Source organism: Drosophila biarmipes, chromosome 3R, assembly GCF_025231255.1.
Source record: "Drosophila biarmipes strain raj3 chromosome 3R, RU_DBia_V1.1, whole genome shotgun sequence".
NCBI lineage: Eukaryota > Metazoa > Arthropoda > Insecta > Diptera > Drosophilidae > Drosophila > Drosophila biarmipes.
The window spans coordinates 5559572-5840707 of NC_066616.1; the positions used below are offsets into that span (position 1 = coordinate 5559572).

General features: G+C 42.7%; 31 protein-coding genes and 1 pseudogene across 47 annotated transcripts; 12 read left to right on the forward strand and 20 right to left on the reverse strand.

Annotated features, from left to right (window-relative positions):
• The first annotated feature begins 7450 nt into the window (after positions 1-7450).
• LOC108027131 (uncharacterized) lies at positions 7451-8392 on the forward strand. The gene has a single exon (XM_017098350.2). The coding sequence runs from the start codon at positions 7451-7453 to the stop codon at positions 8390-8392; it is 942 nt and encodes a 313-aa protein (XP_016953839.1).
• A 535-nt stretch (positions 8393-8927) lies between these two features.
• Positions 8928-76609, reverse strand: LOC108027311 (hemicentin-2). 3 transcript variants are annotated; one of them, XM_017098705.2, is made up of 8 exons: positions 76174-76609; positions 48016-48753; positions 26337-26635; positions 23175-23245; positions 17695-17855; positions 12744-12952; positions 11929-12034; positions 8928-11542 (listed from the first exon to the last, which is right to left on the reverse strand). In XM_017098705.2, the coding sequence occupies exons 2-8, from the start codon at positions 48134-48136 to the stop codon at positions 11427-11429; spliced, it is 1083 nt and encodes a 360-aa protein (XP_016954194.1). In that variant the 5' UTR covers positions 48137-48753; positions 76174-76609; the 3' UTR covers positions 8928-11426. The 3 variants fall into 3 exon arrangements, with proteins under 3 accessions (XP_016954194.1, XP_050744784.1, XP_050744783.1); XM_050888827.1 differs by lacking the exon at positions 76174-76609 and adding an exon at positions 68619-68631; XM_050888826.1 differs by lacking the exon at positions 76174-76609 and adding an exon at positions 68069-68170.
• Positions 39773-41760, reverse strand: LOC108027309 (dynein regulatory complex protein 10). Of its 2 annotated transcripts, XM_017098703.3 has the most exons (4): positions 41492-41758; positions 40467-41064; positions 40242-40391; positions 39773-40180 (listed from the first exon to the last, which is right to left on the reverse strand). In XM_017098703.3, the coding sequence occupies exons 1-4, from the start codon at positions 41565-41567 to the stop codon at positions 39862-39864; spliced, it is 1143 nt and encodes a 380-aa protein (XP_016954192.1). In that variant the 5' UTR covers positions 41568-41758; the 3' UTR covers positions 39773-39861. The 2 variants fall into 2 exon arrangements, with proteins under 2 accessions (XP_016954192.1, XP_050744782.1); XM_050888825.1 differs by lacking the exon at positions 39773-40180 and having other exon boundaries at positions 40439-41064; positions 41492-41760.
• On the forward strand, positions 63844-65317 carry LOC108027312 (uncharacterized). Of its 2 annotated transcripts, none has more exons than XM_050888828.1 (3): positions 63844-63893; positions 64052-64066; positions 64124-65317. In XM_050888828.1, the coding sequence occupies exons 1-3, from the start codon at positions 63856-63858 to the stop codon at positions 65064-65066; spliced, it is 996 nt and encodes a 331-aa protein (XP_050744785.1). In that variant the 5' UTR covers positions 63844-63855; the 3' UTR covers positions 65067-65317. The 2 variants fall into 2 exon arrangements, with proteins under 2 accessions (XP_050744785.1, XP_016954195.1); XM_017098706.3 differs by having other exon boundaries at positions 63874-63966.
• Positions 76610-80975: 4366 nt separating the features above from the next.
• Positions 80976-81998, reverse strand: LOC108027101 (uncharacterized). Its single transcript, XM_017098318.3, has one exon. The coding sequence runs from the start codon at positions 81886-81888 to the stop codon at positions 81031-81033; it is 858 nt and encodes a 285-aa protein (XP_016953807.1). The 5' UTR covers positions 81889-81998; the 3' UTR covers positions 80976-81030.
• Positions 81999-86652: 4654 nt separating this feature from the next.
• On the forward strand, positions 86653-87549 carry LOC108027121 (Golgi-associated plant pathogenesis-related protein 1). Its single transcript, XM_017098337.3, has 4 exons — positions 86653-86697; positions 86767-86854; positions 86916-87229; positions 87285-87549. Exons 1-4 carry the CDS (start codon positions 86687-86689, stop codon positions 87463-87465), a joined length of 594 nt encoding a protein of 197 aa, XP_016953826.1. The 5' UTR covers positions 86653-86686; the 3' UTR covers positions 87466-87549.
• A 6224-nt stretch (positions 87550-93773) lies between these two features.
• LOC108027107 (uncharacterized) lies at positions 93774-94708 on the reverse strand. The gene is made up of 3 exons (XM_017098325.3): positions 94394-94708; positions 94122-94329; positions 93774-94059 (listed from the first exon to the last, which is right to left on the reverse strand). Exons 1-3 carry the CDS (start codon positions 94618-94620, stop codon positions 93850-93852), a joined length of 645 nt encoding a protein of 214 aa, XP_016953814.1. The 5' UTR covers positions 94621-94708; the 3' UTR covers positions 93774-93849.
• A 20873-nt stretch (positions 94709-115581) lies between these two features.
• Positions 115582-116535, reverse strand: LOC108027106 (calaxin). Its single transcript, XM_017098324.3, has 3 exons — positions 116023-116535; positions 115856-115963; positions 115582-115797 (listed from the first exon to the last, which is right to left on the reverse strand). The coding sequence occupies exons 1-3, from the start codon at positions 116380-116382 to the stop codon at positions 115612-115614; spliced, it is 654 nt and encodes a 217-aa protein (XP_016953813.1). The 5' UTR covers positions 116383-116535; the 3' UTR covers positions 115582-115611.
• A 596-nt stretch (positions 116536-117131) lies between these two features.
• On the reverse strand, positions 117132-118071 carry LOC108027082 (calaxin). The gene is made up of 3 exons (XM_017098296.3): positions 117584-118071; positions 117415-117525; positions 117132-117356 (listed from the first exon to the last, which is right to left on the reverse strand). Exons 1-3 carry the CDS (start codon positions 117941-117943, stop codon positions 117153-117155), a joined length of 675 nt encoding a protein of 224 aa, XP_016953785.1. The 5' UTR covers positions 117944-118071; the 3' UTR covers positions 117132-117152.
• A 778-nt stretch (positions 118072-118849) lies between these two features.
• Positions 118850-120007, forward strand: LOC108027083 (calaxin). Its single transcript, XM_017098298.2, has 3 exons — positions 118850-119314; positions 119612-119719; positions 119768-120007. Exons 1-3 carry the CDS (start codon positions 118961-118963, stop codon positions 119966-119968), a joined length of 663 nt encoding a protein of 220 aa, XP_016953787.1. The 5' UTR covers positions 118850-118960; the 3' UTR covers positions 119969-120007.
• A 10383-nt stretch (positions 120008-130390) lies between these two features.
• Positions 130391-131460, forward strand: LOC108027114 (ectin). Of its 3 annotated transcripts, none has more exons than XM_017098329.3 (5): positions 130391-130550; positions 130605-130742; positions 130797-131017; positions 131092-131226; positions 131279-131460. In XM_017098329.3, exons 1-5 carry the CDS (start codon positions 130503-130505, stop codon positions 131376-131378), a joined length of 642 nt encoding a protein of 213 aa, XP_016953818.1. In that variant the 5' UTR covers positions 130391-130502; the 3' UTR covers positions 131379-131460. The 3 variants fall into 3 exon arrangements, with proteins under 3 accessions (XP_016953818.1, XP_050744583.1, XP_043951435.1); XM_050888626.1 differs by having other exon boundaries at positions 130392-130550; positions 130605-130732; positions 130785-131017; XM_044095500.2 differs by lacking the exon at positions 130391-130550 and having other exon boundaries at positions 130587-130742.
• Positions 131461-132949: 1489 nt separating this feature from the next.
• LOC108027432 (argininosuccinate synthase) lies at positions 132950-134936 on the reverse strand. Its single transcript, XM_017098879.3, has 3 exons — positions 134715-134936; positions 134392-134637; positions 132950-133988 (listed from the first exon to the last, which is right to left on the reverse strand). The coding sequence occupies exons 1-3, from the start codon at positions 134883-134885 to the stop codon at positions 133146-133148; spliced, it is 1260 nt and encodes a 419-aa protein (XP_016954368.1). The 5' UTR covers positions 134886-134936; the 3' UTR covers positions 132950-133145.
• Positions 134937-136138: 1202 nt separating this feature from the next.
• On the forward strand, positions 136139-146244 carry LOC108027254 (transcription initiation factor TFIID subunit 1). 5 transcript variants are annotated; one of them, XM_017098609.3, is made up of 16 exons: positions 136139-136419; positions 136762-137069; positions 137510-137644; positions 137698-137909; positions 138014-138642; positions 138702-139082; positions 139134-139851; positions 139908-140180; positions 140333-140554; positions 140645-142532; positions 142597-142739; positions 142798-143128; positions 143944-144042; positions 144389-144583; positions 144958-145053; positions 145177-146244. In XM_017098609.3, exons 1-16 carry the CDS (start codon positions 136235-136237, stop codon positions 145797-145799), a joined length of 6438 nt encoding a protein of 2145 aa, XP_016954098.1. In that variant the 5' UTR covers positions 136139-136234; the 3' UTR covers positions 145800-146244. The 5 variants fall into 5 exon arrangements, with proteins under 5 accessions (XP_016954098.1, XP_016954099.1, XP_016954100.1 ...); XM_017098610.3 differs by having other exon boundaries at positions 142597-142736; XM_017098611.3 differs by lacking the exon at positions 144958-145053.
• A 137-nt stretch (positions 146245-146381) lies between these two features.
• Positions 146382-147894, reverse strand: LOC108027038 (probable peptidyl-tRNA hydrolase 2). The gene is made up of 2 exons (XM_017098238.3): positions 147607-147894; positions 146382-147008 (listed from the first exon to the last, which is right to left on the reverse strand). Exons 1-2 carry the CDS (start codon positions 147796-147798, stop codon positions 146637-146639), a joined length of 564 nt encoding a protein of 187 aa, XP_016953727.1. The 5' UTR covers positions 147799-147894; the 3' UTR covers positions 146382-146636.
• A 481-nt stretch (positions 147895-148375) lies between these two features.
• LOC108027441 (signal peptidase complex catalytic subunit SEC11A) lies at positions 148376-149865 on the forward strand. The gene is made up of 4 exons (XM_017098890.3): positions 148376-148577; positions 148647-148906; positions 149425-149602; positions 149666-149865. Exons 1-4 carry the CDS (start codon positions 148509-148511, stop codon positions 149714-149716), a joined length of 558 nt encoding a protein of 185 aa, XP_016954379.1. The 5' UTR covers positions 148376-148508; the 3' UTR covers positions 149717-149865.
• LOC108027440 (methylated-DNA--protein-cysteine methyltransferase) lies at positions 149831-150556 on the reverse strand. Its single transcript, XM_017098889.3, has one exon. The coding sequence runs from the start codon at positions 150438-150440 to the stop codon at positions 149862-149864; it is 579 nt and encodes a 192-aa protein (XP_016954378.1). The 5' UTR covers positions 150441-150556; the 3' UTR covers positions 149831-149861.
• Positions 150557-151906: 1350 nt separating this feature from the next.
• LOC108027439 (homeotic protein labial) lies at positions 151907-169698 on the reverse strand. The gene is made up of 3 exons (XM_017098888.3): positions 168269-169698; positions 153781-154199; positions 151907-152802 (listed from the first exon to the last, which is right to left on the reverse strand). The coding sequence occupies exons 1-3, from the start codon at positions 169494-169496 to the stop codon at positions 152548-152550; spliced, it is 1902 nt and encodes a 633-aa protein (XP_016954377.3). The 5' UTR covers positions 169497-169698; the 3' UTR covers positions 151907-152547.
• Positions 169699-176907: 7209 nt separating this feature from the next.
• On the forward strand, positions 176908-177603 carry LOC108027122 (pupal cuticle protein Edg-84A). Its single transcript, XM_017098340.3, has 2 exons — positions 176908-176967; positions 177032-177603. Exons 1-2 carry the CDS (start codon positions 176956-176958, stop codon positions 177581-177583), a joined length of 564 nt encoding a protein of 187 aa, XP_016953829.1. The 5' UTR covers positions 176908-176955; the 3' UTR covers positions 177584-177603.
• Positions 177604-178730: 1127 nt separating this feature from the next.
• On the forward strand, positions 178731-179576 carry LOC108027071 (larval cuticle protein A2B). The gene is made up of 2 exons (XM_017098285.3): positions 178731-178788; positions 178931-179576. Exons 1-2 carry the CDS (start codon positions 178777-178779, stop codon positions 179492-179494), a joined length of 576 nt encoding a protein of 191 aa, XP_016953774.1. The 5' UTR covers positions 178731-178776; the 3' UTR covers positions 179495-179576.
• Positions 179577-181583: 2007 nt separating this feature from the next.
• LOC108027095 (larval cuticle protein A2B) lies at positions 181584-182141 on the reverse strand. Its single transcript, XM_017098313.2, has 2 exons — positions 182086-182141; positions 181584-182021 (listed from the first exon to the last, which is right to left on the reverse strand). Exons 1-2 carry the CDS (start codon positions 182095-182097, stop codon positions 181584-181586), a joined length of 450 nt encoding a protein of 149 aa, XP_016953802.2. The 5' UTR covers positions 182098-182141.
• A 1143-nt stretch (positions 182142-183284) lies between these two features.
• Positions 183285-184166, reverse strand: LOC108027020 (larval cuticle protein A2B). Its single transcript, XM_017098215.3, has 2 exons — positions 184118-184166; positions 183285-183985 (listed from the first exon to the last, which is right to left on the reverse strand). Exons 1-2 carry the CDS (start codon positions 184127-184129, stop codon positions 183362-183364), a joined length of 636 nt encoding a protein of 211 aa, XP_016953704.2. The 5' UTR covers positions 184130-184166; the 3' UTR covers positions 183285-183361.
• A 989-nt stretch (positions 184167-185155) lies between these two features.
• LOC122819132 (larval cuticle protein A3A) lies at positions 185156-185953 on the forward strand. The gene is made up of 2 exons (XM_044095580.2): positions 185156-185215; positions 185281-185953. Exons 1-2 carry the CDS (start codon positions 185204-185206, stop codon positions 185914-185916), a joined length of 648 nt encoding a protein of 215 aa, XP_043951515.1. The 5' UTR covers positions 185156-185203; the 3' UTR covers positions 185917-185953.
• A 2178-nt stretch (positions 185954-188131) lies between these two features.
• LOC127011564 (cuticle protein 18.6) lies at positions 188132-189242 on the reverse strand. The gene is made up of 2 exons (XM_050888912.1): positions 189166-189242; positions 188132-189100 (listed from the first exon to the last, which is right to left on the reverse strand). Exons 1-2 carry the CDS (start codon positions 189175-189177, stop codon positions 188450-188452), a joined length of 663 nt encoding a protein of 220 aa, XP_050744869.1. The 5' UTR covers positions 189178-189242; the 3' UTR covers positions 188132-188449.
• A 7945-nt stretch (positions 189243-197187) lies between these two features.
• LOC108027365 (larval cuticle protein A3A) lies at positions 197188-198061 on the reverse strand. The gene is made up of 2 exons (XM_017098789.3): positions 198014-198061; positions 197188-197945 (listed from the first exon to the last, which is right to left on the reverse strand). Exons 1-2 carry the CDS (start codon positions 198023-198025, stop codon positions 197262-197264), a joined length of 696 nt encoding a protein of 231 aa, XP_016954278.3. The 5' UTR covers positions 198026-198061; the 3' UTR covers positions 197188-197261.
• A 1999-nt stretch (positions 198062-200060) lies between these two features.
• Positions 200061-201303, forward strand: LOC108027065 (larval cuticle protein A2B). The gene is made up of 2 exons (XM_017098274.3): positions 200061-200121; positions 200178-201303. Exons 1-2 carry the CDS (start codon positions 200110-200112, stop codon positions 200811-200813), a joined length of 648 nt encoding a protein of 215 aa, XP_016953763.3. The 5' UTR covers positions 200061-200109; the 3' UTR covers positions 200814-201303.
• Positions 201304-202309: 1006 nt separating this feature from the next.
• Positions 202310-236388, reverse strand: LOC108027380 (homeotic protein proboscipedia). 3 transcript variants are annotated; one of them, XM_044090984.2, is made up of 9 exons: positions 235487-236388; positions 233651-234289; positions 223101-223115; positions 206532-206689; positions 206258-206348; positions 205568-205699; positions 205340-205512; positions 204161-204939; positions 202310-203380 (listed from the first exon to the last, which is right to left on the reverse strand). In XM_044090984.2, exons 2-9 carry the CDS (start codon positions 234207-234209, stop codon positions 202930-202932), a joined length of 2358 nt encoding a protein of 785 aa, XP_043946919.1. In that variant the 5' UTR covers positions 234210-234289; positions 235487-236388; the 3' UTR covers positions 202310-202929. The 3 variants fall into 3 exon arrangements, with proteins under 3 accessions (XP_043946919.1, XP_016954301.1, XP_016954300.1); XM_017098812.3 differs by having other exon boundaries at positions 202312-203380; positions 206234-206348; positions 206532-206674; positions 235487-236387; XM_017098811.3 differs by having other exon boundaries at positions 202312-203380; positions 206234-206348; positions 235487-236387.
• Positions 236389-237811: 1423 nt separating this feature from the next.
• On the reverse strand, positions 237812-238697 carry LOC108027018 (protein zerknuellt 2). The gene is made up of 2 exons (XM_017098214.3): positions 238614-238697; positions 237812-238543 (listed from the first exon to the last, which is right to left on the reverse strand). Exons 1-2 carry the CDS (start codon positions 238671-238673, stop codon positions 237812-237814), a joined length of 792 nt encoding a protein of 263 aa, XP_016953703.3. The 5' UTR covers positions 238674-238697.
• Positions 238698-242022: 3325 nt separating this feature from the next.
• On the reverse strand, positions 242023-242964 carry LOC108027133 (tetratricopeptide repeat protein 12). The gene is made up of 4 exons (XM_017098351.3): positions 242793-242964; positions 242466-242738; positions 242293-242415; positions 242023-242230 (listed from the first exon to the last, which is right to left on the reverse strand). Exons 1-4 carry the CDS (start codon positions 242894-242896, stop codon positions 242023-242025), a joined length of 708 nt encoding a protein of 235 aa, XP_016953840.1. The 5' UTR covers positions 242897-242964.
• A 5323-nt stretch (positions 242965-248287) lies between these two features.
• LOC108027074 (protein zerknuellt 1) lies at positions 248288-249603 on the reverse strand. The gene is made up of 2 exons (XM_017098288.3): positions 249500-249603; positions 248288-249438 (listed from the first exon to the last, which is right to left on the reverse strand). Exons 1-2 carry the CDS (start codon positions 249584-249586, stop codon positions 248452-248454), a joined length of 1074 nt encoding a protein of 357 aa, XP_016953777.1. The 5' UTR covers positions 249587-249603; the 3' UTR covers positions 248288-248451.
• Positions 249604-251484: 1881 nt separating this feature from the next.
• On the reverse strand, positions 251485-255263 carry LOC108027415 (homeotic protein bicoid). Of its 5 annotated transcripts, none has more exons than XM_017098855.3 (4): positions 254886-255263; positions 253929-254004; positions 252936-253873; positions 251485-252598 (listed from the first exon to the last, which is right to left on the reverse strand). In XM_017098855.3, the coding sequence occupies exons 1-4, from the start codon at positions 255036-255038 to the stop codon at positions 252311-252313; spliced, it is 1455 nt and encodes a 484-aa protein (XP_016954344.1). In that variant the 5' UTR covers positions 255039-255263; the 3' UTR covers positions 251485-252310. The 5 variants fall into 5 exon arrangements, with proteins under 5 accessions (XP_016954344.1, XP_016954342.1, XP_050745093.1 ...); XM_017098853.3 differs by having other exon boundaries at positions 252936-253888; XM_050889136.1 differs by having other exon boundaries at positions 252936-253888; positions 253929-254030; positions 254886-254968.
• An 808-nt stretch (positions 255264-256071) lies between these two features.
• On the reverse strand, positions 256072-257890 carry LOC108027017 (uncharacterized; annotated as a pseudogene).
• A 4434-nt stretch (positions 257891-262324) lies between these two features.
• Positions 262325-264205, forward strand: LOC108027041 (protein amalgam). Its single transcript, XM_017098240.2, has 2 exons — positions 262325-262447; positions 262921-264205. The coding sequence occupies exon 2, from the start codon at positions 262928-262930 to the stop codon at positions 263927-263929; it is 1002 nt and encodes a 333-aa protein (XP_016953729.1). The 5' UTR covers positions 262325-262447; positions 262921-262927; the 3' UTR covers positions 263930-264205.
• Positions 264206-281136: the final 16931 nt, after the last annotated feature.

Sequence of the window (281136 nt, forward strand, 5' to 3'; positions counted from 1 at the left end):
AGCAAATTACACATTCAATATATTAAAATTTTCAGACGCAGCCGTCGACTGAATTCTAACTATAAATCTCAATTTTTTATAGAAGGCGTTTTACGTAAATTACAAATAAAATGATATTAAAATCTAGGAAAAGAAATCGGAACTTAAGGACATTAAAAGACTCGCAGGGTTAAATGCTGGTCCGTCATACGACTGCGGGCGTCGCAAACCACACATTTTATGGCAGAGGCAATCTTTCAGATACAACTGTACTTCAAGGAGTGATAAGGTTAGCTGAAGCTACCGCTAGCAGATTTGTCATAGTTTACTTTTGAGCGTTCCTGAACTTCAATGGATCTGTTTGCCAACTAGTACTCGGCAAGAAAAGATTCATCTACTTTTCTCCGGCGTTGTCTGTTTTTTTGTTATGCATATTAGAAAAAAAAATAAAATTTTCGCTAGATGCTATTGAGTCGGGCATTGCCTTTGTCGGCGTCGTCAAAATATCATTTACAAATAATATCGATATTTGATATTTTGGCCCAAAAAATACCACAATAAGATTTTTGTAAGATCAATCTATTGATTGATATCGATATTTTGATATATTTTCGACATGCCTAGTGTTTACAAAATGTTGCTTTGTTTTTCGGAATTTTTATTAATTGTATAACATCAAACAAAAAAACCTATTAACGAGGTAGGTTACTTTGTCGAAATAAACTAAACTAACCAATAAAATAAAGAGAAGTGGGTTGTTTTTTTTATCGCCTAATATCTTCCAAACCGTAATATTTATGACGAAAAGTTGTATAATCAAAAGATAAGTAATCTTAAGGGCTAAAAGATTTAAAATTAAAAAAAAAACGTTCGATTCAATTTTGAGAAAATAGTCAATCTAAGTCTATTATAGTCAGACTATTTCACTATAAAAAGAGTATTTAGCAAATTAAATTATCTGTCAGAGACATATTACTTTTTCGGAGACACGTTTCAGTAGCATTAATTGTTTGGAAATTATTACCATTTAAATTTACTTGTTTTTTATTTTTCGCTAAACTAGCGGGTTTTTTCCTAAAGTAGTTGAACAAACGTTTTTTATGTCGAGCTATTTTATACACCAATGGAATTTGTTTTTGGAAGTACTTTGAAGCGGAACTTCGGATTTCAACAAATGAATAAAACTAGGTTAAAACCCCTTGGCATCCCCAAAATTTCACTTTCTCACTTTCACCTCTTTTTGTCACTAATAAATTTATATTTTTAAAGTCTTGGTATGCAATCTCATTAGCTTTCTTGATAACTTTCGATCACGATTATCACTCGTTATTATCGAACCACAATAGCAGATTTTCAATTCTGCGGCTATATTTACAAGGTGAGCTCCAAAGTAAATAGGACTTTTTTGATCTAGCGCCCTCTAGTGTCTACTGGTGCGTTAGATTTCATGACATTTCATCTATTGGAAATGGGGTTATTGCGTTTTATGCGTCAGTATGTTTTTGTCATTGGTGCGTAAATGAGCTTCGAACAAAGAGCCAACATTAAATGCGCCGTCTTATCGATCGACGCTTGTGTCCGAATATTTGACAAAAAATCACATTTTAAGCATCAACCGCTCCCCGTATTCACCTGATATGGCACCTTGCGACTTTTACCTTTTTGGAAAAATGCATTTGCCGATGAAAGGAAAGCGTTATGCAAATTCAATTATTGCTTTTATAGTATTATAATATTATAAATATTTACTATACTCAGTGAGAGCAAATAATTATTTTCTCGGCCAAGCCTGAGCTTTAATGACTGTCACCTCATTTACAACGCGCCCAGCACACAGAACAATATATCAAAAGTTTTTGTCAGCTGTGAGAGGCTTGCACCGGAATACTGGCGGACATATCGTTCGACATGCTTTTGGACCGTGCAAAACGCTGTTATAAAGCAGAAGGAGACTATTTTAAATAAAATAAATTGATTTTGCCGAAAAAACTATTTGTGTTGTCTTTTTTTTAAGTCCTGTTTACTTTGGAACTCAAGAACTCACCTTGTAGTAGTTGTCTTCGCACTTCGGCACAACGTGTAGTGCAGTACACAGTGATTAAAATTTCCAACTCAACAAAGAGTGCGAAATTACGTGAAGCTGTACGCTTACTTTAAGTTATTTACATTGCCTGACATGATTGAAGTGTAATAGAGTAAAGATTCTCCACATAATTATAAAAGTTAATGCCTTCAAATTTATTTTGATTTTAACTAAGAAAAATATGTTTGTTTATCTTTCTTTTAGAAATGGCTATTATATTACATAAATAAAATTATTTAGCAGAATTTCTAACTTGCCAAGGACCGTGTCTACTCGCGCTCAAAACCCTTATAAGAAAAATAAATCCAAAATATTGCAGAACACGTAAAAACAAGTTTTTTATTAAGACTTCCAATTGGAAAAGGCTCTTCTGGTATCTTCTACAAGCGTTTGTTAAGTCACTTCTAAGTGATATCTCATTTGAACCGAGAAAGTGGCAACACTTCTCGAAATCACTTGAGCGACATTGTGGCAAATTTCTTTCCGAAGGCAGTCACTTCCGCGATTCCGAAATAGCGAACAATAGATTTCATATTCTAGAAGTCACTTAAAACTATGTGTTGTTTGCAAAATTGAAGATGCCAATAGTGAAAAATGAAAAAAAATTAACTTAATGTTTTAATACGAATAAGAACTTGTGTGGTTTGTATTATGTTTTTGGTAACCTCACCTTTAGAGAAAACTCTAGTTCATTTCTAAGTAGCTTTAGAAATGAAATTCAATTTTTTAACATTAAGTCAAATTGCTTAAGAAGATGTATTTGACAAGTGTTCCGAATCAAAGAGAAAAGTCACAAATGAGAATGCTAAGTTTAATTTTTATCAAAGTATCAGAGCAAATTTGTAGAAAAAGCAAGTCAAAAATGTTGATTCCGCTTGATGCAAATGTTGTTATGGTAATGTAACTCAGTTGGCAGGAAGTTGGCTGGCAGTTAGCTGGATGCCTGGTTACACGAAAAAATCAACCTTATCGTGCCAGTTCTCTCCAGCTTCTTTATACGCCCCGAACAAGATAAAAACGCACGTAAAGCAATTATGGCACCTATCAAAGAACCTGAACCTTCGAGAACAACAAAAGAACATTGTAATACATATTTAATATGCAAGACGGTGTATAGCCTAATAAAAAAATGCCGTCCTGACTAATTTTCAGTAATTAATAACAAAGCTAAATTACCGCACCGTTTAGGCTGGCATTTGTTATAGAGAGCACAGACTGTACTTTAAAATAAGACGAATACAAAAAGAGCCAAATGTCAATAATGATGCCTTGCCTTATATTAAAGACCAATATAATGGCTTTGATATGCTAAAAATGGGAAGTTTGTATATGTATAAGGTAACCAAAAACTTAAAGAAAAATGCGCTGCGAAAGAACTTCAAGTCTATGCCCCATTCCAACATTTTAGTTCTGTGTCCGGACGGACAAACAAACGGACGGTCATAGCTAGATCGACTCGGCTAGCGATAAATATATATATGATTGAAAACGTAATAATTTATTTTATTTATTTTTTGAGCTATTGAGCTGTTCTACATCAACGCAGAAAAGCAATTATGACTATGTAAGCAATGTATTCCTAGAAACACAATGGGACACTCGGCAAGGGAAACCCGAAACAATATATTTATAATGTGGTCTATTTTTTTTGTATATCTTATATCTGTTAAACATCGTACCTTTCTTAAGACGTTGTGCCAAATACAGATAAACCAACAAGATCTAGGTCTTTTTTATTCTCTTCGTCTTTAAATCCTAATGCTGTAATAAATATTCTTTTTAAAAGTGCAATATACATGTTTTTATTATTTTATTTGTTGTTTATTCAAGCCAGTGACCATTAATTTAAACGCAGATATTACATAAATCAGCACCGAGCCCTCAAGAAATGGTCTGTAAATTAGAGGTGCAAAACATCGATGTTTCTATATAGATGTAGATGTTTCACTGTAGAATAAAGAAGAAGAAAAGCACGCTAAAAATTTGTATTTTGTTGCATTTTAGCTATATTGTTAATATTAATGTTTTATTATTTAATTATATGGAGTGATATTGGTGGTCTATGCGCGACGCTTTTTAAAGTTTCAACCCTGGATATGTTCTTGAACCGTGAGTAATTTAAAAACTGCGCAGTACAGGGCTAACTGCAAGCAATGTAGTTTATTGTCTATGTTCCACATGTGGTGGTCAAATAATTTATTCTAATCCTAACAGTATTCAAACAACATGCAGCCCTTCAAGGAGCTAGCCAAAAAATGTTGGTGTATTCCAGCTAAGTCATGCGAGTCGGAAAGAGCCTTTGGCAAGGCAGGCCAAATCATTTCAGATCGCCGTACCCGTGGAGTACCTTGTGTTTGTCAATAAAAACTATCATAGCTTCAATAAGTGATCTCTTTGGAATCTAAGACGATCTCAATGGACTAAATTATTGTTTTTATAAAAGTAACGAAAATAAAAATAATATTGAAAAATACCATTAATTAGTGGTATCACAAATTTGATTTATGCGCATATCAATGTGTTATAAAAAATACCATGTTGATATGTTTAAAAATATGAATACAGGCCGACCCCGAAAAAACGCAATACATGACTTAATAGCGAAAGTTACAGTTGAATGAATCTGTATACCAAACCACACAGCTTCGTATCTGCCAATCGGACAACGCCGACATTTTTTATATTCCGAATGCAAGTTGGCAAACAGATCCATTGGAATCTGGAGTGCTCAAAAGCAAAGTCTTTATGAAATAATTTATTTTCCTAGCATTTCATATAATTTTATTTGAAATTAACCTAATAGGTGAGTATAATTAGTAGACGGCTCTGTCCAAAAATTTTAAGATACTTACTGTATATTTTACTTGAATTTCTATATACTATTAGTTTGAAGGTACTTAATGAAAGCTTAGTTTCATTATTTATTTTGATGCTATAATCACAAATCTGGCCAGGAAAAATGTTGATCTAAAAAACCATTTTGATTGGAGCAGCGATTTATCCTTTTTAGAATCCAAAAGTTCTTTTTAAATATAGCCATTTTTATTTTCTTCGTAAATATTGGTTTGCGGTTACTGGGGGGACATGTCGAACTTTAGTGGGCGATTAGGGCCACAGTGGAATACTGTGTAAAAATTTGCCTTTTTAGCTCTTACGGTTTGGACTGTGGGCATAACCCATAAATTTTGGGTCTTTCCATTAATAAATATTTGTTATTTTCCCATGTGGATTTAGGATTTCTTCTTGCCTTTAAGGCAAAAAAAAAAAACAAATAATATAGCTATTATTGCTCTTCCACAATCCTAATCCTTAAAATTGCCAGAATACCGAGCACTGCTGTTGCAAAAAATCTTAAAGTCTGTTAAAAGTAGATTGCAAAGGTGAGATTAGGGATTTTATTGTTCATGAGCCAGCTAAGTTAACCCAACTTTATTAACCATATTTGGAGGCAAGACCATATTTATTAAGAGCTTGTCAATGCGTTTTTATTTTCTTAAATATTTATGTCGAGGACGGCAGTCTACGGTGTAAAAGTAGAAATTTAGAAAATTGAATCTATTGGGGCTGGTGGTTATAAATTCCCCCTGCATCTAGTAGTTTTCTCACTTAAAACACGCGTCGGATGCTTCTGTCACAATCGGATGCTCCGTTCAAAAGTAATACGCAAACCAAATTTTGAGGGGTCTTCTCAAAATGATAGTTTAAGGTGTACAGTCCTTGAGATTCGTCAACTTTTGGCATAAGACGCATTCTTGTAAAAGTACCCATGTGAATGTTATTAATCAACAAAAATGGTAATAATAATATTTCTTGGGGCTTAGAAGGTTAAAGATCAAAATGCTAAGTCTGCCAACAGAAATGTTCGGCACTGCAAATTTATTATGTTTCTTTATCAAACTTCTCAAAAGAAATGCTTTAATGGGCAACATCGATTGCTTTTCTATTTGTTTTCAATAAATTCCCTTAAAATTCTAGTCTTGATTCAACGCCGTGATTTCAATTATTTCGACTTTTCCGATGCTCCCCGCTTTGATTTAGTTGCTATACACAATGCGGCCTGGAAACAATTGTCAGACATCGGCCCTAATGGAAATTCGCAAATTAAACCCTTTCAATTACGTTCATCCTTGATATTTAACCTGAAATTAGAGAAGTCGACCTTGACCCAATCGCAATTGTACAACTGCTTGGGCTGGAATTTAATTGATGCTCCGTAGTGAATAGGTTTGAGTTTATTTCATTCAGATTATAACACAATCCCTAACCAAATGCAGGGATCGCTCATTGTTGCTTACTAACCGCCTGGCTAGACGTGTTGCCACATACGAATATAAGCATTCAGGAATAATGCTTACTGCCTAGGGAAATAGGATCACTAAATTGTTAACATAATTGTTAACATAAAAAATAAAGTTTGCCGAATTTAAGCTCGTAATGGGCTCAATAAAACCTAATTGTATATTCGGCAAAACTAAAGGGTGACTTGAAGTTGTAATCCAAAAGGTCACCTAGGTGACACTGCTCGGAGTGACTTTGGTGTTACTTCCAGAAGCAACGCATAAGTTTTTCTAGAAGTTACTTAATAATGCCAACCGCAATATGTAATGCTTGCAGGTCAACTTTTTAATGAATGGTTCGATTTGGACTAAAACGTCGGTTAGTGATCCTATGTACCTTCACCCACAGTTAGTCAAATAATTTTTTTTAAAAAATAAAAATTATCAATACATTTTTTCCGATTGCTTGATAACAATTGAAAATGAAAAAACATTATTGGACTTATACCTGCAACCGGATAACTGCTTCAATAATTGTACTCATTTTTTGGGGCCCCTTAAAATTATGATCTGATCTCTTTTCTTGTCGCCTTTTATTTCGTTAATTAGATGTCCTTTTCAACAGAGACAAACGATTTTTGACTGGTGTTAATGTCGCGACTCAGAAAAGGACAGTTGACAACTTTTATACCTTAATATCAGCCATTTTTTGAAAAAAACTACTCATTTTATTAGGAGTTTTTGGGCTGGCATCGTTTTAATGCAATTTAATCTTCCCTGTTTCTTAAGTATTAATCTTTTTGCAACAGTATACAATAAATAAAAAACACTCTGATTTTCAGTAATTTAACGGCCTCAATGTTGAATGTGTGAAACTTCGAATATGAGTATTTTGTATGGAGCAGCTGATGGACAGATGGCCAAAATTCAATATTAACAGTTTCGGGAATACCCCAAGTATTGGGTTGTCCACCGCGGGACAAATAGTGTGACCAGACTTAATAATAATAAGCAGTATAGTTTATCGATAAGCGCAGGTAAATAATCCCTTTTGCCATCCCTGGTGATTCCGCGTTTTGCACAATAAGTAAATTTTAACTTTTACTCTACGATGGCTTATAAGTATTATTATGGCGAGAAATTCAAACACATTACGGGTGACCAAGACGACAGTAATGAAGACCTTCTGGATTTCGATGACGATCAATTAATAATCGCAGAGGAGGAGACCTCCAACAACGCTAAGATCGATGGGGATGTGTCTCCGGATGAGGAATCCCAAGACACTGAAGGAGGTATTGCTGTTCTGATGGCAGCTATAGACTCCTTCAAAACACCAAATGGATGTATTACCGAGGATCCTATTACCCCAGAGCCGGAAAAACCTGTAGCTGATATTGCCGAAGAGAGTCAATTTGCAGAGTTTGGATTTTTCGTACAAGACAATAATTTAGAGCAAAGCTGCCCCCCCTACAACGTTATAGCCGTTGAACGTTATTCCCATCCTTCTGAAGAAATATCCCTAGTATCGCGGCTGATCCAATTTTACAACCAGAGTATCGTGTACCAGGCGTACTCGCCGCCCTCGATCCCCGGATTGCATGCCTGCCATTGCCGCCGGCGACACAACCGCATCCTGCTGAACTACTTCGGGTTCGATATGCTCGAAGTGGCCTGCACCCTGCTGCACTCGGCCGCTGCAATAATGGAACCCCCAGTGGTCGTGGACGACGCTACCGTGCAATCCATTGCCAGCGGTCTGTCCGCGGCCATGGACTTCACGGCCGAGCAGGGGACTCCCCTGATCGGACGCCAAGGCGTCGGTCGCCTGGTGGCCTCCATTATCTTGGACAGGGAATCGGGCTTCCTTCTGGCCTACGCCGTGGCCCAGTTGGTGCCACATGCATTGATCGATGACAGCACCGGGGACATTGTCGGCATGATGCTCCATCAGGTGACTCGCGGATTCGGCATCAACGAAAACTGCCGCATCATCATCACCGAAAACACTGGACCCGTCCTCTTGGAGGTGAACCAAATTCCAAACGAATAGTTTTTTTGGAGCTTTTTAAACCAATTTAAACAATTATTGATGCCTTCCGCCTAATGACTCATTAGATAGGAAGTTCCGTAAATGAAGTCCTAAAATATCGATTTTAGTAATTGATAAGTTTTTACCTGTGGCATTCCTTATTTTGGATGCAAATACCTTTACTCCTTTAACAATGGATACTACTGTATACTTACCATGAGAAAGTCGCCGACTGGGTCGTTGATAAGACCTTTTTAAGTCATTGAATTTTAATTTTTTATTGCCAGCTGTAGGTCCAATAACGTAATGAAAAGTTATCTTGCTACAGCACATGATTTTAAAAGTGAAACAACAAGTAAAAGACGATTACAGATACGATATTGAGAGATAATATTTAATGGTAACGCCAATGAATTGGATGATTGGCATTTTTCCAACTAAAACTAGGCCTAACTAATTAAGACAGTTCTCAGCTGAAAAGAAATGTTCTCATTCCATACTCACCGTAGAACATAAAATGGGTTTCCTAACAGGTCGAGTCGTTGAAAAGACCCCATTAAGTTATTCAATTTTATTATTTTATTGTATGTAATGCAATAAATTTGTCAGTTAAAGTTTCACATAGTTCTTAGTTTCGTTTACATATGTATGTGTAAGTATTCCTTTCGTTATTAGTCGGTACTTAACAATAAACTTTGCTATATCATGAGTACACGTGAGTTCGAGTGTCTGTCTTTAAAAGTAATGTCCACGCCTCGCTTCGATCTCGGGACGTTGGCGTGTAATGCGGTTTATTTACAATTATTCGGGGTGTTGATAATTACACGTATGGCGTCTATACGTTAATCGAGTTGATGAAAACACTTAAGAGCTTAGAAATGTATTTTGATTTCGATTTGTGTAGTACTGCTATGGTCATATACGCCGCTTAAGTCTAACAAAGTTTCACTGATTCCACATTCAGTTTTATGGGGTGTCCAATGGGATGTTGGTGGCTTTTTGGCGGGCAAAAAAGGGCTGAAAGCTAAGTCAGGGGTGGGTGGAAGTGGGCGTGGGAGTGCTAGTGGGTGGAGGGCTCAAGGGCGGTAAGCCGCAGACCGCGAGCATTTGATGCATGCCAGCCGGAATGTGTTAATTGTCCACACCCGTGAAAAGAATCCCTGTTAAATGACCCCCTCCTGCCCTTCCCCGCTGTAATATTGACCGCAGAAATTTATTTCCGTGGCTTTTTCTCGCCCATCTGCAGAGCGTGTTTGCGTTTGCATTCGCTCACAGCTGCTTGCGGTTTGCTTGGCCCAGGATCCATTTGTTGAACGCTCAAAGGCGGGCGCATCAAGTATACGCAGGGCGTGACAAACGGCGCCTTGGGAGATCCGCACACATAATTAATGCCGCTTTGAGGCATTGTTTGAGTGGGAGGTGAGTGGGTGAGTGGCCTGCACCTAATTGCAATTAAGTCGACGCTGCAGCCTCGGTTCGCACGCGGCACAGAGGCGGCAGAGACAACTTTAATTAATTTCAGACGATTTTTATGGGATTTGCCGTGGACCGGGAGTGTGTGTAATTAAAAAGGACGTTAAGTGGATAAATAAATACGAGCCGGGCCTGCGGGTTCGCGATGCACACGATGTTTACATTTAGTCCGTTTGATTTCGTATTATTTATTTCTTTGGCCGCCTTCCGCCCTTGTCTCCCGACCGCCTGCCCGCCAGCCCGCCCGCTATGTGTTTATTTATTTTATATATTTATTTGTATCGTTTAAATGCAATTCATTAGTGTTTGGAATACGTCTCTGGTTGGATTCTGCCATTTATATTATTTGTATATTCAATTAATTTACATTTTGTTGAACGATTTCGCAATAGAGTTATATACAGTTCGCGATTCAGTCCGCTCAATTCAATAAATTTACTTTCGTTATCAATTAAATTGTTCTTGTTTGCCGTTGTTGCCGCCTCTTGTTTCGCGGCTGTCCATTCCGATCAATGCATGTATTTGCTATAATTTTTTGTTCCTTACGCAATTATTTACTTTATGAATTTTGGTTTTCCCGCATGTATCGAGCTTGTTCGTGAGATAAGAGCACATAAAATAGAGTTCCATAAATTGGCTATGCAAATGTTTGCGCTGTCGCACACACATATATCGAAAGTTCATATTTGTGGGTGTTCTGTTTGCAAAGATAATGTTAACTGAGCTCCTTGGAAATCATACAGAACTTCTCCGGTCCCGGGGACGGCCTATTCGAGGGTACTCTTTTGGGTGAATTTATCGGCAAAGGAAGTGGGATTCCCCCGACCAGAGTCCGGTATCTGCTAAAAATAATAAATATTCAAAATTGTCGGGCATCCGTGAGTGGGAGTGGGGGGAGAAAGTGTGCGAGGAGGGCGGGGGGTATGGCTAATTGAAAAGTTCAGGATGTCGCCACATAGGAAGGAGACTGCGAATGTTGTTCCAGACTCAAATTGCCATGCAAATGCATTCGAGTTGAATTTTTCGAAAAACGCATTCGTTTGATGGCAGGAATTTCCCAGACCCGCCCGGTTCGCTCATGCGGTCCGAATGGATTCAGGATACCGATGCAATTTCGCATCGGACTGCATAAATATTTACGGTTATGCATTTATGCAAACTTACTCGATATTTTCCCCAATACAGAGCCCCGCGTCCGAACCGAAAAACCCAAACAAAAACTACATAACAAAGTCAGTTAGGAGGCTGCCTAAGACTAGGGGCTTACTAACTAGTTCGCTTAGAGCCGGTAGAACTTACGATTAGCTGGGGCTCGGGGTCGGGGTTGGGGGTCTCGAAACTGGGATTACGGATTCATCCTCTATATGTATTGGTTATTAGTTAGTGGATAAAATCAACTAGCTTACAACATGCACTCAATTATTACGCGTATCTCTCCTTTCGCCTCGCTTTTGCTATTGGGGTCTATCAAATTAACTTGGTTTTATACTTTTACGTTGGCAGAGTGTTGGGATTCCCATCTTCTCACTTTCTAGGAGCTGCTGTCGCCTGCCCTTCAGTTCGGATCGGTGGCAGTGACATGTCATGTGCGGTGGCCCACTCCGATGATGATGACACTGAGTAGGAGAGCCAGGATGCTGAGGGCGTAGGCCCGGGTGGTGGCTGCCGATGAGGTGACCGCCGAGGCCGACGATTCGCCTGCGAAAATTCGGAGGAAAAATCAAATATTGTGGCAGCTAGTCTCCCCAGCACAGTAAGAAATTATGTCAAAAGTCAAATTGTATATATTATATATATATTTATCTAACACAAAGTGTCTCTCTGCCGCTTATACTGAAAGTATCAGCGTTAATAAATATGGAATAATCTGAATAGTCTATACTACCATTATTGGAACCCCCTCTTTATGTTCTTGACACCACTCCTAATGGTAAATGTCCTTGGTTATGAATACCAAGATAAATTTATAATAATATAAACTTATTTTCGACTCAGTTCAAACCCGAGGGTATCCGAGCTTCAAGACTTAAATTACTAAAAGATGGGCATATATTTTTGCGTGGAAATCCCGCTCTGCAACTCACCATTTATTATGTTCAGCGTTACGGTCGCACTGGGGCTATTCGACGGGCTACATGTGTAATTGCCAGTATCGCGCTTCTTGGCCGACTCGATGATTAATGAGCCAATCTGCAGGAGGAGAAAAACACAGGGCCATACAGTCGCAGATTCAAGTGCCCGAGGAAAAGTTCGAAAAGAAAAAGATAAACACAGGCAGTTTTTATTCGGACGCGGACACACGTATTCCAAATATTGGGCATGTGCCGCAACTGACTTTTTGCGGCGTTTCAGGGGAACAAAGTTATGGAGGCAATTAGGCGAAATGCGACAAAACTGAAACTTTGGCGCAGCAATATTATAATATTCTTGCTCGCCAGCAGCAGCCAAGAATACATTGGAAACTGCGAGTAATTAAATAAAAATCAGCAAGGGAGTTTTTGGCTCTGGGTAAGTCAGAGGAGCTCTGAATTCCAGAAGCAGAACTTGTTTTAAAGTCACTTGGACAGTACTTAAAAATTTTAATTTTAATAAAGTAAAAAAAATATTGGCTTATTTTTGGAGTGCTATTTAATTTTTAAATGTTATAATAGTTTTCGAATTTCAAATTTTCAATTTCAATATACAATATCAACTAAACTAAATAAATCTGAAAAACATTTATACGATATAAGATTTGATTTTTGTTTTGATTTTAAACATTACTCTATATGAATACAAAAAAACATTAGTTCTTTTGATGCCTAGTCTCGTTAAAGAGTACAATCTTATCAAGTTCCTTTAAGCTTTCAATGTCGTAAATATATCCCTAATTTGTGCGAATTTTCCGCAGTGCACTTACCGTACTCTGGCCTTCTCCGGAGGCCTCCGGCAGGTTGGGATCCAGTTGCGTGCGGTGGCGGCGGGAGTCGGCCGCCAGTTGCTCGGCGCCGTGGTACCACATGATGAACGTGGGCGGCTCCAAGGCGCCGCGCACGATGCAGCGGAGCACCACGTTGCTGCCCGCCTTCACGTAGCGGTCCGGCTCTCCCAGGATCTCCGTGCGGGGAACTAGAGGACGCGGAACGGGGCGGAAGAGAAGAGCAGAGGCGGAGGACATAAGTGGAAGTGGCGAATTCGGCGCTCCGAAATTGTGTCATTTCGCTAATCTATTGAATTAACAGCTGCGAGTCACGTCGCACACGTAAATCTGGCTGTGGCAGAGCGGCACTCCGCCTGCGAAGAAAATCCACTTTTCAATTTTTCACTTACTGATTCCAGCATGAACTACCCCCGGATGCTCCGCCGACCCGGAGCCCTGGTGATTTTTTGGCCAACAGACACGCACATGCATAACAAACTAAGAGTTGTGTCAAACAAAAATGGAAGAAAAGCAGCAAAAAACGCCGAATAGAAGGCGCGCACAAACGAACAAGTTGGAAATGTTGGCGCATACATTTTCACACGACCTTCCCCCGGAAAAGCGGGCAAAACTGGGCGTCTTCATTTGCTAGGGCGACGTGGAGCGACGTGAGCTTTGAAATTTGACAAAATCACGTATACGGCGAGTTTTCACTGCTGTTACACAAAAATGTGCAAAATGAGTGCGCCGAGAATTTACACAAAATGCCCGACTATGCCCCAGAGTATCTGTGTGGGCCTCCAGTTGTGTACTGGCCCTGTAGCTGCTGAGCACGCGCCACGTTTTGGTTTGACACCAAACTGTGTCAGCTTGTCAAAATCGTCATGTTGCATGTTAGTTCTCCAGCTGCTTGACTGGAGACTCGCGACACAGCAGCAATAATATGCAAAGAGGAAAAGTGACTAGATATACACATAGCGGCTGAGGCAGCAGCAAGTGCAATGTTATTAGCAACCGTTCTACTTTATCACCCCGCAACTCGGCTCTGGGGATATTACCGCCCGGTGAGAGAATAATTTTCCGGTCGGCAAGCCGTGACACGCATGTGGCTCTAATTAGGTCTGGGAGGAGTGGGATTGGTGTAATTAAAACAGGCGGTTTAAAACTCATTTTCCCTTTCTAACTAGTCAAACTAAATATTTTAAAGTATTTAATAAGTTTCTGAAAGTATGCAACTTAAATGTTAGCTCAGAACTATTCAGTCGGAAAGACAACATGATTTATTCATTGCATACTTTTAGGCACTCAATGTGACATTTAAAAGCAAGTGATGTGTGTGTCAGCCTTGCATATTCTGCCGTTTAGCAAATTTAATTGAATTAGAGATTATATTTAAAAGACGCTTCCTGATTAACCGCAGCCTTTACTCCCGCAATCGTTACCTCGCCAGAATCAGGGTATCGCAGGACACACTTTCAAATTAATTTCATTAGCAACATCGATTCCCGAACTATTATGCTTGCTCCTTAGAAGTAATTCTGAGAAGAAAGCAGCTGAATGAAAACCGCAGAAACAGTAGCCCGAAAACTTGCGAGCAAACTAAGTTGACCACACTTTCAGCTAATTCGCCGAGCACAAAGGGAACAGCAGCCCGAAAGGGAATGGCATTAGTTAGGAGTGTCAAGCGAATTGCAGCAACTTAAATTAATTGAGTTTATGGCGAAATGCTTTTAGGGAAATTAGCCGAGGGGAGGTGCGCAGACATCACAGGGAGTATTGTCACTTTTGATGGTGAGATAAAGTGCGATCCCAAAAAATAATAAAACCAAAAGAAAACCCAAAATTGGCTTTGGCCATACAAGATTAGCAGCAAATTAAATAAGCAGACCGGGCCATCCGAGAGTGAATGCGAAAGCAGGCAGGGAATGAAAAGCCCAAGCCCAGGAGATGGGATGAGATGAGCTGAGCAAAAAGCGAATCTCATAAAACCAAATCTAGTTTGTCGTTCAATGATGCAGAAAAAAATATATTCATTCATTCGGCATTCATGTGTGCGTGGCCACCGTGGGTGTGAATGCCGCTTTTCGGCGCGAAAAGCTCCCCCGCTCGGTAATAAATATAAATCTGCCGGGTTGCCCGGGAAAAGTTTAAAAGATTATTGCATAAGTTTGCTGCTAAGCAGACTTGATGTTTTTCGGGGCATTAACAACGATTTGGCTCCATTGTGCTGCCCATCTCGGTGACCTAGAAACTTGAGTAAATGAACCAAAACCAAAGGAACTGAAATTTTAACCAGCAACAAAGCAAACAAGAATCTCTTTCCCAGCTCCCAGCTCCCCAGTTTCCCAGTTTCCACTGCTCCAGCGCCCCGCCGCCCCTGTTAACATAACAAATTGACCGAAAACTACGAGCCTATTACCCCATCTTGGGCTCTGCATCCGAATATGGCCCAGAAATCAAGCAGCAGGCAGGCAAAGGCCACAGCCTCAACATAAAATCCATTGCCAAAGACTCGGAATCGAATTCATTCAGTGCCAACGGGTGGTGGTGGGTCAAGGCGGGTGATTTGAGCCTTTCGGGGGGTGATTCGGGAGCCCAAAAGTGGGTGGTGCAGAAATCGACAACAAGCAAAGGGAGTAGGGCCGTTTGCACAGACAAAACGATGCAATAAATACAAATTACATGGCAAAGGCACAAAATCAGCCAAGCAGCGAGACACCAAGAGGGCGGTGGGAGCTCTGCCAGGAAAAACTGCTGGGAAAATCGGGCAGGAAAAACTGCAAGGGTGGTCGGGGCGGGGGCGAATAGGTGCTGCCGATAATGGTTATGGGCAGCTGAATTGGGAGAAAAGGAGCAAAGGAACCGGAAGGACCACGCACACCCCAATTCAACTTCAAACAAACAAAGGCCAATTGGACCTCGACGGGGAAATGGAAATGGCAATGGACGAAGGCCAAACGACTGCAAATAATGGTTATGCAGAGGGAGGTGGCAGCGGGCGAGAAAGAGACGGATCGCCGAATCCCTGCCGGGCATGAATAGAAATCCTTTATGCTTAAACTTGTCGTTAGATTAACGCAAATGTGGCCGTGCATACGAAATTCGGTTGGCGAATATTTTTGGCTCCAGATTGATACCTGTTGGCTGCCACGCCCTCCACCCTTTTCCGATTTCTGGAAGGAAACACTCAAAAAATTTGATTTCAAACAAAGCTGAATTTAGGTGTATGAAACCACAGCTCTCTAAGATCTATGTGTATCATTTTTCATATTATATCAGAAATCTGTTTTGCGTTTTAATTACATTCGTAATTGCAGGTATGAAAGTTTATGAAACGGACTTCATTTTATTCAAGATGACGTGATTCGATACATTTTTTGAATAATGCTGTATCGAATATTTACATGTGATATATGAATATTTACACTATTTGCAATTTTTATATTTTCATCTACGTTTCAACAACGACAACCATGTTACGCCTTATAACATTTTTTTAAGCGATTTTTATCGCAACAGCTTAATAAAATTTAAAAAATAATCTTGATTAAAAAACAGTGTTTTTTTTTTCTGATTTTAATTTTTGTAATAATAATATGTAATAAATTTCATTAGCATCCTTGTTTAACTAACTGCTAGATTATCTGTTCCAGGGTACACTGACTATAGTTGACTGTAGACAACTTATTTCGTACGAGAAAACGGACCTTTTAAACCATGTTTTAAATTTAAAAATAATTTCCATTTAGAACTGAGTTTGAACATCTAATGGTGATTTTTATTTCCAGTGCACACGCACACATGAGGTTTTGGCACACATTCGCAAGTGTTTAGCATACAAATTAGCTGAGCCGGGAATGCGAAAATCACTTTTTGGCAACACCATTACCCAGTCTATTGCCCTTGCCCCATTTTTGCCTGCCTTCCGCCCGCTCGGCATGATGTGTCCTTTTTGCCAGCAGCTCCTTGGGCTGGATCTCTATAAAACCAAAGTGTTAGTTGGATAAAAGAAAATTCAATTTGTTGGCTTCAAATGCAAATTGACTTTTTACTTTCACTGCCTTGCGCTCTCCTTTTCGTTGCTATCTGAGCCGGGCTAAATTGACCTTAAATTGTCAAAGAATTCGAAATGATGGTGTATATCCCGGACCGAACGGCTCGCCGGCCCGAGGGAAGTGTTTTTTCCGAGCGGAATCGGTGTAAAACAAACCTCAACCGCAAATCGGACAGATATGCTGGTGAAGTTGCAACAGCAATCGTTTCAAATGAATGCATCCGTGTCATAGATAAAATCCGAAATCCAATACCCGTGGCCAAAAAATATTCGCACTGATTTCTGTGTCGTAGCCCCAAGCAATGCGGTTGTTATTGTGCCGGCCAGATAAATAAATTTCATATCAATTACGAGGCCCAGAACATCCTCCAATGCCCTGGACTGACATTTACATTGTTCATTTGGCCTGCTGCTGCTGTGTCTTCCGGTATGCAAACATGAAATTTAATTAACTTTTTACTCGGTTCTCGGTGTGTGTCTGTGAAACCAAAACGAAACCAGAACCCAGCACGTAAAAGTTTTCTCGTTAAAAAACTTGACCGACCAAAGAAATTCTCTGTCTGTTGGTGCAAGTGTGTGCTCTCCTTTTTTTTTTGAGCTTTCGAGCAATTCAATGGGCAATGGTCAGCAGCCGCAATTTGAATGCAATTTAGTGAGTAATTTGAAATGCAGTAGCCGCATGAAAGATGCAAAGATGCCGGGCCCATGTGTGGCCCTTCCTTTTGTAAGAGGACTGGAAAGTTTTCGCATTTGCTGCAGCTTGACCTATGCCCTCTGCCCTCTGCCGCCCGGAAATTACACGCTCGAACCCATTTAGAGGCGAGCGTCTGAGTGCAGACTCATATTCATAAGCCCCGGCATTTCATGTTCACGGTCTTGGTCTTGGCCCTGACTTACCCACAACTTGCAGCTGGACACGCGCGCTGACTTTGGGCTCCGTGGAGACCTGGCACTCGTAGGACCCGGCATCCCGGGCCTGCACGTACTTGATCTGCAGGGTCCAGTACTTGTCCGGCTGCTTTATGGCCAGGAATCGCTGGTCGGCTATGAAGACAGCCCTGAAAATGGAAAGGAAGGCATTAGCTAAGAATTGTAATTTTTAATTTAGTTTAAGCGATATATTTTGGTTTTATGTTTCTTATTTCATGAAACAAATATAATTGCCATATTCAGTTTTTAAATGGGAACATTTTGAGCATTTCCATACTACGGAGGTATAGTGAATCTGAAGACGTATTTCCAGGTACGTTTTGGTTAGCCAAAATATTTAAATATAATATTTGAGAGTTGATCAATAATTCTAATGTTTAAGCAAGTTTTTAGCATAGCTATCAGTGCTGCTCATTATATTTGAGTAATCACTGTTACCTTGCATGAGAACTGCGGTAAAGAATCTGACAAGTTTATCCCAGGGACTGGTTCATTATTACTTGTGCGAAAACTGCAGGTAGCTAAACTCCGCTAACCACAGGCCATTTGGACTGACTTAAGACTCACAAACCATATAGCAGGACCTCTAAACAAACGAACAATGGCGCAGACCCACTTAGTCGAGTCCTCGCTAAGCCCGCTACTAATGGCCACTCAAAAGACACTCAAAGTTATTTAGTTGCGGCATTTAAGCGGCAACTAGGGGGAAAGAGTTGACAACAAAGTTGCGTGTTTGGGGCAGGCGGCATGCAAATGTTTTTGCTGGCTAAGGGAAGGGAAGGGCTAGAGTCAGTAGTAAAATAAGTTGCGTTTAATGTCATTGTTGCGATATTTTTGTTCCTTCTTCCCAGTTGCTCCTTTCCACCTCTCCACTCCTGGCCCCCAAATTGCCCTCTGCACTTTGCCTAAAGTGCAAAAATGTTTCCGTCATTTGGCTAAAATGCAGCGGAATGGCCACGCCCACTGCACACATGCGTTGACATTGCTTATTATGTGCCCTAAAGCCGCCTCTTGGCTTGGACCCTCCTCCCCCTGTGCCATCGCCCCTTACTAACAAGTTTTGATGCTAAACCCAGATTAGACCCTTGCGTTTTGCACTCGTAAAACTCGACATTTTATGACTTTTGCCATTTCCTCGGTGGCCCGTTTTCCCCTCCCAAACTGTACACCCCAGCTGTATTCCTTATCAAGATTTTGTAGTTACTTTATAATTTTCATTTCATTTTAAAGTTTTCCCGCCGCGCTTGGCTCCTCCTCGATTCTTTTTTCCGCTTTCCAAGTCCTCCGTTGTCCCCTATTTGCCATATATCTCTGTACAACTGCTCTTGGCTAGCTCCTAGTTTGTGGCTTTCTGCGGTCTCCGCTCGATTCTCAAGTACTGGGAAGTGACCCGATCCGGCATAGGTTTCCTTCTGCAATTTATTGTTGGGGATGAAAATTCAGTGTGCCGACCCTCCTGGCTTTTCTGTGATATTAGCCCCTCTATTACTCTGGTACCCTCTATCCATACAACAAGTAATCGCCAAAGAGTGCTTTCCCTCTCTATAAAGGACATAATATATATAACATTTAATTTGTAACCATTTTTTTACCATTTGTTATGTGATGCACGATCGTCAATGCTAAGTAAGCGTTTTTGGTTGCTAGAAGCATTTATTTGAAAATGTAAGGAATTTAACATTTATATAGTCCTTCTAAACTTAGGTCTATGCCGAGTAGATCTCAGATCTTTTGAGATCCTTTTGTAACCATAGGCACTTAAACATGTAGGTGGTTTTTAAATTCACCATGAGAGTATTAGGAACGCCATAAATGGCTGTGAATAGTAAAAATGGTAGACCCTATTGTTAATAAGACTGATCAGCGTTTTCATCTCTTATGACCTGTGCATGACATTAAAAAATGTCTTGAACCATTGAGTATGAATTTTTTCCAGTAATGAGGTGTTCCAGACGATCTCACTTAGAGATAGCAAAGAACAGTGTCTGTTGGCGCATATTGGCAATCAGCAGAAGCGAAGCACCTCCGCCTCGCAGATACTTAATGCACACGTTGGAGTTTCAAAAAAATAAATAAATACTTTCAAAAAGTATTGATTCTGTAACAATTTAAGGATTTAACGTTTGAGTCTGCACCGGTGTTCTATATTTCGGTGCACTATGTCATAAAAAAACAACAATCGACTTGTACACCAACATCTTGTTGCTCGGGCTGAGTTTGCTTGTTGCTTTGAGCATCCAATTTAGTTTCTGCAGCTTAGCATGAAAAGTTGATGTTGCCTTCTACCATAAAATTACGTTATAAAAGAAACGATTTTAGGAGGAGATATTGTGCAGTTGGAAGGACAGTTTTCGGCTCAAACGTCAGGACCCGCCACCAAAAACATTTTTACATCAAGGAAGACTGTCAACCAGTATTTTTTACTTTTATTTTGCTGCGTTACCCATCGAGTAAGGGCTTGCTCTGGGTACCATGAGGTCTTCTCGATCCAAACTTGGAATAAAATTCTCAAATATTGGCAGACAATTTTTTGGTCAGTAGGATGCAACAGGGATTTCCAGGCTATCTGGCTAAGGTAAGGTAATCAAAATACAAACGATTTTTTTCTCAAGCCCCATTTTACAGGGGTTCTTTCCACGTTTCCACCTGTTGCACACCTTCTGCCGGATACAATGCCGTGCAAGTAATGACTCTGATAATGGTACTAAATAAATGTACACTTACCTAAATAAATACGTTTAACAAGATCTTATTCCGCCTTCTGTAGGACACAATACTAGCTTTAAAACAATGTAACAATGGCGCTCCAGAGCAGTGAGAGGTAACAAATCGTTGAACTGTGCCCTGAAGTGAACTCATCTCTATCATGACAAAATATAAATAGTATCTGAAACGCAGTCCACAGTGATTAAGGTAATCCCTTAAATTATTTTAAGGGAATATGCTCCTGAACGGCGAACAATTTCCTGAGGGGCCGCTTGTGAATATGAGGGGTGTTCCTTCGCAGGACAGTTGGTGCAGAGTCTTTTACTTGAACCTCAGACGTATGTATGTGCCGGGATTTTCTACCCTCGCCGGAGAATTTCATTTCCTCCACTTCGTTTATCGCATCAGAGCTTTTTCTCCAGCTTGTTGCGGTTGCCACTCGGAGAATACCATTAAGAGGAAGCTCATCTCCTGCTGCACATGCAGCTCCTGCTACGTGGCACACATCGCCGGTGTGTGTGCGCAGATAAGAGATAACAAAGTAGCCGAGAAACACCTGGTTGGGTAATTACCTCGCCGCCCAAGGACTCCCGACTCCTTTGGCCGGCCATTTTGGCCAAGTAATCCATTGTGGGAACGGGGACGGGGATAAGAGGCCATAAATTGAGGAAAGCATGTGTCCAGCGGCAAACAAAGGGCGCCGTTGCACGTGACATTTATATGATAGTGTAAACACATCATTTGCGCCATTATACAGCACACTAGCAGTGTCGCTGGCTAAAGTTTTTGAAATCTATTCCCATTATGCTTGATATGCCGGGGAACTGCTGGCGAAGGACAAACAGTTGGGGTTTTCTTTTGAGCGGGCAAAAAGAAGCAAACTTTCTAGATAAATGTGACAGAAGACATTGGAGCAGGAAAGAACTCGACGCACACAATCAACTGGCGGCGGAAGCAGCAAGTGCAGCAGGACCGACTTGGCCCGAGAGGAGGGGCGGTGGCCAAAAAGGGGAGGGGCTCTGGAACCGAGGGCACTGGATCCGAGGACACTCCTCTGGTGGGCACTGCAGGAAGCAATCAGTAAGGACACTATCTCAGCTAAATTTCAATGCTCTCCGCCCAGCAATGTTTGCCTTCAGCCAGTCATTCATTCATGCCCAGCCATTCATCCTGGCCCACCCAGATACTCACTCACACAGCCACACCGGCGTCCCAGCGCCACACAGACACTCACATATGGAAGCTACTCCGCCAGGAGGACAAACAGGCTGGCTGTCTTATCTAATGTGAAAGGTTCATTGGTTTTACTTTTCTATCAAAGTAATAAGCTGGAAATGTTTGCCTGCCCCTGCAGCTCAATACGCCCCAAAAGGCAAACGTGGCTAAAACAGAGGAAGGCGGAGATGCACAGAGATCAATTTGGGTCCTGAAGGACGAGCACTCTTGGTTTTATATAATTTTAATTTGTATTTTTTATTTGAATTTTAACTAAGTTTAAGTATGCTTTGTCTTTTTTAGTTTTCTTAAGAAAAAACAGCAAATAGAACATGCATATGAACTATTTGTAAATATACCTCTTCTCATGTTAATTCTTTTGTTAAAAAAGATTCGAAATGTTGAATAAAAATCCAAGTTCTTACGGAAACACTTTATAGGTAATCAACTGTCAAGCAACACATTTATTTTAGATTGCCACGATATTTCTGCGCTTTTTTCCAAGTGTTGAAATAAAAGACAGAGGGAAACAACAACAAGCCGAGTCGGAGACAGCTTGAAGTAAAGTTCCACTGCGTTTGAAGGGGAGGGGTGGAAAAAATGCAATGAAATTGCACACTTGCGTTTCCGCTTGGCCTGTCATACAGGAAAAACAGAAAAAGGACAATCCACCATCCAGCATCCAGAGCTCGAATCATTGATGACACACCTGCATCTCCTCCTGCACCGGGACACACAGATTGAAATTGAAAAGGCTCTTCGAAAGCTTCAAAGTTTGTGCTCTTAATTCATTTTGTTGTAAATTGTTTTCGTCTCAATTGAATTTACAAAAGTATCGGGGCAACGAAATGGGTAATCTCAATGGAGCTCTCTGAAAAGGATGTCGAAAGAACTAAAACGGATAAACGGAACGGGTTTTCATCAAGGGAGTTGATATTCTCCAGAGTTAGAAGTAAGCAAGTGAATTGGCTTGAATAAAAAAAGCAAATGGTATTTGATAATTTAGGACCGAACCAAAGCTATTAAAATCGTATTAGCAACCTAAAGCCTTGATTATCTTTTAACAGTCAAAGGTTATCCACACTCGAGTTTGTTGTCATCCATTTCAGACTTGTTAAGGGATTTTCGCCATTCATAATATTTTAATTGGCAAATATCATTACTGCTGACGGCCATTCATTATTTCCGTGCATATGCCCGGAATGTCTGAGACACAGCCATCAGTAAATCACTAAGAAAATGAAATCTTTGTGTTTATCTGTGCGTTTGTACGAAAGCAAAATAGCAGTTGAAATCGAGCCTGTATCTCCGTAATTACGCAAATATTTATGCTCGTCTGTGAATTATTACGTTTATAGCACTTGCGCTGTCAATTACGCAAAATAACAGCACGCCGTCCCCAAGGAGGTCCGAGATATCCAACGATATTAACGACCCTGCTGGGGAGGCAGAAAATTGATTTGTAATTGTCAGCAGATACTCGCCCAGCCTCGCTTCAAATGCCTGGAAATGAGTTTGTTAATTACCTGTCAACGGTCAAGATGTGTCCATCTCGCAGGCGGATCCAGGACACAGATTTGTTGCCCAGCTGTTTGACCTGTGGGGATAGAGCAAACAAAACATTGTTACGGAGAATTTAAAAAAATATTCAGAGCAATAAAATGAAAACATGAAATCTTAAAGTTTTATAGACCTTACCAATATTCATACTGAAATTTTTTTTTAGAAGCACATTTCAATAAACAGATAAATTCCTACATAACTAAAGTATCAATATTTAATAGTATCTTGTACTTATTTCCTATTGAAACAATTAGGATTACTTTAAATTAAATTTCTTATTCCCTGATGACCCTTGCAAATACTGATTTACATGACCAGCCTCAGTAGCTTCGAGGAGGACCCAAGACGAGATCAAACCCAAACTACAGTATAGCGCCCTCCGCTCCATTAACGACAAGGACAACCCCTGGTGATTAGACGGTCTACATGGGAATTGCTCAACAAGTGGAAGAGCATCGTCAAAGGATCGCCACCCTCACGAGAGTAAATTACTGCAGTGGCTGCCCACAGAAACTACATTGAAATGTAATTAAATACCGAAATGAAATGAGCAGAGGCATCCGCATGTTTCAGATATTATCGAAATGTGTCGTAGTTAGTAAATCTAAAATGCATTTATAGGCGCACACACAGTGGGATCCCTGTTTGCACTGAAATGATTTTGTCCATTCAACACTTTGGTCCTGGTTGGTTTAGGATTCGGGTTTGGGGGTAGGTAGTGCTGCACAGGTAGCAGGGCTCGGACTCCTGCCGGGATCCATTAAATGTTTAGGCGCCGTCACCGCCCTGTAATTCCGATGTAATGGCCTCATTAGGAGCTCGTTGCATGTGTCGCATTTAATTGGGCCCAGCCTGGTCGCAGGCGGATTACTAATTTAGTTTTGGGGGAAATTCCAGATCCGAGACTACTTTTGATTGCAACGATATCGGGCGCATTCTTTGGCCGGAACAAAGTTAAGCTTCGTCAATTACAAATAAGCTGCTGCCTGGAATATTTCAAATAAGCCATTTGTCCCAAAAGGATGTAGTACTCCACCTGATGTCATCGAGGGCCCGGACAAGTGAGTCCAATTTGAAAAGAAGCGGACCGAAGAGCCATCTTTGTCCGCCTCCGACTCCTGTTCATGTCCCTGTCCCTGCCCCGACGTCCCTCCTGGCTAAGAGGACTCACTCAACTGTGGCACTTAATGCAGCATTTGAACAGAGAATGGAGGGAAAGGCTCCCGGAGAATGGAGAACGGAGGACGGCCAAAGGAGCAGCGAGCAAAATGGGCGTGTCATCCTGGACGGGCATAAAGTGTAAAGCCAACGACGAGTAATTGACGAAAATTGAGATGCGAGCCTTATACTTTTCATTCCCGGATCGGGCAATGATGGGCTGGCAGGTCTGTGGGTGATGGGAGGCTGCGTGTTTGAGGACTGAGGTGGAGGTCGCAGGTCGGGGATATGTCTAGGCTGTCGTTGGCGAACTCTGTGGAGGAGCACTTAATTGACCATGACAACAAGAAATTAACATTGCTCGGCTGGAAAATTACAGAACACAGGCCGCACGGCCTTCCCATAATGTATTAAACATTTCAGCCGCGATTAATGAGAGTTTTCCAATGCTTTGTTCTTTGCCAGGAAATTTGAGCTCTCGAATTGCTGTGCTCTCGGAATAAATTCGGCTTTAAATGAGTTCCAAAAGCCCGTAAGGCGGCATTCGTCTACCTTGAACTTAATCCCTGTATTTGTGCAAAAGAAAATTAAATATATTTTCCCTCTTTAAGCCCTAACCTCAAGCTAAATCCGAGGAGCTATTGCAAAACTACCTATAACAATAATGTTAGTTGTGCTGGCAACCCAAATATTTTCTGTTTGCTCTTGCCGCAATAGTGAAACAAATGGCTGAGGGACTGCTAATACTTTAATACCGGATCAAGGCCTAAATTAAATAAATATTAAACAATTAGCAGGGCTTTCTCATTGGCAAGGGAGTCACGTAACGTGGCTGACCTGGACTCCAAAAGCTTGCCACCGATTGCGCTGCCATAAAACTAATTTGTCCAAATTTAATTTTCAGTTTTCGTTTATGCTAAATAAAATATTTACAACTTGTAAGCAAACAACTTGCCTGGCTGCGTGCCCCGGGCGCTTTCCACGCCCCTCGCCCCTGACCGTGGCTTTTCCCCCACATCTTCCCGTTGGCCTCTAAACACCTGCGCAAACAATGGAAAAGCGTGTGAGAAATCGCCCCGGAGAGTCTTGGCCACGTTTGCTTGGCATTTGTTTTTGAGCCTTGCGTTAAATACACAGGCTGCGGTCACACCTCGTCGTCCTCGGCCCGGACACCCAACAAATATTTGCGCAATAAAATTTAATGTGTTTTCTATTAGGACCCCGTCCAGTGATGAAGCTGAGGATGAGGGCAGCCTCAACAACAATAAAAGTAATAATTACAAATAACAACTCGCACGCACTTCCACTAAACAGCACGCAACTTAGCCTACGCAAGTACAGGTGGAACTCCCTAACGCGAACAAAGTCTGTGCGGCCAGCTTATCACTTTCGGTGGTAAGCTGAAATTTTCTATTTTACTTAAAATTGCGAAGTTAAAAAGAAATGGGTTTTAATTGAACTTTAGGATGCCTTCTTTTGGTTTTTCTAAAGTAAAAATCCTAATCGGTATTTTGTATTTTTATCCATATTTATATACTATGTATATCTACATCAGTAAAATACTCTTTCTTTAGTTACAGAATGAAATTAATAACTTAACATAAGCGTCAAATGTAAAGGTTATGATGATTTAGTTTAAAAAGGCCCGCCTATAATCTGTCGCTAACCTTTCTTAATTTAATTTGTAACATTCCACTTATTGGGTATTAAAATAATAACTCAGCGATATTTTAGCTCGACGAAGCAGAAAATTAAAACAATTTAACAAAACAATTTAGTTCAAGAGAAAGAACAATTAACTTGGCCAAGTTTGAGCCATAACTATGAGTTAAACTGTACGCGCAATAAAAGGAAAATAAAGCAGGAATTATGAATTTATTTTTCTGCTAGTTTAGCTTGTTTGGCTCGGGAAACCGAGATGGGATGTGGGTTTGGGGTTTGAGAGGTGGATGGAGATGAGCACTTACCCGACAGGGCAGATACGCGTGTGTCCCGATCTGAGTGGTCACATTGGAGGTGGCGTAGCCATCCAGATAGGGCTCCTTGAGTCCCGACGTCGCCGACAGGGCGGATGCCTCCGGCAGAAGCGAGGACACTTGGGCCAGGCTGGAGAATGCGGTCGCCGATGATGGGTCGCCGCCCTCGTCGGAGCTGATGGCGGTGGAGGCTGCCGATGACGAGGCCGTCCCTGCGCCTGCTCCTCCCCCTGCTCCGGGGCCCGCTCCCTTCCCGCCTGCCGCCTCCGCCGAGGTCTGTGTGTGCGATGCTGAAATTGATTTGGGCCAGCCAGAGAAACGGGAGAAAAAGTAAGAGAAAAGTGGATTTCTTGTTAATCGAAATGACAATTTGGGGCTTCGATTTCACCAAAGCACACGTCACGTACATGGCGCTACTGATGCGGGTGTTTGAGTTCGGGAGGGGCTATTTTGGGGGCTGTGTTAGTTGATTGGGCATTAAAGCTGCAGGCGAACAGCAGCTTTAATTTGCATACACTTGTGTAAACATGGGAGCAGGAAACAACATTTAATTCGACGGTGAAATACGTGTTTGCATTAAAGTGTTTCAGAGTGTTGTTGAACAAAAGGGTGAACAAGTTTTTGTGACTTAAAAATATAATTCGGTAAAAAAGGAGTAGTCATGTTTTAAATTGAATTGGAATGCTTTAAAGTCATATTTATTTTTTCATTGATCCCAGCAAGCTTTGTTTGAGTCGGTTGAAGTGGTTGGGAGTGCAATTTATTCATATTCGATAGCCGATGGCCAGAACGCCTGTGTATCTAAGATTCCTCCGCGATTTCACTCACTAAATTATTTCTGCCGACCGCATTCACACGCCCCACAAAAGCAGCAGCGACAAGTTAACAACATTAAACGGGCAACGGGGCGAATGAGTGTAGGGCGTTTGAGCCAGATCCACACAAACCGCCAAGTCAGGAGCAGGCGAAGAAGGAAGTCTAACCACACCGGGTGGCCGAGAGGGTGGCGACCACCTCTGCAGCTGATGGGCCATCCTGCGGCTTCCTTTCGCATCCGAGCCCCAGATACACACACGAACCTGTCTGTTGCCAAATACCAGTTTTTCGGTTTCAAATTAATCGATGGCGTTTAAGTGGCTTTCGGGCGACAGCGACGCCATCATGATTTTCGCACCGCTGCAAAGTTTTTTAATGAACGCCGTTCATTAAAATTGATTGTTGTATGGCGGGGCCATCGGGCGACCCTGGCTTTCCGCCCCCTGGGAGCAAATATTGTCCAACGACCAGGGGACGCAGCAATGTCGATGAGTTGGCAGATTGCGGAAGGTCCGCTAAAACGCATGCTATTTGCTGAATGCCAATTAACTGGCAATTTGGGCTAAAGCGAACAGACCCTCGAATCCCCCTTACCCAAACCGGAGCAATTGATTTTATCCGTCTGGCCCTTTATTTCTGCCCCACGACTGAACAGCATTTTGGGTATTATATTAATTTTTGGTGGGAGTTTGACAGCAAAACCGGTTTTCGAGTTTTGACTTTGACATAATTGCGCCTGTCGCTGACAGTTTCATATTTTGCTCGGACTCTTGCCGGGGTTTTCGGAATTTTCACTTGAGAAACGTGAAGTTTCCAGCTAAACAGAAATCAAGGAATCTAATCTAATAAAACATATAACAACTTTTTTAGATTGCTTGTTAAATGGAAGCCAGTAATTTTTACCATTTTAAACAATTTCTTTTACAGAAAAACACTGAAACGGCTACATTTATTTATGACATGCCTGATTTATGCCAATATAATGTAAAATATTTCAAGAACGACAGGGGGAAAAAATGACTAGCCAATCGACGGAAAATTGAAAGCGAAAAAGCCTCAAAAGTGGAACACATCACAATAGACTGATAACCAAAATAGAAGCCATGCCAAATGGAATGCCGAGGATATATGCAAAGGTACCGGATCCGACATAACCATGACTGAATTTGTGCCCCAATTAAAAGGACGAATGTAGCGTAAAATGATTTCGAGTTTGACAACTTGCACGTCGATTTAATTGGTGCGAGCTCTTGATGGCCAAAAAGGTGGCTCTGACAGTGGCAGTGAGTTCCTGGCGTATGCATAGCTGAAATCAGCAATCATTTCATCTATGCCTATTTTTTGCCTTTCAGGATGGCACATCCGCCCCCTGGGTCCTCAGCCCCTGATCTCCACCACTGACAGGGGGGCAGAGCCACGGCAACAGCCGGAAAAAAGGAAAATAGTCGGGGAGCCCGGGGAAAATTGGGAGTTGGCGGCAGAGGCGTAATTGACAAAAGGTTTCATGCATTCAATGCCACTGCCAGGCTCGTTGTCGTCCTCTGATAAATACAGCGCCCGACTGACGGCTCGACACTCCCGGCCAAGTTGTGGGACCAGGCCAGGAGCACATGCCCGCTGGCAGCCCACCCCTCTGCCCAACACCCAGCACTCTCACACACACAATCAGCGCAATCGACACGCAAAAATTGGAGAGAAACGCGCTGAAAAGATCAAAGCCGTTCAATTGTCAGTGGCGACAGCCGGAGAGGTTCCTCGGATGTGGATGTGACTGCATGCGAACGGGGATGCGGATGTGGATGGGGATGTGGCGGGCTCTTTCGGGGGTGGTGATTTGTCAAAGCAGGGCCCAAGGCTGCCGCCTCCCGGTCGCCGCCCAAATGTTTAGCTCAACTTTCACCAAATAAAACAGATGCCAAAAATTTGCTTAGTTTGCATTTCCACGCGGAGCTGTTGATTAACGTGTGTGGCGAAGACGGGGACGGGTCCCAATCAGGGAAATAGGGAATAGAAAAGAAAACAAAGACGAGCGCGATTAAAGTCGACTCTTTGTTGAGGAAGTCCTGTGTAGAGATACAAATTTCTTTAAAGATTCTAGAAGTTCATTTGAAAAGGAAAAGTCAAGCCAAAGGGTTAATGGTATTTTCTAAACAAAGAATTAAAACTTCAATATAGAGGATATTATATACATTTCAACTCAAAACATAGTTTTTAAAAAATATATAAATATTTAAAGCTTATACTAGATAGGGCGGAATGAATATAACAGGTAGAAGGAAGCGTTTCCGGATCCGATCGCTAGCCGAGTCGACTTAGCCATCCGTATGTTCGTCTGTCCGTCTGTCCGCCTGTCCGCCTGTCCGCTCATTCTCATGAACGCTGAGATCTTGGAAACTAACAACCGGAATTTGGGGGCTTGGTGTGGATATTTCTGGGCTTCCTGTTCCGCAGGTTTATTTCAGCAGGGTGCCTCGCGTATTCTAACCCCTACAAACGCCTACGAGCACACAATACTATTTGTATTGTTAAAACTGTAAAGAATAATTAAAAATTTAACTCCCTATTAAAAACTGGGTACAGAGGATAAGTGTTTCTAAGAGCATCCTATGACACGATCATCTTCCTCGCTATCTAACTAATCATTGCTATTAAGAGATGCTGTAACATTTTGCCTTAAACCTCAAATAGAAATGTCAGGAGAAAATCAATTTTTAGGGAAATAGTCACACGGCACACACAAAACAAATTTCAAGCCCGGGCTCGAGATCTCTGACGGGTTCAAGGTGAGTGGAGCTCTGCAGCGAAGTGGGCTATAACCCGGCTTACCGATTTTCCCATGATCAGCACGAATCGAAGATGTGCAGCCCCTGCTGTGGATCCTGCTGCGGACCTTGCTGCGGCCCCTGCTGCCCACCGTGCTGCAATGACTGCTGCGGGTCCTGCTGCAGTCCCTGCTGCAGCCCCTGTTGCAGCCCCTGTTGCGGACCCTGCTGCAGTCCCTGCTGCACGCCCTGCTGCAGCCCCTGCTGCACGCCTTGCTGCAAGTGTTGCACGCCGTGCTGCTGCACCCCCTGCTGCACGCCGTGCTGCACCCCTTGCTGCACGCCCTGCTGCACCCCCTGCTGCACCCCCTGCTGCACCCCGTGCTGCAGTCCGTGCTGCGGCCCCTGCTGCTCCCCCTGCGGCGGGTCAAAGTGCAAGTGATCCGCGGAAGCGAGATTGGATTCGGAGGCGGGAGCCAATCGCGAATGCCACCTCAAGTTCGTCGAGCTCGTTGGAGGACCGCCGAAGCCCATCCGCCATTTCCAGCTAAGGCAATCAAATACACGAAAAGTCAACAGCAGACCAAAGTTTTCGGTCCCCCAAGGAATGGGGATACGGGGATGTGGGGATATGGGGACATAAGGACATAAGGGAACTTGAACCATCTGCTCCTGGGGCCATGTTAATGAAGACACAGATTAGACAGCGGGCCCGGGCAAAAGTTGGTCATCCCCAACTTATGCCAGTTTGGGCTGTGTAAACTTTTGGCCTCTTCCAAAAATTAATTAAAATCAGTTTCAACTTATGTGACACGAGCACGCTCACAAAGGAAATTACATTACAACCCAAGATGAGTCAACTGCATGGCAACGATATGTGTTCGCAAACTTACAGGACAGACGTAATTATTGTGTAGGTCTCCTGATGTTTTTGGTACCCTCGATATTCGACTTAAGTCTGGACTCAACATTTTTGATTACACTTTAAATAATTTAATTTAGTGGGATTTTATACATTTTTCTATTGAAAGCAACTTTATGGAATGGTATGGTTTTACGAAAGTTGTAATTAGATATTACTGTGTAATTACAATATATATTTTAATACGCTCCAGAGCAAATACAATTAAATTGTTGAGGCAATATCATTTCATACGAATCGCCGAGGCCTCATCAAAAACGATTCCCTACTGGAAGTTATTTACACACAGATGCCGACAGCTGACACAACTTTGCATACTTTAATTAAACATTTTACAACACATTTGTGCAGGCAAAGGACTCTCTGGAAGTCTCAGTCTCAGGACGTAGCCTGCAGCCCTGGGCGAGGAGGAAAAATAACTTGTGACATGCTGCTGCGGCAGTTGTTTAATCATTTCACTGAAAATGTTTCCACGCCCGCCGGCCAGTGCCCCGCCCCGCTCCTCGCCTTCCGTCTGCAGTTTTCCTGGGCGATGTGAACTTAATTAGGGTTAATTAATACTAGAAAAACACTCAGACACACAGAGGGAAATATTGACAAAGGGCCAATTGGCGTGCTCAAGAAGTAGCCTCCGTCAAACGTGTGTGGGATGAGGTGACCCGGTCCTTGGCCCGAAAAGGATGCCAGAGCCTGCGACAGGAAATGAGTTTTCAAAGGCCGGAAGGCAGCAATTATGGCAGTCGCTTTGTGTGGACTGTTAATTGGTCTGGGAATCGACGAGGCCGACTTTACGATATTTCATAAATTGCAATTTTACGATGCCCCCAAATTGAAACCAAATTGCAGGCTCAACCTTGAGATTTGCATATCCTGGGCGTCCTTTTCGATCTTGTCCCTGAGCCACGTACCCTCCTGGCCCTCCTCCACCGACTGTTTGTGTACTTTGTGAGTGTCGACGTCATGTAACGTGGCAAATCCAATTTGGCCACGCCCATGGGGCGGAAGGGAGCTGGAGTTCGAAGCCACCACCCCAGCCCCCGACTGCTCACTCAATCTCAATAAGGCAAAAGAAATTTTCTCTCAGAGGAGGAGCCGAAAAAAGTGCCTTTGGCAAATTTGTTATTGGCCTGGTGATGCAGCACTCTTTGAGGCGCAGCCAGGGAAATTGGATGAGGCCAGGTGCCAGCAGAGATTCATCCTGCATGCAGGTAAATATTTGCCGTAGATGACTCCGGGCTCAGTGAGGCGCCTTCTCTGTCCACAGCTTATGCGGATTTGATGCGGCTTCGAGGCCTTGAACTGCATTAGATGCCTCGCAGATTAAATTTAATTCTATTCTGCAGCAGGAGCCATATCAAAATGCGAATCCAGAGCCAATTTTGTGACTGCACTTAATGGAAGTCGGAAGTCTTGCTCGCTTACATTTTATTTCCACCTCTCGCCGACCTGTCAGTAAATATTTGATATGCAAGCCGTGCCATTTTTAATTATGCCCCAAATAAACATGACGACCGATGTTTGGTCTGCCCGCTGCCATAATATTTAGCCAGTTGTCCTGATTTTGACTGCGACGCACTTGTTTTAATGCATAAATAAATATTGGTGTTAAATCGAAAAAACCGCAGCCCAGCACACGAGCGACATTTGATGCGTGCATCCTGTACTTTGTGTGCCATGTGCATGTGCTGCAAAAAACTGACAGGCATTAGATGTCGCTTAATAAACCCTAATAGTCTGTGGTGCGTGTCGGAGTGTCTATCAAAAACACACTTTCCGAACCGCCCGCTGTCCGGTTTTCCGTTGTTCTATTTTCCAATTTTCCATTTTTCCATCTATCAATTATGCACCGAGGTCGCTGGGCCGGGGGCGGGGAAACTCGCTTTTATATTATTATTTGCTTTGAAACGAAAACTGTCCGAAGTGACCGCAAATGTAAGCGGCGCTGGCTGGTGGAAATGCTTTTTGCGGCCGTTTCAGTTGCATTTATCGGTTTGACATTTCCAGTTTGCTAACTCACCAACAACAAGAGGAATTTTATAAAACATAATAGGGTAACAAGCATCGCAGTTTTTTATCATTCTAATGAAAATTTACTGATGGCCCCGAAATGAAAACTAATATTGTCTCTTCAAAGAAACACAGTAAAATTGTGATGAAGTCGCTTTTGACATTTCAAACGTTAGCTAATTGATTTGTGCTCTCAGCAGATAGTTTTGACGGGGCTAATAAGTTGTGTGGCTTTGAAATTAATTGTCGGTTTTTAACTTTCCAATGAGTTCTGGCAACTAAAAAATATTACTATTAAAATTGTTTTAACGCTCAGATGAACTCGATGGAAATAAATGACGTGTCTAAAAAAGTATATTCTTGATTTTATTATGTATTATTTTGGTGTTGCTTTTATGTTGACAAATTGTGGCTAATGCTTAATTTAACCTAACTCAAATAACTTTTGATACCTAATAACATAGTCTATAATTCAGTTATTTTCATTCAACATTATACTTAGCATTTTAAAGGTATTATTAAATCACATATTTACATGGTCTCCGTAACACTTAATTCCAATTATAAAATAAATCAAAAGCATGAAAATGTTCTCTGTTACATATTATAGTTTTCGATTTGGCTCCCAATTAGTCATATTAAAAACCTGCACATGTGAAGAGATAACTGAGCTAATTCGCGGGCAAAACAGCATTTCCAATTTGTTAAACAAAATCCGGCATAAAATATGGCACACAGTGTTCCCGTATTCTGTGGGAAATAATTAATGTAATGTTCATCTGCGGACCGCGCTCGGATGGAGTCATTACGGGCCCAGGCCACGAATCCGGGATAAATCCGGGCGGTATGTGGGTCATGAAACAGCTTGATGTCTTTACTGCGCTCCATACCTGTGGCTATGGTTCATCCATCATTAGTTGGACACAAAAAAGAAGGATTTTATGACGTGGTAATGGCTGCATAAAGGACTCCACGGGAGGGGCGGGCGTGTGTGCGTGGCAGTATTTTTTATGTTTTATGCCTTTTGAGCAAACAAGTTGGCGTATTTTTGAGCTAAGCTCGCAGACATAAACTGTGGGCCGGCCCCTCCCACCGCCCACAAACTAAGCCGCAACTTCCTCAACGTGTCATTCATGCCACCCACATCATTACGACCCCCACCCACCCACTCCCACGCTGCCACACTCTAGCACACACTGCGCAGCGACTAACACACGTCCAGGGAAGGACTGCTACTGGCTGTACGTGCTAAGTTGTTATGGCGCTGCTCTACGTAACTCTCTGCTCTGTCGCATAACTTAGTTTTCTACGCTTAATACAGTTTTACGGGCCTCGCTTTCCCCGTTTCCCCGGTTCCCCGCCGCCTGGCCCCTGGAAATACTTTAAAACGCATAAAAATTCCGACACGTCGTAACCTCAGAGCTTTTAACAGCTTCTCCCCGCTCATCGCGAACCAGAGCCCAGAGATCCAGATGGAGAGCCCCGACTACGTATAAAACCAAACCCAGAGTCAGCAATCAACTGCACTTCCCAGGGACTCCCGCTTTGTTGCAAGTCATGCACATCAAGTGGAGTTTCTGCCGGTTGTTTTTCCTGCTACGAGCGGAGCATCTGAAATGCAGGGGTATCCTCGATTCGTGCATATATCGTGTTTCACCTCTTGCAGAGGAGTCTTTGGATTGAAAGTGCTTTGGCATGTGAGCGCTTGAATTAAAGGGGTTGCAATTAAAAGCCCTCTGCTCATATAAGCACGACAATTCCTATTCCACTTAAATCTTAAATATATATAATCGAATGTTTGTGATATATGCTTTTTGTATTATTTTTACGCCTTAGTACCAAGTATCAAATAGTTGGGACACTCGATTACTGAACTCTGACTGCTTCTATCGCGTTGTTGTTGTTGTTGTCTAGCGGACGCGGTTGCTCCGTCTGTTCCGCTGCAGTTAACCTGCAAAGTAGCGCAATTTGTTGATAGCAGGTTAAATTTCATTTTCCCTCACGCTTTTTATATATACTCGCTCCAAGTTGCTCCTTTTTGTGTGCCCTCTAATGATGTTGCCAGCAGGAAAAGGCCGGCGACGGGGAAAATAAGATGCATGTGGAAAATGTGGCGCATCCTAAACACGTTTTGCATGAGGAATAAACTTAATTGTTTTTTCTGTGTCGCAGTCGTTTGTATAAATAAGGTGAGGGCGAAAATTACGCAGAGTTAAATTTTAAATTGAATTGCTGCCAAGGGAGCGATAAATATAACACGTTTTTACATGATGAGGGATCCCCTAAATCATACGAGAACACGGGTATTTAAATTTCCTTGTTTTAATTGCAGGAATAACTCAAAACGTTTTATTTTAGCAAAGAGAAATATCAAATTTTTAAATATTTATGAATCAATTCGAAGTTGGAACACCCGCAGGAGGCACACAAATAGTCTCTGCCCAAGAATTTTATTGCCCGACAAAATTCATTAGCTTTATGCCCACAAAACTAACCAGGCAGTATAAACTTTTGCGCAATTATCCGAATTTGAATATCCTGCCGCCCCGGTCCCACCTTTGCTGGCGTTGACATTAATATCACTTTACCTCAATCTGTCCAATTTACCAATAAAACTCTTGAATCTCGGCTCGAAGTGCTTTAAACTGCAATGGGCCAGGTGAAAGCGAGTGGGTGAGTGCTCGGGTGTGTGTTCCCGTGCTCTCGTGTGTTTGTTTGTGCGGTGGGCTTGTCCTTTTAACTTCTGCATAAAAACAACGAACGCAGCCGGCAGCAGTTGGTGGATGGATGTATGCGGGTTGCTAGATGCAGGATGCAGGCCAGATCCAAGCAAGGATGCAACTTTCAGCTGCTAAACGAAAATATAAAACACTTAACTCGACTGCAGGGGCGACAATCCCCTACACTTGCCCCCGAAGCCAGCCAGATCCTCCTCACCATGCGACACATTCAACTGCACCCCGGATCCCAGGGACTGGCAACAATTTGATGGCACTGTGATGGCGAGCAGAGCAGCCCCTCCCCTTGGGCGGGCCAACAAACCCAGACACAGCCATCCCCTGGCTGTAAATTTAGGTCACTTTTTGGCAGCCAACAACAGTGAACCGGAAGTGCAGAAAATTTGGCCTAAAAATGGCGCTTATGTGTGTGCAGTTCACTGGCGTAAAGTTTTACGAACTCGATTACGATTACGATTATAGAGGCACTTTAATGAAAAAATTAACCCAACGAGTTTCTTGTTCGCTGCCAAGAAAATTGTTGGAAACGAGGGAATACTAAGCGATATTAGCTAGAGAAAGTAAATGAGATCCGCATTCAATTTCAAGAAAACCCCTCAACTTCAAATCATGATTATTTATAATATTTTTCGTTTTTTGTATGAACTGAATGAATTTATAAGATATATAAAATTGATCAGTAATGTTTGTTTAACAAATAGAATAGGAATATTTAAAATATTAAAATATATTTAAAAATAAAATGTATTTAAATATATTTCTATTGTTGCCACTTTTTCCTGAGTAGCCTGATTGGCCCACTGTGCCTGCGTCATGGGTTCGGCTTAGTGGGGCATTGAAAGCGCGGCTTACAATGACCGACCACCAACCAGCTGGGGGACGAGTGAAAGAAGTTCACGTGGCTTTAATAAATAACAGCTGAAGTTTAAATTGCCGTTAGCATAAATTATGAGCAGTTAGAGACGTTGCCTGCATTCAGGGAACGACGCCTTTTTGGCTGCGAACTTCTTCCACCAGCTCGTTTCCCTTCCTGGGCGCCTTTTTGGCAAGCATCCTGCTGAATGGAGGAACTGCTCCCACTCCTTGTGCATTCGACTATGCATAAATACATATATATGCGGGTACTTTCGGGCCAGCCAAAAAACACAAGATGAAAAGTTAGCGGCGCAAAGTGAGATTTCAATTTGGCTGGCTCGCGTTTTATGGCGGGGAGGAAACATTGCCGGACTCATAAAGCATTTCCGGCACTCATGAATCGGTTGGGACTCTCGAGGCTTTTGTCCCGCTCCTAGAGCTCCGACTACCCCGATGTTGTGATGTTTGCAGCTAAAGTTGTTTGCTTTCTTTTCGCCCAAAATCCGAAAGCCTTAGAAAATGGAACGCCGTCTGGTGGCTTCCTGCTTCCTGCATCCATTACATCCACCTTCAAGAATACACTGAAAGAGGGGCTTTCTAATGGTCCATATATTCTTTTTATAATTCTATGGCTATGGTAGGCGTTAAGAAAGAGAAAGATACGAATTTATTGGAATACTTTCCTTTAAGGTTGATACCCCAACAGATTTCTCATACACTGCACTAGGAATTGGTTTCCGTGTAAAAGAAAGACCAGTCTCCAGCTGGGAAGCCCATTCGCTGCATACTTTTCGTTCGCCCGGTTTTGTCTCACTTTCCCAGCAGCGAGTACACATTACATTTTTCTCGCAATTGTTTGGCAGCGAATAAAAGAAAACCCCAGCCGTACTCCCCATATCCATAGCCAAAGCCGGGTCCAAAGTGGGTTTGTTTGTTGTGGGCTGGCGAGGAAGCGAGTTGGGTCCATGGATTCCATGGAATGCAACGACCATGACAGGGCACATGGCCCAGCATGGGTGAAGGCATTCGAGTCAAGGGAATGGCTGGCATACTTGTGTGTGCATTCCGCCAAAACATTTGAATGCCAAGTATTCAAAGCATCGAAAACAGGGCTAACTGCAGGGATATCAGCCATTCATCATTCAACGTTTGCAGCCCGGCACAATCGACTGAATGGCAAACACTTAATTTAATGAATATTGAACCAGTTATACTATCAACGAGATTTAGTTGAATGTCAAAGTGGATACCTAAATGAAATTCCATACGAATGCAACGAGTCTACAATCTACACATATCCTGTGTGCAATGTCAACTGGCTGACAGGACAGAGAATCAGGGCAAAACAATGTAAAAGGTCGGGCTTAAGTGGAGATTTGGTTACCCTAATCTGGGGGAACTAATACCTCCTTCGTTACCTATTTTTAACCGGAATTCAACAACGCAGAACAGAACAGAACAGAACAGAACAGAACCAAAAACAACTGATCTATGTGTGGTAGTTCATATATCGGAAGTATAGTATTATGGGTTTTTTAACCTATTAGTACTATGGTTTGTAAATTAAACTTTTAAAACCTTTAAAATCGCTACCTGTGTTCAACTTTCTTCTGAACCTATGCAATATCCCTAATCTCTATCCTTTACATTTTTAAGAACACTTTCCAAACTGTCCAAAAAATTCCTCCTATAGTGAGAGTATTTAAGGAAAATGCAAATCCGCGCGGGGTTTTCGTTTCGATTGCAATCATCGGCAGGAACAGTAGCACAATAAATACAACAATTGAAACGGCAAATACTCTGTAAACGGATTCCTATATATGCACGAAATGAAAGTCTCTAATAAAAAAAGACATTTCCATTACTGCGATTAAATCGTCAGGACAAAGCACCCACACAGAGCCACGGATAGGGAGTGGCAGGAGATAGAGGTGGAAAGCAATTCTGCTGCGGTCTTTGCCGGCCTGTAAGGATGAGTCCTGTGATAGGATTTCAGTTGCCTGCCATTATTTCAATTGTTGTTGTTTATATTCATTGGATTCTTTGGATTCTCCTGCCCTTCCAGCCCCTCCCCGCGCAGCATTATTATGAGCGTTTTATGTGCATTGCACAATCGGCCTGAAGGTTGACCATAAAATATTTTCCACCACCCACCCGATGATATCAATTTTTACGGCTGACAATATTAGCCCGACATAATTATCAATCTTTATGGGCCGAACTGAAATGGTCAGCAATAAAATGCCAAACGTAGATCGCCGATAACGAATGTCCTCGGCCGCAGAAAGGATGTCCTCCTAGCGCAGAAAACGCTGTAACACATGTGTGCACGTGCTGATAAAATTAGCAATTCGAAACCATTTGTGGGCACGTGGGTGGTGTGGTTTTCGGAGGCGGAAGGAAACCTGATATTAGCAGCATATGTCGACTGCTGTCGGGCGTAAAGTCATGGTGCAGCCAACGGGGCGGATGAGTGTTGCCGCCAACGGGGCGGATGAGTGCCAGAGCCGCTGCACCATAAGGGGGCCTTTGGCTGTTTGCGGTCTATCCACCTCCTGGTTTGGCGAGGTGGCGGTCCCTTCCATTCCCATTACAACCCCTCCATCCTCCCCCAGCGCGTGTCGAAGCATCTCAGTCGGAAAATGGGTGACAATTCATGACAGGGCATGAGCAGTGCGCGTAATTTGCATATACGGTCGGTCGTTCGTTCGTTTCGATGGTCGAATTTGGTTGCCGGTTGCCTGGTTGCTGGTTGCCCAGCTGGCCCGCTCTTTACATTTTATTTTTGCCCCTCCGACATGAGCCACAGCACTCCCAGCCGTGTTGGGCAGGCAGTTTTTGGCATAGACTTGGCTGCACTTAGCCCCATGGCATTGCAAAATGTCCCCTCATTGCTGCATATTCTGATAAAAATCCCCCTTTCTATGCATTCTCCACAACGAAAGCGGCGGAAAAAAGGGCCAGAATGGCAGCCGCTCTCGCACATTTTAAATGCAAATGGGCCCCCATGGAGGGCCGATAGCAGGAGGAAAAGAGGCGCGTTGGAGGTGTCTTTGTGGCTTGCCAGCCGCAGATTAAAAGCGAAATTAGTTTTGCCTCTAATAAGCCAATCCAGCTTGGGCGAAAGCAGTTGACAGGCTGAGTTTCAATTTAGAGGGTAGTACTATTTAAATATTTGGCACTAAGTCCATGTTAATAGCCGTAGGTCTGGAGTTAAATTATATTTTTTGTTAAACTACAAAGCTGTCAACCAGCTTGGGAGCTACCCAAGAAAGTCGTACATTATTAAGTGGTTCTCATTGTAACTTTTAATAAAAACTGCAAGTATAAGGTTTAAGATTTTAATTTTATTATTTGCAATTAGTTTTATATGATTTCACTGACAATTTAGATTCTTTTTACAATGGTTATATGTGCTATCCCTTCTTGTTGCGCCTGTTCTTCCTGCGCATGTGCTTCTTCCACTTCCTCCAGTACTTCTGGATCTTGGTGGCGGCGCGGTTCATGGCGAATACGAGGACGCGGTGCTGCCGGCGTCTGGCCTCCTCCTCCTCCCGTTTCACCACGATCTGCTTATAGACCCGCTCGACCTTTCGGAACCCCACCATATATTCGTCGAGGGCCTTCTTGGCCTTTTTGTGCTCGTCGGTGAGCTGCAGGTTCTCGACCATCTTTTCGCCAATGCTGTGATCGTACTTCTTGATGATCGCCTGCAGCTGCAGGATCAGCTTGTTTCTGAGGGATTTGGGGGATCGGTGGTAGGGAAAGGCACTCTAGAAAGTATACTGTGACTCACTTTTCCTCGCGGAACACCTTCTCCTGTTTCAAGTAGGTATTCGTGGATGTTGCATAGTTGCTTCGCGTCTTTTGCAGCTGTTCTTCTAAGTCGGCCTGCCGCTCCATGCTTGATTTTTTGTTAGCGCGGACCAAGCGAGTGCAGCGATCGCTGGGAGAGGGAAGTTATTTATAGCCCATTGTATCAGGGAGCATTACCCATTTATTTCCTATGAGCCCCACTCACATTTCCTTCTGGATGCGCTCGTTCTTCTCCCGCTTCTTCTTCAGGAGGAGGTCCTCGTAGTTCTGCAGGTAGGCCTCCTTGGCGGCCATTCGAGTGCGGATGGCCGCCTTCTGCTCCTCGATCTTCTGGCGCATCACCTCCACCTGCTCCTTGACCACCTCGTTTCGCTTGTACATGGCATGCAGCTGCCGCTCCTGGGCGATGGCATCGGTGGATGTCCTGTACAAGCGGTCCTTGGCCAGGTCGTAGAGCATCTGGAATGCCTTCAGCAGCTTCTTCTCGTTGTCGCTCATGTGGTTGTAGTAGCTCGGGAACAGATGGTACATCTTGTGGTTCCGCTGGAAGAAGTCGATGATCTGGATGATCCCGTGGTCCATCAGCGGCGGTCGCTTCTCCCGCAGGATGAACTCCCTTCGACGCACAAAGGACTCCACCAGGTGAACGGCCTTCTCGAATTTGGTGCCATTCAGCACTTGCGCCATGTGCGTCGGATGTTCCAGCAGTTTCGGCATGATTAGTGAGATCTTAACCCGCTCAATTGCCTCGGCCAAAACATCCAAAACACATCCGATTTGCACCATTCGCACGTTGGCAAAATCTACTCGAAAATGGGTTTGTTTATGAATAATGAATGAATGGTATTTCTAGAAAGTGCGATAATACATATGTTGCACCATATTGTATACTGAAAAAAACACGGAAATATCACTCGTTTTTTAGTCGATTTTTACTATTTGAACAGGACTTTTGTTTTTAAAACTACATCAACTTCTTCAACTTTTCATTTCATTTAAACAACAAATTAATTACTAACTATGGGGAAACTCCTAAGCTCTGCATTTAGCTTGAAATAAGTGTCACGCGTCGCAGGCCTTAAAACTTTTTGAATACATAAATTCGGTGCTTTGGCATGAAAGCAAGGCTGGGTTTGGAAGTGCAACCTACACTGGTAATAGCAAAATTAAGAACTTCTAATTCATTATCTGCAATTTCATGAGTTCTAGCTAAGACTTGTAGTATCTCACCGTGCTGGGCCAGCTTGATATCATTCTTCTTGTCCGCCGGCATCGATTTGCCCCGCATCATCTCTGTCATACTCATCTTGGTGTCTTCGGTTCTTAACTAGTCCCTTGTGAATTATTCATTTAATGTTTATTTATGTTTTGTTTTTATGAAGAGCTGCGCCAGCAGCATTTGCTCTGAGGTGCTTGTTTTTATTTGATTTCTGCTTTTATTATTTTTTTGTTTTTGACAGCAGTGTTCGTGTGAATCAGTATGGATCTGCTCCTGCTCTGGGCTGAAATTCGGGCTGCTGTTTGATGGAAGCCGGCCCTGTTATCCAGTTACCCTGATCCCCTGAACGATGTCGCCAATTTATGTACACAAATTCCCATATTTACAAAAGCGGATCCCCGACACATCTATCTGCGCTGGGTTCGCTCCGCTGAGCTGCAAACTTGCTCAAGTGGAAGCTCTTGTTTGGACTCGAATCAAGTTGACATTACATGGCGTGTTTCAGTCGCGGACTGCGGACTGCGAATAAAGTTTCTAAACAAATGCCCCGGAATTTGTGACTGCAAATGCAGCGCTTCCTGCTCGATGTTGGATGCACTTTTTTTGCAGCCTTTGTGCGCTCCTCTGTTCCGCTGTGTTGCCAAAAATTTATGGCTAACAATATTTTTGCCTGGCAAAAGACGCACACAGCTCACAGCAAATGGCAAACAACTGGCAGCGAGTCACAGGCGGGGCACCTAAATAAACCAATGCGTGGGGAGGGGCTGGCAGATTTCCAGGGGCTTCCAGGCAGTTTTCGGGGGAGTTTTCGGTGGAGCTCTCAGAGGCGAGGGACAGTTCTGGGGCGTAATTTGTATGCACTATGCGAACAGCCTCTCCGCCTCCGCCTCCGCCACTGAGTCTGAATCCGAATCGGGCTGTATGCGCCAGTGAACTCTTTCGGGCTTATCTTTTTTCCCAAGTTGATTTTGTTTTGAATACCCTATTCGGTAAGGCGGTAGTATTGTCAGATGAAATTTCAGCTTATCATAGTGTACCAAGAAGTTCAACTTGAATTTTAATCATTTTAATATTTTCTGTTTATCCTAATGAAAATTATGGGCTGATATACAACTAATATCGGAATAAAATTGTGAACAGTTTGTATTTCAAATTAAACTGGAGAGTCTAAAAGAGGTTTTTAAGCATCAACATACCAAATAGTATATTTAGTTTGGTTTTCAAACAACAATGATTAATTCGGTGCCTGGAACTCTGCGTGAGCGAAGGTCTAATCATTTTTAGTGGAGTTCTAACTCTTGACTTGTCTTTGTAAAAGTGTATACACACTTCGTTGAAAGGAAGAACTTTTCGGATTCCATTTTTTCTGTCGCATTTTCTATAGTCGTTGTAGTTGCTCTGCGCTTATTGCATTTGTCTCGATTCGTTTGGCCCGCACAAAAACAAATTGCCGGAAGTATGCAAATGTATGATGCAGCTTATCAGATATGGTTTGAGAGCCTGCATCGTTGTCTGTTCGGGGTGGGAAATCGGGGGTGGCAAGTCGGGGAGTGGGAGAGGCTGATGGGGTGGTTGGGCGATTTGGGCGTGGCATTTGGCACGGCACTCATTTGCCTTGCAAAAGACGCGCCTCCAGTGAGCCACCAGCAAACAAGAGCCAAGCGACAGCAAATAACTTTCAGAGACACTTGCACCCGAATACAAATAAAAAACCAGCAAAGTATCGGGAATTTAACTGTCAGCTGCAGCTGCACGCTGGGGAAATCGAAATTGAATTACATTTGCACTTTATGCTAAGGATCCATCAGATGACAGCGCAGCAAGTGGGGGGAGATAAAAACTAATTAAAATGTTGCGAAAAAATTTAGAGGCGAAGGAGTGGGTCTCCTCTTCCCAGAAGAAAACTCAGTTCAGATGAATGATGGGAGAAATGTAGGCCAGAAATAGTATTCCTTACACAGTCGATGTTTAGATAATGTGGTATTTTCACAATCACTCTCTACATTTCTTATTACTGACTAGATTTAGTAAAATAAGTGAAGAAAAGTTTAAGTGACACCATGCTAATTTAAAATCCCCTAATAATCGTACTTTGAAATAATTCGTATCGTTATTAATTCGTGTAACACATGTTTGCTAAATTATAACAATTCGATAATAACTACTTAAACAATGTTTATCCTTTGAAAAAGTTTAAAAAGACCTTTTTCTAGATTTAACTGTCGAAGCTTGGGCTTACATCTTACTATCAAAGATGTAGCCCAAACTTCGACAGTTATGAGGTTTTTTTTCAGGTGTTTGCTGTTTGTTCTTTTCCTTTGGCCTTTTTCGCGAAGCCATTGTCCTGGCTCAAATTAATACATTGGCGAGTGGCTCCCGATGTCATTTATCAACTCCGAACTTTCTGACATTTATGCTCTGTGACAAGCAAGTCCAGGGCGACAATCACTGGAGTCTAGTACTTGGGCCCGACAAACTTTCTTTCGTCGGATGACACATTTTCCTGCAGCCCTCCTACATGACTACTTGATATTTCCATATTTCTTTAGACGCACTGGGCTGCCCCGCAAAAAGCACCCCTATTGATGCTGATGGATTTTTATTGCCGGTCTACTTGGATGGACAGGGGAGGAGATGCCGGACCTGGTTTTCCAGGGGTGGTGTTGGGGGCTTGGGCCACATGTATGACACGCTGTTGGCCGGCTGCTTATCAACGGTTTAGCGCGGCTTGTGTGCCTGACAGGTGAATAAAAGCAGCTGTCAACACTTTTTTATCCCTGTCTCTTCGGGGTGTGTGTGGGAGTGGGGCGGACGGATCCATTAATATTGATATAGAATATATTGATTTTGCGTCTTGTTTTTTTGCTGCCAAGGAGCATGCGAGGCGAAAGATTAATGCCTCTGCGAGGATGCCAAACAACTGTTTGGACAGGCTTCCTGGGGAATCCTCTAAGGCCTGAATTCTCGAGACCGACAATTAGCTTTTGGCCGTTTCTGGCCAGGTAGAGCACTTGCCAATGATTTGCTTGCCGGTAAGCATATTAAATATAAATTGCCAGCCATCCATCAAAATGCTCAAAGGAAAAGACGAACGTCGAGTGGGAGCTGCAGGTAGGTCAGAAGTCGGATTGAGAAACATCTTCAATGCCAATTTGCCAAATCCGAATGCATTTCACGGCCACAAAATCAATTCAGTGGCTCAACGAGATGCTCAGTTTATGTTGGCAGTCGGACGGGGGCGTGGCCGCTGCACTTCTCGCCTCCTCCGGCTGAAAATTTTATGTTTAATTTATTGATACACTCAGCTTGCAATAAAAATTGATGGCAAAAACACATTTACACACCGGATGGGGGCGGGACGGAAAGCGGGCAAAGGACGAGGGGCGTTGGCCATAATTTTTCATTTCGCTGTTTTGTTTCTCAGCAGTCGTGGGAAAATACGCCGCGGATAAACCCGAAACAAAAAGCTGGCAAAGTAGCAAGCGGCAAGAAAAAAAGAGCAAAGAAAAATCGAGGGAAAATTCTTTCTATGCGAGAGAAATTCATGAAAATGCCCGACGGAACTGGAAGCGAATTTTTGTGATATTTATTTGCTGGGCCAGGGAAAAAGTGGAAAAGAAACCGAGTTGCGAGAACTGCAATAAAGCCAACCAGACAAAACAGACGGAAATGAAAGCGAAAAAATAATGTCCCGGCTCCAGTTTCTGTTTCGGATCCAAGGAAAGCAGAAGGGAAAGTGAAAAGTCGCCCGAAAGAGCGAGGAACTAAGCCGAAAACGAAAGCAAAGGCGCAGCACTGTTGATTTTATTTTTATTGCCATAATTTATACATCCTCAGATCCGACGCTGCGTATACCCAACGCAGTTCTTGGCAGCTGCACATTATGCCAAGGCCTTGATAGTACTTAAGTTGTGGCAATGGATTTATTTTACTTAAAGCGAATCGAGAGAGCGGACAGCTGCAAATCATTTTTAAATGCTTACAAATTTCCAACACAATTTACAACTTAAATAAATTTACTGCAGGCGAGTGGGGAGCACAGAAAAAGTTATGAAAAATGTGGGGCAGCAGAAAGCAAAGCACAGCAAATGGAAAATAAATCAATCTTACACTCGAAGTTGGGCAGTGGGTGGTTGGGGATGGGTGGAGCAACTACATCTCTCCCAGAGACCGGAAAATTCAATAAAGTTTAAGAATGTTGAAAATATTATAGCATACCTGCGGGCAATTGCAGGTATGCGTGTGCAGCGGAAACTCTAATATTTGTATAGTTGGCCAAGTTGTACACGGTATTTCGCAGAGCCCTTAATGGCTTTACTAGCTTCCCGCCCTGCACCCCCTTTTCCGCACCCCTAGTCATTTTTCCCTATTTTTCCTCTGCCTGCACCGTTGCCTGATCATTTACAATTCAACATTTTGCAGCACCAGTGAATTATGCTTTTCACTTGGCCTTTTCCCCACGGTTTCCGGGCATTCGGTCTATGGCCCATTTGTGTGTTTTGAGGCTTTGGGCGACGGCAATAAGTACGCTAATAGCTTCTTATGACAGCAATGGGGCAAAATCATGCGAAAATTCAATTGCACGACTCTTCCGGCTCCGCAGAACAACAGGAAAGTGGGTTAGGTGAGGAAAACTAGTTTCAATTTGTGTTTGTAGCCTGCATTGAATAATTGATTTTTCAGCTACTATATTAAGATATTTTGGAATCTGACAAATCCAATTTATTCGCGTAATCTTAAGATAATCCGCACTAAATCATTGAAGAAATACCAATTATTTTATGTTCGCTGGATCACAAATATCACAAAATATTTATCAAGTGTATATTAAGTTTAAACGGAAAAATCGACATAGATTGCAAAACAAAGAGGCCTGTAGATCAAATAGGTTTATTTATGAATAAAAAGCCAATCTGTGGTTATTTTAGCGCTGGATCCTTTGCTGAAAAATAACAAAAAGGTTGGTGGATGAATGAAAATAAATTCATTAAATGTTAAACGCAACCAATAAGGCCAATCAGCCGCTCCTACTAATTGATTCCCAACTCTCTAACTGTAGGCGAATAAAACCGACTCGGCTAGAAAATAAATTCAGCTTAAAATACTCCTTTGCCGTAAAACCAATCAACAGAGAAATTCAATTTATATGAAAAATCCAGCATAAATTGTACATATATTTTTTGCCAGACTCTCGATTGTCTTTCGTTATGCTGCAGTAAATATGCTGACTGGTCAATCGGGGACTGTCAAACGCAAGGTGCTGCTGGTTCTGTCACATCGAGTGTAAATTTCGGAACTGCAAACTTTGATAGACTGTCGCTTCAACTTAGTGTGGGGTAAAAGCCAGCTGAGTGAGTTGAATTGTTTTGACATTGAGTGGCAAAAACAACCCGACAATTGAAACAAATTAAAGCCTGATGGGGTGCGAGAGGACCGAATCCTCTGTCGCCGGCGTGTTAACAAAACCACTTTATGCAGTTCATTGAAATTACCCTTTATTCCATTTTTTACTGCTCCTCCAGAGCAATTAACACGTACGCACACACACAGCCGACCGACGGGATCATAATTGTTGTCGCTGGCAACTGGAGAGCCAGAAAACAACAGCGATGGCAACACGGCAGCGATTGTATATTCGCAAATTGAACGAGGTGGAGGTGGCGGTGGCTGGAAGGTGAAGACCAAACCGGGGAACATGTGTTTCAGCCAGGCACTCATTCATTTTTAATGTATGCAACTGCAATTGAGCCGCCTCCGGCTGAAAAGCAAATGTCAAGCAGCTTTCCACCGCACACGACACTCCTCGCCTCTTGGGTTCACTGAGGAAAACATGTCATCATTGGATTCAAAATTGTATTTTTATATTATCACACAGTAGGTATAAAGAAAAAATATTAACTTTTCTGAGTGGTCTCTTGTTTTATATTTTATAGGTTTCCTTATAGGAATTTGTGGTGCTTCCAAAGCACGAGTTTTCAAAAGTCTAGGTCTGTTGTAAGGTTGAATTTTTTTCCGGTTATTATATATTTCTTAACATTTATAGTGGATCTATTTTTATCGAATGACTTTGTTTACAATAACTATACCTATAATCTTACTTTTTGGCTAACACAAGAATTTATACCGACATAATTTTGCTTTGGACTTTCAAAAAGTATTGCTTGTAATTTGGTTTTATGAACTAGATCCATAAAAATGGTTAAATTACAAGATAGTAAGTATTGATAACATCCCTTCCAAAACTAAAATGGTCTCTTTCCGAATTAATCTTTATAGCAGAAGATGGTGTGAATAATGGAAGTACCGACAGATATATCTGTCTATCTCTAAAGCTATATGATTTCTTCCAGTGAATCCGTGGCTGAACAGCCTTGTTTTTGGGGACACGCCTTTGACATTGCGCAAGGAGCCAAGGAAATTGTCGAGGATACTGGGCCATTGAAACACTAATTGATTATGCCCTGATTAGTCCGGATGTCGAGATACATCGCGAGGCCTTGGGTCTTTGGTCTTAGGCTAAGCATGGGGCACTTACCGATTGTGAGGCAGAGGATGCCTCCGAGGAGGAGCTGGGTGAGCTGGGCGCCCTGCAGGGGCCGCGTTCTCGTTTCGAGTGTTTGCATTTCGGATCGATTGCGACTTTTCCAGGGGCGCATCCCCTCCCGCGAGGGAGCGAGAGCGATAATGTTCAGTTACGCGGAAATAGTGCACAGCTCAGCACTTTCACTGGCTCTTACTGGCTTCCAGTGGCGGATCCAAGGGGAACTGTGGTCGGGGGAGCTACCGCTCCAGCTGGGATTTGCGAACGCATTTAACACTTCCTGGAAAACTGCGGAATTGCCGACGAGGCGTATACGCAACGTGTGCCAATGCTTGGGGCTCTCCTTGAAAAAAGCGTCGCACCGACTTTCTGCGAACGTTCACAATTTTACTTTCGAGTGACTCTGCTGACAGTTTGTCAAATAATAGTTTTCGTCTTTTACTGCTCGGCACGGTATCAACTGTGTTTTTATGGCCAATTTTATTGCCCTACAATCGCTGTGCTGCTCATAATTTGTTTAATATTTCTTTCCGTCTCGGTTCCTCAGTGCTTCAACAGTGATTTCCACTCTTCGTACCATCAATAACCGCTGGCTCTGGGCCATGTTCACTATTTTCCCGTTCGAGGGGGAACAGCAACATCTGTCTCTGGGGTTAAATCCCACTGGCCCTTTGATTCAGATTGGATTTTGGCCGTTTCCGTTTTGCGTTTTTGTTTGTTTAGCGCATTTATCTGAAATGAAACAAAAGGCAATCGGGGTTTTTAATGTTCCGTTAATAGAGAATCGATTTATTTTAGACTGCTAAATGCCGAGTGATTTACTGTAGGTCCTTTGTGGATTTGTGGGTGTGTGGGGTGTGTTTGAAAGAGCCACAGGGCTAGCGAACACACACTGATATGTGTGTGGCGAGTATTGTTATTGTAGATAATTGCTTTTGGCCGGCTCGGCTCGGAACTCGTGTTTAGTTTAGCGCCCAATTAATTATCTGAAGTTTGCCATTGGCCGGCTTAGTTTGCCGGGAATTGGCCTCGGGCCACATGGCCCCGCAATTTGTATTCAATGCGCCAAATTACTCCTCTCGAGCATCTCAAACAGTTGTCAATTAATTTAGTTCTCCCCCCGATACACAATTCCTCAACCAGCGGGGAATTTAATTTAAATTAGCTGAGCTTTCATACATAAGGCTCTATGAGGCATTTTAACCTGAAATATGACAATTGTATCACCTCTTTTGAAACCTAAATACCTATTTCGGTCAGTAGTAGGGCTATAACTTTAAGCTCAGGACACGTGATTCAATGTTTACATCACATAAATTGGTTTTGATAGGTCTCTACACTTCATAATGCGCTAAGCTCATATTAAGTTCGATCTACTTCTTTTGTGCTCTTCAATTTCCGTTCGCTTTAAGAACTCCATTCTGTTGGAAACTATCGCCTATACCTCACCGGGATTTACTTGGGTAATTTTTCATAGAATTTTTCGTGTCGGCAGCAGCTGGCGACGCCAAAGTGGCACACGACTGACGCTCTTTGGGGCGCTCGCAAAAAACAAAAAAAGACAAACACAAATTTATCTTCATAATTTTCCCCACGTTACTGGCAACTCATCTGCATAAGCACGCACACTCACTGGCAATCTCGCACACAGGCGCACATGTGATGTATGCAACGCTGCAAAATGTCACCGAAAGTGAAAGGCGGAGGCAGTAATGCCGAAAGTACACTCCAAGCCCCGTTTTCCCCCGCCTTCCCAGCCCCCGCCGAATGTAGGCCACTGGCAGCAGAATGTTGACTTTAACGTTGCCGGCGCAAGTGAAATTTATGCAACTGACGGCTTCCGTGGGGGTGGAGGGGTCCGGCGGAAAATAGGGGCTTTTCATCTCGCAAGCGACTTTAAAGGCTTTTCAAAGGTCGAGTGGTGCGTTCATAATATTTTTTCGGGTAAGCCCCGGCTTCAAGATTTATGCGGGCGGTCGTCGCTGCGGGCCCGTAATTAAAAAGTTTGTCTAAACAATTCTCTAATTAAATATTATTCGTCTGAATCGAGAATTGTTGTTGAAACACTTTCGCCTCTGCCGGCGTGTGAATATTAATGACTTGACATTTCGGTTAAACTTTGCGAGTGGGAACTTGCCCGCAAATGTTGCTCAATTTCGGTTGAGGGTTTCCGTTTCCCCTTGTGTTGGCAAAACGAAACGCAATTAAACGCCGCCCCTGCGGGGGAGTCAACCCTTTAATGGCTTAATGACGAAACCACGAAGTACATAGTTGAGCGGCCAAATTGAGCAGCACTTACTTATTCCGAACGAGCGGAGTCCAATACTCCACTTCTGACCGGCAAGTCAGCTCCCCAGCAGCCGAAAGTGACGAGGGCGTGGTGTAGTAATTGAAATTAAATGGCATTTGAAAGTTTATTTAGCAGTTTGTCATCTCATTAGCCCATTGATCGACTCAAGTTTTCAATTATTGTAATTGGTGCAATCCCATTTAAGTTGGAGCGGCATTCAAAGCCACTTCGGCGACTAACTAGCTATGAAAACTACATTTGCCACAGGCAGCAGACTACTACATCATTCCTTCCGCCGCGCCATCCATTTCGGAGTCCCGGGGGAAATCTATCTAAATGTTGTTTCAAAACTTCAACTTGCACGGAGGAGCCTGGTCTTCCCCTCTTCAGCCCCTTAGCCCCTGTCCCTTTCTCTCTGCCACTTTTTTCGCACTCTCTCAGATTCAGTTTGGTACCCTGGCAACTCCGGTTTCGGCCCTGCCCCCACCGAACTTGTCACAACTAAAGACATTACACAACAGATTACGTATACGCCGGGCGGGCGCTGAAACAAGAGGTGATTGGGCCAAGTTCCCATTAAAGTGTGCCTCCTCCTAGTTGCGAGCAGATTTACAGCAGCAAATTTTTATGTTATTGCCTGGCGTGTGTGCCTGTATTGTTATGGGGTGGTGTTGGAGCTGGATGTGGGAGTTGGGGGTTGGGTGGTTCGAAACTTTCCTCCCCGACTGCTGAATTAATGTCTGTGTCCCCCGGCAGGCGGCATCCCCTTTCATTTGCCGAGATGTTTATCCTTACATCTATAAAAACACATTCTGCGCACAGCCCTACGCACATGTGCGCCACTGTCCAGGCCCCCGGAACGTTCGGCCCCTGATGTAGTCTAGTCAAAATAGTTTCCCCGTCCTCATCTGGATGTGTTTTCCCGGCTGTCTCCCGTCCTGTCAACGGTTCTGAGTGGAGCTCCGCTCCTTCGTTCTGCGTTGCTTTTAAAAGCTTAAGCTGGGCAAACACATTCCCACATTCTTAATGAGTGCTTGCCTGGTTGTCTGACGCTCCACTTCGAAGACTCGAAATTTCGTTGGCCATTGTCAGGGAAGACATGGTGAGAATTCAGTCAGGACCCCAAGTTGTTGGCCCTAAGTGTAGGCTTTATATGTTGTTCGAGCTGTAACCGGTGCAACATATTTATTCTAGGCAGAGAAAACAAAGTAGTCATTGAAAGCAAGACGCACGACTGCTGTTTGCTTGGCTAAATAATGTACTTTAATCATTGTTTACGCTTTTCAATTGGGTGATGTGTCTTGATAAAGTTTTTACTTGGTGGTAGACAGTAAATACTTAATCTTCGATGGATAACTTTACTTCTGCGTGGGCATAATTTTAGTACCAGGCGGTGTTCATAAAACCCACTCAGCTCACTTTCATTAGTAATAAACCTTCGATAAATATCTCTTTGTGCTGCCAAATCTTAAGTATTGATTAAAGACAGAAAAGTACACCGACAAACCACAGACCCTATAAGTTGCCCCTATGAACTTAGCCAAGCTAGGAAAGGACTCTTTATGTGTTTTTTACACACCCACGAGGAGCCTTTTCGACCACTGGAAGTCATTTCTGCTTTGTTTTGCAGCCAAAATAATATCTGAAGGGTCACTCAAGCACATACAACCGACACGGGTAGAAACGGAAACTATTACGACGGGCAGCGAAAAGTCTATAAAAGCAAATGCTGCCTCCTCCAATGCCTTGAGATCCCCACCCTCAAGCGCCCCAAAAAGGGGGGAAAACTAGACCGGCACGGAAGGCAGAAAATAAAGTCGACTATAAAAATCACAGGTTTATATACATTTTTTGAGGGCGGCCAGTTGCCGGCGTCGTTATTTTTGTTGCTGCAGTGTTTGTTCTACACCAGAGTTCAAAGTTGTTTCTGGAAGCACTTTTCCCCGCTTTAAACAGCGATTGACTGGCTGCCTTCTCCGAAAACTTTCCATTTCGGGGTGAAGGCAGCCGGGGAGGTCCCAACGATTACGTCAGCCGAGAGTTTGGCATCTTGTCACTGCAAAGTTAATCAGGAGAGTGGCAAAGCCAGTTTCTGGTTTAATCTTCAATTGAAACTTTGGATATTCCCCGAATAAGCTCAGCGATCGGCGGGAATAAACAAAATTATAAATACGGGCGTGAGGCGAAAAGTTCAAGAAATTGCTCCACCAAGGGTCCTGGCTCGTGGCATCTAAGATGGCCACCCATAAATCAGTTTTCACACACACACGACTGCCATAAACTCTGATCTGTTAATAAATTGCCCGCACTTAATCATCCCAGGTAGGAAGAAAGTTTCGGTATATAAACTCGCACATAAGTTGGAAATATATCTGCCTCATTTATTCATATGCCAATCTGGGAGAAACTTAAGCAAACAGTCGGTTCCAGGAGTTATTCCTGCCGACTTGGTAAAAATTTAATTTATTGCTCATACGCCGCGTGGGCCACCGAGTGTCCCCAGGGTTTTAAAGTGGACTCCCGCCCGTTTCGGCCAATTCATGTAGAGGGACTCCGAGGCCCAAACGCAATTAACACACGCGCACCAGCACAAGCCACTTAGCGAGGTGTAGCTGAAAGCTAATCGCTTCGGCGGTCGGAATTCAAAAGCCCCTGCGCCTGCCCTGTTTATGAGCCAGGCTGCATTCTCGGCCAAATCGGGTAAACTAATCAATGCAAGTGCATTTGTTCTTGGCGGCTGCATTAAATGTAATGCCACTTTTTGGCCGGCCTGCCAGTGTGGCCCGCCTGCATTACTTTGCTCATTTGTGTGCGTAACCCGTGCATTCCAGCCTTGTTTGCCCAGATGCAACTAAGCTCTGTTTGCCTGTTTGCCCTGGCATGGCAAACAGAGATCAAGTCAACGGCAGCAACAATGGCTCGTAAGCCAATACCAACGACAATGTGTGCCGATGCAGCAAATTTTCGCATTAATAAATCTGTTGTTTGCTAATAAATTTCTAAACAGCAAACGTCTCCTTTCCTCGGCTTCGGTTCGCAGTTTGTTTATTCATATGTTTGCCTGCCATCCTGGATAATTTAGCTTGCGTCACCCCAAAAATAGGCAAACATAACCCGAACATCTATGTGGTTGTAGTAAGAGCCCATATAAAGCAGAACTTATTATCAGGGAATTCCCTAGGCATTCCAATTACCTGAATCGAATTACTGGGGAATGGTCTTCTTGGGGCTCGGAAAATTTGAATATCCGTCCGGCGAATCCCAGGTGTCTCTAATTGCCTCATGTGAGAGCAACAGGATATTTACATGCAAATCAACCTAGAAGCGCACTTCGAGGGAAAGTACGGGGAGGGCAAAAAGTTCAATCATGTAAATGGTTCGTCAACCAAATTGGGGCGGCGAAGGTAAATCACAGCACACGCAAGCACTTGGGGGGAGGGCAGGGCTGCCCAGCTAAACAAGCACGTTTGTCCTTGACCTCAGGCGGAGGACATGTGTCAACCGACTCACAGCACACGTGCAGCTTCAGCCTGGCCAACTCCGAAAAAACCCGATAGCTTGATTTGTATTAAAGGTGAAAGTGAGAGCTTGCCCGACCTGATGTATGAAATATTTATTATTCGTTGACCTTTCCTAATGACGTACGTCTGCAATACGGCCTAACTGCTAGATATATAGGAGTGTCCATGATGGCACGATTATCTGAAAATATCTTTACTCAACGAATGGTATTCCCACACAATACAATTTAAATCATCAATCGTCCATAAAGTGAAGAACTCAAATTTGGGATCTGAGAACGTAAAATATGTTCTTGGAAGCCATAAATAGCTATTAAAAATGTGTGAGTTAATATAGAATTAGTATACCCTTTAAAAGTAAGGGCACCCCAAGACTTTGTAGATATTTATGATGTTATTTTCCACCCACACCACTAGTGCCAAGGTACATCCTTGTCGACCCCGATTTGCTGCGAGTGGGAATCAAATCAATTGGCCAGCCAGGGGCTGAAACAAATCCCAATCGAAATTTGTGTCAATTTAGTGAACGTGAATTTGTGTATGCATATTTACACAGATGTATCTTGTGCATGTGAAACCCGCATTCGGGTTCGTTTCGTCATTGTGTGAGCTTAGTCGCATATATATTTTTGAATATTTCATGACGCAACCGAACGCGTTGTCATTGCTGTTTAGCCCTCGTCAACCTCCCCAACCCCAACCCCATTACGTCCAACCCTAACTCAATAAGTTTGGGGCACTTTGTAGAAAATAAAAGTTTAGCTTTTCACACGTGCGCCGGCCGCCTCTTTTTCTGCGTCCCAGCTGTCAACTCTTTGCACAAATTATTAAAACATTTTCCCACGAGTGTCAACACTTTCGGCGGTCGTCATTTGGGCCGCCAGGGAGTCGCCACATAGATAAAGGCGTGGCAGGTTGGGGGCGCTGGCACTGGCGCGGCGGAACCGCAATGAGACCTCTTTAATATTTAAGGCAAGCTGATAAATGCAGAAGACAAAGGGATCTGCGGAGCTGGGAGCAGGGCGCAAGGTTGAGCCGTTCCGCGGTTAAGTGTGACAATATTTTATGGCGAGTGTTGAGGGTGCTCCAGGGGCGCCAAATCTCTTCCGCCGATGGAATGTATATAGCCCGGATTAACCCGGCGGAGTGTAATAAAAGTTAAAGACGGCCGACTACGAAGGGGGCAGTGTGTGGCAGTCCGTGTGTATTTAGGCCGCTCCTGGGGGCAGACGGCTTCATTAAGATAAACCAATAGCTGCTAAATTGTTAACATTAGGCATACATAATGAATGGCGGCACGAGGCCCCTGAAAATTTAAGTGAGCTACCCACGAAACAGGAGCTGCGAGCACGAGGATCCGAGTCCCGGTGGCCTGGTGTCCTGGTGTCCTGGTGGTCCCGGTTATCTATGAGCTCGTGGGGCGCTTCTGGCCGGGTTGCCGGGTTGTCTGCTGTTTAGTCATTCGTTTCGCTTGTTAACAATTTCTTTGAACCAGACAGGCGACAGCAGCGAAGACTTAGGCATTTCACTCAGCTGCACCTTTTGCCTGTCTCCGGCTGAAGGTTGGGCGGTGGCATTGTGGATGGGGATGGGATGTGGATGACTGGCAGATTCCCGCCCTCGCAGCGTGCTATTCATAATTTAATGCCAACTTACACGACACTTGGCGTCATTTCGCATCGTTTAGCTCAATTTTCGAAGCGCTTGCACAAACGGGTTTTTAATGAATTCGTCTCACTTTATCAAGCGGTCTACCTTTACCTCCTCACCTTGGATATGGCAATTTGGGCCATCACTCGTCTCCTTGCCTGATTTGAGAATGCTTACACCTCCAGGCCTAGAAAATCTTACTTCACAATATCTGGCGTAAGCTTTTCTAACTTTTAACCAAATATTGAACAAAAAAAGTGTAAAAATACGTTAAATCTAGCTTAAAAGTATAAAATAAATTCTTTAACTTCTGGTTTGGAGAAAGGTAAATCGTAAGTAATGACATGGACAATGGTGTGGCCTTACAGTAATTCACGTTTTATTTCAAGCACTTAAATTGAAGACCTTGACAAGCTGAAAGCCACCTCAAGCTGCAAGGCTGACCTCAGGAATCTGGCGGAAGTAACAGTGGTTTCACCTCCTTTTCTTGCGGTGTAGGCGTCTTGGGCTTCGCCTTGTTTTGTTGTCGCATGTTCATTTGCAGTTTTCGGTTTTCCTTGTCTGCGCCGCCTTCAACTTTGCCTCCTTGTGGCCTCCAGAGGTCATGTGCTGCTTCTCGTCCTCCTCCTGGACCCTCTCCCCACCCCCCTTCACTTTCACTTTGTCTCCGCTTAGACAATTTGTGGGGTTTGCCCCGGGCACCCGCTTTTCCACCCGCTTTCCCGCCCACCTTCCGCTTTCCTTGGGCCGGGCAGCTCTGCTGTTTTGCTGCCTGACTTTTTACATAATTTTGTCGCTCGGCTGGCTTTGTCCTCCTTTCGGATGTGGGCCCACCGCCCGCCCCGTCCACTGTGGCGGCCCCGAAGCCCCCTGTCATCCTGTTTGTGTTATCCTATGTGTTATTTTCATTGTTGTTGGCGGCATTCTGTGAATTCGTTGTGGCCATTTCAGCTTGTAATTCACTTAAAACCGCACACAGTGACAAAATGTAGCATTTGTTTCTGCCGCAGCATCCCTGCGAGCCAAACACAGAGTCTTTAAATTATGTTATTAAATTTGTTTACCAAGGAATTTGGCCCGCCCATCACGACACAAGTTTGACAAAGTTTCCTCCGCCGGCACTTGACGCACAAATCCGACAGCGTCCCCGGCATAGTTCTGTCCCATTTTAATTAAAGCCAAGTTTCCAGTAAGTCCCCGGCCTAATCGAATTGCCAAGTTGAAGAGGGCTGCCGCGCCCACGCCGCCGCCGCGACGTAATACCTTAATCCACCCCGAAATCCAGAGCACGAGTTCCGGTGGCGATGATTTCGCCTGATTGCTTCGATTGTTCGCAATTTGCCTCGGCTCCTCGCGACTAAGTGCTCCCAAAACTTGGATCGCGACTCGGCCGAAGCGGAATGGCTCGGAAGAATAACATGGAAACTCACGGCTCGGTTGAACTTTAATTGGCGGGAGCCGCGAGCTGCTAGCCCGAAAAATGTCTCATTTTGCGCGACATGAAAGCGTCACATTATTTAATAAAAACTTGCTCCTTCTGCCCGCGGAACAATGCCTGTTCGCAGGAAGAGAACGGAGAGTGTAGAATGCAGGCTCTGAAACGAGGCTCGGGGCGCTATTAAATATTGACGCGGCACACAAAGGCGGCTAAATGCCACAAAAGAACTCATAATGGCGACTTTGTGCCACTCTAATGCCATTTTATGTGCTTTATTAGGGCCCCGAAATGGCGGGGCCGGGGCCTGGAGTGCCGGGAGACATTCATTTAAGGCGATTCCCCAAGTTGTACAACATCAAACGCAAATTTGTGCCAGGTGAAGCATTAAAATTACCAATTACCGCACAATACCAACTCATTTGCCCACAAAGAAGGCATTAGCTACGGCCAAAAGGCGGCCCTACGCAGGGCTTAGGAAATCTCAATTAGGATTAGGCAAACTAGTTATTTCCATTATGCGGAGTCGATTGCAGAAAGTCGGCTTAATCAAGCTCAAGTGGCGAAAGCTTATATTTTGCGGGGAAAATAATGTTGACCCCGGGGAACAGGCAGGTCGACGCAAATTCAAACTGCAAAATGTATTGCTTGTATGGATTAATTAATAGTTACCTAAGCCTAAGAATGTCGATGCCCTTTAAGATCGACTAAGAGGTGAATCCCATAAATCCTCAGCATCTAAAGCTACATAAAAATGGGCTATAAAACAGGAGGCAACCCAGTCCGAAAAGGCGTCAAGAAAAGCCAACTTTATGACTCACTCTAGCCCCGAATGCCGCCTCGCCTCCAGCAGCTCGACCTCAACTTCAACCCCAAAAGTTTCTCTGCGACCCCAGCGTCCTGGGGCAGGACTATAGATACGGATGTATGGACATTATGGTGCGCACGGTCAATTTATTACGTTCGCGCTTTGGCTGCTCATGCATGGCTGCACATTAAAAAGCAGATTTAATTAACTTTGGCCAAACTTTTATTAATATTGAACGCGTTTATGGTGGGCGGGCCAGCTGGTGGAGCCCCTAATCGGCACCCGATGGGAAAAAAGGCAAAGGACGTTAAATGCGCTAAGCAAGTTTAAGCCGTAATAATAAAAAGTAGCGCACAAGAAAATAAATAAATAAAAGACATACCATCAGCACGCATTACGTACACAATTTACTTTATTGCATAAACTGATTATAGTTTTAATGCCGCACAGGGCGAGACTGGGAGAAGCCCGGCCGCGGGCTGCAAAGGGGGCCCTCCGGGGGCAGAGACGGTCGACATTGAGGCTGGCGGGCAGGAAAACTTTAATATCCCGACGTTATTATCATTATTAAACTGTGAATGGCATAATAAACGAACAGGCTAACCACAGCGAGTCGCGTTCAGCGCGCATTCCCAAGTTTCTTCAAGAACGGTGGTCTTGAAAGGGCAAAAAAGGACAGGAAATTCTAATTGAATAATAACAAAATATATTACTGGAGACTACTTTATAAGTGTTAAATAATTTATTTTGAAAATATAAATTATAACTGGGAAAGAATTACATTAATCAGCGGAATAGACGTTAAGAAAGGTATTAATGGTAATATGAGGTAATAATATTTATCGCTGAGATATATTTTATAAGAATTTGTATACACAGCATTAATACGGTTTTTTATATTTAGGAGAGATTTTTAAAAGCACTTATTACAAAACAAAATTAATATTGTGTAAAAATAAACTTAAATAAATAGCAGGTATAAATATGTGGCTGAAGGGTAACTGAAAAATATATTTGAAATTTGCTAATAAACTTTTAAAATATTTTTTTAACATATTTATTTAAGTACAATTGGTTGCCTCTCACGATGTTCCACAGTGCACTAAGTGAAGCTGCAGAATGTTGTGTTTACCGTTAACATCCGGCTGAAGTGCACGCGCCCTGGGCCAAAAGACAATACGCCCCTTATCGATGCACGGCTTGGAGTTATGGCCGCGTAATAATCTATTGAGATGCGTTTTATTGCGCACACCCGCGTGCGCCGGCGAAGCAGTCGACTGCGGGTCGTAAGCACTTCCACGGCCCTGAGCTGCACTTAAGATCCACGGCAATGCACTAAGAGCCCCTATGGCTTTCGCTTAATGGCGATGAGATTTGGGGCTGGGGAGTGCCTGCCGGCGGATGGAAGCGGAAAACTGAGAACTGTTGCTAATTTCGATTTGCAGACGGGACTGGGATTGGAAAGTCTGAGCGGCCGCAATTCCTTCAGCATTGATTTCGCCTCGCAGCCCGTTTCGTTCGCCCGACATGTTGCACGGTCACTAATTAGTCGTTAATGATGCATTTCCCCAGATTGCATGTCCCGATTATTTCGTTTCACTTCGTTTGGCTTGGGTTACCCGCGGAGCACGCACATACTTTCCGAGTTAATCTTGTATCTGGAATCCCGGCAGACACGCAATATGGAAGCCCTGCGGAAAGTCAACGGCGCGCGGCGGATAAAAAATCTTCTTACTCACGCCATGAGTCGGAGTTTTCCCGCTCCGCGATTCCTTTATCCTTACTTACCTGTAAGGAGATAACGGCGTCGGGCGCTGCGGACTGGGGAGGGGTACAAATTTGTACTTGGCATTTCAATTTGCTTTGCATATAATTATTATTGTATTACGCATACGCCCCATGGGCCGCGCTCTCACCCGCGCTCTCAGGGAATTATTCTGGCTGGCGTGCATGATACAACTTTCCCAACTTCAGCCACCGGATTTCCATGCGAGTACACAGGGAAAAATTTGCATAAATCCTGGAAAAATATTTGCATTGCTCAGCTGCCCCAATCCCGCTCCCGATTCCCATTTTTCTGCAGCATTTAAGCCATTAATTTACATTCATGGAATATTGCCTGATTCTGATTTTAATTTCCAGCCAAAAATACGTATCCTCAAGCACTCGGCAGATGGGCAGAGGTTTCCTTAGAATTTTTGGCTGCTATCTGTTTGAATTGTTTGAGCCATAAGCTGATTGCGAAACCATATTTGCCTCGTTCAAGTGGCTCGTGCGGTTGCCATCGATGGGCGGGCTTTAAATTTAAAAATATATCTGTGGAAAAAGTCATCAATTCGTGGGAAATTTATTGCTCGTCATTTCTGATTATTCACCGAGAATTCCCGCCTGACCGAGAAATTGACATCTGGACTTGGCTGTCATTAATTTGCTTCGTTAATGTGAAAGCAAACAATGTGAAAATGGCGCGGAGTCATTATTTTACATTATAATTAAAATTATGCCACTCCACACACAAGTATTCTCGATAATGCTTATGCAGGACTCAATTTGTTGTTACATAATTACAAGAATAAACACCGCGGGCCATTATGAGTGCAAACAAAGGCCACAATTAAAATCATTACCGACGCCGTAAAAAGTCCAAAGTCAATGGGATTTGCACTAAAATCACTCCCACCAATTAACGCAGTCCCCTGGCCAATGCCTGCGGTATCTGCAAGATATAATTATGCTGTCATTCACTTGGAAACCCGGCCCACTTCCACCCCACTCCATTTAGAAGATACAAACGTATGAGTTACCAGTTACCAGTATCTTTTCCGGCATCTATGCACCTGTCCGTGAAGCTCACTCGTTGCTCAGTGAGCACCGAGCTAATTGATTACAGCAAACTCGATTCGTGTTTAATTAAATTAAAATTTTGATTTTATCACACTCTGCCCGCGGCATATGTTAATGCCCGGGGGGCTGTGGCCGGCTGTGAATGGAAATTCAAACGGATTGCCAGCCAGAAGCGGAAGTGGGCGGCGGGCGTGCAATTACCCCACCTAATTAATGACCTGCTAGGCCGCAAGTACGTGCTTGATTAAAATTTGTGTGTAGCTAACGCATTAATTAAAGTTTCATAAGAAGAGGCGAGCGAGACAAAAAGAAGGCGAACAAGGACGCTATTTAAATATTTATTTCACTCATTTGTATTGTGGCAGAGCGACCCGGACCTGGAGACAGAAATTACCTCCAGCACACAAATTGCATTTGCGTGTCAACCGCAGTGCGTCAAAGGGGGAACATGCGAAGCGTGCGTAAGTCGGCAACATGTAAACGCGTATTAATTAAGCCAAAACAAAGCGCCGCCGCTCAAGAACCAGACGAAATGCGAAGACGCCGCCGAGGACGGGGACGGAGACGAGGACGAGGACCAGGACGAGGACAACGAGGACAAGCAAAAGGAGTGGCACATGGCAGGGGGCGTGGCAGTCAAGAGCTCGTTCACTGCCATTTCCCCTGTCAAGGCCTCGATGTGTCCGTAGAAAATGGAAATGTCCTTATAATACGCCAGACGTGGTACATTTAATTTCTCTTTGTGTGTGTGCGGCTTTCTTTGACTGATTCTTTTGATTCCATTTATTCATTTTAATTACACAACCATCTCACATATTTCTCGCATATCTCACTGTGCTTAACAGGCGTTTTATTTAAACAGTCCCATAAAGAACCGCCATCCCTGCCCCCCTCCGGCTTCTCCCGGGCGGGGAGCAGGTGAATGGCCCTCGAAGTCGTCGGCCTGGCGGCTACACTTTTCCGGCATTGTCACACCTGTCAGCACCAGTCGGTCCGAGCTGCCACAAATGTCAATCGCCGCTTTAAATGGAGAGTGAAGTCGAGTGAGCTGCAAATGTATTGCATCTGCTACAAACCAATTAGAGCCAAATCCATTAAGGCACTCAACAAAAATCTTTAAAATAGATCAAATAAATTAATTACTCAAAAAAGTCCTCAGATAAAATTTGAACAAAAATTTGTAAGCCCTTTTCATAAAATGGGAAAAATAATTTGTTTTTTAAATGTATTAACAAAAGACTGTCCCCTTTTTTTAGCTGAATCTATTTAAAATTCTTTTAAAACTTTAAAAATGTTTACTTTTATTCGCACAAAATATTTATATAAAGTTCGACTTGGTCACCTTCTTAATGAAGACTTTTGCTCAGGTAGACGGTTTTTAGTCAAGTGCATTTGACAGCGCGAGAATGGCCTGTCATGGGGACTCCAATTCAATTTCCGTGCCCACTTTAATTGCAATTCGTGTTAATTTGGCCGGCGAAACTTGGGTTAACTTGGGTGGCGGCCAGCTGCCACTTCATCGGTCATTATGGTCGGCCATAAACAAATCAGCAAACAAAGTGGCCGCCACCTGCCGCCTTTCGATGGCCACGTCGCCACTTTACACACCCACTTTTCGCACAAATTGCACGTTGGGCGCCACGAAAAGTTGCGACCCCAAGAAAAAGGAAGCGGAAAGCCGGAAAACCCGGGCGAAGAAAGCGAAGGGAAACAAAGGAGAGAGCGAAAGAAAATCATTCATTATCATGTCACGTCAATCGAAAAACAATCTAATGACTGCACATGATTTCTATCTCAAATAGGTTGGACAGGAGGCTGGAAATGGGGAAAGCAAGCCGAAAAATTGCCCCACATACGCAGCCAGCTCGCTCACACATGCCCACAGAAGTGGTTGAAAAGTTTGCGGCCAACGTTTATTATGCATTAGCCATGCTTAAACGGTTAAATCAACTGTAAATCTCCCTGCCCACAATAAGGTCGTTTGGGGCGGCCTTCGATGGGCGGTCAACTGCACAAGTCAAGTGTGAACTGTGTGGGTAAGTAAGATTTGATAAATCGCTGCGATACTAGGCCTGTCATTGTGGGTGTGGGAGAGGTGCTTATCGGAAACTAAGACACCATGGTGTAGGCTTTTCCAGTTGATTAGGGAGTTAAAGTATGCCAGGTTCTGTATTCAATCTCACCAACTTTTTTGAGTTTTTGGAGCTGAAACAGATGTTTAGGATACTAAGTAGCCAGTATTGTTAGCCAATTTCACTTTTCCATTCGATCTACAGTGAACGGGGGCCAAATCCGGCGACTAGAAGTTTTTTATAGCCTTTCTGTTTGTCTGTTTATTACACATTTGTGCCTAAAATCTAAGCCTGATAAAATATTTTAAAAGATCGATTTTGCAACCCTCTGAGTCAAACTAAAACAGTATTACTTAAATTAATAATTTAAACTTTAGTCGCAATCGAGGATTCTCATGTCATTAACCTTACAATATTTTACCATATTTCTATATAAGTTATTCGCTTTAATTCTGTTAGCTACATAAATTAGTTACTGGTCTAAAGCTATAGAGGGTAGTAGAACTTGTAGTACACCATCTTACACAGGAAAGAACGCTAAATTGTCCGAAAGATGTAATTCAAATGAAGAGTATGGTAAATGGTATAGGACTTTTAAAATTCTTCAGCAGAAATATGGATTGCTTACTAAAATTATTTGAGAGCAAAGCAAACTTAAACGAAACACATTTTTTAGAAATAAATAAACTGCCTAAATATCATATCAATATATGCAGATTTAATCCTAAATTTTGTGTAAGCTATTTGAACTTAAAACAAGGTCATAATGTTTGAAAAACATGGAAATACACGAGAAAATATGATTTTTGATGTAAGTCATAATTTGTTTATATTTTGCACCATCGTAAATAGTAAATATAGTAAATAGTATTAATTTTGTTTTATTGGTAAAAGCTGTACTGATTGCCGTCGTGATTGCTTATTAATTCTCTTCATTATGGCAATACCCCTAGACGTTTTAATAGTTTCGGTATTATCGTGAGCTAAGCCAGAAAAAGAATAACGTGATTTGACTCTTTTTTATTGAACACTCTCAATTTGTAACGCAATCTGTGGTTCCACTACAAAACTCTGAAAATTACGCACAGTGCTATATTATACAAAAATGGGAACACATCGACCATCCTGCCCTGTTTATTGGGAAGCTTAAAATCGATCGCCCAATTCATTCATTACAAACTCCTTACCATACTTTAAATACCCTTTGCAAAGGGATGAAAAGAAACATAATAGACTTGCCGAGTAAAGTCAAGTAAGTCAGCAAAACAATAATATTAACTTTAGTATAGTTTGTTACGTTTTCATTTGTTAATTATTATGTACAAGTAAGTGATACTTAAGTGTTGTGCAGCGGTAATCTTAAGCAATTTATGCAACTAACTTTCCCTTCCATTTCATTTCCTATCTCAGCCGTAGAGCCACCACGTAAGTACACGTATATAATCCCTAAATAGTATCTTGACAATGTCCTTCCCTGAGCAGTAGTATCCTTGAAGAGGCGGTGAAATATGTTTATCAGTATCCTCTACTACCTACGCCACTGATCGACTACGGCTTTATCTACAATTTGGGGTGCAAGAAACCTCGGGAGGTGACTCTGCCGCTCGTCCTCGAAGTGGAGCCGGTGTACAAGTCCAAGGACAGTGCTGCTGAGAAGCCAAAGAAGGTTGCCCGGCTCTCTAATCACTCGCGAGCGAGCTCAACAAGTGATGAGGAAACGGAACCGGAAGTGGAGATCAAATACCGCTGGAACTCGCCCCGTCTGATGATCCTCTGCGAGGATGGGGATATCAACTGTGCCCTGCACTATCTCATTGAGTCCCTTCACGATCCCTTTGCCTGCAATGCAGTGGCCACTCTCTTCTTGCAGGAATCTATTCTAGAGGAGTTCGTGGATCGAATGAGGGATCGCTTGGAGCCGCTAAGCTCTGACATCTCCGGACATCCTGTTTACGTTAAAACTCTGCAGAGGCTTGAGCAACTGCAGGCCAAAACCATAGTCGGAGATCCCAAGACGGTGCCCGCGAATGCGAGTCCCGTTCTGGTTTGCGATCTGTGCCATCGCCACCTGGCTGATGGTCCCACCGGGGTCATAACCCTGCACACTTTCAGAACCATGAAGGAGGCCATCGAGCTGCAGGCAAAGGAGCCACTTTCCTTCACCTCCGTCTGCATCTGGAACGAGAAGCTGGGCGCCGCCTACGAACTGGTGGCCCGCCTCAGCCCCCTGATCTTCCTGCTCAACTGCTACTACGTGGATCTCAACCAAATCAGCCTGTCGTTCGTGTGCAACTTTAACTCCGCCAAGATCGTAGACGGCTACCACTACGAGTCGTTGACCTTCAAGGAAAAGCGCAAGATAGTAGTGCACCCCGTGGGAACCATCTGGGGGAAGGTGGCCCGCGAGGCCCTCCACCAGTACTGACCTCCCACCCCTAAGTTCAAACCCTTCGGCTGGCAGCTAATTTAAATTACTCGTCATTGATCGGGGCTCCGACTAATTGACTTTCCGGCTGGGCAACTCAATTACCAATTTAATTGCTCAAAGAAGGCTGCCCCTCCTGGGAGCTTTGTTCTATCATTTTCTGCGGAAACTCAACAGGCCTCTTCCCCGGGGATAATCAATGGAAATTTTGAGTGACTTTGCATTGTGAAATTAAAAATTCCTTCTGCTAACGTGCCAATAATTTCAAAAATGTACTTTGCCACTGCCACTCCTCCTCATTTCCCCGCCGCCCACAAGAGCACAACAAAGGCAACAAAGGAGGTTCGTGTTGGCAACAAAATGTTGAGGCTTTCAGGTGAGTGGGTGGTGGGAGCTGAGCGGTGGGCGGTGGTTGCGAGTGGGCGGTTAGATGGCAGGTGGAATTCCGAAAATGCCATAATTACTCCACTTGCTGCCTGCCAAGAGATGGACGGGGAAGGGCTGTGGGGTTGATGGTAACGAGGGGCCGGGCGGTCATATTAGTGGCACATTTCGGCTTGTTGGTTGGCCAAATAATACGGGAATGACTTGGGCCAACGGGGGCCGGGCAACTTTATAATGTACTTCCGTTTGCTTTCATTCACATGGCAGCGGAATATCAAAATATTTGACATTTGCATAAATAACACGGGCAACGGCGGCGATCTCGGGCAAGTCGAAAGGCAAATAAGGCTCGTACTTTCGCCCAACCCCAAACCACACACATATCATGCCCGGAATTGGGCAAATTTAAAAAACCAGCACATGCCACGCCGAGCGCCGAGGGATGGAATGAGGAAGCATGCAGCGCCGGCAGCGAAAACAAAACCGTGGAATTCCTGCCCACCAGAGGCCGGACTCCTGGCTGCGGACTCCGGCGGATGGGTGAATCCGGTGGCCATGGGCAAATAAGATTTGCGCGGAATTCAGCCGAATCCAGCCAGCTGCGAGGGCTACGGCCCTCTGCGTGGTGGGCATGGCGGTGTAGTACGGCATAGCATGTCGGCAAAGCACGGCCTGCTCACTAAATAAACAAATTCATAAACAAACAAGTGCGAAAAATATGGGACTTTGCTTAGGGCCCCGTTTGATACCCTGATGGAGCCGTCCAAATGAATTGTTCAATATAAGAGCGCAAGTTCTGAATTGAAATATGAGGGAGCTGCACAAACTTGTTCGGGACTCCAGTCGTAAAATGCGGATATGTATACTGGGCACATTCCAGTGCTCCCTTAGAGCAAATATCCAATAAATAAGAAAATATTCATGTGATTTTTTTTGTACATAGCATTTTAACTTAAGACCCCATTTTGAAAGTGTTTCGGAAATTATTTGATAAGCTGAATTAGTTTTTCATAGTTCTTAATATACTACTGTGCTAGCCAATACACACATTTTTTTTTAAATATCACCTTCATGTTTTCAAGGTATTTAAAATTTAGAATGAATCCACATCATCAGCTTTTCTTACTCCGCCTCAACCTTAGGCCAAGACTACCCCAAGGTAGGGCATATCGAACACAACGGAAAAAAGCCAAGTGCGGAAAAACCCCAGCGCGAAATGAAGTTTATTTATCCAGCGAATGGGCAAAAATTAGACGCGGCTGCATGCAAATTGGCAATTAGGAAATCCTTTATTTTATGAATTTTTGGTTCGCTTCTTCATGTTGGTTCGCTCGCTCCGGCTGGGTTTGAAATGCAAATAAATGACTCCACCTCCGCTTCCACTGCCACATCCACTCCCACCTCACGGCGTTGAAGCCCCATTTAGGGCTTTTAGCCGGGTGTGTGTGGGGCTCGAGTGGGTGAGGAGTTCCATTTTTCACGCTTTTATTTGCCATTTTATTTTGGTAACGTATTTAATTTCATAGCAGCTTTTGCCGGGGGTAATTTCGGCCATACGAATGGAAATGAATTCCGTTAAGTGGAAGGTTAACTTCTGCCACTTGTGATGTATACAATTTAAACGGGTTATTATGGGCATGTTCTGAGTGGTGTTTTTATGGGATTATCTTTGAAGTTATTGGCAACTGCTCGTCCAACTGCTGCAATCGGAGATTTAATGAGTTCCTAAGAGTCTCGCTGTTTGACTCTGCTCAAATACCAAAATAAACTCCCCTGTTTGTGTTGATGCTTTCTTTTTTGGCCTCCCAAAAGCAATAACAGACTGGCCAGGATCAAATGCGGATATCTCCTGAAAAATAAATCCACAAGCGATAAATTTTGGCGTGCGGAGAACTCTCGAAGTTGGCCTGGAAACCGTACACTTCACTTCAGTTCCATTCGATTTTCGACCGTTGGTAATTGCAAAGGCGAGGGCCACAAAAAAGAAAATATCTGGCAAACAGCACAAAACAAAACAAAGCAAGGAAAGCTGAAAAACCCATGGAGGGCAGAGTGGAAATCTCAGTTAAGTTGAAAGATTACATCCTGTGCGGAGCGACGTGGGTTTCCACCTTAACTAAAAGTCAATTCCCAAATCAGCAGAGCCAAATGACTGCGAAAGTAGCTTATTTCAATCGAACGTTTGGCGGGGCTCTGTTTAAATTGTGCAAATCCTTTTATTTTAACGACTTTAAACTTTCCATTGCCTGCCTGCCTTCCACCTCCCTGCTTTCCGTTTGCTCCTTTTTGGCCCGATTGTTTGGCATTGTTTCATGCAAGTTTGATTTTCAAATCAACTGCAGGTTGCCCCCACCTTAATCCTGTCCCTGGTCCCCACTTAGTCGCTGCCTTTGCAGCTGTTGTTGTTGTTTCGCCCCATTCAGTTGTCAAAATAAAAACCTGGCAACCTGTTGCTACGGAGGATTACTCGTGCGTCGAAGGCCCCCATCCCGAAAGGGCCGCCCATTCCGGCCCTCTGCCCGTGCCTCGTACAGGGGAAAAGTTTTCGCTTTGATATTTGATTTCTGTGCTGGCCTGCAACGGCAGAAATCACCGAAACGGAAAAAGGTTCAAATTACCGCGAGTTTTTAGCCGTTTTCCGTCGCCAACATTTCGACCTTCTGTTTTCGGCTCTGACGTTTTTCGCTTTCGCGTTGTTTTGTGTTGTGTGCACTTCACTTTTCGGCTTTGACTTTTATGCCATGCTGGTCTAAGTTTCGGCCCAATCACGACCTGCAGGGTCTCTGAGCCACTCCGGCGGTGAAGAGGGAATCGGAAGTTTTGACAAATATTCAGTGGGCTCAGACCAACTGGATTACGGTCGGAATATCGGATGGGAACCTGGAGGAATATAGCCACAGTTCGCATTTGCTTGAAGTATATAATAGAAAGAACTGCTGATATATTTGAAGCATTTAAAGTATGGAAGTAATTATTGATAATTTCTTATATTGCTGATAAACTATTAAATTTTATATTATATATACATATATATTATAGTATTATAAATATATATAATGAATGGCTGACTTATTAAACGTGTTTAAATAGCACACAAAAATCCATGCCTGCACCGACTTGCCATGAATAACTTATGTCGAGTACAGACAATTTACTTCGACAATATACCTTTTTAAAACCGCACGCCTCTTTAACATCCGTTCAGTATCGATTTAATTAATTTGAGAAACGTTGTGCTGCTTAAATATTAACGGAGCAGCCGTATTTATGCATGTCGAATGTCGATTGCCTTTGTGAGTGCCAGCCCCCTTTGAGGCGTCCTGGGGATCCTGCGGTTGGCTGTATCGCCTGACAGCCATTAGGAATATTGATTTCCATATCGCAACATTAACCAGCGTCAGAAGGCAGCAAAAAGTCGCATTCCCGAGCTGCAAAAAAGAAAGTACTGTCGGGATACACACTCGCGCACACATCTAAATGCGCTGACGTAATGTGAAAATTATGCGTTGTAATTTGCGCCATCAGAGGAAACGGAAAGGCGGAAGGCGACGCACTCAAACAAACAGAGGGGGAGGCAGGGAATGGGAAGGTGATGGGAATGCGAAGGGCATGGGCATGGGAAGGGAATGGGAACGGGAACGGGACAAGGACAGGGCGTCGGAAAGTAGGGAAAACAAACGCAGAAAAAACACGCAGGATATTCCGAGCAAGAAGAAGAAGTATAGGCGGGAAAACAGACACATTTACATATGCTTAGCTGTGTGTGTATGCAGATGTGGACATGAAAAATTGGAACACTTTAGCAGTCAAAGCTGATTCACAGTTCCTATCTCCCCAACCCCAGGCCCAGCCCCAGCCCCCAGATTTCCCTGTTGCTGTTGCCCTTGTTGTTTTGGCACTTTTTCACCATCGTCCTCTTCATCTCACTTTTTTGCTCGTGGCCCAGAGGAAGTTGTAAAAATAAAACATAGCACGTTCACAAATCCCCAGAAAGGCCCGATAGAAGGCCGCGATTAGATGGGTTCCGACCTAGGAATACCCGCTAAAGGGATGTATAAACAAAAATCTGCCAAGCACAACTGTTGCTTTAACCAAATACATTCTAAATATTTTAAATTGCCCAGAAGAAAAATAAAATCAGCATATTTTGAAGAAATCAAGAGTCATTCTTGTGTAATTACATAGCATGAGGGTATGAAAAAAGAAAATTTGCCAGCTATTCGACTAGGTTGATAGAATCAGAAATTACTTATTATCGAAAAATGTATCGTACTTAGCAACTTTAACCGGAAAATACAAAGCAATGCAAATTAAGTATTACACAGAATCACACCTCGCGTAAAAACTAGCTTTCGGTTGACTCTCGAAGTTTGTTTCCCAGCGTAGAGGCACTCCCAACAGCACATCCCTTTCTGTCCCTCGTAAAACAAAAAACTGGTGTGGGAACCTGGGAGGGGACACCCGAAGGCGAAGAAAAATAACTACATGAAAATTTGTGGTCGCTGAAGAATGTGGCAAGCGAAACCCAGCGGAGCCGCCGAGGAGGAGCTATAATTTGCGGGCACTAAACGTGGCATGTGGCGAACTCAGCATCGGCATCAGCATCTCGGGATCCCAGCAACCAACTTGCCAGCTTCCCTGCTTGCCAGCCCAGCTCCATTGGTATCCAACCTGCGTGTGTAAATGCTGCGAAATAAATTTGTGTCGCTTGCAGCGTTGGCAAAAAAGAAATGGAAATAAAATGTGTAACAACGGCAAGAACAAGCAAAGCCTCATAAATGTTTACACCTTGTCTGGGTGGAAATTCAGGCTCAGGTGGGCGCCTTGGGCCGGTGGGTGGTGGCTGCTGGCCGCACGCACAAAACGTGTCAATGACGCAGGTGGCAGGGGGTGGTGTGGGGTGAGAGGGGATGCGAGTGCCGCTGATAAACGTCGTTCTAATAATGATAATGGCTGACGTTGCATCCTGTTGCACAGTGGAGCGGAAAGCTGCGCCTCCCAAGGAGCTAATGAACTCTGTGGGGTGCTTTACGACCACAGCGAACTCAACTTCCGGTCCCGCTCAACCATTAAATACTGTTCTTGAGCGGATGGACCAATATCAACGGTGCTGAGTATTAATTATTCCAAATAATCTAAACTTCTTGACTAGCTTTTCGAAGTGTACACTAATTTATTAGTATTTGATCAACTAAAACCTTTTACAGTTAAGTATAAATGCCTTGAGAGGTTAGAACGGGCTACGTTGTGATAAAAACTTTATAAACCTTAAAGCATCTCTCGGTTTTTCTCAGGATATGTCTCAGCCAGTGATCGACCCACTGTGCCCATACTTTCCGCACACTCTTGAATCATTGTTTTTCCCGCCCTAGCGTGCTTTGCGCAACTTTCTGCTGTTTTATGCTGTGCAGCTACAATGGACAGCGAGAGACATTTAAAATTTCGTCGAGCTGAGTACATAATTTGTTTAATGGTGATTTATTGTCTGGCTGCTGGCGCCTCGCTCTAACAAATGGTATAAATTTGCAAATTCTTTTTCTTGCTTTTGGGCCAGGGTAAATGTGCATTATTCTTTATGGCCCACATTCATACACTCGGTGTGTGTGCCAGATATTCCTTTCTCTTGGCTCAGTTTTTGTGCTTCCACTTTCCGATTGGCTCGCTTTCGCCTCGTTTGCCACAACTTTGGCTAATTTTTTAAGTTTTTTATTGTCCAGGTTTCGGTTGTACATCCATTTTACTGCGCCCCACTTTGCAGCACTTTTCCGGTTGCGTATATTTAATTAAAATAGTTTTTGCCGCCGTTTAATAGGCTTAACTAATTTTCAGTATGGTTCGACAGTTAAATATGTTGCAGCTTTTTATGCCCGAGGGATTTGCGTGGGGCGAAGCCCTAATGAGCATGGGTAATTAATGTGAAAATTAAACTGACGCATATTTTCAATAATCAGTGCAGAAAAGTGACAAATAGAATTTACGGAAAATCTAAATATTTTGCAGATACCTAATTTAAAGTGTTCTCTTTTTTGATGTGCTCGCTGAAACAGTGTTTTAAATTTAATTTACAGCCTCTCATAACATGTTAGCAGACCTATTCATAATGAGGCAACAAATAACATGACGGCCCGGCCCTTGACTTGTTAACGAGCAAAACAAATAAATAAATAATGCCGGAGTGCACACATATTGAAATAAAATTTGTTTGGACTCCGAGTGGGATCTGCGCCGCAATTAAAGTAAGGGCACAGCCTGCAAATGAATATTCGTTATCGTGGTGTCGGAGCGTACTGGAAATGAAATTAATATTAAACAATGCGTGACATTTTTTGCAACAAAGCAGAGGCAGCGAGCGGGCTCCCAGGATATGAGGAGCCAGCAACCGCACCTCGTTAAAATTGTATGCCAAAATGGCTGCATATATGTGTGGCCAAAACAAACAGCCGGCAAGGAGCCGCTTCGAAAAAGTTAAACAAGCAAACATGGCACAAAAATACACAGAAAGAGAAACACAATATAACGAAACAAAGGAACCGAAGGCGGGCCCCGAAGAGAGTTAAAAATTCAATTCGGCACAGCCTTGGGATAAACTTTGGGTTAGCCTTCATTGGGAGGAAATTAATACCGTGAAACATGATGCACTCGTGGGCGAACAAATACACCGTGGCTAATTACGACCTTTGCATATAAATATTAATCAATGCCACATATGCCAACCGCCCACCCAGCACTAAATGTGTGACAAATGAAATATTTAAATAAATTTCAGACCCACAAACATTTTGACGTTTTTCGCACTGACAAAGTGCCGCAAAAAGTTGCAAATTGTGGTTATTGTGGGGACAACACAAAAGCCCAAAAAAAAAAAATTTCAAACGAAACGGGCGCCCAGCCCGATGACTTGCACTGGGGAATGCGTTAAAGTTTTAAATTCAGAAAAAGTTGTTACCCAACATGAGCGGACGAAAAACTTTCCAATCATTATCATCGTCATGGCGATGATGACGGCCCAGCATCGGGGACAGCGGGCGGTCGGCCTTTTTTGCAGCACTTGGAACGGAAGTGATTTCATCAAATATTCATATTAACTAATTGGATTTGATGCCAGTTTGCATATTTTGTGTGTGTCCTTCGCAGCGGATATTGCCCGACGAGCTCATCAGGCCGCCCTTCCGTTGGGGACAGTCGTAATTTAATACACACTGTTTATTTTAAATTAAAAATGTATTTGTACACATGTCACCGAAGGACGGGCTTATCGAAAGCCGAGTGTGTTTTCCGCCGCTTTTCTCCCACGAAATGCTTACCTAAAAAGAGCAGAAATAAACACAGCCGTTAATAGGAGTGGAAAAGTTCGCTTATGTTATATTTCGATTATAAAGGTAGGGAAGGGCTATTAAACATTACAGTCTCAAGTATGCCAAAGTGCCCTCATTAAGCTATTAATGGTAAAACGACAGACATGCTGACATTATATCTTCCTTTAAGGTCTGTACATATCGCGTGAGATATTTTAAGTTGGCTTGCAACTAGTCCTTATGATAAGTATAAACTACCAAGATATTAACGAAACTTTTAAGACTTCAAAGAACACTGCAAAAGCCTGTGTTCCTAATCAAACTACCCCCTGCTTTTCGACAAACTTGCCAAGAGCGCAACTTTAATTCCAGTCTTTTCATTAGCATTCAAGGCGGGCAACGTTTTCCCAGTAGAGGCGATGAATAAAATAACAAACAGGGCGAGCGGCAAAGAAAAATAAACCTCCGCAAGGCGGGCTGGGGAAAACAAGGCGAAAATGTGTCAGTTAAAGTGGCGTATACACAACATGTGGGCGAAAGCAATGAACTCCGCGGAAAACTTGGCTCTGCTCTCTACTCAACTCTTTTGGGCCAACACTTCGCCCCCCTTCCATTACGGGCACGCGCCAAAAAAGCGAAGAAAACGTGGCGAATATTACGAAATATTAAAAAAACGGGTGAAAATAAAGAAAACTCTGCTGTGGCAGGAGCAGGAAAAGCGGAAGAGGACGAGGTGGCCAAGAGACGAGGAGGCCAGGAGGGGCGGCAAAAGAGCTACAAAATAGCATAGAAAATTAATAATCGCGCAATTTTTGCGCCAGTAAACAATGAGAAAGTCTTGGCTCGTTAGTTTCCTCATTATTCTGAATTTTCAACTGGCTCTATCTCCCTCTGCGAGAATTTCCCCGCTCGTCGGTGAACTTTTCTTTGTGCCCACCTCTTGCAGTTCCAGTCCAAATCCCTGAAAAGGACAAAACGCAATGCTTAACTCAAAATGGAACGTCGGCAAACGAGCCTTGAGGTTGTGGGTTTGGGCTCCGAACTGGGTCTTGCTGGGCTGGCTGAGACAACTGTCTGACAAGATGAAGAACGCGATTTTACCGGAAAAATAATAATGAAAAATGCGATTTAATATCATTTTTCATAGCAAAAAATTTCGCGTTCCCTTTTCTCCGGCTCAAGTGGAGTGCAAATGAAGTGTTGTAGCTGAAAGAGTCCACGGAGCCCTAATGGATTTCAGCTTTGTCATATTTCCGAGCCATGCAATTCGCGGGGAAAAACTCGCTGGGAAATTAACGACGATGAAATCTCGGTGATAAGTTGTTGAATTTCGGGTGAGAAATTTTAAGGGCATCTAATAAATGGATTTTTGGATGGCACGTTGCCAGGACTAAACAAAAAATGGGGTAGCTGACGTTTTGGTTAGTGGGAAATAGGTATCTTGGGGAAACATCATCTTTATTATTAAGCCTTTTAAACATTTGATGTGTAGTAAAGAAATTGACAAAATATTTTTCAAGGCTTATAAAAAAGTTATTCTTACCCTCTGGCTGTGTTTAAGTTGAGAGCTTAAAGATTTAAGCCCGGTTTTTTGCTTCATTGATGTACAATGTACATTCATTTGATTTACTTAAAGTTATTTTGAGGCAATTAAGAGATCAGTAATAATTATAGAAAGTGTAATTCAAGATGCGTGCCTGATATTCACACCGAATCCCAAAGAATCCCTACCAACAGATGGCCAAGCTTATTTAATCAGACAACCTATTGTCGGGGTCCGCAGACAGAGGACGAGAGGAACAAGTTTAAAGGGCAGCCATGCAAATGATGCCGGGCTGATAGGGGCAGCCGCAATTCCCATCGAAGCTGCTGACCAACGGAGTACAACTGAAAACAGGGAAACAAAATCAAATTACAAGCTGGCAAAAAGGAAAAGCGAGCAAAGGGCAGGCGACCAACAAGTTTTCCTGGGTGTCGACTCGCATTCGCATCGGAGGCGAAACGACAACTAAATTATTAATGCACAATGAACTTGAAGCGAGAGCAGCCGGGCAAGCGGCAAACCAGAAAATATGGCCAGCGGAAAGTTGGAAGGCTATGTACGGCACATGAAAGTGGGTATATGGGCGAATGCAAATGACATTAACTTGGCCGAGAGTAGGGCAAGGACAAGGGCGACCGACGGTGGAAGAGTACCAAAAAAATGGTGGGGAAAATTATAATACGTGGACAAATTGCGTACAGGACAGCAGGTCATTTCGCCCAGTCTCTTTGTTCTCTTGGCTGTCATTTTACTTTGCATTTTAAATCAACATTTGTTTTTTAGTCATATTCCTGCCGAGCTTTTTCTCGTTTTTTTGTATATGCATTAAAAACTTTTCAACTTATTTATATAATTTTTCATGGGAATTTCACCTTTTGAAGTGCGGATATGAAATGCGTAATGGTTTTTTCATCGCTGTTAAATAAACAATTGGGCAGGGGGAGTTGCCAAACTTTTCCAGCTGGGGATTGATACCCGGCCTCGAGGGCCCATCATTTATTATACACTCAGCTGGATGGGAAGGCACCAGAGCCGCTTGCGTGTATGGCTCTAATCAAATTCTGTCATTTAATTTGGGCAACTTGCGGGGCACAAAGGTTAAATGCTGCTAATACGAAGGGCTTCGGAGCCACTGGGGTGACCATTAGCCATTTAATTTACGGCCGAGAGCAGTCTTATTAGAGGCGAATATCCCCGTAAATCATAGCCTAATTAGATATGGTATCCTTCGACTTTTAATGATCCTTTAGCAATCATTCTAATTCTCATCTGCTTTGTTATGCTTACTCATTTGTCTTTATCTACCAAGTTGCTGATTTGATTTAATTTATAACATCTACATTTAAAACTACAAATATAATGTTTAACTTTGAAGTTATTAAGAAGATAAGAAACATGCCATTTAGAAACAATACCCAGTGTATTGTAAAATAGTTTTTAAATTGAAAAAATTAAATTTGTAATCAATTATTGTATTTATGCTTTTCCTCTTCTTTAAAATAATTTCATGAAATGTTGAAGCCCATCGCAAATGCTGAGGCACAGCCTGCTTAACAGCTTACTACTCTATAAAGATCTATATAAATTTCGAATAATTTGACATTTTAGGTGACATCATTTCATGAATTTGTCTGTGTTGTATAAACAGGCGCTATTTTTATTTCATGTGGTCGAAAACGCATGATATTCATAGCACATCGTTTCGAAACCAGTCACCGTTGAATAACGAAATTCAATAATTTTTAACCCCTTCCCAAGTAATCTTCAATTTATTTTAGCTTTGTTAGTTCAACTGCCTGGTAAGGTCATTTTTTGCCGTTTCATTCCATGAACCATATGCTGCGGCAATCGGGCACTGGGGACTCGGGATCGGGGATTGGCTCACCTCTGTGCGATTTTTCAATAAATTCCCGGGCTTCGTTGGCGGCCTGAGGAAAAGATATCCAAAACACGTGACAGATTTGCGTGGATTACATACGCGATACACATACGGGCACAACCTCACTAGCACTCTAGCCACCGCACCACACAACAGCGTGTGAGAATATCTGTGGATTAACTTAAAGAGGAGCCGCACAATTCAGAGGTGGTTTGTTTGGTTGTTGTCACTTCTGTTATCCTCGAGGATGCACTACGAACGTCGCCCAGACGGCGTACTAGGAATCAAGCATACGCCAGGGCGCCGCACAAATCAAGCATACGCCACCGGAAGCACAACAAGCGACGCACGGAGTCACGGCTGCAGTCACAGTCACTGTATTGAGTCACACCCACTGGTGGTAGCGGCGCACACTGAGCGGTCGGCACAACTGAAGCCCACGACAACGGCGTTCGAAGTGGCGACGGGTGATTTCAGCAGTCACGACGACCCCACAAAAGCTCGGCCAACTCGCGGGAAAGCCGAGCCAGCCTGCTCGGAAAATGCCCACCTAAGAGACCTGAGACCGAACTCTCTTTCCGAAGAGAGTCCTTGGGTGCGTCTGCCGGCGGACATGCGCGGTGCGCCCTTCACCAACGAAGGGATTCTTCCAGTGCCTTACTTTACCGCGCGGATGCGTCCCAAAAACCAACAGCAACAGCTGTTCGCGAGGCGGGGAAGACCCCAAAAAGCTGTCCTCGTAGTCGGCTTTCTCTGACGCACTCTCCCGACACTCCCCGACTTCTGGCCATGCTATTCGGTGCTGGGTGCCGTGTCTTAGGTCAGAAACGTCGGCATCCGAAAGTGGGTAATGGCTAGTGGAAGGTGGGCGCTGGGAGCTGGGCGGTGGGTGGTGGACCGAGGGCGCTGGGAGAGCCCTCGCCGGTGTTGGTGGAATTTTTAATTATGATAAATGCCCATTCATAAAAATGAGTGGCATACATTTGCGTTGCGTGTTTATTTTTATATTTCGTATATTTGGTGTATTCTGCATAATTATTATTGCCATTATTATTTCTCCCTTTTTGTATCTCCGCTGTCTCCTCGGCGCTCTTTTTCTGTTTGGCTGTCAGTAATTTGTTAGCTCCATCTTTGATGGCTTCCCCCTTCTGTTTGCACTTGACAGGCCAAGATTTATGCGACTGCAGTTGGTGGTGATTGCTGGGAGTCGGGGGAGGTGTGGGGTGGTAAGTGGTGAGCGGTAAGTGGCAGGGAGTGGGGTTGGGCGCCTGATGATCGACTGCCGGCTGCAGGTGTTGATGGCCCAGATGTGCCTCAATCGCCATCAGAGTCAGTTAATAAAATCACAGCACGACGTTTGATGAATGGCTGCGATTTTTGCCACTGACGTTTTTGAGGGCAGACCGTTTATCCGACTATTAAACAATCATAGGCCGACAATCACGAGGGGCGGGGTCTAACCAAATTCGGAGGCAACAATAAATTGTGATATTATAAATTGTGATATATGTGATATTATGTCAGGTTACTTTCTCTTGAAGTGATAATAGGTTAAGGTTTTGCTTGACCTCTTTTGAAGATCATTTCATTATGAAAAGTGTTTAAGCCTTTGGATTATTGTGGCTACCTCTCCGTTCGGGGGAGGTGCACAATAAAGACCGAGGATTGTGCCTACGACCCATTGTAACGTATGTGGTTCCAGGGTGTAAGGTCCGGCAGCAACCATCTCAGTGCAGAGTCCGACCACTCGACAAGAACCCAATTGACCAAAGTTAATTTAACCACTGTAAACAAGCCGGGACTCAAGTGCCCGAGCACTCGAAACGCTTCGCTGGCCACGAGCAGAAAACAAGGTGCAAAAAAAGACAGATCGGGGGTGAGGCGGATGAAAAGCGGGAGGGGTGCTTGCAGCGTGTACGTACGGGCTGTTGTGAAAATCAATTGAAGCGCCAACAAACGCTTCAATCAATTTTACTTTGGCAAACATTGAGTGCAAAATAAATCACAGCACCGACTCGAGACGACGCTGGCTGCTTCTGCCCGAGATCCTGGATTTTAGACCCCGGAAACGAGGGACTGGGGTACCGCCGCCCACCGAGCTCATCCTTGTGTTTATTTAATTTATGCAAAGCTGTGGCAAACACCAACAATAACAAGCCAGGGTGTGCGGCAGAGGCAGCTAAAAAATGAATGAATTCAATGAAATGTGGGTAAAGCTGGGGAAAAGAAAGATGCACCGACAGAGAGAGAGGAGTGCAAAAAATGCAACAAACCGATTGCCAATGTGCGAGGGAGCTTGTGTGGGGACATCCTGCTACTTGGAGGCACATCAAACATCTCAAACGGAATGAATAATTTATAGACGCAAGGAACGGAGGGATGGCCTGTCGCGTAAGCCAACTGCACTGAGCTTCATCGCACAAGGGCGCCGTAAACGGGATTTGTGGGGGTCTAAGCCACCCTTAACAGTGTGCTTAATAGATCCTTGCGAATCCGATACTGGGTTAGGTGGACGCCTGAACTGACCACAAAAGCTGTATTTAAATGAATTCATTTTCCATATGAAGTTTTAGTAACGGTCTAGTGAGTTTTCCCAAAACATTTTTGTTGCATACTTTCTAGTTCCCCATTTTATTTCAGTTTTTGAGCGCTGCCTCCGGATGCATGTGTATGAGGGGATCCATGAAAAAGTTTAATACATACATTTCAAAGCTCTCTCTTTCTATTAGATTGTAAATACTTTTATAATGAAAACACAATACTTATTTTAATTTTAATGTGATTAATTTGAAGCGCAATTTTGTCCCAAATACCGCGTTTTATGACTGCCATAAACGAGGTTTATAATGGTACTTTAAAGCATGATTTCACTTTGCGTATTTTGCAGGAAAATAGTTGCCCCCCTGGGGAAGTCCGTTGTGCGCCCCTGTGTGCGAGTGCAGCTCTCAGGCAGCTACGCATTAGTTGACACACACATTCCATTCATGGATTTCAATGCGACTGACAAAATAAAATGGCAGTGCCGATGCAGAATGCAAATGGCAAGCTGAAGTGCCCGGGATACCTTTGCATTTATTTTCATTTTTCGCACCACCACTCGCGCCGCAGTATGCAGCATAATTCCCGCAGAAGCAAACTTACTTCGAGCACAAAGCAGCCAAGTGACAGTGATGCACTTGCAGCACTTCATATTTACGAGGAAAGTCCGCTTTATGTGTCGATTGTCGTTCTGCCGGCACTGCAAATGCGATTATCGCTCTATCAAATTTGCTGTACTCCAGTCGGCATCCATCTCATATTTCCTGGCGCGTCAAACGAAAACTTTAAATAAATGACTGCAGAAAACTTTGCTAATCTGACGGAAAACCAGTGAAAAACAGATTGACAGCCAGGGAAATTCTGACGGAAAGCAGCGCAGTTGACTTTGGCGCTGGTTAGACCGCACTGAATCCGTCAATTTTTGAAATGCCACCGAAGAAATCAAGGCGAAACAACTGTCTCGTGGTAAATATTAATTTAACTTTGCGCATTAGCCGAGCAATGACACTTGACTGTGCAGAACCTGTGGCAGCACATCGTGTTGAAAGCTGGCCACAAATGTTGCCCAAAACACCCACCTCCCTCCTCCCAGGGGTAAACCTCAGTTATTTGTCTATTTGCCTATGCGAAATTTGATGCGCTGTCTGTCTGTCTTTTGGTGGCGATGCCCGTAGTGTCTCTACTGTTCCGCCCCTCATTATCGTAAATTTTTATGCTAAATACATTTCGTTGTCGGACCCAAAACACAAACACAGAATCCGAAAGCGACAAAAGAAATCCGAGATTTCCTCCCCATCCACCATGCAGCAGGGATACTCTATTGTACAGCACCTTTACTCAGATCGAAACTGGGTTGAAAAATAAATAATTGTAAATAGTTAAAAAAAGATAAACCTGATAAATGAATAATAACCTCGCGTATTGCAAATAATTTCTGAGAAGATTTTCCTAAGGCATTATCTTTAGGTAAACAATTATTTCTAATTTTAGTTCTCCTGCTGGATTAAATGATACACAAGGCTTGTTAAATAGAAGACATTCCCTTCCTAGACCAAAGGACTTCAGAGTACCGCCATTTGCGCCAGCTGCCGCCACGTGGATCCGACTCCTCCGCTGGCCAACATAATCAAGGAAGCTCGTATACGGGGGAGAACCTGTGCTCCCTGACAAATTGAACAATTTAAAGAGGGATTTGTGGGTTTATTGTGTGCCTGAGCCGGACTTGGTCTGGCTGCGCTCTAAAAAGGTATTTTAAATTGCGAAATACGATTCCAAATCTGTAGGCGGTAGACCGGTGGACCAGTGAAGTACGAATTTTGAAAGAGCGCCAACAACGATAGCAGGAAAACTCCTTCTGACAGCTCTGCTCCATAAAATATAAATCAACCGTCGCGTTTTAGAATTTCTTTTTTCTTAATTTAATATCTTCAACACTGTTTAAAATTTTTGGCAAAAAAGTGTTCTGTTCTTTTCCATATTCTGAGCGAAAAAGTTAGAAGCCTGGCTCAAGCAAGATTACCGATTTAATTAAAATAATTAGTATTGCGATTTCTTAACTTTGATATACAATAATTTATTCATAAAAAACAGCGCTCAGCTGTGATATAGCTATAAAATGTGTAATCCGTTTCCGATAAACTTAAGAAATAATTTGTGCTTACTAGATAGAAAAAACTTAAATGACCAAAAATTAGAAGTATTGTACATTGCATTTCAGAAGTCTATCTACAAATATATAAATGAATTATAAAATAAAGTTCAGGGGACAGTTAAGGGCTTTTGTAGGTTTATTTATAGCCGTTACCATATAAATACACTGCAATTTTATACGATCTGGAAAAGTTCCTGTTTTTTGTTTGTTATCTCGTCGGACAAATAGTTCCTTAAGTTCTCCGACGCCCTCTTTAAATTATCTATCACTTTAAGGGCATCTTTCCTTAAAGGCTCATACTCATTCCTAATCACCAGTTTATTACTGTTATTTTTGACCAACTCCGCCGTTTTGTTAATATATTTTCCAAATTCCCTGCCACAGTATTTGTCTTCTTCTAGGAATCTAAATCGTTGCAGGCATAGTCCTTGGTATTTCTCGAATGTCAGCCTAAAGGAGTTAAGCTCCTGAATTTTTCTCTGTAAATGTATATCTAATTTCTTATTCCTGCAGTGATCGCTCCGTACAATTCGGATGGCCTTATCTGCTGCTTTTTGGGCCAGTTGCAGCTGAATCAGTTGATGAGCAAGTTTTTTACTTGCAATCTGCATTTGAAGGATCTCGGGATGGACCTCTTCGGGCTTCGTCAAAAATAGTTGTTCGCTTTCGCAGAGATCGATAGTTGGACAGTCCGGTATATTGGTGCCAAGTAGGCGATTAATCCGATTTACACGTAGCCTCAAGCCGCTAACTTCTTCGGAAACTCCTTTGAGTTCCACAAGACTTTCGCCAAGTGATTCCTCCACCCCTTCCTCGAGAGTCAACGATCCTTGGTGTGTGGAATCCGTCTGTTTTTCGCAATGGAATACCTTTTGCGGTTTAGCCTGGATGGACATCAATAATTTTGGTTCGTTTTTGGGCTCTTCAATCTTACTAGATGCAAGCACAGAAATTCCTGGAGCCATGCATGGTAAGAAGTTGAATTTAGGTTCAGGGAGTTCAACCGCCTCCGCATTAATCTCTTGATCCATTAAAATGAGCTCTTATTCAACTCGTAACAAATATAAAATAAACACAGAACGCAAACACAAAAATAAACTGTGATAATAACCACCAGATAAAATAGATTTTATGTTTATAACTCAAATCGCAGAGCAAACTAATTCAATGAGAAAAGCCATCTATTCATGTTTATTTACATTGTTATTACATACTCTATAGGTATATATGTATATTGATATGTAAAAGAACGATTATAATAAATATTATTAAAGTTTTATTTAAATAATATTAATTACAATTTTTTTACAAGACCAATTGTTAGGGACTTGTTATATTCCTCGAGTCAGGAGTCATACAATAAGTATTTTTCAACACACAGGCCGCAAACTAGACAATCTGCAGCACAAAAGGCGGCATAAGCTGCTGCATTCAGGCAGCAGCGTCACTTATGCACTCAGAAAAATATTTCTCTTCTTATTTTCAAATATTTCCTCAACTATTTTAAAATATTTAGTGTGTGAGTGCTAGCTCTGACAGGGACTTGAATGTCTGCTCTGTATTTTCGACTCGGAAAGCCTTTTAAGATTTAAATTTCTTATCTCAATAATTAATAAAAACTAATCAGCTGATGCAATAATTAAATGAAGCCATTTATTTTCAGTTATTGCTAAAGCCAGATAAATTAAGGGAGAAAAGCGAGAAAACAGATTTGCGATTACATTATCAGGTCTTTAACTTTTCCAAATAGTCCCGTCAGGGACTTTGACTGGGCCCAAAAATAAAAAAATCATATTTTGAGTACAGCTTAAAAGGCTTTGCTCAAAATGTATGTACTTTATAAAATGAAATATTAAATGAAATACTACAACTGTATCATATTTGATTCTTCTAATTTTTTCAAACACATAAATTTATAATTATGATAAAAAATTATTTTTTAAAGTTATCGTTTACATTTGTATATTTTTCTTAGTTCAAAAAAAACATATTTTTGAATAAAAAGACGCCCTAAAGTATTCCTGGTGTAACTTAAACGAACGAGGATGCCCAGAAAAAACCCCATCATTCCTTTTAATAAGAAAACTTAATCCGAACATTAAACAAGTTTTATGAGCCCTTTAAAGTACTAAAATACGAGTAAAACGGCTTAAAGCCGAAAGAATATGAATTATTAGGGAATGCTAACCAAGTTACAACAGCAACGCCAAACGGTGTGCAATTAAATCACATAGAGAAGCAGAATGGTAAGCCATGTTCAGAAATCATTTTATATATTCTGTTAATCGGTTAGAGGTTAATCCATGTTGAAAACAATCATGCCACAAGCGGTGGCAAGCTTTATTGGTATGTTAGCAAGTCCGAAGTCCATAGACCATAATAGCACTAAGAGCTGCAACGAAGGGAAAAACAACTCACGATTAGATGATTGAACTCGACCATCCGCTTTGTTGGACGGCAATGGTACAAAGCAACCGCTTCCATTGCCATCGAATGACAGCGGAAAATGAAGTAAAATCTAATTAAAAACCTTTACCCGATGCTGAACCATGCGAAAATCACAATTGTCAGCGTAAAACTCACTCGCACCTGCTCACAGAACTCACGAGCACACAAACAGATGGACAAGCCCGGCGATTTCCCATACGCAAACAAATGGAGGATTCCGATTCCGAGCCCGAGTGGAGCGGAAAGCTGGCAGGTGAAAAACAGACGTCGGCTGTCCAACTCCCCGAATGCGGAATCTGGCGAAAACAGCGCAAAAGTTTTAGCCAGACAAAAGGGCAAGGCGAACTGTTCTCCGATTAGGAACCGTCCAGTACTAAGTAGATATTCCAGATTACATTAGCTTAACCAACATATAATATTTTTTAAATACCTTTTTTTTAACTAATAAAATTGAGTTAGTAAGTTTCTAAGGGACAACGACATGTTGGCACAGCATCAGAATTGAAATATGAATTAAGATAAGTATCTAAAAATATATGAACCTTTTTATTTATTAAGCTCCTGTATACGCATTGAAATAGTCTTCTCTTTTTGGTTTTCAGCTGAGGCACATACAAAGAAAATTATTTTTGTCGAACTCCAAAATAAGGTACAATAACAGAAAATTAGATTTAGTTTCACCCGTTTCCTCAGTCCTCGGAACACCAGGCCCCTCTGATTGGAGCGCTGCCGTGGGGTGTATGGGGCAGATAACCTCCAGGAGCGAATGAAACGCGCTGTTGCACACTAAAAATAACAAGCTGCGTTGGTCAATTCATCGAATGTCGGTCAGGGCTGCCACCAGGGAGAAAGTGGATTGGGCGAGTGGGCCTCGGGCCGGGGGCGTGGGATGTAGGACCCCGACCCCAAAGCCGGAGGCCGGAGGAGGGTCAGACCACCTGGCTGGAGGTCAGCGCAAGGGGCGCCACCAAAGTTTGGCACCCAGGCATTTCGACATCATTGTTCGGGGAGCCAGTGGGACTCCGCCGCTCTGTTTGAATTAAAAGAAATTAGTTTAGTTATGCCAATGTCCCCCGGGTTACTCTATTGAGTTATCGGCATTGTGCGAGTGGGGCAACTTGGCCGGCGGCGGGAGACAGCTCGGTTGGATAAATTGCATTTATTATGCAAGTTTTCCCTCCATTTTGGTCTGTATGTTCGCCTCCCTTGCCGTAGTGGTAGGTTTTCACAAAAAATGCGAAAATTTGCGTGTTGCTCCTCTGATGTCGGTTAACCATTGTGTGGCATGAATATGCCATTTCCATTTTAATGCTCTTGGCAACGGTTCAACTCGTTTGCTGTTTGGCGACTATTCTGCATTTAACCCGGCTAAGTTCAGCTCGTGCGGAATGTGTTGTTAAATTGCGACTGTGTTGTGATCTAAAAAAATTCGTAAGTACAGAATGTGCATAGCACATGTACACTTTTGTAATCAAGTGTATAAAGTATAAAGTTCCTAAGATACTTACATTTAAAATTATGAGTTATTAGCTATATGTCGATTAATATATTGATATTGTGTGATATCATTGAAATTGAAATTCGTGTCCGTATTATCTTTTACTTATTACATTTTGCATAAGTTAAGTATTGATTGAGGATGTGAACTATTTTATAAGTAAACAGGAATAGTTAAAAAGTAAAACTACAATTAAATTGAAGTGATTTTCTTTAAAGAGGTGCTTATTTGCTCACTACCATCCATGCACCAGATTAGGCTCATGATGATGGTTTTGTCCAAATTGATAGTAAGAATATGTGCGCTGAATGGGATATTTAGAGCGCCTATCAAGCACGAACACTATAAATCTTCGTCACGGAACCAAATTGACATTTTACAGCCAAAACCAAAAACCAAAGCCACGCTGAGGACAAAGTAAGTTCCACTGGCCCGTGTTCCCGATTTTTTTTTGCTGCCGCTGCCGCTGTTTTCAAAGCCACTGATATTGTTGTCAACAATGATGGCCCAAAGCATCAGCCACATGTGTGGGAACAACAGCTCATCCCTCACAAAGTGCCCTCGCACATGCCGGCCAGAGCCAAACCTTTATTGCCACAGCTCCGCGGAGCAACAGGACCAACAGCGAAATTTAATATCTGGCGCAGGGCTTATGGGTTGGGGCGTGGCTCTATTAGAGTTAGCCCGCTGCCGCTGACGATCCGAACTCATCGCATTATCCCTTGCCCTGGTGGCGGTTACGCGCTTAAAATAATTGCACACTGCAGCGCCAATAAGCCAGCTCGCTCGTTTGCATACACAGAAAATAACAACTACTTTTCTCACACAGTGTTGATAGGTCATACAAAACGTTGGTGTTATAAATAAATATATATGTTAATATAAAATACACTAAATTTTAAAATATGTACATGTTAAAGCAATTTGACTGATAACTCCAGATCTCACAAAAAAAGGGCTTAAATCATTTTACTATACATATGTCAACCAAAGATTGGGCTTAGGGATGTGTGGCACCGATAACTTTTTTTTGATTACGAAACTTTTAACTGAAAGTTCAATTTTGATGATTATTTTAACACTTACCACATTCTTTGAATTAATAAAAAGCTTAGGGGAAAAATTCCATTAAACCTCTATAAGTAAATGAGTTTAAATTTGTTACTTAAACCATTTTTTATTAGGAATATTAAATATTTTCTTGATTTAAAGAACAATATGTTTTATATACGTTTAATATTATTTTTCTCGGTGTCTTTTCGTTAGTCATCTGTCAGTAAGCCTAATGTCAAAAGCATCAAACCACCGCGACCAGCTGTCAACACATCAAAAAAATTGCCGTGGAAAGCATCACATTTTTCCGTTCCTTCGTACATCGACTTAACTCTTTTGGATCTGTCATCATGTTATATTATACCGTAAAAGGGCTCTTATTTTAACTGGGAGATATATAACTATTCTTATTAATATCAATTAATAAATAATTATAAGAAATGATCAATGTTAGTAACACCACATATTTTTAAGGATAGTTGATAATAATTATTTCATTATTTCTCTGACCATTTTTGAAAAGCTATAAGTTAGAGTCGTCCGGTTTTTATTAAATTAAAATTCCAAATTCTTAAAAATATAAAAAATTATAGTTTAGTTTTGAGACTAACACATTTGTCCATTAACGATTGCCATTTCAACAAAACTATTAGATTTTTGAATAATATTTTTTCATTTGTAAAGCAGAACAAAGAATTATATCCCGTTTTAAGCGTTTGAAATGGGAAAATGTTACAAATTTGTTCAAATCCCCCTAAGAAATGCCCTAATGAAGATACTCCCTTGCTTGCAAAAGTTGTCAAAGTATTGTTTATTTAACAAAATGTAACATGGGTTTGGTGTACGTATTTTTATTTATTTTATTTTTTTTGTGCGCGGCAAAATCTTTTAAAGAGCAGGAAATCCTTAGTGAACACAATAGGTTTAGAAACATTCACGGCTGCCCCCCGCTAACTTTAGATCAGTCTCTCACAAGAGAATGCGAGGCATATGCAAAAGTATGTCGTGGTATTTTAAATCAAATTTCACCCATTCAATATCCTATTATGGCTCATACAGGTGATAGCCGAAAAGGAATTGTTGGAAGGATCAAGTGGTGAAGGAATAGAATATGGTGAGAATTTGTGCTGGCGGTCAAAAAATACCTCATTATGTGTTCGAGACTGGTACGCCGAATGCGAAAAATTCGACTATGATGATCCAAGGTTCAGCAAGTATACTCGACACTTTACCGCCCTGATTTGGAAGGGTGCAAAAGAAATGGGAGTCGGGCATGCCAAAGATCGACATGGGCGTTACTGGCTGGTAGTTAGATATATTCCACCAGTCAATATTGAAGGACAATTCGAAGAAAATGTCCCGCGGCGAATCAAGCCAGTAATGCAGTACCATATTTTAATCCTATTTTTAATTTAATTTTTTAAGCAGGAGGATGGTGAGGGCGAAGGTGGCAGTTCTCAGCTCGAACAAGGAAGAAAAGACGACTCTAATAGGATTCATATCCATACGATTCTTTTATATACCGCCGTATGCCTACATTTTACAAATTAAGATCGATATAGTTTTGCAATTGAAAAGTTTTAGATCACAAATTCAAAACAATATTTAATCGCACCTATTGGCATTGTTATTACTGCATGGTCAGTAGTACCGCTACCGTCCGCAAGAAGTCAAAAGAGTTTATTTTTAATTTGTAGTATAACAATTTTAAGAAAATTATAATAAAATAACTTTTAAAGTTTATGTCAAACTATTAACAACGAGAAGTTTTTTAATCCAGTGTAGGCTCAAAGTAAATCTTGCAAAGGTAAGATCACAGAGTTTTTCTTAACAAATAATGTACTTAAAATTATATGACTGTATTTATTTTTTATCGATTATCATTATTTCATTAGTTGTCTAAGATTCATTGTTCAGTTTTGTGTTGCTGGGTTAATTTCAAATCTTGCGATAAGGATATTCAATCTTTTAAAAATGTGCGAAATCTAAACGCTTGGGTCTAGCTCTTTTCTTTTTCGTATTCATTTTAATCTTTTTGGCAATCAGCATGAGGCCAACTGAATCCCCCATTGGCCATGCCAGTGTCAACAAAGTGGCGGGTAAGATTCGGATACGCTGTTGTTGTGGGATTGCCATTTAACATTTACCTCTGTATACCCTACACTAGGTAAATTAAAGGGTAAACTCGTGCAAAAGTATGTTATAGTCACTATACGAGTATAGCATATTTTTAAAGTATATTTTTATTTCAATGCAATTTAACGTAGTCCTTTAAAGCAACAGCACCTAGTAACAACACCTAGTACTTCATTACTTGTGCTATTTCTTAAAAGGATCTGCCTTGTTATTTGAAGAAGCTGTCTACCTTATAATACAAGCTTTGAAAAATATTGTTCACCGGATATCTCATAGTCGGAGCACTCCACTTCAAGCATATTTCTTGCTTTGTTTTCCTACAGGTCTGCTCCCCAGTGGAAGCCGATGTCTGGGGCCCAGCAGCTGCCGGGAGCGCATTAAATCCTTAAGCACTCATTATTATTCAATCAGATATGGAGTCGAATGCCTTTCTTTTCCTGCCTTTTTCTTTGGCTCTCGCTTGGCTTCGCTTCTGGCTGGCAGCGTCGTGCGTGGGCTCACCTAATGACATTCAAATTGCTTCCAACTCCGGGCGGTTTCAATTGGAACACCTTCAACAAAATTAATGGAATTATAGATCACGGCGCCCAGGGAAGCCAGCTCCCTAGATATTTCGCTGACGACGGGTTGCGTGGAACAGTTGTCCTTTCTCAGATGTTTTTAATGGTGAAGAAATCTATATACGATTCTCAAAGCAGAGTCAAAAGTAAACTTATTTACATGCAAGTCCTAAAATTTAAAATTTTTACTTATCATTTGGTTATTATTAGTAAGAAAAACCTCTTGTCAAGAGTTATATTTAATATTTTCTGGTGGTGTATTTAAATATATTTCCTAGGCGTACATTTTTTAAAATAATGCTATTCCGCCAGAAACCCCGTAAAATAAAGCTATATATTTTAAGTACTTGTTTTTTTGTTGTGCCTCCTAAAAAAGTTCCCAGAAAATGGACCCCATTGTCACTTCAGTGCTGCTTGGGTTCGACGGAGAGCACGGTTTGTCAACTATACAACTTGAACTTGGTCTTAAAATTTATGTGCATCGTAAGGGCTGAAAGTTTGAGCAACGCTCAGAGAAAATGTTGTAAAATCAAATTTACACACAAACCATCCCTAATGACCAAGGCCACAAACAGAACGGAAGCGCGGAGGCGCCGCTCCGGAAAAGGACGAAGCCAAGACGCGGGACGCAATGTCTGGTTGGCAGGACTCCATTCCGCGGGACTGGAAATTGTTTAATTTCGCCCTCGCTTAATTATCTGCAGTGCGCCGGGTGCTTAAATTATAATGGCGCTGACCTAATTGAGTAATAATTAAAATTAAGTGCATGCTAAATTGTTATTAATTATAAAGTGCACGCGAAGAAGCCACCAACTCCCATCGATGGCGTGCAGAGGAATACTTAAAAGAGGGGCTAGTTTGTTGCAAGTGTCACCAATCGGCATTCTGCGTGCTGAAAGTTATGGTCCAACCAGACAAAAGAGAGTTGCAACTTTAAACAAGGGTGCACTGGCCATACATACTTTATAGAGTAATATAGAGCGAGGTTGTACCTCATAACACTTTAAAGCAAATGAATAAAGTTTTTTTTAAGTTTGCTTCTGTTCCGCTTACTTAGATGAAGAAAACAAATATTTTAAGATTTAACCGAAACGAGCAAAATTGCCTTTTTTAATAATACAACAAGGTGTGCATAGAAATGCATGTTTTAAGCTGGATTTTGGGAAATATATTGACCTTCTTTAATAACAGAGTCGAGCCTAGAAATTAATCCCTCTCTATTAAAGGAACAAAATATATTCTGCCTCCCGAAAGTTGATTTACTTTTCGCAACGACTAATGGCTGCGCCCAGAAATTAAACGCGGCAGTCGCAACTAATGCAGTCCACCCTCGTTCAGATAGAGAGACTTCAGCAGTTGCAGTGACACATTTCAATATAAATTATTGTCAATGGGAGTGCATAAAATGTCGCATGTAGCTGCAACATGAAAACAGCGAACAACAAATAGAGCCGGGCCAAAACAAAGGAAAAGCCAGCGAGCGCGTTATTCATCGTTAAAGCAACTGCAGGCTGCAGCGATGACGACAGCGGCGGACGGCGAGATGGATGTACGGGGCGTATGCGCAATGCGATATGCAACAAATTGCTAAACAAATCAAATTTATTGCCGGAGCCTGGCAGCATTTGCAGTACGCATGTAAAGCGTCGCCGAGATAGCAGAAATTAATATGGGTCCGCGCCCCCCGTTCGGCTATCAGCGTTGGTATAACTTCATTTGGACCCGGTTTGGTTTGGCCGAGTCCTTGGTCCTTTTGCAGCCGTTCGGCTTGTTGCCCAGATCGCGTTCCATTCTTTCGGTTAAACTGCATTTTTGCCGACGCAGACTGCATGCATAACAACATGGCGGTCGCTCGGACCGGAAGTCCGAGTTGTGCGGCGTTAAATTTATGCCAGAATGCGGTTCTCAGCGCTGCAGCTGCAGCTGCATCTGCGGATCCCTTTCATCCTGAGGCTGCTGTTGCCCACACTGGTACAATGGGTTTAATGAGAAGGGCAGGAGAAAGCAGACGGAACCAGCGAATATAAGCTAATTTGCGACCTTTCAACTTGCTATCTACATTTTTGATTAATAATAATACAAATAGAATAGATTAAACAGGACTTTTAAGAAAAAAGCACAAAAAAGTAGGGTTTACTAAAACATATATTTTTTACCCTAAGAGAAACTGTACAGAACTATAATTTTTTGTTGGTAAAGTTATATTTTAAGAATCACAATCTAAAAATGGACCCAAGGCAGTTTTTCTAACCATAAAGGCAGGTTAAGGCTGTAAACTCTACAAGCTAGGCAACATTTATTTCTGAGTGCTGTTCAGATGTACTAAAACCCCAATATTTTCCGTTAAACAAAATTCATAAAATAAATAAGCAACAAAATATAAACATTTTATAATTTTATATATTGAACTAACACTTTTTTGAGCCCAAGGACTAATTTTATATATTCAACCAACACTTTTTTGAGCCAAAGGCCTAATTTGTACTTTGTTAAATAGTGTTGCCCTGAAATCTTGCAACTATACTATACTCTATTTCAGCAGCAATTTTGTAAAGTTAAATGGCGGCCAAAAGCGCTTGGCTCTGATTCCACCCAATAAGGACTTCATTTCATTGGAGTCCTGCCCATTGTCGCCGCTCGGCCAGTTATCCCAGTTGTTGATTTTTATATTCTCAATTAGGAAGCTGTTTTTATTATTGTTGTGCGCTGCGTACAGTTAAACAAACTAAACATGGGGAATGCGGATGGGTGGCAAACATGGCCACGCCCACGCCCACTGGAGGTCTGCGGACGGCAGACACTTATTCATCAGGCGGAAGTTTGCCTGCTCGTCCATTGTTGTTGCGGCGTTGGTTGCTGTTGTTGGCCAGCAGACTTGTTAGTTGTTCGTGGGTGTTTGCCGCCTCATGCAAATTGCATAAGCGACGAAAGCGAGGAAAAAAGCCTGCGAGAAGCAAGGCGAAAAAGCAGAAAGTAAAAAGTAAAAACCAACAAGGCAAATAGTGGCAAACAAAGTTGCCTTCGCCAAACTCCCCCGTACACTCGTATATTTTTTGAATTTATATTTAACTGTATTACAAGGCAACTGCTCCCCCCGCCCGTCCCTCCCACACCCGCCTGCACTCCCATCCAAAGCCAGCCAACGGAATCGGAAGTTGTAGTTATGCCGCTTGCGCGGACGCATTCTGCAAATATATTTTTGCCAAGCACAACAGCAACAAAAGTTTATTTAAAACTTTTGCGGTTAAGCTTGTTACTTGCCAGCTACTTTTCCGAACGCCCTTCGCCCTACGCCCTCTGCCCCGCCCTGCGCCCCGAAATGCTAACTCGTTTAGCTCAAGAGTTCCGCCCTAGAAAATATTCGAGCTGCACTCGCCCGCAGCTTCCACAGGGCGAGCCATAAACATTTTCGAGCACGTGTAGCCCATCGGTGGTCATAAAAATTATACAGACTTTGGCCTGACTCCGCCATTAATGTCGAGAGGTGTCCGACCCCGGGCGCCGCTCAATCTCGTCTTAATCAGCTGGCAGATTAACCAACTTTATGCAGCTGCTTAAATTCCACATTCTATTTGCTACCCTGGTGTTGGCATCATAAAAATTTTCAATTTCATTTGCCTGGCACAAAGAAGAGGACCATCAGGAGCAGCGGGACAGGATCCAGAGGAGAAACGCCAAGGAGCAGGGAGCAGCGCAAGTGCAGGATGCCACTGGCATATCGATGACGGCCACTGCCACTGCCACCTCTTCCCCGGAAATAAGGGATTCTCCTGCAGCAAGGCGGGCTTCCACCCCGACGGACCGGGCCAATAAAAGTGTCGAAGGCTGCCTGACAAAGCGGCGGCCTGCTTTGTATTTATGATGAGCCATCCGTGCCAAAGTCCCTCGTCGTGCCAATCCCGTGCCTCCTGCGGGTCACACAGTCCCCTCCTGGCCTAGGCCCCTGCTCCGGACGGAAGCCGCCGAGCTCTGCTCCTCGGAGCTGGCAAACCTAACATCTAGCTAAACTTAGTCTAGTGAAAGTACCCTGGCAGCTGGAAGCTGTATAAACTTGAAATATTTACAACACAAATACGTTTTGACTTGGTATTTATGTTAATTATATACTTACTTTTTGAAAAAAATAGGTTTCATAGTCAGATCATTGACTTCAAAGTTTGAATGAAGTGAAAATCAATCTAAAACTAATCTAATCTGTAAATTGGTAAGCTTTGAAATGAGTTTTTGGACAAATACCAACTGGGCTACCAGAAGTGTAATATTAAAAAATCATTAAGATCATTTCACAGCGGTAATACTTGATTTTATAGCTTTTGAATTCATTATAAGCGCTGAAACTCTGTCATATCTGTGTGCGAAAATATTCTCAAAATGTAGGAACTCTTTGGAATAAAAGAAATTGAAATTGACTTCCCCAAAAAACCATTTAAAGTTGCTTCAAATGTTCTTTAATATTTTTTTTATTACAGCGATAGCCGTTTCCTGCTATTCCTTCTCCAATCTTTATCGGCTGTTGGCATCACTGACACCCAGGGCATGTCCTGCAGTTAGAGTTCGTGCGGGTCACAGTGGGATGCCTGCCATGCGGATTGCGAGGAGTGGAGCTGCAGCCCACCATTGATGGAATTCCAATAAATCCTCCTCTCAGCTGGCTCCTCTTTTCTGGAGAGTGTGTGTGTTTTAACCGCTGCAGGAGCAGCAGCAGCGCTAGTGCCATATTTTTGTTGGGCATTTGAATTTTGAGCTTTTGTGGGCTGGGGTCTCCTTGCCCGTATCCATGGGAAATAAATTATGGCTTAATTTAATTTGAGGTGCCTGCCCGGCCACCGCCTGCAACTGTGGCGAAATCTGTCTGTGGTTGCTGGATTTATATGCATGCGAGTGCAGAGGCCTTAGATTAGTTGCCAATTCGGGTTGGTCCTTCTGTGATGCATGGCGAAAGCCAATTTCCGAAAAAACTGCTTCCTTTGTCCATCGATGCGTAGAAATCTTAACGAAGAAGGGTATGGGCTAACTGCATTTTGAAAAGGGTCCTAATCTAAGTCAGCTCTCCAAAAAAGTATAACTGCAAATCAAAAAATAAATATTTTATTTCGTTAATGTTTCTATGCTTTGATAAGTAAGGGGCGCTCTCCAAAACTCCTTGGAAAAAATCAAATCTTAAATTTTAATTAATACCTTTTTTACTTGTAGGAAAACTTGAAAAGGAAAAATTAAAAAATGCTAAACAAGTAAATTGACAATTTAATTTTTGTTTGCTTTTCGCAAGATTGAAAATATTTCTGATGAAATACCAATCAGGTAGTTATCTTTATGACTTTGTTGCCACTCTCGTCAACAGTGGTCCTGAGGGCAGTCGACAAGGCTCGTTTTCTGGCCACATCCACTACGGCGTATTCCCCGACGATCTTCACCAAGCGGGTCAGGGCGCTTGTTAGAGTACATGAGTTGTGGTTTTCGATTACGGAAGACTCTAAAATATATCTCTTGAGAGCAGTGGCCAGCATCTAATAAAAAATAGGAAAAGCATTAGACATTTCATTAAATATTATTTTAATGGAATACTCACCTTCATGTATTCGGGATCAATGCCATTTTGCAGATGCTTGGGAAGATTCTCGTCCAGGGCCATACGGAAGGCTAGATTAGTATGCAAAGTTTGAACCAGCTTCGACATCAGCTTCATCATAGCCAGTGCATGCCCATGTAGCTTGCTTAGGTTGATTTTCCCATCTCGCCTAAACATGTTGATGAGGCTCTCGTGCTGCGTAAGAAAACTGTGAAACAAAGAATTGACTGACTTAGGATACAATATGTATGCAGTTGATCAGTGACTGATACCTATAGAAATTTTCCTTGCCAAATCGGCGCTGGAATGGCTCAATCAACCGCCAGGCATTGCGCAAGGCCGCCTTTTCCACCATTGTAAAGCCATTCTCATCAGGCCTGTAGCTTAAATCGCGTTCAGGCAGCGGCTTTGGATAAACTGGTAAGTCCACGTGACGTTGCTCATCCTCGTCACTTCCTTCCGATTCAATGACTTGGCTAACGTGGCTAATTTGGCTCATATTTCATAGTTTTTTCTGTGAGCCCATTTGTGTTATTCTTATAGCTTTTGTTGTCTCAGACTGGATTTGGTAAGAATTTCAATGCATACTGTGATCTCAAAATTAATGAAACAGAACTGAAGTAGAAATTTTTTATGCGTACAATTAAATTTTCTCGATGAAAAAAAAAATAATATTCACACTTGCATAGAATTCTTTTGTGTATTTATCAGTTCGCAACCTTTAGCCATCGAATTACCATCTTTCTGCTTTCAATCTTTTGAAAAATATATACTTTTCGAACAGGGACTTTCAAAAAGGAATCGTTCGTCAGTATACCCCACACTCCCCTTCAAATATTTGACAATCCCACCAAAAACTGTATGCCTATGCAATTAGTATATTCAATATATTTTCTCTCGGTGCCTTTCAAGTATTGAGGTTTTAAACAGTTTCCAAAATCAGCTAAGGAAGGCAGAGGCAGCCCTAGTTTTGGTTGCATTTTTCACTCCTTTTTAGCAGGACAATAATTGATGCGGAGCTTGTTTAAAAACACGCAAGGGTAGCAGAAAAGTAATCCGCAAATAAAGATATGAAAGCGAAAGTTGAAAGTTGAGCAGCGGCAGCAACAAACAAACAAGCAAACAACGCATCAGCGCAAACAGCATGAAAAGCGCGTGGGGTGGAAAACTTTTCGGGTGAAATTTTCTCATTAAGCGCAATGCAGTTTGCCACTCCCACTTCCTGCCTTTCGCCCTGCTGGCTAACCGGAAATGCATCAGTGTCAGTTTCGCTGGCTGCGCAATTTCGTTAAGAAGTGCGCAAAGTTGTTAAATTTTACGATTTAATTGCGAAACTATTAAAAATTACGTCGCCTTTCGCTGGGCCCGAGTTGCAGTTGCTGTCGTTGTTGGAGTTGTTGGAGCTGCAGCTGCAGTTGCTGCTGGTGGTGTTGATGTTGCTGCTGCGGCTGCCACGAGCAGCACTGCCGCAAAGTTTTAAGTATGAAAATGGAGCGCTTAATGGTGCCCCATCCTTACACAGAAAAGAAAGTAAATTGGATCTATACATATTTTTTAAATATTCATCAAACTACAGTTCACCTCGCAAATTACCAAATTGAGCTAATTATGAGCTTTTATTAATTTTTGTGCCTGTAGCTACATTTTCTCGACCAGGTCTGTTTTTCGCTGTCCATTATATTTCCCCAGGGCATCAACTAAAGCTTAATGTCGTTATTTATTCATCAATACTAATTTTCGAAAAAAAAGTTAAAAACATTTTATGAATTTATATTCATTAGTTAAATTCAGTCACCCAAAAACCAATTGTGTCTTAGGGGTAGAAACCCTATTGTGGCTTTTATTCCGTTGAATGAAAATATTCTGTTGATATTTTTCTCGGTGCTCTCGAGCAGTGACAGACTGGGCCGCGTATCTACTTTGGCACATTGGCAAAATATGCTGCCTACCCATGTTTCCTAGCCAGCACACTCTCGCCAATTTTTCCGCACTTTGTGACCCTCGTAAATATAATTTGAGCAAAAGAGTTTATTAAAGTTGCCATTGATAGGGGAGAAGTTCTTGGAGGGCCCTGCCAGCCACTCGCGTAATAAAATGACAAAATGAAATGGTTAAATTAATGTGCAGCGTAATCAACGTTCGCCTGCTAACGAGAACATGAGGAAAAAGTTGAAATCTCTGGCCCGGCAGTCAAGACAAATTAACTTAATTACTCCAAACTGACTGCGAGGCTGGCAAACGCTCCCCTTCACCTCTGCCTCTCAACTCGCGACTCGGCCGCTCACGCAAAGGTGAAAGTTTCACATGGCACTCAAGGAATGGGCGCTTGCCATCGGGGAAATGGGAATGAAATTATACAAATGATTTAAGCAGAATATTTCTGTAAATTTGTTGGATGTTCGGACTAATTTTATTGCAGGCGTATTTCGCACCCAAGTTGGCGGTGCTTAAGAACGAAAGTTCTTCCTTTGAAAGAGCTTTGATTCTTGGTTTACTTAGCTGAATTCTCTGGGAATTCAATGGCGTTTATTGAACACATTTTGAGGGCGAGTAGTATTTTATATTTTTTGTATAGGGTTCGCAAAAGAAATGTTAAGCCATGATTAGTCAAAGGAATATGTTAAGTTTTCTCCATTGATCGTATAAAATAATTGGTAAAGTTTATTTCCATCGACTTTATATAAAGTATAAGGCGTTTGTAATGTCCATATGTATAATATTGCATTATTTTCCTTTACCAGCAACGCACACAAAGCACTCGGTATCCCGCTCTTAATTTGCTTGTACTCATGTTCATTTGAAATATTTCAATAGATTGCAATTGATATAAAAACCCCGTTTGCGGTTAAATTGTATGGCATGGTAGATAAACAATAATCACGCACATTTAAACACACGCAAATTAACTTGAACGCACACTCGTGTGACCAGTGTGTTCCGATGCTGCTGGCAGGATGGTTGAATGTCGGGATGGCTGGATGGTTATATGGTCGGCTGCCCAGTTGGCTGGACTGCTGGGCTGCCGGTCTGTTCTGGTCATTACAGATTTATCGCAACATAATGTAGGTGTGCACGATTTATGCACAGTTTGCTGAGAGCGACAACAGTAACGATGCCAACAAATCACAGGCGGCAGTACAACAATAATGATGATATGGCACGGCCACCAAGAAGCGCAGTAGCGCAGGCACAACAAACACAGCAAAGTGCCCCAGCCATCAAAGGGCAACAATGGAAGTCCGGAGGCCCTTGCATGTGGGGGTCTGATTGCCACCTACTCCGGTACACCCAGAAAAAATGTATTTCATGATCCTAAACTCGTAATTATAGTTGTTAATCCTAGTACGCTAGTGTTTTACTTATAAGAAATGCTTAATATTAAAAAAACTGCTTTAAGTTTACCTCCTTAACATTGGCAATGATATCCCGTAGGGATATACTACAAATAAAACCAAAATCGAAGAATGCGCTGATGGCTACATCAGAAAGAGACTGTGTGGTATGTTTCGAGTATGTTTTTATCCGGAAGGGGTCACTTAGATGGAATTAAATGTATTTTGAAGAATAATTCAAGCTTTTTAATTTTTCAAACAAGTTTACCTTACTTTTTGACCGTTGCACTATCGATACTCTAATGATTTCACCCTTAAATTTAATTCTCAAAATTGAACCAACTATGTTCAAAATACATTGTGCATTTAAGTTTAGCTAAGTAAAATTTAAATCCAAAAGTTAAATACCACAGAAATACTATTTTTCGAACGCACACTGGAAATTGGTATATCGATCTTCCTGAAAATGTTTCTACTAAAAGATATTATTTTGTGTTAGCATAAGAAACACAAGACTCGTCGTGCTTCGAGATATATTTTCCCGTATAAAGAACAAGAGATTTCTCTGGGTGCCAGTTGTGTGGGGCCCGGAGCTATCTGCTCGGAACTCCTGCGAAGTCCTGCCTCCTGGCTGGAGAGCTTTATGGAGCACAACGCCAAATTTGTGTGTGAGAGGGTGCGTGTGTGTTGGGGTCAGCCCCTGCGGAAGCGGAAACGCCCCACAAATCGTGGCCTAATGATCGGGCTTTTATTTAATTAATTGTTGATAACAGCTTCATGCCCAGCGGAAGTGCGTCACCGATGGTTCGCCTTGACCCCCGGCCGTTAACCCTTTGCCAGCCGCCCCTCAACTGGTGGTTGCGGTGGCTCAATTTCGGGATTCTCTTCGGCGCTAATTTAAAACCATGTGGGAAACGAGGCTCCAAATCGATCACAGCCATTAACGCTGAACATTACTGAGATTTTTGTTTGCCCGATTTCTCGGCAATTTCACGCCACATACGATTCAATATGACCTGCTCCTCGTCTGCATCCGCAACCATCGACGTTCGCATGCCGCACAATGGGATAATTAAAATGCTGGGCTGTGGCAGCGACAGAGATGCACGCTGAGCCCCATGTGACGACCTGGAGACACAGGCGGAGGAAGGGGAGGAGTGGTCGTGGTCCTGGTCGTGGTGTCCCAGTGTCATTACAATGCAATTATCAGTTACAATAAAAACGGCCACAACTCAAAAATTTAATTGAAGCCCACGCACGGGGGCGTAATTGTTAACTTTCATTACGTAATATCCGTAACGGGCCCCGGATCCGGAGTCGAACTCGGACCCGTTCAGTAGCCTTGGCCTCTCGGGGGATTATGGGGAAAAGTGGCGGCAAAAAGCTGAAAAATTGCAATGCTTTCATTGCGCAACCCACTGCATATTTTTGCTGGAATTCCCGGTGCTCTTTATCTCCGCATTTACCCTCCCACTGGCCGGGCAATTACGCCAGCACGCATATATCAATTAATTACTTTTATGATTCCATAAAACCGAATCGGAGCCGCGCCCAGAACAGCCCACTTGACCCAGCCGGCGTAATGACAGATGCAAATATTTGGCCGATCCACGGCGGGAATTGTGGGTCGATAAATTCGCCGAAGTCGAAACTCAGGCAGGTGCGAATGGAACCGGAGCAAAATCACATCAAGGATTCCTTTAAATATATTTAACATATTGAAAAAATACAGAATCAGAGGTTCTTATTCGATATTTTAGTTTTAAAAAACGTAGCTTCCAATCAATTTTATACACTGAAGAAAGCTACAATAAATGTTTAGAAAACTATAATTAAAACTAAAATACTGAAAATAAATATGTGGTTAAATTTCTTTTACTAGAAAACTCTGAGTACTTGGTTCTTAAAACGCCTCAAAACAACTAAAATATAGGTTCCCACAACGAACTTATCATATCAGAAGCTAAAGGATGAATGAAACCCTTTAAAACTTAAAAAAATCGAGCCCTGTTACATAAGTATGGTAAGCACGACTCCTCTGAAACTTCCTTTCTCCACACCCATAAATTCTAATATCCTCACCTACATTTCTTAAACATACTCCATGGAGAGCCTCGTTCGGGTGGGAAGATATGGATCCTGATATATAGTTTCGGTGCATGAATATTTATAATGCAGCGGGTGGGCTTTCACTTCAGACCCGGTCAAAGGAACTCTCTTTTTAATGTATTCCCTCGCACGACTTTCATTTGTTTTCACTTTCGTTCCCATCATGGAAATGATCCAAACGGGCGGAAAACATCCTCCGCTCCACTCGGAGCTGACGGAGAAGTAAATGGAGCCCGCGGCGAAGATTTGTAGGGATTTGTGCCTTCTTTTCTTGGACTTTAGTGCAATTTCCTTGCACTTCCACAACCGATGGCTTTGAAGTGGGTCCGCTTTGTTTGTTTGTTATCTCGGAAAATTGAAGTGGCCTCTAGTGCCTATTGATGGTTTGCCATTTGATATTTGATTTTATTTGTACGCAATTTTTGTTAATTGAATTGGAAGCATTGACTTTCGAGTGCTTATGGGAGTTGTCAATTTCATTCGGGCCTTCTCAAAGAAATTCAATTATTATTGGATTTACACCTAAGACGTGTTTGTGCGACTTTGTTTGCCCTGCATTGATATTTGTAATTATTTTTGCAATTCATCAGGGCAAAGTGTTCTTGGCCTGCACTGTTTGTGTTTCCCCTGGCAGTGCGCACTCGAAATTTAATTAAAGTCTAAGCCCTGAGAGGGCAGACCTTTGTGTTAGCATTGCAAGCGCTTAAATAATAATTACGAGCAAATCAAGCAATAAAATCATATCTTAGAGCGGAAATCCTTATTTAATTTGGCCAGCTTTTATGGCTTCTGTCGAAATAACGTATCCAATTAACAGCGTGTTGATGGGTCCCCTTCCTGGTCTGGGGGCGGAATCCTTATGCCAGCTATGATTTCCTTGCCCTCGGCCAGACTGTAATGAACAGCTCGGAATAAATAAATATATAAATTCTTCAGGATTATAAATTTTATGCAGTTGTAAACAATTTCAGACATGCGACCGCAGGCCGGGTGGGTATCTCTATAGGGCCGAGGGTGGATGGACGGAGGGCTGGATTTCCCATGGAAAAGGAGGCGGATGTGCCACAGTTGCATAAAATTGCATACGGAAAACTGAACCACCACAACTTCTGGGCCAACGTCGATGGCTGCTACGTCGTTGTGGCTGCGGAAGAGCGGAGCAGCTGTGAGTGGGTGGTGGGGCAAGGGGGCAAGGGGCCAAGTGGGTGGCCCAGTGGGTGATCGGTGGGTGGCAGTAGGGCGCATGCATCCTTGGCGGACATTTCGGTTGCGAGGCACGTTTTAAAGGCTTGATTTATGCGCACTAACTTGGATTTTACAGCCCCTTCTCGCAGTGCCCTCCTCGCCACCGAACTCGTTTCATCTGCGGCGGCTGCCACTTTTCTCTGTGTGTTCCTTTATTTTTTGTGTCGCATGGAAAGGATTATTTAGAGTCAGCGGCGGCTTGCAAGCGTCTCAACGATAAGGACGCAGGACGCAGGATGAACGACAATGGCTAGGACGACGAGAGCTGGGATGGGGATGGAAATGGAAATGGGGGGCGATGGGAATGGGAATGGGGATGGCCGTCTGATGACGACAAAAGCGCAGCGATCATCACCGCAAGACAACTGTGAGAAATGAAAAATGGAAATGACGCTGTGTGAAAACGAGTTCTAGCCACAAAACAAACAAGTTCAAAACCAGATGTAATCGAAGTTTGCAGTTCCTAAAAATTATCTCGGAGATTAATAAAGCCACCTGTTACCTCATATATGTATGTATAACATTATAATGTTTACTATTTTCAAAGACGATAGATATGTGTCCCTGAATCTAGCTTGAATCCGTATCAAAAGCACTGACAAAAAATAATAAATTGAAGTACGTATTCAAAATAATATAAAAATAACTATTTTTTATTGATGACATTCAGCTAACCATATTTAACCCTTTCCCTTAGGATTTTTGACATATAATCGAAAGGTGTTTTTTGTTGTTCTGAAAACTTAGAACAGACAAATTTGACAACTTGGCGCAATATTGGTCAGTTAAGTCCACTGTGCAGCCTTAGACCGGCGCCTGGAAATGTGTGTGTACTGCTCCGTCGGTCTCCACCGTAAAGTATCAGCCACTTTCGCCGCAGATAAAGCTGTCCACCCGACCGAATGGCTAACCTAGATGGGTTCTTCCACGGCGCCGTCGCCGCAGCCAAGCAGCCACATTCCAAAATGCGGCTAAGGAGACATCATAAAGTGCACCTCGACGACAACAGCCACACAGCAACAGAGCGCAACGAGATTTGGGAGTAGGTGCGTTGCCCTTATAAATTTCGCCATTTAATGTGCACCTCCGCTGCATTCGCTTCGATAAATAATTCCGGAAACATTCCTTGGCCGCTGGCATCCGGAGAGTGTGTGTGGGAACCAAATGCCAAATGAACATCCGTTTTGCTCTGCTAGATTTCACCATTGTTGGCAGTAGTTTCAGCTGCTCTTGAGAGGATGAGCACGTTCCAGGAAAGGTGCTAACCAAATTCCGAACAGAGTCATAGATGCATAAAAATAGGTATCCACATGTAAGTACGACTTCCACTTGGAAAATAGTATTCCATTGGCCGATTTTCCGGACTTGCACTAGAAAAGTAACAGTTTAAGTCACATGGAATTAAGATTGTAAACGTCCTTAAAAACGCACAAAACGTTCATTGAACAACACAACTTTGATTTAGTTTAAATTATTTTGACTAGGAAGGCTCGAAGAAAACAAAAAATTAGACTAAACGTAATAGGTACATATAAACCAAAGTAAAAAAACTTAAAAGTTCGGCAAACTATTTCGGATAATATTGTATTACAACAAGTAAAATTTTTCAATTCGTGAAAATGTCGATAATTCATTAGGTTTTACCCAGCCTCAAATAAACAATAATACGCTACAAATCTATTTATAAATTCCTATAATATTTTTAGCACTGCAAAATGTGCCATAAAAGATACAATATTTTTTGCCACTGCTCCCAAGGCTGACAATCTATGTTAAATTCCTAAATATCTACAGAATAAGTTGTAAGTGTTTTGTCCTTACACTCGTCTTCTCCATTCCTTCTGTGGAATTTATGGCAAAACTAACAAACTGAAATAGCTCAAAGCCCAGATGAACCTGTCCAGCTCTCGCTGGCCAAAAGGGAAATTTCGCTCTCGGAAAACGCCCCAGGGCATTTTGCCGCAGCTCCTTACTTGGACACTTCCTCTGCGCAAAATATGAAAATTAATTAAAACTTTGGCAAGACACGCACACGGCGGAAAAAAGAGGAAAACGAAACAAACAAACAAACAGACAAAGCTAAAGGACACAAGCGGAGTCGGGGAAAAACTGGGGAAAATTATGATGACCATGATGAAGCCAAAGGTGAGGAAGAGGGCGGGGCGCGGCGGCTTCAGGACGAAGGACTCAGGATTCAGGAGCTTGCCATTGGGGTCAGCGCGTGCGGCAGACGTTGCTGCTATTAATCCATCCACACTCAAACACACGCACAGGGATGCCAGGACAGACACAAGTTCATAACGCGAATATAAAAACGCTGCAGGATATCGCTACAACAGACAATTTCCGGGCAACTTAAACTTGAAGACGTCCCCCAGATCCTCAGCCCACGCATCCGGTTTTGTTGGCCAAGTTTCTGCCCCGCTGAACTTCAATGCTTTTGGCCAGGGCCGGGAATAGTCAGAATCAGCTCCAAAAGCAGCAGCCGCCTATATAGTATATGGCCACCAGGTCCACCTCTCCGCCCGTCGCTCCCAATGGACGCCGATGAAGTCTCGGCCGAGTTGCGTGCACCGAAAAAAAGAAAAATGGAAAAATTAAATTATTAAAACATCACCGGATGTCCACTGAGTAAGGAAGCAGACGGCCCAAAGGAATCTGTCGCAGCTGTTAACGAAGATGTCCACCGGGATGGCCTCCCGAGTGGTCAAACTCGCCGGGATAGTCGCTGGGAAAGTAGAACCAGGGAAATCGCAAGCCAGGCTTAATTTCCGGCTTTAAGATTATGATGGAACAATCGACTAGAGATCCGGTGGGGATCCGAATATTGATAAGCAAGTTAGCTAGATGATCAAGATTAAGTCCTGGTGAAAGAAAGGCCAACACTCTTAAAAGAGGCATCGTTCTACTCTCGTTTCGATTATTTTTTTCATCACTCATCCACTTGTCCAGATTATGAAGTGACCTCCACACTCGTTTAACAATTGATAAGCAAACTTTGGTTTAATTATTCTGTGATTATTTGTTGATGGAATACAACAAAGGTCGTTGCCATTTTATACATGGCTCAGTTCTAGGCGAATTAATATTTTCCACGCTCAAGTATCTCAAATGTGAAGTATGCTTCAAGTTGTATTCCCATTTACCAGCTCAGAGGATAATTTGCATAACCGATGCCGACTGAAGTATTTAAATAATTCATATGCCCCTGCAACATTGATAGCCTGGCAATAATAAATACGCAAAATGGGCAAACAGTTTGAGGACAGAAAAAGGAGCAACCGCAACGACTTTTCAGTGGCAACAGATTGTTCGGGCGTTAAATGCATCTTCAACGTATATTCAGGTATGAGGTCAGATATGCCTGGCAAATATGCTGCACCAAATATGTACCTCGAGTGGGAATATATGCCATGTCCCAGCTCGGAGGTCGCTGAGAAAACACAGATGGCACCTGCACTTAGCCCGGCAACCATTTCTCAGGGATTACGCCGTCTGCACCTGGCACCTGCACAGTGTTACAGTATTACAAAAATAGATTATAGATATTGAGCCTACATTGATATCTAACATTTAGCTAAGTTTAACAATTACCATGTTTTTCAACCGACATGGAGGACATATTAACTATTAATATACAAAAAAGACCATCTTAGAGATCCTATAGATGGGTTTCCCTTACTGTTACAGCCAGTTTGTATATATTGACAACAGTTCATAATACAGTCATATTTTAAAAATGGTTTTATATACATTAAACTAGGAATAATATTAAAAATAAAGGCTTGAGAAATGAATTTTTAACTATTTCCGAAATATACATTATGTACCTACCAACTTTGTTAAGCAGTTTCTTGAAATGTTGGGATAAAGAATATTTCTAAAAATAATTTAAGGATATTTACTATAAATACGTTTCCCTGAACCAAAAGAACCAAGCTCAGTCGTAAACAAACTTGTTTATTATAGATTTCCTTTATTTGCAATCCACCACCCTAGTTACCCAAAAAGTATGCTACGAAAAAGCAACATTCGTCGATGTTATCTACTAAAAGTGGCTTATGCTTTGTTTGCGTCACAAACCCACCCGCACAGAGGCACAGAAACCACATTCAGAAATTCCTTCCAAGCACATTTCGAAGCTATTCTTCGAAAGTTATGTAAACTTTATTGCGGAAGACAAGGGCCAGGCCGAAGAAGAGAAAAGGAGCAGAAGAAGTCTGGCCAAGTGAACAGGTAACTATTAAATAGCCTGTCATCCCACACATACGACATGACATAGTTGTATGCATAAGCGGCTGGACAAGGGCGGTGCGAGAGTGTGTGTGGTATCCTTTCAGTGGGGCAGGAGTGCAATAAAGAAATGACAACAGCAGTAGAACAGTAAAAGCTCTTTGTATGCAAATGCAACTCATGTTGGATCTGGATCCACTTACAACTGCCCCTGCACCGCTGCACCACTGCCCCACCTGTGCCGCTCCGCCTTCTGCCACCCCTTCGATGCAGTTCTATGCTGATTTTTCCCTCCACTCGAGCACTCGAAAAGGCGAGCCAGACCACTTCAGCTGGATGACCACAGAAATCAAATGAAATCTTCTTTATGTTTTGCCCGAGGCCTACGGTAAGTGCTCTCCTGGCCCAGGACGCTGTATGTTGCTGTTGTTTGCTTGTTGATTTTCACAATTTATTGTTATTTGCTTTATTTATAGTTTCCTTCAATATTCCCGCTTAAAAGGCAATGTGCCGCGAAAAATACAATGAAATATAAGCAAAGTTTGGCTCAAAACAAAAAGTTAACGACGGCTTAAAAAGGGGAGGAATAGGAAGCTTCTTTAAAAGGGGTATGCCTTTAAAATGGGTGGATTCGTTTTACGCCAGCTTGGTTTGGAAATACAATACAATAAACGTTTTAAGGAAATATATTTGCATTATGACTTAATAGAACTAATATTTCCGTTTTTAACTCTTTACTTCATAACAATGATTAAATAAGCATACTTTTACAAATTAAATTATGAATTAAATGCTATAAATGTTAGTATTAAACAAACCCAAAATAATTAGTATTGACATTTAAATGGATGGTCATATTTTAACCATATAAGGCATTATGATAATCGAAATATAATTACATGCCAACTCTTAACTTTCTAGCTTCAATAGTGTTCGAGATATCAGCGTTCATGTGGACGGACGGACAGACAAACGGACATGGCTAGTGTTTCCTTATCAAGAATATATATACTTTAAAGGGTCGGAAATGCTTCCCTCTACCTTTAACACACTTTCTGACGAATATAGTATACCCTTTTACATTACGATTAACGGGTAAAAAACGTACGGGTACATTTTAAGTTTATCATTATGAGTTGCTATTTCTTCATAACTATTATTTAATAGCAAGATAACATCAAAACATAAAGCACAATTCTAAACTCCCGGAACATAGAAAGAGAGCAAAAGTATGGCTGACCCCAATTTTGCTGAATTTCATACACACGATCATCATATCTAAATCATATTTTCACTGTGCAGTATTTCGATAGCCAAACAGGAAGACGAAAACAGGATATGGAGGTGTCGGATCTGGCCTTAGCGATTTCTCGGCAGTCTTAAGAAGCATTCCAACCGTTCCACCTGCCTTTTGGTAACACGGACTTAGACTCTCACATAACCGCACACGCGTTAACCGGGTCCTGGCACTTGGCCGCTCTTCATGGCTGATTTATGCGGTGCGAGTGCAGCGGCAGCCGAAAGTGCTGCTTGCCTCGAGGTACGAGGATGCTCTCTAAAGTGGCTGGCCACGCCCCTTTTTGGGGGCCGGTGCCCAGCCTAAGTGGTTTATACTCGGCGAGATTTTAGCCGAAATACCTATAAATTTTAACTCGTTCGTTGTCTAAGTGGGCAAATACAAGTTGCCGCATTCCCATTCTCATCCGCATCTGCAGCCACATCCACATCCACATCGACATTCGGCATTTTTGCCAACATCCTTCTTCTCCGCCTTTTGCTACAACTTGCAGCACTTGTGAAAAGTTTGCGAAATTGTTGTCTAAAAAGTTTCTCCTGCGGTTTCATGTTTTTTTGGGGCTTGCGTTAAGCTTAACGCACAAATTATTTGCCCAAGTTGGCCTTGCTGCACTTTTGGCCGAGGGAAATGGCGAAGAAAAGAAAATGTTAAAGGCCCAAGGTGTGCTAAAATATTTAGAGCCAAGCCACCTTAAAAACAAACCTTTCAAATGAATTGGGAATTGTGTTAAACCAAAAAGGCAGATTTAATTTATGCGCCATCAAAAAGGCAGCCGCCGTCCCGGGTCCTTCAACCACAGTGGTCGAGGACTCAAAAGGAGTACTGGAAAAAATCTGGCCACATAATCCCTTGTAATTATGCCCAAATCGCTTAATTTTGCAAATCCACCGCGATAATTAACTAAAAGTGTCATTAAGTTTTAAGCAGAAATAAGCAACAATGTGCGACTCGAGTTGGGACTCGAACTCTGTGAAGGAGGGACTCGATGGCGGTGGTGCTGGGGATGATAATATGGACGGCGATGGCGACTTTGTCAACAATAACAAGCGACGTAATTACGAAGGATCCAAGACTGGACCCAAAGCCGCCACAGAAACAAAAGCAAGCGACAGGGAGCGAAAGAGAATTTAAGCAAAACATAAAGAGGATGCGGCCAAAGCCTCGAACAATGGAGACTGGCGACTGGGGACGCCGAAAGGGGACACCTAAGAAGGTTAAAGCGAAGCGGATCGACCAGGGGATACCTGATATATATATATATCACCAAAAACTAGTCATTTCTACTTGATTTTTGTAGTCTGGAGGACCAAAGACCAGGGTTAAATTATTTGGATAAAGAGAATATATTTTAAAAAGTATAATTATTATCACAACTTTCAACCAGAACTCTTCTATTGGTAATTCAAAAGTTTCAGCTACTCTGAACTTATAGTCGAGTTTATTTTATCGGAGGATCGATTTTTTTTAAAACCTGTAGTAGAGCTTCTTTAAAAATAAACTATGAATGTTTCACAGAAGACCCTGCCTTATTTGAACTCATCAATCTAGCAATGGTGTGATAATTCTCAAAATATTTACCACAACAAAATAAGCATTAAGAACGTATATACACTAATTCATATATTGCTTCGCCTTTAATTGAACGCATTTTATGTCGTGCATCATATAACCATTACTCCACTAAGGACCCTGGAATGCATTTAACGCTCTTCTTTGATACGCACCGCACTGGTACACCCCTTAGTGATGCAATTACCCTGGAAAAACGGAGGGCGGGACGGGCCGACTTACACTAAACATCCATTTGGGTATTAGCCGGCGAGGCGGAAGCCGCACAAAGCGTGCCACCATTTGCGCCCAGCTGGGATGCACAGCCGCGTATCCGCAGGATGCAGGACTCTGAGGACCCGACGGACTCGTAGGACTGGCAGTGCAGGAGGAGCGGTGACCACGCTAAGTGCAGGTTTACACAGGCCAATGATTGTGCGCTGGGCGATTGCGTCGGCGATCCTTATTACAGACCGCGCTAATTCCCATTTGAGATTGTCGCCCCTGCTCGACGACCTCGTCTTCGCCACGTCCTCATCCTGCGGGCTGGAAAAGCGCATCGGAAAAAGGGACACGGGACCTCTCCATTCCCAGGAGCCGAGTGAAACAACAGCGGAAGCTGAGAACAGCTAAACACGGAAGCAAAGTGAGTTGGTGAAAAAATAGCTGGAATTGCCGTCTTTGTTTGTCGTCCTGCCGGATTTCTCCAGCGGGTGTGGAGAGAGTGGGGAACGGCGGATACAAACATGGGAAGCAATCAACTGAATTTTACAGTGCATTGGAAGACACACTACCCGAGGCACGTATCATTGACCCAGAGCATGGCACAGGATAATAAATAAAGTCAGCAGATGTTTGCCACGGAAAAGGTGTGGGGAAAATAGTAAGGGCATCTAGAGGAGATAGAAACTTCAAAAAGCGCCAGTTGATTTCTGGTATATATGATTTTTAACTATACCTTTGACTTTGAAAAGACAAAAACTATTATATAACTTGCAATATCAGCAGAGCACGCTTGGGCAGGTATCTTTTCACTGATCTTTTTCTGGATCCATAAATTAAAACATAGACTGCCTTTTTAGGATTTATGTAAATAAATGCTGTCCTTGAATTTGTTTATACCCTAGTTATATATAATATATCTTAAATGAAATCAAATCCCACCCAATAGATTAATGCCCCTGGCGAGAAAAGCAAAATATAGCGTATGTAATAGCTGCCTTGCTCGGAATATAAAACCCCCATTTAGTGAAACATTTACGATTCTTCCCTCTCTGAAGGCCCAGCTTGCCCCATTGCCAAGGATACTTTGCAGCACTTTCGGGACAGCTTAGGGAAGCCATTAAACTTACTTAAAGCATTTTGAAAAGCTAACAAACGTCAACGTCAGTCGCAGCCCTCGAGCTGCAAGTCCGAGACCAAATCCAAGAATCCCAGTCCGAGTCGGAGTGTCGGGCGGGGCGGAAGTGGCAGTGCAGTGCGGAGCAGAAGGACTGTAAATAAGTAACAAGGATATCCAATTATTCCTTCACCACAGCCCAACGGCTGGCAAAGCGGCTGGAGCGGAGGGCAGAGGACTGAGCCTGGTACGTACATAAGTACGTAAATGCCCGGGTCTTCAACGAGGAGCAACGATTAAAACGCTGGGGTCCTGGCCCACAGGCTTTCATAAATTTGCACATAATAAAACCAAATCTTTGCCTAAACTTGGCCTATTAATGTTGGTACACCGCACGCACACACCCGCACCGCACAACCACACACATGTCGGTCTGCTCTGCGACAGACAGAAAAAGGACACTGCCACAGACAGACAAAGTTTATATTCAATTCCCAGGCCAAAATGCGAAAATGCCTAGAAATCCATTTACGTAAATTCTCTATTTAGCATGCATTCGGGGCACTTTCATTGTTTTTTATACTCTCTGTTCCCAACCTCCAGGCTCCGCTCTTGCCCCTCTGTCATCAAATTTCAAAGCTAAGCTGTAGTTTATTTTGATGGGTTTTCGCTCTGGCACCCGACTTGCTCCTTTTGCTGACCCATTTGTGTGTCCTGCGGCACTGTCTTTGGTTACAGCCCCATCGCTTCCTTTTTTGTTTTTGCAAGTCGAATATTATCGAATTTCGATTGTCTTGGGGCCCCGAGCCCCCAGTAAAGAGGGAAAACATGAAATTATGCGCATTGAGTTGTCGGCCAGACCCAGAACAAAGATGATGCCCGGATATATAGCCATATCTATGTATAAATAGAGCTGCTTGGGTGGGGCTAGCAGATTTGTTTATGGCTCTGCATAAAAACAAAACCCAAACACGGGCCCCCAGCTCAATAGTTTGTGGTCCTGGGTACACACCGCATCAATATTGAGGAAGGTAACGGATTTCCGGAAATTTATTTTCGGAGGATTAAAGTTTTACTGGCATTTGCAAGTTGAGTCCACAGCGAAGTGCTTCCTCCATTGGCTTTCGGTCACTACTTGACTTCTTGTCCCGGAGTTTGGCAACAACTTGAAGTCGGCTTAAAACTTGCGAGCTGGCTCACACACACATTTATGGATGAGTCCTCCTACTGTGTGTGCGGGTGTTTGCCACTGTAACTATGTCATTGCGGTTTCCTTAATTCATTTTGTTTGTAGGCGGCGCGACATTGTCACTGTCATCGTCGTCGTCATCGTCGTCGTCATTGTCAGTGCAAACCGCAGTCCGCAGAGTGCAGAAGCACAGGCGGCGAAAGAGACGGGAGCACTGTCGGCGAAAGAGAGAGCCATATAGGCAGAGAACAAGGCACTTCAAAAAATTTTAAATACAAAAACTCCTATTCACCAGTTTAAAATTCTTGAATAAGATCAACATAAAAAAAGTCTATAAAAAGGCTACCGGAAAGTACTTACTTAAAGTAAATTTAGAAACAAAAATTAGATAATATACTCTCCAATAAGTATTTTCCACTAATATTTAGTAATTTATAAATTATTTGCAGTTCACAAAGTGATGAGCCAGACGAGAAGCCTTCTCCAGCTGTTGTTCTCGGCGTTGTTTTTAGTTGAATGGCAGCGCTAAGCGGATTAACGCTGTTATTTTAAGTTCAACAAACGAAACGAAGAATAAATTAATGAGTTTTCACTGTGGTCGAGCAGACGGCATTCGGCCCACCAAATGGGTTTAACAGCAGAAAGCCAAAGCCCAAATGCACACACAGAAGCCCGGGACTTCCACCCCTTCCGAAATGTGGTTCGTGGACCAAGTCCCGGCCATTAAGCGCACTCCCCAAAAACTGTAATCTGTTTCGTGTTGCCCTTTGTTTGATATACACTAGGCAAGGGGCTAACAGATTGGAAAAAACAAGTGGTTTACATTTGAAAGAAGATGTTTTTAACAAATGCCTTTAAAATGTTTAATTTTTAAAAAATAGAAAAAGGAAAACAGTGTTTTTGAGCTTAAGCAAATATTAACTGTAACAAACAAAAATTTCAAAATAGACTTTTACTTAATCGACAATTATACTTAGGGCTAGCATAACGTCTTCTAAATAAATGAGGAATGATTTTGGGTTACCTGTATCAAATAACTTTTAGAGACTATACAAGTAGAACAGCATAAAGTATTGAATTATGATGCAAGTTCAAATCCTTGCACCTCATTTATCATCATCACTCAATTGAAAATATCTAGAAATATTTTTTAAAAGTTGTCAGTTTTTAAGTAAGGGTAGGCCAAAATTAGTTCTCCAAAATATCACCAGATCCTCTTGTCTGCCCTTACATGTTTTTTATGCGTCCTTGCATTCCTTTTGTATTTGTAATTGTTATAGTTTTCGCATTGATTGTGCAGATGTGGGCGTGTGCGTGGAAATGCGCCGGACACTGAAATTGTAATTAGTTCACAATTTATGTGGACCCACTTCCGCATTTTTCCGCCGAGGATCACGTCCGCATACGAAGCTTTATTTTTTATGTTCCGTTGCCGACCACGTCCTGGCAATTATTGGTATGTATGAGATTCTTTTTGTTTTCACTTTTTCCATTGTTTGCTCCCTTTTTTATGAAAATTCTATGAATTTTCAATCCCAAATCGGATTATGGCATTAGCCGGACTCTGTGCGCTGCGAGCCGGCGCGTATAAAACAGCAATTTCAAGTGCCAGGAAAAAAGGAAACTTTGGGGGCTGAAGGTCGAGTCGGGACCGTAAAAATGTGCTGGTCATGCTGTGAACACAACATCCGCCCACAATTTGAAGTTTTATCATAATGATATGCAACTTAGCCGCCAATGTCGGGATCCACAAAACCGGGAAAAAGGGCCAAGGGTTGCAAAATTGAGCTGCGTTGCAATTAAGCAGTTTCCGACAAATTGCCATCCAATATTTCTGGTCAGGACAAGAAGGTCCGCCCACGAAGTCGCCTCCCCCACCCGCGCCATCCTGCCAGGATGCATCCGCCAGCTCATCCGCTCCGAGCTTTGACGAGCACAGCCAAGCGGATAATGGAAAGCTCTCAAAAGTCCTCCGCCTTTGACGGCTCCCGACTTTCAGCTGCACTCAGCTGGTGGGTCTACTTAGCCGCCCTAAGTTGCTCCGACATTTTTGTATCGCATTGCAAAATTCGCCACGAAATTGCGGGTAATTAGCCAAAGTTCTGAGCTCTGGTAATTGATTCTCCGAAGTTGTGCCGGTTACTCAATGAAACTGATAATTAGGAGATTGAATGTACTGATTTTAGCTTGGAGCCACGGGGAAGACAGTTCGTGTAACAATGCGTTTGCTTCATTGGCAGTCAGGTAAAAGGGTTTCAGGGTTTGGTGAATATTCAGGTTGTAAAAATAAGAAGATGAACATTTAAAGAAGTATTACTTCTAAGATAACATATGTTATATTTAAATTAAATACGAACTTTTTCATTTTACCTTTAGAAGTGAAGTGCTCCCAACTTAATGAAGTTTTGCCTAAAAAACAGAGTGCAAGCACACACTTTTTTGTACCTCCATCTTGGGATACAATTGACAAACGCTTTTGCCTTTTAACCGGGTTTGTTTGTGTTTCCCTTCCCAATTTGCCACAAAGTAGTTGCCACCCGGAAGGAGAAGAGGAAGGGGTCACAGGGCGAATAAGGGGCGGAGATGAAATTTACTTTAACGAACTCAAATTCCATGAAGCTTTTGAGTTGGCCAGAAATTAACTCACTCGCTTACACTGTCCCACAGAGAGTCAAAGCCAAAAGCCGGTGCAGAAATGCAACAAAAAATACTTGGCTTTGATTCCTTGGCCTCCTGTCTCCGGCCCTTCGCTTCGGCTCGTTCTCCTTGTGTTTTATCTTCCCGGCTCCTCTATGGCATTCATTATGCCAGGACCGCCCTCGTCCTGCGTCCCGAGTCCTGCACCTAGTGGCCCCTCGATTCGCCTTCATTTATCACAGTTTGTGCGCATTTGTCGACTCCCCTTATCCCGAGTGGGTGGCCTAACTTCCGCCGCCGCTTTGACAGCCCCGAGATCCCCAGGGAAAACCCCGAGAGCCCCGGGAACCCCGAGACAAAAACGAGAATTTCTCCGGGAGAGATTGGCTGTGAGTGAGGCAAGTTGTCAAAGGGAACGCTTGGCGGAAAAATGTCTTTTAATTAGTGTTTAATTGAATTGCAAACTGGAATTTTAATCGAAAATTGCAGCGGGTCGACTTTTCCGCCCCGTTTGGCTTCAAAGTTTGCATTGTCCACTGAGCTAAATGGTCTGTTTGCTTTGCCAACTCGGCTTGGCCATTGATAGCCCAAAAGTCACTTGTCGCCATCGCCGAAGATTGTCAATGGACTGCGGTTGGATTTCGTGGGAGATGCAATTAGGGACTTGTAGCTCTTGCGAGTGGACCAGAGTTTAATGCTGAGTTTAGGTAACTGCAGTTGGGTTAAAGTGTTAAGTCATTTAAGTATATATATTCATATATGAAGTGTATAACCCAAACGCACTGTTTATATTTTGTTAGATAAGAATAGATATATATATATATTAACGTATTAGTAAATGTAGATTCATTGGAGTTGCGGGGTTGGAATATTTACAAAACAAAGATCGTGGTTTCAACAATCTAAACAAAACCCTATTTAAAAGTACCATAGTTAAAGGGCAAGTTAAATGTAAAAAATAACTAGGCGTTATCCTATTTATACTAATTATTTAATGGTAATCCCATAGATAATGACTCAAGAAACCCTTACAAATAAATGATGAAAGATCTTTAACAGCATAGGTATGCGACTCAAAAGCTCCGCACTGCGTCCACTCCATTGCTCATCTGTCCTTTAAATTGCAGAGTAAATTGCTGGGCACCACACGACCGCCTGAGTTAATTGATTATAATTACATACATGTCCTAATGCAATTCATCAAACGCGCATTGTCCCCGGATCTCCAGGCCGCCGTGCCCGGGCCTCGATTCCCGTTTCTCCGGCGGGGCTGGTCTCCGGAGCTCAGTTCTGCGGCTCTCCGGTGCTCTGGGCCTCCGGCAGAACGCCCTGCACGCCTTTGACGACAATAATGAGCATAATGATGCTGCCGGGGCTGCAGGCCATGCGGATGCTGCTGTTAATGCCACAATAAAGACCGCAGCATGGATGCGATGGCCCGAGGAGCGCTAGCTCGGCTCCGGCTCACGTACAAATTGCATGATTACTATCAGGGATAATTAATGTTGATGCCAGCGAGACTCAAACATGTTGGCCGACGCCCGACGGCGGGCTGACGGTTCAACAAAAGGCCAACTCTGCCAGCGAGTTCTGGCCAACTGAAGTCCTTGGGCCACATGCTGGCTTAGACCGTTGATATGGGGTTTCGAGTCTGGAAGTTGTCAGCTGCAGCCAGCCGAGTCGATCGAGTTAACCCGCCTTCGTGGTTTAAATTAAACTAAAACTTGAAACTTTAAGTCGATGTCGGGAGCAGACTTTTGGGTTTTGGTGGGAGAGTAAATGGATGGAAAATAAGCCGCCCGCTGGCAGCAATTAATGTAAATCAATTCGCATCACATAATGCCACTGCATAAATGCCAAATCATGGCAAATACGTGAGCATTCAGTGGCTTAGCCATGTCCCAAATACTTGCAAATGCCAATTGAATCGGGCAAATTAACAGGTGCGGTGGCGCGGGGAATCGAGAGGGCCGCCACACACAATTCTCAAATTGTTTGGCTTGAACGCCGCACAAAACCGTACGTAACGTAATCAAACGTATTGAAGTTAATGAGCTACTTAACCGACTTCCCACTTCCGACCTGGAACTGAGTCCGATCCACATAGGAATGTGCGGCTGCGGCGAATCATATAATTATGGGATGCCGTGAATCAGGTCGAGCACCCTAGTCGACCACAAATGCCCGCAGCAAAGGTGAGCTTAGGCCACTTCTAACCAGAGCATGCGTTATGGCCTTTATTCATCCTTAAAGTCGCTTGCTGCCGGTCGAAAACCACGCATTTTACATGAATATTTCATAAGTCAATAATACAGTAATCATAGCCATTAATAATTTGAAATTACTTATTTTATGTCTATAGAAAGGGAGACACAGGGACCCTGATATAGAATAATGTTCGAAGATCGTTTGAAAAGAAATTATGTGCCAATGCCCACATTATGAAGACTTAGTTTTTTTTCTATCAAAATTATACCTTCCCTCACTTTGCAATTTCAAGAATGAAAAATTGTAAGTAAAAAGAAATCAAATAATAAGTTAAGTTATTTTTAATATAATGCTTAATTTTGGTTCATTTGAAGGTTAATGCAATGGGCCATGAGATCCTGGTCTTCCTTCGACGGAAATAACCAGCCCAAGAACTCGACTAAAATTGGCTGCTGTTCGACGACAGTGGAGTAGTCCTCATATGAAATTACGCCGTCTTTGTCCAGGTCAAACTTCTTCATGAGAAACTCAGTCATGTCCTTAAATAACAAATATTTCAGTAAGTTTAATCGCATATGAGTTTCAAGGAGTGCTCACCGCCTTAAGTTCGTTAAGCTCGTCTTCGTCTTCACCGTAAAAGAATTTTTCACAGGCTGTACCAACTTGCTCTCGATCAATAACCCCAGTTCCCTTTGTGTCATAGACCTATAAAAAATGTTGAAGGTGGTACCTATGCAAATGTAGGTAAGACCCCCTATACTGACCTCGAAGGCGAATTTCATGCGCACATGGATGTCCTTGGTTGTGTAGAGATCGAAGAGATGGATCCAAGCCTGGGGACTCACGTACTTTGTGTCCTTTGTGATGGCCAGCAGAGTGCGCTCTATTACCTGGACGTTGGCCACGTTAAACAGCACCAAGAAGATCTGGTAGAACTGCTTCTTGGTCATCTTCTTACACTGGGGCCCATTGGCCTTAGAGAACTTGTAATAAACGACAAGCAAACAGGTGATGTCAGTCTGAGACATCTCGGAAGTTGCGGCCAACTCCTTAATCAAACTCCCGTAAAGGGCCGCAAATCGGCTGTTCTCCATGTTATCTATGGTGGCGTCTAGATTTTCCATGACCGAATTCTCGATTTAAGTGATAATATTTTTATTTCCCGTTTTGCGCTTTTTTTGTCTGTAAATTTCGTTTGTTTTAATGTTTTTATGTGTTTCTTGTTTGAGATTTTTGTACTTTTGACCCTAGTTCATTTGTTTTTATCTTTATTATGAATGACAACTTTTTCAATGGCCTCCTATTTAAGCAAAACAAATATTACAAAATGTAAAGTACTTAATACTTCATTTAGTAATAACTGAATTTGAAATACTACTAAAACTTTAAAGTAATTAAGTGTGCAACTTACTAGCTAAAATACTTAATTTTTGTACACTGTAGCCGAAAGTTTAAAACTTAATGAACCGGGAGGTATCGCACGTAGTTGCTAGGACTTTCGGCCAAGCAAAAATATAGTTTTTATATTTGTAGCAGAGTAAAGCTGATATTGTGTTTGTTGAAAAGTATATAAATTTTTGATCAGAGCTACTAGCGAAGTTGATCTGGCCTTGTTCGTCTGAATGCCAACATCTTAAAAATTATAAAAAGAAGACTTGTACCTATCGGTTTACCTTAAATTTAAATTCAGAAACTATGGTTATGCCCAAAATGGACAGTGACACCTCCCTAAGACCATCTGGAACTGAAATTGGTTTGCAGCGCCAGTTTATTTCATCTAGATCGACTTGGACAGTAATCCAACTTAAGCCCTTCTCCTGTTACACACACATTAATTCTGTGGAAATATGGATATAAAAATGATCCAGAAAGCTTTTTAAGAAAAACCAGTTTATTACAATTCGGGGTTAGAATATTTAAGCATAGAGTCCATGTTAATAACATGAGCCATGAGATTCTTTTCTTCGTTCGACGGAAATAGCCAACCCAAGAACTCAACCAAAACGGGCTGCTGGGAGACAACTGAGGAGTAGTCCTCAAAGGAAATGACACCATCCTTGTCCACGTCAAACTTCTTCATGATAAACTCGGTCATGTCCTGAGCGAAGGGGGTTTTAGTAACATGGCAAATGAAAATCGCATCCTTAAAAGCTCACCGCCCGCAGTTCAATGAGTTCGTCCTCGTCGTCGCCTTCAATAAAGAATTTTTCGCACGCCACGCCCACCTGCTCACGATCGATAACTCCGGTGTTTTTGGTGTCATATACCTCAAAAATAATACAACTTATTGAAGTTTTTGAAATAGTCCCTAACAATAACACTCACTTCGAAGGCGAAACGCATGCGCCTCTCAAGGTCCTCCGTTGTGTAAAGCTCGAAGAGATCGACCCAGGCCTGGGGACTGACGAACTTCGTGTCCTTCGTGATGGCCAGGAGGCTGCGCTCGATGACCTGGACATTGGCCACGTTGAAGAGCACCAGGTAGATCTGGTAGAACTGGTGCTTCTTCATCTGCTTGGCTCCCGGTCCGTTGAACTTGACGAACTTGTAGTAGACGCACAGCAAACAGGTGATGTCCACAGTCGACATTTTCGAGTTGGCAGCTATCTCCTTGATCAGCCCTCCATAAAGTGCGGAGAAGCGACTGTTCTCGGTGCTGTTGATTGTGGAGTCTAGATTTTCCATGGTTCAGGTATTTCTATCTATAGATGACTTTCTGGTAATCTTCGGTTTTAATATGTTGGTTTACGCTCGACGTGTCCTAATGTTTTTGTGGTTTTGTCTGTTAAAGTTCAATGGCATATGTACCCTTGGCCTGCTTTAATTGAAATGGAAAACACTAAGGTTGCCTTTTATGGGAATTAAAATGTTTGCAATTCTTTTTCCGCACAATTTGTCTTGCTCAACAAATTTATGCCGTAAGACTCTTCCAAACACCGTGCTAAGAATGTATCAATCAAAACTCTATACCCAAATCCAGCCCAACTCTCCTGTAAATCCGCCAACACTTTGCGATGTCAACTTTGGAGGCATTAAGGAGCGTGAATCCCGGCCGCCTTCCTCTTTTTTGCAGGGCTCTTCCCTCTTATTTTATTGTTATTATGCCGTGTCGAGCGGTTCAGCCGCCTCCTCATTTCTTCGGTATTTTCCCGGGCGTGGCATGTGTGAGGGTGTGTGGGGGCACACAATTACACAACAAAGGGGGAGATCCCGAACATTTGTTACCCCAAACAAAATGGCTACACAGCCATTTCCGCCGAATTTCCACATGGAAGGCTTTACACCCATCTCAGCGCTTTTGTTTGGATTATTATATTCGCGTTTCTCATGCGCACAGCTTTCGGCTTTTGGCTCAGCCTTTGTGTGTTTCGGCCGGGCTTGCTTCAAATATTTATTCGAATGGGGGACAGATGTAGTCCATGTAGCGTGCCTGATGTATTTTTTATGTCGCGGCGTTGTTTTATTGCTTTTAAATTGCGCTCGTTACATTCCCTGCGAGTCTTCGGGCTGCTGCTCCGACTTACCCAATCTATTTGCGATTTGTCTTGCATAACCCACACACTTTAAGTAGGCCGGGTCCCCACACGTTAATCATTTTCATCACACACCCAAAGCATACTACCCACTGAACAACACTGAGTAAAAATATAAAAAATACCAAAAACAACGTTATTGTTCGTTAAAAAAGACAACCAAGCCACAATGAATCGCATCGACCTCACCCTGGACGACATGGCCAACACCAAGTTCCTAACGATATACAACAGCCTGATCAAGAGTTTCACCGCCTCCACGGACTTCTCCTCCAACGAGGTGGTCAGCCTGCTGATCGTGTTTTACAAGTACGCCCTCAACAACGGGTCCCGCACGATGTCCACCAACCAGCTCTACAACCTGTTCCTCGTCAGCTTTGGGATCTTCGACACAACCATCATCGACCGCGTTCTGATGAACATCACGCAGGACGGTCGCTCCGTTTCTCCGGAAGCCTGGATGCGACTGTTCTGCGTGTTCTTCACCGGAAGCCTGCAGGAGCGAATGAAGTTTGCATTTGAGGTGGGAATTGTCTGGGATAATTGGGGGTTCTTAACTGTTTTAGGGGTTTGATTATTTTTCTGTGTGCCTGGCATAGAAGGATTTCTAGTTTTCATAAATTTCTTCTTTTTCTAGTTAATGTTCATAGATTAGAATTTATTTATTATTATTTTTAAACTTTCTATATCTATAATTTTATTCTGGAATTAATTTTTAGTGCTGCTACCCCTTTTTTAATAACGAGAAGTTAATGTTACAATGTTTGTACTATGATTTAGTGAGGAATCTGCCATCTAATAAATTCGCATTCAACTATAGGTTTACACAAGTGCTGGTACGGTGGTTCTAAATCGCGAGGTGGTCGGCTTGGCCATCGAAAAATTCTTCTATGGCGATGACGATGACGAAGTTAACGAGCTCCGAGCCGTAAGTTTTAATACGAAAAAATACGCCCTAACTAAAGACATTTTCCAGGACATGTGTGAATTCTTGTTCGCCAAATTCGACACGGACAAGGACGGAGTTATAGCCTTCGAGGAGTATGCCGAGATTGTCCAAAATCAGCCTGGACTGCTCGAGTTCTTAGGAAAAATATTTCCCGATGACAAGGACAGATCGTTGGTGGCATACTGCCATAACATTGAGTCAATGTTCCCGCCAGAAGATGAATATTAAAAGATACGCTGTACTTTGTGGACAAAAAATCGTTGTGTTTTGCATAATTTTATACATTCACAACCTGCTGAGAGAGATTCCACAGAATAGCGCAAGTGTTGAAAATTGGCGCTTAGAGGCTTGCAAGCCGGCTCACAATAAAGTCATTTTCCATTAAGTACACACCGGGAAAAGTTGAAATTGGCTCGGCAGACTGCGAATGCCACTGCGGGCCCCTCTGTTTTATTCTATTTTTTGTTTTCGCCCAAATCTGAGTCTTGTGTTCATGTTCAACTCCTTCCGAATGCTTTTCAATGCTGTGTAGGCGGTGCGGGAACTTTTGTTTGTCTATTTTGCGGCTTTGTATAGCAATTAAATTTGCGCAACATATGCGGGCTCCGGAGGCGAAACAAGGGAAACTCGCAGACCCAGCAAAATTCTAATTAAGTTTCCCAAAAATTATGTCTATGGAGGTAGCAGATGAAAGGGAACGGATTTCATACGTTGCTTGGTTAAATGGTAGTTTTACATGAAACAAATGTTTCCCTTTGTAGGAAATACACAAAAGTTACGAGGTCCTGACATACTTTAAAAGACTCCCTAAATTAAAATCCTTTAACGTCCAATACAATTCGAAACTGCTAATAAATATTAAATTGTTTTTAATTTTAAATGTTTGAAAAATCACAAGATAAGGTACGTTGCATCGACTAAGGCCAATGGATAGGTAAATTATTCAGTAAAACGACGTTGGGAACGTGATACCCAAGGCCTTGTTTTTCGCAGAAACACTTCTTGTCGACTGGAATTTTGTGGCAGCTCTCAGACAGTTGGGCGAAATGTTTAAGAACATTCCCACCGCGAGACACTCGGAAAGTTTTGCTCTGCGGCTGCCTTGCCTTGGCATTGGGACCGCCTCAGATTTCTATCCATCCGTCAATTGGCGTGCGTGCGACGGTGCGTATGGGTAACATCGAAATCGAAAGCGCAGAACTGAAAGTTGGCCATCAACTTGTGTGGGGCAATCAGCGAGATGCCAGAAATCGGATTGCCTGGAACAACAATTTGGTGACCCAGAGTCATTGACACGCCTCGTTTTCGGGGCATTGGCTGGGCATTAAATTCAGCGCGTGACTTTCACCCCAGACATTTGTTGCTGGCCCGCCCCAGAAAATCCCGTACAAGCCCGGTCGGGATAATGAAAAAGGGATCTGAAAAGGCTCAGCAGAAAGCATGAAAAGTGACCGCGACATCCAGCTGGCAGCGGCCCCACTCCGTTTTCAGTTATTTTACTTTTTGTTCGTCGGAGTTCAGAGTTCGTCACGACTTTGCCACTTTGCTGCAAAAGGGTCTTTGGGTTGTTGTCCTTTTTTCAGCATTAACACGCGGCCTCCTGTTGCATTTCAGTGAAAATGTCGAGTACCACACCGTCCCTGCTCAGCTTTTCCATCGGTCTTGTGCCTGGAGTGTGTTCTCGCGAAAAACAATGCCGCAGAGCAAAAACGCAAAAGGGCAGCAACAAATTGGGTAAAAACAAACATGCTCCCCACATTTGTATTCCAGAACGATGTATCCTGCTGTTATCCTTTCGCGTTCGTCAGTCCATTTATCGCAGCCAAACTTTTGACTGGCAACGGTTTGGTTTCCCCTCTCATTTTTTCCCTGCCTGCAGTAAATCTTGCAGTGCAACCGGCTGGCATTTTTATGAAGTTGTACCACAAACTCAGCTGCATTCCACCCGCCGACGCCCAGTGCATTAACACATGCCAGATGAAAATGTGAATTTTCCAAATGAAATGACCGCCACGAGTGAGCGGAGGAGGCGCCAAAAAAAGAGCGACTTTTTACCACCAGAATGCTCCGGCGGATGCAAATATGATTAACCGCCGCTATTAAGGCATCAATTTATGCTTTTTATTTGCGGCATGAAATTCCGGACACAGCATTCCTATAAATCGATTAATGGAGTTCAGGTGAGTACTGGGTGCGATCCAATTAAGGACAATAAGGAGATCTCAAAATTAAATATCTTACACTTCACGCTTCTTGGAATCAATTGTAACATATTTATTGTCAAATCAGAACATAGGAAGTTCCTTCTCTCCGTCCGAAATTCCCAAACTAAGCCTTATATTTTACTCTGCATTAGCAATTCGAAATGAAAACAAACCATTCGAGCAGAAAGATAAAAATCATAATGCAAACAAATTGCCTTTTTAGGATTCAAAGTGCCGACAGAGGAGGTATCTAATGGGTTTATGCCTCGGGCAAATCTGCGCCTTCAAAGGAAGGAAAATGCGCATTCTGCCTTTGCTTTTTACGATAACGATAACAATGATAATAATAATCCGATTCGCATAACATCAGGCGATGTGGGGTGAGTCACCGGAATGGCGAGGCAGGAGTGCGTGGCGACGTGGATCGGTTTGATTGTCACATTGTCATCATCTGCATATTAAGTACAAGTGATTACACCCTCGCACTCGGGAGATACAGGGATAGAAACAGATATACAGGTGAGCACATGTCCTTGGTGCTCGGGCTGATGTGTGCTGCATTGAAAATTCGGCATTTAAATCCAACCAAGCAGCAGGGAATAAGAAAAACTCCGAGCACATTGCGCGCACGGAGCACAAAAGCCAAATATCTACGAGATACATATGTATCTTTTGTTAACGAGCACGAATCGGAGCAAATGTAAATGTTTTCCAATGTGTTGGGGGTGAATGCGGGATGGGATCCCAACACGTTTGACACGGCGGCAAGCAGAAATCAAATCAAATCGGTTTTTGGGCGGGAAAGGAAATCGGAAACGGAATCCATTTCAGGCACGTGAAGTCGTTTGATTATCCTGGTCTTTGTGCTAATGATAGAGCGGTGAGTCTTTAAGAAAGTGCTGCTCCATTGTTATGCTGAATTGTGTATTGCACAAATACTCGCCATAATCTCTCACGTGGCACTGAAGAGGAAAAACTCATTTGGAGCAACACAAGCTCCAATTAAGTATGACCAACTTCCACAAATGACTGTGCTGCACTGAACTCAAACTGGGACTGCATATGTACAGTTTTCGTCAAAACAATATATATTTCTTTAAATATATAACTTTAACCGAAGGTATAAAAACCATTTTTTATGTATTGTTTTTTTAAAACTCTTACTTTTAGGCTGTTATCTAGAAAGCTATTATATTTAGCAACCTGACTTTTCAAAGACTGTTTGTTTCTGGAGGTAGACCACTTTTATTATTTTTCCCGCAGCTGTCTATACAGTGTTTCGTTTTCGTTGTCTTCGGAACGGAATTAAAACTAAGCACTTCGGAGCACACAACTGGCATAAACAAAAGTCAGACAATTGGGAGTGCCACAGAGAGGGCTAAGAAGGAAAGTGCAGGGTTTGCCGGCAGCAGGAAAAGCTGCAGACCGACTTTGGCTGCGGAAAACTCGTACTTGAAAAACGTAAAATTGAAATTATAATTGCCACTGCAAGTGATTCGAAGCGCTTCTTCCATGCTCGTTGTCTGCCGCCAAAGATGCTCTAATTACGCCCCTAAGTGGCTGGAATCATTAAAATGCTTGTCAAATAATAATTGCCCGCGAACAATTCGTTTCACCAGCGGTTAATTGTGGCGCTTTAAAGTAGTTCCTTGGAGGGATTCCCCACCTTCCCCAGGAATCTCCCAAGGCTTAAGCCACCAACCGACTCCGGTTGGCTGCCGATGGTGAAGTGCATGTGGCATGCCGGATGTTGTGACAGTGCCAAAATATTTCCACATTTCCCGCAGACCCCGGCAGGGATAAAGTCCAAACCCTGGCCCCGCGGCCATTTCAGTGCTCCACATTGCATGGCATTTATTTTTTGAGATCCGTGTTCGGATTCGGTTAGTTGTTCTACTTCTCTTTTGTGCACTGACATTTTGCTAAATATTCAAAAAGTTTGCCCGCGCTGGTGTCTCACTCGTTTTTTGTTGTCGAGCGGATTTTTATACCATATCCGAATGTTTGTCGTACACACCGTTCTCTTTGGGGTTCAAATCAGGCTGATGGCTTTCTGTTTTCCGTTCGATGGTTTCGTGCGACAGCTACACACGTCGCCAGGACACTAGGACACTGGGACAACAGGACACCCGACAGTTGTTAGCCCGGAGTTGAGTCCTCGACTGCGTTACGCAGGCAAATCCACGTGGGGAATGAAATGTCATGTGAATTTAATCTCTCCAATGGCAGCCCAGCTCAACTTTCAATTCTAGCCGTGGGTCACACACAAATCTCTGCCTTGAATAGCCAGCATTAAAAGCCGATTTAGTTTAATTAGTTTTGTTATTAAATGGAATTTTAAAATTAAAAAAAAAAGCAATTTGTTGTGCCAGAAACTAGTGAACTGAAGGCTTACTTGAGTTGAGTTTCTTGGTATTAAAAACTAAGCCAGATGGTGTTATTGCTAACGCACCGTGTTCTATAAAAATCACGTATATAAGATTGCGGGGAGTTTAGAATACTTGACCAGGAACATCAATCCATTTGATTGATCTCTACAATGTTCCTAATCAATAGTCAACCGCCTAACAGTCCATTCGTTTTAGACATTCAATACCATTCGATTGAAACTTCACCTCAGAGGCTAATTCAAAATGCAAAATCATGGGAGTAAGTGGCGTTTAGGCGACTGAAGCCTCAAGCTTCCACAGGACGGCACTGCTCGCTGCAACAAATACAATTTTGTTGTACCATTTCAACATGGTAATATCTTTTAGTATCCCATCTCCTCATGTGTGGCCATTCATTTCGCATTTCGGAGTTATCGGAAACGCAGCAACACTTCAGATTTCAAATTATTTCTAAGTACCCGAGAACTGTAAATTGCACAAAAGCCAATTCTCGGCATTAGGAAATTGTTTTGTACTTCTGTGTGTGCTTGTGTCCTTCCCAGCAGCCACGATAAGAAATCCCAAATAGACAAACGTAAATGTGGCCTCTTCTACGGGTCCAAGTGTGTGCTGGGCCCGGGTTCGATTCCCTCGCAATGAAGAAGCTCCAGTGAGTTTTGCCTCAGATGCACTGGGGAAAAAACTGAATAGGTAACGGAACAGGAATGAAATAAGTCAAGGAGAAAACCCTTAAATAGTAATGAAACTCAAGGAGCACTTAAATATTTTCAAATATTTTTAATTGATTCGTATGCTTCAAGGCCTAACTCTTTTTTAATGTCATCACAAAAATGTTTAGTTTGGTTTTTTGATAAGCTATATTGAAAGTATGTCTTTAAATTTAGCCAGGTGCTATTTAATAAATATACTTTATGCTTACTTTTCTGAATAAAAAATCTATTTTCATGTAAACGTTGGGATTTATTGGTTTATTTATGATCTTATCCCATAGTCATTTTGCTCAGTGCCCAAAAGCCGGAGCTGTGGGAACATGAACCAAAGTGTTTGTTGCATGCAACTGATTGCAAAGGATTTTATGGCCGTTGCTGCTACTGCAGTTGCCCTTCACCCTTCACCCGCCGTCCTGAGTCCTTAGTCCTCTGCTTCCTGCCGCTGGCCCCTTGGCAGGGCGATGTAAAAATCCACAACAGCAGCAGCTGCCGATCGCAGCAGCAACAGCAGCAGGAGCAACAGCAATGCTTAAGTGCTGCAGTTTCCAGGGCGATGGGGCTGGGAATGGGGATGCACATGGGGCAACCGGGCGCCAATGGACTGACGTGGGGTGAGATGTCTGCTCCGGCTTCCTTGTTGCCACAGAAGGTGTCGCTGCCCTGGCACTGGCGCGCTGTTGTGGCAAAACACGAGCCCGCATCAGCAGCAGCAGCAGTAGCAGCAGCAATGCCACTTGCAGCAGCGGCAGCTACAGCAGTAAAATGTCGACATCAGCATTACATGCGAGAATTGCTCGACTGCGGATTTGCAGTTTAATGGCAATGCAACCAGGCAACTGGCAACCCATCGTTGCAATCGGCAGGCAATCGGTGACGGAAATATGCTGCGGTGCCGTGTGATGCGGTTGCCATCCTGTCATCCTCGCCCCTTCCCGCCCCCTCCTGTAGCCCCATCCCCGTCAGCTGTGTGATTAGCTGGTAGGTGAGGGCCAAGGTGCGATTTTCCACACATCGAATGGGGGCTTTGCAGCCTTCAAAACGGTTACGCGATGTTCGACTAAGGCCTTGCCAAAATAATTCGAGGCGGCACTTAACCGCCTCTCAAATCCACACTGTCAGCGGCATAATGCGCACGTAATTGCTTTGGGACATCAACTGCAGAACAGCCGGCGAATTCGAACTTTTGAGGCTTTTATGGGCCATCTGGAAAAATGGGTTGGCTAAAAATACGTTCAGCCTAAAGTCGAACTTGGATAATATTTATTTCGTAATTTAATAATTTAAGTTAACTTTGCTTAACATTATTATATTATTTAAAAATTTTACTTATACAAAGAAAAAAATATATGAAACATCTTAGCATTTGTTTTTCAGCATGTTCTAATGCATGTATTAATAAATTGGCAGTATATATATATAAATATATAATATATATATATATATATATACAATAAATTTTTATCCTGTCCGTCTTATTAATACTCATATTTTTAACATATATCTTTTTAACAAGGAATCGATCTTATCAAAATCGATTTGTTTGATCGGTGTTGCTAATTTAACGCTTATGATTTTAGAGATGTTTGTGCTCCCCCGTACTTTTTATCAGGGAATATAAAAATATGCCGAACCGAAAAACTCAACAAGTTTTCCAATAAAATTAAAACTTCGCCTGCATGCACAGATTTTGCAGATTTCACGAAATCCATTGAAAGTAGCAAATACAAATACTAACGAAAATAGGAAAAGCTGCCGGCTGGGGCGGGGGAAGTGGGTGGGGCTGGAGGTGGACAGGGGGCAGCGCTGCTGGCAAAGTTTTGATTGCCAATAAGGATTTACAGGTGATAATACAGCATAATCTGGCCACGTTCCACGTGCCGCGTTGGCAGGGTAACATTCTGTTGGAAAATTGTATCTGGAATTTTGTAGTTACCTTGTGCTCCACGGCTTTCGCCCGCTTTCGCGAACTGCATGCGCGGAAAAGGGTGGAGCGAAATGCATTAAAATGGATTTCGAAACTTTAAAACTCAATTTCAATTGCACGGAAAAAGTTTGCGCGCTGCGATTTGCATATTTACGTAAAAGGGGGCCGAAAACAATATCATCCGCAGCAGCAGAAAAAAATAAACGAATCCTTAGGTCCACCTGGGATGTTCACAAATTAATTAGTTTCGCTTGTCCCCAGATCTCTGGCCCTTCAGCATTGCCTGCAGCTGCTGCCGACTTGGAAGCGGGAAAAAACAAAAACGCTCTTCTCTCCTCGCTGCCAAGTGTAATAATTTAAAAGGCCAGTGCGCCGCTGCTGCAAGCGGGAAAATTCATTTGAAAAATTAAGTTTTCTCACGGACAACGCCGCGTCACACCGGCGGCCAATGGGGCGTATGAGTGACCTGATTTCCACTTCTGTCTGCACTTAATTACGAAACTAGAATGCAACCAGCGGCAGGGCCAGCAACTGCAACTACAACAAAGCCGCGCAAACAAATTTCAATATTAAAATTCCTTTTGCCTCATAGTTTTGGCGCCGCGAAGGAGCAGGACGAAAGTCCGGGCAGGGCGTCGGAAATCGGAAGTCGGATGTCAGGAGTCAAGAGACAGAGGCCAGGAGTCACGGAGACAGCGCAGCTGGCGAATCCAACTGCGTGATAATTAAAATCAAAGCGCTCGAAAGAGGTCAAGACTTTCGCTCGGATGGTGAATGGGACATCGAGACGCATTCCTGAACACAATAAAGCAGATGAGAGCTCCGCAGCAAAGGGATCTACCTACAAATAATGGTCTCTGATTAGAGTACTCGTATAAAAAAGTGTATCCATTTTTAAACTAAGTTTATTAGACAAATAAAACGTTTTCGCTACACTGTATAAGCAATACCTTGTGGTTCTTTGAATTTAATGTTAATTAAACATGAATACATTATTGATGGAGAATACATCATTTTACTTTCGAAATTATAAATATTGTTTTTTTTTTCTTTAGGATAAATATTCCTAAACAGCAACAGTTAAGTAAGAGAGATATTATTTAATATTGCTTTTTATTATCACAATTATTGTTATCTACAATGATTTTCATAATCCAAAAAGAAGACTTACAGATGATTTTTAAACAGCTCCTAAAATTGACTGGTCCTCCAGTGTCAAGAACCAAGAGCCTTAGCTCACAGTTAAGGACCTTTCGGTTCCCTATGGCTGACGATTGCCGGACTGAAGAGAAGGGGCTGCATGCGTTGCTATCAAAACAATGAGGAATAATTAAAATTCACCCCCGAACAATTTGTGAGCTGGGGCGGAGGCACCCTCCTCCTTCCCTGCGGAGTGGGCGCGGAAGCGAACACATGCTCATAAATAAATTTATGTTTGCTGAAGTGTATTGGGCGTGCCAGATCCCGACTCGCAGCTCCTAGCCCCTGGCTTCCTGCTCCTGGTTCCAGTTCCAGTTGGCCATAAATTTCTGGCTGTTGTTGCCAGCTCCGACAGCTTTCAGACAGCTCCAGGGAAAGAGACAGAGGGTGTTTTTGCTTGCAATTACAAGAACTTGTATTTTATCATCCTGTGGAATGAATCTGGGGAATTCGGGGCTGCTCTTTCGAGTTTTGTTTACTGTTCGTCTAAATCAATTTGCGAGGCAAGGATATCATCGGGTAACTGGGCAAATTAGCAGCCATTTAAATGCACGCTTTAAGCCGCTTTTCCCGCTTTCTTGTTAATCATACTTCACACTTTTCGCAAAGTTAACCTTTGATTCAATTTATCAACTTCAATAAACAGGACAGCAAAAAGGCGACACACACAGAGGGGCCACAAAAACCAGAAAGAGAGAGCGGGCTTTCGCAAAAGTTGCGCCTGCGAATCGCAAAGGACTAACGACATCCTTTGAACGCTGGCAAATAATCCCGCAAAAACCGAGAGCTTAACTTTTTCAGCATTTATGGGGGGTTGCGTTCGCCCATATTCGGGCAAAGCCCTTTTTGCCATTCGCCTAGTTTAGCACAAAGTTGAAACGTCAACGCTGTCTGATTCTGATCGTGTGCCACCAGCAACCGACGCAACCAACAAAAGCAACATTGGCCCTGCCGCTGATGGATGGATAGATTCCTGGATGCACCAATGGATGGAAGGGCTCCCCAGCCCCGAGTCGAGTTCAGTTAAGTTGGTCCAGTGCCGCGGTTTCGAGGCCCTCGATTGTGTTCCTATACGATATGTACCAGCGATGCGACCAAATTGACCAACGGCAAGGCATTTCGGGCTGAGCTCATCTAAATTTCGAACTAATTAGCAAAGTCAAACTTCTATTAATGTCTTAAATATACCGAAACCATATATATGTACATATATGGTATGGAAGGTATGCCTTCTAGAGCATGCTTGCTAGTAACTTAACTTAAATAATTGGTCAGCAAACTCCGCAATCTCAACGAAAGTGTGTTCCAGATTGTTTAAATTTGCCAAAAGTTGTAGTACCTAAACCTCTTATTGGGAATATAGGTAATATACCTATGTAAAAAAGTTGTTATTATAATGACAAGCGATAGGTTTTTTTTTGGGTTGCATTTTTTCCACCAGAGAAAGGAAGTTCAGCTCTAAGAACCTAACAAAATATTGAAGTACATGGTCCTTTGGGAGATTCTCGTCGAGCAGAAAGTTTTCACCACTTGGCTTACTGTGACTAGCCGTGATTCCCCTAGCTCGGAAGTGTCTTCGGGGCCAGCCCACACTCGCCCCCGTCATCAATTCACGTCGATAGATAGATGTTTGCCTACACACGAAGGCACAGATGCAGACGGACATATGAGTTCCAGCCAGTCTGAAATACAATCCCAGCCGACGTTCTGCTGCTGTCGGACTTGCCGAGCGTCTCTATTTATTTGTTGTAATAATATTAGTTTTTGCATTTATGTGCGGGTGTGTACACACAGAAGCATCTTTTGTTTTGCTCATCTTTCGCCGGACCTGGGCCACTCCGGAAATAAGATTAATGCAATTGGGAATCCAACATGGAGCAGTTGTGTTGGCTCTTCTGTTTACTCTGGCCCCAGCTCTGCCGAACACTGGGCATGATATATGTATATTTATTTATATGCTAGAATTTCATTAATTGTGTATTCGACTGCCCTTACAAGTGTCCCCGCCGTCGCACTCGGGCAGGAGATTTATTAAACAAACACTCGAATTGATTGCAATGCAAAAACTACACATCCAACTGCCATCCGGAAGTGCATGTGGGCGAAACATTTGGCTAGGTAGGAATGCATTATACTCAAATCTCTAAAAAGTTTATTTTAAAATTGAACTTTATACCCTAAAGAATCTGTACATATCCTTTTTGTTTTCGAGAAAACTTACAACCTACAACAAGTGAGCACTGAAACACCTTTCAAGCCACTCAAAAATGTTTAGCTATTAGATATCCACATTTTTCATAACGAGTCTCAAAGGGACTCACCAAATTTGTAGGTATGTTTTTCATAAAAATTTTAATATTTATGTTTTTGGCGGCGAGCGAGGTATTGTATAAAACTGTAGTGTGTTTCAGTTCCGGAGCTCATAATCCGTTCCAGGTCAGCCCGATACATGCCATGAACATGGACAATGCCCGGATAGTTCTGAGAGAATCAAACAAGAAGAGGGAGCTCCACGGATCGCAACCCTTGGCTTTGGATATGGCTCTCAGCGAAGGATGCCAAAAGTATGCTTCGGTATGGTTCTAGTGTGCCATTCCTACCCTATTTGCCTAAAAGGATATTTCGCAGAAACTAGCCAAGTCGGTAAATTTTACGTATTCGGACCCCACTAACAAAGAATACTCAGAAAACATCTGCAAATATGAGATTAGTGCGGGAGCACTGTCACGGTGTGTCCGTAATTGGTATATGGGAAGAAAATTTAACAAATTGGACCCCAGAGCAAAAGAGTTTACTGCACTGATTTGGAGCTCCTCGCAGTTTATGGGCTACGGCGACGCTAACATAAAGTAAGCGCCTAAATATCAGAAGAAATTCATAAGAACAATCTATATTTTTTAAAAAAAATTGTTTTTACTTGCAGTACTTTCCAAGGCGTTTTCGTTGTCAGATATACTCCACCTGGAAATGTGGCAGGATTATACACGGACAACGTTCCTCCTAGAAAGAAAACAAAGAAAAAGAAGCATAAGCACAAGCATAAGCACAGGGATAAGGGGTATTGTTTATATACACAATTTGGAAAATTATTAATTTACATTTTCTTTCAGAGGTTGTGCCAAACGTCAGGATAATCGATACGTAATTTTGTGGTCGAGCCTTTTTGTTCTATCAACAGCGAAGTTACTCAATAGTATTTACTTGTACTGACATTGCGCTAGAACTCCAACTGGACATAATAAATATTTGGTGTAAAATAAATTCCAGAACTTTGTTTCTCAAACTAATCTTACCACCTCGGTTTTCTTTACCAAAACGCTGGGAGAAAAAAACAGAGTGCAATGCACTAGAATTAAGCACATTCGTTTTTTGAAACCGCGTAAGTACAAATGTTTTTTTTTAAAGCTGAATGTTCTTAATTCAAGAACGAAATGGTAGGAACTATGAAATGAGTTGATTTCGTCCCATTCAAGTTTCAAGTTCTGTTTTGTCTTAATTTAGGAGCATTTTGTGATACAAATTAAAAATATATATATATAATTAAAGTTTGACCTATCATTTGCTTTTCAAAAACCACAAAGCTCTGCCTGTATCATCAATTTTTTTGGAAACTCAATATCTGGGCTACTTATGCTCAAATATCTGGGCTACTTAGGACTGCGGGAATTCCGAAAAAAGGCTCTACGTAAAGCGTTACTTAATCTTTATTTTTTATGTTTCGATTCTATTTTTAAGAACATTACATGTTCCCATTCTTGTGAACGTCAATTTTCTCTCTGTGCAAAAAATAATGAACCCAAGAAAGGAAGTTAACTTCGTCAAGTCGAATCTTGTATACCCTTCCGTGATAAGAAATAATCAACCATTTTAAATTTAAATTTATTAAATAATTATTTCAATATTTTCTTTGACAGTTATATGTTTAAGTCGTCCGATTTTTATTAAATATTATTCATAATTCTAAGAAAATATAAGAAATTATACTCGTAATAGAAATAGATAATATTTCAAGAAATAATAATTTTGTTCATATTATTCCCCATCAATGATGAAAAGCAACACAGATATAAATTTATCATATTTTCCCACCAATTTTCCGATCTATCCTTTGATATCTATATGATATCTTCGTCTGATTTTGATAAAATAAATTCGAAATTCAGAACTATTAAAAAAATGTTATTTTGAAGCGTAGGGGGTTAAAAAACACCAAGTGTATACATATGTTCTTGATCAGGACCACAAGCCGATCCGATCCTGCCATGTACGTCTGTCCTTATGAACACTAAAATTTCGGAAAATACAAAGCCTGAGAAGTGGAACTTGGCACGCAGATTCCTGCGCATCGCAAGTTCAGCGGAGTGCCACGCCCACAATCCATAGCGCCTACAGTTTTATGCTAGAAAAAAATGTTGTTTTTCTCCTTATATCTCTATTGTCTCTTGCTTTCTCCAGCCGAGTAACGTGTACTTGCGCTCTTCCTTGTTTTATATTCCCAAGTTAAGCCCGAAATATTCTTAGACTGACTGAGCGTTGATGAACTGTCAACAAACGCACACATTACCTTTACAATCTTTTCTGCTTGCACATCCCCATCTATCTTATCCTATGTCGACACACGACTAAAGCTTATTACTTTCAGAGGTTCTGTCAGTAGTAAAAATACTTATCATACTTTTTGCAGTACAGTAACTCCAAATATTTCCGTATTCAACTAATTTTACCGTTTAAAACCCTTGTTATGTTTAAGCTTTAATTTTAAATTAATTTCAGTAAACCAGTTGATCGTTACATTTTATTTGCCACTCACTTACACTTTTTAGATGTAATATAAGCGAATGAATGAAAAAAAAAATAGACTTACAAAATAACAAAATTTTAAACAACTCAATATATTTTCGATTAGCATTAATAACAGAAACAAATCGAAGTTAATTTAAAAAAATATATATATATAGTCGCATGTTAGAGCGTTGTTTATTTGCCATGTCTTGGCACTTCGTAAGCGCCGAACGCTCGGACATGTTCCCTAATCCTGACAGCATTGATGGCTATAAAGCCACCTGCATCCTGTGGCACATAGCCACCATGGACGTCCATGGACACGAGCTGTTCGTTGTAAAGGGCTCCGACATCGTCTGCCGCCTTTCGGGCAACGGCGCGGCAATATCCAGGGGCCAGTTCCACGGTCACCTTTCCGGAGACCCGCTGCTCGGCCAACTCGATGCATTTCCGGGCATAAATCGCCTCCGGACTGAACCAGAAGCCGTTGTACACATAGTCGGCCATGCGGTTCCGCAGGACTTGCTTGGTGCGGAGTACTTCACGGTCCAAGGCAAAGACCTCGAGGTCCTGGTGAGCAGCATATAGAATGGTGCCTCCAGGCGTTTCGTATACCCCGCGCGACTTTAAGCCGACATAACGATTTTCAACGATGTCAATTCGACCGATGCCGTAAGATCCGCCCAGCTTGTTGAGGAACTCCAGCATCTCCAGGGGTTTCGTATAAACCCGACTGCTCGCCAAGTCCTCCACACTGGTGGGCAGTCCGCGTTCGAACTGAATGACCAGACGAACGGGATCGCGAGGCGCCTTGGTCAAAGGATCCACGGTCATTTCGTAGAGATTATCCGGAGCCACTGTGTTGGGATCTTCGAGGATACCGGACTCGTAGCTGATGTGCAGGATGTTGGCATCGGTGCTCCACGGAGTAGCCGGCTTGGCACTCACTTCGATTCCGTGTTGTTGCGCATAGGCAATGAGCTCCTGACGACCCTGGAACTGGCGGCAGAACTCCACATCCCTCCAGGGAGCGATGATCTAAAAATATAAAGCAGCCTTTGGGTATAAAAAATGTGTAAATAGTGTCCAGTCATTAAACTTTATCCCATTCAAGACTTGTAGATATTAGGTTAGTTTTTCGGTTCCTTAAATGGATTCACGAAGCACTTTTAACTGATTTAAGTTAAAAGCACATATATTCTTCGGCCTTCTTACTTCTTATTTTTTTTGTTCTCCAATATGCACTACATTGAAACTTAAAAAAAAAATGTTCTAAATTACAAAGAAATTTTAAAATATATATATCACCTCAAGAAAACAAGCGTTCATAGCTTAATACATAAAACGGTCCAAGAGGAAGTATAACAATCTGATAAGCCCACCAATCTGCCCCTGAAACGCCTATCAGTATGCCTAATAACGCTGTGATATTTTGACGCACCTTAAGGTCCGGTTTAAGTGCGTAGGCACACAGCTCGAAGCGCACCTGGTCGTTTCCCTTTCCGGTGGCTCCGTGGGCCAGGTACTTAGCGCCGCTCTGGCGGGCCGCCTCCATCAGGGCAACACTGATGCAGGGCCGGGCCAGCGAAGTCCCAAGCAGATAGCGCTCCTCATAGACCAGGCCCATCTGTATGGATGGCCAAATATAGTCCTCTACGAAAGACTGCTTCACATCAGCCACGATCACCTAGGAGTCACAGTCAAATTACCGAATATTTCAAAATGGCTATGGATGTTCATGTGAAATATTTATTCACAGCTTACCTTCTTTGCCCCAATCTTTAGGGCTTTCTTCTCGGCGGCGGCAAAGTCTTCCTTCTGGCCAACGTCGGCTAGGACGCAGATGACCTCATACTGCTTGTCCAACAACCACTTGAGGATGCAGCTAGTGTCCAGGCCACCAGAGTAGGCCAAAATTACAGTTTCTCCACCCATATTTCACTGCTGTCCGTCTGCCAGAAACGCTAGTACGAAAATACTGAACACCGGAGATTCTATGGCGCATTGAGCTTGGAATAATCTGCGCCTAATCAAACAATCTTATCGGTCCACGTGCGATTCTCTCTAGAATTAGTCCTACCGATAAGGCGATGGTGCAGCCGGAGATAACAACAGTATTAGCATTCTGGTGGATTTTATTTGAACTACTTTAAACACTTGGTGCCTTTTGCTTAAAAATCATTTTATTAAACTGCGGAACACCTGACAAAATAAGCTTTAATAACTACTTTTTCTAGTAAAGCCCACCTTGCCTGCAATATGTTCTTCAACACTGTGTTTACAAATAAAACAACAAGGCGTTTATTAAATCTAATCTTATATTAAGGAAAGCCTTGACTTTTAGATACCCGTTACTCACCTTAGGGAGCAAAAGTGAAATAAAGTGGTATAAGCCTCAAATCGAAAGGTATTGATAAGTTGAATACATTTCAGTTAACATTTTTTTCTAACTTAAAAACTGTGGCCGTCACAGTTTTGATTGGTTTGTGGGAGTTAGAGTGGGCCTAAACGATTGGTATCGCCGAGACAATGGTAACTGGTAACTTCATTTTGAAAGTTACAAATTTACCACATTTAGATGAATACGATTCCGTTAAAAGCTAACCTGACTCACAAGAAACTCTCAGAGTTTTGTATTACTCGACACTTTAATTTTCGCGGATGATTATTTGGGCAAAGAAGAAGAGCAGCCAGTTGAAAAGTTGAAAAAAAACATTGGGGTTAATATAATACAGGTATGTGTTCGAAATTGTTGTTCGAAATTTATCATTCCGAGATTTCAAATCCCAATGGCATTTCGCTAAAACACCTATTGCTATTCAGGACCTAGTAAACCTGCCTATCAAGGGGGCGTCTACTCAACAATTAGACTTGGACTGCTTGGAATGCTGCTCAGAAATAAATGGATTCCTTATGATATGCCTGATTCAAGACTTAAGCAACATTTACTCTTGCATTTAATAACTTAATTGCTATGATCGCTATGATTTCGATTGCAGCTATATAGAGTAGTAAACTTTGCGCTTAGTCACTATGTGAAATTCCATCCACAGCGATTCGTTCAATGCCATCAAGCTTTGAGAACTACCAAGGCGCTACTATTTTATTGTCCCCAATTGTATATAGCAACTTTCCCAATTTCCGAACCCATACCCATTGTATAGCATTAATGTGTGTGGTATTTTTGAGTTGCCCAGCGACGGTCATACTTAACCGTGTTTAGTGGAAAAAATGCAATTCGCTCTGACAAAAAGATTAATTTAGCCGCGTAGACTTACAGACCGATGGAAATGGAGATGGAATCCGACAACAGTGACGACGAGGGCTCGATTGGCAATGGATTGGACTTGACCGGCATTCTTTTCGGCAACATCGACTCCGAGGGCAGATTGCTAGAAGATGAAGGAGAGGGAGGCGGGGGCACCGGGTTCGATGCGGAGCTCCGGGAGAACATCGGATCCCTGTCCAAGTGAGTGTAGATGTTTGGAGCGGTAAACAGGCATCTTCTTCCAAAAGTACATTCCTGTACCTTACATTCTGCCTTATTTGTATGAACTTGGAGATATTTTAATTATTTGTGTGTAGAAAACATGCGCTAAAAGCCGAAGTTCACGTCAGACTATTATTGCTTCCAGGTGTTTATGGACACTGCAACATATGCTTATCTGTAAGTCGGTCATCTTCAAACGATAGCGACTCTAAATGGACTCTTTAGACATCTTTGTTGCAGGGAATTTATTTTTAGTATTTAATATTTAGACCTATAACATACTTGGATATACCTAATGCTATCAAAATGCACCACATTCAGGTTGGGTCTCGATTCAATGCTGCTCGAAGTAATCGACCGGAAGGAGGCCGAGCCCTTGTCGGAGGACGAGGAGGAGGAAAAGCCGGAGGCTAGTGCCAGTGGAGGACTGAGTGTCTTTGATGCCCTCAAGGCAGGCGTTAAAAGTGACGAAAAGGAGGATGGTGCCGTAAGAGCTCAGGACGATGCTATAGATTACTCGGATATCACAGAGTTATCCGAGGATTGTCCTCGCACTCCCCCGGAAGATGCCACGTCCTACGGTGACTTGGAGGACGCCATTCCAGCTTCCAAGGTGGAGGCCAAGATGAGTAAGTGATCAATCCAATGAAGACGAATTTGTTGGCGACATTCTCCGGACTTAGGGAAGACTGATAGGTGAAAATATTGTTTCAGGAATATATGCCTTTTGAATTTTTTGATTGAACAATCACAATTTTTTGTTTTAAAGTAGATATATTTTACTTTGTGTTTTTTTTTAACTTACTTTGCACAACAATACCCACAATAAAAAATAGTAAAAAAAATATTCCTTACCTTTTTCTAGACAACATTTTTTTTGTTAATATAATTGGGTTTAAAAATCTGCGGGAATTATAAGGTGTTGCCTTCAAGATTATATCGCAGTCTCTATGTATTTCTAATCAAAGTGGATTTTTATGCTAAAAACAATCAGTTATGATTTAGAAGACCTGGCAAAATAAACATTAAAAAAATATCTAAAGAATGTTTAAACATTTTTTATTTGCAGCCAAGGATGACAAGGAACTGATGCCCCCACCTAGTGCTCCTATGAGATCGGGCTCTGGCAGTGGCACTGATGAGCCGGCCAAACAAAACGAGGGCTCCAGTCCCGGCGGCGACACCAAGTCCTCCGATGCCAAAGGTAGATTGGGATTTTAAAGCCAAATGTTATTTAATATAATAATTGTCTGGTAGATGCGGACCGCAAACTGGACACACCTCTGGCCGACATTCTGCCCTCCAAATACCAGAACGTGGATGTGCGCGAGCTCTTTCCCGACTTTCGCCCCCAAAAGGTTTTACGATTCTCGCGTCTCTTTGGACCGGGTAAACCCACTAGTCTGCCCCAGATCTGGCGACACGTGCGGAAACGCCGCAGGAAGCGCAATCAGTCCCGTGATCAAAAGGTAGGAACTTATATTTCAGTGTACATTTTATAAAGAAGTTTTATTATTTAGGAGTAGAGTACTATTTAATTGATTTACTAACCCCTTAAAACACTTCCTTGCAGTTAACTAACACTGGTGGATCCGATTCCCCCAGCGACACAGAGGAGCCTCGAAAGCGAGGCTTCAGTCTCCACTATGCATCGGAGCCAACGCCGGAGGAGTGCATGTCTGACGACGAAGACAAACTGCTTGGCGACTTTAACAGCGAGGACGTGCGTCCGGAGGGACCGGAAAACGGAGAGAACAGTGACCAGAAGCCCAAGGTGGCCGACTGGCGTTACGGGCCAGCACAGATTTGGTACGACATGTTGGAGGTGCCTGACTCCGGCGAGGGCTTCAACTATGGATTCAAGACAAAGACGGCTACCTCCTCATCTCAGCCACAGACCAAGGATGAGCGGCGTGTGAACAGTCCAGACGAAGAGGCCGAGGAGCCAAGCATAGCGGACGACGCTTTTTTAATGGTCTCACAGCTGCACTGGGAGGACGACGTTGTCTGGGATGGCAACGACATCAAGGCCAAGGTGCTACAAAAGCTGAACTCAAAGACAAATGCAGCTGGATGGCTGCCTTCCAGCGGATCGAGAACAGCTGGAGCCTTCAGTCAGCCGGGAAAAACGTCGCTGCCGGTGGGAAACAGCAGTGGTAGTTCCAAGGGCTCGGCGGCATCCAGCAAAAAGGCACAGCAAAAGTAATTTATCGTCTTTATATTAGACCGGTATATTGCAATAATATTCATCCAAATTTCAGTGCTCAAGCAAAGCCAGCGGAGGCACCTGATGATACCTGGTACAGCCTGTTTCCGGTGGAGAACGAGGAGCTAATATACCACAAGTGGGAGGACGAGGTGATATGGGATGCACAGCAAATGAGCAAGGTGCCCAAGCCGAAGGTACTCACTTTAGATCCGAACGACGAGAACATCATCTTGGGAATACCCGACGACATCGATCCCTCTAAGATCAACAAGAGCACGGGTCCTCCGCCAAAGATTAAAATACCGCATCCCCACGTGAAGAAGTCCAAAATTCTGTTGGGCAAGGCGGGCGTAATCAATGTGCTGGCTGAGGACACGCCACCGCCGCCACCGAAAAGTCCAGACCGCGACCCCTTTAACATATCTAATGACACGTAAGTCTCCACAGATTTTACCTATGCGGAATCTAATGGTCGATCCTGTAGGTACTATACACCCAAGACAGAACCGACACTGCGCCTTAAGGTGGGTGGCGGAAACCTCATTCAGCACTCGACTCCGGTGGTAGAGCTGCGGGCTCCCTTCGTGCCTACGCACATGGGGCCGATGAAGCTACGCTCTTTCCATCGCCCTCCACTCAAGAAATACTCGCACGGTCCGATGGCCCAGGTGGCACCACATCCCGTCTTCCCACTGCTAAAGACCATCGCAAAGAAGGCCAAACAGCGCGAGGTGGAGCGCATTGCTTCTGGTGGTGGAGACGTCTTCTTTATGCGAAACCCAGAGGATCTGAGCGGCAGGGACGGAGACATCATTTTGGCCGAGTTCTGTGAGGAGCACCCGCCTCTAATGAACCAGGTGGGCATGTGCTCCAAGATCAAGAACTACTACAAGCGCAAAGCAGAGAAGGACAGCGGCCCGCAGGATTATGTCTACGGAGAGGTCGCCTTTGCGCACACCAGTCCCTTTCTGGGTATCCTACATCCTGGCCAGTGCATCCAGGCGATTGAAAACAACATGTACCGGGCGCCCATTTATCCACATAAGATGGCGCATAACGATTTCCTCGTTATTCGCACTCGGAACAGCTACTGGATCCGATCGGTGAACTCCATCTTCACAGTGGGACAGGAGTGTCCGCTGTACGAAGTACCGGGTCCGAACTCCAAGCGCGCTAACAACTTTACTCGCGACTTTCTTCAGGTAAGTGATAAAATGTAATTTGTTTTTTACATGTTTTAATTGTTTTGTTTTGTCAGGTGTTCATCTACCGATTGTTCTGGAAGAGTCGCGATAATCCTCGCCGCATCCGGATGGACGACATAAAACAAGCGTTTCCCGCCCATTCCGAGAGCAGCATCCGCAAACGGCTAAAGCAGTGCGCCGACTTTAAGCGCACGGGCATGGACTCCAATTGGTGGGTTATCAAGCCGGAGTTCCGACTCCCCTCTGAGGAGGAAATCCGTGCAATGGTCTCACCTGAGCAGTGCTGTGCCTACTTCAGCATGATCGCGGCCGAGCAGCGATTAAAGGTAAGTAATTTGATGTTTTATTTATTTAAAATTCACATTTTGTCTCTCGCTTCTTCATTCGGTAGCGATTATAAAAAATGACTTTGATTTTTGATACATGTGCTAATTATGGTCAATTTAAGTAATTATAAAATATTTTTCTCTGCTTTTAGGATGCTGGCTATGGGGAAAAGTTTTTGTTCGCACCCCAGGAAGATGACGACGAGGAGGCTCAACTGAAACTGGACGACGAAGTGAAGGTTGCTCCCTGGAACACGACTCGCGCGTATATCCAGGCCATGCGTGGAAAGTGTTTGCTGCAGCTGAGTGGTCCGGCTGATCCTACGGGTTGTGGTGAAGGATTCTCCTACGTTCGAGTGCCAAATAAGCCCACGGTAACATAAATTAATTAACAATTAACACCTGTTTTAGAATTATAAAATAAGTTATCTTATCTAAATTAATGTCAACATTTTATTATACAGCAAACCAAGGAGGAACAGGAGTCGCAGCCAAAGCGGTCAGTTACCGGAACTGATGCAGATTTGCGTCGATTGCCACTGCAGCGTGCAAAGGAGCTCCTACGACAATTTAAGGTGCCTGAGGAGGAGATCAAAAAGCTTTCTCGCTGGGAGGTTATTGACGTGGTGCGCACCTTGTCCACGGAGAAAGCCAAGGCCGGTGAGGAGGGAATGGATAAGTTCTCCCGCGGCAATCGGTTCTCCATCGCTGAGCACCAGGAGCGCTATAAGGAAGAGTGCCAACGCATTTTCGATCTGCAAAATCGAGTTCTTGCCAGCTCGGAGGTGCTGTCCACCGACGAGGCAGAGTCCTCGGCATCCGAAGAATCTGATCTCGAAGAACTGGGAAAGAACCTGGAGAACATGTTGTCCAACAAGAAGACCTCTACGCAGCTGTCGAGAGAACGCGAAGAGCTTGAGCGCCAGGAGTTGCTTCGCCAGCTGGACGAAGAGCACGGCGGGCCAAGTGGCAGTGGAGGCGTTAAGGGAGCTAAGGGTAAGGAAGAGGCCGGCCAGCAGTTGCTGGCCACCAGCAATCAAGGTCGCATTCTTCGCATCACGCGTACCTTTAGAGGAAACGATGGCAAGGAGTACACCCGAGTGGAGACTGTGCGGCGGCAGCCGGTTATCGATGCCTACATCAAGATCCGCACCACTAAGGATGAACAGTTTATCAAGCAGTTTGCCACGCTAGACGAGCAGCAGAAGGAGGAGATGAAGCGCGAGAAGAGGCGCATCCAAGAGCAGTTGCGCCGCATTAAGCGCAACCAGGAGCGCGAACGTCTAGCGCAACTGGCCCAAAACCAAAAGCTGCAGCCAGGTGGCATGCCCACTTCCTTGGGCGATCCCAAGAGCTCGGGCGGCCACTCCCACAAAGAGCGTGATAGTGGGTATAAGGAGGTCAGTCCTTCACGCAAGAAGTTCAAGCTGAAGCCGGACCTGAAGCTCAAGTGCGGCGCCTGTGGGCAGGTTGGTCACATGCGCACGAACAAGGCCTGTCCTTTGTACACGGGTATGCAAAGCAGTTTGTCCCAGTCTAATCCCTCTCTGGCCGACGATATGGACGAGCAGAGCGAAAAGGAGATGGCCATGGATGACGACGATCTGGTGAATGTCGATGGAACAAAGGTGACGCTAAGCAGCAAGGTGCTCAAACGGCATGTTGGCGACGATGGCAAGCGACGCAGTGGCTCCAGCTCGGGTCTCACACTGAAAGTTCCCAGAGATGCGATGGGCAAAAAGAAACGCAGAGTGGGTGGCGATCTCCACTGCGACTACCTTCAGCGGCACAATAAGACGGCCAACCGAAGGCGCACAGATCCTGTGGTGGTGCTGTCCTCCATCCTGGAGATCATCCACAACGAATTGCGTTCCATGCCGGATGTAACACCATTCCTTTTCCCGGTCAATGCTAAGAAAGTGCCAGACTACTACCGCGTGGTTACCAAGCCCATGGATCTGCAGACGATGCGGGAGTACATTCGTCAGAGGCGCTACACAAGTCGCGAGATGTTTCTAGAAGATCTCAAGCAGATCGTAGACAACTCGATCATCTACAACGGACAACAAAGTGCCTACACTTTGGCCGCCCAGCGCATGTTCAGCAGCTGCTTTGAGCTGCTCGCCGAGCGAGAGGATAAGCTTATGCGCCTCGAAAAGGCCATAAACCCGCTCCTGGACGACGACGATCAAGTGGCTCTTTCCTTTATCTTCGACAAGCTGCACACGCAGATTAAACAAATGACCGAAAGCTGGCCTTTCCTCAAGCCGGTCAACAAAAAACAGGTTAAAGACTACTACACGGTCATCAAACGACCCATGGACCTCGAGACTATTGGCAAGAACATTGAAAGTGAGTCGTCGGGAATATTCCATATTATTTAACTGCTCTTTACTAATTCCAACTATTAATACAGGTCATCGCTATCACAGTCGAGCCGAGTATCTGGCTGACGTCGAGTTAATTGCCACCAACTGTGAACAATACAATGGCAGCGATACCCGCTACACCAAGTTTGCCAAGAAGATACTGAATTACGCGCAAACCCAGTTAGAGGTGGTATGTTTCCTATTGCCTCAGAGACCGTTAGTTCATCTTGTCCTTTGTTCCACACTAGTTCGCGGAGCACTGTGCCCAGTTGGAGAATAACATATCCAAGACGCAGGAGCGTGCTAGGGAGAATGCGCCAGAGTTCGAGGAAGCCTGGGGCAATGATGACTACAACTTTGACCGCGGCAGCCGAGCCAGCTCTCCCGGGGACGACTACATCGATGTGGAGGGCCATGGGGTGCACGCGTCCTCATCGAATTCCATCCACCGCAGCATGGGCGCTGAGATAAGCACGTCTCATACCGCGCCGGCAGCGCGGAAGTCTGCCGCCCCCGGTCCTGGTGAGGTGAAGCGCGGAAGGGGAAGACCCCGCAAGCAGCGCGATCCCGTACAGGAGGGTAAGTGGGCTAGGGTCACTTAACTCATTTTCTATTCGCCTGATCGGTACAGGGTCTGCGGCACTATCTCTTCAATTTCATACATACACATCTCGACATTTACTCTCTCTCTCCTGGTCTTCTTAAGAACAATTGGTATTGATCACGCTTCCTCCTACATTTAGAAATCAGTAAACTATAAGAAATATGTACAAAATTTGCATATTGCAAATCTTTGGTTATGGTTGACACGGATCCAAACGGATTCTTATGCTTATACTAATCCCCAACTATTTAAGCGTAGTAAAACTGATCTTCTAAATGGATGATATTTATTTAATATCATGTAGATATTCCGGAAATGGGCATCATCGCCATGCATGAATTTGAATATATGTAAACCCAGTAAACCCAGGAAACTTTCAATTTCACTATTTCTGACTATTTAGCATTTGAATTACGTTGTTATAAAGTGTAAAAATCGATACTTTATATGTACATTAGCAGGATACGCCGCATTAAGGCATTTTAGCAAAAATGTGTTTTAGAGTCACACGTAGTATTGCCAGTAATCACCGTGGTATGCATAACGTAACTTAAATGTAAACCACGATCAGGTTAAAGAAGCTGACCGATCGGATGACTGTATCTTATATAGCTTCCAAAGGAAAGAGCATTCCTGCTCTTCAATTTACTTCTAGTTTACTTCTGACTAAACGAAATCGCTAAAAGAGTATCTCAGTTAGGGATAGCCATACACACAAGCAAATGAAAAATACCGAAAACCTTGATACTGTTGTCACCCACGAACTGCAAAAACTTTTACCTTTTTCTAGTCAAATCCCACAATACGGTTAAGCGTGGTCGGGGGCGTCCGAGGAAGGACAGCCTTGCCTCAAACATGAGTCAGGCGCAAGCTTACTTCCTGGATGAAGGTAAGCCTCTTTTCGCCGACTGGACGGAACAAAGTCATCGGGCCTCCACAAAAATATTCACCTGCAATAATTTTTTATTACACATGAAACCCAAAATTTTATTGACACCTCCACTGCTTTCTCACACGCACCTCATTTTCCGTTTGGATTTTAGATGACTAACAATAGTGCTAACCCCAAACACACAACTAAGTAGTTACATTTCGGCATGATTTCTTAAATTAGAATTTGATTTTGCCTTTTTGAGCACTTTAAATTAAACATGCGTTCTGTTTCAATTGTTGGTAATGCACAATTCGCCGACCCATATTGGAACTTTCCTAATAATTTATTTGCTTTTAATTAGACCTGCAATGCTCGACGGATGACGAGGATGATGACGAGGAGGAGGACTTCCAAGAGGTCTCCGAGGACGAGAACAATGCGGCCAGCATTTTGGATCAGGGCGAACGCATCCACGCACCTGCCGAAGGCTTGGATAGCATGTTCGATCCCAAAAACATTAAGACGGAGATTGACCTCGAGGCCCAGCAAATGGCAGGTGGGTGTATCCGGCCAAGGGCCTTCTTATTTCGGATAGTTCTCTGAGAGGATCGAATAATTTGTTGATACCTATACAATTTGCAACCGCGGTGATTACTGTTTAATTCCTCAAAATTTATTTAACAACTAAATACTATACTGGGATGTTTGCAAATTACGCGGTGTTACAAAATTGAACTTTCATTTATTTACCACAAAATTATTATTACTACTTTTGTAAATTCTAAATTTAAAACTAACCTTTCTGAGAAATAATATTTTTACGGTTTTGGTACCTATTTCAAATTTAAATACTAATCTAAAACCCTTTCGAACGCTTACTTTGTTTGGATTTTGTTTCTGTTTCTGATTTCACTTAAATCGCCTGAGCAGAGGAGCCAATCGGCGAAGATGACAGCCAGCAGGTGGCCGAAGCAATGGTGCAATTGAGTAGCGTGGGCGCTGGCTACTATGCTCAACAGCAGCAAGGTCTTTATTATCCCTTATGAGTGTTTGTGTTGTGCCCTAGATGTCCATGTCCCTACCCCCCATCCCTGTTCCCTTTGGTCATGAAATACTCTCTTGCTGATCAGAAACTTCCAACTATTTCAGACGAGTCCATGGATGTGGACCCCAACTACGATCCCTCCGACTTCCTGGCCATGCACAAGCCTCGCCAGAATCTCGGCGAGCCCAGCAGCTTGCAGGGCGCCTTTACCAATTTCCTGTCCAATGCTCAAGATGATAATGGAGCTTACAACACCCCTGAAGCCAGCACAAGTGCCACTGGGGCTTCGGCTATGGGAATGGGTCTTCCGTCCCAGGAGGATGATTCATTGGCCTTGCAAATGCCGTCTGAAATGCCTGCCACTACGATAAACAATGGCATGGGCATCGACGATGATCTAGACATTTCGGAGAGCGACGAGGAGGACGATGGTTCCCGAGTGCGAATCAAAAAGGAGGTATTCGACGACGGAGACTACGCCTTGCAGCATCAGCAGCAGATGGGACAGCAACCGCAATCGCAGTCGCAGATCTACCTCGTGGATTCGTCCAACGAGCCCACAAACTTAGACTATCAGCAACCACCGCAGCTGGACTTCCAGCAAGTGCAGGGAATGGAGCAGTTGCAACACCAAGTGATGCAGCAGCAGATGCCCCCACTGCAACCAGAAGAACTGCAGCAGCAGCAGACGCCGCAAGGAGACAATGATTATGCCTGGACCTTCTAGTGATTAAACATCTTATTAGTTGTAAGAACCAAAAAAATACCTTTTTGTTCGTTGTTTGCCAATTTGTGTTTACATGTTCATTAAGCTTGACTTGGAAATCCATTAAAACTTATATAATTTCTCTAATGTCCTTCGAAAAAATGTAAACAGCTAGTTCTTCCTTACAGCCGCAAAAATTATAACTCCATATTTTTCAAATAACTACTATCATCATTTGACTTTCCTAGGGTATAGTATTAATATAGGTGTAAGAACTAAAATATGTTATTTTTAACTTCAAGGTCGAGCAATATATATTCTCCCTTTAATTCAACATGTAAATTTAAAGTTTCTATAATTTGTATGAAACGTTATATTACTTTTTTAAAATGTTGAAAAAAAGGTTATTTCCACGGTAAACTTTTATATATAAAGAATAGAAATTGCCATTGGAGGCACGAAACAAGTTTTTCCCTTTATTTCCTCAAGGTTTAGACACAAGATGTTTTTACAGACTGCTGTGTATTGGAATCAACAAGGTATCCCAAGCTTGTAGCTGGCTTAATGCAGTTATTGGAACACTGAACCCCCACAGAAAACCAATTGTTTAGGAGCTTTGCAGTTCTAGGTTGGACTGCCAATCGTTTAATTTTTAATAGCTCAGTTCACAGTTAACGTGATAACGTAAATCTTAGCTTAACTTGCATGTCACAGTTGTCGTCCTCAACGGGGCATTACGCCATCTCCAGCCTCCTCCACCGCTCTACCCCTGCGCCCTATTGCTTTGAGAATTTTCGGGTTGCACTTGGGCGAGTTAGTGATGCCTCATGGCCTTCAAGAGTTCCCGCAGTGCGGATCTTACAGCAGCTTCAGGTGGCCGGTGACCCGGTCGATGTCCACGGCAGCCGCTGGACCCACGGCCAGCACAGTCTTGGAGTTCGCCTCGATCTGGGTGCGACCGGCGTCGCGTATGAGGCACGTGTTCAGCTGCTGGCGCTCGGCTGCCTTCTTAATGGCCATCAGCTCCGCCTCGCTCTCAACGCGCACGGCGATTTTGGCGCATCCGCAGTTTTCCCACGCCCGTAACAGCCGTGGCGTCCTGACCACCGCCCTCTGATAGGCGCCCACTGCTCCGTGGCCGCACTGGGCGGCAATCTTGCCCTTGCCCATCTTGAGGTCGTTGCGCACCACAAGGACCATCTTGAAGTTCTCGTTGAAGCCACCGTAGCCCTAAGTAAAGGGATAAATAATACATCCGTTAATAATCCGTAAATTAAAATCACTAAATGGTGATTGAACAAAAAAACAATATAAAAAAAGCAGAAAATATCAAGAGCCTTTGTTGGAGATTTAAATTCCATTTATGTTTAAGTTTCTCCTAACGTAATTCGGAAATTTGAAATGAAAATGTGAGAAAAAAAGTTAGTACAAAAAATTTTTGAACTTCAGACGTTGAGAAATGGGAAAAGCCTATACCAATTGAAAGTCTGATTTGTCTGAAAGTCTTATTTGATTACAAATTATTACTATTTCAATCTTTGAAAGCACATTTAGACAGTTTAATGAACTCACAATTACCTTCGAAAACTCTGATACTTAAACTATGATTTAACAGGGATTTTACCGAGGTCATTAAAATATGAATTAACATCCTCAAATCTAAAAAACACCAGCTGAATTTGTGTTCGCACTGCTATTCTTGTGGCCGTCAGTGTAGGTGCGTATTGTTGCATTTGTGGTAGCTGTGAAAAGTACCAGGTACCAAGTGTGCCGATAGGTGAAGTCTCTGGACTCCCTCACATGACCTCCAGAAGGGTTTCTTTCTCACCTTGTCCGACACAGGAGCCTCGGAAGCACTGGGCACTGAGGATCCGGCCAAAGATGGGGCCGCCGCTCCCTCGTCGGAGGCCGAGTCCTTGGCGTCGCCCCGCTTCAGGGCGTATCGGTAGCCCACGAAGAAGGACAGCATCACAGCCAGGCCATTGATGATCTGCGTCGAGTCCAGCAGCTTGTCGCCCATGTCGATCCGTTTATTTCCTATATATTTCGCGAGAAAACGCAACCGATGGCGCTCACTTCACGTTTCCGGGTGCGGTCACACCAAGTGCGGATTTCGAAACGGTCTTACTAATGGAGGTGACACTTCTAGTTGTTAGTTGCGATAGCTGCCCACGGAAAGGACATTCTTCCACTTTAGGATTTTTTAAATAAATTAAGAAGGGGAGAGTACAATAAAAAATGTATACCTATGTCCGCAAATGGCTAACTTTATTGTGTCCAAACTTAATTTCTTGTTAAAATTAAAAGTGTAATTTTCTTTATTACAGAAATATATCATACATATATAAAACGTTAAAACTTTGAGACAATTTTTTATTTGACATAATCGATGGTAGATCGGTTAATTTATAATTAGAATATATAATCAGAATATATAATATATTTTTAAATTTTGTATTTTCATTTTGTTTGTCTTTTAAAAAGCTGAAATCAATATTATAAGGATAACTATCGATATAAAACCGCGACAGTCTTTCCCAAATCCAAACAAAGCACTCGATCTATCGATACTATCGCGGATGCTTAGCCCAGCTCTAGTCACTATGCCACATACGTGTATGTAATTTTCTGTCTTCGTGGACGAAGCCGAAGAGTTTTGTTAAAGGCCCGTAAACTGCATTTAGATAGGTTAATATCCTCTTTAAGGACCCCGAACACACAGCCGCAGCCATGGGCGTAGCCAGCATGTTGCAGATCGACGAGATGCTGGGAGACTTCAACAGAATGAACAAGCGTCAGGTGAGTGGCGCCGCTCTTTCGGCCATATGCACATTTATAGCATCCTGATCCGGATTCCCCCCTCCACAGTCGCTGTACCAGGTGCTGAGCTTCGCCATGATCGTCTCCTCGGCGCTGATGATCTGGAAGGGCCTGATGGTGGTCACCGGCAGCGAGTCCCCGATCGTGGTGGTGCTCAGTGGCAGCATGGAGCCGGCTTTCCACCGCGGCGACCTCCTCTTCCTCACCAACTACAAGGAGGAGCCGGTGCGCGTTGGCGAGATCGTCGTCTTCAAGGTGGAGGGCAGAGACATACCTATAGTGCACCGCGTCATCAAGCTGCACGAGAAGTGAGTGTCCTGCGAAGCAGGGATAATAATCCCAGAGGGGGCTTAGACTCATAGTTTAATAGCAGTGTGTAGCCGTGGACTTTAGGCTTTAGGGCGTATCTATCCTCGATTAGCAGAATCTTTGTTTAAAATTATTTGTCTAAATATTATGTTGCTTATATGTGCCAAGGGAACGTAGAGATATTCGATTATATATTGTTCGTATCCTTATCTGACTACCCATATATACAAACATTTTTTTTTAGTTTCTCAGCTTCTTTATGAGTAGTTAAAGAACTTTTTGAGGCGAAGCCTTTTTCCTTGTTTTAAAATATTTTTTAAGCGATGTGCTAATTTCGGTGCGGAAGATTTAGAAGAATCTTGGAAAGGAAGTTATTAAAGTTTTATAAACTATTTATCCTGATATAATGCATAATTTTGAGTTATTTCAAGTGAATACAGTTTTCAATTGTTTTCTCACCTCACCTTTAAAAAAAAATCTAAAGTGAATTGCTAAAATTCTCTTCTTCCTGCGACAGGGAGGATGGTTCCGTCAAGTTCCTGACCAAGGGCGACAATAACAACGTGGACGACCGAGGTCTATATGCGCCCAACCAGCTGTGGTTGACCAAAAAGGACATTGTGGGCCGGGCCAGGGGCTTCCTGCCTTATGTGGGCATCATCACGATCTTCATGAACGAGTATCCCAAAGTGAAGGTAGGTCTAGCAACTCTGTTGTTGTATTTTCCTAACTTATTCCTGAATTTTCTCCCTCTTCAGTGGGCCATTCTCTCCATCCTGGCCATTTTCGTGCTGCTGCATCGGGAATAACGTGGCTTGCTCTTAATTTGTAGGTACAATTTATAAGTAGGAAGTGCACAATCTCGAGCCTGTCTGCATTTTCCATTTCCTTACCACCCGAACAGAACGACCTTTGTGCGGAGCTGAGTTTCAATAAAGATACAAGTAACAATTTTTAATAGTTCGATGACTTTTCAAAAGCGAGGAGTTGCTGCTTGAGATCAGCACCCCAGTGGTACTTAGATGCTCCGTTCTGGGACACAATGCGGTGGCAAGGAATGAGGATGGCTACTTCGTTCTTGGCCACGGCATTGGCCACAGCTCTGATTGCTGACGGACGCCCCATACGCTCGGCCAGTTGGGAATAGGTGCAGGTTTCACCAGTCGTCAGATCCGCAAGTGCCCGCCACACGGACAACTGGAATTCCGTGCCCAGGATGGCGATTGGTATGGCTTTCGAGTTTTCCTTGTCGTTCCCGAAGAATTTATTGGCCACCAACTGGGTGGTTGCGTCGTCCTTCTGGAGCTCAGACTTTGACCAACGCTTTCGAACTTCCTCGTAAGTTTTCTCAACGCTTTTATCCACAAAATGGAGCACGCAAATTGCGAAATTGTCTTTCGAATCCACTGTGGCATGCTTAGTGACGCACATCATCATCTGGCCAAATTTGGTCGCCAGGAAGGTGAAGCATAAGGTCTTTGGAGGACTCTCCAACGGAATCAGTTGAATTCGGGCGTCCCGAGCGAACCACATTGTCTCTTTGCGCCTAATTTTCAAGTTTAGTTTTGGGAATGTTGTGAATGAAAGTATGCAGTGTGACCTGAACTAGAGCCCCAAAAAATACCTCGTTCTGAGCACAAAGGTTGCCAGATTAATTTACAAATAGTTAAGTCAGAAACCTGCTGAGTTTTAATTAGGAGGTATCTTAAAAAACCAAGAACAAGGATTGCTTCTTTAATTTTTTTTAATTAAATACCACAAAAAGTGGTCGTAAAAAGAAAAACGTCGATAGATACAAAATACTCTCGAGAAAATCAAAAATTAAAAAAATAACACAACTGTTTGAGAATTCAAGAGACCCCATTTATGGTCGTTCCATAAATTGTTTACTTCTATAAAATTTCCAATAATTTAATAATTTATCAGCAAAAAAATGTGCTTTACCTTCAGCAATATTATATCTATATGCATGTCTCAATTTACAGAAGAAATAACAAGAAAGGAAGATAACTTCGGCAAACCAAGTTTGTATACCCTTGCAGTTATAAGCAATAATCAACTTTAGTAAATAATTTTTTCAGCTATAATTTTATACAGCTATATGATATAGTCTTCCGATTTTGATAAAATTTAATTCGAAATTCAGAAAATGTTCTTTTCAAGCTTAGAACGTTATATGTTAAAAATACCGAAGATATAATTTTTTCATATTATTTTACCACTAATTTTCCGATCATTTCTATGTCAGATATATGATATAGGCGTCCGATTTTGATAAAATTTAATTCGAAATTCAGAACTAATTAAAAAATGTTATTTCCATGCCTAGAAGGTTATATGTTAAAAGATATAATTTTTTTTAATTTTTTCCCCGATAGTTCCTATGGGAGCTATAAGATATGCTGCAAGGGTATAAAAACGAATTTTCATTCGTTTGTTATTATGAATTGCAACTATTAGTTTTGCTTAATTAATGATTCATTGTCCACAAATAAAAGGGACGGAATGTCGATTTATTTTTTAATTTTTGGGCAATCTATAATGTGGTCTTAAAATCATATCTATCAACCGTATGCAAAACTGTTTTGGAAAAAAGCATTTGATGAATTTCCTGGTTTGTCGGTAAAATAACTTATGTTATCAAAGGCAAAAAAAAAATCAATAAATCCCCCTTAGGTTCAAATTTTTACAAACATGTGATAAATATATAAAAAGTAATCTTCAAACCAGGTCTGTGTGTACAATGATATTTTGCAAATCATGTTTTGACCGTGATTCTTGGATTCCAATTAATCATGATATCCCTAGTCCTATTTCAGGGCAGTTTTGGCGACTGCCCTTTCCATCAGAAATCCCCAGTCGAATGTTGCCTTGCTTATCGGCATACTTAGAAATCGGTGATTACCAAAAATAAACGTCCACAATTCGTAAGAGATATACTTGTAATGCCCACACTCGAAATAAGTTGTCCTCATTGTTTATTAACAATTTGCAATCGGTTCTCGTTTATTGTTTATTCATACTTGTGTTGTACAGTTATATTTATATTACAATTAGGACTAGATTAAATATACAGACGTACATCAAGATTGTTTCACCGATTACTTTCTAGCACAAAACGAATAACTCGGGGCATCCTAAAACTTATCTAATAATACTACAGACGAGTGGGGGTGGTGGGCGGGGGTTTACGCTAGGGGTTCTACTTGGTATAGTTCTTGTAAAGTTTCAAATATTTTAGTTTTGGATTCTCCTTTTGATTTTTGTATTCGTATTTTGTCAATTGCTCTGCGTGCTTTTAAGTAAGTTTAATTTTTTAATAACCCTGAGTTCGGTTTATGCTAGTCCAATAAACATTAGCTGCGGCAATGCGAAATGTTAGTTTAAGTATTTACAGCCCCTAGATGAATATGGCACCTCGATTCCACAAGTTCCTAGCGTTTGATTACACATTTTGTATGGGCTTACACTCCCGATTTGCTACGTGACATAATATTTATTAAATTATTGTATTTCCTTATTTAGTTTTTTACGATCTTCTGTGCATTCTCTATTAATTTATCACAACGAAATGCGTCAATATTTTGGCGGCAGCAACAACAACAGCATAACAATAACAACTAACATAGAAGAAAGTCCTTCAACTTTGCTTGGTTGCCGGTGCTGTCAGTGCTAATGTTGTGGGAGGTGCCAAAGCTGCTCCTGCGGCCAGATCACTCCCGCCCAGATCTCCGACCTGCGGCTTCATCTGCAGCTCCGGCGGCTGTTGTGGCTGCTGCGGGGGCTTCTCGCTGATCACGGGCGTGGAGTGCTGCGTCAAAATGTCCGCCGGAATGAGGCCCTCCTTCACCCGCTTCTTCTGTTTCATACGGCGGTTCTGGAACCAGATCTTAACCTGCAAGAAGATGGGGAAAGTCAAATAATTAGATTTGGGCGTTGGTAATCTCGCTTGTGGATGAGCTGCCAGGATTTTTTAATGGTAAATTTGTAATGCTTCAAATCAAAAAATATCAAGAAATTGCTTTCAATTTACTTTTTGTATGGAAATATAGTATTTAAATCCACCATTTTCAAAAGGTTTTGTATTGTGTTACAGACAAATTTTATAATTATGTTTGTGAAATGTTAGTGATTAGCCCTCTGCTTTAATTTTTATATATTTATTCCCTTGCAGATTTCAGTCAGAAGTTTACAACGCAGTGAGGGAGACGTTTCTGACCCCATAAAGTATATATATTCTTGATCAGCGACACTAGACGAGTCGATCTAGCCATGTCCGTCTGTCCGTTCGTCGGTCCGTCCGTTTCTACGCAAACTAGTCTCTCAGTTTTAAAGCTATCGGGCTGAAACTTTTCCAAAAGCCTTCTTAAGTCGGAACCAGCGGATCGAACAACTATATCTTATATCTCCCATAGGAATTATCGGACATTTTTCTTAATTATATCTTTGGTTTTTTAAATTATACCATCCTAAGCTTGGAAATAACATTCTTAAATTAGTTCTGAATTTCGGATTTAGTTTTATCAAAATCGGACGACTATATCATATAGCTGCCACAGGAACGTTCGGAAAATTGGTGGGAAAAGGAAGCGGTCAGAAAAATAATGAAATAATTTTTTTTATATCACTGAAGCTAGCAACAATTCTTAAAATTTCACATGGTGTTACTAACGTTGATTATTTTTTATAACTGCAAGGGTATGCAAACTTCGCCTTGCCGAATTTAACTTCCTTTCTTGTGTTTAATTGATTGTACTACTTTACTGAATGTTTTACAAGGCTATACATTTATATAAACAAAGTAAACTCCTAATTTAAATTAATTTTAAATGTTTTGCCCTCGGTAAACTATTTTCAAAACACGTTTCCTCACCTGAGTTTCGTTTAGCTGGAGCGTGTTGGCGATTTCTATGCGTCGCGCGCGCGTCAAGTAGCGGTTGAAGTGAAACTCCTTTTCCAGTTCGGTCAGCTGCTTGTTGGTGAAGTTCGTCCGGCCAGAGTTGTTGGTGCTGCCGGAGAGGCTGCAGCTGCTCAGTCCGGATCCGGATCCGCTGCCCAGGCCCACGCCCATGCCGTTGGGATGGGCACTGCCCGCCGCCGCACTGTTGCCCATCATCAGGGAGTTCTGCACGGCCAGGACACCTCCGATCCCAGAGGACCCGTTGCCCCCAACGCCCACAGGGCCGCTCACGACGCCGCTGCCCCCGCCTCCTCCGCCACGGCACATGTCCATCTGTCCATTCATCTGGTAGTCGTGTATGCTGGCAATCCCGCTGGCAGGTAGTTTCGGTGCTGCATCGGAAAGGAAGAGGGTTGTGAGATACACTGTCCAACATTTTTACGGACTTAACTTTTCTAAGATATTGAATTACGAATGAGGTTTTGGCAAACCCCTCAACCTTAAACGATGCCCATTTTGTTTTACAAAAAAGTTCAATTAACTTATGATACAATTCACCAAACGGACTATCAGGAATAATTTAAAATTTATGGAATACAGGTGATTTCTTCAGTGTAATATTGGTTTTCGTGTGTGCTTTGTTGTGGTTAGAAGCAAAGGGAGGAGCTCAGGTGAGGCGGGCGATCCCTTAACGTTGATCTTTAGCTGTCGCAGCTAATCATTGTGAGAGTTTCGACCCTGCCTGCCTCCTGCCTCCTGCCCCTTCCCCAAACTCTCTCCTTCCCGTTTGACTTTTGGCTTGTTTGCGTGATTTTGCATTTTATTCATAATTTGACATGCGCCCCGTGGCTAAAGCCGACGATGATGAAAATAATTCCTTTTGGCCGTTTGCCTTTCCATAGAAGGATTTAATGCGCTCAATAGGTTTGTTTGGAAATATTGGGATTATCCTGACAGCGGGCATTCGGATCTCTAACCCTGATTCCCTTACTCTCACCTCGTCTTGTGGGAGGTTCGGGAATTATAATACTTGTGGGCCTGTCTGGGACTTAGCATTGCTCGTTAGGCCGGGAACTTCTTAAAGACGTAACGAGTGTGGTTGGAAGAGCGGATAATTGCAGTTTCCAATTATTTTTGTATTTTTTGTGGGTAACCAATTCACAGGTGTCACATTGGATGTGTCCCTCGGATAAGACCCTTAGGGATCTTTAAACTGCGACACAGTAAATGGCTAACTGGGGTTTCGTAGTTCTTTAATTTATGGAGCCAGCAGCAGTAGGGTATATAAATCGCCAGCCCTGGAGCTCATAAAAAACCTTTTAACACAATCATAAATCTTAGGGAACATTTCTACAGCACAAATCAATTAATAAGCATTATGCGACCATCACAAGTTTCCTTACGACTCGGTGATGACGGCGATCACGTTAAAAGGTGCCGATCGGTGGCAATATTAATATGCCCGATCCCGTTTAGTTATCGAGTTGGTTTAACAGTTTTAGGCAATTGGCCATTGCGAGTGCAATAAATCAAACCAGAGCCAGGGCAATAAATGAGTTTTACAGAGCCGAATGAGTGATGAATTTATGACTGCTCTCTAAGTGCTACCGATACCCAAATTGGCATCCAGTCGAAAATCCGCACAGTAGCGGGCGCGCACCTTTCGGGGATTCGGGTACTGTTTGCGCGGACCCATCGATAAGTGCCAAGTCGGGCTGGAACCGCCACTCTCCTATCGTAATGCACACAGGAATGTCTAAGAAAACAAGCCCCAGGATTACCGCGCCGAGTGGCCTGGGCTGCATTTAAATTTCCAGCAAGAAGGCAAACAAAACTGGGCAAACGCGGCGGCAGTTGCACCGCCAGTCGCGGTCGTAGTCACAGCCATAATCACCTTCACGTTCCCGTTCACGGTAGCAGTGACGGCAGCCAAGACTGCGACAGTTGGGAGTTGCTGCATTCCGGTTGGGCCATCAATATGCCGCCGCCAATCGCTGAACAGTGGCGTGGGAGTAGTTAAATCTACCTTTTGGAAAATGAATACTTGACTAAGCAAGTTTATTCGAGGTACAATAAAGTGCCAGCACTCGACTCTTACCTCGTAAAGAAAATAACTAATGATAATGGTTGGCACTCCACTATAGATATTGAAATGCATTCCGTTGATAAAGAATAGCATTGTTTAAAATCGGAGTTTTGAAATAAATGGGTAAGAAAAAATTAAAACGAAGGATCACAATTTTCATTTTAAAGCAGCCAGCCAAATGATTTATATTATTTATTTTAAAACGTTTAGAAAATTTGTTTTAACGTTTCTTAAGTATTAACTTATATGAAAACTTGACAAACGATTGGTTTTCAATGCATATTATACTAGGTTTGAGCCAATAAATGATTTAATGATTCAAGTTGTTATTTGGGGTCAATCCGTTCAATCACACCCACATGAAAGTAAAAACTTTAATGCTGTAGCTAACAGCTACTAGTAACCATTTCATGAAAATAATAAGGGTTTTGTATATCTGAATTTTATTAAAAAATGTTTAAAAATTCAAAGTTTGCCACTTAAGGTGAGCAATTATGAAAATGAAAACTTGTCCTGTTCGCGTGTCTGGCTTCACTGTGGTACGGTGCGGCCTCTGTTAGTGGCACGGCTGCTTCGGGCGCTGCTGGTGTCGCTCGGGTTGTCAAACACGTCGCGGCCAGTTGGCGGCACTGTCGCTTTTGTCCGGCGCCAAACGATATCTACTTTGTAATATTAGTTTTAGAGAGCATTATCGGGGGATCGCTTCCACTTCACTGCTCCGAATGCCGTGCTCGATGAGGAGAGGGCGGAGGACGGTGCGTAGGGAAACTCCGCGGCTAACGGAGTCGGAGCCGGAGCCACCACCCCCTCCGGCTGAAGGCCATCCCAGAGGGGGTGGGTGGGACAGTGGGCTGGCACCACGGCGCTTAGCTGACACTGTTGACAATCAATGTAAACAACCGTCGCTGCAGCAGAACTACCAAAGGGTGGATGCGCCGGGAGGGGAAGAGCCGCTAAGTGCAACAGCTTGGGGCGCCACCCGGAGTCAATGCAATCCGATAACATCTCAACTAGCGGTAATTACAATGCAGGTTTAACCCGGTCAAGCGATTGTTGACTTTTGCATTTCTGGTTGGGGAAATCCGTTTCACAATTGTCTCGATTGGAGGTTGGCCAGAGGTTGTTTATTAAACAATGACTTTCAAAGCCGAAACTAGGTTACAGATGTTTGTATCCAAGCGTAGGAAAGTGTGAAATATTTTATTCTAAGGATGAAAAACCTTTCTTAAATAATAGTTGAATAAAATACACCTTAATATAAGAAAGAAAAACCTTTTCTTAATAGTCGTTAAGTAAAATACACCTAAATGTAAAAGTTACTCGTAAAGCGAAAATACAATTTCCAATAAACATTTTGTTGACCACTTGGATTAAGTAGTAGTACTCGATTCACCTTCTATCACTACCCATCGAATTTGAATCGCAGTAGTCTAGTCTTTGTCCTTGAATTCAAATTCAAGTACAGTTCCCTAGGGCCGTGAATCACCCGCTGGAGAACGGCCATTTTGATATGATATAATAATATTATCATTTCTATTATGCAGGCGCCACTGCCACTTTGCGGAGATCCCCACTCGCCCACACTCACCCACTCGCCGGCAATCTGTGAGCCCGGCTGGCATTACATGGGGTCCGTTTTGGGGCGATTAAGTGGGCCTGGGGCCGGAGACCGTAGACCGTGGAGCGAAGACTGGAGACCCGGGCCGTGGTGCGTGGAACGCCGTCTGGCCGGCGGCTCAATTGATAATAATATTTAATTCGAGTGCAAATAGAAAATTATATTTCAATTAAAAGTAAATTGTTTTAATTGTTGATTAAACAGCACATCAACATCAACGTCATGTGGCGAGACGTCCGAGAACCGATTCTGCTGCCCCTAATCTGGGCCATAAAAGTGCACGAAAAGCTGACCGAAATATGCTGGCGATCGGTGGCTTTGGCGACGAAGTGATTGATCACCTGCGGGTAATTTATGGCCCCAATGGGAAAGGATCGAAATAGCTAATATAGACCATAATATTTTGCAATCAACAGAGGCTGGATTATTTGCTTTGGCCGGACAGATGTTCAACCCGCTGGCCAGAGGTCAGTCGGCACTAATTGAGTTGGCAGTGCCAGTTTCAGCCGAAAACCCTTTCGGGGAGGGTTGACCAGCTAATTAGGCACAGTCAACACTCTTTGGCATTTCGGAGTCCGGTGCACGGACCCTCCGACTCTGACTTGACTAAACGTCCATAATCCCGTCGAAATCCACGAGCCATGTCCATTCATTCTGTCAGTTTTATTGGCCGCCTGTCAACCCGTGACTTTTTCCACATGTCATGCGATGATGCAGTCGTATCTTGGAATCTACATTTCGAACACGAATCGTGAAATGCACAATAACTGAGTTCCCATAATTGTATCTACAGATCATCGTTGCCCCAAAAACCCAGCTCCCTGCCACAAAGGTGAGGCAAAGTTTTCCAGCTTAATTGAAAGTTTGTATGGGCATAGCGGCGTCCCGCTGCTTATTAGTCACGATGTCTAACACACATGGAAATCGTTCGACAAAGGGCTCGAAGTTTTGAAAGAAATCCCAAAAAGAAACAAAGCTGGCGGCTCGCCTGAGTCAGATATTAACCTTCTTCAGGGCATTTGGAAATGTCTCAGCTGGCGCCCGAGCAACAGTTCTTAATCTTGCCAACTGTCTCTTCTGTCGCCCGGAAGAAGTTTTCATTCCTTATCGAACATCTCAATCGGGTGTTTACCTTTCGGAAAATTATGTCGCCGTCACACACTCGATTTAAATATTTACACAGATACTCGAATGCACATATTTGTGTTATCTTAATAGCAACGTTTTGGCTACTGTTTTCTGTTTGCTTTACTTTTATTTCTATTCTATAGATTAGGCTGAATTCCGGTAGCCATCTGATAGACCCGAAAATCAAAATTGTCGACATTATTTGTACTACATATTTTTGGCGATAAGAAATTGCCTAACATAGTGTGTTCGGGGAGAAAATTAAATTAGGCATGTTGTATGGAGGTGATTGTGATATGGTTATGACTCCCTTCCACGGGATTTGGTTCCCAGGCATACTGGGAAGCGTTTGGAGTCGAACTTGTATCAGGAGTTCGGAGCCAGTGGGAAAGGTTTCCATTTTAATTTGAGTAGTTTCTCACCATTCATTCATTTTTTGTCATCTAGTTGTTTAACTGTAATAGTTTTTAGCTGCCGGCGAAACCAATTGATCACTCTTTAAAAATTTAGTACAAAATGTAAATCTTTTTAAAAAAGCAATGTTGCTATCACACACAGTTAAAAATACCACCCTTTCTATTTGTCTATTATACATTCTTGTCCTTCCCAAAACGTGGATTTAATTTCAGTTGTCTTTCACCTCACATCGACAGTTCATTGTGGGTATTTTCAAGAAATATAGTTGGGTTTGACAACTATTTGGTAGATTATCTCCCCGTTTTGGCGATAATTGGCCCAAGTGGCTTTCTCATTCCCCTGCCGATAGCATTGACAACTCCACATTTCCGACTAAAAGCTAGTGTTTAGTTTTAATTACTTGTTGGCGGGTATTTATTTTTAAACTCAGGCTAAAGTGCTTTGATTTGCACGTAAAAATAGGAGTGAGTGAGTGGAGTTACTGGTCCCAGGGGGTGGGTGATGTGGGAAGGGGGTTGGTTTTTCATTTGTGTGAGCTACAGCTGCTCTTTCGGTCTTGTGTTAATTCAATTCAATGGCAGCAGCAGCAAAAAAAGTAAAATCTTAATTCGAATAATACATTCTGACAAGATGACGGATCACCAAACGAAAATGCCCGAACACATGTGCAGATGTGTGGATGTCCATGGTTTCCCTTTTGTATTCGTACATAAGTACACCGTACACACGGACATTTGCTGAAGAGCTGTTGAAGTAAGGAAAGAAATAAGGGTGTTTGATAGGGTCTAAGAAAGAAGAAGGGGAAAACGCTCAAATAAAAATGGCTGCCAAATGCCAAAAAGAGGAAATGTGGGCTGGCACACATAGTAGCTCGGAGATACATATATACTTATACACACTCCAGTTGGGTGTGCGTGTGGCTGACAGTCAACACTTTGAGTGGCTCCACTTGACATGGCCCTTCCCCACCCCAGACCCCCAACTTCCCGACTCGCCTCCCCTTTTTGATGATTTAATTCAATTAATGCTCCATTCGCTCGCACACACGACCATGTCCATATTCGCACACAACACACCAAGTATTTGCAAATTAAAATGTCAACAAAACAAATTTCCAAACATTTTGCCTCTCAAGTGGATGGCGAGGAAAAGGTTGCTGCCTTGGTCCTTTGGCTGGCTTTAAAAGAAATATTTTTCGACAATGATGCTAATGTCATCATCAATCTTCGTGCCCGCCGTGGAAATTCGTGCAGACAAGACGCCGAGCCTCAGGCCTCAGACTGTCGCCTTCAATACAACCCGTATATCTGGGACTTGGCTCATAGGCCTCGGTTTACTTTGGATTTTCCCGAGTCCCCCACAAAAAGTATATGAAATTTTCATTAGACAAATTAACAAATTTTACCGACTGCTGCGAGGGGGTGCGAGGGGGTGGCGGTTTATGGGGCCTCCGCGGAGACAAGTGGCATTAGCCGCACTGGCAACTGACTTGACTTGTTTACATGAGATAATTTCTATATAATAAATCATTTTTTCCCTCTCGGTGTACTTTTTTCTTAGCCGTTCTTACAAAATTGAGATTTTAATTTGGTTGTTTGCTTATGGTGGTTTTTGCTTGTCCTTGGATTGGAACTGTCATAGCCAAGTGTTACGAGGCTTAGGAATAACTCGGGCGTGAAAACGTGAATCACGAGGTTCAAAGTCCTCTTTCGATCGAACTTGGCTGGAGCTTTATGCAAGGCATTTTCAGTTTAAATAAATTAAAATCAGAAAAATGTATACATATGATTAGAAAACTATAAACGAGTGCAAAAACGTATTTGAATGATAATGAAGTATTTAGCTGTAGGTAATCCATGGCTAATTGCGTGTAAACAACGGTTTGCAAGCCCCACGTAGTTTCTCACATTGCTTTAAATTTTCGATACTTCCCATCAATTCTCAATCATCGTCGAATCAAATCTTTTCAATCTGAACTAAGCCTCTATGGGGTCATACAGTTAATGCCCTAATACCACCCTTCTGTCCCTAGTGGCCGGGCCTAAAGACAGATAGGAGACATCCATCAGTTGGCCTCGTTCGCGGCCGAATGGAAACTAAACAAAACACATCGGCAGTCAAGTTGAAGTTCAGGCGTTCATGGCTAATACCTTTCTGGACACTAGACTGCCCGCCTTAAAGCCGCCCGCTGTCCATTGTTGTTATCTGCGGGGTGGTGGATCGGTTGGATCGGGAGTTGGGAGTGGTGGACAGCTCCCTAATGTGCCCGATATCGTCGAACGCAATCCAAAGCGAGAGCTGTAAAACTGGAGACAATAATCGGAGTAGACAATGGGACTTCAAATTGACAGCTTTCGTTTACCATTTTATCTACCGTTCGAGGGTACGGAGAGAATTTTGGAATGAAATCACCTCGCACAGCGGCGCACTGAGGAATCGAGACAATTGTAGAGCTCTGGGGCTCAAGCGGCGCCTTTGATTCGCAGATCAATTGCTAAATGCTCGAGCTTTTTGACCAACTATTCAAAGCGCACCGCAGAGCAAGAGTTTTCATTGCCCGAACCAATTGTCTCATTGTTTACCTTTTTTTTTGGCCGCAAATCAGTTTGGGAGCAGCTTAAATTGTTGGCCGACTACTGTTTGTCTCGTCAAATGATTCATTAGGTCGCAAGGTATTTTGTACACCGCCGCCGCTTACAACGAAACTCCATTTGGGTGGAATGGGCTTTTCCTCCCAAAAAAGTACACATGATCTTGGGCGGAATTATCGCATTCTACGGCTATTGATTTTTTATTTTTACGAATGTAAATCAGTATTTGTTGACCCATTAGCTTATTTCACCAGTTCCGCAAACGATAATCCACTTGACTTGCACCTGTGCTCGAGCCACTTCAAGCGAAATTTATTTTTAGAGAAATCAACTTAAAAATAACGTGTAGTTTGGGAGGACAGACCTGAACCACGAAGTCCCAGCCACAAATAAATCACAATCAATTAGCTGTGTATTGATAACCCTATCGGAACAAAAGTTCTCTGGAAAATCGAAAGACTACGATGACATTGTGCAATTTTGCAGACGAACAGGAGGGAAAACAAAAGGCAAGACCTAACGATATTGAGCCGCATTTATCGTCGATATCTAGTGGAGGGCTGAGTGTGTTTGGGCTTGTGTCAGGCCACGTAACGCGATACTTATATAATTTACTAAATTATACACTTGAAAAGTATTAAGGCGGCCAGCGCCGAAGGAAACGGAATACGGGCGCCATGGATGTGCGGCGGACGGGAACCTTGGGCCAACGCCAACCGAATGCAAACAGCAGATAAGATATCCGTATCCTCCGCTTTTGGCGCACTGTTTGCACCAAATGTCCGCTCAGGGCAAACAACTCCGCAGATACCCACATCACTGTGTATATTTGTGCTTAATATTACATAACACATTGCCAGGAAGGACATCGGGAAAGCGCACCCTCGAACGAATATCCTTTAATGCAGCGTAGTTGGGCTGTCACTCATTTTCGGAAAGGGAACTTGGCTCGTTCCACACATTTTCTTCGTTCAGATGGAGGACTTTTATTCAAGCTTTATCGATTTTGGTTTAGCTTTAGAATTTGTCTTCAAGTTTTTAAAGTAATTATAAATAAATTAACTTTGTCCAATTACAAAATTAAAAGCAATTTATAAGGACGACATATTTAAGGATAGCAGTTAACATCCTTTTTCAACTTGTAAAACAAAATGAAGCGGTATATTGTTACTTGTAGCGAAGTATAATATGACCTACGTGAACTTGTCTAGTAAACCTAAATACCAGGTAACTAGCAGTTATATATCGGCCTTCCGTTGTCTCCTTTTATTTTTGGGAGCAGCCTTGCCGGCTTCTCCCCTTCCGAAATTGCCCCGACTGTCACGCGGACTGGACTAATGTGCTTCTCATGTTGTCTCCAGAAACTCGCCTGGAATCGAGTCAGACTTTATGAAAACTGACATTTTAGGTGTGTAAATGTCACTGAGGCAGTGCAGACGGAGTTGGCTGGCAGTATGGGTAATTTGGAGTGCGATAGGGATTGGGAATCGAATCGGATCCCAGACTGACCCTTTCCCACCCCACTTAAGTGGTAATTATTGTAAGTACTAGCCGGGGCTTATCACCTAACAAATCGATTCGTTGATCGGCCGAATAAAAGTCAAAGCCAGGCTGTGAGCCCTCGGTTTCTGGGATGTCGTTTAGATCGGGACCCCCTAACCCTGATTGAGGTGTGTGGAGAGGGGGGAATGAGCCAGGGGCAAAGAAATTTAATAATACGCTTTCAAAAATGTTAACTCAGCGCGCGCCAACCAACAAAATTTGTCACGACACATGCCATACATTTTTTTGGCTCCGGTTTGGCCCTTTTTGTTTCTGGTTGAGGTTGGAGGAGGAGTACGAAAACCCAAGCTAGGGATGGAAGCGTGAGGGGGTCGCGAGTGAAGGCTTTTATAATAACTTAATGTATTGGGTAAACCAAGTGTTGGGTCTAATTAGAAAGAAGGGAAATAATTTTAAGTATGTTTAATATGCATTAAAATAACTAAGACCCCAATATATTTCTGATCGATTTTAAATGCATAACTGCGTTAGCTTATCATAAGGATCAAATAACTGATCTATGCAGTTGAATGATCTAACTGGGCAAGTGTACAATTTGAAATTGAACACAATTTTGGGTGATACGAAAATCTAGCTTTTTAGGAGATGTTTCCAAAACAATGCTTTGGAAATATAGATGATAATGTAATAGTTTTTTGATATATGAAACCAGTGTATTGGTTGCTGTCCAGATCTCATTCCGAACCGCTCACGCTGCGATCTCTAACCAACTAGCCTCTGTGACGGACCTCAGAGCCAGAGCCCAGGGCCCAGAACTGACGATGACGACGTCGGTGACAGACAGGCGGGCGGGGCTCCCGGTCGAGCTCTCGGTTCTGTTCGGTTAGGTTCAGCTCGCTGCGGCTGGTTTGGGCAAGCGTTTGATGTTATCTCGCATTCCTGGTGGTCACTTTTCTATCCACAATATCATTTCATTTAAATAGTCTGCCTCATTTTCGACCGAGGGTCTTTGTTTCGGGGTTCTCGGTCGCCGCTCGCTGGTTTATATATCTTACCAATTTCTGTTTTGAAATGCACGTAATTAATTCATTTCGTTTTCATTGTGGCACAGTCGTCGCTCTTCGGGTCGCGTCGCGTGTTGGTGTCAAGAAATATCAAAACATCACATCAAATAAATGTTGAATACCCCAAGCCAAAGCCCCTCCTCTGCCACTCCCCTGACCCCTGAGCCTCCATTGGCCCAGAGAACTAACACTTTGGCAGCCTTTTGGCCAAAAGTTTTCTAGCGTTTCGTTTTTCCACCAACATTTATGTTAATTCGAGTTTCCTTCACTTTTGTCAGCTATTTTCATATTTCATATTTTCTGAGCAGTAGCTTTGCGTGTGGAAATTCCCACCCGCCCCAGGGGAGGGGGCGAAGTTCCCGAACAAAGTGGTAGATCGTTTAAAAAACAATAAAACACGAACAGAACAGCGGCTAACTTGCAGTTGCCAGGCATTAATTAAACTGTTCAACCACAACAAGGCTGACCCCTGGTTCGCTGGGAACTTTGAAATTACGCCAGGACCCATCAAAGGGCTAATAAAAGTAAATAAAATTATCACTAGATCAGGTCGTAAAAACCTTAGTTGGGTGCTAATAGGGGAGATAATCGGAATGTAAGAGGTAAAAATCAATGGAAGATGGAGGAGAAATCTTAAGAGGTCAAATGTATATTTTATTTTATTGGTATTCAATGTGAGCATTACACTGCTAATGTGTCTACGGATTCTATCAAAATGATTTTGTTAAATGTTTTCTTTTGCGTACTATGCGTTAGCTTATTCCCCTCGAAACGCGCCTAATTCGTACGCAAACGTTGAGTTCCTATGAGTTCTAAATACTTTAACCCTGACATTTGAATGATGGATAAGTTTTTCGTTCCTTTCTTGGCTTATTTTGTTCAACTTTGGCTAATTTTAGTTTTATCTAGGTGTCATCATAATCTTGTCAAAGTATTTCGAGATTTCGCACATTGATTGATATTGGTAACTGAAAAAGTAGAAAGTTCCCTGGCTGTATTTGTGTATCTTAAACCAATTCCTAGTCAGTGACAAATCCCTGTAAAAATGTCCATTAATCTTCATGGCAAGCTCTTTTTTCCTTCCTACTCCGACCGGCGATCGTGGTCTGGTTACTGAAAAATGCTGATTAACACATTAGAGAACTCTTTGAATCGCAGACTGGTCAGCGCACATCCAGCCGGTATGTGCGTGAATGCCAATATGTCGAATGCTACCATTTATAACCATGATTGCTGATTATGCTGTTTCCCTGCCTGAAAATGGATGACATGACAGATGGACCCAAGCATGTGCTCACAGCGAGCAGCATCTCCCGGCATCGCAGTCTCCAGCCTCCAATATCCACCATCCAGCACCCAGCGTCCCAGGGATTCCAGGGGAGCCACGAGGCAGCAGATCATTGCTCAGTGACAGTTCGGTTGCAGCGAGGCTCAAACGAGAGACTCTTATTTAAATAATCATTTTTTCTGACAGCCAACTTGACTTCCAGTTCCAGTTCGGCATGCCGGGGAGCAGCCCCTGTCCCCCATTTTGAGCCCCCGCCCCTGGCTCCAAGTTTCATTCTGGATTCGAGCTGCATCTCCCGACCGCGGGCTGCACGCTTTAATTGTTTGTTTGACTTGTGGTCGCCCCTGCAGCACACCGAGAAAAAGCATAGCCCAATTGACCATAATGAATCAATGATTTGCACTCCAGAATTTTCAAATGAGAAATTTGAATTTCACAACTTTTTGAGTTAGGAATATCCGAATATTTGCATCAGAAGCAGATTTTGAACTACACAAATCTGCCAATTAACCATTACAAATTAATTAATTTTCTTTCGGTGCAATCTGCGACTCCCAGCCCCACCCAGCTCCCTCCTCTTAGCGCCTGGTTCCACTTGCACGCGTCATTCGAGGGGCTTTTGGGATCGTATTTGGGTCTCGAGGCGGTTCGGTTTTGGGTGCGGCGTGGGGATCTCGGATCGGCGATCTGGGATCTCAGATCGGCTGCGTTCGACTCGGTCCTCTGTGGCGTCGTTTAATTGAAAACGATGCATGTAAATGACACTTTTCAGCATTAATAAGCAAATATTTGTATGATTATTGGTGTAGCCAAGGGATTAACGTTTGAACTGTAAGTGGTCCGACGCTCGATGCTCCGGTATCAGCGATCAGCGTCAGTTGTGCAACCCGATTCATGAACAGGTTAAGTGCATTACCAACAGGCCCACAAGCCAGCTGAAATTGGTCAGCAGGTTTGGGAGGCGGCATAAATGATATATTGAACGGGGGTAGCAGAATTTGAGCTGAAAAATGCAAAGTTAATCTCTACAGTTTTGGCATTTAACTGTCTAAATCAAGCGTTGACAAGAATTAATAAGAAATATAACAAAATACGAACGATTGCAATTTAATCAACTTAATTATAGCTTTGATGTATTATAGCTTTGATGGCCTTACATTGTTCTTCAACCTTTCCCAACAACTATATCAAATTAAGGGTGAGCCTTAAAAACTTGCCCAGGTCTCATTCAGTAAGTTGATATTTATTTATTTGACTGACCTCAAACTCTTAGAAAAGCAATTAAAAGCTTACGCTCGAATTTTGTGCAATTCATGAAGTATCAATAAAAATACCCGTTTTCAGTGGCAGCTGCTTCTTGTGGATAATCAGCATTTTACTTATCGAATACTTTATACGTTGCTCGAATCTTTTTATCAAAGCAAACACATTTTCTTAGCTGGCTAATTCCGAGATACAAAACTCCACTCGGCAATGTGACAAGTGACAACCTGACTGACTGCACAGGCATTGACAAAATTATCTGAAATATGCAAGAAATATGCCAAAGGAGAGTCCAAGGAACGGCGAAAATATGAGAGGTGGAGTGGGACCTGGAGGTCGGGGAGAATTGAGATTCTGTAGCCGGGTTGCAGGACGCAGGCAAGATGCGGGGAAATCTTTGGCATTTGAGGAGACATTCTTATTTTTAGGTGACATGCCCTCGGTTGGACGTCTTTCTTGACGTTTTCTCTGACGCATCAACGTGCTTTCTGTTTGCTAATATTTCTGCAGTTCTAATTGTTCATATTTGTAAGCTTAGCATTGATTCTTTACTTCTTCATATACTATTCTGTTTCTTATAAGTTTGTTTCTGTCGAATCCGCTCCTTGGACGTCATATCATTCTCATTCTTATTCATCTTCTTCTGGTTTCACTGGTTGACTGATTCTTGCATCTTGGCCTGTCAATCAGTTTTGAAAGTCGTCGTTTTATGATTTTTTAAATACTTTTTGTTTTCCTTTAATGCTCAATCTTTAAACAAACAATTTTTTGTATACATGGGACAGCATGTTTGCATAATTGCTGTCTGATTAGCGTAATATATTCCCAAGCTAGTTGTGATCTATTGAGAGGACCACTTAAGTTGACACTTTTTTTGCAGTCAGGTAGGCGAAATGCTGAAGGGTGGCAGTTAAAGAAATATGTCGTTCTTTAATTGCCAGAGGCGTTGCCTAATGATCTGTTTTCACATATTCAGATACTTCTCGAAACCAGATATTATTTAAAAGTGGTCCGAATGTGAAGATATGTTGACGGTTTAAAAGATGTACAATAAGTTACATTCAAAGCTTACTAAGAAACATAGCCAAACCAATGTTGACATTCGTAAATCATAAAATTAGCGAGATTCTAATTCGATTTAAATACTTTTATATTTTTGTTTACCAGCGTATATATACGCTTCCATTACCTTAAAGCGATCTCAGAAAATCATGTTTTTTAGAAATCAATTGGTTTTCATTCGGCTTTCTTTTCAAAAGCATTTTTATAGTAAAGGTATTTAAAAACAAACGAAAAATAAAATATTGAATGGTTACTATAGGAATTCCCATTCTTAAAACTTTCTAGATAAAGTTTTCTTTTCGAAACTTTTATGTTTTAATCGAAAACTTATTAAAAGTTATCTTTAATTTACTAAAGTCAACTGAGGAAGATTCGATTATCAGAGACTCCCTTTGAGCATATAATCTCCTTTTGTGGACTACAATACTGGGCTTGACTTACCTTGGGGCTTGGGAACATTCCTCTTGAGCTGCATCCACTTGTAGGTGGGGATGCTGCTGGAATGATTCGGCGATTTCGATTGTGTGCTCGCAGGATGCGCGCCATTCGAGGCGGAGGCGGTGGAGGAGGACGTGGAGCTGCCGGGGGAGATCACTCCTCCGCGCTGCTGGCGGCTCATCCCGCCGTTGGGCGAAACGGAGTTCTGGTGCTGCTGCTGTGCCGCTGGCGATTGGTTCTGCGGGTGTTGCTGCTGCTGGTGCGCCGGCTGCTGCTGCTGGAGCTGGGGGTGCTGCTGGTGCGAGTTGCCGGCCAGGTTGGCCAGGTGTCCGTGGGCCAGGCCGTGGTGCATGTGCGCGTGCATCCCCAGAGAGTCCATGGCGTCCAGGGCGTAGCCCCCGGCCAGGTGTTGCTGGTGGTGCCACATCTGCGACTGCGTGGCCTGCTGCATCATGGGGTCCTGCTCCTCCAGCACCAATCCGGGGGCATAGCTGGCATGCAGCACGGCGGCGTACTTCTCCTCTATCTGGCCGGCGTACCCGTGGACTGGAGCCTGGGCCTGTGCCGTGGGATACATGCAGTCCAGGTTGGTGTACATCATCCCGTTCTCCGAGCTGATGATCGCCGCCTGCTGCTGCTGTTGCTGCTGCGTGTTGCTGTTGGCACTGGCGTTGGTGGCGGTCACCGGCGAACTGTTGCTGGGTGGGGCAACGGTGGCCACGGCAGCTGTGGCGTAGTACGAGTGCACCGAATCGCTTTCGTAGTAGGAGTCCGCCGGCGAGTGGCTACTGGGGTGCAGCGGAGTACCCGGGTTTCCCGCGGCCGTGCTCGTGGTGATGCCGTACTCCGCCGCACTCGGGCTGAAGAGGTGCGAGTGCGGATAGAGCTGCTGCTGCTGCGCCTGCTGCTGTTGCTGCTGCTGTTGCTGCTGCTGTTGCTGCTGCTGCTGCTGCTGCACCACCTGGTGGTTGGTGGGCGGCGGAGTCAACTGTGCCTGCTGCTGCGGATAGTAGTTGCCGGGGGAGCTGCTCTCGTAGCCGCTGTAGCTGAGATGCTGCTGCTGCAACTGCTGATGTTGCTGCTGCTGCAGGTGGTGCTGGTGCTGCTGCGGGGCGAAGTAGCTGCTGGCATTGGCGGTGGCCGCCGTGGTGGTGCTGTAGCCGTCGAAGGCGTTGGCATGTGGGTGGTGGTGGTGCGGGTGGTTGCCGTACATGCTGCTTACGTCCATCATATTGTCCAGCCGGAACCGCACTTTCGCCAACTCCGATATAACCGGTATATCTCTCAGTTCACTTCACTTAGCCGCACACAGTTCTTGAAGTATTTGTTTCTTATGTTTGCTCCTCGAGAATATTGCGCGACGGTCGAGTGGTATCGGTTGGGTTTGGGTTTATCTCTATCGAACTGCGAACACGACTCCCGGACGACGACGTGCTGCCTGCGCGCTAACCAAGTCGTGACTGATTACTGGCCGGAACCCGATTTCTTCCAGACCGTGCAACCGCTCGACTTAGGCCACGCCCCTCGGCGCACAGCCTGTCGTCTCGCCTGCTCTTGTGCGCGCTGCGCACGAGCTCCGACAGTCGTCTCGCTCTCTCTCCCGGCTTGCCCATATGACCGGCCTTATCAGCGGTGTTGGTTCGGGGGTTAGTCATATAGAGCGTATACCCACTACCGGTTTTTGGCAGTTGCCGATTCCATTTAGATTTTCTCGTTCTGTTTGCCCGGGTTTTTTGCTAGTCGCCATGGCAGGAGCGGATTGCCAGCGACTCAAGATGGGAGATCTATTAGGGGAGGGAGTCGAAATTATGCAATAAGCTGGTTGATCTGGCAGGGATTACCACTAGCTCGGATTTCCAAGATATAGTTTAATTGCTTCAAATATTAAAAACGATTTAATCCATTTTAATTACGTAGCTTACTGTGTTCTACCATTTGAGGCATTATACGAATGAATCAGCCTGGGTCATAATCATAAAATCAGACAATTACACACCATTTATTCTTTGATTATAATATATATGTTTAAGTATTTTAGAGAATTTATGACATATTTCTTTGAGTTTGCAGTTGCCACTTACTATACTATTGTAAAATATTCTTCATAAAAAAGAAATGTATTATACGTTCTTATAAATCTTTATGTTTTACATATCAAGGTTCTTGTTTTGACATTGAACTTCTGATTGTATCAAACAAAACATTATACATATAGTGTTTTAATTGCAATGCTTTAATATAATAACTAAGATGTTTGACTAAAATATCAGATAAGAGTATTTCTACTGTCCTATACCAATAAACTGGATAGCAATAAAAATGTAAGTAAGCAAAACGCCTTACATCTGCAAAATCTGATTGCCAGGAAATGTAGAGAAACAAATTTGAATTCAAATTACCAGAAATTTGTTTGCTAAAACAAAAGTAGACAACAGACCGCCCAAAAACCAACAGGTTCCCTATCTTCTGCTTCGGGCCCAATTCGCTTCCAAGCTAATCCACCCCTGCCGCCCGCTGATAGTATTAAAAGTTACGCCCCTGACCGGACCATGCTCATGTCGACGTCTTGTTTTAACTGGAAATCCAATGTTGTGTATTTGTTTTGTGGTTTGGCACGTTTTAGCACCTCGCACGAAATTCCCAGATGAATTGACAGGCAGGTAGGGAAGAGGAGCTTGCCAGGGGACTGGGCTTGGGAAGTGGGAACTAGGAGTGGGTTTCGGGACTGGGATTGCGACCAGGAGGAGCTGCCAACGGATGCTGACTGCGGCAGCTGTCAATCGTCATTTGCACATATGACAGCTCATCTATGGCTGCACTGTGGAATTTAAATCGTCGTCGAACGTATTCCCCGACCCCGACGGACTGCGAGGCCTGACATTATCTCCGGGTCTTGACTCTGACTCAGTGGGATGCAATTCGTAGGCGCCCCCTAAGAGTTATCAGGTGTATGGGTCTGTCACTTGGCAGGGATAGAGATACAACCGTCAGATATCTTCATGCACCTTTCACGCACAATGCATCATCTTTGGCTGTCTGGAAAACTTCGTTGTCCGCTCCTTCCTCTTTCGGATTGGGAATTTTCGTTCGTTTTTTGTACAACTTGATTGACATTTTCACAAGTTTTTGTTTCTACACTCGCACGGGGAATTTCGAGGGCGAGGGAAGGGCGGATTGGAGTGGCCATTCGTTTCGTCCTTTCGGGCGTTCCTGCCCAACGCTCCAAGGTGATTTGTTATATTTTTCGGACAGCAGCAATTAATAGTAACAGGATGTGTGTGAGTGTCTCTCAATACACACACATATGTGCACAACCAACATAGCTCGGCCCAATCCCGAACCCAAAAATGAAACTGTCCCACATGGCTAAAGCGAAATGTATGCAATGGCCAAGGTATCCTTGTTTCAGCATTGTGTAGGGATTGGGACATCGCATGACAGCTCCAGGGGAGTTAAGCGATATTTCCTCTTTTTTTTTTCATTTTTGTTAAAACAATGTAGTTGTTCAATGTTGAAGCGAAATTTTGGCTAAGAAAAATAAGGCGAACTATCCCATTAATTTTTTTATGTTTTAATAAAGTATCGAAATAATTACTTGTATGGTGGAAGGAAGCGTTTTCGACTCCATAAAGTTTATATTCTTAACCAGGATCACTAGCCGAGTCGATCTAGCGATGTCCGCTGAAATCCCTAACGGCAAAAATCCGCGAAAAACTGTAGAGCCTACAGTTTTTATGCTAGAAAAGAACATTTTATCTGAATTAATTTTGTCTCAACAATACCTATCGATTGACTTAAAAAAAAGTTGCAACAAATACTAAACCGCCCACAGAGCTTAAATCTGTCTGCCGCCCACAGAAATATTGAAATTGCGGATAGGTGGCGGCTTACAATATCGCATTGCTGCCTAAGCTGAGTAACGTCCGTCCGTTTCTACGCAAAGTAGACTCTCATTTTTAAAACTACCGGGCTAAATCTTTCCCAAAAGTCTTCTTTCTATTGTAGGTAGTATAATAGCCGGAACCAGCCGCATGGGACAACTATATCTCATCGCTCCCATAATGATAAGAAAACAAATTTATTTAATTTTTCCCCCGATAGTTCCTATGGGAGCTATAAGATATAGTTGTCCGATCCAGCTGGTTCCGACTTATATACTATCTGCAATAGAAAGATCACTTTTGGGAAAGTTTCAGCCCGATAGCTTTAAAACTGAGAGACTAGTTTGCGTAGAAACGGACAGACAGACGGAAGGACAGACGGACATGGCTAGATCGACTCGTCTAGTGACGCTGATCAAGAACATATATACTATGGGGTCGGAAACGTTTTTTTCACTGCGTTGCAAACTTCTGACTGAAATCATTATATGGTGTTTTTAAACATATAACCTCCTACGCTTGAAAATAAAAATTTTATTTAGTTCTGAATTTCGAGTTTAATTTTATTAAAATCGGATAATAGTACTGAAGCTAGCAACAATCCTTAAAAATTTAACAAGGTGTTACTAACGTTGATTATTTCTTATTACAAGATGTTACTAACGTTGATTATTTCTTAATACTGCAAGGGTATACAAACTTCGGCTTGGCAAAGTTATCTTCCTTTCTTGTTGTTTAAAAAAAATCAATTAAATTGTAACAAAACAGTATAGTAGGCTATTGTATCGATTTTGATTGAATTTTTACTTTCAATATTTGTACTATATCATATTAAGCATAATTAGTTAAAAACCAAATTTTAAGTTGTAATGAGATTATAATGTTATTTCTACTTAATAAACTTGTATCTATTTAAATAAGGTGTTTTAAAATTCGTTTGTTATAATTTTAAGAAGAAATGTTTGAAACAACATTACTAAAAACAATAAAGGAAGCTTTGCCTTTTAGGTAAAGCCATTACTCGGAGCTAAAATCATACGTGTGCAATGTACACAAATGTTTTAAATTGGAAGAGAGTATAACAAAGGAGATAAAATATTGGGAATGAGCATGACGATACTAGATATTCTTGCACTGTGTCAGATAGAAAAAGACGTTTCGTCCCTTAAAATATGTCGAATTAGCCATGTCCGTCTGTCTGAACGTCTTGGGAAGTTTTGTGAAGTTTTTAAAGTCCACTTTACTCCGTTTCATTAAAATTCATAAAATGTCTGTTATAACACAAACGGCATAAACATTTTGTTTGTTATTGGTCCTTTATAGTAGCCAGTTTTTTTTTAAATCCGTATGTCGGTATACTCAATTCGATTGTTAAGATAAGTTTTTGAAGCCGTTTTTCGTTTCATTTACTAGTATTACATTGTATCTGACATTTTATTTTGATATTGTTCAAATGACCACTGCGTATCTGATGATGTTGGTAATAGACCTGAAAGTTTCTCCTTTCTTTTTGATTAAATATTCTTATTATAGCCAATTTATCTACCTTAAATATTATATTTCTCCTGCAGTTTCCCAGAGTTCATTCATTTTAAATTATATTATATATTATATATATTAAATATTCCTTATATAGCCAAGTTATTTACCTAAAATATTATATTTCTCCTGCGATTTCCCAGAGTTCATTCATTTTAAATTTATGGTGATCACTACCCACAAGAGTTGTTTCTTAATTATACCCTCCTTCAATTAAATTGTACTTTGAGGCGTATCTGTAAAGATAATCATAACGATTAACACTAAAGTCCCTTTCCACACCCTTCCTATAAGTACATTCGAATGTCTAGTCAAGTGCTTGATGCACCTTATGACTTTCGGGGGATTTAAAAGTCGCTCCATTAACGTCTGTTTAGCGCCATGAAACGCGTCGGAAGTAAGATTTATGGGCTAGATCGGCTGACCAAAAGCTGACGCCAAAATGATGGGGGCGCCGCTGCTATAGCTCCGAAACTCCAAAAACCTGAACTCCCGTCGTTCGATTTAAGTTGATTCGAGTCGATTTTTGTTACACATTTTCGGTGGCTCCCCACGGCAGCCCGTATCTGTCCGGCTTTCGGTGTCCGTAGTCCAGTGTCCGTTGTCCGCCGGTGTTCGAGACGTGACGTGACGAGTAACTGGCGTAATTGGCACTGCAACCAAATTGATGGATTGCCCGGCGCCGACTGTCACCGCTCCAAGAACCAAACTTGGCGGTACTTTTTGGGTTTCCTTTGTAATTTTTGGTAAATCGATATTTGTGCCATTTTTTTGTTTCGTTTTTTTGGGCTTTCGGTTTTGTGCAGCTTTTGACTGTGGCGTTTTGTTCGCTTCTGTAATGATTAATTAATCGAAAGTACTTATCAGGCTCTGCTGAGACGGCGACTGATGCCTGTTGCATGTTGGCCAAGAGTTGTGCTAACTGGTACGTCGCCTCTTTAATTGAATTTGGAACAGACCAGGCAAGCTCATTACCTTTATGAATAGGATTTTAAGCTTCCTTACCCAATTAGTTTCTGAATTCATCACATGTCCATTTTTCGGCTAATTCCAAAAACTCTTTGCGGGGATCTCGTGCAGTACTTTCTTGATTGATACCTCTAATTATCGACGCCTCATTTTTCCAGAGTTTTTATAAAAAATCCTCAATTTACATACATAAGTACGTGACTTCGGGTCAGCAACAAGTTTTTAGCTGTCTTATACTTCAGCAAAAAACACTTCGCTTCATTTATTTAATGATGGATTTCAGGACAAGAAAATATATTTAAATATTAAAATAAATGATTTTTTAGATTTACTGTTTGTTTAAATCTGACAAAAACTGACCCGTAGATTACAGGTCCAAATATCTGCTTTGTATTCTGACTTAAATTGTTGTAAAAAATCATAAAAATTAAGGAAAACATTACTTACCCAAACAAATTTTTTTTTATTTCAACACTTGAAGAAATTGTAGCATAAAAAAATGTAAGTTCATTGGAAAAATAAACATTAAAATACCTTTCATTGCAATAGTTAAACAAATATCTTCCTTATTGTGTGAAAAATAACAAAACCCTCTGTGTAAAAAATGTTAGTGCAACCGATTTTATTTTTCACCGGTAGCGAATTAGCTTAAATAAAAGGTATTTTTTAAACTTTGCGTAAAACTTTGTTCACGCGTAGAAAAATACATGGTATAATACAAATTAAATTTGTGAGTGCAACTGAAAATTAAATGAAGCCTTTATAATAATAAAGCTTAAAACCCGTACTGTTTTCAAACTTTTTAAGTAAATTTAAAGTTATATTTGTATTCGCTTTGCCTATTCGATAATTTGAGTTGTACACTTTCTGACAACTCACTTCACTTTAATGTCTTCAAATCTCACGGACTAAAACAATTTAGTCATTGCCGAAGAACTTATGAATGACCTTGACTGTTTAAGATGCAAAATTATGCAAAAACGCCCTCGGACAAGATAATAAAGCCAGCCGGCATAAACCAAATCCTCCGGATCAGGAGAGCCGTTCATTTTTGAATCGGATAAAGTTGAAGCGAGACAACCGGCTGCACACGGTCTTATCCGCTTCGAGCTGAACGAACCAATCGGAGAAGACCTTCTATACCACACAAATATTCCACCCAGAACCACATTCTACCCTTGTGTCCTTTGCGAAATAGAACTTTTGTACAGAGCAGCTAAACGGGAAGATATAAGTAATGCTTGGGCGTCGGCTATCATTGTTTATTGACAGGCTTCGGGGAAAAGCCGGATTCGGGTTTGGAAAAGACTTATGGTGAGAGTAAAATAGTTCTTCCAAAACTATTATTATCGAAAATCAAAATACTCTAGAATATTGCGCGGTACAACATGTATCTGTGTGCAGTAACTGGGCAGTCAGCTAATAAATTTTCGGAAATTTTGTATTTTGCTGCCTATTTATATAAGTTTTGAATAATAATACAGAAAATATCTCACAATTTACGTTTTTTAAATCAATAATAAATACTAAAATAATATACATATTTTTTAATATTCGCACTTAATTAATAAAACGTTATGTATCATAAATATTCAAAATGAGGTAAACAAAAACGTTTTTGTTCCAATTAAGCACCCTCTGTTGTTCAAGTTTTTTCGATAAATACAATTGCATACTTTTCGGCGTGTTTGATTTACCAGTTTTATTGCATTAACAATTGCGAGATAATGATATATATTTTGAAGAGAGCTCTCCAATGTGTTGTTTCTTTTTAGAGGTTACATTATAAAATAGTTATTTTGATAGGTATGATCGGAAGATACACCATTGCACGGTACGCAATGTAACATAGTTTTAAAAATGTTACAGCTTGATGAAATTATTGCCTATTTAATATAATTTATTTTTTCAGAGTCATTATTTATATATTGCAAAATAAATTACAAAATAAATAATGTAAATAATTTTTTTTTTTTCGAAATGACAGCGCAACATTATGGAAGGACCCAATACCCCGAAGGTAAGTCTGAAAACCTGTCGAAGGCCTGATTAACTTGCTGGGGATCGGCATCTCATCGCCAATTAGGCGGTCTAGAAAGAGACCGGACCGGAGGTCCCCGCGATGACCTTGTCAACATCCAGATGCAGAAGGAGAAGCAGATGCAGGGCAGTGTGGCATTGGGTCAACCAGCAGAGTGTCGCCTATAAAAGCCGATGGACAGGCCGAAGTAAGCTTGTGTAAAATCAGCTACCGACAGGAGCAAACCTCAACATCTACCTGATTCTGAAGCTTCAATCATCATGTTCAATCAAGTAAGCTTAAACGTGATGTACCTCTTCAGGTGAACCTGATCGTATATCATTCGACCACCCGCAGATTGTCTTCCTTGTGGCTCTATTAGGCCTGGCTCAAGCTGGGTTACTTCCCGAAAAGTCGTCCGGAAGCGACGCCACCTTTGATCCCCATCCGCACTACTCCTTCAACTACGACGTTCAGGATGCAGAGACCGGAGATGTAAAGTCCCAATCGGAGTCCCGGGATGGAGACGTGGTCCAAGGACACTACTCCGTCAATGATGCCGACGGATACAGACGCACTGTGGAATACACCGCCGACGATGTCCGTGGTTTCAATGCGGTGGTGCGCCGAGAGCCACTTTCGAGCGCCGCGGTGGTACTGAAGCCAAAGGCTCCGGCTGTGGCCCCCAAAGTTCAGTATCAGCCTCTGAAGAAGTTACCACCTCTGAAGCCTCTTTCCCAGGCCTCGGCCGTAGTGCATCGATCGTATGCCCCAGTGATCCACCATGCGCCGGTGACCCACGTGGTGCACCACTCAGCTCCTGCTCATTCATACGTTTCCCACGTGCCCCTGCTGAAGACCTCCCTGCACCATGCCCACCACCCCCATGCCATTTCCTATGTGTTCTAGGTTGGGTACTCGATTACGTTAAACTATGCCTGAATAAATACTTTAGATAAATGTTGTATCTGCTGTTTATTTCAAAGTGGGAAGTCTCCAAAACATTATACTATTGAGGAAGGAACGCTTATTAAGAGAAATATTAAATAAATAGGACATTTAAGAAAAGGTTAGACTGTTTTACAGAGGTTTTTGTCTAATCGATCAGTGCTTCAAAGGGAATCGTTAAATTGATCCCACTTTCTATATATCAATAGAAAAACTTGTTTATTTTACAACAAATAATGTATTAAGCTGGTCTTGCATTTTAAAAATCCAAATTCTGTCTCTCAGTAGCTAATTTTAAGTAATCCCAGAGAAACATGCATATAAGAACATAGTATGTCGTGTCATGCTTATTCCACACTTTAAGAATACCGCCAAAGCATCCGCAATCCCAGCTCGCTTTCGGGGGGCATTCGGAAGTGAGGTGTCGCACCAAAGTTAAGCTTGAAATCCAATTAGCGTTCAACTGGAGCGACAGCCGCCGAAAATAACCGTCTAAGGTCGTCGGTGGGGTGAGGTACTTACTGGCCACACTCAAAGTTGGTGGCCAGGAGGGGATTGGGACTGGAATGGGAATCGGAAATCGGTATGGGTGAGCTTGCAAGTGCAGAGTCGATTTGAAAAACCGTTGTTATGCATTTGCGCATGCGCTGCATACGATATGGCTGCCATTAGCGAGTATTTTTCGAAAGCGCAAACAAATGCCAGCCGATCATCATTATTGCCGGATCGATTTGGGGGTGGGTGGGGGTTTTTCTGGGGCAGGGGTAGCCGCAGTGCACGTATTCGGTATGCGACTTCTGAGGCCAATATTAATTCGGCGGGCTGCCCACTCAAATCCAATTCAATCAAGAAGGCATTATGCTCGCCGAGGCTTTGTCACCGCCTAGCCTTGGCAGCGGGCCGCCCACCGCCGTCCTACCTCAAGTGAAGGCCCCTGACGCCCTGCCCCGCCGCTCCAGCAGCGACCGCTTCTAGTCTTGAGCGTTTCGCATTTTGATATGGTCGACGTTGCCTTGTGACGCAAGTGCACGCCGCTGACATCGAAACCGGGCTGAGTGCCATCGAGGCGGTATAAAAGCCCCAGTTGGACGCTGTTCAAATCAGTTCACCACCAATTTCGGTATCTAGAGCAACCCAACCCAACCCAAGCAAAAATGGCATTCAAAGTAAGGATCGAGTTCTAGAGTGTGCAAGAAAGTGATACTTGAGTGACAATGACAATCAATTGAAATGTAGTGAAGCTGCACTGTATCTTTATCGGATTAAAATTATAGAACTAATCACACCACCTCTTCCGGACAATTGCAGTTCACCATCCTCTTCGCCGCCTGCATCGCCGTGGCCAGCGCTGGCATCATTCCCGCCGCAGCGCCCCTGGCCGCCGTGGCCCAGGTGGAGGAGTACGACCCCCATCCCCAGTACACCTACGGCTACGACGTCAAGGACGCTATCTCCGGCGACTCGAAGACCCAGGTGGAGACCCGCGAGGGCGACGTTGTCCAGGGCCAGTACTCGCTGAACGACGCCGACGGCTACCGCCGCATTGTGGACTACACCGCCGACCCCATCAACGGATTCAACGCCGTGGTGCGCCGTGAGCCCCTGGTGGCCGCCGTCGCCGCCGCTCCCGCTGCCGTCGTGGCTGCCCCGGCGCCAGTTGTCCGTGCCGCCGTCGCCGCCCCAGTGGTCCGTGCCGCCCCCCTGACCGCCGCCTATGCCGCTGCCCCCGCTCCCCTGGCCTACGCCGCCGCCCCCGCTCCCCTCGCCTACGCCGCCCCTGCGCCCGTCGTCAAGGCCGCTCCCGTGGTCGCCGCTGGACCCGCCATCGTCAAGACCCAGTTCGCTTCGCCTCTTATCTCGTACGCCTATTGAAGAGCTGCTGAATAGGCCACCACGACCCGATAATTGCCGTTAGTTGTTATTGAATAAAAGGATGTGATCTTATTGAATGGAACTCAAGATGGTTTCTTTGTTTGGGCGGGCTATTAACTGTGTTTGAGTGTTGGGACACGGATATATCATGGAATAGAATGCATTTGCAACAGATCAGATAGTAAAAGCTGCTAAATTAATCTAATGAGATATTCTCGGCTTGAGGTTTTAATTTGCTTTCAACCTCAGTTGTAGGTTGACTCATCCTTAAAAAATATACGAAAGTAATGCAGGTGATTGTATTTATATAGGATTCGTTTTCTCGCCGTCATGTGAAGTTCGAAGTTTTATATTAATTTGTACAATGCACATTATTTTGTAAACTATAGATTGTTGTTTTAAATATCTATATCTTTTTTTAAAAAGGCATTTACCAATTACCTTTATTGTTGACCGTTGCTAAGGTATTTTATAACTAAATTGCAATATTTCAAATTAATACTAAGACTGTCTAGCGATAAATTTGAATAAGTTAAATTAGATTTAGAAATTAGATTTTAATTTTCAATACTGCCACAAAATATCCCAAAATTTTTAAGTTCATCTACTACTATGTTATGATGATGTAACAACTTTTATGATCTCATAAAATATTAAAGAGGTTTTTTCAATATAATTTCCTTCATGTATGTTACTGTTTTCCTTCATGTGAAGGCAATCCCTGGAATTTGTAGTGCTCTGGCTGCTTTTGCAGGAAGCGTTTTAGAAAAAGGTTAAAGTATTATACAATTATTTAACTTCTGGATGGTTGAAACCGAAAGTAACGGGCACTTTCACTCTCGCACGACCGTGTTCAAGGCCGGCTCAAAAGAAAGAACGCATGTTAAGGCGACCGCTACCGACAAAACAGCACTTACTGTCACAAAAAGCCAACAATGAAGTAATGTCGCATAATTGGACAGCGAATCCGCGGTCCAACACGTCCGAGAACGCACAAAATGTGCGACAGATCGGCGGAGGCAATGCCAGAAGCGTTTACACCGGGCACTGTAAGGTCCGTAAAGTTGTTTCAGCGAATATAAATTTAAAGAGGGAAGCCCCAACAGCCGAAAGCCGTTTACTCATTCATGGGGCCGGTGTAAACTGGGCCTTAAGTCTGGTCTGGTTTTCAATGCGACACGAGCATGGTTGTAATTCGCCTGGTTAACTTTATGGGCCTCGCCGTGGGCTGCGCATGCGCATTGGCATTAAATCTGAACTGCGTGGATCTCTTAGCCGGGGTACTGACATGCTAAACATGGGAATGGAAGTGAAAATGGGCAGCCAAGTCCGTTCGCTCCAACGGTAATTAACAATGCCGCCTGACTTTGACCTTAACCCTCGCCGTTCGTTGTCCGTTGTCCGCTGTCCGCCGTCGGTTGTCCAATGTCCCCTTTAAAGTACCTTGGCATATTTGCACTTGTCCGCGTTGGAAAGGCGGTCGGTCAGATAAGGAGAACCGATTCGGGCCCCAACAATGTCGCGTAAATCATTCTCAAGCAGGCCCAAAAAGTCGAAAGAGTTGGCGAAAGGTTTCTGGCCACGCCAAAGCTGCAACGCAAGTGACCTTAACTGGTTTTCAAGAGCGCAGCGCATTACATGCATTAAATTCAATAAGCCTTCGACGCAGATGGTTTTATTGAAATGTTCCGATCGATGCGTTTTCTTTCCGATCGGATGTCTACCCCAATTTTCGTTGATTGGTGTAAAATGGGTCGGACGCGAACGCCTGATCAATTTGGGGCCCATAATGACTTATTACCGTCAGAAAATTGATTACAAAAGTGCACATGCTTGAGAGGGCTTTAGGAAGAGCCAAGGTAATGCCGAATAAGCACTTACATTGACGTTTATTGGGTGTGATTAGGGAAACTCCCTCCGTTGCTTATTAACTCGTGGGTTAGAATGATTATGATCCATAAAAAGATCACTTTAAAGTCCAACTGAACCCCTCAGCCTTAAGCAAAACGCATTCGGTTTTCCTTGGGCTTACAAATATTCAACAATTTATTGATCTACAACAGATTCCACAAATGAGACAGTTGGATCCTTAGTGGTGCTGGTGGTAGGCCACTGGAATCGGGGCAGCCGCAACGGGAGCCACGGTCTTCACCACGGTCTTCACATGGTCCAGGGGCACGCGGTTGACGACGGCGTTGAATCCGTTGACCGGGTCGGAGGTGTACTGCACGATGCGCTTGAAGCCATCGGCATCGATCAGGGAGTACTCGCCATGGACCACGTCGCCATCGCGCTCCTCCACCTGGCTCTTGGAGTCGCCGGAGAGGGCGTCCTGCACATCGTAGGCGAACTTGTACTGGGGATGGGGGTCGTACTCCTCGGTGGCCTTGGTCAGCACAGGCTGGGCGTGGCCCACGGCAACCGGAGCATGGGCGTAGGTGGCCACGGCGGGGGCGGCGTGGTACACCTGCTGGACGGGAAGGACTCCGGCAGAGACAGCCGAAACGAGGGCGAGGGCAGCGAAGAACTGAAAGCCGGGGGAAAAGGATCAGTTGTGGAAGGGATAAGAGTGTCCTTTTGGGATCGCTCACCTTGAAGGCCATGGCTCTGGGTTTGGAAGTGGGCTGGTTGGTTATCCGTAAACTGCTGCGAAGACAGAGAAGATGTGGAATGATTTACTGGACCACGAGCACTGCTTTTTATACCCACTGAAAAAGTGCGAAAAGCAAAATGCGAATAACGAATTGAAATTTATGAATTCGCTGCTGGGCAAATCATTTTTGTCACTTTTTACCTTTTTACATTCATTCCACTGTTATTGCTACGCTATTTACCTTATTAATTTATCGACTGGAAAGGGGCAATTACAACTGCCCACGCCGTAGGCCAAAGATACGTTTATGCAACCCGCAGAGACATGCAAATGTGGTGCGGCTTAGTGTCATAGGAGAGACCCTCGGATTTCTACAGGTATCTGGTACATGTATGACCCTCTGCAGGTTAATCGCAAATAAACTGCTTTCACTATTCTGCCTTGAGTGGTGTATCATGTTACCAACGGGGACCAGAGAGCTTATGATAACACAGAGCGGAAACTGACCTCCTCTGATTAAATGTCAAGAAAGTAGCCCTTTAAAAAGTAATGGGTACGTACAGAGAGGAAATAATAATCTTCTGAGGTTTACTCTCGGTCTAGAAAAAAACTAAGTATTCAATGGAATAAATATTTAAAAATACTCTCAGACTTCAAAACTTCACTTACCTAGATAACCCAAGCAAACTTCAAAGAATTCATAAAAAATTAACATTAATCACAAAAGATAATTCAAGAAACAAGTTGTTTACAAAAGGTAAAAGGAAAACACTCAGGAATGGTTGTATTAAATAGCTTTATAATAAAAGTTCAGATTCTATTTCCAAATAATATACAGGATATCAAACAAATTATATAAAACAAAGTATAGAACCCAAGTCATTTGATTAAAATAGGTTTATAGCTTATTTATGAAAATGTTTTATTTCCTTTGTGGTCCCAGCTGTTAATATTACCTTGATACAATATTATTAAGGTGTTCTATTCGTTTTGTAGAGTATTTAGAATCACTTTGTTTTAAGCCCTTAAACTAGAAAAATTTTGATGTGCACAATATTTTTGTATAAAATTTTTTAAAAATTTTTTAAGAATAAAATGCAAAAGTAAACCACATTTATTAACCCAATAAGGTTCTAAGTGCTTAATAGCAAAAATAACTAAATTAGAACTCTGAGCCGAAACAAAACACATTTAAAGTTAACATAACAAATCACATTTTATTATCATAGAAACAAAACAACAGATAAGATAAACAACGGTCACGTCGGGAGTAATTACAAGTTGGCGATGGTGTATGTGGGGGCGGTGTAGCGCAGGGGCGTGGCATAGGCAGCGGTATGCAGGACAGGGGCGGGAGCAGCGTCCGCGAGGGGAGCAGAGCGGACGAAGGGGGTGGCAACTGCCAGAGGAGCTGACTTGATCAGGGGAGCAGAGACGGCCACAGGAGCGGCGCGGACAATGGGAGTAGGGGCAGCCACGGCCACGGGCGCAACGGGGGCGACGGGGGCCACAGCCTTAACCAGCGGAGCAGGAGCAGCGACCTTCACCAGCGGTTCGGCGGCCACGACGGCGGCAATTGGTTCACGACGGACGACGGCGTTGAATCCGTTGACGGGGTCGGCGGTGTAGGTCACGGTGCGCTTGAAGCCGTCGGCGTCGATCAGGGAGTACTCTCCGCGGACAATGTCTCCGTCGCGCTCCTCCACGTGGCCCTTGTTGTCGCCGGAAAGAGTGTCCTGCACGTCGTAGCTGTACGAGTACTGGGGGTGCGGGTCCACCTCCTCCAGCTCGACGGTCTTGGCCAAAACTGGAACCGGAGCAGGAGCCACTGCCACAGGAGCAGCGGTCCTCAGGACGGCACCATGGGCCACGGCGAACAGAGCCAAAGCGATAACGATCTGTTGGACAGATTACACATTTGCAAATTTCAGGATAAGAATATTATCGAACAAAATTTTGTATTTATTTTTTAGTGTGGAAGTGCACTGGTAATCCTCTGGAACGCTTATCCTCAGGTGTGAAATACAAACCTTAGCTGCCATTGTTGGTTGGTTTAATTTGATTAACTGCTGTCTTGGGCTAAAGCCAAACACTGAATGTCTGACCCAGTGTGGGCCATTGGATTTTATACGCCACTTGGTGACATTGATGACACCTAATTGGAATTCATTTTTGGCGCATCACCTCGAGCGCCGATGGTGGCTTGAAAAAATTGTCACGCACCTTCTTCAGTTCTGTCAATTTGAAAGTGCCCGTTTGAAGTAGCCAGCTGCACTTAATTGATTACGCCAGGCTAATTTTAATTACCATTTTCCAAGAAGCTTAAGATATTTCAGTGAACGTATTTATTTCAATATTTAGTTTTAGTTACTGTAATAACGATACTAACAAATGCAATACCGCAATATAACTTGAAAAATTAAACGAAATAATTCAAAATGTACATTAAACTAAATTATTAAAATTATGTCAAAGGCAAAATAGTCAAAGTCCAAAATGGTAAGGGTGCTAGGTTGGTTACCTAGTAAAGCATTACAAGCAATATAGAATTATCAAAGTCTAGAATCGAACTTAATTAAAATAAACACCCTCCAAGTACATTTTAAAGTTATCAAAATTGTATTCTCTTAAAATAATAAATAATATGGGCTCGAATAAATTCAGAATTATAGTTTAAGCTTGAATGCTTTTTGGAAATCCTTTAAACAAATTCTTATAAATAAATTCCTTTTTAAATGACTCATTTACTAGTTAATTAACTATTTCGTGAAGCTTTCCGTTTAGGCCAATGGTTGTGCCAATGCGCACGCGCTCGTATCTCTTGGATAAATTGACTTATTTTGATGACAAAACACAAAGATACAAAGATTGAGCACGGCTTCAATGCTACTCTTTTCCCCTCTCCACACACATTTAGCTTAAATGAATTGCACTAATTACGCCAAGAGCGTGGTCAGCCGGCCAAAGCAACTTCGCCGATTCGACGGCAGCAGCAGCAGCTCAAGAAATTGCTCCATCTTTGTATATAAGGGGAGTGCTGGGCCAGTAGCCCTCACAGTTCACTTCGCCTTCCACCAACCAGCAGCAGCAGCAGCCAGCAAACCAAACCTCTAAACATGGCATTCAAGGTTGGCCCCGAGGATTTAGCCCCACTATAGACCCCAGATCCTAATCCGTCCAATCCCTCTTGCAGTTCGTCGCCCTTTTCGCCCTGATCGCCGCCGCCAGCGCCGGAGTTCTTCCCGTCCAGCAGGTGTACCACGCCGCCCCCGCCGTGGCCACCTACGCCCATGCCCCGGTTGCCGTGGCCCACGCCCAGCCCGTTCTGGCCAAGGCCGCCGAGGAGTACGACCCCCATCCTCAGTACAAGTACGCTTACGATGTCCAGGACGCCCTCTCTGGAGACTCCAAGAGCCAGGTGGAGGAGCGCGATGGCGACGTGGTCCGCGGAGAGTACTCCCTGATCGATTCCGATGGTTTCAAGAGGACCGTCCAGTACACCGCCGACCCCATCAACGGATTCAACGCCGTGGTGAACCGTGAGCCCCTGGTCAAGTCCGTCGCCGTTGCCCCTGTCGTCAAGACCGTAGCCGCCCCCGTCGCCCACTACGCCGCCCCCGCTGCCTACACCTCCTACGCCGCCCCTGCCGTCGTGAAGACCGTGGCCCCCGTTGCCCACTACGCCGCCCCTGCTGTGGTCAAGACCGTTGCTCCAGTGGCTCACTATGCTGCTCCTGCCGTGGTCAAGACCGTGGCTCCAGTGGCCCACTACGCCGCCCCCGCTGCCTACACCTCCTACGCCGCCCCCGCTGTCGCCTACCACCACTAAGAACTGCCCACACTGCCCTTTTTTGTTATAGTTTTACGAACGCGTCCTACAAATACACACATATTTTTATAAAAAGTTCCGTGAGATTTTGTTATCCTCAAAAAGGGATGGGGTGTCATGAATCCAAGTCATCGAAATCGAATTTATTAATTATTTAAACAGAAGTGCAAAACGGAAATATAATTATACGGCAATATGCATATCAATTAACTATTCTTTTAGATGCATTTATTTTTTACGGATACCATTATCAGCAGGTTTGTCTAGTTGCAAAAGTATCAGAGATTACTTTTTTTTACTCCTTTATTTGCATTTTAATAATGAGGTTTTTGAAAACATATTTTTTTGTTTTTGAAAAAGTAATATATATACACAATTCTTTCAAATATATTATTACATATCTTATCAGAGTCACCCCTCTGATATCAGATATCAGTTTACTTTCCATTTCGTTGTAGGCCATGATTGGGCACTTATTTGTACCGTAAAAATGTATTAAAGCCGAATGGAGGAAAACATCCACTGGCTAACGAAATTAGCAATCGTTATAGATAACTTTATTAGATTAATTGCTATATAAATACATGCTGTGGATATTTAACTGATGTGAGGCTGAGAGTAACTCACAAAAACAAGTTGCTATACATTGTTTAATGGCTTGATATCATGATTTAGATGTATTAAACATATTACTTTTTATACCCGACCCCATAAAGTATATATAATCTTGTTCAGGATCACTGGCCGAGTCGATCTAGCTGAGATCTCGGAAACTATAAGAGCTACAATTTCAGACTGGGCATGCAGACTCGTGGGCTTCCTACGTAACGCAAGTTTGTTTTAGCGGGGTGCCACGCCCACTCCAACGCCGACAATACGCGAAAACCTGAAGCGCCTACAGATTTTATGACGCTAGAAAATTTTATTTTGCTAAAATGTATTTGACTTATTAAAGCCTTTCGATTGACCTAAAAAATGTTTGCCACGCCCACTCTAACGCCCATACAACATAAACGAAATTATATCTTGTAGGTGGCGCTTTATAATATTTCTTTGCTGCTTATATATCTCCATTTTCATTTTGCATTTCAAGCTGAGTAACGGGTATCTGATAGTCGACTATGGCGTTCTTCCTTGTTATGAATAACGATCACCGCAAATTTAATAACGTAAGGAAAAAAGCTGATTAAACGAACTCACATTAAAAATTTCTTTAAAATACACAATTGTTCTCTGCGAAACATTTAAGTTTTATCGGCTTGTTCCTAATTAAGCTACATTTTTCATTGAATGTAGAAATCGAATCTCGGGCGTTTTAAAAAGATACCCGATTTTGTGATTTCAAAGTGCTCCAAGGTGGGCATTGGACAGTGCCGAGGCTGTCCATTATTATCCCCCAGTGCCAGCACTCAACCGTTGCCAAAGCCAAGCCCCAGCCGAACAACCCAGCTGGCCACAAAGAGGAGCGAAAGGCCAAGAGGTCTGGCTAATTTGGTTGCGATAGACCTTTGTGTGGGAAATGTGGAGCAAATTATTTCTTGCCGGCAATTGGACACACATATTTCGGGCCCGAGTCAGCACCAGAGCCTATACGTATATAGTGGCCGGACTTGATAGCAGCAGATATGTCCCAAGTAATTTGAGATTCAATTTGTGTGCGGCATTAAAATTGCAAAAAGTGCGATTGTTGCTACCGGATATTTTGGCAAGCCCGAAAACCGGTCTCGATTACCTCTCTCCACTGAAGTGCGAAAATCGAGCACGGGCAAATATTCGCATTAAATTGCTCACGCTTATCATGACCAATCGGGAAATACTAGCCAATTGCTTAAAATGTAAATCTCACACTTCATAAAATTAATGCCAATTGTTTTCTTTGTACGCACTTTTTATTTTTTTGAAGATTTTTTTAGTTTTGTTGAAGACTGTAATCTCAGAAGAACAAGGGTTGATATGAATACATTCCTAATCAGGTTGGCCTGGGGGCTTTTGATATGGCATATTGCGAACCATTAATTGGAGTATTTGTATCTTTTATATGGCATTGCCTCGGCCTTGGCATTCCACAGGCTAAGCTTCGAAGGCTGTAGCTAAATCTGTATATCAATGCTGAAAAATATTAATGAGAAACTTTGTATTTTTAACAATTTTTTTTAAATAAAAATATTTTTCACTGTATTTATTTTACTAAATTAAAAAACTTAATGAGTTTAAAGAAAAGATCTGGAGATATTTAATTTCAATCAACCAACGAAAGATACTTAAGGAAATCCTCGGCTGTATTTGGTGCAGGTTCAGATTGTTAAACTTAGTGATTCTGTTTTAAATATTTTTTTGCCTGATGGGGTACGTTTCCTGAAAGGTCATGAAAATCTCTTGTTCACATACATATTTCGAAAATGTATTAAAAAATATTTACATTCACATTAAAACTAAGCAACACAACTACGTTAATGGGCTAAATGAGTTCTCTTAATGGGATGGGAGCGGGATAATACTTTCGCCTGTCGGGTGATCTGCGGCTTGAAGCCCCTTACTGGTGGTGGTAGTACTCATGACCCTCGTGGGCTGCCTGAGAGTGGGCGGAGGACTCGTAGCTGGCGTAGTGGTGCTGCTGGTGATCCTGCTCCTGGGGCTGCTCGGCCTGGTGGGTGGTGTAGCTAGGTGCGGAGTAGGCAGGGGCAGTGTAGGCAGGGGCGGCGTAGGTGGGAGCCACGTAGGCGGGAGCAGGGGCGGAGTAGCTCTTGATCACGGCAGCGGGGGCGGCTGGGGCGTGGTGATATTGGACGGGAGCGGCAGCCACCACCTTGTGCACATGGGCCAGGGGCTCGCGGTGCACCACGGCATTGAATCCGTTGACGGAGTCGGCGGTGTACTTCACCGTGCGGCGGAAGCCATCGGCGTCGTCCAGGGAGTACTCTCCCTGCACCACATCCCCGTCCCTGGACTCCACCTGGCTCTTTGAATCCCCGGAGAGGGCGTCCTGCACGTCGTAGGCGAAGTTGTACTTGGGATGAGGATCGTCGGGGTACACCTCGTGCCCGTGGGGATGGACCTCGTGCTGCTTCTGGTAGACCACATGCTGCGGCTGGTGGGCCTGGTACAGCTGGGGCTGTTGCTCGTGCTGCTCCACCTGGATGAGTCCAGCGGATGCGGCTGCCAGGCAGGAGACCAGAGCAATCAGCTGTAAAGGTAACGAAAAAACTATAGTCTGTTGCCAAGGTGCGAATTACATCAGCCTCGGTTTACCTTGAAAGCCATTTGGCGAGCGTTTGAGGTTGGTGGGCGAATTGCAGAGCGAAAGAAGCGAGACTGTGTCCTCCTTCTGCGGAGTACGTGGTTTGAATAATAATTGAACCGCCGCTGCATTTGTATTTATAGACGAAATTTTCGTTGGCCTCACATCTCCGGCCCATTGTCTCTCCGCCGGCCTTTCTTTCACTTTTCAACTCGGTGGCTTACAGAAATCACTTCGATCGTAATTCATTTGCATGCCTCCCTCTCCGCCGACCGGTAGATTTACCCAAAAAGATTTGCACCCACGAGTCACACCCATTTCGCTATTGTTATGAATGGGAGACGACCGGCGAATAAGCGGACAAAGCAGCCAGAGTCGTTACAAACAAAAGACTTAAGCGAGCAACTCGCCGCGGATCAACCTTTTGGGGATGAGGGGACTGGGAGATTGGGGGCTCGAGATTTTTGGGCACACTCAAGTCATGTAAGTAACCCAATAAATCGCCGCTTGATCGATGAACAGCATTGCACTTGACACAAGCGCATACATTTGGTAAAAATAGAGAAATACGGCTGGAGACACACCCCCTCCTCCATCCTCCCCGCGGTAAATGACCCAAAAAAGATGCCTGATCACCTCACATGGATAAATGGACAAGTAACGTTTGAGCTTTCAGGTCGAAGCTTTTTGCTCTCAGGCTTACAGCTATAATTGCGGCATTGGTAAGTGCTCAATCATGGTCGCAGCCGAAACGGGCAGGAAAGTGACTCAACCGGCGGCCAAGTGATGTAACAAAATGTTGAGCGGGGGCTGGTAACGAAAGAATTTCATTTGAAGGTCGTTGTCAAAGTAGGGAAAGCAGTAAAATGGTCTAAACAAATACTCAAGAAAGGGTGTGTTTCAAATTATAAATTTTAATTGATACCTGAAATGTATTGTCTTGAGAATCAAAACACAAATCAATCTTCGGTCAAGTTAATTTTAGTGGTTTAATGACGGTTTTTCAAGCTAATCAAATCAGTATAAATAAGTGCCTAAACAAGTACCTAAATAAACAAAAGAGACTAGCAGGAATTTGTATAAAAACTGTTTAATTAAGATAGTAAAATAAGACCTTATCCTAAAAAAGAACTAGCCCAATGGAATAATGTGTTTAACAAAATCAAGAATCAATGACCGCTTAAGGCAAATCCAATGCTCCACTCATTTTCGATTTCAATTCACATCAATTAATTTTAGTTTATTTTCATTTCACTTTCAATCAAACGTTTTAATTAACATATTTTGTACTCCGATTGTTGTGCAAGAGGTCCGAGCTCATTACCCGACAATCAAACAATGAGACTAGAGATTATAAGAACGATCATATCTCGTCTGACGTACGTCTGGCCGCAAGTCAAACCAGTTCCTGTTCACTTCTATTCCATCCAGTCATCATAGGAATACGAATTGAATTAGGTGCTTAAATTGGAAGGGAAAAAGCCGGTAACTAAGATCCGTTAGATACAATAAGAAACGCCATCCGGAAGCCATTTTCCCCACAAAATAAGTTGTTTCCAAAAAAATTCTACAATTCACAAAATTCATTATTTATTTAGCAGATTCAATAGATTTTTTGTTGCTATATCAAACATGTATTTAGTTTATTTGGTTTAAAGTTGTGCCGTGTTACAGATCTGAAAGTCATGGCATCATCCTGCTCTAAGTTTTGTTTTAAGAAATAAAGTTGGTTTACTGTGGTGTAACAGAATTCACTTTGGCAGTGTCAAAAAGTGTCACCCCCGATATGCAAACTTTATTCCCATTGTTGGGCCCCCAAATTGGACAGAGTGACAGTCTTAGCGTCTGAAATAGATTTGAAAAGAATGCTTGATGTAGTAGACTTTGATATTTGATATAATATCAGATTATTACCAGTAATATATTTACGCTTGTGTTTAGCAAACGACCAAGAGTGGGTTTTTCGATTTTTACAATTTTTATACCCTTGCAGAGGGTATAATGATTTCAGTCAGAAGTTTGCAACGCAGTGAAGGAGACGTTTCTGACCCCATAAAGTTTATATATTCATGATCAGCGTCACTAGACGAGTCGATCGAGCCATGTCCGTCTGTCCGCCCGTCTGTCCCTCCGTTTCTACGCAAACTAGTCTCTCAGTTTTAAAGCTATCGGGCTGAAACTTTTCCAAAAGTCTTCTTTCTATTGCAGGTAGTATATAAGTCGGAACCAGCCGGATCGGACAACTATAGCTCCCATAGGAATTATCGGGGAATAAATTAAAAAAAAAAGTATATCTTCGGTGTTTTTTAACATGTATCCTAAGCTTGGTTATAACATTTTTAAATTAATTCTGAATTTCGAATTAAATTTAGGAACAATAGGAACAATCGGAAAATTAGTGGTAAAATAATATTGAAAAATTATATCTTCGGTGTTTTTTAACATATAACCTCCTACGCTTGGAAATAACATTTTTTATTGTGTTTTGAATTTCGAATAAAATTTTATCAAAATCGGCTATATGACTATATCATATAGTTGCCATAGAAACGATCGGAAAATAAGTCGGAAAACATGAAATGAAAATTTTATCTTTGGTGTTTTTTAACATATAACTTTATTAGCTTAAAAATAACATTTTATTATTAGTTCTGAATTTCGAATTAAATTTTATTAAAATCGGACGACTATATCGACTATAGCAATTATATGAGCGATCGGATAATTGATGGGAAATAATATGAAACAAATTATAGCTTTGGGGCTTTTTAACATATTATCTTATAATATTGTGAATATAAATTTTTATATTTGTAAGAAGTTCGAGTTCAATTTAATAAAATTATTGATTATTTTTTACAACTGCAAGGGTATATAAACTTCGGCTTACCGAAGTTAACTTCCTTTCCTATTTACATATAACCTTCTTAGCTTGGAAATAACATTTCTTATATTTTTAAGAATTTCGAATACAATTTAATAAAAGTCTAAAAATAAGAATGAAATAATTTTTATTCAATATCAACGAAGTCAGCAACAATTCTTAAAAAAGTTACATGGTGATACTAAAGTTGATTATTTCTTAAACCTACAAGGCTATATAAATTTCGGCTTGCCGCAGTTAATTTCCTTTCTTGTTTTTTTAAAGATCTAACCATTTGCCAAAGATTCGGTGCTTATCGTTCCGCATCCACAGTACTCGCATGGTTCCGTGTGACTTCTGAATGTTCCCAAACCTTAAAAAACCACTTCAGGGAAATCTATTTAATTCGATTAAGTATGGCTAAAGAACAGCAGAGGACTGTTTTGCATGTTTCGAGGACTGGAATGGGGTGAAATGTATTTTGAATAATACAAGGTTTTAAATTTTATAAACAAATTCATTCTAGTTCTTCGCAACAGCTGTAAGTCTTCAAATTCTCAATGTTCTCCTAAGATTATTTTGAATGTCTATTGATAATACTAGATAAAAGTTACGAAGATCATATGCGATTCCATGTTTACTAATCACGCTCCATAACTTGCTGTTCGGATATTTACCCTTGCAGAGGGCATTATGATTTCAGTCAGAGGTTTGCAACGGAGTGAAGGAGACGTTTCCGCCCACATTAAGTATATATATTTTTGTTCAGCTCTCTAGACGAGTCAATCTAGCCATGTCCGTCTGTCCATCCGTCCATATGCCAGAAGTCTTTTTCTTTTCCAGTTAGTATACTCGTATAAGTCGGAACCAGCAGGATCGTTGAACTATATCTTATAGCTCCCATAGAAATATTCCAAAAATATATTTAAAATTTATCCTTTGTGCGTCTCAACATAAACCTCCTACGCTTGGAAATATAAATTTTAGTTAGTTAATTTCTAATTAGTTGTGAATTTGATCAAAATCGGACGACTATATCATGTAGCAGCCTAGAACGATCAGAACATATTACTGTCAAGGAAACGGTCAGAGAAATTATGGAATATTTATATCAAGAAATTTGTTTAATATCACTGAAGCTAGTAACAATTTTTAAAAATTGTACATAGCGTTACTAACATATATTATTTCTTTTAACTGCAAGGGTATACAAGCTTCGGCTTGCCCAAGTTAATTTTCTTTCATTTTGAAAAGGATCTTAAAAAAATTATTTTTCTATGCTTTGTCATAATTTTAAGTTTAAAAAAACAGAAACTCAAATTGTGGACTAATTTTAAGCAAACTGGCTTTGGTAACAACTCAAGTACACATGGGTTTAAACACTTTTGATGTACAATTTACTCTTTAAATATGTAATCTACAGAAAACAAGGAAGTATTCTATAGTCGAGTTCCTCGACTATCAGATATCCGTTACTCAGATTTAGAGCCCAAAAGGGAAATGGAGATGTACATATAAGCAGCAAAGCGGTATTGTAAGCCGCCACCTACCAGCTATTTTAACAAAAACACCTTTTAACGAGGTAAGGGGTCGTAAAGATTATGCACCATTTATAGTTTCCGAGATCTCAGCGTTCATACGGGACGAACAGATGGACAGACGGAGATGGCTAGATCGACTCGGCTTGAGATTCTGATAATTATACAAAAGCAAGAGAAATCGCTCTGGTCGATGCCTATCAAATACCCTTTACTCAGCCAAGAGTGTGGTGGAGATGAAGATACGTGGCGAAGCGACTGTTTACAATTGCAATAACAGAAGGAAAATAACTATATTCAATATCAGCTAGAGGAATCTATTTAAAGGCACGAACGCTTACGTATACGTCCACCGGATCTTTGCCATTAACGTAAATTAATGGGAAGCTAGAACATATTTTATTTTATTAGGAAAAGTGCCGCCATTCATGGTTCATTTAAGGAGTCTTTCGGGTGCAGGCAGACGGCATTTTCGCAGCTTTCCCCAGAGAAAACTCACCCGCCTCGGTCTCATTCGTCAACCAGCATTTTGGGTTTTGCCTGTCAACGTTTTAAGGTATTTGGAGAGAGGTGCCGGACCAGGACAACTAAGCCACATGATGCCGATGTCGTCCCATGTCGTCGACTACGCACATTTCTGACAGAAGCGGTGAAAATTTAAGATTGATCACCGGGCCGAGTGCTTGCTGGAAATTGGTTGAGCTGTTGGGTGTCCGGGTGTCGATGTCGAGTGCCGGCTAAAACCCAAATAATGTTTGAAAATGTCCGCCCGCAGCAGGATCCGTATCCCCCGAGGGATGGCCTAGACCGGTGAAGGGGAGGTAGCCGTCAAGTTGGATTAATTTAATTAGCAGACTCCACTCCACCTGGTCAACACCCCTGACCAGGCACGACTGCAGCTGTGAGGTCAATGCTGCGTTGAGCTAAAAATTATAAAATTCCAACGGAACGAATTTGTATTGAAAATAATAAAAGTAATCGCTTCGGAAGCCCGCTGACCGTCAACGGCCGGCTAACTCGAATACATTGTCTCTATTGGACAACTGTTGAGAAAACGTCTGTTAATTACAATTTAGTTTGCTTAATTTCGGAGGGAACTCTCGAGCACTTGAGCGCTCGAGCACCGACATTTGTTTGGCTTAATCATCGGCGAGCGCAATTTACCACGGGTTAAGCTGGAAATAGTTTACGGGGATTACAGTGCGAAGTAAACGCTGTCCAGCCGGCGACTCGAATAATGCCAATTAAACTTGCACAGAAACCAGTTCACTTACCATTTTCTTCGTGTCTCATTTTGGCAGTAGCCACCGCGCCATCAGCAGCACCTGCGCTTCCACCTCTAAAATCTGCTGACTGTTTGCTGGATATCTGGTGGCAATCGGCTCACATATAGTTTATAGGCTCTGCTGCCGGGCCTGACCTTGGTACACATAAGTTATTGTTCGCTCTGCGGCCTTTCTGGTAGGAGAATAATGAAATATTTGGGAACATTCGGTGGACTATTTTTAAGACCACTCTGCTGAGGAAAAGTCAAGGAGGGTTACGTACGAACTTTCAACTGAGGGAGTGGTGGAGAATTGGTTTTGAAACACGTAATTATACAATTTACACAGAATTATGTTGTGGCATTCGAGAAGACAACGAAGAGATTTGTTGATGAATTACCAAAGTTACCAGGCAAGAACCTTTTGGCAGACAACATACTCCAGTTCAATAAACTGTTGGCACTTGTACAAGCTTGTGGAAGGGTTCTTGTCCAACGTCCCCATAATCAGATCAATTACGGATAATTCGTTGGCGACCAGCAGACAAAAACCCACAGAATACAAACACTTGATTGGATTTTTCGCTTTTTTTGGTAGCCTATTGTTGTTTTTTGTTTATTGTTTACACCTAAACTTAAACTCAAATGTAAATTTTGTCCAAAGGGCCGAGACGACGTTTGGTGGGTGATGGATGGATGGGTGGTGGATGGCTGAGGGCGGTGTTGTGCGGCCTTCCAACGATTCAATGTTCCGTGATGAGCGCCAATAGGTGTTCTGACCAGGTGCAAGCCCCGATTGAGCCCTAGCTGTGTTTTCGTGGGTGGATCCGGGCTGTCATCATGAACAACTAGGTGTTGATTTGGAAGGTTGAAACAAAATCCTGATCATTTTTGGTTGTTATTCAGAGTAGCAGCAGGGCCGATACAGAAAAGAAAATCTGCAAAAAACTGATAGTATTAGTATGGAATTCTATCTAATTTCTACACTAATTAAAGAGTTTATTTTGAAATCTTTAGAAATTAACAAGTGGGTTATAAACTTCTGTTACAAAAACATTAAATTTTAAAAAAGTATGCGAAGAAATCGCCATACTTCTGTAACATTCTACATAATTACCCTAACGTATCTGCCATTTAGGTGTCTGCTAGCATCCTAAATCCCGAAGAAAGGTATCCAAATGTGGGTTTTTGATGGTTTCTTGGTCTGAGTGACCCCTGGGCGCGATCGCAAGCTGCTCCTGGTCCCGAACCTCTCGGACTCAACACAAAACACTGAATGAGCCAGCCAGGAGCCCTCGCACCCTATTTATACGAAAGCCCGGGATCGAAAGCCTGTTTACCCCTGTTGAGGTTTGACGATCCTTAAACTCACTTCATCGGGCTTGTTTCTGGATTTTTTCCCTGTTCTCTTTGTTTTCCCCGGCTTGTGCTTTCTGTTTTTGTCCGGTTGCATTGTCAGTTTGCATTGTTGTTCGCTGCTTTTTGGATGATAATGACGATGGTGAAGTTGAGAAGGGTTTGGCTGCGTATCGACGTCGAGAAGCACCCGAAATCAGAAATCTTCCACTTGATTAGTCCTACTTTGGCTTCGAAAAAGGGTGATAACGAAGGAAGCAGTTGGCTAGCTGAGATTGCACTCAGAGACTGACCTTGAAGAGCCCCTCCAGAGCCCTCGGTTCAGAACCCAGATTTGTTCTTTAGAAAAAACAACAGGTGCGAGCTGTCTAGCTCCCCCTGAAGATCCTATGAAAGCTGTGGGAACATTCAGCCCCGAACTAGAAAACGTCCGAAACAGCTCCCCGATGAGTTGTAAGACCATTTATCACCCGGCAAGTAAAGTCATGACCCCATAATTTCCGTTTTATATTACAAACATCAACAACAAAGGGATTCTCTTCGCGTTGCGGTAGACGAGGACGAGTCCTTCCATTCAAATGAAAATGCCCGACACAAAGCCCAGGAATTTGTCTGCCCCTTCAGACAGACAGAGGGATCAGGATCCGTTTGGGTATCGCAATCATAATCACCAAGCAGGCCAACGCAGTTCGTTGCCCTCGCAGCCTCCTTAAAGGATCGCCGTACAAAAAACCAGACTGCACCACCAAAAGCACCGCAGGAATTGCATTGCTCTAAGACTGCAGCAAGGACTCGGGCAAGGACTGCTCCTATGATGTCTGTGAACTTTTTCGCATAAAAAAGCCAGAACTCGTTATGAAAACAAGCACATAAATAATGCTAACCCAGGACGATGTGAACGACCTCTGCGAGTCCTTTGCCAGGAATTTACCTCTGAAAAGCTTCCCAAAACACTCTTTTCGCTTTTTTTTATGATATATGTCTACATACGTGTATGCATTTTTTTATTGGTGCTGTCAATAAATAAATGTACAGTAATAATAAAGCCAACAATTCTATGTACAACGTCGATTTCAGCCGGGCTTCTTAGTGGTGGTAGGCGACCGCGGGAGCCGAGTACGAGGTGTAGGCGGCAGCAGGGGCGGCGTAGTGGGCGGGGGCAGCGTAGGTGGCATAGGCAGCGGGAGCGGCGTAGTGGGCCACTGGAGCCACGGTCTTGACCACGGCAGGAGCAGCATAGTGAGCCACTGGAGCAACGGTCTTGACCACAGCAGGGGCGGCGTAGTGGGCAACGGGGGCCACGGTCTTCACGACGGCAGGGGCGGCGTAGGAGGTGTAGGCAGCGGGGGCGGCGTAGTGGGCGACGGGGGCGGCAACGGTCTTGACGACAGGGGCAACGGCGACGGCCTTGACCAGGGGCTCACGGTTCACCACGGCGTTGAATCCGTTGATGGGGTCGGCGGTGTACTGGACGGTCCTCTTGTAGCCATCGGCGTCGATCAGGGAGTACTCTCCGCGGACCACGTCGCCGTCGCGCTCCTCCACCTGTCCCTTGTTGTCGCCGGTCAGCTTGTCGTCGACTCCGTAGGAGAAGCGGTACTTGGGGTGGGGGTCGTACTCCTCTGCGGCCTTGACCACGACCTTCTGGGCCACGGCAACGGGGGCATGGGCGTAGGTGGCCACCGCGGGGGCAGCATGGTACACCTGGGGAGCGGCGATGGGGGCGTAGCCGGCGCTGGCCACGGCGACGAAGGCGAGGGCGAAGACGAACTGGAGGGTATAATCGTTAGTTCTCCATCCAAAACTTATGATCCCGGACTTCCGTCGGGAGGACTCACCTTGAATGCCATTTTGCTGGGAGTGCTGATTGGTTGTTCTTTACAGAAGTGAACTGGATCTCCGAATGATACTTTTCTGGGGCCGATCGACAACTTTTATAGTAAATCAAGCCGCCAGCTCTGCTCTGCTTTGGCCCAATCCGCCGACAGCGAGCGTTATTTTCGACAGCGAAAGATATTTAATGTATCTCGACTGCGATTGTTGTCGGGCAATAACTTGTACTTCCTGTTCGTGGCGCTAAGCTCTGTGGGTGTGCAAATGCTTTTGGCCACAGATTCTAAAGCCGCCAGCACCAAAAGAGTGAAAGATCTTCGGCGAAAGGCTGGCTTCATAGCGAAAGGGCTTGGCCCGGCCTAATGTGTGGCTAATTACTTGGCTAAATTAATCGGCATATAATGGTTAAAATAAAATGTGATTTAATTTTTGATATTTTTTCTATATACTTTATACTTTTTTATTGTTTCCATGTTGTGACCGTTGGATCTCTTCCTAAGCTTCTTAAGAAATAATAATCTCGAGATAAAATCATTGTTGAAACGGTTTCGTAATCTCATATATGCTATGTAACTTCGAAAAGGTGCCGGTTATTTCGGCAGAAGGTTGAATGACCCTTGGCTTAGCATTCTTTTCTAACAGTCTGCTACATACACATTTTATTAGAATGAAAGGACCAGAAAAACTTAGAGGGGGACCAATATTAGGCTTATCTTTTCATGAGAGACATTTACGGTAAAAATATTTAAAACAAGAAAGGAAGTTAGCTAGAAGAAATGATAACTACATAATAATATAAGAAATAATTTAATTTAAATAATTTAATTTTAATTTATAATAATAATTTAAAAAAAAGTTTTTTAATAATTATATTATTATTTTTTGACCGTTTTTTTTTACAGCTATGTATATGTTGGAGTCGTCCGAATTTTATTATAATTAGTTTAAATTTCTTTAAAATACAAAAAAATGATAATATGTCAAAAGACACCGAGGCTATAATTTGTTTCATATTATTTACTGTCGCAGCTATGCGATACAGTCGTCCGATTTAAAAAAAAATTAAGTTCAAAATTTAGAAAATTTTTAAAAATGTTATTTCCAAGCGTGGGAGGATGTATGCTAAGAAAATACCAAAGAGTATTGAAAAAAAAATTTTGTTCGTATATTCCTATGGGAGCTTCAAGATATAGTTGTCCGGTCCGGCTGGTTCCGACTTATATAATGCGTCTGTCCGTCCGTCTAGATCGAATCGTCTAGTGATGCTGAGGAGACGGAGACGTCTCCTGCCTTGCAGACTTCTGATTTAAATCATAATACCATTTGCAAGGATATATAAAAGTAGATAAATGATTTATTTAAAAATATCAAGATTTCTATATTTCTCATAACTTGTAGCCCAAGCCAAAGGACATTACAAATTGATACCAATTTGAGTATTTTGTTTAACAAGAAATATCTTAAGCTTTCCAAGTAATGATCTAGCAGATACTAATTTGGAACAGGCTTTTCAATACGAACAATATTATTTGGAGTATGTTACGTAATACATCTCTAACGGAGAACCTCAATCCACTTTTGTTAATTTTCCTCTTCGGTTCGAATATAGAAAATTGTTGCCTCATTACGAAATTATCAGACACTTCGCCCTTTACGCAATCTGCAAGAATCAAGGCCACCCAGCTTAAAGACACATCCCAAATCCCATCCTTTAAAGATCTGCGATTAATCCGAACGCTATTAGCAGATGCAATCATTTCACAATGACCAATTTGTACGTGGGCACCCGGCAGAAGGGAAATCCCCCGAATCCGCCGAATCCTTTCTAAATAATTGGACTGCACTTCGCAATCGCCAATCTCCTCTCTGGGCCCTCTGCCGCTGTCTCTGCCGCCTGCGACGTTGACTTCGCAGAGCGGTGACTTCGCGCTAATTTGGAGCATGATATTCAGAAGGCCAAGCGTAACCACCTTGCCTCACCTGAGCAGAAAGTGCAAGCGCGGGCTATAAAACCGCTGGCCGGGCCAGGAGCCACATCATTCAGCCCTCAGCACCGTTTCTGCAAAGAACCAGCCCTCAAATCCAAAAGCAAACCTTTAAAATGGCATTCAAGGTGGGTCCTAATTAGGATATCAACTCCCGATCATATGTAACGATTTTATCCTCCAGTTTGTCTTCGCCCTCGCCTTCGTCGCCGTGGCCAGTGCCGGCTACGCCCCCATCGCCGCTCCCCAAGTGTACCATGCTGCCCCCGCGGTGGCCACCTACGCCCATGCCCCCGTTGCCGTGGCCCAGAAGGTCGTGGTCAAGGCCGCCGAGGAGTACGACCCCCACCCCCAGTACCGCTTCTCCTACGGAGTCGACGACAAGCTGACCGGCGACAACAAGGGACAGGTGGAGGAGCGCGACGGCGACGTGGTCCGCGGAGAGTACTCCCTGATCGACGCCGATGGCTACAAGAGGACCGTCCAGTACACCGCCGACCCCATCAACGGATTCAACGCCGTGGTGAACCGTGAGCCCCTGGTCAAGGCCGTCGCCGTTGCCCCTGTCGTCAAGACCGTTGCCGCCCCCGTCGCCCACTTCGCCGCCCCCGCTGCCTACACCTCCTACGCCGCCCCTGCCGTCGTGAAGACCGTGGCCCCCGTTGCCCACTACGCCGCCCCTGCTGTGGTCAAGACCGTTGCTCCAGTGGCTCACTATGCTGCTCCTGCCGTGGTCAAGACCGTGGCTCCAGTGGCCCACTACGCCGCCCCCGCTGCCTACACCTCGTACGCCGCTCCTGCTGTTGCCTACCACCACTAAGAACTGCCATTCCACAACCTTTTATTGTTATAGTTTTACGAACGACCTCTAAAAATAAACCAATATTTGTCATTTAAAAAGTTCATTTCACTCTATAAATGTATCCGGCTTTAAGGATACGTTTTGCCTGGGGCTGAATTCATTCAAGATCCAAATACAATTTAATTATTTTTGCTTCATTAGGGCTCAATTCGAATGGCTGTGTGGTCAATTAAGTGAACTGGGCTGCGACATTGAAATTCCAAAGTTTGGATTTTAAAGTCAAATTGGATTTTTTCTTTCAATCGTTCCATTCCATTCAGAGACCAATTTGCTACACCCGCTACGATTCGATTCAGCTCTGGAAATTGACCAAACCTATCAGCGAATAATAAATCATAATCGGATAAGTGTAAATTATTTATGCTTATATAAGTATGTCACGGATATAACTATGGCAATACGGAATTCTGCGTTTCAGCACGTGGTCAGTCGGCTTCCGGTTGGAAATTCTCGGCTTGTGCAAAACGGACCTCAGTAGCCGGCTTTTTCCATTCTAATTTTAGCCACTATTCTTATTTTTATTTGCCTCTTGACGCGTATGACGTAAAAAGAGGGCACTATAAACTTGTTTGTTTGGGATCCAGACAAGACTTTTTGTTCTTGTCCCATACAATTGACAATAAAGCCGTCAACTCATGTACACACGAAAAACTCTTTGGACACAGCCTAGGCTGTAGCTACTATAGGCTGGCTGACCACTTTCTGTGGCCAAAATTAAAAACTTCAAAACAAAACCAAATATATGGGTACGGTTTGATCTATGAAATCTTACTAATCTAAGGAATCGAAATCTGAAGTCAATTTGACCTCTAGCTATTACAGTTTTCGAAATCCTAGATCTTAGATCCTAAATCCTAGATCATAAATCCTAGATCCTAGATACTTGATACTAGAACCTAAAACCTAGATCCTAGCTCTAAGATCATAGTTTCTAAATAGACTCGGCTAGTGATATTGATATATACCTTATCAGGTCATACTACTCTCCGAATACAATATACCTTATACTTAACAAGTAAGGTGATATTTAAATACAATTTCCATAAGAGGGAAATTCTCAAAGTACCTTAACTATCATATACTATTCTATTATTTAATAATCCGATATATGCGATTTTTAAGCGTAATAGTGTGCTTGGTGTACTTAGTGTACTTTTACTTACTCATTTGGTTGGAACAGGAAAGAATTTGCGATTAAATTATTTTTTATCCTTGTTGCTAGCCAATAGACTTTCCTGTTCTTCTAAAGAATTTGTGATTTATGTATCCGTCATCCTCGGGTCAAAAAAAACCTAGCTAATATTCAGAAACTTACGCATTCGAAGCCACAGATGTAAAGACCGCAGCAGGTTAAACTTTGTTTAAAAAAATTCAAAAAGACTGGCTGACTGACTGTTTTTAAAATTCTAAATAACTTACTTATTATTATTATAATAATTTTTTATTCTGAAACTTTTGTATCTTATTTGTTTTTTATTCTTTCTCCTTACAAAGATATCGATGCCATATTTATAGTCGTATTTATAATATATATTGGTTTACTATTATGGAAAATGTAGAGAAACATACAAACATTACAAACATTGAAATAATTGAGAGTGCCTTAAGATTCTAAATCAAAGTTTGAAACTTGAATCGGTAGCGATCCAAAAGTTACTTCTAGTTAATAGATTCAATGACAGCTTGATCTGACGTTTTGATTTAAGCTACTTCGGGTATTTACAAAACACAGTTTATTTATTTTCATTGATTAAGACTTGTGTAAAAGTTTTTGAATTTTTCTAACTATATACAATTGCGAATTATCTTTTATTTCTAATTGGAATTTTAAGATAGACCTTCGTTTCGACTTGGAGCCAAAACCAAATCATAACACTTTCGATTTGTTTAGCCTAGAGACCTGGGACAGCGCTCCTGTTTAGATCTAGATCCTTTACTTAATATTTACAGATATGTGCTACGGACAAAGAGCTTAAAAGGCTACGACACTGATTAGAATTACAAGACTCACGCCCACAGGGCGAATTGGGCTAAGACGTATTTACACTGGCTTCGGGCTCGCTTCCTACATGAACTAACTGAGTTGGTAGTACTCCGGCGCAAAGTCGTTGGCCAGGTTGCTCAGGAAGTTGAAGTCCGAGCTGTTCGAGTTCTCCAGTCCGCTGATCGCCGCCGCCCCAGCCGCAGTGCTCCCATTGTTCCCGAATCCCTGGCCCTGACCCGTTGGGCCTCCGTTGAGGGCGAATCCGTGGATGTGCGATGGCGGTGGTCCGACTCCCACTCCGCCGGGAATCGCCGCGGAATTATGGTGGGCATGGATGTGGGCATGCGCCTGCGCCGGCACCTGCACGTGGTGATGGGGGTGGTGTCCGTGGCCGTGGGTGGCGGGGCCAGGGGGCTGCTGACCCGCCTCGTAGTACCCACCACTGCTCCCGGCGCCGCCGAAGTTGTTGTATCCCTCGCAGTTCTCCATCTGCAGTCCTAGAGCACTGTACGTCTCCCCGGGGCCCAGGTGATGCATGTGCCTGTGCGGGAATAAGAGGAATTCAGGTCAGTGGAGTTAAAGCTGATTTATCGCATTCATTTCTGATGTTATATAGAACCACTTGCTTGGACTTAGGAGTACTTTTATACCGTTATTTATGTTTCGTAACGTGTAATATATTTCATTTGTTGTGCTAGTTGTATGCTTTTAAGTTTCAATATCTTACTCTATTCTATATTTTGTTTGTCCTAGTCTAGGCAACAATTTATGTGTTTTTTAAAGTTGTATACCCTTGAAGAGGGTTTCTGTAATTAGTTTTTAGTTTAGCTTTTTAGTTAGTTTAGTTTTTAAGTTAAATTAGAAAGCTTTCGATTTACAATGCTAAAAAACTAAACTAAAAACTAATGACAGAACATAAAGAATTTTTTAAAGAGAGACTAGAGTATACTTTTTGAATTAAATTAGTCTATAAAACAATGAAATATCGATAACTAAAATCTTGCTTTCTTAAAGAAACATTTTTCATTGATACATTGCTTTGAAAAATAATTGTTGCTCACTTAAGCTACGCTACCGCCATCTATGCGGCCGTCAAGTGTATCAATAAAAAAAAATAAAATAGGATTGGGTATCAGATTAGACCGACCTAAGACTAGAACCAACTGGAAATCAGCAGTGTTGGAAAGTTCTGTACTATGTGCATAGCTAAGACAGAAACCACGTAGAGTGCAAGTAAATATTGTTTTTCATGACGAGTTAAATATTATTCAACTATAAAAATGAGCTAAATTTAAAACTAATGCTTTTTTTGGCTACTCACTGGTGATTGATCGCTGCTTGCTGGTGGGGCTGCTGCTGCTGTTGAAAGACCACTGATTGGTGTTGGTGGGCCTGCGCCTGTTGTTGAAAACTCATGTTGTCGTAGTAGGCGCCGTTGTTGAAGTTGCTGGGTCCGTTGACGGGCGCCTCAAAGTCGGCTACGTGGCTTTGGTGGTGCTGCTGCTGTGGGTGGTGCTGCTGGTGGTGCTGCTGGTGGTGCTGCTGGTGGTGCTGCTGCTGGTGGTTCAAGTACGCACTGCCGTTGGTGTCGTTGTAGTTGTAGTAAAACTGCTCGCTCTGCTGCTGCGCCTGAGCGCCTTGGTGAAAGTTGGCCGCATTTGGTTTGGGACTCAGATACTCGCCGTGCAGCGCCTGCTGCTTGTTGTGGGGATTGTGGTGCGGCGAGGCGGCGAATTCGATGTCGTACTTGCCGTAGTAGTCCTGCGGCTGCTGCTGTTGCGGGTGCATCTGCTGCTGCATTTGCTGCTGCTGCTTGGGACTAGGGTAGTAGCCTGGAAAGTAGCCGCCAGCTGGGCCACCACCACCCCCGTTTCCGTTTCCACTTCCATTTCCACTATTGCTGTCCGATAGAGGCGTGGGCGTGGCAATGGCATTGGCGACGCTCTGAAAGCGCTTTTTGCTGCCCGCCTTGCTGGCGGGTGCATTTCCGACGGCGGCGGCGTCCGAGTCCCGCCGAAAACTGACCAGACTGGGTGTGGAGTTCTCGTAGCCGAAGGGCGAGGCCTTCGACGAGGTGGACACCGCCTCCTTTTTGATAACCTGCAGGGCAGCAATAAGAGAATATACATATTTTTATATAATTTACAGGTCATCTTAGAACCAGATAGGCCTGAAATGTATGGCTTCATGCCCTTATTACTTTTAAGCCCAATCCCTAAACGTTTTTGTCTTCAAAAATCAGCTTATTGCTGATTTAGAAAGGCATGTCAGATGTATGCATATGCAAATATTCGTTATAATAATATAAAAATGTATTATTTATGAGTTTTACTTATAATGATTTTTGTACCAGATCAAATTTTTGGATGAATGTTATGGTTTGTGACTGTTTCCCAAAAATCCTTCTTCAATGTACAATCCCCTTTAAAAACATTTGAAAATATTTCATAGAAATAAGGAACATTTTCCTTTCCCCCTAAAGCTTTGGTAGCCCACTCACCTGTCCCTCGTCTTTCTTCTTCACCTTGATGGGGCTGCTCTCCTCGATGTCCTCGTCCAGGCTGACACTGGATGCCACGCTGGAGTCGGCGCTGATCACATTCGAGGCGGATACGGTGGTGCTGCCCATCAGGTTCGAGGAGATGCCCGTTTCCAGGGATGAGTTGGGTGTCACTGAAGATATGGAAGTGTTATTGAAGATATTACCAATTTCTCTAGCCCAACTCACGGCTTCCAGCACTCGGGTTGTTGTTGGTGGCGCTCGGCGTGTTGTTGTTGTGACCCCGGGAATTGGACGTGGAATCGGGAATATCGTCGGAGGGCAGTTCGCAGCCTTGACACGATTTCTTCGAATTGGAGTCTGCAGTTCACGGGAAGGTAAGATAAAAGCAAATCAGTAGGTATATGGCCACGAATATTGATGATTTGTTTTCGTAAGTGCTGGACGGGGACGAGAACCAAAGTCGGAACTCTCACGCGAAAGGGGTTTGCACGCCGAGGGCCGCCCTGCCAAAAGTCGTCCGTCCCATCCCAGCCTCTGACAATGATTGATAAGCTACACCATCTCTTACTTCTGAGTAAAAGCCTCAAAAACGAAGCCGTGCAAGACCGAAAAAGTAAAAGTGGAACAACTTGTTGGTAAACTCTTAGAGCGAGTTCAACTTTTGGTACAGTTTTCTTTGGTGTCTGAATTCTTTCAGGTCACAGTCCTTATAAAGTTTATAATTAACACCAAATATTACAGACACTTTGGATTCGTACTGTTTTTTGACATTTCTATGGTAAATTTTCATTGACTTTCGCTAATATTCCGGGTAATATATGAGCACTTTCGATATTTCCCATCCACCTCTTAACCTAAGACTACAATTAATGGATTTGGTGCTTTACTTACTACTATCGGACTGATCATCGTCACCTTTGAGGCTGTCCTTGTTGTCCTCGTCGTCCGTCTTCGAGAGCGTTTGCCTCTTGTGCTTCATGCGGCGGTTTTGGAACCAAACTTTTACCTGCAACGGAGATGCGATTAGTTCGACTGCCGTCAAGGTGTGTGCAATTAAAAGTGGGAAAATCGAGGAGGGAGCACTGTGTTCCCCACGAACCGCTGCCAGGGAGCAATTTGTCAGCGGGATAATGGAATCCTCCTGCCATGTGCGAATGCAGCGGAATAAATTGCATTGCGGAGCACTCACCTGTCGCTCCGTAAGGTCCAGGCTGGCTGCTATTTCGATCCTCCTTGGGCGGCATAAATATTTATTGAAATGGAATTCCTTCTCCAGCTCCAGCAGCTGGGTATTGGTGTACGCGGTGCGGAGTCGTCGGGGCAGGCCGTTTTCTGGAACGAATTCAGCTGCAATTGAGAAATTGCATTTTGTTCGTTTGAGAGACTTGCAGAGTGAATGTGAATTTTTTCGATTTTTCTGTGTTTGTTCGTCAAGGGGCTTCCCCTCCAACATGTCCCCGAGTGGGCGTGGCCATGGTACATACGTCAACATATTCGCAGTGCGAGCGGGCTTCAAGGATGCCACCTCTCTATCTCCGCCCGTAATCAATCTATCAGCTCGTCAGGGGCATAACTAATTCAGCGAAACTCGCCCAACTAGATAAGAAAACTTTCAGGACTCTCCAGCATATCTGCCGAAAAGTGCAGCTGCTGGCGCGGTAAGTTCCTCGTCTCGAGCGTTTTTCCATCGCCGCTGAGACGCGACACTCGCAGCTCGAGCGTTAAGTAATTAACAAAAATCTAATCAATCAATCAGTGAGGGAAAGACGGGCCCTCAGCAGGGCTCTCGAGTAGTTCGGCTTCCAAACAGAAGCCTGAGCCAGCAGCTCCGGTGGAAAATAGCTTCCAGGCGGAGCGAGGGAAAAACTTAATTTGAATAACAAACAGAAGATTATTTTATTTTTTGGTCAAAAAAGCTTTTAGTTAAGTGGGTAATGGGCTATTTCCAAAATATCTAAGGGAGTATACTACTAATAGCATTCACCTAAAGAAATAAGCATTTTTAAGCCTCGTTAAAATTATAATTCTTAATTAAAGAAAGTAGTGGGAACTATTTGATGCGTAAAAATATCGCTATAAAATCAAAAATGTGATACTATCGAGTAATATTTGATTACAGTATGGTAAGCTTGTTTACACGTTGTCTAATGCTTTTTATTTCAACCACTTCTTATTTCAAAAATCAAACCCACTAAACTCGCCCTAGATGCTTTTGCCAAACCTGAGTTCTAATGATAGAGATCAGCAAAGTTGTTTCTGCTCCAACGGCCTGCGACATAAAATCACCGAAAATAAATTTACCCGAAATAAAACTCGCATTGAGGAGTAAAGAAATGCGCATATCATTTGAGGAAACTGAACATTTCGCTACCTTTTGCCCGCCGTCGAACTTCTGCCACCTTATTTGCATTGATGCGATTGCAAAATATTTTTGTACTTTTTCGCCACTTTGCCTTTTGGCAACAAGCACGGAGTTTCCAGCTGAACGAGCTGCGTAAACAGAGTCTCAATAGCGGCAAATGGCGAAAGGAAAAGGATCCTGGCAGGACCAGGAGCAGGGGCCCTGGAGGAGGAGCAGGATGAGGGGCAGGACGAGGAGCCAGACATAGACACTGATTGAATTACAGATGCGAGCCCGAGCCCGAGCCCAAGCCCGGGTTCCTTCATCAATACTCGCAGAGCGGATGCCATAAACACCACCTGGTGGGGCACATACACCACACACAGAGAGAACATTTCTGGAGGAGGGCCATTTCCCACTCCCCATCTCCGCTCTCCCGGACCCAAGTCGCGTGTACTTGTGCGAAAAGTGCCCAGATACAGATACGGAATGAAAGCATAAATTTCGCACAAAAGTTGCACCCGAAAACTGTTTACGAGCAGCCAACGGCAGCCAACGAAAACTGAAAAGTAAAGTGCACAAAAGCAGAAAATATGATTTCCTTTTTGGCGACGACGAGCAAAAAGATAATTTTCTAAACCCGAATCGGAGGGCAGAGGCGGGGGCGGAGGGCGGGGCGCGTGGCAGTGCCACAGGGGCGGTGGGCGCAAGGCTGCCAAGTTGAGTGCAATTTCTGCAGCCTGGTCAAAATGGAATCCAAACATCCAGCCAACCAGCCAACCAGCCAACCATCCGCCCAACTCCCCAAATGACAGCTGGCTGGTTTGGCCCTTTCTAGGTGGCTTGGAAATTACAAAATGAATTTTGTTTTGTCATGGCTAGAGGGGCCTGGGGAGACATTGGAAATGTCATCAGCATGGATGAAATGCCGGAAAAGTCAGGATGGAAACTTATCAGCAAACTACGGCCGAAGGATACTTCGCAGCTGCCTTTGGATTAGGTTGTACTAGAAATGACACTCTACGGTGGCAGTGGTAGTGGGTGGTAAGGAAAGCCTTAAGTTTAATGCCCGCAATCATCGCTTGGTTATTATTTGCTCGTAAATCTCCGCTCAGGTCTGCAAATAAAATTAATTTCTATGGCCTGGCAGACGGAAAGGAAACGCTCCTGATGATTTACAGCCCCTGGCATGCACTTATTAACTGCTTCAACAGCATCATTTACATGTTAACACTTAGACGCACTCGTTGTCCACCAACAGGACCTTTCTTTCGCCACCTCTCATGCTGAAGGGCAGGATTTATGTTTATATTTCGGGCTGAACTTGGCCAGCAAAAAACACAAGAAGCCGGGGCGGAAAAGAGTTTGGTCAAAAGCGGAACATTTAACGCATTTGCCGCTCCTTCGGGCTGAAATTAAAACGAGCGAAAATTTTGCAACAATTGCACAAATGGTCAAAGGTGGCCAGGATTTCCCTGTTTTTGCTTAAAACGCATATTATAATCAGTGCACGCAGAGAAATAGGTCTGAAATATTTAATTCTGTTATCAAAGAATATCTTCAACATTTGATGTGTATATCCTCAATCGTTGATGTCCAAGCAGGGCACATAAAGATTACCAAAGTTCGTCCCTATAATTATCCTTATTAAGAAATCGAAGTGAAGAATTTTATTGCTGGTCGGTATCGTTCTTTCAGTGTACTCTTCCCACCTCGCCATCTAAATCATGCGCTCCCCACTCACTTGCCGGGGAATTTGCAGAATGAATGGTACACTCGTGGCTGTTTGCCTAGCGCTAACTACTCGTGAATACTTACGTAAGTAGTTGGGGGGAGCGGCATTTTTTGGGCTCGACCATCTCGACCACTTGCACAGGACCGCAGTCCATAAGGATGCACATTAAGGACATTTGTGGCCGGTCAACAAGGTGGACCCGGACCAGACCCGAGCCCAAGCCCCCAACCCAAAACAACCCGAACTCGAACCCGGAATGACCAAAGGTGGCCACTGGCAAAAAATGACCTCAATTTATCTTGTAGGTTTCGGTCGGTCTAGCCGGGGACGGGGCACTTCGCCTTGACTTGGCCTTAAATTACGTGAGCGCTCTGCGGTTGAGCGACAACGAGTTGGCTGAAACTTTAAAGGCCAGGCGACGAGCTTAAGTATCTGCAAGTACCGAGGAGAATTCAATCGAAAACGGGGAAGCCACAATAAAAACTGGGAGACAATGGCGCGGCGGCTCAGTAGCTGAAACGCCAAATGCTGATGCGCGATGCAGTAGAAATTCTCGTTCGGCGGCACAAAAAGATACAGATATAGCCGGAGCAACAAATGCTGGATGTGGATGTGGATGTCTTTTTGTGGCCCCTGGTGTGGGCCGACGAATGCGCAAAGAGCAGAACCATTAATCATTCCGGCCAAAGGAAGACAACAGCCAACAGACATCTGACGACGACGTCGTCTTTGGAGCAATGGAAAAAGTCAATTTCTCATGAAAACATTTTGTATCTGCATCCACTTGATATGCATTCAAACTAAACCAGCTCAACTCAGCTCGGGCCAACGAAAAACCAAGCTTCGACCAGCTATCCATATTTTATTGCTCAGGATACAGCTGAAATGTATAGGGGCTAAGAAGACCCAGTTAAGTGTCTTCAATCATTTAATTGTGGGCCTGATTGACAGTTATGCGAAAAGCATAACAACACCCCGAATGGCTAGGTCCTTTCCTCGGGATTAGTTTTAATTAGCGGCCAGGAAAAGGGTTGAAGGGTGGGTGGTCGTGGTCGGGACCAGGCCGCAGAGGTCCCAGGCCCAACCGAGCATTGGTGGCCAGACAAACATTTCCGCTTTCTTTTCACTTTGCCCAACTTACTTTAATGCCATTACCACCACCGACCGAAGCTGCCACAGTCGAAAGATAAATTAGAGAAATATATTTAATGACTTTTCATGACCAGCAAATGTCAACAATACGAAACATTTACACAAACAGGGAAAATAAATTCAACGAAACTAAACCCTCAGGATTGTTGATCAGGACGGGAGGAGAATGGAGAGAGGTCGGTGTTTTGCCCTGCTGGAGGTGTGAAAATTTTTGATTAATGTTACAATGTTTTGGGTGAATGGAATATAAGGTCAGAGATCACAAAATTCAAATTTACTTACTTTTAGATATTTAAATATTTTTGGAACCCAATTTTGTAAGTTAAATAATATTTACCAAAAAACTAAAAGAAGACACATTTATTTGCAAGCCTTCTGTGTGGCTTTGTGTTTTCTTTGAGTAATTGGCTTCATCACGTTGAAAATAAACATCTCCACATACGATGGCACTATTTTGAGATCAGTTGCAATTTTAATATTCATTCTGTGGAAAATGATTTTGTTTAAGATTTGTATACAAGCTGGAGTTAAGTACTTTGAAGTAGATGTCTTTTCCAACAAACAAATTGCTAAATGTATATATTAAAAAATAGTTTTCAAGAAAGTATATTAGAAAATTTTTGGAAATATTTTAAACCCCATATTTTGAAAACTAGTTGATTTAATTTTTAAAGACAAACATTTCCAGCCCGACTATTAAATGGCATTATGTTTGTACAAACCTTAAGCTTATTTTGTATTTTGCCAACGCGTGTGACTAAATTTTTTTCCCCTCCGTTTTTACTCTTATCAAATAGCCATTAAGCTTGAAAGCAAGTAAAAGAGAGTTGAAATTGAACAATGATGAAAATTGTCAGTCTTTTTAATATGTTTCATATTTTTGATTGGCCTTTCCCTCAATGATTTATTCAGTTTTTCTCTCCATTTTTATATTTTCAAAATGAATCGACATAGATGAAAGATGGCTCTCTGGGAAAAGGGAGTTAGCTAAATACTTTAAAGCGGTTCAAATTGAAAAACTTTCAACATGGCCCAGCAGTTTGTAAATATTTACGATATTTGTATTGTATATTGTGGTCTTTGAATACAAAAGCCCATGTGTTGGCCGGGGAGCGAGGACGAGAGGGGTGAACTGGAGCTGAAAAATGAAAAGATATTTCTCGGTTGCCATGGAAAAATGAAAGCTGTTGGTAAAAACTTTGCCCTGCGCTTAAGCCAGGTTTCCACTCCCGCTGGCTGTCACTTTGGCCTGGTGCGTTGCTCTGCTCCTGCTCCTTCTGTCACATCCTCCTGCGGGCTCAAAATATGAAATCCATCAGGGATGCTAAGAGCTGTCAATCAAAATCAGCGAGGGAAACTTTTCCAGCTCGCTTTCTCGCTCACTCGTGGGGTAAATTTACATTTCCGTGGGGTGGAGGGTGCTGCGGGTGGGGTGGATTATGTTTTTGCATGTCTGCCAGATTGAAAGCGAATTAAAAATGGGAGCGGAAAAAAACTGCTTAAAGCCTCATCGCAGTCAATGGAAAATTAATGTCGATTTAAGAGCGCTCCGGTCGGAAATTGATTTTCGTAAATACCAAAACTAAACCAAGGCTCGACTCGAATGCGATTACATGGGAGACCGCCTCTTCAGGTGCTGACAATACTTAGTTCCAGCCGATCCGCTGCGGCATCCCCGAACAGAAGTCCGCACAATGGCCCATGGAAAGCACTCCGGTTTTCGCAAACAATGGACAAGAAAGCGTGCCGCCTGCGAGCCGTAGAAACGAGAATGATTAGTCCCCTCAGTCTCAGTTGCATGAAAAATTATTTAACGAGTAAATTGTAAGGCCCTCTGCACACTGCCCCGCGGACCGGACAAATACCGGAGCTGAAGGCCAAAAATCAGCTTACGATCGTTTGAGGTCTGACACCTCCTGGAGCCAACTGCCAACCCAGATTCGCCCCTCCACGAGTGACGTTAGAGATGGGTGAGTGATTGTTCATTTTCCGAGCGCTTTCGAGGGGCTCACGCACCTTGAATGGATGAATGAAGTACACAAAAAATGGAGGAACTGAATGGAAACATGGCAATTCCGGAAGGTGTTATAATGGAACTCAGCAAAACTGGTTCGAACCATCAAATATTCATCATCAAATATTACATATTAAGATGAAGAGGTATTTATTTTGAAAACTCCCCTTTCATATATTGAAACAAATATTTGGATTTATTGATCATGACAACTAGCAATTCTTTATAATGACAGCGCGTTCTCATTTAATGACATTATTTAATGCCATTTTAAAGAGGCACTTTAAGATCAAAAGTACAATGCACAGCACACCTAAGTATACTATATAAGAGATTTTAAAATCTACAAATTTGTGTAGTGTTATTTATTTTATCATTGATCATTTTAAAACTTGAAGTTACTTTTTATTTACAGGTAAGCTGGGTTTGCATATGATAAAACATGGGGTGCTACAGGCTTGATACGGGTCTCCAGGAAGCCCGACACGCTGTCACCTCTAACGACAATTGCAGAGCAAGAGGTAGCAGAAGCCCCTTTAGCAATGGCCGACTTCTCGACGAAATATTCCCTGGTTTCCTTATGATTAATCAATATTTCTGTTTGAGTTGCAACAAAAGCGTCGCGTTGCCGAGAGCCAAGTGGCAGCACCGACGGCTCGGACAGGGGCTGCAAGGCTGAATGACTGAGTGGCTGAATATCTGAGACTGACCGACGATGTCGCTGGCATTTCTTTCGGCTGCCGCGTTTGACAGATCAACGTGTGCTGACAGCTTTTGTGTACGATCTTCTTCCAGCTTTGTTGCTGTACTTGCTGTTGGGCAATGCCTGAGCATAATTAATGATGCGCGGCTTTGGGCGCTTTTGAGTTTGGCGCTGGCAATGGGATCCATTGTTCGATCGCATTGGCTTCACGCCACTCGCCCCTCCGGATTAGGTAGGAATATAGTGTGAACGTGTGTTCGATCGCGATCTCAGCCCAAGCGGACGCAGTTCTGGCCTTTGATTGATCTGGCTACTGTTCGCTTTCACGGTTTATTGCTGATGAGTTATTGAAAATCGAAACCAAAACAAAATTCACAGTAGTCGGGTAATAATTGGCTTTACTCGGGGGTGATGGTCTTCCAAGGAAGGGGACTGGGTGAAGGGCGGAGATGGTCTGGTAATGACCAGTGGTTAAGACTCTGAAAGAGGAATCAATTCTTGGATAAAAAAATTATAAATAAATGTACCTAGCCAATATTAAGAAATGGAAGTATTAATTGTTTACTTCTTATAATATTTCTCAATTAATAGTTCTTAACGTACATCTAAAGTAAAATTATTTACTCCGGGATCGAACTGAGAAGGCGAAACATTTGTAAACATTTTTATTCGTCGTAAACATTTTAATCTTTACAGCCAGGAGAAGTGTTCTTTGATTTCTTTTCCGCTCGATTTGAGTCACATTTAAATGCAAGTAATTCCGGCTCCGGGCACCACACCGTCCTCGAATCTGATTCCCAGGCGGGCGGGTAAGGAAACCGCCGACTCACGGCTGGTCAGCCACCAGAAAACCGGAGACGTTCGAGGAAATTGCCGCGTCCCTGGCAGGAAAACCCGACCTGTGGTCAGGCCGACTCAGCGCCTCGGGGCGAAAATGGAAAACTTGCGGATTCAAATAAATAATACAAATACGGACTGGGGGAGTGCGAGTGACTGGAAAAAGCGCAGAGCCAGAGATGGAACTCCGGTTGAAACAACGAAATAATGCCTCATTTTTCCTTATCGCCGCAATAAAGCTGAATAAACGCTTCATTTCCATTTGTCTCGCGAGTGAATCGCCCTTAGCCGACTTCGGAGTGGCCGCGTCACCTCGTGGGAAGGGGGATTCTTCTGGGATGGATGGGGGTTCGAGATCTGCGGGCCTGTGGCCACCCAGTTGGCCGGCCACATCGCAAGGTACATTGTACTGGGGAGCTGCAGGAAAAACATTTCTGAAAAAGCAAAATAAAATAAAAACCGTTTACACGCCAAGCTCAACTCGCTTTTTTTGCGATTTTCCTGTTCTTGGCTCTCTCCTTCATCATCGTCGCTTCTTTTCCACTTCTTGATGCGGCATTTTTATCGCTTGGCAAGTTCTGCTTATTTTAAACACGAACAGCAACAACAGCCCTCGGAGCAACAACAACCGGCGGCAAAAAATTATATTCATTGTGAAAAAAAAATGGAAAAAGAAAAAGCAAAAGTCACTTCCGGCATGCCAAAAGGAAAACGCGAAAAGTCTGCGAGTGTAGTGGAAAAGGCAATGGAGACCGAGAATAAGATGGACAACCTTACGCCGGAGTTGGGGGTAATAGCTGGTGGCCACGACTTGAGGAATTTCCTTCATCCAATTAGATTGAAAGTACGATATGGCTTTACGTCTTAAGAACCTTGTTCCAAGTACATACTATCCAGATTGAGCTAGGAATATCGAACAACACATTAAACATTACACTTCCTTCATCAAATTAGATTGATAATACGAGAAAGCGCGATTAGAACTATAATATCCAGACTAAAACTAGAAATTTAAAAATATTACAGAAATTTTTATTGGCTTACTAGTACCAGTATGCTCTGCTAAGTATTAATTACTAGTGATCAAGTAAAAAAATAAATAGCTCCCTTTCTATCATACCTACAACTTTATCTAAGACCAAATAAATAAATTCAGCTGAGTTACATCGATTGGGACTTAAAAAAAGGCAATTTATTTTATTACTTCGATTAGCCTTAAATGTATCTCATAATTAAGTCTAGACGATCTTGATACTACGTTTCCCAGATTTACTAAATACTTCCTCGGCTTCATTTCTTACTCCCATTCTCGTTTTAATGGGTTCTCACCAATTAACTTTGTGTATTTACATTTTGCTACTTTCAAAGCTTTCAGCACAGACCACTTAATGCATATAAACAACAACAACACAAAACAATTTAAAAATGCTATAAATCTTTGCTCGATCAAATGGTCGAGCAACTTTGTTGCCGGCTAACACAAATTGGCTAATTGGCAGTGACCGAACCACTTATACCCTCACGTCGTAAAGGCGTATGACACTTGCAATTACTTCTTATATAAAGTATGTTGAAATGGTATTTAGAAATATAATACACTTGTGAAAACGCTCTAAATTCATTAAGCATTAATACTTGTATTTTATCGCAAAAAAACGAAATATCTAATAAAATACACATTTTATAGTAAGGTGTTTGGCTCCAACAACTTTTAGCCAAGCCTTCTTTTCTTGGTCTTAACCTGTCGTGTTGGCCAATCAACAAGTTTAAGTTTCTGTTGAGTTTGGCTGCTGCCACTGAACGCACCGGCTTTCTGGCCTGTCGCAAATGCAAATTAATTAGCGGCTCCGCGGCAGTGGCTTTAATTGCCGGTCCGCACCACGTCGGGCCCGACAACATGGCGTATGCGTGATGCCACTGCTGATAATTGAATTTCAACGGTGTTCGCATGCGTTCAGCTTCAACTCGTCGGGTTGCAGCTGCGGGATTGGAGCCGGGGCATCTGGTGGAGCTGCTGGTGGCGTAGCCTTCAATTTGCCACAAGCGCCGCCTTTTCGAAATGAGTTATGGGCAGCGAGTAAGCTGGATCTCTGCGCGAGTAAAAATACGCACATTTTTCTCCTAAGACACTTAAAATAAATGTAGACTGGGAAAAGTAAAAATAACATACCTAAATTTCCTTAATTTCTTTCAGCTTCTATTACTCGCAAAATTCTAAAAGCCTAATGAAGAATAACAAATCTTATTATAACAATTTAAATACACCTTCGAAAACGTTATCAGACTTCTTCATAACAATTTAAATCTGATATTGCACTTGATTTAACTTTATTTTAAGTGCTCTCAGTGAAATTGTCCCCTAAAATAAGTGTTCTTGTGCATGTTGCCGCTGTTGTTCAGGTTGTTCTTGTGGATGTTGCTGCTGCTGTTCGGTTGGCCTGCTCCTTGCGTTTCACAAGCCGATATTAACCCTCGAGTCAAGTCCCGGGACATAAATCATTTAAATCACTAAAACATGCAACTGCCTGCCATTCGCCTCCTTGAACCGCCCGAGGTCCTTGTTCTATGGCAAAGACATTAAATAAATCGCCTGCTGCCAAATGTTTCACATACGAATTTGCCTAAGCAACTCGCTTTTTGCCAAAGTTTTGCATTTTGTCTTGCCACCCGTCAAAGTTTTCCGCCCCTCCTGTTCGGGGGTTTTCCGAGCCCCGGTCCCCCGATCCAGGTCCTACGTGGGTCGTGTCAGATGCATGTGTAGCTCGGCCGGGGCATTACACACAGGTGGCGACATATGCTAAATGTCACAAGGTTCTCGGGCCGCACATAAACGTTTGTACTTACGCATGCACGACATACGGACACATTTACTTGGCTTATTTATGCATAGCCCGGACACACAGACGTATATCATTCGGCGGGGCGCAAGTCAATTGAGCTGGGCCATATTTCACGCAGTTGCTGCGAATTGATGAAACGATTATGGCCTGATTGGAAACGATTATCTGGTTTTCCACAGGGAGCACAATGCAAGTGGACGGATTGTATCACCTCTCATTAGGACCTTCCAGTCATTGTTTCAGGGTTTTTGTTTAGCAGTTGGAAAACAAAAACCATTCGAATAGAAATAGCCAGTCACAGAGGGAAACCGCTTAAAAAAGATCTTGTTAGATGTATCGAATAATTTTATTAGAATTTATTTGTAAAATGGTTGAAAAATCTTGTTTAAAGTTGATATAAGAATATTTGAATTAATTATAAACCAATGCCTTTTTAAAATAACCCAAGTAAGTACGTCCAATTTACAGAATATGAAGGTAAAATATTTCCTTTTATCATTTTTCTTTGAACTTTAAATGTGTTGTATGAAAATGAAATAAGCATCTCACAGTTAGTTAGCATTTTCAAGACCAAATAGACCTATAAAATTACCTAAATCATTTCGAACGAAGCGAAAATCGAACTACTCTAACATCCGCGGGTAGAGATACCGAACAAAAGGTGGAAAAAACGGACCCGAAATGTTAGCCCGCTCAGTGCAGTGGATGCGAAGGATGCGCATTGCCTTAATTGAAACCGTTTAAATTGCAATTAATCACCCGGCGGCGAGGATGGCACGAATGTTGCACAGTTGTTGCCGAGTGGCGCAGCGAATGCCCGCGGGGGTGGGGCGGGCGATAAGTCCCGCCGAGGGGAGGAGGGGTTGGGAGGGGGTGTGGGGCCTTCGCCTGAATTACTGTCACCGCAGTGACTAATTTTTATCCTTTTTGTCCGCCAGAAGCTGACTCTTTGTTTTAATTTGCAGCGAATTAAGAAGCCACTGGAGTAAAAGTTGCGGTAACTGTTTAATCGCTTTCGATATGCAGATTTTGGTCTGCGGGGGGTGGCAAATGGGGTGGCGTATGAAAATAAGTGAAAATATGGGCGACAACCGCCGCTGCGGTGACGGGCGGATGAGGATATGGCCACACTTACAAAAATAATATTGTTAAGATGTTTGTTTACCATAATTATTTAAATTATTTTAAAGTGCATCATTGTTTGTATGGCCTTATTTAATAAAAAAATATGAAAACCCACAAATAAAAAAGGAAAAAATTCATTAAAAAGCGAAATACATCAGTTTGACTAATTTGTTGACAGCCGTTGTAACATTTATAATAATAAATTAATTTTGTCTTAATAAAAAACAGCTTTGACCGGGAAAAAAAGGTTCACAGTCTTAATTTTTAATTCTTAAAATTTTCAACGGATGTAAATATTTCAGAAATGTTTTAAATTATTTAGAAAAGAATTTTCTCTTTGTCAGAAAAGTCTTGTTTTGTTTAGAACAGTATTTTGGGAGTAACAAATTATTTTTTTTGTTTGAACTTTGTTTATTTGTATAACACCAACCTTTTTATTTTTAACGGATTCAAATAAATATATTTTCTTTTTGCAGGAAAGTCTTAATTTTGATTAGAATATTAGTTTGGAGTAACAAAATATTTATATATATATATTCTAATTGAATAGCCATATTTTTTTTTAGTGCAGGGAAGACAGTATCCGGGCGGCTTATAACACCAACCTTTATATCAACTTACTATTTTCAACGGATTGAAATAAATATATTTTCTTTGAACATTAATTTTTTTTTAAGATTTATATATATATATGTATAATTTATATATATAATTTAATACACACATTCTTTTTTTAGTGCAGGGAAGACAGTAAACGGCGGCTGATAACACCAACCCCAAACCCGGCAAACTCAGCCGGACGCACGCACCGGATACGGGCTGCGGATGAAGGTGTGGGCGGGTCCGGAGTCCGGAATGCGGGGGTGGAGTGCCTCCCTTTTTTTTAAGTGGAAAAGTGGAAATAAATTAAAAATGGGTGGCATCGTCGTGGCTTCGAGTCTCGAGCGCGTCTGCCACACGACGACAACGCCGCTGCCGGCTTTGGCTCTCGGCTTTTCGGAAGGTAAAACTTTGGATAAAACAGTTGAACTTCAAAATGTGAATTTGATTAGGATATTTGCATAAAATTCTGTTTCTGCGCCAAGTACACACTCCGCTTCACATTCTCCCCGCCCCAAAGGAAGGCCATAAAAATCCCCCGAGCACAAGCGGCGGTTGGCTGGGGATCCGACCTGAGTTGGAGCGTATGTTCGCTGCCGGAAACGGAAGTATATAAGTCAACCTAGATTTGGTTTAGTAGCAGCTCTGCTGATACCAAGGACAAATGGTCTTTCAGTCAGAAACTTGCCGAAAGCCGGGGAAAAGTGCTTTAAGGAGTGCATTACTTAAATTTGTAAAAAAAGTGGTTGGTTCAAGAAACGAGGTTTCAATGCAAAATGTGGGAAATTTAGGTGGCGTTGCACAGTTTTAAAAATTGTTAAGCTATTATTTTTCTACCCTTGCTTAATTTTTCAGCATAGTTATTGACATTTTTAAGAGAGTAGACATCTTACTCCACGGTTTGACCATATCATCGTTTAAACCTCATTATTGTCCTTATGCAATCCTTACGAAACTCTTCCCTATTAACGTCCCTTTATCTCTGGCTTATCCCGCCTTACAAACGCACCCTCCCCGGAGCGTCACAATTAGTCTTGCCCATAACAGCAGCTAATAGTTTCGTAAATAGTTTTGGCCAATATTTACATGAGTTGCCTTCTGCCTCGGCTGCCTGGTGGTTTTGTTCCTTTTGTTTTTTGCTGAAAATATTTGTCTTCAAATGGCCCATTGTCTCTTCCCGCTCTCCCGTCTCTCGCCACACAGCGGGTACACTCGAAGGTATTCGCCATACACTGCGAACCTTTAAAATAAAGTATCTCAACGGGGTGTAAAACTAAGAAGCTAATTTACTACTTATTTTTTTAATTTTTTAAATTGAACTTTCTTTGAATTGCATATTGGGGTGATGTTCTCAGAAGTACCTCTCTTCAGAATTTCTTTAAAAATTAAATTTTTGGAACTCATTTTTCCAAACCCAAAGTCCTTTATAAGGAGTAACATTTTTGGAACACACAATTCTGGCTCTGGACCTTTGCTAGTTGAAAGTCCATAAGAAATTTCTCTAAGTGCACACGCGTCCGCAGTGGTCGACGTCCATCGCTGACGTGCGTCTGTCTCAAGCTCGTCGTCTTCGTCTCCCATCCGCTTTCTGACCATGTCTTTCGTCTGCGTCTGCGTTCGTATCTGACTCCAAGTATCTGAGTATCTGTATCTGCAAATGTATCTGTGTCTCCGCGTTTTTCTCGCTGTCTGCCTTACAAAACGTGTTCATTACAATCCGCTTGCCGTTGCTTCTGCTGCAGCCGCTGCCGCTGCCGCCGATCGGCCAAATGTGTCAGAGCTGAAACGTCATGATTAATGATGCAAACATGTGGGCCCGACTCTGTCCCTGTCTCTAGATTCCCAATCCGGCTGCGAGTCCGGCTACCTCTGCCTCTGCGGCCCGAATACGTTCAGGGGGCAGAGACAAAAACAGCCCGCGGACAGGGCTGGGCATGGGAACGGGAACGGGAACGTTTTATCAAGGTAAATTAGAAGTCGAGACACCCGAAATGTAAACATCGAACTGGGCAGCACTTGGACATTAGGCGAAATTAGAAATTAATCCTGCCGCCGCACCACAGATGGAAATTCTTCCAAGGGAGATGGTGTGGGAAGGTCCCAGCTCGAAGGTCTGAGCGTGGGGAGAGTCTTTTTTCGTCTACTTCTTTTGGGGGCGGAACTTTAGAGGTTAGGCAAAATTAATGGGAAATCCTCATGACTGACAAGTCGGAGTAATAGCTTATACACATATCATAGATGATCTGTAGAAAGAGGCGCTGAGCAAGAAGAGCAATCGAGGAAGTCCCAAATTATATTGCGAGTGGAAAAGGTCAAATTGCAAGAAGGATAATGGTTTAATGTAAAGGAAAACCTTCTATCTAAAGAACCATCATTCTATCAAAGAACCATTCGAACAATAAAATTATTGTTTTGTTTTAATGGAAACACAACGTTTAATAGCTTATGTATTATGAAATAAGGCAAATATAGATATGTATATTTAGCTTACAAAAAACGAATAAAGCGAATAATGTGATGGATAGGTAAACTAGGAAACCCCTTTAAAAATAACCGATAAGCTCTCTGTACTTAGAACCCGAAGTCGCTGGTATGTATGAGCCCTATGTGACACTTGGTGTCATTCCAGCGTGGGTGTTGGTTATGTCCTGTGAAATAAGCCAGCCAATTACAGCACGACAATGCGCTGACCTCAACTCTGCTCCTGCCACTCACACAAGCAACCTCACAGAGTGGTTACCGATTTGTGGCCCAGCAGGAGGTTCAAGGGGTAAGTCCCTGGTAGGGCTGGGGGTAGTAGGGTGGGCCGAGCCTGCGATACAATAATTGCTCTGGGCCAGGGCCTTCGACCGTCGCCAGTCGTCAGTCGACATTGTTGCGGCTTAGCGTGAATTACATACACTTCGAGAAATGATAGATAAGTTTGGGAAAAGCTCCAAGGGAATAAAATGACTTCAAAGAATTATTTGTTAGAGTTTTACCAGGACCAGGACTCATGAATTGGTATACAATTGTTTCTCAAAATCCATGCATTTTAAAATTTTTTTAAATTGTAAGAATTTATTTCAAGATTTTATGATAATAATAAACGACCAAGTCAACCAACATTGTAATTTCTCTCTGGTAGTTGTTCATGTCAAGCTTGTTTCTGAACTTTTCACAGCCTAATTGATCTTATATTGGCAATACCTTTGCAAACAACAAAATATTCAAGCGTGTTAGCTACCATTGAAATCTTTATAATGGATTGAAATTTTTTTAAAACCCACCAATCCAACCCTGTTTCGTGTACAACAGAATTAAAACATTTTTTCAAGCGCAGAATTGAAAAAAAGCGAGGAAAGAAAAAAGCAGACCAGCAAGAACCACTACCACTCGCTATAAAAAGCCGCCATGGCGGTCATTCATTCATACTCGAACAGCAAACAGAGAACAGGGAACGTGGACGGAGAACCCAGGGCATGCAATGGCCAGGTCGGGAACCTGACATGTTCTTTTCGATCAGACAACGACCACCACCAGGCAAAAATTGCTACTCCAGGGGGCTGATCGAACTCGGAGGGGGAGGCGGAGTGTGTCATTGTGGGATTCGGGCCAGTGTGTGTGGAGTACCTCAATCATGTAATTATTTCCTCCGCAACAAAGCCAGAAGAGAGTGAGAGGCTTTCGGAGAGTGGTGGTGTGTGCGCGTGGTGGTTTGGGACAACTTGGACTGGTAGCGTGCTCGTGGCCCTCTCCTTTTGAGCAAACAACGAAAACACGAACAAGATTGGGTACATATATTTCTTAAATTATATATACCCACACACACTCACAGGTATAAAAACATTCGTGTTTTGTTACTCAATTTAATTCAGGTAAAATATGTATTTTCCCTGTCTGCGTTTTTTGTTTTCGGCCGTGTTTGCGCCGTTGTCTTCCCGTCCCCAAAAAACCTAAACTTTGGTCACGAACATGAAAAAGCGACGTTTCCGTTGAACCGTCCCAAAATGGTCGCCGCTTGATTGGCCCTGTTTTTTCTCGGTTTTATGGTTGATTTTCGGCTTACTCTAGATGACTTCGATACACAAAATGGTCGTCGTAGCTTTGAAGATCTTTCCGCAGAAGCGATTTAATTATTTTGCTAAGCAAATTTTCAAGGGAAATTGCCATACAATAATGATTGAAATTCACATTTCGCGCTCTGCGGTTTTGCACACATCCCTGTGGGCTGGACCAAAATTGGTATAATAAGACTTAATCAGGCTGTTGCGGTCTGGCCCTCAAATTACGGGTTCGCCTTGAGGAGTCTCCCACAGCGAATGCAAAATGTTGTCGTTTTTTATAGGTTTAGGCCAATTGGAGAACCTTATGGGTTGTGGTTTTAAGTATTGCGCATTGGGTGAGAAATTGTTTAGCGGTCAGTACTTACTTATCGAGTTATCACCTGAAACGAGAAAGGAAGGAGTTCTAATTAGGAGTGCACTTTAACAGAAAGTATTTTATAAACTAACTTAATATTTTGTTTAAAAAATAATGACCTAATTTAACGTATTTGATTAATTTACCATTCTTTAGACCTTTAAAAATATTGAAGACCTATTTCTTCCTCTTGATATTGATGTAAAAAAGTTATATAAAGACATAATAGATATGAATATATCTATTAACCACCTGGAGATTTTAATGGAGCAAGAATATTTTAACTCTGCCCGCCACTGAAACTTAAAATTCTTACTCGCGGCTTTAATAGGAGCTTAAGCAAAGACATGACCATAAACGGCACACATCGAGATGCACCAGAAAATCGTTAAATGCTTATTGAGGTGTGTAAATATTTTAAGGCTCCATTCACCTGCAAAGTAGCATACTTGACTGCTTCAAAGTAGAGGAGGTCGGCTTAAAATATAGAGACCCCATATTTGTATATCTTTTTTGGTGACAAAGTTGCTCCGGAGTGGCCAACTGTATATAACTACATGATATTGGCTAGGAAACTTTCTTCCCGAAGTTGGCTTGTATCAAGAGTGGAAAATAATTAACCTCAAAGTTCGGCAAGCGGAAGTTTCTCAGCCGGTTTGACATGGTCAACACATGCAGCACGTAACGAGCGGTCAAGTGGCAGTACTTCCTATCCCCACGGTTGCCCAGTTCGCTCCTGGAACCCAACTTCGTAATTGAGAAGTTTCGATGGCAAAAAATAAGCAGGAAATCCCAGCCAGGAAAGTCTCAAGGAAGCGCCGAACTTCTCTCAGAAGTCTATTATTCCGAGGGGAGGAGGTCCCAAGTAAGGGGTTGGATTTCGATGATGATGATGATGGGGAAAGGCAAATAAAATCATGCTGTCGGAAATAATAGCGTCTAGCCTGGAACTTAATTCCTACTGGGTTGGGCTCGGATCCAGTCTGTCCTCCTCACCCTTCCCTTCGCACTGCTGCCAAGTCTATGCAGTTTCATAAGCAATATTTGATATTTTTCGTGCAGCGGCAGCAGCTGCGTGATTAGCAAATATTTTCGTTTGATAATCAGCGAACATTCCCATTTCTATATGCAGCTGATGCGAAGCTCATGAATATGACTGGCACTTTGCGTGGCCGTTTCGGATATTTCAGTTAAAGATGGAACTGGCTTTAATGGGAGGAGCTGCAGTTACGTCCGGTTCAAGCTCATGGGGCCTTTCCGTTTGATTTAGGGAATACATATTTTTTATTCGGGAAATCTCTAGTTTTCTTACTTTTGAAACCGTATCTTATTTTTTGAACAAGCACCATTATTCTTTCGCTCCGTTTGAACTTTTCTTGTTCCCACAAAAGAATTCCCCTTGCTCCCACCTTTAAGTACCCTGTAGACACTTTCTAAGCATTCCCAAAGACCATTACCTAATTGAAAAGAATGTGGTGAGCTATCTATCCATCTGCGAGTACTGTCTCTGTCCGTGAACATTTTGCAGTCTAAAGTTTCGTTTTGCCCGATTCCCGATCCCAGGTCCGATTCAAGGCAACTGCTTGGGGAACTTGGCATTGCCATTGCCATTTCCATCTGGGGGCTGCTCAGGGGCGAATTCGGGCCTGACTGACAGCGAGTAGGTGTGACCGGGCTACTCATTCATTCTGACAGTTTTCCCACCCACTCTCGCAGACGAAACGCAATTTGTTGGATTGTGGGCAGTGCCCCTCGAGCAGAAAAGCACTCAAAAAAATATGAAAATTCGGAGTTCATCCGCTTTGAATCCCTAAATCATACAAAAGTCGAAGGGATATTCAAAGATTCGTAAAAATGTTTACGGAATAAACATCAGGGCCGACCTAAATTTAAGAAAAGACTCACAATGCCTGCAAAGTTAATATTAAAATCATAAAACTGCGAAACGGAAGTATAAATAATAAAATTATTTGTTCACAATAAAAAGTGATTAATTAGTTAATATTTTAATATAGTTAATTCTTTGTTTTAATTAAGCGTTCAGGTTTTGGCTGCTCGAAAAAGTATTACTGAAAAGCAATTAATTTGGTAGTTTACCAAATTAAATTGATGTGGAAACCTCTAGGTATTTCTAAGTCGAGTTCCTAAAATCCTTTTTTTAGAGTGTAAAACACAACCTCAGGTTTGCTTGTGGCGCCAAAAAGCATTTCTCGCAGGTCGCAAGTCGCGTGTCTCTGGCCTTTCATTTCATTTCTTCGCCAGTCTTTCTTTTTTGTTTTTCGGCTCTTGCAACTAATTTTCATTTCCAACAGAGTGCACCTTTCGCCCGCAGTCGAAGGAGGAGGAGGGCCGGGTGGAAATCTTATTAAAAAGTGAACAGAGTGCGATAAAATTGAATTTGCATTCAAAAGCCATTAACCGCAGCAGTCACTCCGCCTGCTATCCCCTTTGCACTTTCTAGAAATTTAAAAAACAAGCGAAGAAAATAGAGCTGGCGAAAGTCCTTGAACTCGGCTTTAATGCGAGGTATACATTTATTTTTCCAAATTCGTTCGAGGCAAAGGAAATCATTATTTTGCGCACATTTCGCTCACAGCTGTTGGCTATAAAAATCTATACGTGATATAGAGATATCAATAATTATTTTATACGGCTCGGCAATAATCATGAGTGTTTTCACTCGGCTGGAAAAATATTATTTTAATTGCATATCAATTTCACGCTCTTCACACCATTCCGCAGTATAGGCCCGCATTCAATCAGCAGCGAAGCAACAAATTGTTCGAAAAGCCATTTGGCCAATGATCTGAACGATGCGTTTATAATAATCACCACCCACCGCTCACCTGCCGCGCACTCCCCCTTTTTGGCCCACCTTCGGCCACCCATTTCGAATTAAAGCCAAGCGATTCGGGGCCATTATAAAGCCCAGGGAACCATGTTGCCCGACTCCACTCCCCACGATTTCCATCTCCCTCGAGCTTTGTGTGTTCGCCTCTATTGGTTCATAATTGTCCCACTTATTGTTATTTTTATGGCATATTACATCCAGCACGTTCGGCCCGTTCTGTTCCACTTATGTGACCTGTGTACGAATTTCAATTAATAACTCGAAAAGAGTTGTAGCCACCAAAAATAATCTGCATTTGTGTACAATCGTGTTTCGAGTGCTCAATAATTCCAGTTTATTCGGCACGTCTGACCAGCCGCAAAAAAGATACAAATATTTTGGAAATGAATAGTTTCGACTTTTTTGAGCCTGTTTCAACTTGACAACATTTCATAGGGAGATGACTCCAGCAAATCAGTTGTTTAATAGTATTTTTAAGTACAGTGATGTCCACCCTCTAAAAAGTTCGCCTGAAAATCAATCCTCATCCAATTTCAGTAGAATCCATCGATCACCAGCCGAGCAGATTGACATAATTATTGGTCCGTTGTATTGCTGCGCTCATCGCATGTCAATTAAAATCACGATTTTCAATGCAAATCAATCAGGGACTTGGACTTAACTGCGTTCAGGAGTTAAGTCAACCACCGAACAACAATTGATGTATTGCCCAACGGACTTTGCCAGACATGAGGCGATCGAAAAGGTGGAGAGTGGATGAGATTTACTTTTTTGGCAAACATGTCACCGTTTACAGATGACAAATTCATTTTTAACACGACACAAAAGTGAAAACCAACTGGGAAAATATGTTTTCATGTGTGTGGAGAAAAGCTCGCAATGGGACCTTGCAAGGCAGATTTCCCAGAGAGTCGCTTATGCGGTCTGTCTGACATTTGCTGTGCCGCCCTCTCGGACAATCTTTGAGTTCTTCGGACGTAACATATGCACCTCCCGTATCTCACTCTGCGATAGATGGCAAATACAAAATTAAAGATTCGCCTTTAGTCTGCCTTAAACGGGAGCTTAGCCCAAAAAAGGTCAAGTCCAAAATGATGGATGATGCTGTGACACTCGCTCACTCTCGCAGCCTCCCAACCCATGTCGATACATATATAGAGAAGCATCCCCAAGTGACATCCTTGGCTCTCTCCGCCCTGCGTCGCTTTTTGGGGTTGCAAGTGCGCCGTGGCTCGCAGATACTGCAGTCCTTATCACAGGTAGCTAACTTAATATCCGCTTTAAAAATATCCCATAACTTTCGCTATCTCGCCGCTCATCGCATAAATAATAACTGCTAACAGGGCCCAACAAGCCACAAATTAAAAACTACAAGCCGCACTAGAAAGGATGGGAAGTTCTTGAAAATTTACGAGCACCGGAATCACGTGTCAACCACGCGCGTTCTCGGTCTCAGTTTCAGTTTCAGCTCTGTCCAACCCCCAACTCCGCACCCAAACCCAAACCCAAGCCCAAGCCGAACCCAACCCAATCGAGTCCTATCCCGAGGACGAACCCCTCCCAGCCCAGGCGTTTCCGCAGCTGTAGATATGATGCATGACTCGGCGGAAAGCGGTGTCGTTGTCGCTGTTCCTGCCAGTCGTCCTCAAGGATTCACGTTCACGTGCTAAGCGTATGCGAATTTAAATCTGTTTGCCGCTGCCGCCGAATTTGAATACATCCTCGAGCAGGAGCAGCAGCAGCAGCAGGAGCAGGAACGGAAGAAATCCCGTGGCCCTGCCGCTCGCCGTTTGAATATAAAACACAGGGGAAGTCAACAGCCGATGACAAACAGAAAATCCATTTTCACACAAACATTAGTTTTATTTAAATCACACTCGCATCGAGGGTTACAGGGGTTAACCGGGGTCGGGCTATCATGTGAGTGTGTGGATGTGATTCCCTGCGTCCTTGTTGACTTTTCACGCTCCTTTAAATGCCGTTAAATGTGAAAGCCTCGGCGAGCCTCGGTAACATTAATCAAAAAATTTGAACATGTAGGTGGATTTTTAAATAAATTATTGTCCTTGATATTAATACTGAGTGTTGACAGCAATGATCTCGCCATTAGCAGATTAGGAAAATAGAAGCAACAGGAAATTATTTTAGGCATACCCGTTTTTAAAAAAAATTTAAATATATTGGAACGTAGTAATTTGAGAAGTCTTGATGTGAATGTGTAAATATGCAGTTAGGCAGTGAAGTGGTAAAATAGACAGTTTCGGAATGCGCATAAAGAACTAATAGTGCACTTAATACAGGTCTCTTAAGCTTTTAGAAAATATAAAAACCGAGAAGGTACTGGGCCTGCATGCTTATGCAACTCACCGGAGCGCAACTCAGAAGTCGGAATCAGTAGCCGGCAATCGGCCCGTGCGTGATGATAATTTATGACATTTTCGCTGTCTGGCTGGGCTTAGTTTTACATTTTTACAGTCATTTGTCTTTGGCAACACCCTCGACTGAACCTGGCTAGTAATTACTGCAGTTGGCCCGGCTTATTGATAAGTAAAACTGTGTTTTATGCAAAAACTCGGTAATTTATTAATTTATTATAGTTGTTGGGGGCAACCCCCTCGGCGGCCAATCGACCCCCCAGCGACTTCAGTGAAGTGGAATGCATGGCGATTACCTCCGGGCTGAGTTACGGAAACAAATAGGTGTACTTCGCCTACTTATGATAGCACTAATGCCCACAACTTAGCCCGGACTTCGAGATAAAGTCGCAAACAAGCGATTTTTATGGCCGAAAATCCAATTCAAATGTTTACAAATCGTTTAAACTGGGAGCTCGGCTGATGAGCAGGAGGGCTCTCTAAAAAAGACATAAAAATAAATCGCGTACAAATTGAAAATAATTTCGGATCTGATTTTCTCCTGGTAAGCGGGAAACCGGACAGAGATGTCTCCAGCGAAATTGCGGACAGGCGGGTCAACCACCACGGGCGGTGGGGTGGAGTCCCTTCCCCTCCCATCCATTCCATTCCACTAAGTACACAAGAATGGAGCGTAAAAAATTTTTATCGTCGCGGTTTTTACGGAATGTGATCCGCGGCGATTAAGTGCGCGGCTTTTGTGTCATTGTCATGCCGTCGTCCTGGCTAAAAAGGGGGCGGGGAGCCGGGGCTTCTGAAGGGGCGGCTCCGGCGGTCTATTTGCAGGGAGTCCTGGAGTCCTAGTCCTCTGCCCAGAACCCTCTGTAATGTATTCAAATTTTCCAAGGCGAGGCCAGAGTGTCAGTGCATTCATTTCATAAAATGCTTTTCTCTCTCCCACTTTCCCCCATTTCCCACTTTTTTCTTCTTCCAGCTTTTTTTAATTTAATCGCGGGCAAATATTTTCATTTTTACTGAAACGCTTTTAGCTAAATGAGTGGAAATAAAATTAAATCGATATTGGTTAACGTCAAAGTTTTTAGGGGAAACCTCAAATGACCAATTTGGGGAGTAAATTAAAGGAATCCTGCTGTGAGTTGGGAAACGTCCCAATGCAGGAAATTGATTCGCTTAAACGACTGTTTGGACCATAATCCATGTTTCTATGACTTTGTAAATTAAATGTTATATCCGCTAGTTGGTTCTGGCTGTTGGTTATGCAGCTAGATTTCTGACATTTTTGTTTCAAATGCACAGTCTAACTCTCCTTATGACTTACCTAGATGCCAGAAGAAACCCCTCGACATTAAGGCTTATAATTCCCTGATAAATCTGCGGGACCCTTTCGCCTTTAAAAATAATGACAAATCAGTTTGCAGATAAAACCGCCGAAAAAGCACCCAAAGTTGTGGTGAAAAATAATAATCTTAAAATTTACGTCGGCCAGCCGCCGGCTCAAGCTTAACTAATTGTAACAGATTTTTTTACAGTCACGTTGGAAAGGGAAAGGCCGGAAAAGGCGAAAGAAAAATATGGAAAAACCCTCTGGGGCGTAAACGTCTGCCTGGCATTATCCTGGCTGCGGCTGGCCAATTAGAACCCTTTGTTTGTCTTGGCCAAGACGCCGTGCACTTATCTCCATAATAAAGTCGTAACAATTAATTGAGCGACCCGAAAACGGGCCACCTTACCCAAAAGCTTCAAGTCCTTGAAAGGAGCCTTTTCTTTGGCCCTGGAATTTTTCATCGTTTGACGCGTAATTAGTGCTTAAAAATTATTTGATGAGCGCCAATTAATTTAATGCCCGGCGACATGATTCCTTTTTGGAGGCACTTATCTACGGGGAGTTTTCTGGTTTAATGGACTTTAGCTCTGGCTTGGCCCGGATAAGAGCTAAGTAAAATGATTTTGGTAGTTTGCTTAAATACTGTTCATGGATTCTTTGATTTTTTTGCTAAAACATCTAATTTTTGGCCTAAAACATTCTCAGCTTGTAAAATACAGTTTGTCGGATTTTCTTAAAAGCTGCAAAAGTCTATTAATGTCAACCACATAAATAGGGATTTCAATAACAAAATAAATTTTCTAAGAATAAACTCACATGAGATGTGACTGAGAACATTTTCGATTTTCCTTTAGCAATCTGCATAGCTCGAACACTTCTACAGAGGAATATTTTCCTTCCCCATTTTTCGCACTCGTGCCGAATTCGTTTTGAATGAATTCAACTGTAAAGGTTAAAATTATAAATGTGCAAATGACTCATCATAAATAAAATTAATAAAAGGCACCGCGAACCTGGCCCTGTCCTCCGCTTCTTTCTGACCCTGGCAGACTTTGAGACCTTCATTGAGAAAAAGTACAACGCATCAACATAAATATTATGATAAATGGTTTGTTATAATCGTAATCCTCGGGGGGTAAGTTTCGAGTCGTGCCGCACGCATTTTTTATGCTCTTCCGCCCCCACCTCCGCCCACGAATCGTCCAGGAGCAGGATGAACTGCTTCAGTTCTCAATGGAGCAACATATGGTCGCGGGGTGGATGGTGCAGATGGCGCTTCGAATGGATTGCCGCCTCTCGATAGCCGGGCCAGCGAAGTCAAATGGCTTTTTATTAGTTTACCCCCAAAGCCTCCATTCGGTGAAAGTATCTCACTCTCCTGGCGAGATCCGTTCGCATATCTCGCAGATACTTGAGGAGCGCGAACATGTTGCTCGACAATTACAAACTTTTCTTGCAGTTCATTACGCCTAATTAACACTTGATGCTGAGCGGAAATTTTATTGCTCCCACTTTGTGTGCATGTAAACAGGCTAACAAAACAATTTCTGAGGAGAAATTCCTATTCCCATCCTGCGAAGGGACTAAGGCCGAAATGCGCGCCACACATTAAAATTCAGGATGTGTTGCAAACAATTTGCGGCAAACAATGGGGGTTTGTGGGGAAAGGGGGTGCTGCAAGGATACAAACGGGTGCTTCAACCAGGAAGACGTATTTCGAAATATAGTCTTAAACGTCCTGACTTAACAGGCCTCATTGTTAAAACTGAAATGTATAATAATAAAAAAACAATTGATTATAATTGAAATGAAAATATTACCATTAAGGTATTGAGAATAATTAAATATTGGTTTGAGATATTCTTACTATGCTTTAAGGATAAGTTCCTTTATTAATTATACATCGTATAACATTTAAAATAGTTAACCTCTTACCAAGAGCAATTCTTAAATGCTCTCATTGACCCAAATGCGATCTTTAGCTAACCAATACGCATTTCCCATTCACAGATCCGCCGACCTCAGAATCATTTAGATCGGTTACCTCTTGACAAGGAATTAATTTGACAACGTTAACAAATTAAACTGTTAAACCAACACAAACACCCTGGCCCTGTTCGCACACTGAGACAAACAAATGGTCGACGGACGGACATTTACAACATCATTTGTAATCCATATCGCTCAGCATGTCGTCCCTTCGTCGTTCGACCCGGGAGTATATATAGCTATACATGTGTAGTGAGTTTGGGCGTGGGGAAGATGTATTGACCCTTCAACGGCGCTTCGGAATGCTTCACGCTATTTATTGGCTCACTTTCACTCCGGGAAACCAGAGGCAAGTCGAGACCCGGTCCCGGACCCGGAGAAAGATTCCCCCTCTGGGGAATCCCTTGACGGTTCCATTTGCCACTCTGCACTGGCCACGTGTTGGGATTTGGCGGTTAAACACACTCTTTCACACACTTTCCAGGGGATTAGTCCTGCTCATTTGTCAACAGGATGTGCGGTTGCTGAGTGTGGTCAATATTAATTGACAATGTATTAGTTTAAGTCAGCGCACACTCTGCCACGACCATTTGCGGGTCTCTTAATAATGGCTTATTTGTTTTCCGGAATTTGAATTGGGAACTTGAGTCTTAGTTGTACTAAGATTATTTGAAAGGGATAGGGCCAACCAATAACTTGATTATGCTAAGGGATCTATAAGGTTATTCTCTAACTTCACTTAATAAAATTGGATAGACAGGTCCTAAATTATATTGATTATTTAAAATGTTAATATTTTTTATGCTTTGAAACTGAAAGTATTTCTTATAGAACATCAACTTTTCAACTTGGCTGGGCCGTCCGTGGACTTGTGTACGATTTAAATGATAAATTGAAACCCCCTTTTTCCGTGTTGCAGTATTCTTTCCCTGCAAGCCAGTCGGTTTCGTGTGTCCCCCTGCAAGTGAACGGGGAATGGCGAATGGGAGGCAGTGGTTTAAAATGGTGCAGCAGCGGACACGAAATTCGTATTTTCTGTGCTGCAACATCGCCAGAGGCCCAAAGGCCTGCAATTGCAACGTGCAACACGGCATTGCCTCGGCTACACTGCCCCCTCGATCGAAGGCAAAAAAGGGGGACAGGAAAAAATATTTTGACAAATGAAGCCAAATAACAGGTTGCAATCGCTCTGAGGAAAGGGGCTCGGGTTTTGGGCAAGTCGGACAGGAAAACGTATGGTCGGACAACCTTGATACCTCATTTATTTTAAGTGCGGCTGCCTCGATCCCTGGCCAGCTGTAGTTTTCTTTATTTTCTGTATTTTTTACTCTCCGCGTCGCCTTTTTGTATTTCTTGCGCAAATGAAATCGACACATTCGACTCGAGTCGAAGCGAAGGGAAATAAATGAAACATTTCCAGCGAGCTCCGCTTTGCTCTCGAAAATTGTTACAAATGATCGCAAATAACAGATCTTTGCCGGCACAGAGCGAGCTGTCCATCAAAGGAGCCGAACCCTCTCGGTGCGTGATCGAGTGGCCGAGGCAAAGGCATCGGGATCGGGATTGGGATTGCGGACCTAGAGTTCTGGGCCCTGGCTTTCTGGACGGGAAGTGACGAAGGCGCCGCCATGCTGCGCCTCATTTGATGCAAGGTAAATTGCATTGATTTCTTGATTAATGACAGTTTCGTATTTCACTGTCTGCACGGCGAGAAAAAGTGGTGCAGGAGCGTTTCAGCGAACAAACCTCAGTTGGATAACATCCGTAACCTCTGGGAAACACCAAATTGAATTAAATTTCATGAAGAAAAAATGACTTCTGGTTGCTGTCTGACTATAAACCAATTTTAAAGAGCTGAATGAATCTTAAATAAATAAACTACTATAACTAGAGCGTTCTTTGCTAATCTCTGATCTTAAATATTGGTAGAGGCCATTTACTCATAAACATGAATAGATTTTTCGTTTCTGTTTTCGAAATGGAATCTTGATTTTTCCAGTGTAATTGGTTTCTGGACTCACCCTGGTTGTTATTGCTGCTGCTCTTGCGGGATGTCTTCTTCTCCTTCATCCAGGGATACTCCGGCACCGAGTCCATTCCATCCGGCGTTTGAGGGACAACGCCGACCGGATATCCGACTCCGACTCCGACCCCGACCCCGACATTGACATTAACGTTGACGCCCACTCCCCCGATGGCGCCCGCCCCAACAGGTGTTCCGATTTTGGGACTCTCCGGACTCAGGTGGTTGAGGAACTCGGCCATCGACGGCTGCGAGTTGATGAATCCGCCCTCGGAGGCTGCCATCCAATAGGCCGTGTCCGCGGTCCGCTTATCACAGTTCGGGGCCATCTTGTTGACCATCAGTACCGCCGGCACCGGTGGCGCCCCCTGCTGGCCGATACCAGGCTGTCCGACACCCACTCCCACTCCAGCACCACCCACCACGCCCGCACCATCGCAGCCACCCACTGGCAGGGACGTCTGGCCAGTTTGCACCTGCAGCGGGTTCAGCGGCGATTCAGATTTTATTTGCGTTCCCATCGGGGTGGTGTCTAGGGTGCTGCAGACCTCTTGCATGGCTAGGGTTTATCTTTTCTAGGTTAAGTTATTCTCTCTTGCAATTCCGGAGTGCCTTAGATATACCTCAGCTTGGGTACCTGCAACAGCAAACACATTTTTGGTGTTTTAATACATTGTTTGTAGTACGGAAGTATATTGAATTAAATTGAAAATAAACGTTTGCCATTGTTTAAAAAACCTTACAAAATGTTTAAAGAGTCAATGGTATTATTTCAAAGAAGGCATAGAAAATCAATCAACTGAAATCACAAAATTCCAAATAATGGAAGTCGATTCCTCTTATCGTGCCGACAATATATTTCAAATAATTAAAATAATAACTATATATGTAAGTGCAGAAATAAATTTGTGTTCTATAATTGTACATTTTCAATCTTTCTATAAAATAAAATTTTTGTGCTTATTTATCAGTTTATCACATTTACAACTTTAAAAATTTAAATAAAATGTTTTTCTGGAAGAGAATTCGTCCATTTTTAAAAATTGAAATTCATAAAACATTCACCTATTATAAAGTTTATACATTTGTCAAAGTGGTTCAAATGAGTCTTCCGAGAAAAAAAGGTATTGATTTTAAAATTATAATTACTTTTTATAAAATGGAATTGGATAACACCGATCTTGATCTTGTAGATAAAAGGCTTTAAGTTTTGCTTATGTTAAATTTTTCATCACATCTTGGACTAAGCTGATTTGCAAATTAATATTTAGTCGTTCAATAGATTAAATTATTAATTATATAATTCCAATATTTTATAAGGATAACTTTGTTATTGCTTAGAAAAAAAACTTTTAAAAATTTCAAATTTAAGCTATTGAAAGCCTTTGTTAAAAAGTATTTCATATTTTCACTCCTAAAAGGTGAAGCTAGGATACAGAATACTTAAAAACTTTTCAAGTGGTAGACATTGATTTAAACTAGAGCCACTCCCATTACAATTTGTATTTTTCCATCAAAAAAGGTTTGAGTTTTTGTCATATTGTTATTGTCATAACTTCTGTGCCGTAATTTTGTATTTCCAAATTTAAATATAATCGAGAGTTAGCCCCGTAAATCACAAAAAATTTTATACGCTTAGTTATCATATAGCTAAAACGCAAGTTTAAAACGTTGACCGAGTGTAACAGTTGACAATTTGTGTATACCTAACCATGCTCTGTATTTCAAAAGAATGTATTGAAACTGTTTGTGTTTTTGCATCAATAAGTCAAATAGGAAGCACTTCTTTTTTCAGACAAAACAAAAATAAATTAAAGCAAAAACCAAGTCGTACCATGATAATTGATCGTCTATTGATCACTGTATTCCATATTTGTCTTCGAGTTAATAGATAACAATGCGTTCTTTTTCTAAATTTCACCAGTATCACTTGGGTCACGGTTTTCACTGTTGTCTGCACTTGTCCGCAGAATCCCTTTGTTTTTGTTTGTAGCTTCTTTAACCGGCACAACTTTCGCGATGCGGGTTTTGCGTAGAACTTAGTGTGTCAGGGCTTATCTGTGGGCCGCGAGAAGAGGCGACAACCGCGACGACACGAGGGAGCCCAGATCGTAGTACAAGTATGGCCACCGTTGTGTTTGCTCAACCGTCAAGTGCTGTGTGGGGCTGGTTTCTCGCTTTTCAGGTCGACACACACCTTTTGGCAGCCATGGCGACGCGAAAGGCCAACACAACCGACGAACTACGGCGATAACGGCTATAGTGCAAGTACGCGCTGTGCCGCGGTGCGTATGCGTGATGTGCGGACTGTGGAGAGTTTGTAGAGTCGCGGCGATCGCTGCAATGGCCACACAGCCACACGAACACGCTCAGTGCTGCAGTTCGTCTGCGATGGCTCTCCCCTCGCACTCACACACAAGTGGGCACTGGCTGTCCCTCTCTGGCAGCCGAGAGGTGCGCAGAACCGGTTTTCCAGGGGTTCCCAAGTGGTTCTTTTCGAATGCACTGAGTTGTGGTCAAACTGGCTGTTTCATATTCGAACAATATTATTTTTCAGTTTTTTAATTTTTCGAGGAGTTTAATTAGTTTATTAATATTTTTAAGTCTTGGCCACAGAACGGTTTCAGCGCGAGGGCGAGGCAGAGCGCTTCTGGGGAGCTTCGTGCGGTTCCCGAGCTAGAGAGCAGCCAACAACCATTCCATCCAATAGCACCGAACGCACTGACCTGGGATTTTGGGAGCACCCGCAAGGAGTGGCCTAAGCGACAGCCACCGCATCCATCACGCTTTTGCCGCGCGGCACATGCGCGGTGCCCTCTGGAAACTGGTTCCCACTACCCGCTGTGCCGGGGGTGGAGTTCGCGCACAAGTCTCCGGCCCTGCGATTGGCCGGCGTCTCTCGCCAGCTGCATGTGTGTGTGGCCCGCGTACCCTGTGTCTTGGCCCGTCATTTCCGCAGCGTTTTCTTGCCTCACTCGCTTTTTCCACTTCCAACGCGAACGTGTTGCTTGTGACGGAATTTATTTGGTTTTTGTTGCCAACGCATTCCGCAGCAGCGGAAAAAATGGGCTGAAAAAGCCACAGAAGCGGGTTTCTTCTCGCTCTCCGGCTTTTTTGGCTTTCGGGTATTTTTGACATTCCGCTTTGCTCATCGCTCTTTTTGTTTTGGGCGCCTCTTCTTCTCTCGGCCAGCCATCACGCTGTCAATCTTGTGGCATTGCTTTTTGCCTTCGCCGCTTTTCGCTCTCTTTTTGCCCCATTCTCCGCTTCCAATCCACTCCGGGCAGTCGGCGGCAAGAGTCCGTAATTATGTGTGGATCTTGATGCACACGGGTGTCACTACAGGTGTAAAAGTATTGCCACATTTGCCACTGCACAGGGGAGATTCGGGAGGCAGGGCTGATAAAGAGGGCTAGAAATCTGAAACATTTGGAAAGGCATCTATGGGTAAATTAAATTCGTATGATACTAACAGCTGTAACCGTTTATATAAAACCGGGCCATTTCTGAAAAACATAAAGATGGACAACAAAATATTTAAAATGCCACACAAAATGGCATAAGTTGGAGAATGAGTATTTTGTTAAAACTAAAGAACTTTTCAAAACAAATTTTTTGTATATTTTTTAGGTTTTTTTTTTAATCATATTTTACTCTTTTCCATAAAAATATAGGCAAAATTATTTTTGAAAAATTCTTTTTGCAGTTACTGTTCTTTTTGTTTTAAGAAACTTTTTGCATCAATAATTTTAAGTTTTCAAGACGAGGAGAAAAGCTAGAAAATAGATTTTACACATAAATGTCCTTTGCAATAATTACTGAATGGGTTTTTGTATCATTCCAACCTTTCGATTAATACCAAAGTTTTCATGAAGTAAGTTATGAGTATATTAAACTTTTGTTTTGTCAAATTACTTATGTCCGCGATTGAATGTCATCCAAATTGATCGATATTTCAATACATGCACCGCCACCAATTCTTGTTAGATTGGCGTACAAGTTTGTAAAAAAAATGTAATTTTTATAAAATATTTTTTATTTCCACAAAAATAGGTAACTAATTATTAAATAGCAATCAAAAACATGCTCTTAAACTAACATTATAATACAATTCAGTAACATCTACATTGGTATTCACTCTCATCATGAGAGATTCCTTTTACGCGCAAAAGTCCAATAAATTTTGAATAAAGTCATAGCCAACATCCAGGATATCTTCCGATGATGGGGAACCAGAAGCAGAACTATTAGAGTCCCAGCAGAAGTTCGGTACCATTGGTTGATTCGGGGTGCAAGTGTAGCTACCTGAGTTTGGCTCTATAACATATCCTGTTGAAGGAATAGTGGCCTCAAGATCCGACCAACAACTCGCCAAATTGGAATCTAACTCATTAAAAGCCATCTGGGGAAGATCCATTGGAGCGGGACAGAAGTCATTGAGGTAGTCGTAGGCTTGGTAGGGTGGTGTGATAAGTCCCTCTTCTTTGATAAAGGGAGCATTCTGCGGCAGGTGATGGGTTTCCATATTTGTGCTTGCATATTGGAGGAGGCGCTCTACAATCTGTTCGTTCTCCAGAAGATCTTCACTTGATTGGAAAGTAGTGGAATTAGAAGAGGTCAGAGGCTCATTGATAGCTTTCTTATTGGCCAACTTCTTGAGCTTCATCCGACGATTTTGGAACCAGATCTTAACCTGCCTTTCAGTAAGTCCCAAACGTTGAGAAATCTCGATTCGCCTCGTCCGGGCCAAGTATTTATTTAAATGGAACTCCCTTTCAAGTTCAATGAGCTGATGACTGGTGAATGCAGTGCGGGCTCTCTTTGATTTCTCGGAGGTCCTTGTTCCAGCTAAGGGAACTGCGTCTAGGTTTAGGTCAAGGCAGGGATGCATCTGAAAATAACAAGAAAATTCAGGAAGTTGGTTAGTCTAAGGCTAAATACAACATTACAGTGTAACCCACCTCAAAGTCACTGATTGAGCAATTGTCCACAAAGTAACTTTCGGCGTCAATGTTGAACATTTTTCCTGGAGAGCGTTTGTCGTTTGCCACTGTTCGCGTTGAGTTGAGTTTTTTAACTAGATGCTTGTGAAGCAGGCTCATTTGCTTATATACCTCAGACACCTCAGGCACCGGATCGGATTGGTTCCTACCTGTCCCGCCTTCGACACTTCTCGGTTACAGACGGCTGGTCTGGTTGGTAGATGTCGCGACTTTTCGAGCCTGGCTCCGAATCCAGGCAACGTCCAGGCTCCAGAGCATGCGACACTTTTCTGGGCCGCGTCCCACGGCGGCGTGAGCCCTGGCTCCGTCTCGCATTAAGGTGACCTAAAATATCGAATGCTCTAGAGGATTGTATTGCAAGGAACGGAAAAACTACAACAGGAGCCTAGACAACCAAATTATTTATTGTAAAACAAACAAATTACAACACTTACAATTGGTATTGTAAAAAATAATATTATTATTAAAATTTCATTTATTTATTTATTATTACTCTTATAATACAATTATATATTTCAGAAGTTAGTTAATAACCTAATGAAATAGATCTTGATTTGAGTAGGTAGTACAGCTCTGCCCAGCTTTAGCCTAAGGCAACGAAGACCCCAATCCCCCGACCAGGTAGCTATCGGCCATGAACGGGAAAGATGTTGGTTTTCCCCGGGGTTTTCCACACTAGTTATGAATATCTACGGGTTGAGTTACCTGCCCAGCGAAGGAAGAGCGATCCAATCCGACCCTGATCCTCGGTCGTAAAAAGAGTGTCACTTCAAACTAATCCAATCACCCGCCATAAAATCCTCTACATCCTCCGGGCTACGTGCTATATAGCACAGATTTACGATCCAGGCTTATGTAAACTAAATCAGGTTTCTCTAGGAGAGAAGCACAGGCTCGACTAAAACCAAATCTCTTAAACGAGATCGCGGTCCTGATAATCCAAAAAACTTGGTCGTAGCACTAGTGTTTAAGTAATAGCATAAATTAAAGTACTTTTAGAAAATATTACATTTAAAACTACTTGTAACAGTTGCTGAAGATAGAAGAGTTTAACAACTTACTTAAATATCTTAAAACTAATGTAGATTTATTGTAAGGTGTTTGACAGCAACTCGTTGGTGCAGTATAATAATTTTAAATTAAATTTAAATATTACGACTTCGATTTTACATGTACAGGATGATTGCTTTACAAACCTGACATAAAAACGATCGGAACGTTATAAGGAAATTTTTATAATTTACGACAAAATTAGTACCTACTGCGTAATCAAAAATGTTAATTGTTATTATTTTTACTAAACATTTATATCATAAAAACTAAAATTAAGAACCTCTTTTCATTTATTTTAAAGCTTTCTTTGCATGCTTTAGATATGAAGCCAACATACAAGCCATTTGGTCGAACAATTTTGTGGTCACGACGACAGGCTCCTCTTTCTCCTTAGTGAGCTCAGATAAATTGGTGTCATCACATCATAAAGTGATTTCCAGCATATTGAAATTTTCTCCAGCTTTTCCGTCTCGGCCAGCGTGTTGTGTCACATGGAAAGGAGATGAGGACACTGGGATCATATTAGATTTGCCATGTTTTGTGAACAATATTTCATCGTCAGCTGTCACAGAGTCGTGTCTTTTTCTTAGTTATTTGATTATGCCAATAATAGAAACTTGTAGAATTTCATTATCGATAAAGTTTTGCTGTCACTGGAGTATGTGGATATATTTTAGAAACAAATTGGGTAGCAAATGAATAAAGTTGAAGATGTGAAATGAATATAAAGGCTGGCCTTCAATGGTTATTACATCCTATAAATATACTTATTTTCGGATGCGTTGCCATGACCGGAATAGATCTTATCCTGATCAGCTCTCGCTTAATGTGTTTCTAATTGAAATATTTTCACTCTATTGGTTGACATAAAATGCCGATAAAGAGTTGTAAAAACATTCCGTGAATTGCGGAAAACAATTGATTGATGCGCTATGTTTATATATATTTAGACTTTTCCTATTGTTCAGATGTAATAAAACGGGGCATAACTGTCAGATAATTGCGGTAAATGGAAGGGATTAATGAGTGGATAAGAATTTTGTGCCTACTCAGTGGGGCGATTCATTTGGAATTCCCTTATGGCGCCCTCTGCCCCCCGAGCCACCCACACCCACCCAAGAACAAGATGCAACTACCGCAACAACCGTGACAAGTACAACATTTGTGTCGCCCGCCTCGGCTTCAATCTGTCGCCCTCCGCCTGTGCCACGCAACCTTTGACACGCATAAATGGAACAGTCAACCCCCGGTTCATGCTCCACCCCATGATATCCCCCTGCTTCCGGATCTGCACTGAGAAAAAGATTCCCAAAAGATCCTCATTTCTTATCTTAATCTATTTTAAAATGGTGGAATTATTTCGAGTTATTTGTGTGCTATAACTTTTGATAAAGTTGGTTTATCCCATTTAAAAAAGACTTCTTCTCGGTTTTTCGGCATCATTGCTTATAAACATATTTTATCGCCCACTCGTAGATAGTCCAAAAAATTTATTAATCGTCCACATCCCCAATAATCAATTTGGATATGAAAGGGCATTTCTTATATTGATTATAAGCTAAGAAATATACTCTTGTTTAACTTGTGTCTCAAAAAACTGTTTCTTATTTTTGAATTATTTCGGAATAACTGAATAAGAGTTAGTGATTTTATTATTTATTTTGTATAACTTTCCAGAACAAGAATGTAAATTAGCTTAAAAAAATATATATAATTTATGAGGAATTCCCCTAAAAAGTATTTGGTTGAGTGTTCAGACATGCCAATGCCGAGTGTCAGCTCCTCGCAGCACGGTCTCCGGACTGCTGTCCTGGCCCGAAACCCGGACCCGGCACAAACAAAGATCGCAATTTGACTCTACACCACGGAGCTGTCAGCTGGCAGAGAGTGAAGGAAGATTGATTACCGCCATCGAATTGTTTGCCTTCATCCAGGGTGGTTGCAGCGGCGGACGGGGAGCCAGAGGATGTGCCTGTGTGCCTGACTTCGATTGAATGGCATCGGAACGGAATCGAAAGAGTTGAGCCACCAAACACGATACTCCTGCTGTCATATGTAAACACCACTTGAAGTCTTTGCGGGAATAGGGAAAGGGTTGCGTTTTAAAACGCAGACGAGGGTGCTCTTGCTTAAAGCTCTAAGTAAGCTGGGTAATCAGGTTGGGTAATAATTTTGTCAGAAGAAAATTACACAGTGTATAGGGGCTAGATGAATTGCTGTTGAATACAGACATATTTAGACTTTTTTCTTTTCAAGAAAACAGGTTTTTAACATTTTTAGAAACCCAGAATTGTTCATCACCAATCCCCAAATTTTATTTAAGCTTTTCCAGGAAATCATCAATGAACTCCATCTGCTTCGAATTGAATTTGCGCGCATACTTAACACAGTTCTCAAAATTGAACTCGTCGTTGAGGCCTTTGTAGGCCATGGCGCGATACATCCAGGCCCTCAGATTCTTCTCGTCCAACTTGTTCAGAACGAAATCGCAGTCGACTATGCCTCGTTTGAATTTGCCCGCCCTGCAAGGAAGGAAGAGGATCTATCAGAAGGAATTTCTACAATTCGTATTTATTTTTCTCACTTGATGAAGCAGAGGGCTCGATTTATGTAGAGGATATGACTGTCTCGGATATTTTCAATGGCTTCGGTGTACATCTTCATTGCGGCGTCATAGTTGCCCCTTCGATACTCAGCGTTGCCCAACCTGAATGGAAAGTAAAGTAAATTAAGGCTTAATAACTTAAAATTACTTACTTTCGGAAGTTTTGGGCCACTCTCTCTCTTTCTAATCGGGCTTTCGATCGTTGATCGAGATCCATTTCGACCTGACGCATAAACGGAAATCGATCCTTACTTCGATCCAGACGGCTGAAAGTTCTGGTCTTTGATTTTTCTCGGGAAGCAGTATCTTCAGTTGCAGAAATAACAGGGGGATCATTTGTCCGGGCGGTGATTATAAAGTTTTCCTCTGTTATAAGAGATGGTTTCGTATCCTTCTTATCTTTTTCTTGCAGGTCGTCTTCATCTCTGTAATCCATGAGCATGATTTATTTCATAAGGCCTTGTTATTATGGTACTTACTCCTTCGGCACTTGAAGGCTTTCAAGCAACTTGACCACTTCTTCAACTGTTGATTCCGAATCCAAAAAGCGCTCATCGATTTGCGGGTGCTGCAAGGAATACATGTTCCCAAATATTAAATAATGACCGCCTGACTCAAATAAATATTTGTTTTTGATTTGACCCTTGTGGAGTGTTGTTTACCAGCTGGGCAAACAAATCGCGTGGCAACTTGGGGTTGCACTATTTACTGCCCATAACCAACTGGTTGCCAAGCAATATTGTCAAAACCAAAAGTGTTCATAGTCATTGGAGCAACTATCGATAGGATCGGAGGCAAAATGGTTTTAAGACTTATAAATTTAATAATATATTTTTTATCAATTGTTAATTTATTATTAATAACTGCTGTGATTTTAAAGTATTTGATCAAAAATGTATTTAGCTTTCAACTGAATCCATTGGATTTTTATGATTTTGCCAGTCATTTGTCTTGAATCGTTTACATGATTATGGGTGTAGAGAATCACACACCTGCATGCATACCCTGATACTAGCACTCTGGCTGATAGTCATATTCATACTCACGCTCACATTACTTTTCATTTAATCTCATACAATTTGTAAGATAAAGAAATGCACAAATGCATGTTCAGCTCAGCTTGGCTCAAAGGATCAATTATAGACTATAAAACATAATGGCATCTAATAATAGTAGAGCCGCAATCTCAACGCAACGGAACCTAGCCCCTCGAACTTCTCTTCGCCGTACGAAAGCTCGGCACTCAGCAAAATTTTTAATGATGAATGACTCAAAAGAAAAATATTTATTTAATACTTAAAACTAGATAAAATAATCGTATATTAGACGTTTTCCAAATCAAATACCATATGCCTTTACATTTTTATATAAAATATAAAATACAACTATAACTTCTTAGGCTAGCCAAACTAATAATATCTTAATGCTATCCACAACAAAAAAGTTATACAAGTATTCCAAATAAGAATGCACTTGTATGTTATTCACTTATTATTCATATAATATTGACCTCTTCGACTTTTTATATTTATAATCTAGTTATGAGCATTTTCAACAAAAATATTAATCATTAAATAAATAAATGAGAAGAGCATTATTACAGTGACTAAAATATTTATTCTTCCTGAAAATATGTTCTCCGCCTTCGGAATTTTTATGAATTTACATTTATTCGTAACAGACATATGATTAATTTTTCGACTGTATTCCAGCCCTCTCACTCGCTCCTTGGGATCTCCTGGAAGTGCATGTCGCTGGCACATTACCTGCAGTGGTGCACTTTGGGGCGGGGTGGAGGAAAGGGTCCTGGCGAGTGAGAGCTGGGTGGCGGATATGTGTCTGTGTCGTGTGGGCCAGGCATTTAGGATCCGGCTCACACACACTGGCACACACACCCGGCCAGGCCACCGGACATGGACATGCTTAAGCGCCGGGCTTCTTGGCCACGTTAGCAGGGAAGGAAGAGAAAAGGGGCGGAAACACAGTGCACGGGGATAAATAATTGCAGTGCGGCAAAAGGAGCCTGAACTGGTTGTAGCACCATTTCGCTGCTGCCAGCTAACCGGCAAGCCAGCAAATGGACAAACGACAACGACACCAAATTGCTCACATGACGCACCGCATTTTTTATTCCGCACGAATTTCGTTGTTGGTTAGCAAAGTTGGTAACGCTCCTTGCGGCCACCACTCGCCGCCTGGCGGCATCATCAGCATAGATTGCCATTTCGACGTAATTGTTATAAATGAATTCCACGTAATTTAATTATGGGTTTTAGACCGATGAAAAATATACCGGCCAACGGGCCATAAATACGGACCAACCCTGCAGATGGGAGGTCACATGCTGCATATGCTGCGTATGCGTATCAGCTGTTGGAGAGGGTTGAGGAAGTGCCCGAATCGTCCATGAAATGGGAACACTTTTATGGAGAGGGGATTGTGAAATCAACCTGAAAATCAAATGGATTTGGGGGCGATTGCTATCGAAACCGTCTGATTGTTTAGAAACCAATCTGTCACACCCTCTAATCGACGCTATTTAAATTATCGCGAGAAAATGTTAATTGTGTCTCCAAATCATCGAGTTAATAAGCCACTTTGAAGAGTTTGAATGCCCTGTATTCATAAGCGAATTCCTATCCCTGTGAACGTATTTATAATTAATATATATATTGTTTTTAAAAACATATTTATGTATACGCACATAATAACTTTTAAATAAAATATGTGGATTCCAAATATGTAATGATATGAGATAAGCCAATAATAGGCTTATATATAGTTAATCATTAGTTTTAAATTTTCATTCACAACTATAAATGAAATGAATTCCGGAACATATGCTTGGCACAACATCACGACTCTCGACCCAAGTGACTCTTCTCCGGGTCGGCACAACAAAATTTCTATTGAAAGCCCGAGAATTTCACTTGGGATCCCGGATGCTCCACTGCCGTCGACCTATCCCCTAGCAATTGGCATTCAAATTTTGAAGTGATTTTTTTCACGCACTCACAATCTTCCGTGGAATACGAAATTAGAAGAGTTTTCCGTGCCTGCTGTTCACTATATATGCATATTTTTGTGGGCCAAAACCGAACATCCCCTGCATGTGTGGAATGGACGGAAAGTTTTCTGGCCCAGCACGATTTGTTTATACGACAGGTGTTGGCCATATCGGTGGCGTTGAGGGACTAACACGTCTGTGAAATGTCATAACGTTTAAACGTGCCAAAAATATCCAAATTGAGCCCACAACAGTTGGGCTGAAAAAGGCTACAAAAAGGCTACGACGAATGAAATTTAGTCAAAAAGGATTTTGGTAGAGTTTTTCGTTTTATAAATTATGGTGCACTTCCTCATAATTGAAAAGTAGGTTTTTACTGAAAAATAACATAAAAAGATTTAGAAAACAAATTCTTCTCTTTATTAAAATACTTAGATTCCACAAACAAAAGTTGCAGTCAAAGAAAAATTGTCTGATTTTTATGAAATCACCATTAATTATTATAATAGCCTTATTGTATAATACATTTTTGTATTATTTTTTAATTCCATGAATGGTCTCAGTATTTAAGCTTAGGAAAGGTCAATTTTTTAAAAGGTGCCTATATCAAACATTTTAATCAGGATGTTTTGCTTTGAAAGCAAATTTCTTAATGTTGCTAATTATTTCCAAGAAGATTTGGTTGCTTAACCTTAAGTTAAAAAAAATAAAACTACTTCAGAATTATATTCTATTCTCTATACCACAGATTTCGAAATAACCCTCTTAATTAACTTTCACGGATTCCCGGCCAAAACTGAGCGCATATCTCAGCGAAGCCATTTCATTTGCACACAAAATACATTTCGCTCGGCTGCGGCAAGGATTCCAAGCACTTGGCTTTCGAGTCCTGGCCGCGAATTCAAAATTCATTGCCAAGGGAGTGGGGTGGGCTTCGGGTGAAAGCCCAAAGCTTCCGAAAGGCGATTAGCCATAAAAATTATAGATTCAATCTAATTACAAAGAGCTGCGGTTGGGCCTTGCGGAGCGGGCGTGCGACTCCCAAGTGAATATTTAATTTAATTAACAAGAAACAATTTGAAATGTTTTTCGCCCAGCCTCCGCTGCGGCTGCGGAATTTATTGTTATGACCAGGCCAAGACTGCGGCATTGTCATTGTCATCAGGGCTCCGGACTCCCGCCCGCGCCCCACTGCCAGCGCTCGATTCCGGCTAATAAAACCGCAATGTTGCCACCGAGCGAATGATTGAGCTCAGGAATTGGCTAACTGGAGCAATGGGAACAATCTGTGCGCTGTTGGACATGTTTATTACATTGGCATTTCGCGTAATTGAAGCTGCCCGCGGAGAGTTGTTTACTTGTTCCTGCTGTTTCCTTTTTATGCGAGTTTGATTAGCTGCCTCTGATTGCCGGGCGATTAGCCACGCCCACGCTCCTCGGATCCGGCATCTATATTCATTATGGCAGCCCCGAAACATGTGCAGGACATGCTCCCGGCGAAGGCAGCCGAGCCAAAACCAGAACCGAGGCGAACCGGACCACATGTCAGGAAATGTCAACAATGCGCATGAAAATTCCAAGGGTCCACCCCCTGCGCAAGGTCCTCCCCTTTGACCCGTGACTTCCACATGGGCACACTCTGAAAAATTGGTCATAACTTTGAAAACAAACCTCTGAAAATAATTATGGAGTAATACAAAACACCAGTTTTTATATATAACTTATTATTTAAGCTTGATTCTAATATATTATATTGTTAATCCGCGGATCCATTGGTAGGGATTGGTAAAAGGTATGTAATATTAAAAATATTTAATAAACAGTTTTTGAAACAATAACTCTCCCCAAACCCATTCCTAGATCTAGTGTTTTCAAAATTTCATTTTTTATAAATATTTTTAAAGCAAAGTAATGATTTTTGCAGATTGCTATATATAAGTATTTTAACAACGGAATTTTTTTTGTAGAAGTTCACGAGAACTATTTTCTAAATTCAGGTTGTACGACATTTAAAAACTTTCACACGAATTATTTTTTCTCAGTGCACACTTTTTGACTGCTTCGGCCGTGGCAAGTGCGAGCTACAATTTCCTCCCAGGGGAAGCAATTTGCCACACACACAGCACTCCATTCCACGCCACTCCCACCACACCACACCTAAGGGCCCAAGGACCAAAGGGATGGGTGTGCTCGGATGGAAGGACTGGTGGAAATTCCTTGGAGCTGAGGCTGAGTGCCGCATTTCCGCGCTGCAAGACGCTGGCCAGCCACCGCAGCCAGTAGCAAGTAATGTGTGCGGTTAAATGTCCATAAATCAAATCCTAACACTCCACGTCCGCCGCTCAAGATGACCAACGGAACCCGCTGTAACTGAAACTGAACCTGGATCCGGATACGGATACGGATTAAGAATGGACGTGGGAGCAGACGGAGAAGGGGAACGAGAACGGGGCTGGACCTGTCCGAGTAAATGCGGTTGACACTTTTCTGGGCCCTAATAGATGGGCGATGCAATGGAAATTCCCGACTTGACCTCAAGTCGCCCGCAATGGGACATTAAATGCAAAAGTGAAACCGAAGACAACTGGGACACGGGCTAAATGCTAAAAATTACCCTTTCTTCTCCCTTTCTCTTGCTTTTTTGTTTTCCCCTCCAGGAGCCAAGCTCCAACTAAGGGGTGGTGTGGGTTAAAGGTTAAAGGATACTTAAAGGATTGATGAGGGAAAAACAGGAGCTAAGGCAAAGTTTTGTGAAAGTATCTACAGCGAGCTGATCGTTTTCATTTGCTTAAAATATTTTGCATACTCTCAATATAAATGGGACTAGAGAGACAACTAAACAAAATGAAAAAATGTAGTTGGTGCTCACCTATTTATATTTAAAGTCCTAACATTATTTATTTTTATTAATTTAAAACAAATTAATTATGGCTTTAATAGTTTTATTTATCATATATAATCCTTATGCTTAGGGTCTAATAATATTTATAAAAAAAGTTACAGAATAAACTAAAAATACAAATGGCTTTTGTCACTGAGTAGGGATAGAATTTTGCGTCCAATTGCCAGAGACGATTGCTTAGCTCTGTTAAAATTAAACCTATATGTTCTGAGGGAGGATATCATCAAAATCAATTGGGATAGTTGAAGCTGGTGGCGCAGGGATTTATGTGGGTAATGCTCAGCTTTCGGGACTTGGCAGCGGGTTCGCCCCACGACAGATTCAATGAGGGAGCCGCGTGCACGCTCGTGGGGATCTGATTGTGGGAGGCCGGGTGCCAGGACTGGGTGGCTAAAAGCGGAGCAGACTTCGACTTGGACCAGGCTTGGGCAGCTGCCTCCAAATCCTGCTTGATGCTCTGCAGGACCAAATCCACATTGTAGGAGTAATGCCCCGACGAGGAGCTGGAGCTCGAGTTGGCAGAGGCTCCCGTATGGGAAATGCTTGTTGCCGGAGCAGTCGTAGTTTGTGCCAGGTGCTCCAGTATCTCGCTGAGATCGGAGCTGGAGCACATGTTGGCGTTGCTGTGGCTGCTCGCATTGTTGGTAGTAACTTCGGTCTTGATTTTGACTTGGCTGTAGTCCGGCTGGGCATTCACCGGGGCCACTGCCACCACAGGCCGCTTTTCTGCTGCCGCGGAGGCCTCCCTGGGATCCTGGGAGTAGGACATCAGCCGCTGCACTATGCCGCGATGGGCACTCTGCTCCGCCTGGGGCTGAGCCAACTTGGCGGAGGTCTTGGACTCGCGGTGGCCCTGGATGTCCTTCTTGAACTTCATGCGCCGGTTCTGGAACCAGATCTTCACCTGGCGCTCGCACAGAGACAACCGCTGGGCAATCTCGATCCTGCGCGTCCGGTACAGATACATGTTGCTCTTGAACTCGTTCTCCAGCTCCACCAGCTGGACACTGGTGAAGGCGGTGCGCGATCGCTTTAGCTTCACCCTCTGTGAGTCTTGGCTGGGCTGCGAAGGCAGGTTCTCATCCGAGGACACCTGCTGCTGGTGGAGCTGCTGGGAGGAGCAGTGGTCGTTGAGCGTGGTGGGGTTAGAGTTCATCTGGCTGTAGTTGGGGGGCAGGCTGAGGGGGTTCACAGCGTGATGATGGCCGTATATCAACTAAAAGTAGGGAGATAACTTATAAGTTTGGGTTTGATTGTGTTTATTTTGCTGTACTCACTTCGCTGTATTTCACCTCCGAGGGAGTGGCTGTGTAGGGGGCCACCTTGGCCTGGTGCACTGGATAGTAATGCATGACGGATGACATATTCTGTGATACTGCCGACTGAGCTGTCAAAAGTGGAATGATCTGCCGTCCTAAGCAAACATCAGCCTTATATACGGATCCGTCTAGGTAGAGGACCCGGGCAGGTCAACTCCTCCGACGCATCGTTGCGAAAAATTTGCCTAAGCCCGCGAGTCGTAAATCTCTTCGTCGCTTGGCTGGCCGACTGGCACCTCGGAGACTAGCCAAGTCCGACGACTCCCGGCCTCTGGCTATGGGCAATCTAGAGGCTTGTTTTGATCGGAATCCTGCCAGGATTTGGCGTTGCGTGAGAGACAGTGCCAGGGTCCCAAGTCTCGCCAGGTAGACGGCTGATGATCATCGGAGATCCGAGGCGATTGTTGTCCAACTTGTAGCACCTGTTGAAAGAGCCTCCGCTGGCGGCGCTGAAAGTGAAACCGAGGCTGTTGTCGCGGCTTTTGGTCGCTCGCCGTCCGCAATTATCCTCATAATGCAATGAAAGCAACGCTGCGAGAAAGGATGCTCCTCGGGGTTTTATGCTCGATTTAGACAGTTTATGGCTTCGTTTGTTGCCAGGAGGATGTGCCCGAGAAACCGTAGTCTCCGGCGCGGCGAATGCGTGTCCGACGCGGTCCTCCGGTCCCTTAGGCTTCCCATCCTCAGTCCTCGGACCCGGGAGTTGTTCGCAAATTTTATTACTGGCGCTATCGGATTTGCTCCTTCTGGGAATTCGCTAAAAATACGCTGGAACAAAAGAAAAGTCATGGCAGGATAACCGTGTGGAAATGTACAGTTGAGGAGTTCTTAACTTAGAATAATAGAATAACTTTAAGCCCAATCCTCATGTAAATTAAAAATATTTTTGATATTACTTATAGAAATATGAATTTAATTAATTTATTTAATTATCTGCTTAATGAAATAAAAACAATTGTAGTACTTATGTTTTTACGAAATATATGTATATCTGATTAAGTTAAATAAAAAACTCGAGTTGCCTTACAATTACATTTTTTGATAAAAGCTACATTCTTGTATTTTATGTCAGGGTTGTTGCCTCATTTTGTGGTATAATATAACTTCATATGCTGACAATTTTAAAATAGCAGTTTTTATAACATTTTTATTCGTTTGAATTGCTTATTCTAGAAAAACCTTCAGAAAACATATATTAGGCAGATAGAAATGTAAAATATATAAATATACCTAGGTGGAAATAGTAAATACCTGAAAACTTGCTATATATCATAAAATAGAGAATATTTGAGTCTTAAACTTAAGAAACCTAAATATTATAATGATAATGTGTTATATTTATAATTAAATACTAAACTTGTAAGCTATAAATAAATAATTATATTTCTTTTTTGCCATCTTGAAAAAGCTAAAATAGTGTCCTAAGCAAACATGGTGTGGTCAAAAATAAGAATGAGTTTTGGTCAGGTTTTTCCAAAACATCCATAATCACCCTTTTAAAACGCGCCCATTTAACCGCGCCAAGGAGCAAGATCAATAAAAATTACAAAACTGGGAGAAACCCGATCAACGTTCGTTCATGTAGAGCACGTTTTGGATTTCTGGGTTTTCCAAAATTTATATCAAAGAAAATAGGGCCAACAAGTTGCCTGTCGGCGCCTGTACAGTGCCTACCTAAATAGTGCGAACGGGCAAGGATCATCGGGGAAGGTCGTGGATCAGGTAGCTATATAAACACAGGCAGCTGGTGCACAAGTTTTATGATCCGCGGGTGTTCGCGGAAAAATCGCGAATCACATTTTATGGCATGCATGTGTGAGTGTGTGCCATAAAATGCATTTTTAAATTCATAAGATTTTCGGGAAACCCAGATACTGTTTTCGTTCATCCTGGAAAGAGACGGAGAGAGGACCTACATGTCCTTCGGAACTCGTTAGTATGTGTAGCTAGTCACAGCTTACTCTAGCAGAGTACATCTTATATTTTCCGTATTAATATATATTAATATAGACAAAACTTAAAAATACAACATAAAAGGTGCACCTTTTTAAATTTAATTTGAGGCTTAACAGATTTCAAAGCGGCTTGTAGTGAAAAATAAAATAAATGAAAAGGGGTTCCGATGGGCAGCAAATAAATCACTGAAACTAGAACAAATGGTCTACATAAGTTGAGAAACAATTTGCCAACAATTCTTGGTTAAAGAATGTGCAAATGTGTGATTATGTTAGACACTTTGGCATAGCATAGAAATTGAAAATATCACATCGAATATTATTTTTTAAATGTTCGATCTTTAAGGGGTAATCTCTTATTTTGATTACCACCAAGAGAAACATTTTGCATTTCGATTAGTACAGTTTTTAGCTATGCCAAATTGTTCAAGATAGAATTCGTTTGCTGGCGCGGTAAAAAGGTATAGGGCGAAAACTTTCCCTGGAATACGTTCAAGCCCATTAGGCCTCAAATGGATCTGTCTGGATGTTCCTGGGCTTTAGTGGAACAACCTGCCAGATGCCATCGAAGCAAAGAGCGTATTGCAGGGGAAGTTGGAAATTAAAAAGAGTATCAGCACAAGGGGGATTGAAATCCGTGTCGCCACTGACTAGGCTAGTACATTAAACTTCACTAAAAACAATTTACACGGAACTTAAGTGTAGGCCTAACTTACTACGCGTACATATCTACAATCACTTGGTATTTGTACAATCAGGAACAACAGTGGTTAACCTAAAGCTATTTGTCTCTTTGGTACGCCGCTTGTCCAGGCTAATTGAAGCAGTAAGCGAACTGCGAGTTGCCTGCGGCGTTACGATGGGGATTATACGCTTGCATTATCGTATCCATCGTGCATTGATACTGGTTCGTCTCGGATATGGTCACTCCCAGACCCATTCCGAGTGGCTGCTGGGATCCCTGTGGGGAAGAAAGTTTGCCAAACTTGGCAAAGGCTGTGCCACGATTTCCGGCTCCTGCCAACGCTCTTAGACCAGTGCTCATGTCGTCGCTGCTGCCATCGTCGCAGCTCTTGTCCAGACCCTTCAAAGGCTCTAAGATCTATTGAGAGAACGAACATGATAAAATAATTTTGAATAACAGTTAAAAAATAAATAAAAAAGTAAATACTTAAAGAAAAAGAGCTATTGGAATTGCTAAATTCTGAAGAGGGCAGGGCTTCTCGGTTAAAAATAATTTTAGTTTTAAAAAATGGCAAAAACTTTAAAAAATTCAATATTAATATATGATTTGAAATGAATTATAAAGACGATCTGGGCAAAATAACATAAAATTAATCTATATCGTACAGAAAATGTTTAGGGTAACTGAGCTTTGGTCTATAAAATTGTTAATCTGGATAAAAAAAGCAAAACGGGGAGATGGACTCTTAGCTGACCTGAAGCGTCGTCTTCTTCCTCGTTCCGTCGTCCATGTCATCGGCCTCCGTCTCGCCAACGGCTGTGGCGCAGGGTCCGCCAATGCCGATGCCGCACAGACTGGGACTCTCGTCATTCTTGGGTGTTAATGGCTCGTAGACCTCGGAGCCCGGCGAAGCAGCGCCGCGGGCCATAGCCGATGCGGATGCAGTGGCGCCAGTCATCGCCGGTCGCATGTAGTACGAGCTGTTGAAGTTGTAGTCTGCCTCCGGTTCGTCCTTGACCAGGACGCGCGACGCGCTAGGTGGCTTTTGCTGAAAGTCAAAGTGGTGGTACTGCTGCTGCTGCGCCGGCTGCTGCTGCTGCTGTTGCATCTGTGGCGGCACATGGTTGCCCTGGTGATGCAGCTGCTGCTGGTGGGGGTGGACGTGCCCCTGCTGCTGCTGAAAGAACTGGCCGCCAGTGGCAGATCCTGGAGCTGCTCCGGAGGGGTACTGCACATGCGCCTGTCGGTTGGTCAGGCCGTGGTTGTGGCCTCCATTGTAGTTGTAATAGGCGTTGAAGGACTCGCCGTAGTGCTCCACCATGTGGGCTGTGGGAGTCGAGGGAGTAGGCGATGGGGTCAAGGCGTTGGGCGTGGCTCCTCCGCCCAAGCTCAGGGTCTGCAGACTAGGAGGATCGCCGTCGCTCTGTTTTAGACCCGGTGACAGCGGCATCCCCTCGTACGACTGATCCTTGTGCTGGTCCGACTGGATTTTGTGACGACGCCTACGATTCTTGAACCAGATCTTCACCTGGGCAGTGCCCAGGCCCAGCTTGGCAGACAGATCCGCCAGCCTGGGTGCCGTGAGGTATCGCCCCTGCAGAAAGTGCTGTTCCAACTCTGCGATCTGGGAGCTGGTGAAGGTGGTGCGAGTGCGGCGCGGTCGTCGCATCACCAGGGAGTCGGGCAGTTCCTCTGGGGGGTACATTTCTGATAAGGCGATGGTGGACAATGCCTACCTCAAACTCACCTGGCTTGGGCATCTGGTTGGGCAGATAGGGCCGTATGTAGTTGTAGTTTATCGCACCCGTTCGCTCATCAAAAAGCTTGAAAGAATCATTGAGTACACTATCTTTATATAAAAACATGAATAGATGGTTTGCTTCGGGGTCCGAAGCTTAAAGAATAATATTATTTCAGTAAGGTTAAATTTGTATACTTGACCCCTGTATAAATCAACAGTTTTCGAGACATCTTATGTGTCGAAGCATTCATAACAGTAAGAATCAAATGATTTAAACCTCAGCCTGTAAAGTGATTTTTAATTATGGTATACTGGATAATTTTGCGTTAAAAGGATTGAAAAACAATATTTAACAATCGAATTAAGTAGCCTACTTCAAATGACACGCCTCCACAGTGTTTCGAACCACCTTAGAATACAGTTGTCATAGGAAATCGTTTTGTATTATTGAAACTGACCTATTCATGCAGAGTTCCAAGGTAAACAATGTTTTAATTTGTTATATTAATGGTAATATAGTAAGCCCCAGAACTTTTACCAGTTTTATACTATCAATTACAGTTGAACATCTATAGCAAGGAAGCCCTTGGTTCGAGATTTCGATTATCGGATGATATAATGAATTAATACTGATCATAAATGGTATATCGGTGTCGTTTTTATATTTTCACTCAGGTACAATAACCGTTTTATTAGTCGCAATAAATATTAATAAATGTTTCAGTCTTCCAACTTCAAGTAACTAGGTTCTTATACACGGCAGTTCAACTTATGGAAGCTCTACTATAATCAATTTTAAGATCGCTCTGTAGGGATTAGCTAAGCATCGGCGATGACATCAATATGTTTACATAGCCTAATGGAAATCTTTGAATTTTTGTGGTTCACCCTACGGAGGCTGCACTGTATTCATGCTTTACTGGGCGACCTCCCATTCTACGGGCCCATGGCCATTCCACTCACCAGATCGAAGGGATTCCGGAATTGTGGCGGCAACTGGAGCTGTGGATGCTGATGATGGGGGTGCGGATGAGAATGCGGATGCGAGTGCGGATGTGTGTGCGTGTGGGGCAGCGGATGGTGGTAAAAGTTTTGATCTGGCGGCGGTTGCGCCATTTTCCCCAAACACTCCGCAGCGCTGTTTTCGGGGATTTTCCCGCGCCGCGTTGATAAATTGCAAGTGGAATGTGGAAAATATCTTGTATCGTGGGTAACCGGTTACGTTCGAGACGTTCGCGAACTTATTTCGCCAACATTTTGCGATTTTGCGATCCACTTGCTTCGCATCTGCAAGGCACCGTTAATTAGGGATGGGAAAAGGAGGAACAAATGGAGGAACCAACTGCGTGTCGATGTGATCGATTATGGGATAATCACAAGTTAATCATAAACATTATGCAGTTTTACTCAATGAATAATTAAAATTTTCTCCATATAGGATTTTACTTTTAAACGTTTGCTGACGCCCAGACGTTTCCAACGGAGCAGTCTGGCAACGCCGTAGCGTGGTGAGTACACAGAATTTCCGACAGAGGGCGCAGCACAGAAGAAAAGCTCCCAGTTGGAATTCGGGGTGCAGCTATCGCTCACTGACAATATCTGAGTTACACAGGCTTCGGCGGTTTATTTGAAACGAATTTTGCAATAAAGTTGACATTAGAAGTTGTTTAAGAAACTGTTAAGAAACTAGGTCATTTACAAATGACCTATTTTCCGATTAGTTGTAAGCAAAAATAAAGCTATAAAGGAAGCTTAAAAGGTTTTTCAAGTACTATTTATTAAAGTATACCCAAAAGAAAGAGCACATTTATAAAAGCCAGAGATAGAACCAAAGTAGAGACAATAAAAATTGTAGTGCTAGAACCTAAAAAGAAATATATTTTTTGCACACCAAATTCGACACTATAAAAGGGTGACATGATTGTACGTGCAGAACTTATACACCCCTTAGGCGGGTAAGAGTAGGACCTTAAAAATTAGGATATAAATGTGGACCGCCCTAATGTACATGTATGATAAAATTTAATCACTTATTTTAATCACTTTTTAATATTGAAAAGAGAGATTGTAGATTTTATTAACTTCCATCTAAAAAGTGATTGATTAAAAAAAATGTAAGAGCTTGGCGTTAAAGAAAGTCAAGGTATTTTCAATTATTAAAGCTAAAACTGTTTAGCTCCAGCATTCTTCTGAGGAATCGTTTGAAATAATTATCCTTGCAAATACAGTACTGCTTGGCGGTTTGGTCGTCGACACACGTGGAGCCCGATTCACAGCTGTCGAGCACTTCCACCGACCCCGTGAAGTTTTTGAAGAGAACGGTGGCTCGAAAATCGGCCGAGTTCTGGTTCACTTTAAACATGGTGCGATAGGTGGCCACATCCGTATAAGGCACCATTGAAACTCCGATCTAGGTCGATTTTGATCTCAGTATGGTGGATGTATTTCAAGGTCAGTTTCGAGCAAAGGCCGCTGAGGTTTCTGCCAGCCAGGAAGTCGTTGATGCGCCCTATCACCTGGGGACCAATCCTGCAGTCTTTTGAATGCCACGCAGGTGCAGTAGTGCTCCGGTATTCCGGCGTCCTCACACGTTCTCGACACATCGATGGGCAGGAATATCGACTGGCATTGGGACAGTCGGCTGCTTTGTCCGGTTTCTGGCCACCTGCACTGCCCCCAGTTCGATGATGTGCTTCAGGGTGTTGTGAAGGTCGTAGTTGGAGGTCAGGCGGTTTTGGTTCAGCCGGAGAGCGCGCACATACTCGGGATATTGAGCCCGGAATCAGGGCGGCAGGTATGGGTACGGGTTCCTCCAGGAACCCACTGGGCAGGTACATGATTTTCCCAAACCGAGCGCCATGATCCGATAGGAATATCATAATGCTGTGCTCGAGCACTCCATCTGTCTGGAAATGCAGCAGATATTGCAGGAGATAGTCATTATCTTCGAGGGCACCAGAAAAGACTCCAAATGGGACGCTCGTGCACGAAGCGCCTGACGAAATACCTGGCCATGTCGTAGGCCGATACAGTACCTCAAGGCGCAGTCGTGGCACTTCCAGGACTTCAGGTCCCACTCGAAGGCCTTTTAGAAGGTCCTGAGGTAGTAGTCGGTAGGTTGCTCCAGCAATCCGGGTACCATACAGTTGAATGTGTTTATGCCACCCTCATCCTCGCCAAAGGCAGTGAGATAGCTGGCGTTCCGGAAGTGCATCCATATGAAGAGAATCTGATCCAGGCAGCCCCTTTTGCGCCAGTCGCATATTTTTTCCATGGCCGAGTCTGGGTTATAGCCAGTGAGAATGGCCAGCAAGTTGGGGAAGGTGTTGTCGCCTTTCTGCAATAGGGATTAATGATTAGCGCATTTAGTAATGATTTCATCCACCTTGTTGTATCCTTTCAGCTCAAACCACCGCTGCCCTTTAGGAAGTTGTAGACTTTTGGTATCGCTCGACGCAAATTTATCCGCGACAGGCTGTCGCAGCTTCCTCTTAGCCGGCTCCAACGAAAGTCCTTTGGGAGGTGGAATGTATTGGATGAGGATATAGCTGCCATGCCGCCGCTTGCGCATGATCTCCTGATAGTAGCACTCGTACTTCCCCTTTGTAGATTTCAGAATAATGGAGGCTAGTGTTTCGTTGATGAACAGCACATATCGCCTTAGGCTGGCGTAGATAGGGGTAACCAAGGCGCTTTCGTCAGAACAGCTTTTGGCTCGAAATGATCCACAATGAAATGATCTTGCAATTGGCAGTAATCACAAAGAAATAAGGACCTGTATCCTTCTCCTCCCGACGTGGTGACCCAGGCAGGTCATCTAATGATTCATTCAAAGAACCCCATATTTTACACTCCTTGATGCCGTTTTGATGCTTAGCATTTGTTTGATTTTTAAAATTGGGAATCACAATAAGGGCCATAAAGCAGATGCATGTCCATTGCAAAATGGAATGGAATACGTTTATCATGGCTTTAGAATGCGTTTTGAGCTTCTTTTGATGCTTTTAGAATCCACGTTCTGAACTTCGGTGAAAAGATATATAATACTAGCTAGTTCTGGTACATTACAAGATGTTCGTATGCTGTTGCACGTATTAAACAATTAAATTTGACCCAGTAAATAATATCTGTAGAGAAAGAACTCCATCAAAGTTATTGCTAATTTTATCAAACAAGCGTTGTTATTGGTTTATTTATACGTGTTACATATAGGGAAAGGGTGTATTGTAGTCGTTAAAAAAATAAGGGAGTTTCGGAATATTTCTGTCTCTCGTGCTTGGCATGGTTTTGATATATTTGTATACCCTTGAAGAGGGTATAATGATTTCAGTCAGAAGTTTGCAACGCAGTGAAGGAAACGTTTCCGTCCGTCCGTTTCTACGCAAACTAGTCTCTCAGTTTTAAAGCTATCGGGCTGAAACATTCTCAAAAGTCTTCTTTCTATTGCAGGTAGTATATAAGTCGGAACCATTAGTCGGAAAATATAAAAAAATTATATACTTTGGTGTTTTTAACATAAAACCTTCTAAGCTTGGAAATAACATTTTTAAATTAGTTCTGATTTTCGAATTAAATTTTAATAATATCGGACGACTATATCATATAGCTGGCATAGGAAACAATTTATTTACTAAGGTTGATTATTTCTTATAACTGCAAGGGTATAACTTCCTTTCTTGTTTGAAGTGTAATGTGGAAATGATTTTATTTGTCAATAACTAACTGTAAAAGACCAATAGGTGGCGCCTTTTCAAGGCAGTTCTATTAAAATGTTCTTCTATAAAGTTTTTTTGTACACGTGCCTACTAAAAAACTTTAAGTTAAAGATTTTTATTTTCAATAGATTTATTATAAACTTTGCTAGGTATCCTACCCTAAAAAAACTTGTTTAAACTTTTTAAAAATATACCAAAAATTAAATTAATAACGAAATATGTTTAGTACGTCTTACGTGGCATAGCTGTTCTTAAAATAAATTCGGGAAGTCAGTTGACCTTTAGGCAAATGTCAGAGGGCCTTAAGTGAAAGATTTTTTAATGACATTTACCGAATAATTGTCGTGTTTGCTTTTGGGATCTGGCATGAGCTTGTTGCTGTTGGCTTGGCTTTTGTTGCTTCTGCCGCTGCCAACTGGCAACAAAAGTCAATTCACAGACACTCTAGTCGACGGCGGAGTCGGAGTGCAGCCAAAAGGCAAACAAAATACGCGCACATAGCCAAAGCCAAAGGATACACACAAAAGTACAGTGGTTGCTTAGAAATGCATCTCGCGGTTACCAAAATAGCAGTCTTAAGCAATCTCAATAAATTTAAAACAATAAAAAAATAATTTTTATTTTAAACAATTGTATATGGTGAGGAAATAAATAAAATTGTGCATTTTGGAAAACTTCCAGATAAAAGGTTTTAATAAAATTTTAACATAAATGTATGTATATAAAAAAACGGACATTAGAAATTTAAAATATTCTAAAATAAGTACATTAAAAGTGCTTTGAACACCAAAGATCAACATAATTTTATATAATTTTAAACTATTGTGATATGTCGCAAAAGTATATATAGGGAAATTATTTCGTAGGCTAAATAATAATAAATAAAGTACCTATAATAACATTTAACATCTCGCTAAGCGGTCCTTGTAAATCAATCGTTGTAAAATAAAGTAAATATTTTTAAAAGATATATTAAGTCCTAGGGACAACAATAAAAGTGGTAGCTTTAGCTTGCACCACCCCCTAAAACTGCTTTTTAAGTTGAATACAAACTATCTATTATCACAAGATAATTACAAACTCCAAAAAAGGATGTGCGAGGAACCACTGTGCGGAACTGGGCCACAAATTCACACGCAGTGTGTGACAAAGGACTATTCCCCTCCCGGCCGGCAGCCCGGCTGCTGAATGCCCTCCGTGTGTGCCGCTGCCGAAGCGAAACACCCAGAGAGTCACTGACAGAAACAGGATTCGGGTAATAAATTACAAAATTTGACATTTTCTGTTTTGGATCCGCTTGCGCCTGAATGCGAGCGGCAGCCCTCTCTCTCGCACGCCATCCAGCCGTCTCTTTCGCTCGGTTTCGGTGTGTGTCCAGTCCGGTCGAGCCAAGTCGACCGTTGCACAAAGCAGCCAGGACCTGCCTGGATCCAAAAAGGCATCGACGCAGTGGTCATAATGACGCTGCCGGAATGCAACTGAGGCCAAGGATAAGCCGCAACTGTGAGGGGACAAGGAGGGAATAGAAGCGCCCTATGCGGTCCACAGATAGTTAACTGGAAATTTATTATTTTACACAATTTACAATTATCTGATTCGAATGTGCACTCAGAGACGGCTATCCTGGGAGCTGGGGGTGCGGGTAGGAGGCCGAGTCCGGGCGACAGATGCAGCTGCCCTCCCATGGGAACGGCCTCATTTCAGCAGAAGTCACCGAACGATTTAAGATGTGATTTAATTTTCCAGAAACTGTGGCTATGGCTCTCGTCGCTCTTGAGGGGAATTTCTTGGCCAGTCAGACAGCGGCGTCATCAATCATTTCGCACAGTTAAGCCGGGTTAACCCCGACGGGTCTTAGGGGGAAACTTGGCCAGCGGCCGATCAGAGGTCGGTCCGGAAAATATGGAAACTAAATGCGATTGCGAAGGCAGTGGCCGCGGCAAGAGAAGTTTTCCTAAATACTACAAATAATAACGTTTTTAAAGCGTCTGATAGGGATATTATTATTATGAACAGAAGTTTGAAATGCAGGTTGAGGATCAGTCTCGGAATCTTTAAGACGAAATAAGTTTAACGGTGTATAACCTTCGTCACCTCAGGCCCAAAATTACATTTCAATCAAAATTGTTTCTCTTTAAAAAGTTTAAAATATTTACCATCTAACTATGTTTATACGGTTATTAAAATGTATTAATACTGGTTTTAATTCAGCAATACGTCTTACTATTATTATTCCAGTTTTTTCGTTAAAGTTCCCAATATTTTACCAATTCTCTAAATGTGGTTTATATTGCGTACCTTCCTGAAGCTATCCAAAATCCGTTGTAAGGAATAAGTTGTTTTCAATGGAATTAATTTCTAGCCCCAGCTCAGTTAAAGCTTACAAAGTTCCCCGAATGCTGCACATTAAATTTCCCGCAGAATTTCCCGGCATGGACTCTTTTAAATCCCTCCCGGCGCTTCGCGTTCCACCCCCTTTTGTTTTTACTTTTCGCGCATGCGCCCCTGCTCCGGCACAGAAGGAGACAGCGCTAGTCGGCGCTGGGATCGCTGGCATTTCCAGAGCGGCCAGGATATTCCAGCGACCGCTCGCCATGGCTGTTGCTTTTGTTCGCCGGCAGCGGAAAGTGCGTGCCTGCCATAAATCACAAATGGCTCGCATTCCAACTTTCCCACCCCACTCCGCCCTTCCCTTCCCTTCCCTTCCTTTCCTTCCACGAATCCCTAAACGTTTACGGCCAAATGGCGGCACAAATTTGAATTTGGATTTGAATTTCGCACGCCGCCTTTCAGTTAGCCCGCGGCCGCTTTCGCTGGCGCTTTGTTGTTGCAATGGACCGCTTATCTTGGGCGGGGGCAGGGCTGCCCAGTGGGCGGGGCTGGGGGAAGGGGCCACAACAGCAACGACCAGCAAAACAAATCAATTAAAGGCGGGAAGGAGAGTGCATTGATAACTGAGCCCGAAGTCAAACTCACGCACAAGTAAACAATTTAAATACGAGCTGAAACGCAAACACAGATACAAAGCAGAGATACAGATGCAGCAGCAAACACAGATACAGATACAGTCAAGGCGACAGAGTAAATAACCGACGGCGATAAGATCCAAAACGTCGATGACTTCTTCTTCGGCAAATGCATTGCGGAAAAAGTTGTAGATTGGGGCGGAAAAAAGAAAATTGGTAAATGTTGAAATTATTTTTACGTAGTTATTAACTACATCATTTTTAAATATTCATTAGTCATATTTTAGCTATTAGAGTTATTGTATATAACTTTAGTATAACAATAACTCATTTTGTTTTTTTGTATTTATTTATAAGACTAATTTACTTTTACTAATAAAGTTACTATTTTAATTATAAATGAAAGAGAAAGTAATATGAAGTAAGGATTGGTACCTCCTTCTTAAGTTTATATTACATTGTTTTTTAATGAAATGAAAAACGAATTAGTATTTAGAGTAAAGCTATAGAAATTTCTTCAAGTGTGCCCATTAAGGCGCAACGTAGTCTAGACAAGGCGATCGATCATTACGATGTCGCTCTGCCTCATTCTCGCGGTGTACAATTTCGGGACTCCTCTTGAGTTCGAGGAGATAACGAGCGCTCGACGTCGGCGCATCAGGAACAATACGAGAACCCAAATCGAGATAGAGATAGCAGAGCGTCGGCAGAGATACGGTCTTCTGAGCCGAGCTCAGTCGCCTCTGCCGCTTCAGTCGAGCCCCGAACGCGAAGTGAAGCGCATTGAACCCACAAGAACCGAGATAATCGAAGGCGGAGAGAAAAACATTATCAGAAACATCCTGTAATTGAACAAAGATATTTAAAACTCAAAACAATTATTAAGCAGTGAAAAACATTTCGAAATAACAATAACACTGAAAGAATAATTCTGGAAGAACATTTTTCTGAAAATAATGAATATCACTCAAGCTTTCTAAAGATCTGAAATGTAGTACTGCTAGAGGCAAAGCTCTTTGTGATAAACCTGTGATACTACATTTTCTAAATTCTTCTGTGATACTAGTGGTGTTAGGATTTATTGCAAAATATTTTAAAAAACAAACTTTGTGCTCTTTTGCTCTTTAACAATTTTTTTTATCAATTTGCCACGGGTAGCAGTTTTGAATATTTAAAAGACATCGTGTGAAGACAGAAGTAAAGTTCTTAAACTCTATATTACAAGAGCTGTTAAAATAAGCGAACAATTATGAATGTGCTGTTTCTATGTACTTATATGACATTATTAAATAGAGTTGTGAATATGTTTTCTTGCAGATCAGCCATGGCGAGTCTGCGGCTATATATCGGACTTTTCCTGGGCCTGGCTCTCGCCCTGGAGTCGGTCCTTGGAACCCCAGTGATCAGCCACATCAGCAAGGACGTGGTGGCCAGTGTGAACGACACCGTGGAGTTCAACTGCACCGTGGAGGAGGTGGGCCAGCTGTCGGTCAGCTGGGCCAAGCGACCCAGCGAGTCGGACACCAACTCGGTGGTGCTCTCCATGCGGAACATCCTCAGCCTGCCCGACCAGCGCTACAATGTCACGGTCACCGAAGGACCCAAGGCCGGAAGTGCCACCTACACCTTCCGCATCCGGAAGATCGAGGTCAGCGACATGGGACCCTACGAGTGCCAGGTGCTCGTCTCGGCCACGGAGAAGGTGACCAAGAAGCTGAGCCTGCAGATCAAGACGCCACCTGTGATCGCGGAGAACACTCCGAAGAGCACCGTGGTGACGGAGGGTCAGAATCTTGAGCTGACATGCCACGCCAACGGCTTCCCCAAGCCCACGATCTCCTGGGCCCGCGAACACAACGCCGTGATGCCGGCCGGAGGTCATCTGCTGGCCGAACCCACTCTGCGCATTCGCACGGTGCACCGGTTGGATCGTGGAGGCTACTACTGCATCGCCCAGAACGGAGAGGGTCAGCCGGACAAGAGGTTGATCCGGGTGGAGGTGGAGTTCCGGCCGCAGATTGCCGTCCAGAGGCCCAAGGTCGCCCAGATGGTGTCCCACTCCGCGGAGCTGGAGTGCTCCGTGCAGGGCTACCCGGCACCCACTGTCGTTTGGCACCGGAACGGAGGACCCGTGCAGTCCAGTCGGCACCACGAAGTGGCCAACACGGCCTCCTCCTCGGGAACCACCACCTCGGTGCTGCGGATCGAGAGCGTGTCGGAGGAGGACTTCGGGGACTACTACTGCAACGCCACCAACAAGCTGGGCCACGCCGACGCCCGACTGCATCTCTTCCAGACCGTCATCCCGGTGCCCTCCTTGTCGTAGGCTCCCGCCTCATCGCAGTCTCCATTCCCACGCAAAAAGACTGGATCCCCACACTCGCATCTCGTCTCGCTTTTTCGGCAATTCGCCAGTCCGGATGCGGCCTGTGTTTATATTATTAATGATTCATTCAATTAGCTCCCATTCAGACTTCATTATTTTCGGACATACTCGAGATCGAGCCACCGCGTGTGCCTTATGAATTTTGCTCTGCATCCGTCGGTCTACGTAAAACACATTTATATGCTTAAGTAAATAACGTTCTCTGATAAAGTTTAATCGGTCTTTTCCTATGTGGTGCGGTTGGGTGAGGATGGGATAAGTGAACTAATATGAGAGTGGGACATACCCAGGGTCTTCTTTTAATGAATCAGTCTCTTAGCATTGCAGAACGGGTAGTTCCTAACAAGAGAGAAGACTGTACATAATACATTAAGAGATGCAAATATGAATTAAAGTCATATAAATATTAAAGCATCATCTGATAAGACTTGAATTAAAAATAAAAAAAGGCCCACAGATAAAGCTAACAATCAAAAGATTCGAATCAATTAAAGGGATTTCCTTAATTTGTGTGCCTAATATCAAATAATAAAGCACACATGTGTACAATATATTAATAGATTTGGGTACGTCTGCCGATTAATCATTGCCGATTAATCATCACAATCAAAACATTTTGTATTTCCCCTAAATAAACAGGTGATATACTTTTCCCATTACCCAAACAAAAGATCTCCCCAGATAAGCCGCCTTAAGCGGCCTTAAATCTCCCATCTGAGACCCCAAGGTCCCTCCTTAAAACCGAAAACAGCATGTAGCCTCCTCACAGAGCGGGCATCCCAACAGTTTATACTGCCGAGAGTCATTTGCCAAAAAGTTGACTGAGCCCGCTCAAAGTGCCACGGCATTTAACTCCTCAATCATGGTTAAAAAATGGCAGTCAGTTCACCTCTTGACGTAAACACTCACATGGCTGTGTGGCCAGGGGGGGCTTGTGCCGAAAAGTGAACCCGAAAGTAAGTTGTTCATTGTAATTGAGAAAAATGCGAGGCATTTGTAAGGCGGCCCAACGAGCTGGGTCTGCCACTGGCACAACAACTATTCAGGGGGTTGCGGGGGAGGCCCAGGCCCTGTCCCCGGAGGACTCCATTATGGCCCGAGCACATTAGTTTAACTAAATCCCCAGCCCGGCTCATCGCTCACTAAAATCAACACTTGCTAATGACTTAATTGTTTCCATTAGAAACCCGTTGCTGGAATACATTTGGCAAATTTTTCATCCTCGCTCTCAGTGTCCTTTTTTTGCACATGTCCTGCTGGCCGTCCTGCACCCCGCACCAAATGAATCCTGGCTAAATGTCTGTCTTTATTGTAATTGGTATTGTTGCTGCTGCTCGCACGCATTCGAGCCAGAAGTCCAGGGACAACACGTGCGTCCTCGTCTGAAACTCCCAGCCTCCAGCCCGACCGCCCATCCCCTCCACCCCATCCCATCCGTGCGCACCATCCCGTCGTCCTTTGGCTAGAACATCATTTCATTGTCTGCCGGAGCCGGAGGCTGAGGCTCGGCGGCAGGAGCGGCAGGAGCGGCCCAACATGGACGTCGACGTGACTTTTATTGATTTTCGGCCCGAAACCTCCCCTGAGAGAGAGCCGCAAAAGTCGATTGGAACGCAAGCTGTGAGGCTCTGCGGCTCGGTGAGTTTAGGGGTGGAAACGCGCTGCTCAAACAGGGGTTTCCTTTCACGACGTCACCCTGCCGCAGAAAATGGCAACAGTAAGGCCTGGCTAAGGAGCTCGCACGAAGGCCTCAGGAAGAGCTCACTTTCAGTTCCTCCTCCACTTTCCAGGAGGCTTCAGGAGGATGTTAACCAGGAGTTGACGCCTGCGCAGTGGCTCTCAATGGTTACCTTGGGACCAGAGATGACGTTCTGGACACTCTATACCAAAGCCGTAAATAAGGCTAAAATCAAGGAAAATAGAGTTGCCTTATGTTTGTATTGAAGCGCTAGAGTGTAAGTGAATGAATAGAAATTGTCAACGTGCCCAGTTTCTGAAGGTGATTTTAAAACTTGTTTTTTTGGCATCTATTTCTAAAAATTTATATTTCTTTCTTTTCAACTGCACTGCTAAAATAATTAATTATATAATATCACAAGCAATAACCCTTTCCTTTAATTATTTATAGACAAATTTATTGATCTCAAGGCTTAATGTTATATGCTTACGCCCCATAATTATACTAAAAACAGAACAAAAAATTTATTAAAATTAGCTGTATGTTTGGCTCATGGTAAAAAATATTTTAATGCGATTTTAAAATATTACATGGGTATACTCTTTAGTCAGTTTCCTGGGAACTATTTAATACTCCACCACTCTTATCAATTTATAGCCAAACAAAAACGTTGCAGCACTGCTTCCGACTTGCACTTTTATTGGATGCTGTTGCTGGAACCTGGAAACCGAATCCGCCGACAATCTCTGGCTTCCAAAACGTGCCGCCTCCACAGGCGGACGCTCATTCGACTGGGATCTTCTGGCCAGGATGCAGTGGCCCAGATTCCGCGGCTCCAGCATCCACTTTCCCACTATTGTCACAGCCTTAACGGCGAGCGCGGTTGTAAACAAAGGCCGTGGTGTTGGTTTTACGAGATGGCTATGGCTGATGATGATGCTCAGTCCTGCGACTCTATATGCGCTGCCAAGGAGCTGTCATCACAATAAACGCGGGCAGCGGCACGTGAAATTCGATTGGGTGAGTAGCTCGTTGAAGATTTGACAAAAGCCCCCAAATTGTGTGCCGAAGTGAACTAGGAATATGGTGATTTATGAGGCTTTTAATGTCGTGTGTGTGACGCGAAGTGTTTTCAAAATCAATCGCTAACTATGATTTAAGTTAATCGCGCCATCACCTATTACTTGTATTCCATTCTTATATTATAAATAGTTATTCTCGCTTGTCTAAAAACTAATTTAATTTTAATTTTATTCGTGGTATGCCCTTCTTCAGAGGAGATAACAATTTTACAGTTCAGTAAATTTAATTACGAAGAAGGTTTTTCCAGTGAGTATGAACTACATGTAAAGTACAGGTTTCTTGGCAACTAAATTTTGGACTGTGGCCAGAAAAGTAAGCCTTAAGTTTATTTGGAAGTTTGCCAATGACGAATCATGTGATCAACTTTGTTTTTGCATTCAAATTTAGTTTTTAAATTCAAGTGGATGATTTTTTGAGTCTTGGTTAGTGTTGTAAAGCAAAAATCTACATCCTTGAGAACTCGCATGGCACAGACCATATGAATTTCCTTAATATTAAGGAGCTAGACTACATATTAAGTGTAATTTTTGGAGGCTTTGCATATTATGTGTCTATTGATATTAATTTTCGAATGGATATACCTTCAAAAACTTTTACTTTAGGGTCGATAATTACTTCTTTGAAAATCTCCTCGAAAGGGTTGCAAATTCAGTTTTGAGGATCTTAGATCAATTTTTGATTTAGTTTAATCATCTTATTGTGTTAAATTAAGAAATTTATATGTGTATATGTTTCTGTATCTTTCCCCCTTAAACTATTTTAATATCTCAATTTTAAAAGATTTCCCAGTCCAATAAGTCCAAACACATTGAAGCTAGTGAATGAAAAATGATCTATTTGTTTTCAAATTTTATTCTATCCAGTAGTTTGACCGCTTAGCTGAAAGACAGATGACAATCTAAAACTTGAATGCGTTTATCTTAAAATGTACCTTTTTGAGATGTACCCTTTTTGTAGTCAATTATATATTTCCTTAAAAACAGAACTAAAGAATTCAAAACTATGTTTTCATATATATACAAAATTTGGGAAAATAATCCCTCAAAAATATGCGCAAGGTTTAAGCTCGATCCAATTTATTGATGTCTTAAGATAATGACTGGATAATTATCCGGAACCGAATGGGGCGCCAAATAAAGGCGACGCTGGGGTGGTGCGGATGCAAATGAATGAGTGCCACGCCTCCAATCAGATAATTATGAGCATGTTCGCCGTACGCGCCCATAAGTAATTGCATTGTAATTAATGCTGGCACGCCGCTCTCTGTTTGCGAAAGATAAATTAGTAGATGAGTTATCGCCGGCAATAGTGGGGCATTAATTGAAGTCTCGCGCGCTTGATTTATGAGTCCTGCGCAATTTATGGACGAATGCATAACCATTTTCCCCAATATCCGTTAACATGCGGCGACCGACAGAGATGCACGAGTGGAAAAATGGAAAACGGCAAATGCAAATGGGAAAAACTCCGCCATAAATAATAATTTAAATATTTCATGGTCCGGGCATAAAAACGAATTAGCCTCGCGGTGCCTGTTAAAGCCAAATATTTACAATGGCGTCGACGAAGGGGAGTTCGTACGCAGAGAATACAGCAAGAGTGTTGCAACAGGAGTTTCGATTTGGAGTCAGTTTATTAGGGGATATATCAAGTAATTAGATATAATATGAATAAATCTATCTAGTTTTTTAATCAGCATAAAGTGTCTCTTAAAGTCAGTACATTTGGGGAGAATTAATTTTTTATTTATGAGAAAGTATAACTTAAAGAATACTTTTAATCGGACCTGTATTTTCCCGAACCTTTACATTTTAATATATATCTTCATATGAATTAAGAATCATGAGCCGATAGAGCCCTTACTAAGTTACCCTATTCGAGTGTTATTTTTCGCAGTGCAGCGAATGTGAGTGACAAGATTGCATGCATGCATCGGTCGATGGGGAAAAGGAAGGGGAGAGGTCCTGTTGGGGGATTTCGGTTTGCTTGTTTGTTGCCTGTCATTAATCCTTTCATGCGGAGACAAATGCCAACTGCTTTGCTGCCGCCCCTGGGGTCCTGCTGCTGCGGTTGCGGTGCGTGCTCAAATAATAAATTTAACTAATTGCCCGAGCGATTGGCCAAGCAAGCGGAGCCAAGCGCACAAAAGGACCAGGCGAAATTACGATTTGCATGGCCAAAGAGTCTGCATCTCCCTCCGAGTTTGGCAGCCTTTAATCTCCTCGCTGGGAAAACTTGGATCGAAAACTTCCGAGGAGGGGGCGTGGTCAGTGTCAAAGTCAGCCGGGAGTCGGAAATGGATCGGTCGAGCTCCTCGAACGGCTTAACTCGGGGGATTATGGCGTCCACTTTTAATGATTTATCGGGATTCGAATTTTGATTTAATCGGGATAGTGCTTCCCATTATTGATCTGAAGAAGCTGAAAACTTTTTACTTAAATAATTGAGAGACGTTTAAAAAAAAATCAAATTCTGTATTATGTCATAATACCTGAAAAGGATTCAATTCAAAGACTTAATTACTTGAAAGCAGATTATATTCTTTCTTGGGTGTCTAAAAGTATACACTGAAAAAGAGTAGTCGTCGTTACACTATGTAGTTGCATACTTTTGGACAACAAACCTCAATGATTTGTGTGGCACCCTATATTTACCTGTTCTTTAGTTCAGCAAATACTTTCTAAGATATACGAGTATTTTTTAGTTTTAGCATTGATTAAGGGAAGATAACTTTTCTCAACCTCATAGTTAACATTACCAACGGCTTGTTGTTATGGTGTGCTGTTGTTTAATTAGCCCGCTTAAAGAGCAATAGCAGCTGTACGTATCCCCTAACCAATTTACGTGTGGCATCCAACATTTTCGAGGCTGTTCTTAGTGGTTTGAGGTGAGGATTTTGGGGACCAGGATGGCGCACCACTGCAAAGGGGCTTAAATGGATCCCTTTTTTACGGATATGCAAGCTGGCCTTGTGCCAAAAATGTGTAACGCATATCGGGGCTCGCATTCGAATTCGCCGGAATGTTTTTGTGTCCCACGTTGGGGCACATCTGGCGGATACGTTTTTGGGGCCACGCCCGCAAAAAAAGGAATCTCTCCCGATGCGTCGTTTTAATATTTCGACCAATTTAGATAACTGTTTCCATTTGCAATTAAAATGCAAAATGCAGTTACAGATACGGGCGAAACTCACGGATGCAGATGCAAGAGGGGCGCGTCTGGCCGTTAAAAATTGCTGTGCCCAAAACTGAAATTAAAACTTTTCCTTGACGGCCGCGATGGGCGTGGCTGGGGGCGTACGAGGGGAGGGACGGAAGGAGGCGTGGTCGTGCGGCAGATAACTGTCTGCACTTATCTCAGCCAACTTCGAAATCACGTTCGCTTCTGGTCGCCCCTCTTTTGTTGAAAATTAAAAACGAAATAAAATAAAAAATAAAAGGGACGGCCGGGGAAAAGAAGGGAGCAGCAACGCATTTGCATGTTAAAAGTTTTCGCACTGCTGGCATTTTATTCGCCACCCAGTGATACTGCTGATGTGTTCCGTGGTTTGGCGGTTCCTTTTCTTTTGGCACTTTCTGGCGGAAGTTCTGGGCCACCGCCATTTCGCGCAGAAATTCATACAGGATGGGGCTTTTGGCCAGGAAGGGAAGCTCTGCAGACGGTTTTTGGGTCTCGGTGTGTGTCTGCCCGCGAAAATATTTATGTTTTTGACATTTAATTTATGTTTTTGCTGCCGCGCACTTATAGTAAGAGCTCGATGACAAAATGAGCTGGAGAAGAGTAAGGGCTATTTGATTGGACATTAATTATCAGAGGACAAGGGCGAACTTAATTTGCAGTGGGTCAGCAGAATGGAAAGAAAACAAAAATGATTCTTTGTAACATTTTTTTTCTTTTGCTAAAGACCTTTCTCTTAACAAATAGTTGGTATCATTTTAATACAATGTTCCGTAAGAAATAATATTTTGGATTTCTGGCTTTGCTGTCTTTAATTAAAGCCCGTTCTAAATAAACATTTTTTTACAAAATTACATTTCCTACAACATTGTACCATCTACTAGCTCATCGTTTTGCTTAGATACGCTTGAATAATGTATTCTCCTAAAATACATTTGCTCTTTCAAATTCCCCAATCATAATAAAATCGTTTTAATGAAAGCATTTACGGCCATAATTCGCCAATAACGTTCATTGTAGATTCTAGTTTGTCTTGAATGGAATGCCATTCATATTCATTTATATTTTCCGCCAACTATGTGCTCCTTTCAAATTCTGCCGCAAAGCTTGAAGGAGATTCCGCAGCATTTTTGATGGTGGAATCTGTCTGTTGTTTGTGCCAGAAAGCCAAAATCCGATGCGAAATGATGAGCAATTTATCTGCGCGGAATCTGGCAGAATCTGCTGTGTAATGAATGTCCCAGATAGGTTGGTCCCCCGACTCCTCCTGAGGACTTCCCAGACTTCCCCGTATATCAACTGGAGGGAAGGGGGTTGGGCCCTCAAAGTGGGCGACTGGGCGCACATTATTTGGTTTAAGGGGTTTTCATTATAACATGCATCGCACGCCGCGCTCGTCTTTATCGCTATCGCTCGGCAACATCGAGCTGCTGGAGCCCGTGTATCTATATCTATCAGAAAAAACACACACTGCGGCAGGGACACACCCACACCCAACGCCCCTATACCAGCAGCCACGCCCATTCGGAGATGAGACTCATGGTTGGGTCTGGCGAGGAGAACATCATGGGCTACATTAAAATGTTGCCATCCAGGCAAGCGACTCCGCCGACAAACATCAGCATCTCCTGCTGATGGTCCCCCCGAAGCCCTCCCCAGTTGGACGCCCCTGACTTTTACCGGGGGTATAAATAAACTGCCGCAATCGCCAGCATCGTCGTCGCATCTGCAATTGCGTATTTGCGAGCAGGGGCGGGCGGTCGGAATTTAGTGCCTGAATTGGGCCCAGCCGCTCCTTCTAGCAGTTGCTGCCGCCCATAACTTTTACTCTGCAGGACTGCCAGCCAGGACCTGGGTCCTTGGAACCGCATTCACAGCCCATTTCTGAAACACGAATTGGCATCTGCTTCAGGTTTTCGCACATTTTCCTCTGTATCTCTGGGCACCGGAAATTAGTCGAGACTCCAAACTATTTGCCTTTCTTACTGGCACTAAATATTCATATTCACGGGCCGCACAGAGCTGCATCCCTCTTTTATTGGCTTTTCAATGCGAAACTTATGTGTTCAATCTAGGGCTGGATGTTTATGGTTTTATAAATATTAATTGCTTTTTTGGGATTTTTGCTTTATGAAATCATTTATATGCGTTATTGTGTATTTGAATTGACTTTCTGAATGACTGTTTACTTAATGTTTTGCCTGTCAAATTGAGTAGTTTATTTATTCGTTTATTTAATTTTTATATATTTGTTTTGTTGATTTTCTGTGAAGTTTCTCATTTACTTAAATGGGCATTGATTTGTTTTAATATTATTCGTATATTAGTTATTTGATTACGATGCATTTTGACCATTCATTGGCTATTGGTTACAATAGTTGGCCAGTTGCGAACATGAAATCCTACAGAAAGTGAAATGCAAAGTCCTGATATGGAGTTCCTACCATTGCTTCTTTGTCTTAATTCTACCGCTGAATTGAACTTTATTCTCCTGCTATTTTTTAGCTTCCGCCCACACTTTGTTCCTGCCTTTGCATTTGCGTATTTATGTATCAAGATTCGATGCCAAGGGAGAGGTGTGTCTGGACTTTCCACTTTTGATGCTTTCCTGCGCCACCTTCTCCCCTTCTGCCGCGTCCTCCCCTTCCACTCTGGTCTGACTTCGGTCTAACCCGAGGCTAGTCGCATAAAATTTGCATATAATTTCAGCCATTTTTGTATCCTTTTGACTGTTTCTATTTTATTTGCTGTTGGCGCATTTCTATTTTATGTGCTCAGCTTGTTTTGGAAATCCATGCGGAACGGAATGGGGCGTGACCCCTCGAACATTGTAAATATTTGCTGATAAATGGTAATGTTGGGAACCTGTATATCGTAAACTCAATAAAGCAGTCGCAAAACTCAAGAATAAATGGAATCCTGAAGATTAAACGATTGGGATACTTTAAAAAATAAACTACGATCCAAATGAGGTTACTTCTTTTTATTGAAAATCAAGATACGTGATTTTATATAAATCGTTATTTATCATTCCAGGTAATCTTTTTTCATTGTGCTCTTATACAATTTATTTAATTTCTGGCAGTCGTTAATTGGTAAAAGTAACAACTTTTTAAGTATTTTCAGCGCCATCTTATCAGTCCGCAACCGTTTATTTAAAGTATCTTTTACATGCAGCAATTACAAATCCCCAATTCCCCCGACTAATTAATTGTTTAATGCACTCCGGCCCGTGTTCCACTCCATCGGATCCTTTCGTTTTGGACTTTTGCAGTGCGTTTTCCAAAATGGCCGTTTGCATAAATTCCGCACACATACGCACAGCATAATGGCTAATGGGGGTCGCTTTTGGTTAAAGGGCCAGGCAGGGGTTAAGGGTTCGGCCCGGGGTCGCGGGAAGGAAGAGGCGAGTTGGAGATTTTAATTCATATTTGAGTATGTAGCCGGCGCATCTGGCCAATGTGGGCTCTGCGCCAGTACGTATCTGCATCTGCCTATCTGCCAATGTATCTTTATCTGCGCGAGTGCCACGCGAAATGTCCACTTACAATGTGCATCGCCAAGTGACACCATCAAATCGGGCATGCAATTACGCCTGTTTAATTTTAACCAAATTTATGCGCGGATTCTCGTTACAAGTTTGCACCAGCCAGGGAAACTTTTGGCCGTGCAACATGCAGCGCGACCTTAAACATTTCACTTGCATAAAAGCGTCAGTGGGGCTTTCGAGGGGTTTTCTGGGGAGATTTTCCCGGAGAACTCTTGAGCTCACGCTGCTGCTGAAATTACTTTTGCATCCGGTGCATTTTGGGTGCGAAATGCCCCGCAAGGTCCGTTTGCAAACCTCAAAAGCGTGAGTTTCATGGCGAGTTTTTACAGTCTCCTTCCGATGAAGCCATTTTCCTTAAGGACCCGGAAAATTCCATTCCCTCGTAGAAGTCTTGGCTAAGTGAAAATGTGAGCTAGCGGAAGCACAGCGGGATGCTGAAAAGCAAACATCAAATGCGAGTGCTCAGTGCAGCGCACAAATTGAAAACAAATGGCACAGGCCCTGCACTGAATTATTTTCCTCGTTTTCGTGCGCTTTTTATGCCTCTCCACATTCCTTTTGCGAATTTAAACGAGTTTTCTTGGCTGGGTTTTCATTAGGTTCTTTTTTTGGCACGTCTCCACTCTCTGCTTTTTAAAGAAAGTTTAACGAAAAATATTTGAGATCAAAAAATACGCATTGAAACGGTATATTTAAAAATTAGATAAAGCCATTTCATCATTAAGGGCTAATATCACAAATAGAATTCCATTTTATGATACAAATGAAATCGAATAAAAATTTGGTGTAATGAAAAACTAGTTTTAAGGGTATGTTAGTTTAACAAAAAAGTATATTGTTAAACGGTTTAGTGGTATATTAACACTTTCAACGTTTCATCTAGATAAGAGTGTTCAGTCGGTTAAAAAGAATTTTAACTCGTCGACAAAGGTTAACTTGAGATATCAGCGAATCAGTATAAATGCGCAAAAGACTTATTATTGAGTTTTAAGGATTCGGTAACCAACATTTTTGTAACTGCTAGTTTTTTTTCACTTCATAAAATTTAAAAATTATGCACCCGAGTGCATAAGTTTTTCCATCCCTGACTAGACTTTGTTCATACTGTGGCCTTTTTTGGTTGAGTCGAAATGCGCCCATTAGAGGGGTACGTGGCCCGAACCACTTGGCCCATAACTCACAGCGAATGACCTTCTGGCGCAGTCGAAAAAGGCAGAAAAAGGGTCAAGGGACGAGGGACGAGGAACGAGGGAGCGGGCCGCAAGGAATGTGTGTAAGGCATGGGCCCTGGCAGACCTTTTAATTCCTGTACAAGGCTGCAACACCACCGAAAAAACCCGAGAACGATGGAAAGAAATATGAGTGCAGGAAAAAAGGGGGCTGGTCCTGCGTCCGTTAAGGAATCCGAGCTCGTTGGGCGTTTTAAGCGATTGCCAGGCCATGATAAATCGAGGGACTAATTTAATTAAACTTTACGGCTACTCTGTCCGAGTGCCTGACTTCTGGGCTGCAAGTGCACATGCCCGGCAACTGCAGTTGCAGATACTGTGCCCGATAAAGGGATTCAATTAAGAAAATACACATTTTATGCAGGTGCTTCCTTCGAGGAGGACTAATAATATGGCGAATCGTAGGGTTAAAAAAAAACTTCCTTTAGATATGGAGAACAGGAAGCAAAGTCATTTAAATAGTTTTGAGAAAGAGTTTTCTTTAATCTTGCGAAGGAAGCCGGAAAATTCGATTAAAATATTTTGAATTAGCTCAGATTGTGCAAAACTATTCAGAGAACTGCAAACCATTCCGACAAACGAAGAATTTTGATTAAAATGTTTGTCTTAAATTCGCCTGCACACAAGGCAGAAAATGCTCTCACCAGAGGAATCATAAAGTTAATGTCTTTCAGCTGGCTGTGATTTATGCACCGAGGTTGCAATTAATGAAACTAACTATCGTGTTCGTTGTAATTACGAATCTGAAAACAATTTCGCCAGGACATTCCATTGTTCAGCCATTAATTTATGGTGTTGCCACGGACACATGTGAGCAAACCGCTTTTTGCTGCCTGCCTTTAATACAGCGGCCAAGGGAAATAATTAACGCAAATACATATGTTTTTATGAGGAATATGCATCAGATAGTGGCCATATACACTGGGACTTCTGTTATTGCTGTGGTGTGTGCGGCCAAAGCGCATTATGCACATTTCGCCCGGCGTCATAAATAAATGCTGTAAATTACAGATTAAAATGCTAGCTAAAACGAGGCGGGGCGTGGCAGGAGGAAGTTTGGGCCCTCGCCCTGGATCCGAAGACATAAATAACAAGTTCATTTTCATTTAATTGCACATTTGCGCACACGAAATCGTAAATTGCCGGGCCAACGAAGATACGAGTTCGAAATTATGATATCTGCTTATAAAGTTTGTGTAAACCTTAACTCGTTTCAGGACGCCCGTTCAGAGCCCGTCCCAGAGATCCCCGGCTCGGGTTAGGAATGCAAACAAATTTAAATATTAAATGCGAGGCGACCAGTGGACAAAAGGTAAGTATTTGGGGTGTGACTCCTGCTCGGGCGTGGGTTTGTTTTGTGTCCTTCCAGGGCGACAGGACATCTGCTCGACAGTCCACGGCCAGGACCGCACAGAAGTAACTGAAACGGCCAACGAGCAACTTTTGGCTCAAGTACACTTGGCTGTCTACCATTTTGTTGCGAAGTTTGTCGTGTTTTTCCAAATTGTTATTTTACTTTTTCTGCGAATTTCTCAACGCCCCGAAGGCAGATACGCAGCCAGAAGTTTTCCCGACCATATTTATGGCAGTTCTTCTTGATCCCCGTTTACTGCGGAATGGCTGCTTCCGGCTATCTCGCCCGCCGGACGGGATCTCCAATTGTAACGCTCCCGTGACCTACCCTGTAGTTCCGGGCTTTTGTTTTAACTGCGTTCGATGCATGTCGGACTGCTGGCTCGATTATCAGAAGCTCGTCTCTACAGGTATCTCACAGGGTAGAAAGAAACAACACCGGAAGTGAACTGAGTTTTGAGAGTGTAAAAATAGTTGTACTTTGTCAAAGTGCATCTATCACGCGATTTTAATCTTATTTACATACACCGTAAAAGAAATCAAAGATTGATTTTTTGGACAAAGAGAACAGAGGTACAGAGACTCGATCGGGAAACCGAAAGGCCTTACGTTTGCTTACGAAGTCTTTTTAAATTATTTAATTTAAAAATTAAAATAGTTATCTTTAAATGAAGTACGTACACTACGTACGTAACATACATGTTGTAATATTTTACTTCATTTGGTTGAGGTAAAAGTATATCTGTTCTTTATGTTTAAGCGTAGTTTTAAAAAGTACCATAAAGTTAAAAAAAATGTTTGATTTTCTAGTTTAAGATTTTAAAAATTCTATTTCTAGAGTAATTCCCGGTGCTCTAAAGAAGATTGGTGCACATTTTTATGTTGATCAAATTTCAAATCCGAGCAGAAGAGTAAAATTTGAGTGCTCATTTCTTATCTATTAAACCTTCTATTAACACTTTATAGATTTTTTGTAGCCCAGAGAAAACTTATCCCCATTTTCGGCAGGCGCTTGACATTAGCTTTCGGCATCTCTGGTTTTTCTTTTATGCCGCAGAAATAAAGATCCGAAGAGAATGAAAGGAAAGGCAAAGGAAAACACATCAAACCCCTAAGCAAATACCAGACATAAACAAGGCAAACACCATGCGGCGTATACTTAATATCAGCAGCAGGAGCAGAAGCAGGTCCTCTGCCAGGACCACCTATAAACGTCATCATAACCCAGCAAAAACGGGGACACGGAAATGGGGAAAAAGAACAACGTCAGGCCCATCGAAATCATTATTTATGTAGGAAAACGTGGTGAGCTGGGCAGCTCCTTTCGGAATTTCTCTCTTTTCCTGCCAGCATCTGCAGACAATGGCCCGTGTGTATGGGTGAGTTTTCCACTTCCTCTGCGTGTCGTGTTGTGATTTTCGCCTCTGATTTTCCACGGCTTTCCAGCTCTTCTCGCACTTCACGGGGGAGTTTGGCTAAGTGAGGCGCAACTTTTACGTGGGCCTGAATTATTAATAAACGTTAAAAGGCAACGCCAATTGCTGAGCCAGCCCTCAGGCGCCAGTAGCACTTTCCCCCTTATTTCCACAGGTATTTGCAGGTGCTTTCCCGTCCTCCGCGCTTCCCGCGTCATAGTTCAGTTGATGTTTTATGGGCTAAGTAGTTGGTAAGTCACCTGCGACAAGTTGGCTGAAAGCTTATTGCTTCCTTGGCTCTTCCTCCATCTCATCAGTGTTTTGTGGCAGCCTCCGTTGTCCCCCTATTTCGGCTTCTGGCAGACAGCTTTGATATCATTTGTCATCGCTTTGTTGGCCAAAAGCACGTCTAAGCACACCAATGAGTTTTACTTGTCGCTGTTAATGTCTGCACTTTGGCTATCAGATTCAGACCCAAATCCCAAATAAATTGGCTCTTGCAAATGCAAAATGAAATAAAAGACTCGCTGTAAGTTACTACTTACCATCAACATTTTTCAGTTTTTTTATACGTGTTGCTCGTAAATGTAAAATATACTAGATTTGTTAAAAATTTCTTAAAGGATCAGGATCACTAGCCGAGTCGATTTAGCCATGTCCGTCTATCCGTCTGTAAAGGCAAAGATTTAGCAAACTATAAGTGCTAGAAATTTGGGGTGATGCAATATAATTGTATTTTTTAACAAGTTATAAATTACTGAGTTAAAAATGCAATAATAATAATAATAATTGACAAGGAGGAACGCTTTATTCAAGTGCCTCGACTATCAGATACCCGTTACTCAGCTTAAGAGTTTTTTAGGACTAGAACTGTAGCACTAAGCTAGACTGCATAGGGCCTCCATAGAAGTCAATGGCCAATTTCTTTTCTTAATCAATCTAGGGTAATAATATAATTTCAGTGAGTTAGGAAAAACAGACATTATTTCGGTTCTAAAAGGAACAACCCAGTTAGTTGTAGTATTATATTTTGTATTCCAAATAAATGTTCGAATCGATTTATATTATTTGAAGAACTTAAAACAAAACGAGGGCTAAATTCGTCAGAAACTTTTGTATGTTAAGGTATGCGATCGTCAGAAGTTTTTAACCCAGCCACTAGTTCGAATTTGGCTTTATTGGTGCCTTCCGTCCGGGCTGCTTTAAAGCGCGAACTTAAAGCGGATCTACTTGGCCAAACGCCAGAGACAAAGCGATATAAAACTGCCTCACGTTTCATCAAGGATGCCAGGGACGAAAGCTGGTTTTATGGCAGCTGTTGTCCTTGGGGAGGGATGCCAGAGCTCGAGTGCTGGCAAAATAACGAAAATGAAAGAATGCGATTTATTTTCGCATTGACAATCGTTTGATTTTCGCTGCGTTTTTCCTTTTACGATCTGGGTGTGGGTGGGTTGAAAAAAGCGGATGGTTTCTGTTTTTCCCAGCTCTTGTTGCTTTTATTGAGTTGGCTAGTTCTTTGTCATTTGAACTGTTGTTGTACGCTCGTGTCATCGTTGTTTTACCCGCTTGGCGATGTCCTTTGTTTTTCCGCCTTTGTTTTTCGCTGCAGCTCCCAGCACATGGTCGTCGGAAAAGAGGGGAAGGTGGGTGGAAAAAGTGGGAACCTCGTAAAGTGATTCGCACATATAATTGCTTTTGTTGTGGCACTGCTCACGTTGCGATACACCCCCTTTCGCCGCCCCTGCCCCTCTACACCCACAGCCATTTTACCAGCGCGTTGAAATCATTCGTCAGGATTTATGCGAATGAGCGACAGTTTTTGCCATTTGTTTGCAACGCCAGGGTGAGGGAAACGGCAGGGCTGCCGGGAAATTTCAGATGGGAAAGGGGGCGTGGAGGGGGGCGGGGCAGCGAACATAAGCGATGAATGATGGTGTATCCGTATCTTGCCGCTGAAGTATCTTTGTATCTCTGCGACAAACAATTGCTGAATATATTTTACGCGTTTAGTTTCCTTCCCAGCTTTCCATACACAAAAAAAAACTTTTTAGTAAGAACATATGACAGTAAAGTTGCCTTATTATTGTGTGTAACCACTTGAATATTATTATCTATTATTATCTATTTGTAAAATTGGATGCATATCATGCATATCATTAATTTTAGAATTGAAATACACTTCTGCGGAAAAACATTAAGTTACATTTGCTTTTGTAGGAACAAGTCAACTTTTGTGATGATGAGCCACAGATATTGAAGTGCTATATTTTATATTGTCCTTGTATTGTATTGTCTTTTAAATTCGGTACTCAGGCTTATAATTTACATAACATATATATGTATTTTCTTGTGTATAAATCCTGCCTCTACTTCTCCTGAGGACTGCCGTTTCCTTCTTGCTCTGCTTCAGCGCTGTCCATTTTATTAATTCGTTTTATTTTGCTTCGCGTGACAAGTTGACATAAATGGACAAATTGAGCTTTTAAATTTGTCCCAGGATGGAACAGACACAGCAACAATAAAAAGGAGCGGGCTCTGCGACTGAGGGCACCACCATCTAGGACGATAGCCAGTCAAATAAGTACAAATTGTTTTGCAAATAAAATTGATTACCCGCAGCAGCATGAGCTGGATCGAAAATATTTATTGGATTAACATAAACTGAATGCCTGGATTTATGACTTTAGAATCAGCTTCAGTATAAAATTCGGTCGCATGTGGGTATGTTCCTCATGGGGGTGAAACCTATTAAACTTGAAAGCTCTGTATTATTTTAAATTATGAACCCTGCACTATTGGGCGACTACTTTTTTTAGGTTTTGATAATTAACTACAAAGTTCGCACTAACAGCATAAATGTCTAATAGTATTACTAATCGCTGTTACAAAATACTTTTGTTTACTGGATTGCAGGAAGTGTTTCAATTATTTTAAATTCAAAACCATTTGTAATCTCATATTAATGGAAAGTAAGACCAAATGTATGTATTTAATTATGTTTGTATACCCTTGCAGATGGTATTTTGATTTGACGTTTCCGACCTCATAAAGAATATATATACTTGACTAGCATCACTAGACGAGTCGATCTAGCCATGTTCGTCTGTCCATTTGTCCGTCTGTCCGTCCGTCTTTTCGTCTACACGCCCGTCCGTTTCTATGCAAGCCAGTCTCTCAGTTTCAAAGCTATCGGGCTGAAACATTTTTATTTATTTTGCAGGTAGTATATAAGTCGTAACCAGCTGGATCGAACAACTATATCTTATAGCCCATAGGAATAATCGGAAAAAAATTAAGTAAACATTTATATCTTTGGTGTTATTGAACATTAAAGAGTCCACGGATTTCCCAATGAAGAGCTTTTACCCTTTTTAGGGTCAAAAAATATTTATAAAATAATGTAGAATACTTTTGGCACGCAAAGCAATAAATAAATCCATATATTTGATACTAGCTTAAGTTATTTTCTCATATACTTATTGGATTGACATATAATAATTTTTTTTAAATATGAAGCTAAGCTTTTATAGTTTCCGAGATCTCAGTGTTCATGCAGGCAGTCGGACATGATCATGATCAAGAATATAAATACTTAACTTGGTTTTTTGTGCATGCTTTACGACGAATCTGTACAAACAGTGTAATTATTTCCCGATCTAAGG

Bases quoted from the DNA above. Each gene is read 5' to 3' on its own strand.
- LOC108027415 (XM_017098853.3), bottom strand. From the start codon at position 255,038: ATGGCGCAACCGCCGCCAGATCAAAACTTTTACCACCATCCGCTGCCC. The intron at 254,005-254,885 runs GTGAGTGGAATG...GATTCTTTCAAG, and splicing joins TCCGGAATCCCTTCGATCTG to CTTTTTGATGAGCGAACGGG. The intron at 252,599-252,935 runs GTCAGCTAAGAG...TTCTCTCAATAG, and splicing joins GGAAGAAGACGACGCTTCAG to ATCTTAGAGCCTTTGAAGGG.
- LOC108027083 (XM_017098298.2), top strand. From the start codon at position 118,961: ATGAATCGCATCGACCTCACCCTGGACGACATGGCCAACACCAAGTTC. The intron at 119,315-119,611 runs GTGGGAATTGTC...ATTCAACTATAG, and splicing joins GAATGAAGTTTGCATTTGAG to GTTTACACAAGTGCTGGTAC. The intron at 119,720-119,767 runs GTAAGTTTTAAT...GACATTTTCCAG, and splicing joins AAGTTAACGAGCTCCGAGCC to GACATGTGTGAATTCTTGTT.
- LOC108027114 (XM_017098329.3), top strand. From the start codon at position 130,503: ATGTTTTTCATAAAAATTTTAATATTTATGTTTTTGGCGGCGAGCGAG. The intron at 130,743-130,796 runs GTATGGTTCTAG...GATATTTCGCAG, and splicing joins GATGCCAAAAGTATGCTTCG to AAACTAGCCAAGTCGGTAAA. The intron at 131,227-131,278 runs GTATTGTTTATA...ATTTTCTTTCAG, and splicing joins CATAAGCACAGGGATAAGGG to AGGTTGTGCCAAACGTCAGG.
- LOC108027441 (XM_017098890.3), top strand. From the start codon at position 148,509: ATGGGCGTAGCCAGCATGTTGCAGATCGACGAGATGCTGGGAGACTTC. The intron at 148,578-148,646 runs GTGAGTGGCGCC...CCCCCTCCACAG, and splicing joins ACAGAATGAACAAGCGTCAG to TCGCTGTACCAGGTGCTGAG. The intron at 148,907-149,424 runs GTGAGTGTCCTG...TTCCTGCGACAG, and splicing joins GTCATCAAGCTGCACGAGAA to GGAGGATGGTTCCGTCAAGT.
- LOC108027440 (XM_017098889.3), bottom strand. From the start codon at position 150,440: ATGTGGTTCGCTCGGGACGCCCGAATTCAACTGATTCCGTTGGAGAGT.
- LOC108027107 (XM_017098325.3), bottom strand. From the start codon at position 94,620: ATGAGCCAAATTAGCCACGTTAGCCAAGTCATTGAATCGGAAGGAAGT. The intron at 94,330-94,393 runs GTATCAGTCACT...TTTGTTTCACAG, and splicing joins GGCAAGGAAAATTTCTATAG to TTTTCTTACGCAGCACGAGA. The intron at 94,060-94,121 runs GTGAGTATTCCA...ATTTTTTATTAG, and splicing joins TTGATCCCGAATACATGAAG to ATGCTGGCCACTGCTCTCAA.
- LOC108027439 (XM_017098888.3), bottom strand. From the start codon at position 169,496: ATGATGGACGTAAGCAGCATGTACGGCAACCACCCGCACCACCACCAC. The intron at 154,200-168,268 runs GTAAGTCAAGCC...TTTCCGATGCAG, and splicing joins GAATGTTCCCAAGCCCCAAG to CACCGAAACTACCTGCCAGC. The intron at 152,803-153,780 runs GTGAGGAAACGT...ATCTTCTTGCAG, and splicing joins TCCAGCTAAACGAAACTCAG to GTTAAGATCTGGTTCCAGAA.
- LOC108027121 (XM_017098337.3), top strand. The intron at 86,855-86,915 runs GTATGTCGTGGT...TGGCTCATACAG, and splicing joins AATGCGAGGCATATGCAAAA to GTGATAGCCGAAAAGGAATT. The intron at 87,230-87,284 runs GCCAGTAATGCA...TTTTTTAAGCAG, and splicing joins AATGTCCCGCGGCGAATCAA to GAGGATGGTGAGGGCGAAGG.
- LOC108027074 (XM_017098288.3), bottom strand. From the start codon at position 249,586: ATGTCATCCGTCATGCATTACTATCCAGTGCACCAGGCCAAGGTGGCC. The intron at 249,439-249,499 runs GTGAGTACAGCA...CCCTACTTTTAG, and splicing joins CGGAGGTGAAATACAGCGAA to TTGATATACGGCCATCATCA.
- LOC108027312 (XM_050888828.1), top strand. From the start codon at position 63,856: ATGAAAAGAAACATAATAGACTTGCCGAGTAAAGTCAA.
- LOC108027309 (XM_017098703.3), bottom strand. From the start codon at position 41,567: ATGAGTATGACAGAGATGATGCGGGGCAAATCGATGCCGGCGGACAAG. The intron at 41,065-41,491 runs GTGAGATACTAC...ATTTTCGAGTAG, and splicing joins TATCAAGCTGGCCCAGCACG to ATTTTGCCAACGTGCGAATG. The intron at 40,392-40,466 runs GTGAGTGGGGCT...TCCCTCTCCCAG, and splicing joins GAGCGCATCCAGAAGGAAAT to CGATCGCTGCACTCGCTTGG.
- LOC108027101 (XM_017098318.3), bottom strand. From the start codon at position 81,888: ATGGATCAAGAGATTAATGCGGAGGCGGTTGAACTCCCTGAACCTAAA.
- LOC108027082 (XM_017098296.3), bottom strand. From the start codon at position 117,943: ATGGAAAATCTAGACTCCACAATCAACAGCACCGAGAACAGTCGCTTC. The intron at 117,526-117,583 runs GTGAGTGTTATT...ATTATTTTTGAG, and splicing joins GCATGCGTTTCGCCTTCGAA to GTATATGACACCAAAAACAC. The intron at 117,357-117,414 runs GTGAGCTTTTAA...CCCTTCGCTCAG, and splicing joins AACTCATTGAACTGCGGGCG to GACATGACCGAGTTTATCAT.
- LOC108027432 (XM_017098879.3), bottom strand. From the start codon at position 134,885: ATGGGTGGAGAAACTGTAATTTTGGCCTACTCTGGTGGCCTGGACACT. The intron at 134,638-134,714 runs GTAAGCTGTGAA...TGTGACTCCTAG, and splicing joins TAAAGATTGGGGCAAAGAAG to GTGATCGTGGCTGATGTGAA. The intron at 133,989-134,391 runs GTGCGTCAAAAT...TTATATTTTTAG, and splicing joins CACTTAAACCGGACCTTAAG to ATCATCGCTCCCTGGAGGGA.
- LOC108027311 (XM_017098705.2), bottom strand. From the start codon at position 48,136: ATGCGCCCCTGGAAAAGTCGCAATCGATCCGAAATGCAAACACTCGAA. The intron at 23,246-26,336 runs GTAAGTGCTCAT...CTATCCCCACAG, and splicing joins ACGCGTATCTGCCCTGTCGG to GTCAAACAGCTGGGCAACAA. The intron at 12,953-17,694 runs GTAAGTCAGGGC...CGCGTCCTCTAG, and splicing joins TGTCCAGCTGCAAGTTGTGG to TTCCCCGCACGGAGATCCTG.
- LOC108027133 (XM_017098351.3), bottom strand. From the start codon at position 242,896: ATGTATTCCTTGCAGCACCCGCAAATCGATGAGCGCTTTTTGGATTCG. The intron at 242,739-242,792 runs GTAAGTACCATA...CATGGATTACAG, and splicing joins AGCCTTCAAGTGCCGAAGGA to AGATGAAGACGACCTGCAAG. The intron at 242,231-242,292 runs GTGAGAAAAATA...CCTTCCTTGCAG, and splicing joins CGAGCCCTCTGCTTCATCAA to GGCGGGCAAATTCAAACGAG.
- LOC108027254 (XM_017098609.3), top strand. From the start codon at position 136,235: ATGGAAATGGAGATGGAATCCGACAACAGTGACGACGAGGGCTCGATT. The intron at 142,533-142,596 runs GTGAGTCGTCGG...CTATTAATACAG, and splicing joins TATTGGCAAGAACATTGAAA to GTCATCGCTATCACAGTCGA. The intron at 143,129-143,943 runs GTAAGTGGGCTA...ACCTTTTTCTAG, and splicing joins GCGCGATCCCGTACAGGAGG to TCAAATCCCACAATACGGTT.
- LOC108027018 (XM_017098214.3), bottom strand. From the start codon at position 238,673: ATGTTCAACATTGACGCCGAAAGTTACTTTGTGGACAATTGCTCAATC. The intron at 238,544-238,613 runs GTGGGTTACACT...TGTTATTTTCAG, and splicing joins GCTCAATCAGTGACTTTGAG to ATGCATCCCTGCCTTGACCT.
- LOC108027041 (XM_017098240.2), top strand. From the start codon at position 262,928: ATGGCGAGTCTGCGGCTATATATCGGACTTTTCCTGGGCCTGGCTCTC.
- LOC108027106 (XM_017098324.3), bottom strand. From the start codon at position 116,382: ATGGAAAATCTAGACGCCACCATAGATAACATGGAGAACAGCCGATTT. The intron at 115,964-116,022 runs GTCAGTATAGGG...CATTTTTTATAG, and splicing joins GCATGAAATTCGCCTTCGAG to GTCTATGACACAAAGGGAAC. The intron at 115,798-115,855 runs GTGAGCACTCCT...TTGTTATTTAAG, and splicing joins AGCTTAACGAACTTAAGGCG to GACATGACTGAGTTTCTCAT.
- LOC108027131 (XM_017098350.2), top strand. From the start codon at position 7,451: ATGGCTTATAAGTATTATTATGGCGAGAAATTCAAACACATTACGGGT.
- LOC108027038 (XM_017098238.3), bottom strand. From the start codon at position 147,798: ATGGGCGACAAGCTGCTGGACTCGACGCAGATCATCAATGGCCTGGCT. The intron at 147,009-147,606 runs GTGAGAAAGAAA...CCCTTTACTTAG, and splicing joins AGGCTCCTGTGTCGGACAAG to GGCTACGGTGGCTTCAACGA.
- LOC108027380 (XM_017098811.3), bottom strand. From the start codon at position 234,209: ATGCAAGAGGTCTGCAGCACCCTAGACACCACCCCGATGGGAACGCAA. The intron at 206,349-206,531 runs GTGAGTGCTCCG...TCTCCGTTGCAG, and splicing joins TGGACCTTACGGAGCGACAG to GTAAAAGTTTGGTTCCAAAA. The intron at 204,940-205,339 runs GTGAGTGGGCTA...GCTGCCCTGCAG, and splicing joins AGAAGAAAGACGAGGGACAG to GTTATCAAAAAGGAGGCGGT.